The sequence below is a fragment of the Chiloscyllium plagiosum genome, unplaced genomic scaffold, assembly GCF_037043375.1.
Source record: "Chiloscyllium plagiosum isolate Xiang-an unplaced genomic scaffold, Cpla_swu_hap1 HiC_scaffold_1, whole genome shotgun sequence".
Classification (NCBI taxonomy): Eukaryota; Metazoa; Chordata; class Chondrichthyes; order Orectolobiformes; family Hemiscylliidae; genus Chiloscyllium; species Chiloscyllium plagiosum.
In genome coordinates this window covers 92,583,727-92,872,084 of record NW_028270139.1, presented here as the reverse complement: position 1 = coordinate 92,872,084, position 288,358 = coordinate 92,583,727, and the positions used below count along the sequence as shown (strand labels likewise).

Genomic DNA, 288,358 nt, shown 5'->3' with positions numbered 1-288,358 from the left:
CCCAGGCAGGTGTGAAGCATTTTATCTCACTCCTAACAATATAAAATATTCTTTCATTGGACGTGAGAATCAGTGGTATGGGGACTACTGGTCAGTTTATCGCACACGAGCTCCCGAATGCTGGGCTGATGTAGTGAGGTGTGCTGGTATGAAAAACACAAGAGGCAGATGCTTCAGAGGCAAAGACAACTCTGATTTTATTAAAACAAGCAAAATTGAAACTATGTACAATAACATAAAAAGACAATGAATATTTCAAAAACCCCAATGTCATAGATCCAGCGAAGTGAGACATCTGACAGATAGCTAGCACCCCAGTTAACCTTTGCAACTCTGAGTTGGTACTGTGGGTTTAAATTTACAGAGAGCTGTTAATTACTGGGTGACAGGGGAAAGGGGAGAGAGAGAGAAAACGTTAAACCCGGGGTCCTATCCTGCTTCCCTTTTCTGGGGGTGTCCTGCACTGTCAGCCCCAAAGCCCACGTTTCCGAACTGAGCTGGGATAGAGGGTCTCAATGAACTTATGGTCACCCCTGAAGTGCAGTCCGTCCATAGTCTCAGGCTGTAGCCGGGCTCTGCTGCGGACTAGGAGTGCAGATTCTTCTGTTGGCTTGGATGGTGGTGGATGTCGCTGGCGCTGCCCCGGTCCGTATCTCAGCTTTCCGGTCACTTCTCATCAGTACGTGAAGGTTTGTGGAGAAGAAGATAGTTTGCTCTCTTTCTTTTCCAGAGTCTGTGATCGTTGAAATCTGTGACTCACTGAGACTTGCTGTGGCTGATTCTCTCCACTCTGGCCGAACCTCTTGCTAAACTGAACATCCTTTAGAGATTGGAGTTCCCCAGTTATACCAACTAGCGGGAGAAAGTGAGGACTGCAGATGCTGGAGATCAGAGCTTAAAAATGTGTTGCTGGAAAAGCGCAGCAGGTCAGGCAGCATCAAAGGAGCAGGAAAATCGACGTTTCAGGCTTTTCCAGCAACACATATCAACTAGCGGGCCTTCTTATCTCCCGTCAAATCTGGATTTGGTTGCTGAGCTGTTGTTCCTCCTTTTGGGGTTGACTGAACCTCCAGACTACTGGATGTGATGTTAATGGTTCTCCGATTAAAGTGAATGGGTTTCCGATAGTTTTGAATGTCCAGTATTTCTCTTGAAAGGATGTTAAAGTTTGACTGATAGTATGAAGGCCTTCCCATTCAAGGCAAACAGGTTTGCATAATTTGGAGATGCCGGTGTTGGACTGGGGTACAACGTTAAAAATCACATAACACCAGGTTATGGTCCAACAGGTTTAATTGGAAGCACACTAGCTTTCAGAGTGACCACCTAATGGAGGAGCGATGCTCCGAAAGCTAGTGTGCTTCCAATTAAACCTGTTGGACAATAACCTGGTGTTGTGTGATTTTTAGGTTTGCATATTGTACATTGGTGTGGAATGTTCAGTATCTCTGTGTCTAAGCAAATTGATTAAAAGTTGAATGGTTTTGTAATCTTATTGGGTCCAGAATGTCTTTATCATTTGATCTGCAGGCTGTGTTCATTGTCTTTAGCTGAAGCGTTTGGGGGAGTCTTCCTTTCGCTTTACAAGCTAAACCCTTGTTCCAGACAGCTGCCCCTAGGCTTGCATATCTGTCTCAGCCAGGGGGCTCAGTGATTCTTAGTTCAAATGTGAATTCCACAAACTCAAGTCCCAACTTTAGAGGGTTTCAGTCCAAGGTATCTGATGGGGATTTTTGCCCACCTTACACTGACAAGGCCAGCATTTATTGCACATCACTAATTGCCTTTCAAAATTTGATAGTAAACTACCTTCTTGAAAGACAGCAAGCTCTCTCACCTGTATACACCCAGAGTGCTACAAGGAAGGGGGTGGACGGTGGACAAGCTTTGGAGAATCAGGAGCTGAGTTACTTGTTCTAGGATTCTAAGCCTTGACCTGTTCTTATAACCACAGTATTTATATGATTGGTCTAGTTCAGTTTCTGGTCAATAATAAATCTTAGGATGCTGATGGTGGCTGGTTCAATGATGGCAATGCTGTTAAATGTCAAGAATATGTTGTTGGATTCTCTCTTGTTGGAGATGGTCATTGCTTAGCACCTGTGTGGCACAAATATTACCTGTATCTGACCAGTCCAAACCTGAATGTTGTCCAGGTCTTACTGCAAATGAACATGAACTGCATTATTTTCTAAAGAGTTGAAAACAGAAGTGCAAACTGTATAATCATCAGAACCTCCCCATTCTGACCTTATGATGAAGGGGAAGAAACTAATGAAGTAATTAAAGATGGTTGGCCCGAGGTCACTAGCTTGAAGAACTCCTAAATTAGGCTGGGATAACTGGCCTTTGACAAACAAACCATTTTCCTTTCTGACTCTGGCCAGTTCCCTTTGACTTCGATTTACAATGCTGCCTTCTTTCAAGGACAGTTACTGTCAACCAGTCTCAGGAATTCAACTCATTTGACCCTATTTGATTGAGTTGTCATGAATTCAAAAAACCCTCACAGAACTCTCATAGAAGTCCCCATAGAACCCAAAATGGGCGTTGCGCAGTTATTCATGAATAAGTGCTGCTTGACAGCACAATCAAGAATACCTTCCTTTATTTTGCTTATGACTTTTCTTCTGTTCTTTAATCTTTCACGGGATGTGGATGTCATTGGAGAGGCCAATGTTGCCTGTCCTTTATTGCCATTGAATTGAATGACTTGCTCGGCATTTTTAGAGGGCAGTTAAATGTCAACAAAATTGCTTGTTGGGAGTCACTTCTGGCCAGACAAGGTAAAGATGGCACATTTCTTTCATAGAGGACATTAACTAAGTTAATTTTTACAACAATGAATAGTTTTATGTTCATCATTACTGAACTAAGTTAATAGCTGAGGTTTATTAATTGATTTTAAATTTCACCAACTCTGATGGCCGTATTAGTTTGGACTTCAGGACTATTAGTTTAGTTATATTACCAGGAGACTACTTTGTTTAGATTTGGAACAGTAGACTGATGGGATGGTAATTGGCTAAATTGCATTTGCCCTACTCTTTGTGGACAGGATATAACTGAAGAGATTTCCACTCTGTCAAGTTGTTGTCATTGTTGTAGCTGCCCTGGAACAGTTTGACTCATGATTCAATTAGTAATGGAATGCAACTCCTTAGATTTGTGACAGATTGGATGTTGTTGAAAGCTATAAGCTTTGCTTTGATCAACCATGATCATGTTGAACAATGGTGCAGACTCGAAGAGTTGAATGGCCTCGTCCTATTTTCTATTTTTCTATCTGTAATTGACCATTTCTTGATATCATTTGGTGTGAATTGACTTAAGACAGGCATCTGTGATGCTGAGGACCTCAGGAGTAGCCTCAGCTATATCACCTACCTAATAATTCTGGCTTACAGATGCTTCAACTTAATTTTTGCACGAATGAGCTGGGCTACGCTATCAATTCAGATGATGATGTTGAGGACTCTCCTTTAATTGTTTAATTGTCTATTACCCTCACTTGCCACAGCATGTGACAGGGCAATAGAGCTTTGCAGTGATTCTTTTGCAGCAGCATTGCAATATTTGTCCATTGCATACTGCTTCCACTATTTAAATGATGCATATAATCCAGTGATGTAACTTCACTAGGTTGCCAGTTGATTGTTAGGTATGCTTGCTGCTGCTTCTGACATGCTCTCCTGGACTCTTTACTGAACCAAGATAGACCATCAGACTTGATGTTAATGTAGAAAGAAGAATATGGCTTTGTGATAGGCTGTGTGTCTGTTTTTGTAGTAAATCTGTTAGAGGAAGGTTCGTGCAGAACAAAGAGAATTTGTATGAATTAACAAATGGCTATTCTTACACAAAGAAAGAGGCAGTTATCTCCATCTCGGAAAATATTAGAATAGACTCTGATTCTCTGTAATTATTGATCTGAATAGAATGTTTTACAACATAAAGTGTGCAGAACCCCTAATGTCATAATTTTATTTTAAGGAAAAATGTCATCATGTTAAATTAACCAATCAGATTGACATTAACCCAAGGTTGCCTTATTCCTTCTGTTATGGACCAGGCCAGACCCCTTCAAAACATTTCAAGAAAGTACCCCAAACCCTAACATTGCCAGTTGTTTTGAGCAGGATATTTCAGGAGGGATGCAGTTGGCCAAACCACATAGTTTTAAACAAAACAGACTTTATTTACAAGATTACCGAATGAAACACAAACAAAAGAGAACAGAATATTGACTAACTTAACCTCTCCGAAAACCCAACAGATCATCCCAACTTAATGATGCTGTTTCAAATAGTTGCAACAATCCCCATAAACACACCTTGGTGAAAAAAGATAATTTCAAACATAGGGTCTTACAGGAGAGATGTCACAGAGAGAGATTCAGCATGGACCTGTTTCTTTGAGTCCAGCAGCTTCAAAACTTACCTGACTGCTTTCAGTGAATAGCCAGACTGGTAAAAACCACATCAATACAGGGAAAAGCTGAGCTGGGAGAACTGGCCACTCCCCTTTCAAGTTTTCTTAAACTTGAAAGCCTTTTACCTGAGGCAGTATCTGATACCTAAAATCAAATTGGCCCGAAAACCCATCCAAACCCAGGTGTTTTGGAGTTGTGTCATTTACGACCTCTCTGGAAAAAAACAAGGACAACATAACTTTGTTAAAGGAGCAGCGTCGTCACACCATCCCGCTTAAAAAAAATGAACAATCAATATCCAAGGATGGCTTCATTTAAATCCCCTTAATCTTAAACTGTTAGTGCTCTACACCACACATATACATGACATTGACAATAAACACGCAGCCATACACGACTACAGTATGTTTCAGTCTGGAACACACCTGCCTCCATTTCTCATTCAAGTCTTGACAATGCATCGGCAATCACATTTTCTTGTCCTGCCATATGCACAATTTTCAATTTGAATGGCTGTAACAATGAGCTCCAGTCTGCTGTCCACTGAAACCTCTGGCCTTTCTTTAGCAATTCAGTGAGTAGAGCAGCCACACTGCTAAAGTTTAGTCCAAATTTTTAATAAAATCTACTCAATCCCCGGAATTTAGTACTGCTCTTATTGTTGATGGTATGGGAAACTCCACAATTACATTTGTTGTTGCATCTCATGGGTCCATTTGTCCTTGTCCAATAACATGGCCCAGGAAGGTGATTCAGACTTTGGCAAATTCACTTTTATCCAGGTTTATCACCAAGCCTGCCTTCGAAGTCAATCGAACAAGTCTGATAAGTGTTGCAAATGTTCCTTCCATGTGTGATGAAAAATCACCAGCTCATCTATATAAACGACACAGTCGGGTAATCCAGCAATTACCTTATTGGTTAGTCTCTGAAATGTGGCTGGAGCATTTTTCATACCAAATGTCATGACTTTAAACTGATACAGTCCCTTCGGCTTTACGAAAGTGAAAAATTGTCTTTGCCCTTTCGGACAAAGTTACTTGCCAGTATCCTCTGAGCAAGTCCAACTTAGAAATATAAGTTCCTTGTCCTACCTTTTTAACAGTCTTCCAAACGTGGAATCGGATTTGTATCAGTCTTTGTAACTGCATTAACTTTGAGACAGTCCACACATAACCATTGGGTACCATCTGGTTTTGGCACCATTACTATGGGAGAACTCCAGTCACTGTGACTCACTTCAGTTATGTCATCTTGGAGCATGTGTTTAGAGGGTTATGCCAAGAAGCATGTTGCTTAATTAGAACAGCATCTCCTACATCTATATCTGTGATTTTATATGGCCTACTTTATTGCAATGAAAACATCAGAGATTTTTAATTCTCTTTTCCCTTCAATGGTTTCCTTCTTACTCTGTGGTATGTCATCCTTATGATCTTTACTGAGATCTACCTTTCCCTTTCCATGTGAGAATTTCTCTTTCCCCCAATTCCTATTCCTAATGGACTGAAATTGATTTTGGAAGATTTGCTATATTTTTAATGCCCTTTTCCACCCTGCCAAAATTACTTTGTTTGATCCTTTCAAATTCAATGTAAGTTTGACCAGGGTCCCGCATTCGGTTCGTGAAACATTGTCTGTAGGTTTCTGGTACAAGCTCCTATGCACTTAAAATGGCTTTCTTCACCTCCTCATGCACCCCAGACATCTCACTCGCTCTACCTACAATTTTGTTTGGATCAACAAAACCCACATGGTCACTAGCCACTGCATTTGTTTAGCCACCTTTACAAATGAGATGAAAAAGGCTTCCACATCCTTCCCAACAGATTTAGGCAATGCTTGAAAATATTTAAACAGCTTCTCATCAGGTCTTTGGCTACCATGGGTTTGCTCATCCTCACTCTCTTCCTCACTCAGTTTACCTTCAGCCTTCATCTCCATTCTTTTAAGGTGACTTTCCTGTCTAAGTGCCAATTTCTGAAGTTCAAGCTCCCTCTCTTTCTTCATTTCCGCGCTCTCCTTTTTTCTCTCTTCTGCTTTTGATCTTAATTCAAACTGTTTCGTTTCTGTTGCTCTTTCCTTGTTTTTGCCTCTAATCAAACTACTTGATTCCTAATTGAACTTTAGATATCTCTGAAGATTCTGACAGCGTTTCCAGCAGATGTGAATGCTGAGCTATTGCTGTAATTACCTCTCCTTTCCTCACGGAAGGAGGCAGCTCCAACTTCAGCTTCTCAGCTAATTCCAGCAGCTTGGCCTTAATCATCTTTTGCAAACTCCCCCAGCTGACTTCTTCTACCCCAGAAAACTCTAGGTGACTGAAAGAACCATTGCTATCCCAAGCACTGTTTAAACCAACTGAATTCAACACCCAGAACAAAAGACACAAACAACTACCACTCACTGCCTTCAAGTCCAGCAACCCTAACCACAGAGCGGAACGGGAGAACAAATTCCGCAAAGAGCCCCCAATCTGTTATGGACCAGGCCAAACCCCCTCAAGACATTTCAAGAAAGTAGCCCAGACCCTAACTTTACTAGCTGTTTTAAGCAGGTGTAATGTGGATATTTCAGGAGGGATGTAGTTGCGCAGCCGCAGTTTTAAACAAAATGGAATTTATTTACAACATTATCAAATGAAATAACAAACAAAATTGAACTGAATACAGAATACCTTAACCTATCCAGAAATTCAACAGATTATCCCAACTGTTCCAAACACTTGCAATAATTCCCATAAACACCCCCTGGCACAAAAGGTAAAATCAAACACAGGGTCTTACAGAAGAAGTGTCAGAGAGAGAAGATAAACATGGACCTACTTCTTTGGGTCCAGCAGCTTCAAAGCTGCCTGACCGTTTTCAGTGAATAGTCAGACTAAACCAGAGAAAACTCAAACTGGGAGAACTGGCCACTCCTCTTTCATTGCACAAGTTTTTTTTTTAACTTGAAAGTCTTTTACCTGAAGCAGCATCTTGTTATCTATATTCAAACTGGCCCTAAAACCCATCCAAACCCAGACTGTTTGGAGTCTGTGTCTTTTATGACTTCTCTGAAAAAAAAACAAGGACAACATAACCTTGGTAAAGGAGCAGCATCGTGATGCTTCCTTCTACTGTAAAACCCTGGTAAAGTCCTATCGCTACAATTGTGTCATCAGAAAACAGCTTGTCCTCCAGGATGACTGAATTGAGCTGATTTTTATTTTGTTAAGGTGACAGGCACCACACTTTGAGGCTTTTCCTGAACTAGAGATCCTGCCTCCCTCCTGGAGGAATCTGCCTACATTAGATTGTCTGGAGACATTTATAGTATGGGCTGAAGACATGTCCACTCTTCCAAAGGTAGGGTGGAAGTGACACCAGAACACGATGCATGGTGAGACTAGCTCGTTAGAAGGTCTATCAGCATTTGTTGGGAAGTAGCCTCTTTCGTACTTATGCCCTCCAGCCCTGATCCATCCATGCTCCCAGATATCTCCCATGTCCACCTCCTTTCAAGCTCTGCAGTTATATTTCAATAGGACTAGTTTGCACAGATAGTTAGATGCTTATATTTCCAGATTGGTTCATTGTGACTGTTTGGCTGGGCTCCATGAATAGCAAATGGACTCAGCCTGTCAGGATCACCAAGATTGGTGGTATTGTGGACAGTGAAGAAGGTTGATCAGCTGGACCAGTGGGCTGAGAAATGGCAGATAGATTTTAATTTAGGTAAATGTGGGGTGTTGCATTTCAATAAGACAAACAGGGCAGGACTTTACATTGTTGATGGTCGGATTCTGGAGAATGTTGTCAAATAGAGAGACCTAGTTCAGGTTCAGGTACATAGATCTTTAAAAGTGGTGTCACAAGGGTGGTAAAGAAGGCATTTGGCATGGTTGCTGTCATTGGTCAGAGCACTATGTTGTGGGATTGCATTCAAATAACGACCAAAATCAGTGAGTGACGAAAATAGCTTCTTCCTTCAGCAATCACAAGTAGCACAAATGCAACATGGCAATAGAACCCTGAAATACAATTCTTACAAAAGCTTCTTTATACACATTTCTTACATATATCATGTGGTCTTACAAATAAAGTTCCATTACTATGTGCGACATTGTTTTATCTATGGTACACAAAAGTTTGAGGGGCTTCTGTCCTGGGACTCAGGAACTGGGTTAAAACATGTGCAAAATGCTGTCTGCTACTCTTGATAGGATTTAAGAATGTCATAGAATCATCGAGTCGTAGAGAAGTGCAGCACAGAAACAAACCCTTCAGTCTAATGCGTCCTTGCTGACCCAACATCTTAACCTAATTTAGTCTGACTTGCCAGCACTTGGTTCATATCCCTCTAAACCCTTCCTATCCATATACACATCCAGAATCCCTTTAAATATTGTCATTGTACCAGCCTTCACCACTTCCTCTTGCAGCTCATTCCATACATGCACCACCCTCTGCATGTAAAAGTTGCCCCTTAGGTCCCTTTTAAGTTTTTCTCCTCTCACTTTAAACCTATGCCCTCTAGTTCTGGAATCCCTCACCCAAGGAAAAAGACTTTGTCTATTTACCCTATCCATACCCCTCATGATTTCATAAACCTCTATAAGATCACCCCTCAGCCTCTGATGCTCCAGGGAAAACAGCTCCAGCCAGGTGGTAAAAGAGGGGAAGGTGTGGCATTGTTAGTCAAGGACAGTATTACAGTGGCAGAAAGGATGTTTGATGAGAACTCGTCCATTAAGTTAGTATGGGCTGAGGTTAGAAACAGAAAAGGAGAGGTCACCCTGTTGGGACTTGTCTGTAGACCCCCGAGAAGTGCCAGAGACGTAGGGGGAATGTTTGAAAGATGATTCTGGATAGGAGCAAAAGTAACAGGGTAGTTGTTATGGGGGACTTTAACTTTCTGAATATTGATTGGAAACGCTATAGTTTGAGTAACTTAGATGGGCCTGTTTTTGTCCAATGTGTGCAGGAAGGTTTCCTGACACAGTATGTAGATAGGCCAAGAGGTGAAGCCACATTGCGTTTGGTACTGGGTGTTAGATTTGCAGGTAGTTGAGCACTTGGGTGATACTGACCACAATTCGGTTAGGTTTACTTTAGTGATGGAAAGGGAGAGGTATATACCCCAAAGCAAGAGTTATAGCTGGGGGAAAAGGCAATTATGATGCGATGAGGCATGATTTAGGATGCATAGGATGGGGAAGGAAACTGCAGGGAATGGGCACAATTGAAATGTGGAGCTTGTTCAAGGACCAGTGACTGCATATCCTTGATAAGTGTGTACCTGTCAGACAGGGAGGAAGTTCTCGAGCAAGGGAACCATGGTTTACTAAAGAAGTTGAATCACTCATCAAGAGGAAGGAAGCGTATGTAAAGATGGTGCGGTCTGTAAATTTTTGCTATAAATTCTGTGTGTTAGGATTGAGCCCTTCACTATCACCTGATGAAGGAGCGTCGCTCCGAAAGCTAGTGTGCTTCCAATTAAACCTGTTGGACTATAACCTGGTGTTGTGTGATTTTTCACTATGTAAAGATGAGTTGTGAAGGCTCAGGCAGGGCACTTGAATGTTACAAGTTATCCAGGAAGGACCTAAAGAGGGAGTTAAGAAGAGCCAGGAAGCGACATGAGAGTTCTTTGGCAGGTTGGATCAAGGAAAACCCCAAAGCGTTCTATAGGTATGTCAGGAATAAAAGAATGACTAGAGTAAGATTAGGGCCTGTAAAGGACAGTAGTGGAAAGTTGTGCGTAGAGTCCAAAGAGATAGGAGAGGCGCTAAGTGTATATTTTTCATCAATATTCACAAAGGAAAAAGGTAATGTTGGCAAGAAGAATTCTGAGATACAGACCATTAGACGAGAGTCATAGAAATGTACAGCACAGAAACAGACCCTTCGGTCCAACTCGTCCATGCCGACCAGATATCCCAACCTAATCTAGTCACACTTGCCAGCACCTGGCCCATATCCCTCTAAACCCTTCCTATTCATATACCCATCCAGATGCCTTGCAATTGTACCACCCTCCACCACTTCCACTCGCAGCTTATTCTATACATGTACCACTATCTGCATGAAAAGGTTGTCTCTTAGGTCTTTTTTATATCTTTCCCCTCTCACCCTAAACCTATGCCCTCTAGTTCTGGACTCCTCCACCCCATGCAAAAGAGGTTCTTAAGGAGGTGGTGTTAGCAATTCTGGAAAGTGTGAAAATAGGTAAGTGCCCTAGGCTCGATTGGATTTATCCTAGGATTCTCTGGGAAGCTAGGGAGGAGATTGTAGAGCAATTGGTTTTGATCTTTATATTGTTATCGTCTACGGGAATAGTGCCAGAAGACTAGAGGAGAGCAAATATTGTCCCCTTGTTCAAGAAGGGGAGTAGAAACAATTCTGGTAGTTATAGACCAGTGAGCCTAACTTCGGTTGTGGGTAAAGTGTTGGAAAGGATCATAGCAGATAGGATTTATAATTATCTAGAAAGGAATAATTGATTAGGGATAGTCAACATGGTTTTGTGAAGGGTAGGTCATGCATAACAAATCTGCTTGAGGTCTTTGACCAGACAAACAGGTGGATGAGGGTAAAGCAATTGATGTGGTGTATATGGATTTCAGTAAAGTGTTTGATAAGATTCCCCATGGTAGGCGATTGCACAAAATACAGAGGCATGGGATTGAGGGTGATTAAGCAGTTTGGATCAGAAATTGGCTAGCTGCAAGAAGGGTGGTGGTTGATGGGAAATGTTCATGTTAGAGTTCAGTTACCAGTGGTGTACCGCGAGGATCTATTTTGGGGCCATTGCCATTCGTCATTTTTATGAATGACCTGGATGCGGGCATAGAGGATGGGTTAGTAAATTTGCGGATCACACTAAAGTCAGTGGAGTTGTGGACAGTGCGGAAGGATGTTGCAGGTTACACAGAGACATAGATAAGCTGCAGCGCTGGGCTGAGAGGTGGCAAATGGAGTTTAATGTAGAAAAGTGTGAGGTAATTCACTTTGGAAGGAGATATAGGAATAAAGAGTACTGTTCCAGACAGCTGCCCCTAGGCTTGTATATTGCCTAGTCTGTCTCAGCCATAGAGCTCAGTGACTGTAGTTCAAATGTGAATTCCACAAACTCATGTCTCAAGTTCAGAGGGTTTTAGTCCAGGGTATCTGATGGGAATTTTTGCCCCACCTTACACCTCCTAACTCCGATACTCAATGCTCTGACCAATAAAGGAAAGCATACCAAACACTGTCCTCACTATCCTATCTGCTTGAGACTCCACTTTCAAGGAACTGTGAACCTGCACTCCAAGGTCTCTGTTCAGCAACACTCCCCAGGACCATACCATTAAGCTCTGATTGGCCTAGTCTGTCCGGTCCGCCTGCGTAATTAAGAGGTGTTAGTCCCTTTGCCTTTTAGGTTTGTAAATGTTAGTTAAAAAAATACTAGATCTATCTGCTCTAAAGAAGTTAAAATTGTACCCATGCTTATTAAAAGAATAAAGGGTATTAAACTGATTACCACAGCTGGACTGTGAGATTTGTTTGCTATTTGCCAGTGTGTTTTATTCATTCATGTAATTTCACATAAGCGCTGTTTTGACAGTTAGTTTCTTAAAGGGATAATGACCCAATTAAAAGGTATTTAATAAGTACATACTAAATGGGGAAACTGTTTGGTGCTTCAGGTCAGAGAGACGGTTGGTAAGGACTGATTAATGTTGTAATCTTTCCATAGTTTCAGGTAGGCATGTTGGCAGGATTGGTATTGTTCTGAATATGCTATACTTATTCAGAGGTAAATAGGCCTAAACACTGCTTGTAGTAAGGGTTGATAAGGTGTGAAAACACAGTAATAGGGTTGAAAGGGTTGTTTTGATTAGGAAGGGTTGTTTTAATTTGGTCTGTCTTATGATTATAAAATATACTACAGAATATACTACATGGTTTTATGAATGAATGAATTAAACCGTGTTGTTGTAGGGAGTTATGAATGAATGAAACGGAAACGCAGTGTTCACAGGTGCGTGGATTAGTAAAGGAGTTATGAATCAATAAATATAAAGTGCTTGTGAGTGGGTTAGTGAAAGGACCTAGAATATAATATCTCACAATGTGTAGGTGATGGGATATCATGTTGTGGTTGTACAGGACATAGAGCTCAGTGACTGTAGTTCAAATGTGAATTCCACAAACTCATGTCTCAAGTTCAGAGGGTTTTAGTCCAGGGTATCTGATGGGAATTTTTGCCCCACCTTACACCTCCTAACTCCGATACTCAATGCTCTGACCAATAAAGGAAAGCATACCAAACACTGTCCTCACTATCCTATTTACTTATTGGAATTGTTGTGTATATTCGGAACAGCATAATTAAGTGGCCTAGGTGAGGCCACTTTTGGACCACTGCATACAGTTCTGGTCACCTTGCTAAAGAGAAATAAGGCTTTAAAATCTGAACTTTTCCCTTTTAGTTTGGATAAAGAATTTAAGATCTGGAATTTTTTTTCTTTTGGCTCTGATTTTTTTTCTTTTTTTTGAATACTGGTTTAGTATTTTAAGATCGCACTATAGGATGGCAACTTTTAACACATTTTACTGTACTTTCTCTACTTCTAATTCTAAGGTTCCCTATGCTTTATGACTCTTCTGAGATGCCACAAAATAATTTCTAAGCAAAACTGGCCTGATTCCACAAAAATAGTGTGAACCAGAAAAGGCAAGCGTGCAGGAGATAGTGGGGACTGCAGATGATAGAAGTCGGAGTAGATAAAATGTGGAACTGGAAAGGCACAACAGGTCAGGCAGCCTCAGAGGAGCAGGAAATTTGATGCTTGGGCTTGGGACCCTTTGTGCATTCACTTCTCGCACCCTAATATCTGTTGGAAATGGGAATGGTATCACAAAGCAGGTTCCTTTTTTCTAAAAGCTGTTCCTTTTCTCAAGGATACTATGTCCTTGTTTTCTTTCAGAAAGGTCGTAAAAGCTCGCGGTGCCAATTAGATTGGTTTGGTACAGAGATTAAATGGTATTGAGAAGCCTTTTTGTTTATATGTAAACAGATGAGACTTCAGGCCAATGTGGTCATGTTTTGGAAGTGACCTGTATAATGAAAGGGGAGTGGTCAACTCTCTCTCCTTCTGCCCTTCTAACATCAATCTGTAAGCATCTGTTCCATTTGTTTTACTGTGATTTAAGGGGGTTTACTTATTGGAATTGTTGTGTATATTCGGAACAGCATAATTAAGTCTAATTTGGATACACTGAGGTTCTTTATTCTGTTCTTTGTGTTTCAGTGTGTAATTTTGTGAATACATTTCTGTTTGTTTAAAACCTGGTAGTCAACCTAGCTAGCTCTGGGTAATTTTCACTGTTTACTTACTGAAACAAATTGCAAAGTTATAGTCTGGGTTGCCTACTCAAGAATGTTTTGAGTACACAAATTTTGAATGACTCACTAGTTTTAAAGCTCTCTCACAACTTCTCTTCCAACAAACAGGCATGAAAATCCATATTTGGGTGTTGATGTTTTTTACTATCTTCCTTACTGCCATTTCAGTAGTTTAATCAATCAAATTGGAGGAGTTGACACCTGTTGTTCAAGCTGGTATTATCTCAGTGTTTGAGTATCGTAGGTCAGTAATAAATGCATTCAATCTAGATATTCCTGGTGTAATTAAGCTAGGATTTTTATGGTCTTAATTCATTCAGGGAGTGGAGTTCACTCACTTGAAATCCAAGTAAGTTGTAGCAAGTTCCATGAAAGAACTCTTCCATGGCCCTGGATGGTTCCTTCCACTAAGCAAAAGTGAGTACTGCCGATGCTGGAGATTAGACTCAAGAGTGTGGTGCTGGAAAAGCACAGCAGGTCAGGCAGCATCCAAAGAGCAGGAGTATCGATGTTTCAGGCAAAAGCCCTTTCCTGATGAAAGGCTTTTACCCGAACCATCAACTCTCCTGCTCCTCGGATGCTGCCTGACCTGCTATGTTTCTCAGGGAATCTTATGATAAGCTCGATGTAATTGCTTGGTACGATTACGACCTTCCTGCTTTCACACCTTGCACAGCAAAATTAAAACCCAGTTGCACACAACCTCAGACAAAGCATGCTAAGAACTGCCCTCACTCTGGTGGGGCTTGCCTCTGAACTTGAAGAATTGGCACTGAAGAAAGCATGGTTCCAGGATTAAGATCTTGAGGCATTGGTGAACAGTCGTAATTGAGTTAGTGTTGTCTCCCATGTGAAGAGGGATGCTCAGCAGTGTAGGAAGGCCAATGATTTTCCATGTTCCAAAAGGGTAAGTCCCACGTTTGCTCTTCTATCTCACAATCTCAGGGTCAGCACTCACTCTGCCACAGCACATGCATCTCACTAAGGCTGATGAACGAAAATAACTGTACATCAAGTGCTTGAAGTCAAATCATCCTCTGCAACTACTTCCCTTACTTACCCATTACATTTCTTACTGACTCACCACTCCTTCCACTTGTACATAATCACCATCTGCTCATATCCACTTCCATCATTCACAATCCCTCCCTTTGACTCACTACAGAAAAAACTAGCCCTCAACCAGGTCAAAAGGTCCAAGGTGGTTATGGAAAGGTGTGCAGTGGACACTAGGCTGCTCACTTCCATTGATGATAAGATAGTGAAGTTGGCCAGTGTAGTATACATTTGGTTTGGTTTATTGCCACATATACCTGAGTACAGTGAAAAGCTTTGTTTACAAGGCAGATTATAGTAAGCAAGACAGACATATGAGAGAGTGAAAAGAAAACTTGGACAGAAGTATTGCACAGAACGTGCGCTAAGCAAGATCAACATTCGGAGAAAGTGAGGACTGCAGATGCTGGAGGTCAGAGTTGAAAAGTGTGGTTCTGGAAAAGGACAGCTGGTCAGGCAGTGTCCAAGAAGCAGAAACAAAGAACAAAGAAAATTTACAGCCTAGGAACAGGTCCTTCTGCCCTCCAAGCCTGAGCTGATCCAAATCCACTGTTGAAACCTATCACCCAATTCCTAAGCATCTGTACCCCTCTGCTCCCCATATACTCATGCATCTGTCCAGAAGCACCTTAAATGAATCTATCGTGCCTGCCTGTACTACCTCTGCTGGCAATGCATTCCAGGCACGTACCACCCTCTGTGTAAAGTACTTGCTGCGCATATCCTCGTTAAACTTTTCACCTCTCACCTTGAACACGTGACCTCTCGTTAATGAATCCTTCACTCTGGGAAAAGGCTTATCTCCGTCCACCCTGTCTATACTCTTCACAATTTTGTCGGCCTCACTCAGCTCCTCCCTCAATCTCCTTTTCTCTAATGAAAACAATCCTAACCTACTCAACCTCTCATCATAGCTAGCACCTTCCATACCAGGTAACAGCCTCATAAACCTTCTCTGCACTCTCTCCAAAGCGTCCACATCCTTTTGGTAATGTGGCAACCAGAACTGTACACAGTATTCTAAATGTGGCCAAAGCAAAGTCTTGTACAATTTTAACATGACCTGCCAGCCCTTATACTCAATACCCCGACCGATGAAGGCAAGCACACCATATGCCTTCTTGAGCGTCCACCTTCAGGGTACAACGGACTTGAACTCCCAGATATCTCTGCTCATCAATTTTTCCCAAGGCTCTTCCTTTTACAATATAGTTCTCTCTAGAATTAGACTTCCCAAAATGCAACACCTCACATTTGCCTGGATTGAACTCCATCTGCCACTTCTCTGCCTAACTCTCTAGCCTATCTATATTCTTCTGTATTTTTTGCCAGTTCCCTATGCTTTCTGCTACTCTACCAATCATCGTGTCATCTACAAACTTACTGATCTGACTAACAATGCCCTGTTCCTGATCATTAATGTATATCACAAACAACAATGGTTCCAGCACTGAACCGTGTGGAACAACACTGGTCACCTTTCTCCATTTCTCCAACTACTACTCTCTGCCTCTTGTTGTTAAACCACTTCTTTATTAACCTAGCTAGAATGCCCTGCACACCATATAACTTCACTTTCTCCATTAGTTTACCATGGAGAACTTATCAAATGCCTTACTAAAGTCTATGTTTCTGACATCCACAGCCCTTCTTTCATCTACCAACTTGGTCACTTCCTCAAAGAACTTTATTAAGTTGGTAAGGTACGATCTATCCCGCACAAAACCATGTTGTCTATCACTGATAACCCCATGCTTTTTCAAATGTATCCCTCAGTACCTTCTACAGCAACTTTTCCATCATTAACTCTAGGCTCACTGGTCTGTAGTTACCTGGAATATCCCTACTACCCTTCTTATACAGAAGTCAACATGAACAACACTCCAGTCCTCCGGCACCTCACCTGTGTTTAAAGATGCTACAAAGATATCTGTCAAGGCCCCAGGTATTTCCTATCTCACCTCCCTCAGCAACCTGGGATAGATCCCATCCGGTCCTGGGGATTTGTCCACCTTAATATCCTCCAGCCTGCCCAACACATCTTCCCTCCTTACGTCAACATGATCCAGAGTTATCAAACTTCTATCTCTAATCTCAACCTTCATCATGTCCCTCTCCTCAGTGAACACTGATGCAAAGTAACCATTGAGAATCTCACCCATTTTCCCAGGTTTGACACAGAACCTTCCTTCCTTATCCTTTAGAGGATCAATCCTTTCTCTAGTTGCCCTCTTGCTTCTTGAATAAGCATAAAAGGCCTTGGGATTCTCCTTAATTCTTCTTGCTAAAGCTATCTCATGACCCCTTTTAGCCCACTTGGATTCCTTGTTTAAGATTGATCCTACTCTCCCGATATTCCTTCAAAGCCCGTTCTGTTCTTAGCTGCCTGGACCTTACATACACTTCCCTTTTCCTCTTGGCTCGTTGCACAATTTCTCCTGTCATCCACGGTTCATGAATCTTGCCTTTCCTATCTCTTGTTTTCAGAGGGACATGCCTATCCTGCACTATCTTCAACCTAGCTTTGAAAACCTCCCACATATTAAATGTGGACTTCCCTTCAAATAGCTGCTCCCAATCTCCATTTCCCAGCTCCTGCCGAATTTTGATACAATTGGCTTTGGCCCAGTTTAGTACCCTTCCCTTAGTGCCACTCTCACCTTTGTCTACGAGTATTCTAAAACTTACAGAATTGTGGTCAGTGTTCCCAAAGAAATCCCTCACTGCAACTTTTACAAGCTAGCCTGGCTCATTCCCCAACACCAGATCCAATATGGCCCGTTCCCTCGTTGGACTATTGACATACTGCTCTTGAAAACTTTCCTGGATGCTCCTTACAAATTCTGCCCCATCCAGACACTAAGTGTAATCCAGTTAATGTTGGGAAAATTAAAATCTCCCATCACCATCATCCTGTGGCCTCTACATCTTTCCATAATCTGTTTATCTATTTGTTCTTCTCCTTCACGCTCACTGTTGGGAGGCGTGTAATATAGTCCCAACAATGTAACTGTACCCTTCTTATTTCTCAACTCTACCCATAATACCTCACTGCTCAAGCCCTCAATAGTGTTCTCCTTGAGCACAGCTGTGATATCGTCCCTGACCAGCAATGCAACTCCTTCCACCGTTTTACTTCCCTTCCTGCCCTGTCTGAAGCATCTGTATCCTGGAACATTTAATTGCCAATCATGCCCTTCCTTCAACCAAGTCTCTGTGATTGCAATAACGTCATACTTCCAGGCACCAATCCAAGTCCTATGTTCATCTGCCTTATCCACTATACTCCTTACATTAAAGTATATGCACTTCAGGTCGCCAGTTCTTTTGTGTTCATCTACTCTCTGCCTACTCTTCCCCTTGGTAATACTAACTTCATGATCCTTACAGTCTCTACTTTCCACCTCACTGTCTATTAGTCTTCTCTTCTGGTTCCCAGCCCCCTGCTACATTAGCTTAAAAACTCCCCAACAGCAGCAGGAGCAAAAACTCCCTCAAGGACATTAGTTCCAGTCTGGTTCAGGTATAGACCATCCAATTTGTAATAGTTCCACCTTCCCCAGAACCCAATGTCCCAATGTCCCACCTTCCCCAGAACACAGGTCCCAATGTCCCACAAATCTGAAACCCTGTCTCCTAACCATTCCTCAAGCCACGTGTTCATCCTGCCTATTCTTTCATTTCTATGCTGGCTAGCACGTGACACTGGTAGCAATCCCGAGATCACTACCTTTGAGGTCCTCCTCTTTAACTTCTCTCCTAGCTCCCTGAATTCTGCTTTCAGGAACTCATCTCGTTTTTTACTTATATCATTGGTGCTCGACAACTGGCTGTTCACCCTCTCCTTTCAGAATACCCTGCAGTCGATTGATGACAATCTTGACCCGAGCATCTGGAAGACAACCTATTATCCCGGAATCCAGTTTTCAGCCACAGAACCGCCTATCTACTCCCCTTACAATAAAATCCCCTGTGACTATGGCCCTGCGAGTCTTTTTCCCACCCTTCTGAACAGCAGAGCCCGCCATGGTGCCATGTTCCTGGCAACTGCTGCCCTCCCCTGGTGAGCCATCTCCCCCAACAGTATCCAAAATGGTATATCTGCTTTGGAGGGAGCTGACTTCCCGGGACACCTTCACTGCCTTCCTACTCTTTCTCTGCCTTTTGGTCACTCATTCACTGTCTCCCTCAGCAATTCTAATCTGTGGTGTGACAATTCACTAAATGTGCTATCAATGACCTCCTCAGCACCGCGGATGCTCCAAAGTGAGTCCATCCGCAGCTCCAGAGCCGTCATGCGGTCAAACAAGAGCTGCAGCTGGACACACTTCTTGCAAGTGTAAGAGTCAGGGATGTCAGCCACGTCCCTGAGCTCTCACATCAAGCAAGAGGCACATGCCACAGGTCTGAGGTCCCCTGCCATTATAAGCCTTAGCTTTAACTCAATTATCTAATACCAAACAATGCACTTAAATATATGAAAGAAAAGAAAACAAAATGCTTACCTTACAGAGTCCTTTCCGTCTGGTTAGAGGAGAGAAGAGGGGGGGGGGGGCGGGAGGGAGATACTACACATGTAGTATCTTGGGTTTAGCCACTGCCCAAATTTATACTCAGTCATTACCTTCCCGGCAACCTCCTGGTCTCCATCGTCACCTCCGCTCTGATCCAGTTGCAGAGGGTGGTGCCAAAACCTCGATCTCAGTGTTTTGAGATCAGTTTGGAGGAGATTATGGTGTTGAAGGGCAAGCTGTAGTTGATGAGCAGGTTTCTGATGTAGATGTCCTTATTGTCCAGATGTTCCAGGGATGAGTGTGGGGCTAGGGAAATGGCATCCACTGCCAACCTGTTACATTGGTAGGCAAATTGTAGAGGATTGAGCCAGGCGGGAGGCTGGAGGGCCATGGCCAGCCTTTCAAAGCACTTCATGGTTATGGAGGTCAGAGCCATTGGGTGGAAGTGTTTAAGGCACGATGTTTTCTTTGGCACTGAGATGATGGTGGCTTTCTTGAAGCATGTGGGACTACGGCTTGTAGGAGGGAGAGTTTGAAGGTGTCAATGAATACCTCAGCCATTTGGTCAACACAGGATCCAAGTGTGCAGCCAGGGCTTCCATCTGAGCCTATTGTTTTCCTTGGGTTGCCTCGCAGGAAGACTGATCTGACCTCTGCAGCAGTGACGGAGAGAACAGGTGTGTATCGGGCTGTTGGGGCAGGTGACATCGTGCCACTGGCCTTCAGCTTGAACTGAGCATAGAAAGCATTGAGCGCAAAAGGGAGTGATTTGTCTTTGTCTGTAATCTTGCTCTGCTTCATTTTGTATCCCATAATGCTGCTTAGGCCTTACCACATGCACACACCCACATATATGTTTGTGGGGTGAATTTGTACTTGCAGAATTACATTTTATTTTGCTCAAAAACTGCATGAATCCATGTAAGATTCTGTAAATCCCTTTATTAGATTAGAATCAATCTGAAAAGTGGGGCACAGACAACCTCACACAGGGCACCTCACACCTTCAATGCATTATTTGGGCCAACATGGCATCTATTGTTAAAGTTCACTTGAGAATGTAACTTTAAGAAAGTTCTGGGATTTACATATGAAAGAACTGAAACCAACATGTTCATTCTAAAAGATGAGAGACTCAACAAACAACCAGATCTTTTTCAATATATAATTTCAGTCAATACAGTCACACTGTAAACTTTTACTATAAATTCTTTGTCCTATGATCTTATACTCCACAACCACCTGATGAAGGAGCAGCACTTTGAAAGCTAGTGCTTCCAAATAAACATGCTGGACTATAACCTGTGTGGTTTTTAACTTTGTACACCCTCGTCCAACACCGGCACCTCCGGTTAAAAATCTGTCTATCTCAACCTTGAATATACTTAATGACCCAGTCTCAAAGTAATTCCAAAGAATCACTGCACTCTGAGAGAAGAAATTCTTTCTCACCTCTTACATAAATGGGAAAACCCCAACTCTGACATAATGCCCTCTAATCCCTCTCCCACAAGGTGAAACAATGTTCCAGCATTTACACTGCTGAATCACCTAAGAATCTTGTATGTTTCAGTGAGGTTGCCTCTCATTCTTCTAAGCTCCAATGAGTACAGGCCTAACCTACTCAGCCTCTCTTCTTACAAAATCATTCCATACCTGGAATCAACCAAATTAAACTTCTCTGGACTATCTCTACTGTTGGAATGTCTTTTGTAAAGAGGCCAAAAATTGTTCACAATATTCTAGCTGTGGTCTGACTGGTGACCTTGTATAGTTTTGGAAAAGGTGAGGACTGCAGATGCTGGAGTTATATCAGAGCTGAAAAATGTGTTGCTGGAAAAGCGCAGCAGGTCAGGTAGCATCAAAGGAGCAGGAGAATCGACGTTTCGGGCATAAGCCCTTTTTCAGGAAAACTTTCTCCTGCTCCTTTGATGCTGCCTGACCTGCTGCGCTTTTCCAGCAAAACATTTTTCAGCTCTCTTAGTTTTGGAAAAACCTAACTATTTTCACACTCCATTTCCTTTGGAATAAAGGCTAACATTTTATTTGTCTTCCCAATTACCTACTGAATTTTGATGCTATTTATTGTGGTTCATGCACAACTTACAAATCTCTGTGCTGAAGCCTTCTGCAGTCTTTCTCATTTCAATAATATTCAGCTTCTCCGTCCTTTCTGCCAACGTGCCCAACTTATAACACCCATAAGATATTAAAAAACCATAACAAATAGGTATAGGACTAGACCGTTCAGTGCTTTGAGCCTATTCTGTCATTCAATAGGATCATGACTGATCTGATTTTCCTCACGTCCACTTTCCTGCCCTTTCCCCAAAACCCTTGTTTCTCTGACTGATTAAGAAACTATCTCAGCCTTAAACATGGACTCTGACCCTATGTCTATCTGTGGCAAGAAGTACCAAAGACTCAACGTTCTAATAGAAGAAATTCCTCCTCATCTCTGTCTTAAATTGGTGCTCCTATGTTCTGAGACTATGCTCTCTGATCCCAGACTCCCCCATGAGGGAACCATCCTGTCAAGCTCCTTAATAATCCAATCTGTTTCAATGAGATCACTTCTCATTCTTCTAAACTTCACTGAGTTGAGTCTCAACTTGTTTGGCCTTTGCTCATTAGACAATCGCTCCATAACCAGGAATCATCCTCGTGAAATTCATCTGAACTGCCTCCAATGAAATATCTTTCCTTAAATAAAGGGAACAAAACTCCTTACAGTATGCCAATGTGGTCTCACGAGCACCTTTTACAAGTTGCAGTAAGATGTCCCCACTCTTACCCTCCAATTCCATTAACTGTCCTTTTTACCTGCTGTACCTGTGTGCTAGCTTTCTGTATTTTGTGCACAAGTCCCCCAAGAACCTTTTTGTGGCAGCTTTCTACAGCTTTTCTCTCTATTTACATACTCCGGTTCTTTTGTTCTCCCTTCCAAAGTGAACACTTTTGCATTTTCCCACATTATAATCTATTTGCCAACTTTCTGCCCACTTTCTTAATCTATCAATATCACCCTGAAAACATATGTATCCCTCTCACAACCTGCCTTTACATTTACTTTTGACTCATCTGCAAATTTAGTGACAGTACATTCACTTTGTTCCTCGGTGATTAATATATTGTAAACAGTTGTGGTCTTAGCACTGATCCATTTTGAATTCCGCTGGTCGTAATCATAGAGTCATAGAGATGTACAGCACGGAAACAAACCCTTGTCAACCTGAAAGAGAACCCCTTATCCCCACTTGCCGTTTTCTGCCCATGAGCTAATTCTCTATCCATGCCAAAATACGATCTTCAACATCATGGACCCTTATCTTATGACTTAATCTTTGTTAGGCACCTTGTTGAATGCCTTCTGGAAATCCAGATAGAACACGTATACTGATTCCCCTCTATCCCGCCGAGTTGGGACTTCCTCAAAAAACCGAATGGATTAGTTCGATACAATTTCCCTTTTATGAAACTGTGCTAACTCTGCTTGATTAGATTATGATTTTCCCAATGTTCTGTTATTACTTTCTTAATAATTGATTCCAATACTTTTCCACGCTACATATTAGACTAATTGGCTATTGTTCCCTGCTTTTTGCCTCCCTCCACTTCTTGAAGAAGGGTAGTTGTTTTCCAATCCTCTGGTACTTCTCAGGAATCTAACAAGTTTTGGTAAATTACAATCAATGCATCCACTATCTGCAAATTCTAATATTAGGGGGCATACGTTTAAGGTGAGAGGAGGAAAGTTCAAAGGAAACATAAGGGGCAAGTTTTTTTTAACACAGAGGGTGGTAGGAGTCTGGAACACACTGCCAAGGGTGCTTTTGGAGGCAGATATGATAAGGGCATTTAAGGAAATTTTAGATAAGCATATGAGTATGCAAGAAATGGAGATATAGACAAAGAGCAGACAGAAGGGATTAGTTTAGTTTAGCATCGTGTTCGGCACAACATCATGGGCCAAAGGGCCTGTTCAAGTGCCATACAGTTCTATGTTCTTTCTCTGCTGCTTCCTCTTTTAGGATCCTAGAATGCAAGCCATTAGACCAGGACACTTATCAGCCTTAAGCCCTATTAGTTTGTCTAATACAACTTCTTCTGTGATCGTGATAGTACTTATTCTTCCTTTGCATTCTTCAGTATTAATGGAATGTTTGAAGTATCTTCTGCTGTAAAGACTAATGCAAGATACGTGTTTAACTCATTTGCCATTTCCTTGTTCTCTAAGACCAACTCCTTGGAATCATTTTCTAAGGTGCCTGTGTTCCCTTTGACCTCTCTCTTCATTTTTATATATCTAAAGAAGCTCTCAGTCAGTTTTTATATTCCTCAATCGTTTGTCCTCATAGTTTATTTTCTCTGTCCTTGTTATCGTTTTAGTCCACCTTTGGCCGGTTAGCCTAACATTAAGACTGTAAGACATAGGAGCAGAAATTGGACCATTCAGTCCATCACGTCGGCTTCACCATTCAATCATGGCTGATAAGTTTCCCAACCCGATTATCCCACTTTCTCCCCATAACCCTTGATTCCCATGATAATTAAGAACCTATCTATCTCTGTGTTAAATATACTCAATGACCTGGCCTACACAGCTTTCTGTGGCAACGAATTGTATAGACTTTGCTTGTTGATAAGATTTTGGCGTCCATTATTAAAGATGAGATTGAATGGTAAAATAGGGTGGAGTTAGCATGGCTTTGTCAAGGGCAGGTCAAGCTTAAGAAATCAGTTAGAGTTCCTTGAGCAGGGAGTGAATAAGTCAATCAAAGAGTCGTGCACATGATCATTTGTATTTCCAGATGGCTTTTGACAAGGTGCTGAAAAGGCGGTTGCTAAATAAGAGCCCATAGTGTTGGGGACAAGGTACTGGCATGGATAAAGGATTGTCTGAGTGGCAGAAGGCAGAATAGGGATAGAGGGAGTTCTGCAGGTATCTGTTTGGGATCACACTATTCACGTTACACATTAACAATCTGGATAAAGAAACTGAGGGCATTACTGGTAAGTTGCATATGACACAAGGATAGGTGTAGGGACAGGTAATGTTGAGGAGACAGAGAGGCTACAGAAGGTCTTGGACATGCTAGGAGAGTGGGTAAAGAAGTGGCAGATGGAATACAATATTCAAAAATGTGAGCTAATGCACTTTGGTAGGAAGAGTAGAGGCATAGACTATTTTCTGAGTGGGGAAGGGCTTTGGAAATCTGAAGCACAAAGAGATTTGAGAGTTCTGGTTCATGATTCTTTCAAGGTTAAAATACAATTTCAGTTGGCAATGCTAGTATTCATTTCAGGAGGGTTAGAATACAAGAGCATAAATATGCTGTTGAGGCCGTAGAAGTCAAGAGTGTGGTGCTGGAAAAGCATCTGAGGAGCAGGAGAATCGACGTTTCGGGCATAAGCACTTCATCAGGAATATGATGAAACATATCAGGCTTATGCCCGAAACGTTGATTCTCCTGTTCCTCGATGCTACCTGACCTGCTGTGATTTTCCAGTACCACAGTCTCAACTCTGATCTCCAGCATCAGCAGTCTTCACTTTCTCCTTCCTAATGCTGTAGAAGGCTCTGGTCAGACTGGATTTGGAATATTGTGAGTAATTCTGGGCCTTGTATCTAAGGATGCTGGCATTGGAGGGCATGCAGAGGAGTTTTACAAGAATTATCTAAGTGATGAAGAGCTTATAGTATGAGGCACAGTTGAGGACTCTGGATTTGTACTCAATGGAGTTTCGAAGGCAAACGAGAATCTGATTGAAACTTACAGAATACTGACAGGCCTTGATAAGTGGATGTGGATATGATGTTTCCACACATAAGAGAGACTGGGACCCAAGGCACAGCCTCAGAATGAAGGGTTGAGAAGGAATTTCTTCAGCTAGAGGGTGATGAATCTGTGGAACTCATTGCCACAGAGGGCTGTGGAGGCCAAGTTACTGAGTACATTTAAGACAGAGATAGATAGGCCTTTCATTGGCAAGGGGATGGGGTTGAGAAACATATCAGCCATGGTCAAATGGAAGAGAAGACTCGGTGGGCCAACTAGCCTAATTCTGCTCCCACATCTGTGGTCTTTGTTGGACTCTGAATATATCCCAGTCTTCAGGACTATCTCTGATTTTGGCCTCATTATAAACTTTTTCTGTCAACTTAACTTCCTTGGTAAGCCACCTCACATTTTCATTCATTATATTTCATTTGCAAAAGTTTTGTTCACTCTATATCTCTGTAGACGCCATATCATCCTCACCACCTACCTTTCTACCTATATTTGTGGCATTCACAACCTCGGTGATAATATATTCACTTCTCTCATTAAAATCACCCCACCATTGACGCTTGTGACACTCCACGAGTTACAGGTTGGCATCGTGAATATGCTCCCCTCATTTTAACTCTCCATTTCTTATTAGTTAGCCAGTTCTCAGTCCATGCTAATGTACTATCCTCAACACCATGAGCTCTTATAAATGTACTTATGTGTAGTACCTCATTAAACACTCCTGTTGAAAATATAAATATGCGATATTTACTGGTTCCTTTTTATTTATCCTGCTTGTTAAATCCACAAAGAATTCCAATCAATTCGATTGGCATGATTTTGCTTTCATGAAGCCCTATTGATTCTGTTTGATCATTTGGTGGGCGGCACGGTGGCACAGTGGTTAGCACTGCTGCCTCACAGCGCCAGAGACCCGGGTTCAATTCCCGCCTCAGGCGACTGACTGTGTGGAGTTTGCACGTTCTCCCCGTGTCTGCGTGGGTTTCACCCGGGTGCTCCGGTTTCCTCCCACAGTCCAAAAATGTGCAGGGTAGGTGAATTGGCCATGCTAAATTGCCCGTAGTGTTAGGTAAGGGGTAAATGTAGGGGTATGGGTGGGTTGCGCTTCGGCGGGGCGGTGTTGACTTGTTGGGCCGAAGGGCCTGTTTCCACACTGTAAGTAATCTAATCTAAAGGATATAAAAGAACATTTTTAAATACATACTTTTTTATTATGACTAGGCCAGCATTTATCGCATGTTCCTTTTTATCCTTGAGAACCTGTATGTAAGCTGCTTTCTTGAACCAATACAGTCCACATTCTGTAGGAAGACCCACAATGGAATTCCCTCCCTAATGGCATTGTGTGTCTACCTCCAGCACATGGACCACAATGCTTCAAGAAGCCAGCTCACCACCACCTTCTCAAAGGCAATTAGGGAATGAAATAAATGCTGGACCAGCCAGCAATGCCTGCCCATGAGCAAATTAATAAAAAAAATGCATTGCTAAATGCTCTGCTACAATATCCTCGAAAATAGACTCTAACACTTTCCCAATGATATATGTTAATTGGCCTATAGTTACCCGCTTAATGTCTCCTCCCCCTTTTGATTAAATTGGCTGCTTCCAAACCTCTGGACTTTTCCAGAATCTAAAGATTCTTGTAAGATTATTATCCATGCCTCCATTACCTCTATAGCTACTTCCCTTAATATCCTAGGATGTAACGCACTGGGTCCAGGGAACCAATTAGCCTTAAGCACCATTGGTTTCCTTCATATCTTTTCCCCCCCCAAGTAGTAATTATTCTATTCACTTCTTTCTACCTTTTGCCTTGTTGACTTGGCAGTTTTGGAATGCTAGTACTGTGAAGAATGTTGTAAAATAGTTTTTAACTCTTCTGCTATTTCTCCATTCCCTCCCTCACCACATCATCTCATCTCTGTCTCATAAACACATTACAGCCTTGGTTCAAATATAGACAAAAGCATTACATTCCATAAGTGAGGTGAAAGTGACAGCCTTTGACATCAAGGCTGTATTTGACTGATGAGTGTGGTATCAAGGAGCCCTAGCAAAACTGGAATCGGGGCAAACTCTCCACTGGTTGGAGTTATAAACCGGCACATAGGATGTTGGTTGTGGTTGTTGGAAGTCAGTCATCTCAGCTCCAGGGTACCTCTGCAGGAGTTCCTCAGGGTAGTGTTCTGGGCCCGACCATCTTCAGCTGCTTTATCAATGACCTCCAACATCAGGTCAGAAATTGGGATATTTGCTAATGAATACACAATGTTCAGCACCATGCGTGACACTTTGGATACTGTAGCAGTCTGTATTCAAATGCAACAAGAGCAAGATCTGGACAATATCCATGTTTAAGCTGACAAGTTGCAAGTAACATTCACACCATACTAGTGCCAGGCAATGACTATCTCCAATAAGAGACAATATAACCACCGTCCCTTGAAATTCAATGGTGCTACCATTACTGAATTCCCCTACTATCAACATCCTTGGGGTTACCATTGACCAGAAAATTACTGGACTTGCCAAATAAATACAATGGCTACAAGAGCAAGTCAAAGGCCAGTGAGTAATTCTCCTCTTGGCTCCAAAAAACCTGTCCATCATCTACATGGGTTCAGAGTATGTTGCTGGGAAAGCACAGCAGATCAGGCAGCATCCGAGGAGCAGGAGAATCAATGTCTCGGGCATAAGCCCTTCATCAGGATTCTTGATGAAGGGCTTGTGCCTGAAACGTCGATTCTCCTGCTCCTGGGATGCTGCCTGACCTGCTGTGTTTTCCCAGCAACGACTCCTGACTCTGATCTCCAGCATTTGCAGTCCTCATTTTCTCCATCATCTAAATGGTACGTCAAGAGTGTCATGGAGTTCTCCCTACTTGCCTGGATGAGTGCAGCTCCAATAACATTCGAGAAGCGAGACACCATCCAGCACAAAGTCACCAGCTGGATTGGCACTATATCACGAGCATTCAGTTGCTTTCCAACCAATACTCAGGGTCGGCATTGTGTATGATCTACAAGATGCACTGCAGACATTTGCTCCAGATCTTTAGACAGCACCCTCCACACCCACAACTACTTCCATCTGGAATGGCAAGGGCAGCAAATACATGGGAACACCACCACCTTAAAGTTTCCTGCCAAACCACCATTCTGACCTTGAAGTATGTCTGGAATTCTCTCTGTAATGGAATTGTGGGTCTACCAACAGCATGTGGACTGTAGCACTTCAAGAAGACAGCTCATCTCAAAAGCAAATAAGAACAAACAATAAATGCTAGCCAGCCAGCAACACCCACACCCCATGAGAGAATAACAAAAACACAATCTCTCTCCCAAATACACATTCAACCTCCCTTATACCCTTCCCATTCTTCACATCCTCTCGCTATGTTCCTTTCTTTCCCCCGGGTCCACTCTCGCTTCCTCCCACACATTCTCACTCTTCCTTCCTCACATATTCTCTCTTCCTGTACCATACAGCCTATCTAGTGTTCCCTCACACCCTCTTTTTCTGGCTACTTGCCTCTCTCAGACACACTCTGTCTGGCTCACTCAGCCTCACTCCACCCAGCAAGAAGTTTGAACATTTTCATCCTCTGGACTTCGAGGCACACATTCTCTGTGCTCTGACTTACACTCCTGCTTCCGCAGGCATAAAGGTATGTGCTTCCTGTTGGTGCCACTCCTCATCATCATGGCTGTGAGAAATGGGGAAGGGTGTTGTTTTCGCAGATGTAGCAAAAAGGGTAGTGATAATAAGCTTAAGCATAGCGCTGACAAACAAGTATAGAGGGCAACTGCAGGCAAATATCAGATTAGAAAACGTCTGGGCAAAACAAGTTTGTGCAGGCAGAAAAGCAGAACAATAGAAAACACTAGCACAGCAAGTGTCAATATAGTTACAAAACGGTTGCAGCTAATGGCCCAAGGTGATAGAAGTAGAATCTAATCAAGATAAGGAGAAGTCACGTAGGGGCAGTCAGGTCACAAGTTAGGCAGAGAACTAGGATGATTGGGTAATGTAGGAGTCGGGAGAGGTGACCTCACGCATCTCAAAGGTATAACTGTATACTTGTTTCAATGCTCATTGCTCATTTGCTTTAGCATTTGACGCCCTTTCTTGCAAGATCGTAAAATAAATTGTCTTGTTTCCAGTTTTGGTGGTCTCGGCTAATTTTGTTAAGTTTGTTTCTAACAATGGCCTTCCCAAATGTGCTGCTATTTGTGTTCTTTCAGTATTCTAGAGGTGAAGAGCAAGAAGTTAATGTTGAAATTGGATAATTAGATTTTATTATCATGTGTACTCAAGTACAGGGATACAGGAGTACAGTGAAAAGTGTACAATGTCACTATTCCTGGCACCATCTTAGGTACAAAGTAGAAAAATAAGTCAAAAATTCAACATTAAAGTCCTTCTCAGTATAAAGTAGAAAAATAAAGGAATAAAGTCAGAAGTTCAACATTACATTCCTCCTTAAGTGCTTAGCCATGCCAGGCTCGCACTCCCCACAAGGGTGCGACTTCCTCCTTGCTGAGCTCGATCTCCTCTGTGTTAGGCTTGCTCTCCCCCATGCTCTTGACTGCTGCAGCACTGGGCTCAATCTCCCCTGTGCTGGGCTCAAACTGACCATGCTGCACCAAAATCAACTCCCTCCTGTTCGTTCTGTTGCTTTTAACTCTCTTAGATACATACACCCACATCTTCAGGGTGTATGCATCTATTTCTTTCTGCCAGGAAGAAACCTTGCCTCAGACACACTGGACACCTTGAAGCTGCTGATCTCTTCACAGAAAGTAAGTAGACTAAGGTAAGGAACAAAAAAAGCTGTGAAAGAATAAAAAAGTATAAGACACTCAGCTGGAGGATTGTTTATAGTTGTGGGCACCACATTACAGGAAAGATGTGAATGCATTGGAGACAGTACAGAAGCAATTTACAAGAATGGTTCCAGAAATGAGATACTTCAGTTCTGAGGACAGATTGAAGAATTTGGACTGTTCTCCCTGGAGTGAAGGCTGAGAGGAGATTTGGTAGACGCTTTCAAATTTGAATGGATTGAATAGATAGGGAGAAGCTCCTCCCACTCAAAAAACACAGAAGAATGAGCAGGCATAGATTTAAACTGATGTACAAAAGAGGCAAGGGTGATGCGAGAAAAATCTTTTATTGCTCAGTGACTGGCAGAAGGCAGAGTAAGGATAAAAGGGTCTTTTTCAGGTTGAGATTGCAGAGTACTTGGAAGTGTTTGGTAAAATGGGGTAGATTCAGAATGGCTTCATCAATGGTAGGTCATGCCTGACAAATCTATTAGAATTCTTTGAAGACATAATGAGCAAGTTAGACAAAGGAGAGCCAATGAATGTGATCTATTTAGATTTCCAGAAGGCCTATCACAAGATGCTGCAGGGGAGACTGATAAATAAGAGCCCATAGTGCTAGGCTCAAGGTACTGGTATGCACATAGGATTGGCTGACTTGTAGAAGAGATAAATGGGTCTTTTTCAGGATGGTAGCCAGTGACTAGAGTTCCACAGGGGTCTGTGTTGGGAACACAATTATTGACGTGAGACATTAGCAATCTGGATGAAAGAAGTGAGAGCATTGTTGCTAAGCTTGCAGATGACACAAAGATAGATGGAGGGACAGTTTGTATTGAGGAAGAGGATAGGCTAGGAGAGTGGGCAAAGAAGTGACAGATGGAATACAATGTGGGAAAGTGTGAGGTTCTACACCTCATATAGAGGCACAGACTATTCTGTAAATCATAGAATCCCTACAGTATGGAAACAGGCCATTCAGCCTAACAAATCCACACCGACCCTCCGAAGAGCAACCCAACCAGACCCATTCCCCTACCCGACATTTCCCATGACTAACACACCTAACCTACACATCCCTGAACGCTTTGGGCAACTTAGCATGACCAATTCACCTAACTTGCATATGTTTGGACTGTGGGAGCAAACAGGAGCACCCAGAAGAAACCCACACAGACATGGGAAGAACATGCAAACTTCACATAGACACTCAAGGCTGGAATTGAACCTGAATCTCTGACGCTGTGAGGCAGCAGTGCTAACCACTGAGCCACAACATACCAAAGCAACATCCCCCCCCCCCCCCCCCCCCCCACTCCCCCCGCCAGCTAAATGGGGAAAGACTCCAGAAGTCTGAATCACAAAGGGAACTGTGAGTCTTAGTTCTGGATTCTCTGAAGTTTAGCAAGCAGATTCATTTGGCAGTTAGGAAGGCAAATGCAATACGAGCATTCATTTTAAGAGGGCCCTGTACCTAACGAAGACTATGCAGGTATTGAAGGGGTCCAGAGGTTTATAAGAATGATCCTAGAGATGAAGGGTTTGTCACAGGAGGAACAGTTAATAATTCTGGGTCTGTACTTGATGGAGATACAAATTCTGGTCTCCCTCCTGTTGGAATGATGCTGCCAAATTTGAAATAGCCCAGAAAAGATTTACAAGGATGTTGTCAGGGTTGGAGGCGCTGGGGCTGTTTTCCCTGGAGCATTGGAGGCTGAGATGTGACTGTATACAGGGGAAACAGGAGATGAGCGGGCACTTATTTCGTTCAGATAATCGATTATTTGGTTCATCGATTAAATGCCTTTCCTCATGGTGCTTGGAGTTTTAAAAAGTCTGCTCCCCATTCAGGGGACTGTTGCAGGACACATTGCACGACCGCACCAACACCGCACCACCCACCCACTGCCCCCAGCCCACCTTCACCCACCAGGCCCTCAACACTGTCCAAATATGCCCCCCATCCACCTCTCCCAACCCCATCCAACACTACTGCCACCCCCCCAACCACATCCAACTCCACCTCTGTTCCCTAACACCAACCCCGCCTCCCTGACCCTTCCAAAACCACTCCCCTCCTACCACCACCCCCTGCCCCCAACCCCAGCCCTGTTCTGTCAAGCCCCTAACCCCACCCACCACCATCGCCTGCCCGTCCTCCCCACTCTCCAAATCCCATCTCACTCCACCCCTGCTCCCCAAACCCCATCCAACGCCACACCACCCCCCGCCCCCGTCCTCAATCCGGGGTAGCCAATTTGGACAGCAGCAAGAGTGCTGCTGCTGCTGCCTTTATGGGGTGACTCCAAATAGCACACATAGCGACACTCACACACCTTTTTACTGCAACATTTTGACAGGTTCCACATTTGCCCTGTACAGGACAATTTTGGAGAGATTATCTGGGGAAGGGGCCTTTAGGGTACACCCCTGCGCAGAACTCCAGGGAAAGGGTGGGGAGCGACAGAGGACGTGAGGTCAATCATTTGGATATGGCGCCTGTTTAATCACTGTAAACAAAAGACACGATCAGTGTTGGATACACGTCTTTGATGTAATGTTTCTGTCAGGACCTCGAGATCTCCTTCGGATAATCCCATTTTTGGATAATTCGTATTCAGATAATCGAGGTTCATCTGTAGAGGTTGATAAAATCATGACAGACATGGAGAGGGTAAATAAACAAGGTCTTTTCCTTGGAGTGGGGGAGTCCAGAACAAGAGGGCATAGGTTTAGAGTGAGAGGGGAAAGATATGAAAAGGACCGAAGAGGCAACCTTAGAGGTCAGTGTATGTATGGAATGAGTTGCAGAGGAAATGGTGGAGGCTGATACTATTACAGCATTTAAAAAAACATCTGAATGGGTATATGAATAGGAACAGTTTAGAGTGATATGGGGCAAGCGCTGGAAAATGGGACTAGATTAGGTTGGGATATCAGGTCTGAGTTGGACCAAAGGGTGTACTTCAGTGCTGTACATCTCTATGATTCTATGGGTGGGGATTTGGTCAAAACTGAACGAACACTGAGAAATCTGGTTAGAATGGATATGGAGAGGATGTTTCCACTATATTATGGAGCGGAGTTATATCAGCCTCCAACCCCTAATCGATACTAGATTTAAATTCTATCGCGTCCAGCCTCTGCATGCAAACAGAGTCCCACAATAGCATCCAGCAACCTCACGCATGCGCAGAACCGGGTCACCTGCCGAGTCCAATAGCGCGCAGGCGCAGCGGCGACTCTTTTTCGGGGAGTGGGGGCGGAGCTGATCTCGCGTGATTTGAAGCCTGGCCTTTAAATATATTTTCCCATTGGCTGACCCCTGGCATAACGTCACTCAGCGGAGGGTCAAACAGTAAATTAGCTTTAATTTCCAGCTCACAGGGTTAAAGTGATGTTTGGGAAAGGTGAGGACGTTCCTTAGGTGATTGGAAAGGGAGTGTCCTGTTTACCCAGTGCCCGGTTTTATTGAGAGACCGAAGATTTCACTTTGTTTTTGTGCCTGATTTTTATTTTCGTCCTGACGTCATCGAAGCGACCAGCCCGTGTCGTCATCACGTGGTGCCCGATGTCGCTTAAGTTTAGAGATTGTGGAGGCGCTGGAAGAGTTTGAAGATTAATTTTGAATATAGAAAGGAGCCATCTCTGTGTCTCGCTTTCGTTGTATCTTTATCTGTTGGTGATGATGTTCTATCCTCCCTGTGTTTGCAGTTTCTTCTCGCTTTCAAAACGGCTAATTTCCTAAACCTTTTCATTCATTCCGCTTTCCCAAATATTTACAAGCGTGGAAAATTTCTGAGGCCTAATTGTCGCTATTTGTAAACAAGAATAAGAAGCAGTTGTTGTTTGTTGGTAATACTTCACTTTTTGCTGCCGAGTTCTTGAAAGAATTTTCTTCAGTTCAATTTGACGATTAGTGACTGTGCCATTAATTACATCAGAGTGTTGGTTCATGTAACTCAACTTCACTGTTATGCCGCGGGATATCTGCAACAGTAAGTACATACTTCATTTTTAGACTTTTTTAAAAAAAATCTTGCCTTTCACACTGACTTGTTTGAATATTATTGAATATGCTGTTTGGTTAAATATGTCAGAAGTTGATTTTGAAATTGAGCCCGAGTAATTTGTTAAGCCTTTAGTTTTGTTGATTTGTGGCCTAAAACCATTGGAAGATGTCGTTTCTAATATTAATTTTAACTTTTAAACCTGTCAAAGAATGAATTTTTTAAAAGCACATTTTAATTCCTGCTAGCAAATGAAGAGGTTAAAGTATAGTTGGGATAAAAGCAGTCGTTTTGTTTACAAGATTTGTAACTAATTGGGAATTCTGGGCTGAAAAGTTTGGAAACTTTTATAAATGAAAATTTAGCATGTGTATTGAATTCAACTGATGCCTTTAAAATCTATATTTGGAAGCTTTTTGATCACTGGCCCCAATGCCCTTCGACTTGCTGACAATTTTTCACTTAGTTTTGCTTCTGTGAAGGGAGTTTCTTTTTGCATTAAAGATATGCTATAAATGTTGTAGTTTCAGAAGAAAGAATTTATCCTCATGTTGAACCATGTTAGCATGAATGAGTGTGATCTTTGTCAAATCTCTGATATGAGGGTGTAGAGTAACTATCAACTAAATTTCTGAAAATCATGTATGCTAGTTGTAATGATTTAATTGAAAAACTGAGCTAGTGAGGAGTGTGGGCTGAACTGAATTTGTCAGTACGACACTTTTTTGTTGGTTGTATTTTGGTGGGAAGAATCAGAATTATGGTATAGCATATGAATATCTTGGAGTTTGAAAAGGATAATGTGACATAGTATATTAAGGCACTAATCTCTCCTTTGGGATCTAGAAAGATGCAAAGTACAGTATTGTTATTTTGTAATGATGTTCTTGAAAGGGATTCTACCAATCTCTATTCCCATTCAGCTAATTGTAGTCACTAAGTTAACAGTTTCACTTAAAGGGCAAAGTGATGGTTAGCGTAAGACATTTAAAATGTTACATTTGGTGCTACTTTTCTGAACTTGCTGTGAAGAATTTTTTGTTGGAAAGGCATCCAGAGAGGTTTAATCTTGCTGCACTCTTTGAAATGCTGGATGCTGACACCTACTGCCAACAGAAGGAAAAAAGTTTCAGTATTATTGACATTCCTCACGGAATACAAATGTTCTCTCTCAAATCTGAATAAGTGAAAATAATATTTGAAGTGATATCTCTTTTATTTACATTATCCAACTTTGGAAATGAATCCAATGTCAGATGGTGGTCATGTTGAGAATTTTCAAGGCATCTGGTGTGTTTGGTTGAAAATATTTTATATTTATTTGTGCAAACTGGCACATTATTTTAAAAAAAGTGACAACTTACATTTATTCCTGGCTTGTCTTGAAGAATTTGGGGAATGGGTGGCATGTTGGGAAGGACATTCTTGCAATTGGTGATTGTCAGCATTTGTCTTTTTGGTTTTATGTCTTTATTAATTGTAGCATTTTATCTACATTTATTTTTGAGGTGTAGTTAATTTCCGTAAAAGCTTTCACATTGGTTGTTCAAACTAGATATGCACGAATATCTCTGTGTAGAAACTGAATCCATGGTAATATGTGGGTTCTTGCTTCAATTCTGGTAAACTGTATGATACTATTCACACTTAAAATTGTGTAAGTCAAATATAAATTCAATTTCTGTTCACCTCCCTTTTTGATGTAGTTCTGACAGGTTGCCCATTTGCAATAGAAATGGAACAAAACATTTCTCTTGCTGCATGCTGCAGCACTATTGGTAGCTCTTTTGGTATGGAGTCTTTATTTCTCTTATTCTCATCGCTTATATTGCTTAGTACAAACTCTACAGTAAATAATTTATGGAGTTGTGAACTGTTTCAGGTTTCCTTTTTTTCACACTAGTCTCCATGGGCTGAAGTAGGTGCAGTAATTATGTACATTTGTAAAACCAGAAAGAATAAAAGTTTCGTGAGAGCCAATGCTTCATTTTATTGATATTTTGAAAGTGCTCACAATTTATACATTGTTACCAGGCTGGACAAGTAATTATGATGATTTGTCTACTGCTTGTTGCAGATTTTAGTGCAAAAAAGAGCACTTTATGAAAATTCCCACAAGCAAAGCAGATTATACTTATGAGCAAATTACCTTGAATTCCATAGGAATGTCTAATTTCTTTTCATGTGCATTTCTACAGTTTTCAAACCTTTTATCGGGTTCATACAGCAATAAATGCAGATGTAGTTAAAACTGGAAAAATGAACCTTTGAATGACCCTTGGGTTGTGCTGCGATGAAAAGAAGCAGAGTCGTGTGGTGCTGTTGCTGGGAAGTTCACACTGTGGAATTGCTCCCTTTTGTTGAAGAAAGGTATGTTGATAGATCCTGAATTGTGGTAAGACCATAGTGCACTGATCTGTGTGTAGCAATATTTTTGGAATTATTGGAGACAAAATATTCAATTCTAAATGAAAGATAAATAGGTTTTGTTTATTCTGAGTTAAATTTGGAGACAGAGCTGAACTCAAGGTAATCATATGTTTTTACATTTGCAGGGATCTGCCATGAGGTGTTGATACCTTATTTTAAAACCCTGAGACATAGGACCTAAATGGCGCAGCATGACTTTGCTCCAGCCTGGCTTAATTTTCCAACTCCACCTTCATCAACAAAGGTATTAGAATACACCTTTTAAATTTTTGCATTTTCAGATGTTTGAAAACCTCTCCTCCTTGTTTTTGGTTCACATATTTGTTTTACATGGATTCTTTTGAGTACAAGTGGACTATTAAATTCTTAGTGTGTAAGAATATGATTCTCCAGTTGAGGACTGATGTTGCTTGTGACTTTTTTTTTGAACTGGTTTTAGTTGGATTAATTTGACCAGTTCTAATAAAGATTCATTTAAAACATCAAAAAGGATGTTATTTCCTTACCTGTTGAATTCTCAGTGACTATCCTGCTTTGGATGCAACATTGAGCATTTGTTTCTCAAAATAAATTGGAATGCAATAATTTGCATTGTTGGACAAAATTTCAGAGCATAAATTCAAGCCACTTCACTTGGCCTCTGGGTATCTGAGTCCCCTTTTATGGTAGCAAATTCAAAATAATGCAGTTTTCCTGAACTGGCCCAGAACCCTCTGTTATTACTTTCTTCCAACTCTCTATTTTCCTTTAAATGATGCAATCCTGTTTCAATTTCTGTGAGTTGCAAAAAGTTCCATGCTTCAGAAATTCTAGACAACAAATTCTAGAACCTTCGCATTGGCTACAAGGTTGTAATATATTAGCATTAATTCATTAACAGACAAAAAATAGAATATAAATAGTGTTCATTTCCCTGCTAGTTACAACCAGGGCTTCTGGTTGTAACTAGCAGGGAATCTGAAAAATAAAAAGCACTTAATGGCTGCAGTCTGTTATTACATACATTATTTAGGTGAGGGAACTAGTCCAGTTTACTGAAGTGACAGTGGGAGCTGGCTGGTGAGAAGGTAAACTGCAGAGACTAGAAAAAGGATACAGAACCCGAGAAATGGGAGAAGATAGAATCATTTGGCCCTTTTTGATCCAGCTTTGCTGATAACTGAAATCATGCCTTGATCCTCTAAGTTCAGTAGGATGATCCCCAGTATGCAGGTATTGTCTTATGAGCTATGGTTGAACAGGAAATTACTCTAGTCACACTAATTTAGAAGACCGAGAGGTGATCTAATTGAAACATAGGATTCTTAAGGGACTTAATAGGGGAAATGCTGAAATGTTTCACCTCATTGGAGACTTGAGGACCAGAGGTGGTGGCACTACATTATTCTGAGACTTAAGTTAAGACTGAGTTGAGGAGGAATTTCTTTTCTCGGGTGGTTAAGTTTCTTTGGAACTCCAGAGCTGTAAAGGCAGAGTTCTTGCGTATATTTAAGACTGAGATAGATACTTAATCAGTAGGAAAGGGGAGGATTAAGGAGAAAGGGTAGGACAGGCTAAGTGAGAAGCGCTAGATCAGCCATGATTCTATTGAATGGCAGAACAGACTCAGGGGACTGAACGACCTACTTCTTCTGTTTCTATTTTTTATGGTCTCTATCTTTTTTAACCCATCCTCCTGCAGCTCACTCGGTTTAATCTATATCCTTTTGTTTTTCTGACAGTTCATTTTCCCACTTAACTTTTTATCACAAGCAAATGTGGTTACATCATACACTATTCCCATATTTGAGTCATTGATGCCAATTATAAATAGGAATTCCAATCACTTGATTCTTGTGGTACCCCAAGAGTTGTGGTTAGCAAACCTGAAATTGATCCACTCTTTGCTTACTGTTTTTGAATTAGTTGACGAATTTTTATTTCATGCCAACATGTTTCACTCAATCCCACAAGTCCGAAATATGTGCAATCTCACTTTTATTAAATGCTTCTTGAAAATCTAAATGCAAAAGATATCAAGACCAGAAGCAAGAGTAGGCCATCTGGCCCTTTGGGCCTGCTCTGCCATTCAATAAGATCATGACTGATCTTTTTGTGGCTTCTGCTCCATTTAGACATCCTCTCACCATAATCATTAATTCCTTTACTGTTCAAAAACAATTCATCTAAGCTTTAAAAAACATTCAAGTGAGGAAGTCTCCATTACTTCATTGCGCTGGAAATATAACAAATTCAGAACTCTTTGGGTGAAGAATTCCATCCTCCATTTTGTTCTATATCTGCTCCCTTTAATTTTGAGTTTTTGCCTCAAAGATACATTGGTTGTCCTCTATCTATCCTCTCATGACAGTCTCAAAAACATTTAACAAATATTTGTAAAGAAAATGCTTTTTTTTTAAACTTGAACCAGATTGCAGAAAAGCTTCAACCTTTGTTACATTCCAGCATTTTCTCGGTAACTGACCTATATTTCTTTCTTTTCTCTTCTCTCGTTTCTTGAATAGCGAGGTTAAGTCGTCTTCCTTGATATCTATGTTGACTGTTCTAATCACTCTGGAAAATGAAAACCAATGAGTTTGCTATCTCTTTGGTTCCCTGTTTCAATATTAGGTTGTAAGCCATTGCTCATGGAGATCAGTCAATTCAAGTCCCATTAATTTATCCAGTGCTATCTTTTATGAATATTAATACTGTGCATTCCACATTTCCACTAAACAGTCTTGGTTTGTCACTTCTTATAAAGACAGATGTAAAGTTAATTTTGTTTAATCCCCACTAAATTAATTAATCCCAAATTTAAAAAAAAATCCCCTGCTTTTTGAGTCCCATTCAATTCTTCCCTTTTTTTAAATGCTATCAAAACTCTTCAGTTTTTTTTAATGTCATTCCAATTGTTTTATGCTGATTTATTCTCCTTTTTTGTTTCTTGGTTGCCTACTTTGCATTTTTAAAATTCTTCCACACTTTGGGCTTAAATTTCAAAATAAAACTATATTATAAATCTCAATATGCATACTTACAGTTTCAACCAAAGCCATTTGGTCCAACATATGTAAGATCAAATGTGAGTTTTTCTCTTCACTGCAATTGCAAGCATTCTATCTTTGTCTACTCAACCAGATCCTTTTAAAGAAAGACTTGCATTTGGATAGTGCTTTTCACAATGACTGGACGTCTCAAAACATTTTACAGTCACTGAATTACTCTTTGCAGTATTGTTGTTATAATCAGTTAATTTGTTTACACACCATTCCTAAAAGTAGAAATATAATAATACCCTGATACTTTATTTTTGGTAATGATGGAGGGTTAAACATTGGGCAAGAGACCAGGTATTGCTCCCATTTTCTTTTTTGAAATAGAGCAATGGAATTGTTTACCTCTACTGGAATAGTTAGCTGGGGTCCTACTGTAATGCCTCCATTCGGAAGACAACAGTCAGCATTCCCTCAGTACTACTCTTGTGTCAACATTTGATTTTGTTATTGTGCTCATGCCCTGATTTGAGAATCATTATTTTCAATACTTTGGGCTACTCCTCAATCATAATTTCACAAGATTGAAAAAAACCTAACCTCGCAGTCTTTTCTGATGGGTAGTCCCTGACATTTTTGTTACCACTCCAATTAATTTAATACTGTCTTTAATTTTTCTTATTAGCATATTTGAACCACAATTCCCACAGAATGTTTGTTATTCTTTTAAAGGAATTTTATTTCAAATAAATGAAGTTGATTTTTGTTAAATGACTTTCATTGCGTAACTATGAAAAGCACTAACTTTTAAAGCACATTAAAGCAATAAGACTTATCAGGGTTCTAAAGCAAAATATGACAGTGAATTGCCTAAGGAGGTATTGGTACAAATGGCACAAGATTTGGCCAAACAGGTTCAGTTTGAGGAGCATCTTGAAGGCAGAAAGGATGGTAGAGGGGGTTAGCGGCTGAATTCCAGAACTGAAGATTTTCGCATCTGCAGATGGGTACTGTTGATGGAGCAATTAACAATGAGGATGAGTAAGATTGTGGAATTAGATGTAAAAGTAACGGAAGATTTTGGGGGTGGGGGTGTAGGTTGTGGGGAGAGTTGAAAATATGGATGTGATCAAAGTTACTTGATGTTGAATATCTGCACCAAATTGTTACTTTGAGAATGTTACGTAGAATTGCAGCATCTTTCGTCTTTTAACTGAACTTATTTTGTTCATGATACCGATCTGGCAAATCTCTTGCACCCTTTCTGAAGCCTTCAATTCCTTCTGAAGGTGTGATGCTCTACCTCTTTTTCTTTTTCTCTTCCCCATGAATGTTTCCTTCTGTAACTTATCTTTGTCTGTTAAATCTTTTTGGACTATTAAGTTCCTTTGGTTGTCATAGTTAATAATACTTCTGACTCTTCAACTTTGCATTCAAAATATTCATACCATTCATTTTCTTTTCTAAAAGTTTCCTGGTTTTGATGTTTAATTTTTGTTATCCAAAACTGGGATCTAATTGGCTCTTATTATGATTGAGCTTATTAATGTAGTGGTGATCTCAGGTTAAATGCTTAATGGAGGTCATTGATGAAGAGCCAAAGTAACACAGCTCAGTTTGATCTCCGCCTTCGTAATGTTGGGGTACCCTATAATTGACTTATGTCATTAGCCCAGGAAAACTCGCCACCCAGTTTAGGTTTTGTTTGAAACTGCTGCTTATTATTTGTTGACATGTGGACTATGCTATCTGTGAGGCTCAGGAACTTCAATGTTCCCGTTTCCACATTGCTATTGAAATCTTTGTAAAAGGTTACACCTGATTCAGGCGTAACTCCATTTCAATTGCAATGTGATTAATAAAAACTTGAAGAACAAACTGACTCCAATTTATGTTCATTTAATGCTGCGAAACAGATTAGACTTATTTCAATTACATTTTTTCTGAAAAAGTTGGAGTTTAGTTTCTGCCTTTACCTCCTGTACATGACTACATTTAATTTGCTTAGTCCACAAAAAAAATTGCTTTTGTTTCCTGGCTGGACATCTGTGAAAATTCCTTGATGTAAGTTGGCTGCTACAACAGCCTGGTGTCTGCATCAAGTTGGAGTGGAGGCAATGTCCAGTGACGAATACTGTAGAAATTGTGAATTGATTGATTTCAGAGGTGAAGCCATAGACTCATAAAATGATGACAGCACAAGAGGTCATTCACCCTGAACTATTTACTACAACTCTGAAGAACAGCGCTGAATTCCACTTCTCTGCTTTTCTGCTAGCTTTGCATTTTTTTTTTTCCTGTCTTGTGTTTATCCAATTCCCATATGAATCCCTCAGTTAACTCGGTCTGAGTGGGGTGGAAGCACTGTTGCAGATCCCAATCACTGACTGCATTTTAAAAACCAATAAAATTTTCTTGTATCACTAATTCTTTTGACACCCTGCATACACCAGTGTCCTCTGGTTCTGGATCTTGCAGCAAGGCTTTTTATGAGGTGAAAGATGAGTGCCTTTCGTTACCTCTTTGACCACAAGCAACACATCTGCTGTAGAATTGTTTAGCAGTGCTTCCATTAACTAGGTTATTACTATTCCAATAATTTCCTGGCTGATCCCTCTCACTATACACCATAGCCTTCAGTTCATGCAAAATGCTGCCAGTATCCTAACGAAGACCCATTTTAAATTTTTGGCCAAAAGTTAGCTTTTTATATCTTGAATTTCATATTCTTATCTTGGTATTCTGATTTAGATTCAAAATGTGGAGGTGCCAGTGTTGCATCTGGGTGGACAGTCAGAAGTCACATGACATGACACGAGGTTTAGTCCAACAGGTTTATTTGAAATCACAAGCTTTCAGAGTACTGCTCCTTCGCCTGACAAAGGAGCAGCACTCTGAAAGCTTGTGACAGCAAATAAACTGGTGGAGTATAACTTTGGTGTCGTTTGAATTCTGACTTGATTCACAATCAAGTATTGGGTCTTTATCATTTCTTTAATTGCCTCTGGCCTTGAATCACTCTGAGATCTCTCATCTCCCAATTTTAGCCCTTTTGTGCATCCTAAATTTTATATTCTCCACCACTGATGGCTGTTCCTTGAGCTACTTAGGCCCGAAGCTATGAATTCTTTGTTTAAAAACTCATAAAATGTTGTGTTTTTATGATTCCATCTAAGTGTCAATGCATTCCTGTGAATTGTCTTGGACCATTTTAGAACGCAAAAGTATCTTTTGCTGTAATCACTGTATTCCCCAGATCCATTTATTGGTGGTATTGTTTTATCCTGTTTGTTGAGTTATTTGCGCAATTTGTGTAAGGGGAGGTCAAAGTTTGGGAGAAGATTTGTTGCTCGGGTGCTCGTTGTTGTGGTTCTGTTCGCCGAGCTGGGAATTTGTGTTGCAGGCGTTTCGTCTCCTGTCTAGGTGACATCCTCAGTGCTTGGGAGCCTCCTGTGAAGCGCTTCTGCGATGTTTCCTCCGGCATTTATAGTGGTTTGAATCTGCCGCTTCCGGTTGTCAGTTCCAGCTGTCTGTTGCAGTGGTCGGTATATTGGGTCCAGGTCGATGTGCTTATTGATTGAATCTGTGGATGAGTGCCATGCCTCGAGGAATTCTCTGGCTTGTCCTATAATAGTAGTGTTGTCCCAGTCGAACGCATGTTGCTTGTCATCTGAGTGTGTGGCTACTAAGGATAGCTGGTTGTGTCGTTTTGTGGCTAATTGGTGTTCATAGATGCGGATCATGAGCTGTCTTCCAGTTTGTCCTGTGTAGTGTTTTGTGCAGTCCTTGCATGGGATTTTGTACACGACATTGGTTTTGCTCATGCTGGGTATCGGGTCCTTTGTTCTGGTGAGTTGTTGTCTGAGAGTGGCTGTTGGTTTGTGTGCATGTTGTGATTCAGAAACTAGGCCCAGAATGTGCTTGAGATGGTGATGACTAAGTTGGACTTGCATTATCAAAGCTAGAATTTTTCATGAAATAGTGCATTTGTGTAATTCTCTTCCACTGTAAAGTTACATATGTATTTAATATTGGTGACCTGTTGTTGCTTACTTAGTACAGCTGAAAATTCATTTGTTGACAAACATAAACATTTTTGAGTTACCACACTTGATTCACTGAAAAGGATTTGAAAAGATGTATAGTGAAAGGGAGTGGAATAATTGGATGATTCTGTCAAAGGGCAAATGCCTGACAAATGGTGACTGGCCTTCTTTGTATGAATCAAAGATTCTCTGAACCACTAACTGGTAGAAACTGATGAGCTTCTTATATTAAAAAAAAGTAGTTAGTATAAAAATATTATCTTAAACATACATGTGGTACCCCAGAATAAGCATAATTTGAGGAGCCTTTCTAAATCAACAAATCTCTCAATTTTGTCAACCTTTTGTGACTAGTTTTGTTGCTGGGGCCTGGTTTATGATTTGTTTTCTGTATTGTTTACTATTTCAAAACATCAGTACATGTGGGTTTTCGTGTAATTGAATTCTGTCATGCTTTCTGGACTTATGTATAGATTTGGCTGATTTGTGCTGAAGCTTTAAAACAAAACCTTTATTTTTGTTTCCTTGGTTTCTTTCTAAAATTGTGTTGGGTCTGTTGGTTGCTTTAGTTCTTTATTACCCTATCTGTTTTATTAGTAATTTTACTAATTTAAGAGTAAGGGGCTTGATAAGACTTTAGTTTGATTGCGTAATGTAAACAGTAAGTCAGGGGGTGTTGGAATAATCAAACTTTTTTTTTCAAAAGCTAATTTACGTCTTTGCTTAATATGCTCTTAGAAGTATTTTTCCCTTGTAAATGAGTTGTCTGAATCTGTAGCCTAATGTAAAATGTTGCTGGTTTTCCTGTTTAAAATTGGTTGTGAATTTGTTCATGTTGTTAGATGCTGATAATTTGAAAGGTTATCAGAATAGCAAGTGCACCTGGAGTGAACTTTTTAATGCATTCCTAGAATGAGAAGATTTCAATCCACACGATTTATAATACCTTTTTTGCATTCATTATGCTGAAAAGTAGTTATGCGTATTTCCACGGGTGTTGTTCATTTTCTGTTGAATTAACCCTAGTGTAAAATGGTTTTCTTCTGACCACTTTACAGAGATTCATGCTATTTGACATGCTTCAAACCTGGTTAAGACAAAAAGTTAAAACCAACATTTTGCTCTCAATTTGATCAGATTTGTCAAGTATTGTTTGACAAACTACAGAAGTGCTATTGTGCATTCTTTGAGATCTTTGCTTTATGTGGTAGACTAATTTTCCAACAATTTCATAATAGCAGACAAAACAGCATGTTTTCAATGGCAAATGGAAAGGCAATTTTTGCTCTCATACGCCTTGCATTTTGTAATGTTCATGACTGACATTCATGAAACTGCAAAAATTATGAATCAAATCACGTAAATGTCATCTGAATGGAAATACTATCAAAAAAGATAAGGGGCACATCAAAGTGGAAATAAATAGGAGCAGTTGAGAATTCCCTTGGAATCCATGCTAACCGTTGTGAAACACTTGTATAATGAAAGTTAGTGTGGTCTTGTTAATGTTCTACCTTGTAAATTCTTTTTGTGACTTTGATTTTATTTAACCAGGGTTATTGGCTGTAATCGGATCACATTTTGTTTTCCTGTAAAATTACTCCAGCTCACTCCTAATTAATTTTTGTAATTGCATTCGCATTCGAGTTAGAAATGCCAAATCCATATGTCCATCCTTGAAAATTATAATATAATTGAAACAGCATACTCTGATTAAATGTGCTCAAAATTATCTGTTGGGTATATCATATAATTAATAGCTGATGGAATAATTATGATGTCCTTCTCTCCAACATGCATAGTAAGTTGATTTTAAACTTAACCACAAAAATGTTTCCAGTTTTGAACACCTTTTTATGGGCTTTGGGTTTCTCATTTTCTAATGTATTATCTTCTGTTGAGACCTATTACTTGAATGTGTGAATAGTACACTTTAATAATACCAATTTAGAATTCAGAAGGATTGTAAATTGTCTAACAGGTTAATAATATTTCAGTATTAAAATGGTTTTCTGTTTCAGTTGTCAAAATGTCATCAGCTATGTTCATACATTAGTAACTTTTTGTCTTACTTTGGTCATGGGGATGTAAATCATACCACTCTTACAAATATATAGTTCAAAAAAATATTAAATTGATATCATAACCTCTCCTGAACAGGTTGATTTTAAATATTATTGGGAATATTTCCCCATTTTCAGCCTATCTGGTATTGCATTACTGGGAATTGAGTGTGAGTCACATTTTTAATGAAGTCTACTTTCACCCATCCTCACTTGCCCCAGGGATATTTTAGTCACCTTGTTTGACAATAGACAATAGGAGCAGGAGTAGGCCATTCTGCCCTTCGAACCTGCACCACGATTCAATATGAGCATGGCTGATCATCCTAAATCAGTATCCTGTTCCTGCCTTATCTCCATAATCCTTGATTCCACTATCCTTGAGAGCTCTATCCAACTCTTTTTCTTAAATGAATCCAGAGACTGGGCCTCCACTGCCCTCTGGGGAAGAGCATTCCACACAGCCACCACTCTCTGGGTGAAGAAGTTTCTCCTCATCTCTGTCTAAATGGTCTACCCCGTATTTTTAAACTGTGTCCTCTGGTTCGGCACTCACCCATCAGCAGAAACATGTTTCCTGCCTCCAGAGTGTCCAATCCTTTAATCTTATGTCTCAATCATATCCCCTCTCAGTCTTCTAAACTCAAGGGTATACAAGCCCAGTCGCTCCAGTCTTTCAGTGTAACGTAATCCCGCTATTCCAGGAATTGACCTCGTGAACCTACGCTGCACTCCCTCAATAGCCAGAATGTCTTTTCTCAAATTTGGAGACCAGAACTGCACACAGTACTCCAGGTGTGGTCTCACCAGGGCCCTGTACAGCTGCAGAAGAACCTCTTTGCTTCTTTACTCAATCCCTCTTGTTATGAAGGCCAGAATGCTATTAGCCTTCTTCACTACCTGCTGTACCTGCATGCTTACCTTCATTGGTGTACAAGAAAACCCAGATCTCTTTGTACTGCCCCTTTACCTAAATTGATTCCATTTAGTTAGTAATCTGCCTTCCTGTTCTTGCCACCAAAGTAGATAACTATACATTTATCCACATTAAACTGCATCTGCCATGCATCTGACCACTCACCTAACCTGTCCAGGTCACCCTGCAATCTGCTAACATCCTCCTCACATTTCACCCTGCCACCCAGCTTAGTATCATCAGCAAATTTGCTAATGTTATTGCTGATACCATCTTCTATATCATTAACATCTATTGTAAAAAGCTGCGGTCCTAGTATTGATCCCTGCGGTACCCCACTGGTCACTGCCTGCCATTCCGAAATGGAGCCGCTTATCACTACTCTTTATTTCCTATCAGCCAACCAACTTTCAGTCCAAGTTAGTACTTTGCCCCCAATACCATGCACCCTAATTTTGCTGACCTAACCTCCTGTGTGGGACTTTATCAAAAGCTTTCTGAAAGTCCAGGTACACTACATCTACTGGATCTCCCTCGTCCATCTTCAGAGTTACATCCTCAAAAATTCCTGAAGATTAGTCAAGCATGATTTCCCCTTCATAAATCCATGCTGACTCTGATCTATCCTGTTACTACTATCCAGATGTGTTGTAATTTCATCCTTTATAATAGGCTGCAGCATCATTCCCACCACTGAGGTCAGACTAACTAGTCTATAATTTCCTGCTTTCTCTCTCCCACCTTTCTGAAAAAGTGGTATAACATTAGCCACCCTTCAATCCACAGGAACTGATCCCGAATCTATCGAACTCTGGAAAATAATCACCAACGCATCCATGATTTCTCGAGCCACCTTCTTCAGTACTCTGGAATGTAGACCATCAGGCCCTGGGGACTTATCAGCCTTCAGACCTCAGTCTCTCCAACACTAATTCCTGGCAAATATAAATTCCCTTCAGTTCAGGTCCTTCAGCCACTGTTACCTCAGGGAGATTGCTTGTGTCTTCCCCAGTGAACACAGATCTGAAGTACCAATTCAATTCTTCTGCCATTTCTTTGTTCCCCGTAATATATTCCCCTGTTTCTGTCTTCAAGGGCCCAATTTTAGTCTTAACCATTTTTTTGCTTTTCACATACCTAAAAAAAGCTTTTACTATCCTCCTTTATATTATTGGCCAGGTTACCTTCGTACCTCTTTTTTTTTTTCTCTGCGTATTTCCTTCTTAGTAATCCTCTGTTGTTCTTTAAAAGCTTCCCAGTCCTCCGTTTTCCCACTCATCTTTGCTATGTTATACTTTTTCTCTTTTGACTTTGTTTCTTAACTTCCCTCATCAGCCACGGCCACCCATGCCTCCTCCTAGGATCTTTCTTCCTTTTTGGAATGAACTGGTCCTGCAACTTCTGCATTATACACACAAATCCGCCATTGTTCCTCCACTGTCATCCCTGCTAAGGTATTGCACCATTGAATTTTGGCCAGCTCCTCCCTCATAGCTCCATAGTTCCCTTTATTCAACAGAAATATTGTCACTTCCGATAGTACCCTCTCCCCCTCAAATTGCAGATTGAAGCTTATTGTATTATGGTCACTACTTCCCAATGGCTCCTTCACTTCGAGGTCCCTGATCAATTCTGGTTCGTTGCACAATACCAGATCCAGAATTGCCTTCTCCCTGATCGGCTCCAGCACCAGCTGTTCTAAGAATCCATCTCTGAGGCACTCCACAAAGTCTCTTTCTTGAGGTCGAATACCATCCTGATTCTCCCAGTCTACCTGCATGTTGAAATCCCCCATAACAACTGTAAAGTTGTTATGGGGGATTTCAACTTTGATCTCCAGCATCTGCAGACCTCACTTTCTCCTCGAAATCCCCCATAACAACTGTAGTAACATCTTTGCGGCAGGCCAATTTCAGCTCCTGATTTAACTTGCATCCGACATCCAGACTACTGTTTGGGGGCCTGCAGATGACTCCCAAGTGGGTCTTTTTACCCTTAATATTTCTCAGTTCTATCCACACTGACTCTACATTCCCTGATTCTAGGTTCCCCCCCCACCCCACGCAAGGGACTGAATATCATCCCTTACCAACATGACCACCCCACCCCCTCTGCCTGTCAGTCTGTCCTTATGATAGCACGTGTAGCCTTGAATATTCATATCCCAGGCCCTGTCCACTTGAAGCCACATGTCAGTTATCCCCACAATATCGTATCTGCCAATTTCCAAAAGAACCTCAAGCTCATCCATCTTATTTCTAATGCTTCGTGCATACATGTATAGTATTTTTAATTTGTTACTGCTCTCATCCTTCCCATCAACTCCTATTTCACTCAACCTTCCAGCATGATCCCTCTGAGTTTTCTGCCTCATTGATACAGTTGTCTTTCTTGACTTCTCTTGTTCTAACTTTCCCTCCAATTTCCTTCTTGAACATCCAGTTTGTCCCCCCCCCGCTACTGAGTTTAAATGTAGCGGTGTTGCAGTAGTAAACCTGCCTGCCAGAATGCTGGTCCCTAACCTATTAAGGTGCAAACCGTCTCTCTCTTGTAGAATTTATGCTTACCACAAAACATACCCCAGTGATCCAAGAATTTAAATCCTTGCTTCCTACACCAGTTCGCCAGCCACACGTTCAAGTCCATTATCTCCCTGTTTCTGGCCTGACCAGCCCGAGGAACTGGAAGCAAACCGGAGATAACCACCTAGGATGTCCTGCTTTTCAGCCGCCTTCCTAGTTCTCCGAAGTTCCGCTGTAGTATGTTCCTCCTCCTCTTCCCGACATCATTTTGTGCCGACATGTACCACCACCTCTGGCTCTTCACCTTCGTCCTTGAGGATTTCCTGCACTCTGTCTGTGATGTGTTTAACCCTGGCACCAGGAAGGCAACACACCATCCTTAAGTCCCGCCTGCTGCCACAAAAACCCCGGTCAGTTCCTCTCACTATGGAGTCCCCTATTACCACGGCTCTGCGCAATGTCCGACTCTTCCGCTCTGTCTCCATGCCAACTTTTGATTGACAGACCTGGCTGCCTCACGGACTGGCAGTGTCCTCTGTCTCTACTGTTTCCAAAAGATTCAACTTGTTCCTGACCGGTACTTCCCCTGGGGTCTCTTGCACCTGTCTCCTCTCTGCCTTCCTCATTGTCTGCTCTCTTCTGCTATGATTTGGTGTAATAACCTCGCTGAAGGTCTTGTCCAGAAAGATCTCATTCTCTCGGATGAGCCTAAGGTCCTCGAGTTCTTTCATCAGTGCTGCAATATGCTCTCAGTAGCTGAACGTGCACACACTTTCCACACTTATATGAGCCAGACACACCAGAGTTGTTGACCTCCCACATCAAGCACGTAGCACACTGAACCAGCTTGGCAGTCATGTCTTCACCCTCTTCAACTATGGCGTAATCACTTTACTCAACCTCCTTGTCAAAGCCTCACTCTTCAATCCACAGGAACTTTCTTGGACCTTCTTTTTGGGGCAAGTCTGTGGACTCGTTAATTTAGGTTAGAGGAGGAGGGAGGGAGGCCCTACTTTGTAGGACCTGGGGTCTAGAACACACCCACTCTAATAACAATCACTTACCTTCCCGACTGGCTTTGTGCTCTGCCTTCACTTCCGCCCAGCTCCCACCGCTCTCTGATGCTCTCGAGAGATGTTGTGACACATCCAGGGCAGAAAGGACTTGAATCTGGATTTTTTGGCCCAGAAGTCAGACTTTTGGCTTCTGCCAAATTAAAGCAAACTAAACAGACTGATTTTTGGTTTGCTTGTTGGGATCAATTTATTGAGATTACACTTAATTAGGCAAATTGCAGTCAATCTCAAAGTTATTTCCTGATAGCACTAACACACAAGGACGGTAGATGTCACAGATTTAATAGATGGTTCACTTGACACGTACAGTCCATTTTCCAAGTCCTAAAGTCCTTCAGTGCTGTGAATTTACTCTTAAAATTCCAGCTTGCTTTTTTCTGGGGCTTAGCCTGATCTCCAACCAACAACAACTCATGGCATTCACCAACAACACATGTTTGTAGAAGCCTCTCCACTCTGAATGCAGTAGTTAATTCAGGCAATCAAGACTAATGTCTATGTAACCAAAACAACTGCAGCGGTTGTTGTGTATTGGTCTACTACTACCTTCTTGCACCTGTTACTATCTGCAGCCTGCACGCACCAAACCACTGGGACCTAAGTTTGAACAGCATTTTTAAAGTAAAGCATCTGCTTTCCACCATTGCCAATTTCTCTGCGCGTCTGAAATTCCATTTTCCATTTTAGTTTCTTCAACTGAAGGATTCAGTTTCTCTTTGTTAACTGGAACTGAAGCAGAAACTTCAGATATGTTCTGTCTGAAGAAGGAAAACACCAAGCTTTGAGACCATGGATTCCATTGTACATTCTCTCTCAAACTTGGCTGGAATAGGAATTCACTTTAAATTCAGCCTACAACATGCCCATCTTTGTCCCAGCCCTGCATAAAATTAATCCATATAGTCTGTATTCCATTGCTAATAGTTGTAAGGTCATTGAAAACTGTGCCATATTCGGTTGAAACTTCCCGATGCGTTGTTTGCAGTGCATTGGTTGAAGTGTTGCATGTAAGTTTCCCTGTTTGCTTACAACAAACCAATGCCATTTTGTTTTAAACTGGTTTTGTTAAATTAATACAAATAGGAATTTTATGCAAATGTGATTCTTATCCAATTTGCTTGCTCTCAGAAGCTGATCATTTGTCAATGATTTGGATGTGAGCATAAGAGGTATAGTTATTAAGTTTGCTGATGATATCAAAATTGGAAGTGTAGTGGACAGCAAAGAAGGTTACCTCAGATTACAACGGGATCTTGATCAGATGGGCGAATGGGCTGAGAAGTGGCAGATGGAGTTTAATTCAAATAAATGCGAGGTGCTGCATTTTGGGAAAGCAAATCTTAGCAGGACTTATACACTTAATGGTAAGGTCCTAGGGAGTGTGGCTGAACAAAGAAACCTTGGAGTGCAGGTTCATAGCTCCCTGAAAGTGGAGTCGTAAGTAGATAGGATAGTGAAGGAGGAGTTTGGTATGCTTTCCTTTATTGGTCAGAGTATTGAGTACAGGAGTTGGGAGGTCTGTACAGGACATTGGTTAGGCCACATGTGCGGCTGTACAGGACATTGGTTAGGCCACTGTTGGAATATTGCGTGCAATTCTGGTCTCCTTCCTATCGGAAAGATGTTGTGAAACTTGAAAGGATTCAGAAAAGATTTACAAGGATGTTGCCAGGCTTGAAGGATTTGAGCTATAGGGAGAGGTTGAATAGGCTAGAGCTGTTTTCCCTGGAGCGTTGGAGGCTGAGGGGTGACCTCATGGAGGTTTATAAAATCAGGAGGGAAATGGATAGGATAAATACACAAGTCTTTTCCCTGAGGTGGAGGAGTCCAGAACTAGAGGGTTTAGGGTAAGAGGGGAAAGATTATACAAGAGACCTAAGGAGCAATTTTTTCACGCAGAGGGTGGTACGTGTATGGAATGAGCTGCCAGAGGAAGTGGTGGAGGCTGGTACAATTGCAACATTTAAGAGACATTTGGATGGGTATATGAATAGGAAGAGTTTGGTGGATATGGGCAGGGTGCTGGCAGGTGGGACTGATTTTAGGTTGGGATATCTGGTCGGCGCGGATAGGTTGGACCGAAGGATCTGTTTCCATGCTGTACATCTCTATGCCTCTAAATGGCAAAAAAAGCACTGGAATAGTAGAGAATTCACTACATAAGTTTTTAGATTAGAAGAAAACTTTCAAGTTTGGAATTGATTACTGAATAATACTTGAACATTTCTGTTATGAGTTTCAGGCTGTTGGATATATTTCACCTACTTGATATGAAGGACTGTTTCCATCAGCAAGCCCTCTCTCCAAATCAAAGTGTGACTTTAGAGTGTCTGGTCATTTGCCATTGCACAGGATTAAACAGAATAACCTTTTCTAGTATGCCATGCTCTTTAAAAATGACACCAGCTCTCTCTGTCTCATATCCTCCTCATCTTCAGGCAACTGAATAATCCCTTTTCAATCTTGTGGTTTAGACTATAATCTGAGTCCAGTTTATAAAGGTAAACCTTGGAACAATAACAAATTTAAATCCAGAATTAATTGCTTAGAACATAATATTGTTAATTCCCAATTTCAAAGCTAAGGAGTTGTGTAGCTTTCCTAACTCTACCAGTAATTCAAAGACTGAATTATTATCTGTTTTATCAAGTTTTATGTGAGACGGAGACCTTTTTTTTTTATGGAACCTTGTTTGCTCTCCTCCACTCTTTTATAAAAGAGCAGGAGGAATTGCTGAACAGGTCAAAAAGTGCCAAATATACTATTAGCCTAGGCATAGAGCAGTCATTCGGTTCGTGATTGCTGTCAATAGTTGATGTTTTTCACTAATGACCTGATCCTTCTTCCTATATTCTCCTCTGCTTTGTCAGCCTCTAAACAGCATCTCAAACAATAATTGACAGTTTCCTATACAAAATGATATAAAATATATAATTTCAAACATCTGGTACTTTGACACAAATCATTCTGAACTGTTTTTCTGTGAAAGAGATGAGCTCGGTTTCAAAACAGTTGGTTGAAGAGCTTGAAACTTTGTCTACATTCTGGTTTAAAAACCAAAAGAACTGCCCATGCTGTAAATCTGAAACAAAATCAGAAGTTGCTGGGAAAGCTTAACAGGTCTGATTTGCGTCTGTGAAGAGAGATCAGTTAACATTTCAGGTCTGGTGACCCTTCTTCAGAAGTGAAAATAGCTAGGAAAATGTCAGTTTATATGATTAGATTAGATTACTTTACAGTGTGGAAACAGGCCCTTCGGCCCAACAAGTCCACACCGACCCGCCGAAGCGCAACCCACCCATACTCCTACATCTACCCCTTACCTAACACTACAGGCAATTTAGCATGGCCAATTCATCTGACCTGCACATCTTTGGACTGTGGGAGGAAACCGGAGCACCCGGAGGAAACCCACGCAGACACGGGGAGAATGTGCAAACTCCACACAGTCAGTCGCCTGAGGCGGGAATTGAACCCGGGTCTCTGGCGCTGCGAGGCAGCAGTGCTAACCACTGTGCCACCGGATATGCAGAAGAGAGGGTGGAGGGAGGGGGTTCAGACTGAATGATTGGGCTCTGTCACCATTTGAGAGGGAAGAACAGTTGGACAGACAAAGGAGTGATAACCATCTGGCTGGGAGGGTTAATAGTTGTTAAATCGAGACTGTTTAGTGGCTAACGATAGGTAGTGTTGATGCGGAGGTGCCAGTGTTGAACTGGGGTGGACAAAGTTTAAAAATCAATTAGGCGAAAGTGAGGACTGCAGATGTTGGGAGATCAGAGTCAAGAGTAGTGGTGCTGGAAAAGCACAGCAGGCCGGGCAGCATCCGAGGAGCAGGAAAATTGACATTTTGGGCAGGAGCCCTTCAACAGAAATGAGGCTTGGAGCCTCTGGGGCGGAGAGATAAATGGGAGGGGAGGGTGGGGCTGGGGAGAAAGTAGCTAAGCGTGCAATAGGTGGATGGCGATGTATAAAGGTGATAGGTCGGAGAGGAGGGTGGAGCAGATAGGTGGGAGGAAAGATTGGCAGGTGGGAAGAACGATTGGCAGGTAGGACAGGCCATGAGGATGGTGCTGCAAGTCTGTTTCAGGACATGATTGAAGAGCTTCAGGGCAGAAGAGATGACCTGGGGGTAGCAGTGAGTGAGAGACTCACAGATCTATCTGTGTGGGGTAGTGGGCTCGGACATCTCTAATTTCGAAACCTGGCGATGTATTCCTCAGGCATCAGTTAGCTTGTGTCCCGATGGTTGGCTCGCAACACACTGGCGCTAACCGCATAAGTCCAATTTTCGCACTGGCAAAGCTTACTACAGAAGACTGTGCTTCTCAATCTGCCCCGTCCCTTGAGTTGTGACCCGCTGGTTACGGAATGGGACAGTTGGGCACGGCCATTTGGGCGCCAGCTGATGTGGCGCAGCCCATTTGGCGACAGAAGTTTTGGCACTAGGAAAAAAATGTTGATTGAAACGTAGCTTTATTTAGTTCATTTAGTAATTACGAGCAAGGCTCCTCAAGTAAACAGCTAAATGAGGAGAGAGCTAGTTTTCCTGTTTCCAAATATGTACTAGCTCAATTTCTACAAAGGAGGTGCAAACAGCAATGTACCTATTGGTCTTTGAGGCTGCATGCTCAACTACTATATACAAAAACAATTAGTACAAAAAAATGCATGCAATATATGTTCATATGTACAAGTAGTATATTTATGTTGAAATTAAACTTATCTACACCATTCGATAAACATACGTGGTTATTCAACATAACAACAGATGGTTGTATAACAGATATATTGTAACTTTGTTACACTAAAGCTGTCCATACAGACACATTGACAAATTAAGGAATGTTCTTAGCACCAAAACATCTGTCACCAAATGGGGTGGCACCAAATAGGTTTGGTGCCCAAACGGCCATGCCAAAACGCCAGTGCCCAAACTGCTGCGCCAAAACGTCCCAAACCCTCTGGTTAAACCACCACTAGTCATATCCCTCTAATGAGAGAACATCTCTCTTTCCTTGGAGCACCAAAGTTTGCAGCCATCAACTAGTTCTGTGCAGTTAAACAGCTCAAGGAGCTAAGGAGATTGCGGTAATGGTATGATTTATGGGCTGGAGTGTTCAGTAAACATAATCCTTGTGCTATGGGGAACAAATGGTTTTGTGCTGATGGTGGTTTACTAGTCATTGGCTTTGTACATGAATCACAGGTATGCAGGTATTTAAGGCAAATTGAACATTGTCCTTCATTGCTAGAGGGATGGAGTTTAATAATAGAGAGGTTAAGGTGGTGTACCTGTGTACAGTTTTGGTCTTCTTGCTGAGAAAGGATGGACTGTAGAGGATAATCACTAGGTTGATTCTGGAGTTGAGGGGATTGGTTTATGAGGAGAACTTGAGTAAATTGGGATTATACTTATTGAATTCAGAAGAATGAGGAGGATCTTACAGAAACATAAAATTATGAATGGAATAGATAAGAAGCAGGGGGGTTGTTTACACTTGCGGGTGAAACTAGAACTAGGGGGCATAGGCTGAAAATAAGGGGGAGCAGATTTAGAACGGAGTTGAGGAGGAACAACTTCTCCCAAAGGGTTGTGAATCTATGGAATTCCCTATCCAGTGAAGCAGTTGAAGCGACCTCATTGAATGTTTTAACGTAAAGATAGATTTTTGAACAGTGAAAGAATGAAGGGTTATGCTGAGCCTGAGGGTAAGTGAAGCCGAGTCCACAAAAAGATCAGCCATGATCTTATTGAATGGCGGAGCAGGCTCAATGGGGCAGATGGCCTACTCCTCCTGTTCTTTAAGATCTCTTTCAAGGTTAGAAAGATGTTTGGGTTTTCTCTTGTTCGATATAATGTTAGTTAGTGGTTCAGTGTGAATGTTAGCTACCACTTGTCAAATGAAGTTTCATTGCAGGCCTCATAAGCAACTTAATCATCGGTGAAAATTTGAATGCAAATCGATACTTTGAATAGCCACTGCATGTCCACGCACACGGTATTGTGTTGGAGTAAAAATTGTTGAAGCAGCTGACTATGGTTGAGACAAGGATGTTGTCATGAACTCCTGCAATCATGTCCCGATGGGTTGCATCGTAAAATACCCAACCATTATATTTGAAAATTAAAATTGCATTTTGCAATTGATAGCAGAGCTGTATTGATTTTTGTGTTTAAAATGTTGCTGATGGTCAACTGAAATATTTTTCATCTACAAAAATGCTTAACTACTGAAAGGAACGAAGAATCTAATTTTGACTACCTTTTATTTCTTTAATTGATTTATCACCAGCTCAAATAAAGGCCCCATGTAACTGTCAAATCAAGAGGTATTGTTTATTATCTTTATTTTATTTGTAATCCCTTAGTGCTTCATCTGATAATACTCTTGGTCCGAAACGGTATTCATTTGTGGCCTTTATTCCTAAAACTGTTGTCTTTTTTGTGCTGAACATTCCCCCTGCCTCCATGGCATTTATTTTAATTTTGATCTTGTCCCTTTCAAAATCATAAACATTTCACTTTGCTTCATAAACCTACCCTTAGTCTTTCTTGTCCTTGTAACTTACCGCATCATTTACGTTCTTTTTCTGTTAAGGCTCTTTTACTTCTAGTCTCCAATCTCTTTATTTGCAGGTCCACTCAATTCTATGTGCAAGACACCAGATGGTTGGCACACTAATTGTGAAGTCTTTCAGTACTGGTTAGAGGTAACAGCTGGTGGGGGAGAGTAATAGGAGGGGAGAGAGTGTGTGTCTTTGCAGTCTGGAGGCATCAGTCCTTGTACTGTGGCATCTTAGGTCGTTTCTCCCAGTGTTTGAACAAAGTAGCAGTGAAACTGGAGCTAACAGTTACTTGTTTAAAAAATGCAGCAATTGCTTCCACAGTCCTTGCCCTGTTTTGGTCCAGAATTCCAAAATGAAGAAAAATAGTCAAAAGTGGTGTTAATCTAAGAACGTAAGAGTGAAATCCACCATCCAAAATGCTGTGCTCACCTATGGTATGTTTGCACCAAAAGCAAATTGAAAGTACTATTGTGCTAGTGACATACGAACTTAAAGTTGTGATATGGTCTTTCAGCTTTTGGCCTTTCATAGCCAAATTCATTAAAGGATAATGGGATTGGAGATAATAACTGGAAAAAAGTGAGACCTTTGTATTATGATTATTCACAATATATTTACTTTGAGTTTTTAGCAGTAACATAATTAAGGCTTGAGCTTCATACTTGGGGTTTCTGAAGTATTTTTTGCCTGATTCAAGTCAGTTGCTTCACAGTATGTTGTTCTCTGCTGATGTCCAGCAAAAGGGTAGTACATGATAGGGAACCAACTGCAGAGCAGTCAGTCACTTGTTGAATTGCCAAGGGATAAAGTCCATATTGACTCTCTTGTGAGGCTCGGTGGGGAGTGCCCCCGCTGGTGGTTTCTTCTACAACTGAAAGTTGACGTACAAAATTAGCTTGACTGAGTTGACAACACCTTTTTTTTTTTTTTTGTTTCCCTGCATCAGAAAATTGTGGATTGAAGTCGAGCTTCAGGGCCTGTGTGTGTATAGACGATGCAGCTAAATCTTGCATTGTCCGAAATGCCATTCATTCAATGGGAGGTTTTTGCTGAGACACTTTTTTTTTGCATTTTCTGGTTCGCGATTGACTCGTGTTTTGCTGAAAACCGATTTGTTGGCTCCTTTTGTTGATGTTTGTCCATGTTTGTTTGCTGGACACAAAATGACGAATCTGTTGAAAAAGCAAGTGTTCTCATTTTTTAAGTCATTGTGTTTGAGGTATTTAATGAAAGATGTGATATGTTATATATTCTGTATTCTTTGAATTTTGGATCTTTTCTGTTTTCTTTTCTACATTGTTGGTTTTCAATTGCGTTTTGTTGGTTTTGTTTATAGCAGTCACTCAATGTTGAAAAGAATCCTGAAACTTTGGTCCGACCAGAGAATCGTTATGATGTGAATCGCAGGCGACACAACTCGTCAGACAGCTTGGAGTCTTCTGGGACTCGTTCTAGCGGAGGTGTGTTAATTAATCAACTAATGAGTGTGGTGAGAAAGTTGTGCGTTTACAGGTAATATGTGGTGGGGTATGTTGAAAATAGAGCATTGCAATGATAGTTGATTTCAGTTTAATTAATATCTTAAATCTCAATCATGAATTTGGGATATTAACTCCATTTTTTAATTCTTTAGCTATAATGTTATGAATAACCAAGCAATATTAGCGTTTTTATAAAAGTGGCTTGTTCAATGTGGTGTGTCTTGAGCGAACATATTTAAATTAACTTATCAACCCTATTTGGTAAAAGTCAGATTTTTTTTCCTATTTCATGTTTTTGACATTTAATATCAAATTAATTTGCTCTTTATACTTGATATATTTGAACACTGTCTTGTAATGCATGTTGAATATGTTCAAGTTACAGACAAATCTTTTTCAGTAAGTATCCGGTTCATATTATTGGGTTTACATGGACAAATGGTCACATGTTACAAGACTTTTAAATTAATGCTCAACCCATTCTTATGACGTAAATCATACCTCTTGTGTATCTTCAATGTATTTTAATAACCTATATTAAAATTGGGTGAAGCTAATTAAGTAAAATTGATTTAATGGTGCCGCATATCCTTTTGTGGTTTGTTTCCAAAGAAGCTAAGGGCTGTAAGTACAAAACTGACTGAAAAACATCAAAAAATAAAAGCTTTGTGTTCCCTTATTATACAGTATCTAAAAAAATCTATTGATCTCAGCTTAAAAGATACTCAGTGGTTTGAGTATTCATGGCCTCAGAGGTAGAGAATTAGATTTACAATCCTTTTGATTTTGAAGAAATTTCTCCTTATTCTCTATGAACCAATACTCTGAGCTAATGACCTCTAGTTTGAAACTCGAAGGCCAGGGGAAGCAGACAATCAGCATCTGCTTTTGTGTATTATTGTTTTGACATTAACTTAAATTCAAAATCATTTTGCTCTGTAATCTATTGTCTTTTAATTTTCTTGGGTATCTCATGTGATCACCTCAATTGTATAAATTATGTATTTAAAAAGTTAATTTGACTTTATTTTGGTGCAAATAGCAACCTTCTTGACCCAGGAATCCAATCTCTTGAATCTTTGTCCTCCTATGCGGCAGGTACATCCTTTTGGTTAAGGAGACAAAATCTGTATTTTGTGACATAATATCTTGTGTCTGATCTCTCTCTGCTATATAATTGCATTTGAGCTCCAACCCCCTTGAAATAAAGGCTAACATACCATTTACTATTGCCACATGATTTTCTGTTTCATGTAAAAGAATTCCCAAAGTCTAATTATTCACCTTTTGTAAAACTTTTCTCTCAAAGTGCACAATTTCACTTTTTGCCATATCCATTGCCCACTTGGTTAACAAAGATATTTTCCTTTGCAGACTCTTCTGTGCCTTCCTTGCAGTTTTTTTTGACACTGCTGTGTGGTTTTCAAACTTGGCTATCTTTTTTTGTATTTGGTTTTCTCAGCTGTGATATAGACTGTAAACAGCCAAGGCCCAAGCACCAATCATGGTGACTTCCCACTAGTTACAACCTGCCAATCCAAAAATGACTTGTTTATTCTTCCTGAGTTTTCTGTCTATCAACCAGTCCTCAACACATTACCCAAATCTCATGAACTTAATTCTTGTATACCATCTTTTGTATGATCAGGTATTGAACGATGATCTAAATATACTACATTGAATGGACCTCTTTTATTTATGTTACTAGTTATAAAACCGCAGTCAAAATTGGGAAGTTACGATTTGGCAACAATTTCATTTTGATAAAGCTATGTTGATCACAGCAATGACTCAACTGAAAAATTCATTGAAGCAATGTCAGGTTGCTTTTTCTACAATTTAACTTGTGATTCCTGGGCAAGGATAGTTTTTATGGTGTGGGCTTGGAACATTCTCATGATTTTAGAAGTTTTTGCACCAAGTCACATTTGCTAAATACCCCTGTGTTTGTTGACGTACATGGGCTCCCAGACAAACAATTCCTTGATTTTTAAAATCATTTCCCAAATCTACAGAGATCTAAGCTTCTAGAATTCTAGCCTTTTGATCACCTGAGGTTTTAATTGCACTGCAAGTGATTGAAAACTAATGGCACAACAATGTCCCACACTCTGGAGTTCTACTACAAAAATTCTCTGCATTTCTGACACTCATTCTCCTTCGCAACTACCCCTATTGACCAAACTTTTGGCTGTATCCCCTCAAATTTCCTTATTTATCTCTTTTTTGTGTGATAACTCTTCTTTGAAGCATCTTGAGATATTTTGGTATTGAAGTTGCATACAGAAAGATATGTTCTTGTGCTCATTAGCATGCAGGAACAGTGAGAAACTGTATCATATACCTGATTTTCTTGGTTATTCAAATCTTTTGGCAGACTAGGTTTGATGATGTCTGCTACTTTAAGCTTTTTCCGGTCACTTTGTTGAAACACCATTCGATCAGGTTACCTGTTGTTTAGTCTAGAATGTTAGGTTGGAATCATGCCACATGATCCTGTTTTTTGGTTTTAAATAAGGTGTCTTGAATTGATGTAAAAAAATTGGTTTCTTCTTTGAAAATATATTGACATCAAACTTTTCTACTGTGAGTTGCATTTTGGCTAGGATTATTATCAAACTCATGTCACTTTCTTGCCTTATTATTTGCAAATAAAATCCATTTGGTTTGCAGGAAACTTTGGAAGAAAAGAGAAAAATGGTTGGCGGTCACAAGGACGGGGCACAGAAACTGTAAATCCAAGAAGTGGCTACCATGGAGGGAATCCCCGTCCTCGAAGTGGTACTTTCCATGGAGGAAAAGCCCCAGCATTGCATGAGAATAACTTAACAGAAGATGAAAATGGGAAGAAGGAAGAAAAGAAGAAATCTAAGCAGTTTGAGGCTGAAGATTTTGTAGGTTGATTTTTTTTTTAACAAAAATCTCTGACAAATCATTGACTTTAACAGCCTTTTTGATTGTAAATTCATGAAATAATCTGACCTATTTGATGTTTGTGGTTGAGCATTAGGCCATCGCCATCTGATTTACCATATTAGATGTGTGTTTGGAAGCCATTTCATAAGATGAATGCATGATGCAAGAAATTTTATAATTTGAGTTTGTTGACTTTATTCATCCATTTCTAAAAATGTTTTTTGGATTATGCAGTGGGTTTTTCTTCCATTTGATGAGCAATCTGCCATCATGAAAAGTTGACTCTTTTTTTTTAAAATTGTGTTCCTGGCACTACTGCTAGTCTAAATAATTGCACACGCTGATCTGTAGTTTCTCTCTGTGCCTGGCAGAGAGATGTACTCAAAAATACTCTCCAGCATCTGCAGTCCTCACTTTCTCCCAGGTACACAAAAATACTCAACTTCTCTCAGCAATTAAAATCAAATATATTTTGGGGGTGCATCTGAAAAACAAAATGTAATCTGATCAGCATTACAAAGGTTCATGAATGTTCAGAGTTGGAATTGAAGAATGCTTTTTAAAATCCTTCTAATAGCCAAACATTATTCTAAGTTGTTACATTAGTTCTTTTTACTGATATCGCCCCCACTGCTTCAGTGAGCAACTTGTTTACTTTTTATGAAATTGAATCTATGTTAAGTTTTATTTCTTGATAAGGTTCTATTGTTCTGGAGCTCTTTTCCCCAGTCTCTTGTCCCACTCCAAGTAAAGGCTTTGACTCCAGTTATCCTTTTATCGGATCAGTGTAAGAGTACATTCATCTATGATGAGATAGGGATTGTGAATATCTATATAGGATCAGCATGCTCAATTAAATATTATACAATCTAACAACATGAAGTAAATTTTGGCTAATGTAATGTGCATTGGGGATGTCGAGCAATTGGAATTAATAAACAAACCTAATGCTTACTGATTTGAAGCATCTTAAAATCATAAGAGATAGGAGCAGAATTAGGCCATTTGGCCCATTGAGTCTACTTCATTACTTTATCATGGCTGATATGTTTCTCAACCTCATTCTCCTGCTTTCTTCCTGAAACCCTCGATCCTTTTTACTAATCAAGAACGTATCTATGTCTGTCATAAAAATAACTTGCCCTCTGTGGCATGGTTCCACAGGTTAATCACACTCTGGCTGAAGAAATTTCTCCTCATGTCAGTTCTAAAGGATTGTCCTTTCACTAAGGCTGTGCCCTTGGGTCCTAGTCTCTCCTACTAGTGGAACCATCTTCTTCATGCCCTCCGTGCCTCTCAGTATTCTGTAAGTTTAATCAGATCTCTCCCTCATCCTTCTGGACTCCAGTGAGTACAGACCCAGTGTCCTTTTATGACAAGCTCTTCAACCCTGGGGTCATTCTTGTAAAATATTGTCAGTTTATACTAATACTTAATGATATGATGATGAGAACTTTTTAAGAAGCATGTTGCACCCTCTGATAAGAGATTAAATGATATTTTATAGCTGTAAAAGTACATCCATCTTTCAACATTCTTGTGTTATGTTTAAGAACAGGAAGGTTGTCTTGAAGTTAACTCTGGAAGTAGGCAAAGTATGGAGGACACTCGTGAAGTCCACATTGATGCCCTGGGGTTGAAGTGATCCGAGGCGGAAGATGAGTTCTTGCTCCAGGCGTTGGGTGGTGAGGGAGCGGCAGTGGAGGAGGCCCGGGATCTGCATGTCCTCGGCAGAGTGGGAGGGGGAGTTGAAATGTTCGGCTACTGAGTGGTGGGGTTGATCGGTGCGGGTGTCCTGGAGATGTTCCCTCAAGGGCTGTGACGAAGGGTTTCTGCCCGAAATGTTGATCTTTCCTGCTCCTCGACTGCTGCCTGATCTGCTGTGCTTTTCCAGCACCACTCTAATCTAGGTGAGCTGCTGCAGTGCGTACATCACTTAGGAATTGCACTATCCATGATATGTTGATCGTGGAAGATTTAATGCTGAGGCCGATAGATAAAGTAGCAATCACGTGGGGTACTTTTCATGGATTGTGTAGAGCATGAATGTTGTTGCAGCTAGTGTGTATTCAGGCAAGTGAATAGTATTTTATCATATTCTTGACTTGTGCATATGTTTATTGGCAAGCTTTTGGGGAATCATGGATGAATTGCTTAGTGAACACACAATTCTGACTTGATGCAGCAGGTAAGATATTTTGTCGATGATCCAGAAGTATTTCTGATAACTGACCACAAGTCTCTGATCTGAGCGATCATGGTGTCATTGAATGCCAAGTGGATGTGATTAGCCTGTCATTGAGAAAAGGTTATCACTTGGTAAGTGTTAAGTTTGTTTTGTTACTTAGTGTCTATATAGATCTTAGGAAAGCATTTCACCAAAGTACTGGATAAAAGGCTGGTTAATGGGCCCTCATGAGTAAGCAGGGTCTGTGTCAAATTGGATTAAAAGGAATTTCCTACAGAACTGAAAACAGCAGGTTTTTCTAAATATTTGATTTTAAGACTGGAGGATTGTAGATAGTGATGTTTCCTAAGCATCAGTAGCAGGACCATTGCTTTTCTTGCCACATATAAATAACTTTGATCGTAGAGGGGAAAATATAAAATTTCCATGTCTAACTTCGAGGATGGTACTTATTAACTACAATGGGATGCAGGCTTGCAGATTAGGCAGAAAAGTCACAGATGGAGTTTAATAAAGAGAAGTGTGATGCGAGGACCCAGTCAGATTTAATTGCATGGCACTGAAGAGCATCTGCACCAGCACAAAGACCTAGGATTGCATGTACATTGATCTCCAAAGGGGAGCTACACTTTACGGAAGATGTGAAGATCCATGAGAGTGTGCAGAGGAAAATTACCAGAATAATTTTACTTATGTGCTGTTAGATTGGAGAAGCTGGGGGTTGTTTTACTTGGAGAAAAGACTGAACGGAGATTTATTGAACTGTATACAGTTTTGATAAGTTGGAACAGTGCAGATGAGGAAAATCTGTTTCTTTTCTCACAAAAAACCTGGGACTGACTAACCATGAGAGTGGTGGAAGTAGAGATACTTAATGACTTCAAGCAGAAAGGAGTGAACTTGCAATGCTATGGGATCCAATGGGAAATGGGATTGATTAGGTTCGTCTGGAGAACTAATTCAAACTCAGTTGGCCAAGTGGCTGCATTCAGTCTGGCTCTGGCCTGGTTTTGTCCAGGTCTTGTTGCATGCAGGCATGGATTGCTTCTTTCTGAAATTTTGAATTAAACTGCACGTTGCAATAATCAGTGAACTTCTAATATTTTGGATAAAGGCAAGTTCATCAATGAAGTGGCTGAAGAAAGTTTGGGATTGCATTGCTTCTTTGAGAAACAGCTGCAGTGACATCCTGGAGCTGAAAAGATCATAGATCTCTAGCAATCACAGCCATCATCTCGTACCAATTATGACTCCAACCAATGGACAATTTTCCCTTTGTCTCCACTGACTTCTCTTTTTTGCTTTGGCTCCTTGATGCTACATTTGGTGGAATACAGCCTTGGTGTTAATTATTGCAAATAACTGTTGGCACTCAACAATTACATTGTTGCCAACAGTTGGTTTAGACTTATCTCTTTTTTTTTTGGTTGATCAAAAAAACCTTAACAGTTTTCAACCTAGCTAATGCTCATGCTGCTCGGGATGAAGGTCATTCTGGAGCACAGGTCTTCAGCAGTATAGACTCATTAGCAGAATGACCTAATCCAGTCCACTTTCACATGGTCTTCACTGTGTCCAGTGCAACTAAATGCCATGTGCATTGACTGAAGTCGAGTATCTATGATGGTGGTATGAGAAAATTCAGCAAGAATTTGCCGTTTATCTTCTAGAAGAAGGCTATTGTAAATGCTTCATCATTACCTTTTCCAATCATTGTTGGAATCTGCCATTATTCAAAGTGGAGGCTTTCAATTTAGTGGGAAAACAGTGAAGATGGGCCTTGGTCTTTGCAGGCTGAATGGAAGTTACTCCAAGTTACGCTGTCATTGCCACACACATCCATAATGGGTAGTTTGAAGGTCAATGAATGTTGGTTATATTCTGTTGTTTTGACATGGAATACAAGAGGCAAGTTTGTAATCATTACTCACACACTGTTTATATCCGTTCAATATCAGTTGTGATTCTGTTTGCTCTTTGCTCTCTCTTTGTCGCCTGAAACCATACGTTTAAATTCTCCTTCATAGCTGCCTCCTTATTCCGGCTTTGTTTTGATGTAGCTTATTCTTTACCACTTCACTGTCTTGAAAATGTTTCCAATTGACCTTAGACCCTGGATAACTGACCACTTTACTCTCCTCTGTGCTACCATACATGGATATACACCTCCTAAGATGCTGAAATCAATGTTTTGTTGTTCGTTTCAATTATGCTTGCTTCAGTGTCTAACTTTGTTCCCTAATTCCATAACCACCACCTCCAATCTACAACTCACAAGAATTTTGCATTCTTAGAACTCTAGTCTCTTGTACATCTTAGTACTTTCAGGCCACTATATCTTCAGCTGTGGCTGTTTTAAAAACTCTGGAAAGTTCTTTGTAAATTTCCTGAATATCTTTATAAAGTTGATACCTCCATACTCATCTTCCTGTCTGATTTTATGCTCTTGTTTAAAATTTGAGGGGCAGCTGATGTAAGAAAGAAACAAATACAAATGAAATCTTTTTCTTATGTGCAACCTTCTCCTTAATCATAGGCTTAAAGCTACGTGCAGTGTTGCACTTCATTTCACCGGCATGGATGTATTCATCTTGATGCTCTTTGGTGGAACATTAAGTGGAGGCATTATTCAAGCCTTAGAGTGTGATATTTCCAAATAGTTGGAAACTTGAGAGCTGTGATAATCGATGCTTTATTGCATCTAAAGCAGTTGTTCAAAACTAACACCATAACTTTGGAAGGATGTAGAATAGTTCTGTCTAACGCAATATTTCATAAACCACTCTGCAAGTCTAAGCAGCTACTTTTAAATTGTGTCTATTTAGTAATTTCTTCCTCCTTTGTCTGGTGCTCTGAGAGGTTCTCCTACTTTCTGATCTAACTGTATCTAATATTTTAAACTATGAAACCAGTTACTGTTATTGAGGAACTTGATGAACCTGGTTGATCCTCTTCCCGCCAGCATTAGATAAATGCACTTATGGTGAAAGTACAAGATGTTACGTTGTGTGGTTAAATGGTGAAGAGGGATCAATTATTCATTTGAGGAAAGTTAGTTTTGTCCAGTTGTTTCGTATTTGGGGCCGAATTCTCCTTTTCTTGAGTGAATTGATTTCTTTGGCTATCAAATAGAAACATGAGCTGTGTCAATTATGACTCCATGTATGTTAACTAAAAAGAACAGGACATCTTGGTGTAAACAACCGTGAGATTGATGCAATTGGTGATTGATGTGTAAACCAGTAAAACTGAAGGTGTGAATAGTGATTAGCTGAATAGTGATTGATTGTGTAGTCAGAAGTAGTCTTTCAGACGGTTTGTTTGTTTTTGTCAACTTGTATCGGAGAAGATGAAAGAAATGCAAATGTGGATAGATGTGAGATTTACCATATGCAGTTAACGTGAAATTGAGGCATTTTAATGTACTGACCCCTGAATCATTACATCATTCAAGTTGATTGGGTGAAAGACAGACTTGCACTCATGGGCGAAAGTGAGTAATGCAGATGCTGGAGATCAGAGTCAAGGTTCGAGTTGTCAGCAGGTCAGGCAGTATCTGAGGAGCAGAAAAAAAACATTTCGGGCAGGAGCCCTTCATCAGAAATTCCTGATGGCTCCTGCCCGAAACATCGTTTTTTTTTCCTGCTCCTCGGATGCTGCCTGACTTGTGCTTTTCCAGCAGCACTCTGATCTTGCACTCCTATAGTTCCTTTCCTGCTTTTGGGATGTCTCAAAGTTGAAGAAATTTTTAAAAAATGTAATTTAGTCAAGGTAAACTGATTGCAAGGGACAAAGGAAAGAATATCTGAGGCTTTCCCCCCCCAATTTTTTAAACTACAATGTAGTCTGTCTTTGAAGACCTATTTACCATGTTTTTTTTCCAGCCAAAGTGCTGAAATACCTAACTGCAGCACAATATTCTCAGGGCCTTGAGAATCAAGTGCCTGTTTGCTTTCTTTATCTTGATGACTTTTTAATTATGAGCATACCAACATTTTCTACAGAAAAGCAAAGGCCACATTTCGGAGGGTATATTTTGTTATGACACTGGGTAAACCCTCCTGCTTAATTTAAAACCAGCAACACTGAAAAGATTGATCTTGTGCAGTAATCTGTTTTAAAAACAAATCAAAGTGGCCCAGAACTATATAAAGTAAAAATTAACAACTTTATTGCTTAAAATATAATAGAATAATTAACTAATCACTATTTACAGTTTCTTCCTCTGACTTATCTTTTACCTTCCCTTCCTTAATACTAGTCTGATAAAACTCCCAATTAAGATTTACAAAGCAACACTTCTTACCTCAAAGCCAGGCAACTTTCGTGCTTCTATTCAGATCTTCCTGAGTAGTCTTTTCTTCTTAGGAATTTGTGTCACAGGTAACATTTTAAGAGAGCTATTTTCAGGCAGTCTGATTACACGTTGGGCTTCTCAGTTCTCCTTTTGACTGTTCAATTTTCCCTGGTCTTGCCATCTGATGCTTTGGGAGTATGTCATTGGCTTTTAAGATTGTCATTATACTCTAGTCAAACTGGATATTTTTCGGGGTAGAATTTAAACTGATTTTTGAATTTGTTTTTGTCTCCAGGCAACAAACTAATGGAGTTATTTGACCAAGTGTTACATTGTTGCCTTATTGAGAACACTTGGTGCTGTGTCTGGTAGTTCAGTTCTTTTTAACTCTCAATGTATACCCTCCTCTTCATAACAATATTGTCCTTTAACTTTTTTAAGGAATTTTAGGGTCTGTATTTAGAGTCATAGAGATGTACAGCACGGAAACAGACCCTTTGTGAGAAACAGTGATGGCAAATATATCAGACGACTACCCCATTTCCCAACCACCCCTTGCTTTGCATGCTGGAGAAATGCCATAGATACCAAGAAATTCAGGGTCTAGATTTCTACTTCATGTCTTGCATACCATCTTGCTTATTTATTGTCCATTGAAAAAAATTATTTTCAGATACGAGTGAAAAGCAGTCTTGTCCTAGATTATGATCTATGTGACATGAATGTTTTACAGTAAAGGAACAATCTAACGTTGAGTAACCACAGTTGATCGGATATGGTTATGCATCTTGCTAACTACACTCGCTCCATGAACATCACACTTGCTGCCAAATTAAGCTGATGTGTGCTCTGACTTTGAACAATGCCTAAGGAGATCTGCTGGTATTTTAAAATTTCTGCATAAAATGTCAGCTTTTTCACTGAAACTAGTGATGAAGTGCAACTGGGTGATTTCTGTATTTAAATATTTTATTAAAGGTCCATCTATTGATATTTGATCTATTCGGCTTCATAAAGTTTTTAAATGATTGCTACACTTAGTTGGGTTTTTTAGTTCGACTTGCTTAGATTATGATATCAGATTTTTAAAAATAAATAGTTTGTCCAATCACACTCATCATTGAAAGAGGTGGTCACATCATTGACACACTCACCTTGGATATTCCATGTAAATTGTATGCAACTCGTTCTGTTAATAAAACATGCAAGTTTCTAGAAATCTGTTGTAATGCTGTTGTAAGTTCATGATTTGAAAGCTTTGTGATGAGAATAAATTTGGATTTGTAACTCTCTTCCTGAGGACAAATGACCAGTCATGTTGCAAAGTTAACTCTAACATTCGTTTAGCAGTGTCATTATGTCAGGTACTTTATTCTAGGCAGAAGCTAAAAGTGACTTCAAGTGGCTTGAAATGCACAATGTTGATAGAAACTCGTGAGCCTGTCAGGCAGTGATGGATTAGATTCCCTACAGTGTGGAAATGGGCCCTTCGACCCAACAAGCCTACACCGACCGTCCGAAGAATGATCTATCCAGACCCAATCCTCTACCTTCCCCTATATTTACCCCTGACTAATGCATCTAACACTATGGGCAATTTAGCATGGTCAATTCACCTGACCTGCATATCTTTGGATTATGGGAGGAAACCAAAGCACCAAGAGGAAATCCACGCAGACACTGGGAGAATATGCAAACTCCACACGGGCAGTCGCCCAAGGTGGGAATCAAATCAGTGTATCTGGCGATATGAGGCAGCAGTGCTAACTGCTGTGCCACCCGGAGATGTGAAATGTATCAGATGTGAAATTACTGTGGACGAAGAAAATAAAACGAGAGGTTATGTTTGTCTGTCTGTCTGAGTTTTACCCAATGCAAAATCAGAAGTTGCTGAAAAAGCCCAGCGAGTCTTTGAAAAGAAGTGAGTTAACGTTCTGTGTTCTGTAACCGTTCCTCAGAATTGTCCTGAGGAAGGGTCACCAGGCCCTGAACACTTTACTGATTTCTCTTCACAGACCTGCTGAGTTTTTCCAGCAACCTCTGTTTTTTGTTCCTGATTTACAGCATCTGCAGTTTTTTCATTTTTTTTTTGTTTTACCCAATATTTGCATTGGATGCTTAAGAGATTTTTGCCTTTTTTGAATTTAGATTCTGTGTGAAGACAAGGAATTTTCTTTATTGAGATTATCTGCTTTTATCCTTGTCTCCCATTGTCTACACAGAAACACTTCCACTTGATTCGCAGATTCCTACAAGCACTCCAAGCACCCACACATACTATGCCCAATTTTCTTAAACTAACAGAATAGGAGCATTATTAATGATATAAGGGAAAAAGTTCTATCATTCAGTCTTGTCAGTCCCAGAACATTGAATTGATTTGTGAGACCCAGTTTGTTATATGTTTCTCTGAGGTTGAATTTTTAATGTTGTTAGCAAGCATGTTTCTAAACCGTATAATTCCTGCTTTTGTTTTTCCTTCCAGCCATCGCTTAATCCTGAGTCTAAAAAAGAATTTGGCAAGAACAAATCCATTGCAGGTGTATGGGGTGAGTTACTGACCAATTCTTATCATTTGCAATTTTTAACCAGTACAAAAAAAGAATTTAACTATAAATCTACATGTAATAATAGTTTAGTTGAAGAATTTCCAAGTCTCTTTAGGCTACATAATTCCAAACTAAAGTAGCTAGGGCACCAGGGAGAAGTTTGAATACATTAGCTTTAGCTTTAATGTATTTCAAGTTAATGACATTGATCATTCCCTTCCCATTCTCCCCCCACCCTCACCAATAATAGCACTAATAACAGATCAACAAAATTGCAGAACAAACAGTGGACAGTGAAATACAATGTGGCAACTGGCTCAATTGGTACTGTCTGAGTCAGAAAGTTGTGTGTTTTGAAAGATCAATCTGGGTTTGATTTCCATAATGTAGACTATTATGTTGCTGCAGTATCGAGGGAATGCTGTGTGTCAAACATAGTGATAACTTGAGTTCCTGCGTGCTCTGTTTGGGTGTAGAAGATTTCATACTATTATTCATCTCTCGATCTATTAATACAAAAGCCGATCATATGGTCATTACCGCACAGCTGAGAGTTTACTGCTATATTTAGGCATTATAACACTGACTACGATTTGAAAATTTATTTAATTAGATGTTAAGCTTGGGCACCTGGTAGTTGCGCGAGATAAATTTTAAAAATATAAGCCTGAGTTGTCAGAGCTTGATGAGCTTTAATATTTTTTAGAGTTGCTGGTGCCTTGTCGAAAGATGTTGAGCCCTACTTAACCTTGCGTTGCTTCACAAGAAGTGAATAGATGTATTACATTCAACAAAGTGACAACTACAGAATCTGTTAACTGGATAAGTAAAATAAATTGCTAAATACACAATACAGACCTAATAATGAGATTTCTTTCTTCTCAATTTGTGTTCAACCATATTGAAGTACGATGTTACTTCAGTTAGTTGTTTCTTTCTTAATTCCAATCTCTGATCAATTCATGTCTCTGATAAACAGGATATGAATTTTTTTGTAAAAAAATGCTTCTCTCTAACCAGAGAGAAGGCATTGGTGGAGGATGATCTCGGGGAAGGCAATGTAGAGTTTAAGCCAAGTTGCCATTGAAAAGTAAGAGGTGTTGTGTATCTTAAAATATTAAGGTCGATAAGTCCCAGATCCTGGTGAGATCTATCCCAGAATATTGAGAAGGGCAAGAGAACATAATTACTGGAGCATCTTTGTGTCCGCATAGGCCACAGGTGAGGTCTTTGAGGACGAGAGAATAACCAATGTTGTCCCACTGCTTAAGAAGGGTAGCAGGGATAATCTGGGCAATTACAAGCCTGTGAGTCTCACGTCGGTGGTAGGGAGATTATTGGAAAAGATTGAGATAAGATCTATACACATTTAAAAGCAAATGGACTGAGTAACAATAAAATGGTTTGTGTGGGAGAAGATGTGCCTCACTAACTTGATCGGGTGTTTTGAGTAGGTGATTAAGATGATTGAGGGATATTGTCTACATGGACTTCAGTAAAGCCTTGACAAGGTCCCTTATGGAAGACTGGTACAGAAGGTGAAGTCACATGGTATAAGTGGTGAGCTGGCAGGATGTATACAGAACTGGCTGCATCATCAGAGACCGAGCGAGTGGCAGAATGATACTTTTTTGGATTGGAGGGCTATGACTAGTGGCGTTCCAAAGGGATCAGTGCTGGGATCTCTGCTGTTCGTGATTACGTAAATGAGTAATTAGTAAGTTTGTGAACAATACAAAGATTGGTGGAATTGGTGGATAGTGTGCAGGATTGTCAGCGAATTAATTGGAAGTATGGGCAGAAAAATGGCAGATGGAGTTTAATCCGGATAAATGTGAGTTGATGCATTTTGGAAGGCCAAGTATAGGTGAAAAATATACAGTGAATGGCAGAACCTTAGGAGTATTGATATGCAGAGACATCTGGGTGTGCACAGGTTCATACATCACGGAAGATGGCAGTGCAGGTAGATAAGGTAATTTAAAAAAAAAAAGGGCCTATGGCACGCTCCCCTTCATTGGGAAGGGCACTGAGTATAAGATAGACAAGTTATGCTGCAGCTTTATACAACTTTAGTTAGACCACACACTTAAAATATTGCATAAAGTTCTAGGCTATATACTTAGTCCAAGCCCGATGGTCTGAGACTTTCCCATGAGAGGAAACATCCTCTCAGCACTTATCCTGTCAAGGCCTTTAAGAATCCTGTATGTTTCCACAAGATCACCTCTCCTCCTCCTAAACTCCAGTGAATGGAATCTCAATTTGTTCAACTGTTGCTCGTAAAATAATACCTCTCTACCAGGGATCATCTTCATGAACCTTCTCTGAACTGCCTCCAGTGGAATAATCTTCCCTTTAATAAGGTGACCAAAATTGCTCACAGTACTCTAAATGTGGTCTCGCCAGCCTTCTAAGTAGCAGTAAGATTTCCCTACTCGTATACTACAACCCCTTTGAGAAAAGGGCTGACATTCCAATCCCACAGACAATATTTGAGCTATTTCTTATTCCTGCAGTTAAAGCACACAAAGTTAATCTACTCTGATTACTAAGCACCGTTGTCTTGTTAAAATTCTGAACATTATATTTTTAGGACTAGGTTCCTGTATAGGTTATCCCCAGTGTCAGTAATTTCCCAGATATATAAATGGCATAATATCAGTAATTGGGGCAACAATTATAATCAGTGATCTTTCATAATTTTTCTTTTTGTCCACATCGCATTTAGTCATTTTTCAACAAAAATATTACATAACGTAAACTATTTTTTTCCCTGTTGAAGAATCATGGTTTTAAATCTCCTGTTTCCTGGTGTCACGACAGTGTAACTTCGATATGTTTCAAGTTTGTTTCATTTATGAAAGGCACAACAAGAGGGATTAAGGTGATGGAAATTACCTTTGTGACTAAGTTTATTTGATACAAGCCTAAGAATGCAAAAATAAGAATTTAGGAGCAAGTAGACAGTTCAGTCCCTTGAGCTTCCTTGATACAGTCATGGCCTCAACTTTGCTTTCTTGTGACCCCTCAATAACCTTCAACCCGATATGAAGTAAAAATCTATCAATCTCCTCACTGTCCCAACATCCACTCCCCTCTGGGGTAGTGAATTACACAGATTCACATCCCCTTTTAGAAGCAATTTCTCCTCATCTCAGTTTTAGAATGAGGGATGGCAAATTTAAAACAGTGATCTCTTGTACTATGTGCGCCACATGAGAAAATATTCTTTTTATGCCTACTTTATCAATCCAGTTAGATCTCATTCTTAACTCCAGAGCACAGACCTAAACTGTTCAATCCAAGGTTTTGAAGCTTGGAGTAAGTATATAGCCTAAATCTGAAAACTTTGTGCCATTCAGGTCAAAGGGATTGTAGGGCAACTTAAAGATCTGCTGCATTATAAGGGAGAAAGTGAGGTCTGCAGATGCTGGAGATCAGAGCTGAAAATGTGTTGCTGGAACAGCGCAGCAGGTCAGGCAGCATCCAGGGAACAAGAGAATTGACTTTTCGGGCATAAGCCCTTCTTCAGGAATTCCTGAAGAAGGGCTTATGCCCAAAACATCGATTCTCTTGTTCCCTGGATGCTGCCTGACCTGCTGCGCTGTTCCAGCAACACATTTTCAGCTCTGCATTTTAAGGGACCAGTTGAAGTAGAGTCACAAATGAAGAATAAGACCTTGAACGCTACAGCTACTTGACAATTGTTAATGTGTACTGATCGTAATGAAGTTAACCACATGGAATATGAGTTCTCTGATTGGGGCAGTTAGTCTGGTCTAATCGGAACCCTGGCTGACAGATTAAAACAGTGGTGTCAGACTTTCCATTCATTCGAAGAGCTGGCTCTCAAGCAGCTGAATTAGTGTCAAGGACACTCCACGTGTAAATAAAGAGTGACTTGGTGACAGGATACCAGCCTCTGGAGTTATTTCAGTGGCGACAAGAGGAAAGGGTTGCTTCCGAAGAAATTCACTTGCAGCAGTCCTCTTTGATTTGTGATAAATGTTTCTGGCATCATGCCATTATCTCATAAGCTTGACTTGTTTGATCCTGCTTGAAAGATTGTGTGCCCAGTATGTGAGAGGAATGCTTTAGTTTTTCTGGGCAAATAAGGTTGGGGCAGCTGAAAGAATAAGTACTTCGCCTGACTACTTGTAGACCCACATTTCTTTTTGGTTATTGGAATCCTAACTTTTCCTGAGGTACCAGATGATAAAAACCTTACAAGAGTTGACAGATTTAGAAAAGGAGTATTATAAGCCCAGTCCACCACTAATTCTGAGGCATGTTGATCATGAAGCAATTCCACGATTCTGCGAGGTCTGCCTGATGCCATTTGCCTCACAGGCAAAAGTAGAGGCAGAAGGTTGGAAAGCAAAAGAATCCTCAAACCAGTCCTGTTTGCAAAATGGGCAAAATGGGCAACACTAATTATGAAGCCTGGTGTGTTCTTTTGCTAATGGGGATTTTAAACAAATGCTAAACAGCTTTTCACAATTGGAAAAATATCCAATCCATCAGAGGATTTGTATACCTACCTGGTGGGAGGGACTATCTGTTCTGAAGCTGGACATGAGCCATGTGTACTTGCAATTGTGATTGGAAGAGATTCCCAGAAGTATGCTGGTATTAATACCCATAAAAGTTTTTCTTGTAATAATTGGGGTATAGTTGGCCTATACAATATTTCAGCGGACGATGGAGAACATTTTACAAGGTCTACCCCAGATCACCATTTATTGAGATGACGTGCGAATAATGGAAGATCAATAAGGAGTGCTGGTGGAACTTGGACAAAATCCTAAGACATTTCTCTCAGGCAGGCATACACTTAGAAGGGCACCCCAATCCTAATCACACTACAGAGTCGACAAGACTGCATTACACCTGTTAAGTGAGTGATCAAAGGTGCCCAAGCTCCCACATCTGTACTGTTGAATTTTTTAAAAAGTCAGCCTTTGAATTGGTCATGTAACTAAGCCCTAGCTTTCACAGAAGTGGAGAAATCGCTTCTAATATGTTGGCACACTGATCCCAAATGAGATCTGGTATTGACATGCAGTGCCTCCCCACACTGCATCGGGGTCATATTAGCTTGTAGGTGGCCCAGTGGAGAGGAACGTCCAACAGTGCATGCATCCAGGACTTTGGCTAATGCAGAGCATAAGTATACCCAGGTAGATCATATTTGTAGTTGGGAAATTCTACCAGTATCGTTATGAATGTAAATATTTAATAAGAACAGACCACAAACCTGTGCTAGCTTTACCTCCAAGGAAAAGGTTGTGCTGCCCACAGCTTCAGGTTGAATTCAGCGGTGGGCTTTAATACTGAGTGCGCATAATTACAAGTTGGCACACTGTCCAGGAGGCTCAATAGTAAACACTGATGCAATCAGCCACCTCCCACTGGCAGATACGCCACTGGTGGTAACTGCCACTGGAAGAGTCAGTAATGGTTTTAAATTTTCTGGATACACTTCCAGTCACAGCTGACAATATCAGACTATGGACACAAAGATCAGATCCTGGAAAAACAAACGGTTGGTGGCATTGGGGTAAGCAAAAAGGCCATAACCAGTATTGAAATCTTTTATTGGATCAGGACAGACCAGATTACAGTAGAGGATGGCATATTGTTATTGTCCTGAGCAAAGGTTGGTGCTAGATATTGGCTTTGAACAGGTGCAGGGTCATCCCAGGGGTGTCCAAAGTGAAGATGATGATGAACAGTTTTCTGGTGGCCAGGATTGGATGCAGGCATAGCCATGTTGGTGGGACAGTGCCCAGAATGCCAATAAGGACAAAAGTTACTACCAACAACTACCCCACATTTTTGGGAATGGCTTGTAAACCCTGGATTCAGTTGCATGGTTATTATGCAGGTCCTTTCGTGGGCTCCATGGTCTTAGTCATTGTGGGTGCCCACTCAAAGTAGCTGGATGTGCATAGTTCATTTGTCAAACACAGGGCTACGATAGAAAAACTGTGCATATCTCCAATACCACGGACTCCTGGAAGTGTTGGTCACCGGTAATGGGCCATCATTTGCTAGCAGGAAATTTTGAATATTTCCTAAAGTTGAATGGTATTCATCAAAAAAAGGACAGCTCCATAACACCCACCATCCAATAGTGTGGCAGAAAGAACAGTAGGCTGAAAGAAACAGCCTACAGCTTCACTTGATACTAAACTGCTCCAGTTCCTATTGAGTATCAGACCATTCCTCATGTAAGTACAGGGATAGCTCCAGCAGAGTTGCTGAGGGGGAGAAGACTCCACACCAGGCCACAAGATTTGGTGTAGGAATCACCAGGAATAGGTAAGAGGCATAGTTGACATGAGATAAAGTCCAGTGACATTTCAAAAGTGTGCCAGTCCTAAACAAGCGCAGACCATATGCAAGCTGCAAACTCAGAGTGCGGTAACAAAACATGCCCGGCTCCTCAACAGCCTTTCTGACTATTCAGGAACCTGTGGGTTCTCCCTTTGTGTCAAGTGCTGCAGATACCTCGGAATCTGAGATTGACACAGCAGATGTTGCCACCTCGATGCCTTTACCACCTGAAGAAAAGGATGAATTTCTTTGGAGACACTCTGGGTGCAAGAAGTGCACGACTGTGTGTTAGATGCTGCCCATATCAGAAACAGAGTTGGAGGAAGCTGGCTAGTGCCAAAATGCCCAGGAGGAGCTTTTTAACATAGACCGGTTCTTTTATGTACTTGGACCCAGAGGAAGAGTGATGTAATAATTATAACGAGGTCAGCCTGGTGGACCTCAATGATTTGGGCTGTGTAAACTGCTCCAATCAGGGAGCCCTGGCTGGCAGATAAGAACCAGAGTGTCAGACATCCTATTCACCTGAGACCTGGCTCTAATGAAGCTGGATCAGTGTCCAAGATATGCCATGTGTAAATAAAAGGTGACTCGGTGATGGGATACCACTCTCTGGAGTTACTTTACTGTTCATAAGTGAAGCACAACAGCATGCATTTATATAGTGCTTCTAATGTAGAAAAAGATCCAAAATGTTGCAAGGGAGAATATATAAAGGTGAGCTGAATATGGTGATGTTAGGAATAATTGTCAGAATGTATTTTTGGGAGGATCTTTCAAGACAGATAGAAATAATGAGACAGATAAGGAAATCTGCAGGCTTGTGGAAGGATGGAGCCATGGTAGATTTAACTGAGGACGAGAATTTTAATTTTACAGTATTTCTGCTCTGAAAGTCAGTGCATAGCAGCAAACACCGTTGTCATGGTGTGTGCGCAACTTGAATACCGTGGCACTTTAGCTAAATTTTCATTCTTCACTTGTAAGCCTAAAGCGGTGAGCATCATCCTTCTGTTTTGACCAGAGAAGGAAAGGGCTTAAACCCACAGCTTTTTCTTTCCAATACCTGAAAATTTGTGTCGAGGTATAATTTCAACACCCCAGTGTTGATAATTGGGCATCTGGATACTTAATTTAAAATCATAAACTACTCCTGTAACAAAGACGTTTGTCCAATTTTTGTCCTAATGTTTTAATTTTCATGAAGTCTTTGACATTTTTGTTTGCTTTTGGCTATAATTTTCCTAAGCAATCTATTTTCAGAAATTATGCCTATGGACTGAGAGAGAACTTTTTTTTTCAGAAGGGTAGGATTGTTGAACCAGATTAAAATAATTGAAGCAAGTACTTAAGTTTAGCAAGAATTTATAGGGAAATTATACCTAAATATATTGAAGACAGAGGGCAGAATTGAATCCAACTGATGAGGGGTCTCCCTTGTCACGAAGGTGACACTGAGAGCACTGCATCATCTCTGTTGGGAAATGCCAACCATGAACTGGTCAGTGGATATTCACTTCCCCAGGATTTGTGACCCTGGGAGTGAACCCTGTCAGAGGCCAACAACTCTGCTTTGCCTGTTCATGTTACTGGGAATGGTTGCAAGAGGCTTCAGATCAATGAAACATGCAGGTGAGTGAAGGTGCATTGGAGTTTGAGGTGGAAGTGACTGACTGCGCATGAGGACAAGGACTGATGGTCTGCTGCACTCCCATCTGCCCAACCCCCTCCAATGCTGTGTCCCTTGATCAAACAGAGTACTAGTTTCATGATCACCATTGCTGAAACTATCATCAATTTGTTTTAACAACACAATCTGTTCATGTGTCCTATAGGGAAACCAATCTACTATGCTTGCCTAGTCTGGCCTACATGTGATTTTACACCGATTTTTAATGTGGCGAACTCTTAACTACCCTCTGAAGTGGCCAAGCAATAAGGCATGACCAACAGGTGCTGTCTTTGCCAATGCCACCCACATCCTATGAAATATTGAGCCTTTTTAGATCTCTACTAGTTGGAATTCACATCTTTTATTTTAATCATATCATATTGGTAGTTGTGCCTCATCTCTCTGCTTTGGAATTTTCTGAGTTTCTCTCTCTTTTGTCTCTACTTCCATAAGCTTATTTAAAACCTCCTTCTTTAGTAAGCTCATCTGTCCTGATGGCTCTACGTGCTTCTTTGTGCTTTACTTGATAATAGAACATAGAACAATACAGCCGAACATTTGTCCTAGCTTAAGCACCCATCCATGTACCTATCCAATTGCCGCTTAAAGGTCACCAAAGATTCTGACTCTACCATTCCCACAGGCAGCGCATTCCATGCCCCCACCACTCTCTGGTTAAAGAACCCACCCCTGACATCTCCCCTATACCTTCCACCCTTCACCTTAAATTTATGTCCCCTTGTAACACTCTGTTGTACCCGGGGAAAAAGTTTCTGATTGTCTACTCTATCTATTCCCCTGATCATCTTATACACCTCTATCAAGTCACCCCTCGTCCTTCGCCGTTCCAATGAGAAAAGGCCTAGCACGCTCAACCTATCCTCGTACGACCTATTCTCCATTCCAGGCAACATCCTGGTAAATCTTCTCTGCACCCTCTCCAAAGCTTCCACATCTTTCCTAAAGAGAGGCGACCAGAACTGCACACAGTACTCCAAATGTGGCCTAACCAAAGTCCTGTACAGCTGTAACATCACTTCACGACTCTCGAATTCAATCCCTCTGCTAATGGACGCTAATACACTATAGGCCTTCTTACAAGTTCTATCCACCTGAGTGGCAACTTTCAAAGATCTATGAACATAGACCCCAAGATCCCTCTGCTCCTCCACCTTAGTAAGAACCCTACCGTTAAGCCTATATTCTGCATTCTTATTTGTCCTTCCAAAATGGACAACCTCACACTTGGCAGGGTTGAACTCCATCTGCCACTCCTCAGCCCAGCTCTGCATCATATCTAAGTCCCTTTGCAGCTGACAACAGCCCTCCTCACTATCCACAACTCCACCAATCTTCTTATCGTCTGAAAATTTACTGACCCACCCTTCGACTCCCTCTTCCAAGTCATTAATAAAAATTACAAACAGCAGAGGACCCAGAACTGATCCCTGCGGAACTCCACTTGTAAGTGGGCTCCAGGCTGAATATTTACCATCTACCACCACTCTCTGCCTTCGACCGGTTAGCCAGTTTTCTATCCAACTGGCCAAATTTCCCTCTATCCCATGCCTCCTGACTTTCCGCATAAGCACACCATGGGGAACCTTATCAAATGTCTTACTAAAATCCATGTATACTACATCCACTGCTCTACCCTCATCCACATGCTTGGTCACCTCCTCAAAGAATTCAATCAGACTTGTAAGGCGAGACCTACCCTTCACAAATCCGTGCTGGCTGTCCCTAATCAAGCAGTGCCTTTCCAGATACTCATAAATCCTATCCCTCAGTACCCTTTCCATTACTTTGCCTACCACCGAAGTAAGACTAACTGGCCTGTAATTCCCGGGGTTATCCCTATTCCCTTTTTTGAACAGGGGCACAACATTTGCCACTCTCCAGTCCCCTGGTACTACCCCCATTGACAGTGAAGATGAAAAGATCATTGCCAACGGCTCTGCAATTTCCTCTCTTGCTTCCCACATAATCCTAGGATATATCCCGTCAGGTCCGGGGGACTTGTCTATCCTCAAATTATTCAAAATGTCCAACACATCTTCCTTCCTAACAAGTATCTCCTCTAGCTTACCAGTCCATAATGATCTAGTGAAATGCCTTGACATACGAATCCAAATGTATTGTGGGGGTCAGCAAGTAAAATGCAAATATAATGCTGCTTGTCAGCTCTGCATACCCATACAGGATATGAAATCTATCTTATCATTAAATGCTGATTTTATTTTTTTCTCTCTCTGAACTAGAACCGTTTGATTTTATGGTTGCTGTACTGTTACTCAGTGTAAAGTGGTTTCCATAAATTTAATTCCTTATTATCTCATACTATATCTTATCTGTCTCTTTTTCATTCAATCCTCATCATTTGAACCATCAGTAACAGCATTGATTGCTAACTTAATCTGCAAGTTTACGTGATTATTTTTCTCTGTCATGTAGAAAATCCTCCAAATCCAAAATCTAGAACATCCAAAATGCTGGTCATTAAAAAGGTCCTTAAAGAAGAACCAATACTACCAGGATATCCTCTGACAGGGGGATCTCATCCCCAGCCTGTGAAGAATGGGACAGGACCCAGTGTCTATAAGGGATTGATTCCTAAGGCTGCTGGACCCCCAGCAAAGGTACGTTGAGATCTCACCACACCAGTTAATAATGATCCTTGCTTAACATGTTTAATGGGGTGTTCCAATTTCCTTTTCTATTTTATTTGCGCAAATATCTAAAGTTAAAACCCAAGTTTAATCGAGACTATTTGGACAAACATTAAGTAGTTTGGATTAAAGTTGAAAAGTTAATTTTTCTAATGATCAGGAATGCGACTCTTAGCAAGTAAAATAATCAAGCATTTGATGATGTGTTGGTCTGTCCTTGTGTGTGTCTGCATCTGAAGCTTGGCATAATAATTCAGGACATCTTTTGGCAGTGCACAAGAACCTAAAAGGAAAGTGGGGGTGGTGAGACTGGTGTGTGCGTAAGAGTCAAAACACAGTGCACTAGCTTCATTTGGAATCTTATTGCTATTTGACAAATTGTGAGAAAAAGGCTTAGAACAGTTTTATGCCTGGTTGTGAAGTTTTGATGGAAAGCCAGTTGCCATGACTTGGAAGTGCCGGTGTTGGACTGGGGTGGACCAAGTTTTTAAAAAATCTCTCAATACCAGGTTATAGTCCAACAGTGCTTTCAAATAAACCTGCTGGATGTTCAAAGTTTGGGTGAAGATTTGTAGCTCGGGTGCTTGTTGTTGTGGTTCTGTTTGCCGAGCTGGAAATTTTTGTTGCAAACGTTTCGTCCCCTGTCTAGGTGACATCCTCAGTGCTTGGGAGCCTCCTGTGAAGCGCTTCTGTGGTGTTTCCTCCGGCATTTATAGTGGCCTGTCCCTGCTGCTTCCGGTTGTCAGTTTCAGCTGTCCGCTGTAGTGGTCGGTATATTGGGTCCAGGTCCATGTGTTTGTTGATGGAGTTTGTGTATGAGTGCCATGCTTCTAGGAATTCCCTGGCTGTTCTTTGTTTCGCTTGCCCTATAATGGTAGTGTTGTCCCAGTCGAATTTATGTTGCTTGTCATCTGCGTGTGTGGCTACTAAGGATAGCTGGTCGTGGCGTTTCATGGCGAGTTGATGTTCATGGATGCGGCTCGTTAGCTGTCTTCCTGGGTCAGATATGTTGATGACACCTTTGTAATCATTAAAAACACAGAAATAGAGAAAACACACCGGATCATCAACGCCACACTCTCAGGAATCCTATTCACGAGAGAAGAAGAAAAGGATAACCAACTCCCATTCCTAGACGTGATGGTACACAGAACACCGAACAGAGAATTCACCACAAAGGTATAGCCACACACACAGACCAAGTCCTGAACTATGAAAGCAACCACTCCAACACACACAAAAGAAGTTGCATCCAGACACTATTCAAAAGGACCACAACACACTGCAGCACACCAGAACTGCAAAAAGAGGAAGAGGAACACCTGTACAAGGTATTCGCCAAAAACGGATACCCGCGCAACTTCATCAACAGATGCCTAAGAGAAAGACAACGGAACGCGAACATGCCGCAACCCAAAGGACTAGCCACACTACCATACATCAGGAGCATTTCAGAACTGACAGCCAGACTACTGCGACCACTAGGACTTGTAACAGCACACACACCAACAGCCACGCTCAGACAACAACTCACCAGAACGAAGGACCCGATACGCAGAGGAGCAAAACTGATGTAGTGTACAAAATCCCATGCAAGGACTGTACAAAACACTATATAGGACAAACAGGAAGACAGCTAACGATCCGCATCCATGAACATCAACTAGCCACGAAACGCCACGACCAGCTATCCTTAGTAGCCACACACGCAGATGACCAGCAACATGAATTCAACTGGGACAACACTACCATTATAGGGCAAGCCAAACAAAGAACAGCCAGGGAATTCCTAGAAGCATGGCACTCATCCACAAACTCCATCAACAAACACATCGACCTGGACCCAATATACCAACCACTACAGCGGACAGCTGAAACTGACAACCGGAAGCGGCAGGGACAGGCCACTATAAATGCCAGAGGAAACACCACAGAAGCGCTTCACAGGAGGCTCCCAAGCACTGAGGATGTCACCTAGACAGGGGACGAAACGTTTGCAACAAAAATTTCCAGCTCGGCAAACAGAACCACAACAAACCTGCTGGACTATAACCTGGTGTTGTGATTTTTTTTTAATATGAAGCAGAAAAAACGAATTTTTAGGTCAGAAATTTCCATTTAACCTTTTAAGTCTGACTTGACAATACATCAAATTAGTTGAGACATTTTAAAATTTTTAAAACCGAGATCACCCAGTTAAGCCAAACAGAAACGTCTTTGAAAATGGAGTAAAGCATGACAAAAAACTTGTTTTGCATTCTGCTGAAACCTAGTCTTATAAAAGTCAATATTTTTGACTTGGTTACATGACAAATTTTAGGAGATCGGCAGTAGAAAACGTAAATAAGGTCATGATTGGAATTGATTCAGGCCAAATTAAAACTAATTCTAGTGTCAGTAGAGACCAATGTTCTTGAATAGGGCTTTTCAGGGTACTGACAACATTCAAAACCTACAATAAGAAATAGGAACAGGAGTAGGTTGTTTGGTCCCTCTAGCCTATTCCACTACTCAATAATAGGAGCATGACTGATCTGACATTCCTCACGTCTACTTTGCTGCCCTTTCCCTGTAAACCTTGATTTCCCTTCTGGTTTAAGAATCTATCCATCTCAACCAAGTAATTAATTAATGGGGAAGATTCAGTAAATTTTACACCAAAGCTTGTTTTTTGTTTAATATTGCTTGAACTTCTGATAGTAACTGATGTTTTCACATTTCCACATGGCCCTAGAGCCAAGGGTAAAATAAATTATTCATATATTGCAATGATGTAGAGAGGCTAAAGGAGCTGAGGTTGCTGTCATTCGTATCACAACATAGTACTGAAGAAGGAAGCCATTCAGTCCATCAGAATATGTGCCAACTAATTAAAGGGGCAATCTAGTTAGTCCATTTCACCCGTAACCCTGCAATCTTGTTTCCTTCCAGTAGTCATCTAAGTATCTTTCTGAAGATTCCTTTTGAATCTGTGACTATCACCCAATTAGGCAGTGTTCAAAATCCTAACTTGTCATTGCCTGAAAACTTTTTTCTCATGGCCGGCTCTGGCTTTTAGCCACTCATCTTAAATTGGTACCACTGGTTATTGACCTTTCAATGACTCAACAGTTTCTCTTCACTTACTATATTTAAAGCCTTCATGGCTTTAGACTCTTCAATTAAATCTCCTGCAAGTCTTCTCTCCTCTTAAAGGGAACAACCCTAAGTTCTACAGTCTTCCTAAAACTCTTATCCTGATCTTTATATGAAGATTGTATCTCTCTTCCTGAATTTTTGATTGTGGGCTGAAATGACTTTTTACAAAGTTATTTTTACCGAGTGTTAAAGGATTATTACACTGGTTAAAAGCAAGCAATGTGAACTTGTGTGAGTATTGTTTACCCAGTTGCTTGTTGATAGAATAGTGCAAGCAGAGTTTGCAGTCAAGCTGGAGCCAGATGGTGTGTACAAATGGGGCTTTGGCTGGCAACAAGTAGCTGATTCATTTGTGGATGAATGATCACTTATCAATATCAACATCTCTTCAGTTGGCTGCCAGACACCGAAACAGTTTATAGATGTAAATGTTTGGGAGAAGCAATCAAATCTCTGCAAAGAGAGCAGTTCTCCATTTTTTTTTTTCCCTGCAATTACAGTCATAGCCATAGTCATACAGCATGGAAATAGACCCTATTACCCTACCCGTCCATTCTGACCAAGTTTCCCAAAGTAAAATTAGTCCTACAGGCCTGTGTTTGGCCTGTATACCAAACAGGTATATTCCCTATTCATGTACCTATCCAAATGTCTTTTTAAATGTTGTAATCATACCTGCATCTAACACTTTCTCTGGCAGTTCATTACACATGCAAAACATCCACTGTGAAATAGTTGTTCCTCTGGTCCCTTTTAAATCTTTCTCCTCTCACCTTAAAATTATGCCCTGTGGTTATGAACTCCCTCACCCTAGAGAAAAGGCCTTCCCTATTCATCTTATCGATGTCCCTCATGATTTTTTTAAAACCTCTATAATATTCTGTGCATACCTTGGTTTCTTCTATTATATCATCTTTTCTTTTGAGCAGTAAACTATTTGTTTTATTATTAAAATCAAAGGTGTATCATTGCATGCTTATCTTTCAGTGAGAGATCACCCAGTTAAAACCAAGCAAAATGTTTGATTTATCAATGGTGGGCAAGATATTGGAGAAGGTTCTTGGGGGCAAGATTTACACTCATTTGGAAAAGAAGAGACTTATTAGGGATAGTCAGCAGGGCTGACGTGTGCAAGTTGTCTCAAATTTGATTGCTTTTTTTTAGCAAGTGATGTTTGAAGATAGGGCAGTGGTTGTAGTCATTGTGGACTTTTTCAAATGCTTTACGATGGTCCCTTGTGATTAGCTGGTCCAGAAGATTAAGTTGAGTGGCCTCCATGGTGAATTGGCATGTTTGGTACAAAATTGGCTTGGTCATAGGAGACAGCAGGGTGTTACTCTGACTGCAGATCTGTGACCACAAGGATCAGTCCTGGAACCTTTATTTATTATAGGGTATAGATGAGTTGAAAAGTTTGCCATAAAAATGGCAGATGGAGCTTAATCTGGACAAGTGCGATGTGTCGCACACCTAAAGATAGACCATTGATTTTTCCCATTCGCAGTTGCTGTAACCTGTGACTATTAATTGATGAGCCAAATACCTTTTTATATGTTGTTCCAATGATCCTATGCCTCCTGCAAGCAGGTAAAAGTATCTGGAGAAGGAATATTGAGAAACAGCTGCTTGATCAGCCATAGAATTATCTCAGTGACCTCTGTAGATAAGAACCACTGAACTGCCTGTCTGGTCTTTTAACTCTGCCTATAAACATGTTTGTTGTTTCTTGTCTGTATGTGCATTAGGAGAGGGCTTATAAGAGGATTACAGTTTCAACTAGTCATGTTATATGCCAATGGTTCACAATTGTTTATCCTTCGAATCCACTTATTTGTCATAAATAGTCATGCTTGTTAAGTATAGAAACCTGGTCTGTGTTTTCTGCCAGCCTGGGTCTGAAACACAAGTAAATAGGGAATTTTGTGTACTTTTTGAAACTTTTAACCTTTCTGACACTTCTGGGGATAGCAGAAATTGATTTCTAGAGCTATACCCCAGTGAGGTGTGAATAACTCCAGAGGCTGGTATCCAGTCACCAAGTTACCCTTTGTTAGAGCCAGCTCTGAGTGAACAGGATGTCTGACATCCTTGTTCTGATCTGTTAGCAGGGCTCCCTAATTTGGGCTGTTAATAAGGTCCACTCAGGGAACTCATTATTCTGAGGTCCACCTGGCTGACCTCATTACAATTATACATCCCTCCCCTTTTGAGTTTGACAGCGTAGACCAATTTTTTTTTTGTAGCTCCTCTGGTGTTTTAGCACTGGGTCTGGTTCTTCTGACTCTGCCTCCAATACAAGCAGTGTGTAATGCACAGTAGCTGGCCTCTTGCACCTGGAGTGTCTTGCAAGAAATTCATTCTCTTCAGGTGGTAACGATGTCGAGGCAGCAATGATCACTGTGTTCATCTCAGATCCTGAGATACCTTCAGTGTTTGTCGGAGATTGAGAACCCACTGGTTCCTGAACACTCAGGCTGTTGAGGAGCCACACACGTTTTGCTTCAGCGTAGTTGGCGAGTTTGCAATTTTCAGGACTGTTGCTTGTTCAGGACATTCTCACTTCCCCGAGCTTTATATGTCACTAGACTTGACCTCTTGTCAAATTCTGAGGAAGGTTCACTGGACCCAAGACATTAATTCTGAATTTTCTCCACAGATGCTGCCAGGCTTGCTGAGCTTTTCCAGCAGTTTCTGTTCTTCTTTGAAAAAGACAATCTTACTTGACTTTATTCTCGTCAATCTATCTCTTGCAGTTGCATCTGCACGTGACAATATTGGTGAGAGTGAGCATTGCATGTTCCTTATGGCGATGTACAAAGTTTTTAATGAATTTTGAACAGATCGAGCAACTCAAAACTGAACACTCATAATGTCTGTGTGGGCCACTAGCAGCAGTAAAATCATGTTCAGCCACAATCTGTAACCTCATGGCCTGGTATATCCCCCACTGTATCATTACCATCAAGCTGAAGACCAACCTTAGTTCAATGAACAGGGCATGAAGACATGCTGGGGGCAGTGTGAAATATGTTGATTTTGAGACTGCAACATTGTCTTAGACGCCACATAGTGGAAAGCTTGTTGTAATAGACAGAGATAAGTAGTCCCATAACCAACAAGTCAAATCAAAGCTCATGAGTTCTGCCATATCTAGTAATAAATACTGGTGGACAATTTATACAACTTAAATTGAGGCGGAGGCTGCACGAATATCCCACTTGCAATTATGGGAGAACCCAACACATCAGTGTAAATGGCAAGGCCAAAGCATCAACCAGCAGTGAGACTTCTTCAGATCCAGAGTCCATGCTGTGCTCTCCTAGTGCAAATTCTTTCTGACTTTGTCCAGCACCTCAGCCACCTTTTGGTCAGTGTGTTGTGTCACTGATGAAAACCTATCCAAAAATGGTAACAGTGGGCTTTGTAAGGTGTTATTCTGTCCATATAACCATCAGACTGTTGCTTGACCAATCTTTGGGGCAGCTCTTCCAGTTTTGGCACGAGCCCCCAATGTTAGGAAGGAGCTGGTTTGGGTTTGCATTGTCATTTGTTCACGATGGTTAGTCTGGTTTCACTCATTCCTGAATAACTGCTTTTTATGTGGTGAAGGTATTTTGAGTTCTGTTGCTGGCATATTCCTTATTTATGTCCTATAACAATTATATATTTGAAAACTGGAATGGGATGTAATTTGGAAGGAAACTTGGAGATGTTGGTAACTTGCACTTGAGCAGACATGCAACAATTAGTGTCTGTTTGTTACTGGGTTATGTTTGTGTGTATGTAATCTGTTCTGCACAGGGGAATTAATTAAAATACAAGATACAATTTGCAAATAGACCATTTTTGTTTACCTACAAAAATGCATCCTTTTGGGAAAGATTACCCACCTTATTCCTTCTATATTTCTGCATAAAAGTCATCATTTAAGAGGGTAGGTAAACTAAGACCCTCCTAATTGCCAGAAGTCGTACACTGCTAGGTTATAGCTGGAACAGGTTTATTTGAAATCACAAGCTTTCGGAGTGCTACTTCTTCATCAGGTGAAGTCCTTCATTTTCACTTCACCTGACGACAAAGGAGCAGTGCTCCGAAAGGCTGTGATTTCAAATAAACCTGTTCTGACTATAACCTAGTGTTGTATGACTTCTGACTTTGTCCACCCCAGTCCAACAGTGGCACCTCCATATCATGATTCCTAATTGCATAATTGAAAATTTTGGTTTTGAGAAAATTTGTTTGTATAGTTTGATTCAACCTTTACAATATGACAACTGAAATACAATTTGTTGATTTGAATAATAACCAAAAACTACCTGAGTTTTGCTATTGGATGTTCTGAGTCCCCTGATTTAGTTCATAACTATCTGTTATTTTAGAGCTATTTTTAGTTTGAACATTTGAACAAAAGGCAACGTATATGACTCACTGCGCCTTCCTTTCTCCACACCTTCTCCTTTTTTATTATAATATTATTTTAATACTTTTCTTAACACTTTGCCCCTCTTTCTCTCTCCTGTTCTGTCCATCTTGACTGATGTAGTTCTAGCTCTATTTGTCTTGCCTCTCATCTCCTCCAGCTTTGTTTTATCTAATAGTTCTAATTATAAATTGCAGGCCACTTACTATTGATTCCTTTTATTTAGCCTGCACAGTGGAAAGCCTCAGCAAAGGAAAACAAACATGGGACTCCATTTGTCAGCTTCAATGCTCTCCTAAAACCTGTACCTCAAACCTTCAGTTCATCACCAAACTCTTTAAAGGAGGTACAGTTTTATGCACTAACTACTGAATTATCTTTTGTGCTAATTTTTAAAATGTTTCATCATGAAGCTCCACTTGATGACCTCAGTTTTGTGCAGAGACTTAAGCTGTGGAACGGAAGCCACTAATTTTCAGAAACTGACCCTGAGATGCTTTTATGGTGGATTTGTGGGTGCTGTGGCCAGTGACTCAGTCATAAATTTACTTAAATTAGCATTTGGTGAAGGGTTTTTTTAACAGCGAGTTCCTGGAGGCTACTCTTGATGAATGTAACATATGTAATACACTTTGGTTTTGCTCCTGGCTGTTAGAGATTCTGCATTGGAAGTGACAGTCATAGAACCTCATTTAAAGCCTACATAAAAGCAGTTTTCTGTTTAGGAGGGACAAATATCACACTTTTAATAAAACACCATATTTGCAGTTCTGATCTCTTCAGACTGGAGTTACGATGAAATCAAAGTAATTGATTTGTTATGATGTTCTGCGGGATGAGCAAGAGAAACTATTTCATTCCAGTTCCCATTTCTTCTTTCAAGAAAATTTGAATGAGCACTTCATTGGAAACACCTGCACACTTGAAATATTTAGTTGCATTTAATACGCTGTATCGAAAGTATTAGAAGGGAAAATTTCATATAATGCAAACTGTACCTGTTTACAATTTTTGTAGCTTATTGAAGTCCCTTGTGTGTAATGAAAAGTAATATTTTATGTCCATGGTTATGAAGCGCCAAAAATGGGTGACTTTTTAAAAAAAAATTTTTTTTTCAACTCTGCACAGGGGTAAATATTTTCTAATCAACCTGTTCAGACAGGTTATGATATGCTTGTGGAATAGATGGGGCTTGAACCCAGGCCTCCTGGCTCAGAGATAGGGGCGCTACCACTGCACAGAAGAGCCTGTTTTCCAAACTGAAGCAATTTAAATTATTTAATTTTTTTCAGATTTTTATGTTGTCACTATCAAACATCAACCTGTACACCGAAAACAATTTAGGTTTTAGGACTACAGCAAACCTAATTCATTGCTCTGACCCCGTATGTTCAGAACAAGGACTCAAGTGATAAATGTGGCATGTTATGGCTTTTCTATAAATATCCAAACTTGATTAATTTTTGGATTCCTCTGTTATTTAGAAATTATGAAATGTTATTGTGCTCTGACTATTTTTTTGTTCTGGTAATTCCATCAGAAATGTAATGTGATCTGTATCATTTGTTATGGAGTACACATCTACATTAGTTACTTTTGGACAAAAGTTTTAAAATTTACATCTGAACTGGATTCTTGAAAGTGATGCTAAACCATAAGAACAGAAACAGGAACAGGTTGAGGCCTTTCAGACCCTCCAGCCTGTTGCTTGATCGCTCCTCAAGTCCGCTTTTTTGCTCTGTCCCTGTAACCCTTGATTTCCCCTGCTGATCAAGAATTTACCTAGCTCAGCCGTCAATATACACAAGGACTGGTGGTCCCCACAGCTTTCAGTGGCAAGCAGATCCAAAGACACTCAACTACCTGAGGAATGAAATTCTTCCTCATCTCAGTCTTTAAGTAGTGTCCCTTTATTCTGAGACTATGCCCTCTGGCCCTTGTGTTTCCCCATGGGGGGAGCCCCTTCTCAGCATTTACCCTGTCAAGCCCCTTGAGAGTCTAATATGTTCCAATACAATCACCTCTGATTCTTCTAAACTCCAGTGAGTAGAGTTCCAATCTGCTTAAATTTCGCTCAAAGACTATCTCTCCCATACCAAGGATTATTCAAGTGAACCTTCTATGAACAGCCTCAACTGAAATGATCCCTTTTTTCTTATCATAGTAGGGATAGTACTCCAGATGTGGTCTCACCAGCATCTTATACAGTTGCAGTAAGATTTCCAACCCTTTGTAGTGCAACTTCCTTGAAATGAGGAACTAATATTTCACAGCCTTCCCGATTACCTGCTGCAGCTCTGTGCTAGTTTTGTTTCATGCAAGAGTACCCTCATCCCTTAGTGTTGCAGATTTCTGCCATTTTTCTCCATTGAAATAATAGTTCATTTATTCTGCCTTCCAAATTGATCAATTTTATATTTTTCCATACCATACTCCAGTTGCCGACTTTTTGCCCACTGAACTCAACCTATCAATATTTCTGTGAACTGTTTATGTCCCTCGTGCAAATTGTTTTTCCACGTATTGTTGTGTTATCTGCAAATTTGGCTACAAAACATTTGCTTCCTTCTAAAGAATTAACTCATTGTAGCCAGTTGTGTTCTCACCACTGATCCCTGTGGCACCTTACAGGTCGCCAACCTCAGACTCCCACAGCGTGGAAGTTGACCTTCCGGTCCATGCAGACTAAGTTCCTAAACCAAACTAGTCCTGTTTGCCTGTGATTGAACCATGTCCCTCAATCTTTCAAACTTGTGTATTTATCTGAATGTTAGTTAAATTTTGTAAGTGTACCTGGATCTATCATTTCCTTGAGTAATTCATTCCACATACGAACCACTCAGTGTGGGGGGGAAAGAATTATCCTTCAAGTCCTTTTTTTAAATCTTTCTCCTTTCACCTTAAAAATATGCCCTTGAGTTTATAACTCTCCACCCTAGGGAAAAACCTTTTACTGTTCACCTTGTCTATGCTCCACATGATGTTATAAACCTCAATAAGGTCACTCCTCAAATTCCTACACTCAAATGAAAAAGGTCCCAGCCTCTTCAGCTCAAATCCTCCAGACCCAGCAACGTTCTTGTAAATCTTTTCTGAACCCTCTCCAATTGAATAGTTCATTTCTTATAGCAGGGAAAGAACCCCTTCTCCCACTCACTTTTTAAAAATGGGATTATTGAATTGTCTGGGATGTTTGGTGTTTTGTCATAAATTATCATAGAATGTCTACAGTATGAGAACATTATTTTAATTGTGTAAAGTCAGATTTATTTTTTCCCAATACAGTATACCCAGTACAGTAATGGATCATTTAGAAGTATACATAAGAGTTGTAGCTTGTGTATCTATTTAACTGATTACATGTAAAGGTAACAACAATGACTGCAGATGCTGGAAACCAGATTCTGGATTAGTGGTGCTGGAAGAGCACAGCAGTTCAGGCAGCGTCCGAGGAGCAGTAAAATCGATGTTTCGGTCAAAAGTCCTTCATCAGGAATAAAGGCAGAGAGCCTGAAGGGTGGAGAGAAAAGCTAGAGGATGGGGGTGGGGAGAAAGTAGCATAGAGTACAATAGGTGAGTGGGGGCGGGGGGAGGGTGGAGTGGATAGGTGGAAAAGAAGATATGCAGGTAGGAAAAGTCATGGGGACAGTGCTGAGCTGGAAGTTTGGAACTAGGGTGAGGTGGGGGAAGGGGAAATGAGGAAACTGTTGAAGTCCACATTGATGCCCTGGGGTTGAAGTGTTCCGAGGTGGAAGATGAGGCGTTCTTCCTCCAGGCATATGGTAGTGAGGAAGCGGCGGTGAAGGAGGCCCAGGACCTCCATGTCCTCGGCAGAGTGGGAGGGGGAGTTGAAATGTTGGGCCACAGGGTGTTGTGGTTGATTGGTGCGGGTGTCCCAGAGGTGTTCCCTAAAGCACTCTGCTAGGAGGCGTCCAGTCTCCCCAATGGAGACGAGACTGCATCGGGAGCAATGGATACAATAAATGATATTGGTGGATGTGCAGGTAAAACTTTGGATGTGGAAGGCTCCTTTAGGGCCTTGGATGGAGGTGAGGGAGGAGGTGTGGGCGCAGGTTTTGCAATTCCTGCGGTGGCAGGGGAAGGTGCCAGGATGGGTTGTAGGGGGGCGTGGACCCACCAGGTAGTCACGGAGGGAACGGTCTTTGCGGAAGGTGGGGAGGGAAATATATCCCTGGTTGTGGGATCTTTTTGGAGGTGGTGGAAATGTCGGCGGATGATTTGATTTATGCGACGGTTGGTAGGGTGGAAGGTGAGCACCAGGGTCTTTGTTACGTTTGGAGGGGTGGTATCTGAGGACGGAGGAGCAGGACGTGGACGAGATGCATTGGAGGGCATCTTTAACCACGTGGGAAGGGAAATTGCAGTCTCTAAAGGAGGAGGCCATCTGGTGTGTCCTGTAGTGGAACTGGTCCTCCTGGGAGCAGATCCGGCGGAGGCGGAGCAATTGGGAATACGGGATGGCATTTTTGCAAGAGGTAGGGTGGGAAGAGGTGTAATCCAGGTAGCTGTGGGAGTCGGTGGGTTTGTAAAAAATGTCAGTGTCAAGTCGGTCGCCATTAATGGAGATGGAGAGGTCCAGGAAGGGGAGGGAGGTGTCTGAGATGGTCCAGGTAAATTTAAGGTCAGGGTGGAATGTGTTGGTGAAGTTGATGAATTACTCAACCTCCTCGCGGGAGCACGAGGTGGTGCCAATGCAGTCATCAGTGTAGCGGAGGAAGAGGTTGGGAGTGGTGCCGGTGTAATTATGGAAGATGGACTGTTCTACGTAGCCACCAAAGAGACATGCATAGCTGGGGGTCCATACGTGTGCCCATGGCTACCCCTTTGGTCTGGAGTAAGTGGGAGGATTCGAATGAGAAATTGTTAAGGGTGAGGACCAGTTCGGCCAAACGAATGAGTGTCGGTGGAAGGGTACTGTTGGGAACGTCGGGAAAGGAAAACTCTGAGGAGTGTCGGAGGCACTGGTCATGGCGGATGGAGGTGTAGAGGGATTGGATATCCATGGTGAAGATGAAGCGTTGGGGGCCAACATTTCAACTCCCCCTCCCACTCTGCTGAGGACATGGAGGTCCTGGGCCTCCTTCACCGCCGCTCCCTCACCACCAGACGCCTGGAGGAAGAACGCCTCATCTTCCGCCTCGGAACACTTCAACCCTAGGGCATCAATATGGACTTCAACAGTTTCCTCATTTCCCCTTCCCCCACCTCACCCGAGTTCCAAACTTCCAGCTCAGTACTGTCCTCATGACTTGTCCTACCTGCCTATCTCCTTTTCCACCGATCCACTCCACCCTCTTCCCCCCCCCCCCCCCCCCCGACCTATCACCTTCATCCCCTCTCCCACTCACCTATTGTACTCTATGCTGATTACATGTAAACCCTACCTGCATATTGCTGCTTCTTGAAATTCTATAAAAGTAAAACTTGTAGGACTTTTTTCTGGAAATCAATGTTGTTGCCTGTGTGCATTTAAACACTTAACAGATAAAATAAATCTGTCATTAGCCTATGTCACATGTTGAATGTGCTGGTTATTATCTTTGAATTAATTTACTGATTCAATTTATTTAAATAGAATAGTCGTTCCAATTCTTCTTCACCAATTGACATAGCAAGTCAACCTCGTATGTTGAAACTGACACGTATGCGCTCTGACAAGAAAAGTGATTTTCTGAAGACTTTGAAACAGGACAAGCCTGGTGAAGGATATCTTGATGGAGACAATATGGATAAAGAAAAGGTAACCATGTATCCTATTATAAAACTATTCTAGTTTGCACAATTTGATATTGCTCTTTTTTCATTCTGTGCTGTATGAAAGTTCTACAGCTGGCATTCATACCAACTCAGTTAAATGCATACACTCTAAAATCTGTGCCCTGCTTCTTAACAAGATGGACTTCACAGCCTTCACAGATGTTATTTCACTGATTTTTTTGTGTTGATTGTGTAAATTTTCTGTTTTTATATTGTACTCAATAAGAAACATTGAAAAATGACTGACCTTATTCACTGATGTTCAACTGATTTTTCAAATGCCATATTTGATCAAGATTCGGAGATGCCGGTGTTGCACTGGGGTGTACAAAGTTTAAAAAATCACACAACACCAGGTTATAGTCCAACAGGTTTAATTGGAAGCACACTGCCTTTCGGAGCGACGCCTGATGAAGGAGCGTTGCTCCGAAAGCTAGTATGCTTCCAATTAAACCTGTTGGACTATAACCTGGTGTTGTGTGATTTTTTAACTTCATATTTGATCAAGATTGCTGTTTAACAACCATGGGAAACCTAATTTTACAAGTGTGGAGCATTATTCCGTTGGAATATCATTTTCAGCAATGAGTTTTCAAATTTACACTTAAAGGTCTGATATTTCAGCGTGCACCTTAATTCATTTTGCTTTCTGTAAATGATTACAAAGTTAATTACAATCTGTGCATTTTGCTCATCACTTTCTGTCTGTGAAAGCTCTTTATTTTGATTGCCTGATTAGCCTGCATGATGCCTACCTAGGACATCTAGAAGGATGTCCTAGATCCCTCTAGATGGATTCAGATTCATAGGTAAATCAGAATAGAAGAAAAAGGGTGCTCTACGGCCTTGTAAATCTTTATTGACTGTTTCTTTTGAGGCTAGCAGTGTGCATTGTTCTTTAACTGTTGATGCAAAATATGGTTTTTTTTTGGACATGTGATGCATAAAACATTTGGGTTACTTTTGATTTACAACTGGAGACATGACATATAAATGTTAGGAGACGATACCTGAACTTTACAAAATTACTGCTCTAATTAATAAGCTCACGTTTTGTTAATTTTGGGGGGTATTTCAGGAAAGCTATAAAGGTTTTAGAAAAACCTACTGAGGATTGTTGTTGGTGATAAGTGATTTTAGTTATCAGGAGTGGTTTAAAAAGTTTGGACTTTTCTTCACTGGGACAGTGAAGGCTAATGGGAGACCTTGTAGAATGAGAGGTTTCAATAGAGTTTTCCTTTTTTAATTTAAAAGTTTCCCTCTGGTGGACGGCGGAATAACCAGAGGCTGTAGATTGAAAATAACTTGCAAAAGGCCCCATTGGGAGGTGAGACGGTGTGTGAAGTACCAAGTGGAATAGAAAGATTAAAGCTGAACACGAAGGTACTTGGGTAAAATTTGCAGAAATACCAATTAGCTTTTTTTTTGTACAATAATGTTTCATGGAGTAATTTAATTCTTGAAATGGACTTCCAAATGTGGTGACCAAAACAAAAGGCAGACTATGGGTTAATAATTGTTTTTGAAGCTGGATGGGCTGAGCAGGTTCCTGATCAATACATTAATATTTTTGTACCAATGTACTGATCTAGTAATTCAGTCCTATGCGAAGGATCATTAGAACATGGATTTGGATTTCACCATGAAGTGAGTATCTAGATTTATTTTTTTCTTGAATAAGGTTTTGATTGAGGTGTGAGACTCTGTGGATGGTCGGAATGATGGAGCACCCAGAGGAAAGCCATGCAGACAGTCACCCAAGGCTGGAATTGAACCCAGGTCCCTGGTACTGAGACAGCAGTGCTAACTACTGTGCCATCTGGCAATCTTGAATGGACTTTTCTTTCTGGAAACTTGCAAATTGTTCTTTACATGTGCCAGTGGGCCCAAATTATTTATCATGCAGTAGCTCGAGTTTTCCCATCTCTTCCCTATGCAACTGCCTCATTCCCAACCCCCAATGTTTCATCCTTATCTGAAATGTTCTTCTTTGAGGTGCTAAACAATCTGATGTATTTACTTTGTTTGCTGCACGGCTCATGTAGCTAACTATATTGTTTAGAAATTTACTTTCAGGAACAAGTTGCTAAAAACAGTAACTAGTATGAACTTTGTTCCCCTGATAATGAGGGGAAAATGTGTCAATTCTTTGTATTAGGTATTCCTTGTTAGTGTTTCAGCTGTTGAGCTATTGGTGCTGCTTCACTCTTCTGTGAAAATTGGCTGCCTTGTTTACCCATGTATTATGGATAACTTGTGAAGATTGTGGGTGTGTGCTGCTGTCACCAATTGTCAGGATGTAAGGGACCTAACTATTGCTGAATAAAAACCGAATACTGGGGATCTGAAGTAAAATTGGAAAGTGCTGGAGCAGGTCAGGAGGGAGAAACAGAGTTAATAGTTTGAGTCTGATCTGACTTTTCACATTCTGAGGAGCAAATATTTGAACTTGATTTTAACACTCGCTCTCTCTGCCTCCCCCAGGTGCTGCCAGAACTGCTGAGTTTTTCTAGCATTGTTATAGATATTTCTGAATCTGCTGTCTTTGTTCCTTGTTGCATTAGTTTAATGATATGTTCACTATTGCTTTATGGAAAGGAATTCAGTTATTTATCCTTCCTGTTGTCATACTGAATTTGTACCATTAGGATGTTCTGAAATAGACAAAAGACATAGGAGCAAAAATAAGGCCATTTGACCCATTGGCTCTGCTCCTCCATTCAATCGTGGCTGATAAGTTTCTCAACCCCATTCTCCTACTTTCTCCGTTATCTTTTGATTCCTATGACAATCAAGATGCCCTTATCTATCTTTGTCTTAAATATTCTCAACGACCTGACCTCCATAGCCTTCTGTGGCAATGCATTCCATCGATTCACCACCCTCTCTGGCTACAAAAGTTTCTCCTTATCTCCATTCGAAAGGGCCTTCCCTTACTTGAAGGCTGTGCATTTGGCTCAAAGTCTCTCATATCAATGGAAACATCTTTTTCCAATATCCACCCTGTCCAAGCCATTCAGTATTCTGTCTGTTTCAATTAGAGGCGGCACATTGGTTTGCACTGCTGCCTCACAGCACCAGGATCCCAGGTTCGATGCCAGCCTCTGGCGACTGTCTGTATGGAGTTTGCACATTCTCCCCAAGTCTGCGTGGGTTTCCTCTGGGTGGTCCGGTTTCCTCCCACAGTCCAAAGACATGCAGGTCAGGTCAATTGGCCATGCCAAATTGCCCATAGTGTTAGGTGCATTAGTCGGTGGGAAATGGGTCTGGGTGGGTTACCGGAGGGTCAGTGTGGACTAGTTGGGCCGAAGGGCCTGTTTCCACGCTGTAGGGAATCTAATCTAATCTCAGATCTCACCCCATACTTTTAAACTCCATTGAGTGAGTATCAACCCATCGTCCTCAAGTGACCTTTCATTCCAGGGGTCATTCTCATAATCTCCTCTGGGCCCACACCAGGGCCAGTACATCCTTCCTGAGGTATGGTGCCTAAAATTGCTCAATACTCCAAATGTGGCCTGACCATAGCCTTATATAGGCCTCAGAAGTACATCCCTGCTTTCATGTTCTCGTCCTCTCGAGGTGAATGCCAACATTGTATTTGCTTGCCTCGCTAGCAACTCAACCAGCAAGTTTATCTTTTTGCACTTAAGATTTCTGAATGTTTTTCCCATTTAGAAAATAGTCCATGCCTCCCCACTACCAATGTGCATGACCTCACTTTTCTACATTGTATTCCATCTGCCACTTCTTTGCCTAGTCTCCTAACCTGTCCAAATCCTTCCGCAGCCTCCACGCCTCCTCAATGCTACCTGTCCTGCTACCTATCTTTGTATCATCTGCAAACTTAGCCAGAATGCCCTCCGTTGCTTCATCGGGATCATTTAAGTATAAAGTGAAAAATTGTGCTCCCAACACTGACCCTTGCGGAATACCACTTGCTTCCATCCTGAGAAGGACCCTTTTGTTCCCATTCTCTGCTTTTTGCCAGATAGCCAAGCTTCTATCCATGCTAGCACCTTGCCTCTGACACCATTGGATCTTATCTTACTCCATAGCCTCCTGTGTGGCACCTTGTCAAAGGCCTTCTGCAAATCTGTGACTGCATGTGGGACTTTTCAAATTTCTATAAAACTACCATGACATTGTGTATTCATGTAATGAGTACATCAGAAAAAGGCAGTTGGGTATTTGTGAAACAGGGAGTCAGTGAGGTCTGCAGATGCTGGAGATCAGAGTTGTGTGTGTTGCTGGAAAAGCACAGCAGGTCAGGCAGCATCCGAGGAGCAGGTGAATTGTCGTTTTGGGCAGGAGTCTTTCATCAGGGATAAAGCCTAGTTCCTGATGAAAGGCTCTGGTCCAAAACGTCGACTTTCCTCCTCGTATGTTGCCTGACCTGCTGTGCTTTTCCAACAACACACTATTTGTGAAACATTTGACTCCGTTCTCTATGCAAGATAAGTCATTCCTAACTGGACCATTGACGTGCCGGATTTTACCATTCAGTTCTGAACTTTCGATAATTTAGTCATTACTATTTGTGGGACTTTGTAGAAATATAGAAGCCAATATACATACAACAGTGATTGCACATAAAAGACTGCCTTAACACAACAAGTTTTATTCACCTACAACCTCTGTAGTAACTGATTGAACAATGCTTTGATTTTAAAATTCTCATCCTGGTTTTTGCATACCTTCATGGTATCACCCTGCCTTATCTCTGTAGTTTCCTACTGAGATTTCTGTTGTCTTTTAATTCCAGTCTCGTTTTTGATCACTTCACTGTTGCTGATTGTATGCCATCAGTTGCTTTGGCTCCAAGCTCTTGAATTCTCTCCTTATACCTCTCTGTCTGTCCACTCTCTCTTTCCTTTTTTCAGGTCCCTTAAAACTTAGCCTCTTTGACCAAGCTTCTGGTCATTTGTCCTACTATCTCCTTGTATAACTCATTGCCTTATTCTGTTTTGTAGTATCTCTTTGAAATGCCTTGGGATGTTTTATTACATCACAGTCTATTTATAACCAGCTGTTTGGTTGTATTTCTTTCTTTTGCCTCCCTCTGCCTGGCTATTGCTGCCTTTTATGTTGCGAACTGAAACCAGGTATAGACAGACCCTATACTGACGCAATGAAGTTTTCTTTTGGTACCCTTGTTAAAAATTTGTTGAATTTAGGTTTTTGAAGAAATGTTTGTAAAACACAGTGAGACTTAACTAGTTTACTTCCCTAAAAGTTATGAACTTGGGCCTGTATTACATGGTCACCATTATGCACAAAATATGGCTTATTTTAGTTAATGTTTCAATTAAAATTTTTGTAATTTATTTAGTTTGAAATCTAAACCAGAATTGTATTACCCTTGTGATAGCTTTAATTCATGCTAATCAACATTGGAGAAAAGATCTGTAGCTGGGAATTTCCTTGGTAATATGTAGACAACTCAAATTTTTGGCATAATTCCTTGTTGAGGTTGGGGGGGTATGGAGGAAATGGGGAAAATCAAATTTAAGCCTCATAGTTTACCATTGGAGAGATAAGATATTTTAATTGGAAGTTGCTATTGCATTATTGATGTTTACTGTTGGAATTTGAGGGTTTGTGACGACAGTTGTCTAACATAGGCAGTTGACCATTTATATTTAGCTCCAGGAATGATCCTGGGAATAAGGCTTGTCATGTGACTATGACTGTATTTAATGGAGTTTGGAAGGGTGATGAGGGGGAATCTGTTTGAAACTTAGAGAATACTGAGAGGGCTGGATAGAGTGGATGTGGAAAAGATGTTTCCAATTGTCGGAGAGACTACAACCTGAGGGCACAGCCCCAGGGTGAAAGGGCAACACTTTAGAACTGAGATGACAAAGAATTTCAGGTTGAATTTCGTTGGCGCAGACGGCTGTGGAGGTCAAGTCATTAAGTGTGCCTAAAACAGAGAGAGAGTCTTGATGAGTAAGGGGATCATCAAGAGAAACTAGGAGAATTGGGTTGAGAAACACATCCAGTCATGATCGAACAGTGGAGAAGACTTGATGGGCCAAATGGCCCAATTCTGCTCCTGTATCTCATGGTCTTATAACAAATTGAGACACGATGCATTAAATTTGGTATGAACCAATAGATAAGGTATACATTTGTTACTTGGACAAAGAAGAGAAAAGCCTATCGTAATTGGGCATGGTTTACTGAAAGCAAAGGAGAAACCATAGTTGTCACCAATATAGTGATCTCTTTAAAGTTGTAAAGGCAGCATCTTCCATTCCAGCTTCAGAATTAGAGAACTCTTTCCTGGGTTTGTCTTCAATTTCTCGTGGTCAATCTTCCACCTGAAGAACACAGGGCATTCCAAGACAGGATACTATGTAAAGGCCACCTGATGAGGACTGCTGTCTAATCCTGAGCACTTATTGATGTACCCTATTTCTTGGGGCGAGTAGTTTATACAGTGTTAGTTACTTATTTGAGTCCTTCTGGCCAATGGACAAGGGTCAACTACTCTTCCAGAATAATCATTCCCCAATTGCAAGCCTTCATTTAAAGGTTAGTTTTTTAACCTTTTTTGAAAGACAAAATTTCTACTTTCTTAAACTCTGCATTCATAATGAAATACATACATCCCACAGTTCTTTAATGTCAAATTTATAGAGCATAATGATCTCTGTGGTCTTTATCATCCTTTTGTCTTTGTTAAAATTGTTTTATTTTGGGGAAAGCACGTAACTGCTGGAATAACAGTTACATGAGATGTGCTACACAGGACGTATTGGGGTGTTGGGGGGCAAGTAAGTTTTACAGAGACTGTAGTTTCCAACACTGTTTTAAGACTTCGGTTTTTACTGCAAGAGCTGTAGGGTGAGGTGATTGACAGAGGGGAATTCTGTTAATTTCTGACTAATGTGTTGCAGAATGGAGTATATTTTATGTTGGCAAATAAGACATTGGCTTACCTTTACCCAGCAGAATTTACAGTTTTACAGTTTTTGAAGTGCAGTCCTTTTTATTATGGAGAAAACATGACAGCCAATTTACATACTGCAGCTTGCACAAACAGCAATAGATTGATGACTCTCTCTACCATAGTGATATTATTTGAGGAATATACTTCAGCTACAGCACCAGAGAACTCCAGTGCTCCTCTTTGAAATAGTAGTATGAACTCTTTTATGTCCATTTGAGAGAGCTGAAAGGGCTCTATTTAACAACTTTTCCAATGGATTGTATTTCCCATAGAGTAATACTCCCTCAGTACTGCATTGGAATGTTGGTCTAGAAATTGATGCAAGTGGTCCTTGAAGCTTTTGACTCAATGATGACATTGCTACCATTTGAGCTACAGAACCAGAAAATGTTGGTGTATTTAAAATTCATGTCTGATTTTCTTCCTTCTGCTTTCCAAGGGAATACATTTTCCATTGCCCAATACAATTATTTTTCTTTTCTAAATAAGAATCATGAATCACAAAGACTTGTACTGAAAGCAGTTGTGCTACAAATGGCATTGGCCATCTTTTGTGTTGAGCATTTATGTTTTGAAAAAAAATTAACTTACCTGCTTACCTTTTTAAAAGTTGTTACATTGTAATTGTGGAACTTTAAAAGTTTTCACCGATCCAGAAGTGTTCTTTCACTTTTTTAATTAATAAATATTAGCTGACAACTGGTCTGCAAGAATTGTTTTTACTTATCGTGGTGTATCATCTGCAGGATTATGAGATGTTTAGCATGCAACAGAACCAGAATACTCATCACGAAAGAGATGAAAATCGAAATTTTGATAAAAATGGTGATCGTAGGGAGAATGGAAATGCTCGAACTCTATCCCAGACAACCATTCGCCCGTCAGCATTCCCCCAATGTAATATTTTATCAAGTTCGCTGGAAGCTGAGCATAGGTATGTGAATAAAATTATATCAACATACTTCTAAAAATTTGAAATTTCAGTTTGTCTTATTGATTAGACACGGTGAAATTGCAAAGGCGTGAGTTGAGAGGAAACATGCCATCCTACAATAGCAAGACTGCTGCTTTAAATATACCTGTCCAGCTGTAGTATTGGTGATTTCCACAGGCAAATGAAACTACCTTCTCAAATCTTCATCCTGGTAATAGTATTTAGGCATGTTTGTGGACTTGAGTTTTTTTTTTTAAAACCCCCTCATGTAGATGCTATCCTTTTTCTCTTTCACAGATGCTTTCTTTGTATCTGTAAAGATGTTTGTATTCATTTTGTCAAAGGCGCACCTTCTGAAATGTCATAATCAAACCGTCCTGGGATTCTTTACCCACCCCCTTGTTTTTTCCTCAATTATATCATTACCATGCTTTGTACAAGGTTTGCATCTGTTATTACAGCAGAGTAAATTGTTGGTCAACATTGCTTTGGATAATTAGATTGCTTGCACTTTGTTCAAACGTTTGGATTTAACAATTGTAATGTGCCATGATCTGGATCACATTGAAAACAACTGGCAGCTAAATGGTGAATAATTAACCTTGAACTAGAAACGTGATATGGGAAGATTTCCACTTAAAATTGCTTGAGTCTTTAGATGTTAGCGAAGACTTTTCTGCTCTAAATGTATAATATTTACCTGGATTTCCTTCAGCATGCCACAATGACCTCTGATGTAATATTATTCTTTTCATTTCATTTTGCATGTAGGCTGCTTAAAGAAATGGGCTGGCAGGAAGAAAGTGAAAATGATGAAACTTGTGCTCCATTAACAGAGGATGAGATGAGGGAATTCCAGGCCATCAGTGAACAGGTAACAGGCAAAATTACATCCTTTTTTTTTTCAACCTTTTCAATTCCCCAGCTTTTTCCTTTCTAAATTGCAGTTCCATTTATAGGTATGTATCATCTTGAATGCTAATTGCATCAGATAGCAACCAATATTCCAAATTGACAAAACTCTGCAAACTTCAGCTTCTAGTCTATCAATTTTGAGAGGATTTCTAGCAAGTCAAAAGCTATTTGAGCATGCAGTGGTCAAACCTCACTGTAGACATTGTTGGCACATGGCAGACAGAACACTGGCTTTAAATTCTGGAACCAGGCTTGATCTTGAGGTTGTTGGGTCACCCCTCTGTTCCAGTGATTTCCTTCTGTCATGTAAAACTAACTATGTTCTTTCAGTTGGTATAAGATGTTTGATTAAACAGTAACATCATACATATTACTGTATGACAACATTTTAGTGAACCTGTGAATTTTGCTGTCTCATTTGTCCTCCCAAGATGGTACTGTGTATTGCAAAAATTCTTTTCACTGTTCTGAACATACAAACATATGAGAAGCCTAAATATGTTTTTTGGCCCCTTCAGTAAGACCACAGCTGGTCTGTTCTTATTTAGGAATTCCGCATTTCCATTTACTCTGCACTTAGATTTTTGTTATGCGTGGAATCAATCTTCACGTTAGATAAGATACAATGGCCCTGTCTCCACTGCCATCTGAGGTACAATTCCAAAATTGCACAACCCCCTGAGACTTAAGAAATCCCCTCTTCTCTATCCTGAAAGGATAACTCCTAAACAGTGATCCCTAGATCTGAATTGACCCACCAGAGGAAACATCATGTCCATATTCATCTTCTCAAGACCCTTCAGGCTTTTATACTTTAATCACTTGTTCTCATGAGCTCCAGTGAAAACAACCTTATCCTACCAGTCTGTTTTTTATATATCGAAAACAGCCTGAAAAAGAGGCCACCCCTTATTTGAAATATGGTCTCTTTGATGCCCTATCAATTGGATAGTTTCCTACCTACCTTTCTGTCATTGATTATAAATTAAGAGTTGAGGACCCAGCGCAGACTCCTGACTGACTCGAATCATTAAATCCTGTCAATCAGGCAAACACCTATTTATGGGACCACTGCATGCTCAGATAGCTTTTGACTTGCTAGAAATCCTCTCAAAATTGATAGACGAGAAGCTGAAGTTTGCAGAATTTTGTCAATTTGGAATTTTGGTTGCTATCTGATACAATTAGCATCAGATTGTTATATGTAGATATTGTTATATATCTACAGAGTGCACTTTGTTAACAGCTCTTTAATCAGTATAATAAGTAAGGAATTGGGAATATTCATGAGTATGTTCCACAATGCTGGAATATTGATTCAGCTCAATTAAAATTAAATTCTCCTAAAAATAGCAGAATCAACTCTTTGAACAGCACAAACACATAAATGCATAGACTGTTGTGATGGAGGAAGCCAGTGTAAGATAACTCACTGCAGTTTACCTTAAAAGAAGTTGAATTGGTCCATCATATAAATCCAGTGGGAAGAAGAATATGAACTTCAGAGTTAGTTGCTTAATTAACTGTGCAAGTTGGTTTTTTGGCAACATTTGGGATCTTCGTGGTGGCTCAGTGAACTGATTGTGGAAGTGTGGTACAGAAAACCATTCAAGTGAGGCAACGAAGAAAAATTAAAACATTCTATTAGCTTTCCTAGTTACTTGATGTACCTGCATGTAAGCCTTTTGCAATTCATGCATGAGGATACCCAGATCTTTTTTCATCTGAGTTTGCAAATCTTACCTTTTTAGATAATGGACAATTTCACATTTTCCTACTTTCAACACCAATGCCCCTTTATCTTATCCATATTTTTATAGCCTATTCACAAATTATTGATCTTTAAATTTGGTAACCAGGTCTTGCATTCCTTCATCTGTATCGCTTATATAATTTATAAACAATTGAATTCTCAGTATCCATTCCTCTGATGCGGCATTTGTTCCATCTTGCCAACTTTTTAAAATAAACTAACATCACTACTCTGTGCTTCCTGTTACCAGCTAGTCTTCTATCCGATTTTCTGCAACAACCTTTTTGATGTGGCACCTCAAGTGTCTTCTGAAAGTCCTAAGAGCAGTCCATCCACTGGTTTCCTTTTTATTCACAACACATCTTAATTTCTCAAAGAACTCCAATAAGTTGGTTAAACATGATTTCCCTGTCTCAACTCATGTTGACTCCATCTGATTATGTTGAAGTTATCCAAGTGTTTTGCTAAACTTTATTGACAGCTTTAAGAGGGAGTTGAGTGATTATTTGGATAGAAGTATTGTGCAGGATTGTGAGGATGAATCAGGAAATTGGTAGTAGTTAATGATGCTTATTTGAAGAGCTGGTGCAGACATGATGAGCCAGATAGCTTCCTTCTGTACCCTAACACTTGTGTGTTTGATTTCCCTCTGACAACTGTTCAAACACTAACCTTAGTTGCCTGGTTTTGCCAGCTTTTTTTTTTGAATGAAGGAGTTACGGCTATGTTTTCCAATCTAATGGAACTAGCAGGGAATTTTGGAGAATTAAAATCAATGGATCATTAGCCACTATGTTTAAGACTCAGATGAAGTCTATCACAACCGAGAAACATTACCAGACTAAAACCTGAATGAACAGTTTGCTGAGGAAAGGTTGGACAGGCTACACTTGTTTCTGCTGGAGCTTGGAAGAATAAGAAGTGACTTGATTGAAATGCATAAGATCGTGAGGCAATTTGGCGAAGATGTTTTCTCTTTCGGGAACTTGGGGTCATACTTTAAGATGGAGATGACTAGAAGTTTTATTTAATCAGAGGTTTGAGGTCTTTGGAACTCTCTTCTCCAATGGATGAGAGAAATGGATGTAGAGAAATTCCTGATGAGCAAACAGGTGAAATGTTGTCAAGGGCAGATGGAATTGTGCAGTCATCTGATCTGCCACCAGTCCTCCCAGTCACCTGCCATTTTAATTCTCCCTCCCACTCCCTTTCTGACATGACCACCCTTGGCTTCCTCCATTGTCACAATGAACCAAGCAACACCTCCTCTTCCACCTGGGCAGCCTACAGCCCCGAAGACTCAACATTAAGTTCTCCAATTTCAAATAACCTCCCTTCCACCACTCCCCGCCACCAACCAGATTCATTCCTCCCATTGACCAACCACGTCATACCCACTACCTCTCTTTACCTATCCCCATTTCAACACCCCACCCCCTTTATCTGCAGCTCCCCCTACACCCACCCCCAGTCCTGAAGAGTTAAACCTGAAATGTCAATTTCACTACCTCCTGGTGCTGCCTGGCTTGCTATGTCCTTCCAGCCTCCTGCCTGTCTACTTGTGATGAATGGTGCAGCAAGCTTGAGACCCACTTCTTTGTCTGTATGTTCAGGCGTACTTGTACTCATTTGCTGTGCCAGTGATGCCCACATTCCATAAAGGAATTAAAAACAAAGAGGCAGGGATTTAGGAAGCAGTAACAGATTAAAGGACTTTGAAGTGGAAAGAGAGGTTGGAGATGGGTTGCTGGTTCGAAGGATTGTTGGATCAAGGGCTTTTTTCAAGTACGCAGAGGCTATATCTGCAGATACAGATTCATTCTCCATATCAGCCACCTTCTCAATACCAGAAACAAGTCAGTGAAGAACAATTTCATACTCCGTTCCAATAAGAGAGCATCTGCCCATCTTGCCTTGACATTCAGTAGTATTGCATTATCGAATCTCCTACTGTCAAGATCTTGCGAGTTACCACTGATCAGAAACTGAACTGGATCAGTCATAACTGGGTTAAAAGAGCTGATCAGAGGCTAGAAATGCTGCAGTAAGTAACTTGTCTGCTGACTTCCCAAAACCTATCCATTATCTACAAGGCATCAGTCAGGAGTGCAGTGGAATACTGTCCACTTGCCTGAATGAAGCATCTCTTATAACACTCCGAGCTCAACTGCATCCAGGGCAAAGCAGCTCATTTGAATGGCATCCAGCTCATCACCTTCAACATTCACTCCCGCCACCACCCCTCAAAATGACAGCAATATGTACCATTTTCAAGATGCAATTCAACAACTCTCCAAGGTTCCATTAGCAACACCTGCCTTGGTACGTTGTCTGCAAAAATGTTGTGATCAGTGCAGGGCCAATTAAAAAGAAGGTAGATAGATAGTTTGAGCTTTTGAGGTTACAAAAGCTTGGGCACTTTTTGAGAGCAGTTGTGGGTAAATCACCACAAGTTACCTTTTTATTGTGCTACTTAATAAGAAATCTCTCAGACACTCAAGTACTGATTTTAAATTTTATTACATGTAGCAACCAACATAAGACTCCTGAAATAAGCAAGTTAAGTATCACAGCCCACCTTGGCTATTGCCTGATTAATGATGGAATCTGGCCAGGATTCCAACCAACATGTCTCTGAATGTGTCCAGACTTATATCCTTATGCAGTATTGTTCTTTGTTCTGCTACTGAATTGTCCTGGAGCTGGATTCATATACCATTTTCTCTTTCAAATTTTGTCGTGTCACATTATTGATGACTCCATAGATTCTTTCATCCCCAACATTGATTTACAGTTCTGGAAACCTCAAGTCTGTAGCTTGTCGCCTTAACAGAAGTAGCTGCTCCTTCCTTGTTACATTGCAGTTAGTTGTCTGTTCAAAACACAGCTTTTCCTGCAATTAATTCTAGACATTACTTCGGTAAGCAGGCTTATTTACCCATGAGGCAGTAGGTTACCAGGCAATTGTTATGGCCTTTCTCCCAGGAAACATTGTTTATGTTGCTTCTTTCCAAAGATGGTTACTTTGCATGTTGCTTTTAATTCCTTTTATAATAGCTACCCCTTATCCCTTTCATCTCAAGAAACAGTTTATTCCAGAAAGAATTATGGCTGACTCTTTCAATCTGTGAAGTTATTCAAGTTCTGAGGTCTATAGTATCACAAAACTTACTCTTGCGAGCCAAGAATAAAGGCAGGCATTTATTGCTCATCCGTAATGACTCTGGAGAATGTGGGAGGAGTGAACCAACTTCTTCAGCTCCAGATCAGCTAACAAACCTTTTGGTTGCCATCCATGTGATGAATGCATACCCACAGGGCTCTTAATGAGGGAGCTGCAGAATTTTGACCCAGTGACAGTAAAAGAATAACCATATGGTTACAAGCCACAATGGTGTATGGCTTAAAGAGGAACTTGCAGGTGGTGGACTTCCCATTTATGTACCGGTGTCCTCCTTGGTAAGGCTCTCAGGTTTTGAAAATGCTGAAGGTGAGTTATTTTCACCCTGGTCATCGCCAATGCGTAGTGCAGAGTGCATGTTTCTGGTAGATGGGGAACTGATTATGTAGGCCCATTCACTTTGTTGGAGAAAGTGAGGACTGCAGATGCTGGGGATCAGAGCTGAAGATGTGTTGCTGGAAAAGCGCAGCAGGTCAGGCAGAAGAAGGGCTCATGTCTGAAACATCGATTCTCCTGTTCCTTGGATGCTGCCTGACCTGCGCTTTTCCAGCAACACATTTGCAGTCCCCATTCACTTTGTTGAGCTGCTTGAGGTTTTGGAGGTGCACTAATCCAGCTAAGCAGAGAAATTGTATTCTTGTGATTTGTGCCTTGTAGATGGTGAACAAACTTTGGTAATTTGGGGAGGTGAGTTACTTACTATAGAATTTTCAATCTCTGGTCTGCATCCTGCACGGCATGTTGATAATGGGGAATTAGTAATGGTAATGGTAATTAATGGTAAGGGAGGTGTTTCTATCCCCTGTTCTAGGAGATGACCATTGCATAGCATTTGTGTGACACAATTGTTAGTTGCCACTTTGCAACCCAAGCCTTCTGAATATTGTCCAGGTCTTGCTGCACATGTGCATGGATTGCTTCAATATCTGGGGAATCACAAATAGGACTAAACATTGGAATTGTCAGTGAACGGCTTCACATCTGACCTTATGATGGAGAGAAAATCATCAATGAAGCATTTGAAGATATTTGGATTTAGGACACTGTTCTGAGGATTTTACATTCAGATGCCCAGAGTTGAGACAATCGGCCTCCGTCAGTGATAATCACGTTCTTTCTGAGATTTGATTTCTATTGGTGGAGTGCTTTCGCAGATTACGATTGTCTTGAATCCTACACTGGCTGCAGTTTCACTTGGTCAAATGCATGACAAGGGCATTCATTTAAACCTGGTTGCTGAAGTTTGTTCATGTTTGGTTCAACGCTGCAGCCTTTTGTGTCATAATTGCTGTAATGCTGGATTCTTTCCGATTCAACATCGTGGGAGATTTTAGAAGTTACAATAAATTTTAAGGTTTTCTGACATAGCTTTTCTTTAATTTCAGCTGCAGAAGAACGGCCTTCGAAAAAATGGTCTTCTGAAAAATGGTCTCACTTGTAACTTCAAATTTAGTACGTGGAAGAGCACTTACAAGCCCACTGTTGATGATACAGAGACGAGCAGCAGTGATACATCTGATGATGATGTGTGAGATTAAAGAAAGACAAAGTTATTTGGGTAAAATAATTATCATTGTGGTAAACTGCCAAAAATAAACTGCATTAAAAGCAGTACAGTACCCCACCAGAAGAAATTTGAGGGGACTTCTTTATTCAAGAACACAGATTGTTGGACTTGGCCTAATTTGAACTTTGCTTAATGCTTTGTAACGGCCTTTTGTAGTAATGAGGATTTCAGTTGGATTTAGCATTGATTTGCTTCATCACTGCTGATCAGAAGATACATTACTACAATGTGAAAAAATGATTGATCATGGGATAATTTACAGATCTAATAAACCGAATTGAAGTTCAAATTGTGTATTGTTCCATGGAGCTTTTGGCTAAAAGTTGTTCCATTCGTTCAGAAACAGCAATTTGAAAATGCAGTATCCTGCTTGTTGAATCTTACTCTTTACCAAAACAGGACCCTGCAAGTCCACTGTCTACAGAAAAACAGGTGATGTGGCATGTTCATCAAAAATGGTGAAAAATACAATGGAGTTATCATTGCCTAAATTTAAGGAGTACTCTTGTACTGATCCATTTTTTTTTTCTCAACTTGTTTTTATTTTAACCATTTGTAGAATTGTTTAAAATCATCACATTCTTCAGTTTGTAGGAAGAAAAATTCTCAGATCAAGAGCTTTATCTGCACTGCACACAGCCTTAATATTCAGGGTGAACTGTCCAAAGCAAGCTATTTAAAATTGACAGATTATTTTGATAAAGCAGTTATTTACAAATCTTACGAATAGGTTATGATCGCAGTTACTGGATTTATTCGCGAAATGGAATAAAAACTGGATTTACAGCAAGTCTGATACTGGTTTGACTTTGTGCCAGAAATATTTTGGGAGTGGGCAAACTTTAAATTCCCATCATTACCTTGTAAGGGAAGTTGAAACCTTAATAACTTTGTGTATTATGGGTGTGGCCCATAATGATTTAATCCCCAAACAAGGATTTGAGCGCACAGCCTCAGTTGACACAACACTGCAGTACAGTACTGTCAAAGATGCTGACCTTTAAATCTATCTAACTATCCCGGTGTGCTGTCCAAAAGCACAGCATTTTCCTGTTGACCTAGTTGAAATTATTCCTTTAATCAGTAACAGGAATTTGGTGATCGTTCATTTCATTATCTTATGTGGAACCTCACTACATCTAATTGACTGCTGTATTTACCCACATAAGTTAGTGAACAATCTATTGCACTCTTTTGATAAATGATGCAGTACAATATAAAACACTTTCTGCTTTTTAGTCTTTCTTTCATCCCAGATTGTGTGCCTTTTTGATTTCATGAATGTCGAGTATAGGTACAAAATTATTTTATTTGACCATTGCAATCTGACTTTTAGTTATAGTTTTAATTAACCTGTTCAGACATGTCACAACACACCTGTGGCAGATGGGATTTGAATCCACATCTTCTGGTCAATAGGTAGTGGACACTACCCCTGCAAGTTAGTTATCATATGATTTTTAAAATGTCTATCAGGCATTTAAAGCTATTTAAATTGTGTATACCTCCTGACAGTGTGTTATGGGCATTACAATCGGAGTCATCAAATTATTTAAACACAAAAAATCTCTTGGAGGAGGTGATCTGTTTTGTGATGTTAACATTGAATTTAATATCAGGAGCACTGATTTTTATGGGGACTGAAGAAGCTTAATTCCTTTGGCTTCTCTTCTGGTATTATATTGGAAATCAAATTTCTGAGAAATCATAAATGGTCTCATTTAATGTTGGGTGTTAACTTTCAACAGGAGTTTTGTCATCAACATAACTTTAGGCAGAAGAATCTGAGAATTGCCAGGCACTGTTTACACCTTTTTTTTTTTTAAAGACTTTGTGGCTTTTACACTGAATGGGTAAATAGAAGTTCACCCCCTTAAACCTTCAATTTCAGCATTTTGTTTCTTACGTTTTTAAAATGCAGGAGACAACAATCTAAGATGTCACAAACTAGAGATTGGTACCAGAATCGAGAAAGGAGAAACAGTCCTAAAGATGCTGGATTGCACACTTATTAGAGGAAGTGGGGTCCAGAGACTCTGGGATTGAGACCAAGCGCCTCCAGGGTTTGCTTGAAGGTCGGCAGATGACAGACACTTGAGGAGTGACTGGAGCGGGCTATCTATTAAGGAGCAGTTTTGAGGCATCAGATCGAGAAGGCTTGCCATCTTTGTTAGGGTGAACCCAGCTAGAGCATTAAAATGATCTGAAGTTTGGAAATACCACAGGAGTTCTCAGTATTGTAAATCTGAAAGGGGAATTGTAGGATTTGGCAGCATCAACTTCACCAGTATTTAAAGGAAGGAGCAAAAGATATTGTGGCAGTACTTAAGACTTCGAATCTGCTAGTAAAAGCATTGGGGAGGCAATGGCCTAGTGGTATTATCACTGGATATTTAATCAGGAAACCCAGGTATTGTTCTGGGGGCCAGGGTTTGAATCCCATTGTGGCAGATAGTGAAATTTGAATTCAATAAACAATCTGGAATTAAAAGTCTAACTATCAAACCATTGCCGATTGTTGGATAAGCCAGTCTGGCTTACTCATGTCTTTTCAGGAAGAAAATCTGCTGTCCTTATCTGGTTTGGCTGACATGTGACTCCAGACCCACAGCAATGTGGTTGACTCACAACTACTCTCTTGGCAATTAGATTTGGGATAACGAATGCTGGTCTAGCCATTGATGTCCACATCCAATAAATGAAGAAAAATGAACTAGGAGGAACTCTGGTTCACAACATAATTTAATGGAGAATCTACAATGCTGGGGCTGAAAGTAGCAGCAACAGCCACATAGATCCAGGCTTTGTGACATCTTACGTTCCGCTTTCCCAACACTATCCACAATATTGGAGTAGCAAGGGAATGGTATGTGTGACATCGGACGTCAGGGCACATCTATTACATGGCAGATCTTTTAGCTCAATTAGTTTCTTTTTCATCAGAACTGGATCTGGAACATTAACTCTGCTTTCTCTCCACAGATGCTGCCAGACCTGTTTCGGTTTTTCTAGCAATTTGTTTTTGTTTTTGACTTACAGCAAAAGCAATTTTTTGTTTAGTTTCTGTGGTACTTTTCTGTAATGGTAGTCATTTTGTTTATTTTGTTTCCATGTTTTACCTTGTGATTTAATATTTTTTGGATGCTATCAATGTCACCTGTGAAGACTGCACAGTATTCAACTCCTTTGCCATTTCCTGGTTTCTCATTATTTCTCCAACGTAATTGTCAAAGGGGGTTCATGTTCATATTGGCCTTTTTTTTTAATTTTTAAGAAAGCTCTTGCTGTCTGTCTTTTATTTAACTTGCTAGCTTATACTCATGTTTTCCCTCTATTATTTTATCTTTTGATTTTTAGTTTAAATATTTAATTATACCTATCTATAATCTTCCTTGTTCCAGCTAAACAAGATTCTGCTTTTCAGGCATTTCATCATTTTTGCACTTCCTGTTAACATGCTTCTGTATTTGTTTGTACTTTATGTAAAAACTCCTTATTCTGAGATGTCCTATTGTATGTACCCTAATACTGGGCACAGCGCAGCTCTTTAATTGAGGTTTTATTCATGTTTCATTTGTTCATTAGTTTTCAAACTGAAGGCCTGTGACTATTGGTGTGCCGTAAAGATCAGTGCTGGGTCCACTGCTTTTTGTTATCTTATAAATAACTCCTATATTCGCATCCAAGTTATGGTTAGTACCTTTTTGGTTAGTATAGTGGACAGTGAAGAAGGTTATCTCTGAGTACAATGGGATCTTGATCAGATAGGCTATTGGGCTGAGGAGCGGCAGGTGGCATCTAATTTAAGAAGTATGAAGTGTTGCATTTTGGTAAAGCAAAAGGACTTATACAGTTAATGGTAGGGCCCTGGGTAGTGTTACAAAGAACAAAGAGACCTGGGGTGCAGGTGCATAGTTACTTGAAAGTAGAGTTGCAGGTAGACAGGATGGCAAGATCATGTTTGGTGCGCTTGCCTTCATTGGTCAGAACCTTGAGTATCAAAGTTGGAATGTCATGGGCCAGCTGTACACTACATTGTTGAGGCCAGGCTTAGAATACTGTGCATAATCCTGGTCACCCTTCTTTAGGAAGAATGTTGCTCAACTGGAAAGGGTGCAGAAAAAATTTGCAAGGATATTGCCAGGACTGGAGAATGAGTTTATAGAGAAAGGCTGAATGGGCTGGGTCTTTTTTTTTTCCCCTGGAGGTTGAGGGGTGACCTTTATAGAGTTTTATAACATCATGAGGGGCAGGGATAGGGCAAGTAGCCAAGGTCTTTTTCTTAGGATGGGGGAGTCCGGAACTAGAAGATATCTGATTAAGAGGAAAGGGGCTGCCAGAGAAGATCATAGAGGCGGGTACAATTAGAACATTTAAAAGGTGTACGGATGGGTATATGAATAGGAAAAATCGAGGGATATGGGCTAAAGGCTGGCAAATGGGTCTAGGTCAGTTGGGATGTCAGGTTGGCACGGATGAGTCTGACCGAAGGGTCTGTTTCTGTGCTGTATGACTCTAATTATCTTTTATATTTTACTGAAGCTAAATTGACCTCTAATGTCAAACAATAGTATCCAAGATGCAAATGTACATTTTGAACCTGATAACAATATATATAAAGCAGGCGGATCATGTCAATCAGTGTGTAAGGCTAGTTGATGACTTTGGTTTGTAAAATGTGTACGTGCACAGTGAGGATGCAGTGAGAGCCATGTTACTAGGAGTATAATATAAACACAATTTGCATCCTTGTTCATGCTGCATGGGAGTGCTGCAGTACTCTGTTGAATAGATATGAAGCTTTGCATTAGAAATGTGCATGCTACATCACCTGTGTATTACTAGGCCTTTGGCATCACCTGATCTACCAAGAACCTGAGCAGCAGGAATAGGAGGAAGTGAAAGTAAAGGAAGAGGATGAAAGCTAGGCAACAACATGATTGCAATATTGATGGGAGCAAATTCTATAACCTCAATCATAACTCACTCATCAATAGTTATACAGTCATCAGTGTCCAAATTTCCCTCTTTCCAGGATCTAAAAAGTAAGCCTCATCAGGAAATGACTTTGAAGAAGTATGGTTCTAAATAAGAAACATACTGGATTGAAAATGTTAACTGTTTCCCTCTCCACAGATGCTGCCAGACCTTAGTTTCTTCAGCATTCTCTGTTTCAGATTTCCAGCACCTGCAGATTTTGCTTTTGTTCAGTGCAACTGATCATATCCTATGGTTATTTTCCAGCCTCCGCTTCATCTCACCCTATCGCATATTCTGTAATACGTGCAGTTTTTCCCTCCTGATTTTTCTATATACAACAATTTATACAGCATCTTTGACATAAGAGTACATCTCCCAAGGAATTTTCTAGGACCGTCAATGAATAAAATTTGATACTAAATTACAAGCAGATCTTGAGACTGGTGACAGAAGTGCTTTTTCAATGGACCATCACCAGGGACAAAACAGAACTGTGGAGGGATTTGAGGAGGAAAATCACGAGATTATGGCCTTGGCAGTGAATGCTGACCAGTTTGAATTGGAGGAAAACAATATCTGAGATTAGATATTAGGAGGGATGAGTTGATGGAGAGACTTGAAAACTATGTTTACTGTGTTGTTGGTGTTACTTAATCTGGAACCAGTATAGTTTAGTGAGCACTTTGAAAAGGGTAAGTATAAGTTATGGTGGATGTGCCATTTTGGATGAACTAGACTGTGGATGGTGTAAGATAAATCAGCCAAGTGCTTGTTGGAATAATGTAACCCAAAAGTAATGAAGACATTGATGGGATTTTCAGCAGTTGTAAGCTTCAGTGTGGTGTTGGGGGATAATTCAGATGTAATGGCATGGATACTTGTCTGGAAGGGTAATCTCTGAATAAAATAAAACACCCAAGTTTGTAAACGGTCTGAAATATAATCAGAGTTCTGGAAATACTCAACAGATTGGCAACATCTGTGGAGAGAAAGTGATCATGTTTCCTGTTAATGCTATTTCATCAGAGAATCCTATAATTCTCTGGCCATAGCTGGATAAATAAGAAAAAGGCATCTCCATCCAGGTGGAAGATATGAAGGACATTGTGGTCAAGCATATTAAAGAATACAGACAGGATAAAAAGTGATAATTTAACAGACTCACAGTCACATAGGATGTCATTTTGTGACTTGAGTGTTTTTAGTACTGTGGTAAGGTAGAAACCTAATTGGAGAGATTCGAAGATAGAGTTCTGGGAAAAATGCCCATATATGTGTGGAAATAACAGCACAAAGATTTTGGAAAGGATGGGGAAGTTAAAGATGAGATGGTATTTTGTAAGTCCACTTTGGCTAAATCATGCCTGGCTTTATTAAATCTGCCTTTCCCCAGTTTTTAAAAAAATGATTTTATGCCTACCCTTCTCCTTTTCTGTAACAATCTGAATCTAACATAGTTCTGATTGCTGTCTGCAAAATGTTCTGACAATTCAACCATTTTGCCTGAGTTCATTACCTAAACAAGTCCAGCACCACCCCCTCTCTTGTAGGACCCTTTATGTACTTTTTTAAAAAGGTTTCCTGGAGGTATTTTAAGAATTCCACTCCCTCTAAACAAGTCATGCTATGACTACTGTAGTTAGTGTTGAGGAAGTTGAAATCTCCCAATATCAGTACCTAATAGTTTTAAGCTTCCCTGAAACTTGCCCAAATATCTGCTGTTCTGTTTCTCTCTGACTGTCAGGGGGCTCCGGTAAGTATTATCTTGGTTTTTCAGTTTCATCCATATGGGTTCATTTGAGAAACCTTCTAAGATGTTATTGTTCCTTACTGCTGGAATAGATTACCTGTTCAAAGTTACAACACCTCCTCTTACCTCTTTCCTCTGTTTACCTGAAGATTCTGTATCTTGGAATATTGAGCTGTCAACCCTCCCAACCATGTCCCAGTGACAGCAATGACATCATGCCCTCTTGTTTTAATTTGTGCCCTCACCTGTGTTCAGTATATGGGTGTATCTACTAGAAAAGGAGCAAAACTTGACCACCTCATGGGAAATGAGGCAGGGCAAGTGACTGAGGTGTCTGTGGAGTGGGGGGACCTTGGGGCTAGTGATCATAACCATTTTAAAACTAATAGAATTATGGAAAAGGATTGAATTGATCAAAAAGTTAAAGTTCTAGATTGGAGTAAGACCCACAATTTTGATGGTTTTTTAACAACTTTGAAAAGTTGTTTGGGGAGACTGTTTTCAGTTAGAGGAGCGGTTGGGAAGTGAGAGGTTTAAAAAGGGCATAGTACGTTCCTGTTGGTGTGAAGGACCGGGCTGGTAGGTGTAGGGAATCTGACCAAGAAAAAGGAGGCATATGTCAGCTGGGATTAAGTGAATCACTACAGGAATATAAAGGCAATAGGAGTATACTTGAGGGAAATTAGGAGGGCAAAAAGGGGACATGAGGGTGAATGGTGAATCTAAAGAGATTCTTTAACTACATTTAAGGGCAAAATAATAACTAGGGAGAGAATATGGCCCTTCAAATTCAACAAGGCTATCTGTGTGAAACCAGAGGAGGTGGGTGAGATACTAAACAAATATTTTGCATTAGTATTTATTGTGGCAAAGGGCTAGAAAGCTACGGAATTTGGTGAAATAAATAATGCTGTCTTAGAATGACCTATTGCAGAAGAGGAGTGCTGGAGGTCTTAATGCATAAAGGTAGATAAATCCCCAGGACCTGATCAGGTATTTTGTGGGAAGCTAGAGAAGAGATGTCTGGGCCCCTTGCGGAGCTATTTGTATCATCGACAGTCAGTGGTGAGGTGCCAGATGACTTGGAGGGTGGCTAAAGTGCTGCCATTATTTAAGATTATACTGTAAGGAAAAGCCAGGGTAATAAATGCCAGTGAGCCTTGCGTCAGTGATAGTAGATTTACATGCATTTGGAAAGGCAAGGCAAGACTGATTTAGGGATAATCAGCATGGCTTTATGTATGAGCAATCCTATCTCTCAAACTTGATTTGAGTTTTTTTTTTGAAGAGGTAACAAAGGAGATTAAAGTTAGAGCAGTAGACATCTCTTTAGATTCACCATAACCCATTTGCCAAAGCACCCTCATGTTCCCTTGTGCCCTCCTAATTTCCTTCAAGTATACTCCTATTGCCTTTATACTCTTGTAGGGATTCACTTAATCCCAGCTGACATATGCCTCCTTTTTCTTGGAGGCAAAGCATTCCACAAGGTTCCACATGGTAGATTGGTTTGGACTCCGGGGGACCAAGACAATTGGATACAGAATTGATGGTGGTATAGGGTTGCTTTTCCAACTGGAGACCTGTGATTAACAGTGTGCTACTAGAATTGGTGTTGGGTCCACTGCTTTTTGTCATTTTATATAAATGATTTGGATGTTGATATTGGAGACCATAATTAGTAAGTTTGCAGATGTCAGCACGATGATATAGTGGACAGTGATGAAGATTATCTCAGCACATTGAGACCTTGACCAGATGAATTAATTGAGAGAGGAATGGCAGATGGACTTTAATTTAGATGAACAATAGGGGTTGCATTTTGGTAAGGCAGACCAGGGCAGGACTTGTACACTTAAAGGTAGGGCTTGGAAGAATGTTGCTGAACAGAGAGACCAAGGGTTTTAGGTACATAATTCTTTGATAGTTGCATCACAGGTAAACAGGATGGTTAAAAATGCATTTAACATGCTTGCCTTCATTGGTCAGGATTTTGAGTATAAGAATTGAGAAATAGTGTTGCGGCTGTACAGGATGTTGATGAGGCCATTTTTAGAATACTGCATACAATTCTGTTCACTTCCTTTTTAGAAAAGAAAGGTGCAGAAAAGATTTACAATGATGTTGCCAGGACTACAGGATTTGAGTTAAAGGGAGGGGCTGAATGGTTTGGGGCGAGACTGTCTGAGGCTGAGGGGTGATCTTAGAGGTTTATAAAATCATGAGGGACAAGGATAGGATAAATAGCCAAGGCATTTTTCCTTGGGTGGGGGCCTCAAAAACTAGAGGGCTGAGGTTTAAGGGGAAAGGTATAAAAAGGAGTACTTTTTTTTTCACGCAGCGGGTGGGGTGTGTATAAAATGAGCTGCCAGAGAAAGTGATGGAGGTGGTTACAATTTAGTGTTTTAAAGGGCATCTGGATGGGTGTATGAAAAGCAAGGTCTTGGAGGGATATGGGTCAATGCTGGAAAATGGGACAGTCAGTTTGGGATGTCTGTTGGGCGCGGACGAGTTGGACCCAACAGTAGAACAGCATGGAAACAAACCCTGTGACTCACTTTGCTTTTGTTGTCAGACTGTGTTCAAATCATTACCATCCAATCTTTCTAAACTCCCTTCTGCCTTAACTGGCCTATGGGGTTGATGCCTTTTTGACTCATTTACTGTCTCTTCTAACTTGGCCATTTATCTTCACCACCTGCTTAACATTCTGGTTCCTACTCCCTTGCCAAGTTAGTTTAAATATTCTGAAATATAACCTGTAACTCTTTCAAATAACTATTGTTATGATATGACCAATATGGGTGCAGCTGCATTTAATATCGATCTCAGAAGAACCCAGCACCTTGTGACACCAGTCCTTCTAGGAATGAGGGCTCTGTGCTGAGAAGGCGCATCAGGTTTGAGGATACTCCCCCACTGCCAGTGAAAATATATATCCACGTCAGATGATGCATGACCTTGGATTGATAGTATTCCATTGGCATTGTTGTTCTAGTTCTTTAGGTCACAGAGATTGGTACGTGCATCCAGTCTATTAGGAATTCTTAATCACCTTATTTACAAGACTCTGCGTATGCTATGAAATTACAAAATACTTGTAATACAAGCATATTTTTGTTTTAAGGGGTTACACGTCTTAATGTTTATTTCACTTGTGAAACCTGCTGCTAATATGGTTCATCAGTTCTGTCAAGGTGTGGATTGATGTACGATAAAAGCACGTATATTAATGTTTACTGTTCAAAAACAGAAATTGCTGGTAAAACTCAACAGATCTGGCAGTATCGCTTAAGAGAAACAAATTATGTTGATTCTGTTTTTGATTTAGATATCCATCTGCAGTTTTTTTTTTAAAAAAAAAAGTTTAATTTTCATCCTGGCTTAGTATGTTGGTTCCTTTGCCATTTGAAGAAATGCTGCTTTGCATAAGGAAGTTGCACTAAATGAGTCGACTGCTTTCAATGCATCTTACCCTTTTAGTTTTTACCCTCCTAAACAAATGTTGGAGTAACTCTTGTAGCATTGTCAAACTCTGCACAATCCAGCTATCAAACTGGCACACGCTTGTGTTAGTGTCACACTTACTTAATGTGTTTACCTGGTCTTTTGTCAGTCGGCGTCTGTATATTTACTATATGCCTTTAAGAACCCCATTCAGAAATGGTAAACCAATATAAGTCCATATATCAAATTGCACCAAATGACAAAATCAACAAGAACCACTTTTGTGATTTTATTTCAATATGAATCAAAATTAATACAAATGTGAATTAACGAGCAGGTGATACCTCAAATATAAATTTCATTTGAAATCGTCTGTACAACAAAGACATCTCTTATACAACCGCACTCTCCTACATCACTCCCCACATAAATATGGCACGATGTAGCTACACCGTTCCACAATATGCTGCTCTTTATTAACATAGTAGATCAGGAGTCCAGCTTGACATTTTTCACCTTTTGAAGTTCATAGGTATCATTGGCAAGGCATACATATACAAACCCTCTCTTGGGCCATGATAGCCCAGAGCATTCCATGGTTTCTTTTCAACTGATCTCCAAAACCTGCAACCTTTACCCCTGAAGAAAACAAATGGCAGAAGATGCAGGCTCCCCTTCAAACCAAACATCATCCTGACTTAGGAAATCTATTACAGTTCCTTTGTTAGGTAAGAATCCTGATAAGTCTCTTCCTCACAGTGCTATGGGTGTCCCTGCATCCTAAGGACTGCAGTGGTTCAAGAAAAGGCTCACCCCCAATAACACCAACATAATTAAGGATGAGCAATAAATGCTGGTCAAGTCAATTGATGGCCACATTGTGAACATTTTTTTAAAAATGGTTAAGGAGAGATGAATAAATCTGGCATCAGAGAAGACTGGCTTCTAGGAAAATGAATCAAACTAATTGAAAGATAACAAATGGATGCTTATTGGCTTCGTTGATATCCTGGGTTTTTTTTTGCTCAAAAGGATAAAAGAATCTGACCACTTCTGGAAGTTTAAAAATTAACAGGGCTCCTGTTGGTAAAGCCATGAAATTTGTGATCAAAGATTCCTAAACCGAGATTAAGAGTAAGGATTAGTAAGTATATTGTGATTTGGTGGGGAAGATGATGGGTAGATAAAGATTTGTGCCCGAGTGTTGAAACCAATTGGAGGTACTTTGCTGAGAGTAGGTTTGATTCAAAAAGTCAACTGAAGGAAATAAAACAAGTTAGATATAAAAACAAAGATACCCTGTAGCCAGGGTGAAAGAAAACCACGGTTGATTAGATCCTGAGATTGTTAGGTTGGATTTTTCATTTACAATGCCAACCTAGACATTATTTTTGATGCTGGAAGAGCACAGCAGTTCAGGCAGCATCCAAGGAACTTCAAAATCAACGTTTCGGGCAAAAGCCCTTCATCAGGAATAAAGGCAGGGAGCCTGGAGCATGGAGAGATGAGCTCGAGGAGGGTGTGGGTGGGGAGAAATAGCATAGAGTACAATAGGTGAGTGGGGGAGGGGATGAAGGTGATAGGTCAGGGAGGAGAGGGTGGAGTGGATAGGTGGAAAAGGAACTAGGCAGGTCGGACAGGTCCGGACAAGTCATGGGGACGGTGCTGAGCTGCAAGTTTAGAACTAGGGTGAGGTGGGGGAAGGGGAAATGGGAAATGAAGAAACTGTTGAAGTCCACATTGATGCCCTGGGGTTGAAGTGTTCCAAGGCGGAAGATGAGGCGTTCTTCCTCCAGGCGTCTGGTGGTGAGGGAGCGGCGGTGAAGGAGGCCCAGGACCTGTATGTCCTCGGCAGAGTGGGAGGGGGAGTTGAAATGTTGGGCCACGGGGCGGTGTGGTTGATTGGTGCGGGTGTCTCGGAGATGTTCCCTAAAGCGCTCTGCTCGGAGGCGCCCAGTCTCCCCAATGTAGAGGAGACTGCATCGGGAGCAACGGATACAATAAATGATATTAGTGGATGTGCAGTAAAACTTTGGATGTGGAAGGCTCCTTTAGGGCCTTGGATGGAGGTGAGGGAGAAGGTGTGGGTGCAGGTTTTACAGTTCCTGTGGGGGCAGGGGAAAGTGCCAGGATGGGAGGGTGGGTTGTAGGGGGGCGTGGACCTGACCAGGTAGTCACGGAGGGAACGGTCTTTGCGGAAGGTGGAAAGGGGTGGGGAGGGAAATATATCCCTGGTGGTGGGGTCTGTTTGGAGGTAGCGGAAATGTCAGCGGGTGGTTTGGTTTATGCGAAGGTTGGTAGGGTGGAAAGTGAGCACCAGGGGCGTTCTGTCCTTGTTACGGTTGGAGGGGTGGGGTCTGAGGGCGGAGGTGCAGGATGTAGACTAGATGCGTTGGAGGGCATCTTTAACCACGTGGGAAGGGAAATTGCGGTCTCTAAAGAAGGAGGCCATCTGTGGTGGAACTGGTCCTCCTGGGAGCAGATCTGGCAGAGGCGGAGGAATTGGGAATACAGGATGGCATTTTTGCAAGAGGTAGGGTGGGAAGAGGTGTAATCCAGGTAGCTGTGGGAGTCGGTGGGTTTGTAAAAAATGTCAGTGTCAAGTCGGTCGTCATTAATGGAGATGGAGAGGTCCAGGAAGGGGAGGGAGGTGCACCCTTTGAAACCTTCTCATGTGAATCTGGTTGAGAACCCCTGCGACTTTAGAACTTAGATTGATGGCATAAACTGTAATGGAGCATTTTGGTGGTGATCTTTGAAGAAATATTTTACATGCAGGCTAAGGTCATTTGAACAAGAGCTAAAGGTAGAGGAAACTTATAGTTCCAGTGAAAACAGAGGCAGAGAAATGTTGGGTATAAGTTTACATGATGACCAGGCGAAAGACAAAGTGGAGAGGTAAAGTTAAGAGGAAAATAAGATTGACAAGAGGAGAATAGAATGGCAGTCAGCATAAAAGGAAACCCAGATATCCTCTACCAATATTAGAGTAACCAGGTGGGAAAAGACAGTGCGGTAAGTGTGATGTATGTTCAGAAGTGTTGGGCAAGGCTCAGATACTTAATAAGTGCTTCATATTGATATCAAGGAAAAAGAATCTCTCAAAAATTATTGGTAGAAGCAAGGGATTGGATAGAGTGAGAATTGATAGAAAGGAGATTTAAGTTCTAGCTATGCTTAAAGTTAATGTATTGCCAAGATGTGATGACTTGCATACCAGCTTGTTAAAGGATGTTAAAGATTATGAAAGGGCTTGCTATAATCTCTGAGATGTGGATAAGATGCCTGAGAACTGGAGAATGACAAATGTAACACTCATTCATGAAAAGGTACACAAATATTCCTAGAAATGATAGGTTGGTCAGATTTACATTAGTGCTGAGTAAGGTTTTTAAAACTAATTAAAGGGAAAAATATGCTTGAAGTTTTAATGAATTGGTAGAAAAGGTCAATACAACAACCTAAATGTCTCGTTAACAAGTCTCAATTTTGTTAAATAGTCGGGAGTTTCAATTTCGACAAAACATTGGTTAAAGAGTGAAAGCAGTAGATTTTCTGAAGGCATAAAGGTAGGCAGTTACTTTTCCTCAAGAAACAGTGCTAGGACCATCATCCCTTTGAAATATACCAATGATTTGGATATTGAAATACTGAATAACTTGCCAATGATACCAAATTTACAGGTGTGACAGGATGATACCAGTGGCCTGAAATAGGACGTAGGAAGTATAGCATAATAAATTTAATACAGCGAAGTGAGGTGATACTTTTTTTTGGCAGAGAGGATTGGGAAAATGAATATAGATTTAATGAAAGAGTTGTAGGGACAGTTGGACCTGGAGTTCTTTTTAAAGTGGTTGTACATACTGACAGAGTACTTAGCAAAGCGTATGGGCTCTTTAACTTAAATAGGGGTGTTGAGTATGAAAGTATGGATGTTATGATGAAATGTTATAAAATTCTGCTGTGGCTGCACCTCGAACATGCTATTGAATTCTGGTCAAGATACGTTGAGGATCCTTTTGAGAGGATTCACCAAAATGATTCCAGAGTTGAGGGATTTTGCTGACAAGGTTAGATTGTTAAAGCTGCTATTGTTCTCTTTTAAAGCAAGGGAAATTGACATTTGATTAAATGAACTTATGACTGGTTTAGATAGAGAAAAGCTGCTATTAGCTAATGGTATGATGACCTAGAGGCACAAATTTAAGTTCTGTGGTATCCGATGCAAAGCTGATGCGAGGAAATCTTGTTCTAGAATAGAATACCTAATGAGGGTAGTGAAAACATAATCTTTCCCAAGAAAGGTTGATATAAGGGAAATACATTTGCTTGATGCCAGAGGTACAGGAGGTGAATTTGACTGGTTTTGTCTATAAAGTGCTAGCGTGGACTTTGTGGATCAAATGGCACCCTTCTATATTGTCGTAATGACAGTGTGAACATGTTCAAACTGCCCTCAATCCAACATCCTCGGTGAATAACCACTAATAACCACTTTGATCTCGAAGATAAGGCTAGCAGATAAATGGGAACAAAACCATCTGTAAATTCACCTCCAAACTACCCTGCCTTCTGACTTGGAAAGATAGTACTTTTTTTTCACAGGCACTGGATTAAAACCCTAGAATTCCCTCCCAAATGGAATTATGGATCTACCTAAAGTTAATGGACTGTAGTGTGACATTGTTCCTTCCCACTGAGTATAAGAATCCAGATGTACATATATTGCTGTTCCTTCACCGTTGCAGAATCGGAATTCCAGCAGTCCCTAGGTAACAACAATGACTGCAGATGCTAGAAACCAGATTCTGGATCAGTGGTGCTGGAAGAGCACAGCAGTTCAGGCAGCATCCGAAGAGCAGGAAAATCGATGTTTCGGGCAAAAGCCCTTCATCAGGAATAAAGGCAGAGAGCCTGAAGCATGGAGAGATAAGCTAGAGGAGGGTGGGGGTGGGGAGAAAGTAGCATAGGTGGAAAAGAAGATAGGCAGGTCGGACAAGTCATGGGGACAGTGCTGAGCTGGAAGTTTGGAACTAGGGTGAGGTGGGGGAAGGGGAAATGAGGAAACTGTTGAAGTCCATATTGATGCCCTGGGGTTGAAGTGTTCCAAGACGGAAGATGAGGCATTCTTCCTCCAGGTGTCTGGTGGTGAGGGAGCATTGGTGAATAAGGCCCAGGACCTCCATGTTCTTGGCAGAGTGGGAGGGGGAGTTGAAATGTTGGGCCACAGGGCGGTGTGGTTGATTGGTGCGGGTGTCTCAGAGATGTTCCCTAAAGTGCTCTGCTAGGAGGCGCCCAGTCTCCCCAATGTTGAGGAGACCGCATCGGGAGCAACGGATACAATAAATGATATTGGTGGATGTGCAGGTAAAACTTTGGATGTAGAAGGCTCCTTTAGGGCCTTGGATGAAGGTGAGGGAGGAGGTGTGGGTGCAGGTTTTGCAGTTCCTGCGGTGGCAGGGGAAGGTGCCAGGATGGAAGGGTGGGTTGCCCCACTGAAACCCTGGCCGACCCATTGTCTCAACATGCTCCTGCCCACTGAACTCCTCTCTACCTGCCTCGACACTGTCCTATCCCCCCTAGTCCAGGAACTCCCCACATATGTTCAAGACACCACCCACGCCCTCCACCTCCAAGACATCCGTTTCCCCGGCCCCCAACGCCTCATCTTCACCATGGATATCCAATCCCTCTACACCTCCATCTGCCATGACCATGGCCTCCAAGCCCTCTGTTTTTTCCACTCCCGATGTCCCTAACAGTACCCCTCCACCGACACTCTCATTCGTTTGGCCGAACTGGTCCTCACCCTTAACAATTTCTCCTTTTGAATCCTCCCACTTCCTCCAGACCAAAGGGGTAGCCATGGGCACACCAATGGGCCCCAGCTATGCCTGTCTCCTTGTTGGCTACGTACAACAGTTGATCTTCCATAATTACACCGGCACCACTTCCCACCTCTTCCTCCGCTACATTGATGACTGCATTAGCGCCACATCATGCTCCCGCGAGGAGGTTGAGTAATTCATCAACTTCACCAACACGTTCCACCCTGACCTTAAATTTACCTGGGCCATCTCTGACACCTCCCTCCCCTTCCTGGACCTCTCCATCTCCATTAATGATGACCGACTTGACACTGACATTTTTTACAAACCCACCGACTCCCACAGCTACCTGGCTTACACCTCTTCCCACCCTACCTCTTGCAAAAATGCCATCCCGTATTCCCAATTCCTCCGCCTCCGCTGTATCTGCTCCCAGGAGGACCAGTTCCACCACAGAACACACCACATGGTCTCCTTCTTTAGAGACTGCAATTTCCCTTCCCATGTGGTTAAAGATGCCCTCCAACGCATCTCGTCCACATCCCACACCTCCGCCCTCAGACTCCACCCCTCCAACTGTAACAAGGACAGAATGCCCCTGGTGCTCACCTTCCACCCTACCAACCTTCGCATAAACCAAATAATTCGCCAATTCCACCACCTCCAAACAGACCCCACCACCAGGGATATATTTTCCTCCCCACCCCTTTCCGCCTTCCGCAAAGACCATTTCCTTCCTGACTACCTGGTCAGGTCCACGCCCCCCTACAACCCACTCTCCCGTCCTGGCACCTTCCCCTGCCGCTGCAGGAATTGTAAATCCTGCACCCACACCACCTCCCTCACCAAGGCTCTAAAGGAGTCTTCCACATCCATCAAAGTTTTACCTGCACATAAACCAATATCATTTATTGTATCCGTTGCTCCCGATGCGGTCTCCCAATGTGGACTTCAACAGTTTCCTTATTTCCCCTTCCCCTACCTCACCCTAGTTCTAAACTTCCAGCTCAGCACTGTCCCTGGGCCTTGTCCTACCTCCCTATCTTCTTTTCCACCTATCCACTCCACCCTCCCCTGCCCCTGACCTCTCACCTTCATCCTCTCCCCCACTCACTTATTTATTCTATGCTACTTTCTCTAGCTTATCTCTCCACGCCTTAGACTCTGCTTTTATTCCTGCTGAAGGGATTTTTCCCGAAACGTCGATTTTATTGCTCCTCGGCTACTGACTGAACTGCTGAGCTCTTCCAGCAGTTCCTACCTAACAACTTTCTGGGTGAAGTGCAGCGTGTGGACTGCTGCGGTTTAAGTAGACGGCTCACCACCACCACCATCACCTCAAGGGCAACTCGCGCCTAGCAATAAATACCTAGCCCAGCCGACAATGCTCACGTCCCATGAAAGAATAAAAGGAAAACTTAAATAACGATATTGTACAACCAGGTTGTTGTATGTTCGATGTAGTAAAATGTTCCAAGGTACATCATAGAAGCAATGTCAAAATTTTAAACCAAAGTAAACAATGAAATATTAGAGTTAATTATAACTATTGTTCAATGATGAGCATTTTAAAGCAGGAAAGCAAAGACATTTAATGAGGGAGATCAAAAGCTTTGGGCCCAACTGAAGCACAGAATTTGTGGGGTGCAGATTGTCCTCTTGTTATGCTGGAGATTAATCTGTGCAAAGATAAGAAAAGAAATAGGGGAGCGCAGGTAGACCATACTCAAGAGGTGGAAATAGGCAGTATGGGTGCTGAAGAAGACATACCTCAGAGAAGTCAACCTTGTTAAATTTTACACCAAAACACTGCCATAAATACATTTAATATATGTGTGTTAAAACATGCATTTAAAAAAATCAGAAAGCGATTTGAAGGTTAAGGGGGAGTGCCGCCTTTCGCCATCAAGCGGAATTACAAGTTTTCACACATAATTTCGTAAAAGGTAGGTCACACAGAATTTGTAGGAACGCAGGGATTGCGAGACTAAAAACAAAATCTTCTTCTTCAGCCTTGCTTCATGATGTGGGAATGGTGCAGGTACGTTTGGGCACACTGCCTGTCCTGACAGTTTATACCAAGGAGCTGTAGTGGCAGCTGCAGCTCCGCCTTCTATGATGACAGTAAGCGGTGAGCAGCGAGCGCTGCACGTCGCTGGCAAACTGCCCAGGACAGGGCCAACACTGACTGCACGGAATGGAAGACCACATCTCAGGAGCAGCAATACTCTGCACCGAGTGCCACACAACATGAGCCTGTGCTTCTTGCTCCTGCTCTCCTTAGTATCTATCGCACACGATGAAGGTAAGAGTAAAGCAAATATCTTCCAGTATCCAATCCACCACGGTATTCATTTCTGTTTCCCCTGAGCACAAAGGCGAAGTTTCCATCGAGCGTCAAGTGATTGATGTTTTCAGTGTCTAATTAAATTACTGACTACAATACTATTCCTGACACTGGACGAATGAGGGTCGAATAGGCGGGTCTTCCTGTAATTAGCAACATCGTTCAACGATTGATAGAAAGTACCTACTCTTACAGTTTCAAGTGACAGATTTTAAATCCCGGTTGTGAACGCAGACGCTTCTTTGCTGAATAAACAGAAAATTACAATTAATTTCGTTCCAAAACTGGAAGGGAAGCTAATGACCTCTGTTCATTAGCTGGTACAATACCCAAAGCTCAGTTAGAGCAGTGATTTACATTCACTTCAAATCCACCTCTAATTTTTTTTGTGCCCTGTTTAAAAACAAATGCAATTCTTGAGAGTAATACCGCATAGAACTGGCTAGAGCCTCCCGAACAGTTGTACTACGATTAATATTTATAAACAAAGCTCAATTTTAAACTCTAATCACTTCCAGTTCTATGTCTGACCTACATTGGCTCCAGGTCAATCAATGGCTCAATTTTTAACTCCTGGTTCCCTGTCAAAACTGTTGGATGAAGATGCTTCTAACACTTTACTGCTTATTGGGAGGAGACTGGTAATTGGGTTGAGTTTGTTCTGGTGGGTAAGACATATTGTAAATGTTTTCCCAGGCTGGGACAACTTGGCCAGAGGGGCAACTAGTTTGAAAGTACTGTTGTTACCCATAACTCCCTAATTTTTACTATGTCAATTCACTCAGCCATTTCCTCACATCAAGTGGACAGAATCAAACTGATTGGAGACTGGCATCGATGATGGTGGGATCCCTGGAGGGCATAGAGAAGGAGCATCTGCTCTGGTCTGATTAAAGATGGATGCAAATTCATATAATCCTATGTCATAGGTTCACTAGGTTGGTCAGTCATTTCCAAGTAGGCCGAGAGCTGCTGGAAGCAAACTGTCCTTATTAAATCAGGATTGGATATGCTCAGGAGGTCAAAGGTGAAAGAATGTAGAAGTCTCAGAGGTCTTGCAAATGGAGGAAGTTACAGAAATAGTGAGGGGTGAACCATGGATAGATTTAAACACAGAGGATGAGAATCTTAAAGTCTATGTGGTACTGAGTGGCAGCAAATACATCTTACGATGTGGAGGAAATTAGAATCCTCGAGATGTACAGCACGGAAACAGACCCTTCAGTCCAACTTGTCCATGCCGACCAGATATCCCAACCTTATCTAGTCCCATTTGCCAGCACTTAGCCAATATCCCTCCATCCCCTTCTTATTCATATATACATCCAGATTCCTTTTAAATGGTGCAATTGTACCAGCCTTCTCCGCTTCCTCTGGCAGCTCATTCCATACACGCACCACCCTCTGTGAAAAAAATTGCCCCTTAGGTCCCTTTTATATCTTCCCCCTCCCACCCTAAACCTATACCCTCTAGTTCTGAACTCCCCCACCGCCATTTTTCCTAAATCCCTTCCCTGGCCTATCTTCTAACCTACAGAGCAAGCATCCTCAGCACTGCATACTGTGATCTCTTCACTGAAGGTAAACCTGATTAAAGTTCCAACAACAGTCACTTGAAAAAATGTTATATTTCTTACTGAAAGTTTGACTGCTGTCACACTCATCTCTACTGGCAGCACTCCTCTGCTCTCTTTTGCCTGCCTTCCACTCCGGTAGTCATGTGGCAATTTCCCAAGACTGTCAGGAAGCCTTTCCTGCCTCCTTCGTTTCTCATCTCTCCTCATGCCAACTCTTCTTCTGAGCACTTTCTGTCCTCCCCTCTCCATCATTCTTTCCTCCATTATCCTACTCTTCTCACATTAGTGCACCACATGCTGTGCAAGTTATTGACTTTGATTGAATACCTGTCTACGCAATGCACTTGCTAATATTATTTTTAAGATGCGATTGATTTCTTATAAATATGTGAAATTAAAGAAAGTTACTTATGTGCATTTGTGTAGCTTAGAGGGAATGTTTAACACATGCCTGCCTGATACTCAGCTACATTGATTTCAATATGATTTAGTATCAAACAAAGCATATAACAGGCAATACGGTTCATTTAATGTAGTATTTCTACCTGGCCTTATAATCATATAACTTGGGAAATTTCATTCACCTTTCTTTAATCTTTATTCTAAAGTGAGTAATCTGTTCATGCTGTTGTAATGCAAATTTGAGCGGCATAATGTCTGGAGCAATCTTGCTTCCAGATATCTGCACAATTCCATCAATGTCAGTGCTATTCCTAGCTTCTCCAAAACTGCTAGAAACATTTTTGTTTATGAAAAACATTCCATTAATAGCTGTAAACAGGATTTGAAAGCGAGAGGGTACTTGGCGATGTTACAATCACCAGCGAAGTGGAACTGAGCAAACTGATGGAGCTGTAGGCTGACAGGTCCCAAACTCCTGATTGGCTTCATTCTAGAGTATTGAAAGAAGTGAGGAAATATATTCCCACACTGGTACTGAAAATGTGTGCTCCAGAATCAGGTATGGCCCTAGCCAATCTCTTTCACTACAGCTGCAACACTGGCACTTACTCTCCTCAGCATAGTGACCGAAGGGGCCATTGTCAGAGCTGTCAAGTAGCACCTGCAAAGAGAGAACCTGCTCACTGATGCACAGTTTGGGTTTTGACAGAACTATTCAAATTCAGTTTAACCTTAGGCTATTGCACAAAATACAGAGGCATGGGATTGAGGGTGATTTAGCGGTTTGGGTAAGAAATTGGCTAGCTGGAAGAAGATGGAGGGTAGTGGTTGATGTCGGTAGAGTTGTGGATAGTGCCGAAGGATGTTTTAGGTTCCAGAGAGACATAGATAAATGCAGAGCTGGGCTGAGAGGTGGCAAATGGAGTTTAATGCAGAAAAGTGTGAGATGGTTCACTTTGGAAGGAGTAACAGGAATGCAGAGTACTGGGCTAATGATAAGATTCTTGGTAGTGTGGATGAACAGAGAGATCTCTGTGTCCAAGTACATGGATCCCTGAAAGTTGCCACCCAGGTTGATAGGGTTGTTAAGAAGGCATACGGTGTGTTAGCTTTTATTAGTAGAGGGCTTCAGTTTCAGAGCCATGAGGTCATGCTGTAGCTGGACAAAACTCTGGTGTGCCCGCACCTGGGGTATTGCGTACAGTTCTGGAGTTAAAAATCACACAACACCAGGTTATAGTCCAACAGGTTGAATTGGAAGCACTAGCTTTCGGAGCGTCGCTCCTTCATCAGGTGGTTGTGGACGACACAATTGTAAGGCACAGAATTTATAGCAAAACTTTACAGTGTGATGTAACTGAAATTATACATTGAAAACTACCTTGATTGTTTGTTGAGTCTTTCATCTGTTAGAATACCATGATAGTTTCATTTCTTTCATATGTAAATCACAAAACTTTTTTTAAAAGTGACATTCTCAGGTTAACTGTAACAATTGGTGTCAGCCAGATAATATGTTGAAGGTGTTAGCCCCCTGTGTTCCCTGTCTGTGCCATAATGTTTAGACTGATTCTAATCTAAAAAGTGAGTTAACGGAGTCTTACATGGAATCATGCAGTTTTTGAGCAAAGTACAATGTAACTCTGCAAGTACAAATTCACCCCACAAACGTATATGTGCATGTGGGTTTTTGTGTGTGCGTGTGTGTGTCTATCTGTCTGTCTATCTGGGGTGGGGGGTTGTGAGTGTGTGAGAGAGTGTATGTGAGTGTAAAGTGTCTAAGTCTGTGGGAGGGTGCATGTGTGAGTGTGGGAGTGTGTGTGTCTGTAGGAGTGTGTGTGTCTGTATGCATGTCTATGTATATGTGTGTGTGTCTGTGTGTGTATGTATAGTGCAATGGTGGTCACCTGTAATGTGACATGAACCCAAGGTCCCGGTTGAGGCCCTCCCTATGGGTACGAAACTTAGCTATCAGCCTCTGCTCGGCCACTTTTCGCTGCTGCCTGTCCCAAAGTCTGCCTTGGAGGATGGTCACCCGAAGGTCCGAGGTCAAATGTCCTGGACCGCTGAAGTGTTCCCCAACTGGGAGGGAACATTCATGTCTGTTGATTGTTGTGCGGTGCCCATTCATCCATTGCATAGCCTTTGCTCAGTTTCCCCATTGTACCATGCCTCACGGCATCTTTGCCTGCAATGTACAAGATAGACAACGTTGGCTGAATCACATGAGTACCTGCTACGTACAGGGAACACAGGGGGCTAACACCTTCAACATATTATCTGGCTGACACCAATTGTTACAGTTAACCTGAGAATGTAACTTTTTTAAAAAGTTTTGTGATTTACATATGAAAGAAGTGAAACTTATGTGGTCATTCTAACAGATGAAAGACTCAACAAACAATCAAGGTAGTTTTCAATGTATAATTTCAGTTACATCGCACTGTAAACTTTTGCTATAAATTCTGTGCCTTACAATTGTGTCCTCCACAACCATCTGATGAAGGAGCGGTGCTCCAAAAGCTAGTGCTTCCAATTAAACCTGTTGGACTATAGCCTGGTGTTGTGTGATTTTTAACTTTGTAGACCCAGTCCGACATCGGCATCTCCAAACCATGACTACAGTTCTGGACACTGCATTATAGGAAGGATGTGGAAGCTTTGGAAAGGGTACAGAGGAGATCTACTAGGATGTTGCCTGGTGTGGAGTGAAGGCCTTACAAGGAAAGGCTGAGGGACCTGAGATTATTTTCGGTAGAGAAAGAATTGAGACATATAAGATAATCAGAGGGTTAGATAGGGTGGACAGTGAGAGCCTTTTTCTTCGGCTAGTGATGGCTAGAATGAGGGGGCATAGATTTAAATTGAGAGGTGATAGATATAGGACAGATATCAGATGTTGTTTCTTTACTCAGAGTAGTAGGGACATGGTATGGCCTGCCTGCAACAGTAGTAGACTGGGCCTATACTGCACTGTAACGTTCTATGTTCTCTGTTCAAACTCGGGCAAAAGAGCTAATCTCCAGAGGTGGGATGTAGGGGTGACTGGCTTGCAATATTTAACACTGCCTTTGATGCCAAGATAGCATTTGACTGAGTAAAGAATCAGGAGACTTGACTGAAACTGGAGTCAGTGGGAATTAGAGGAAGCAATCTCCACTGGTTGGAGTCATACCTGGCACCTAGGAAAGTGGTAGTGGTTGGTGGAGTTCAGTCATCTCAGCTCCAGGACATCTCTGCAAGAGTTCCTCGGTCCTAGGCCCAACCATCTTCAGCTGTTTCACAAAGGAAACCCTCAGAAATATGGATTTTCACTGAATATTGCGCAATGCTCAACAACATTCATTACTCCTCAAATACTGAGGCAATCCGAATCCATTTGCAGTCACATCCAGTCTAGGGCTGAGAAGTGGCAAGTAACATGAATGTCAGGTTGTGGCCATCTCCAAATTGAGAGAATCTAGCCATTATTCCATGACTTTTAATGGCATTATCATTGCTGAATCTCATGCTATCAACATCGTCAGGGTTATCATTGACTAGAAACTGAACCAGATGAGTCATGTAACTTCTGTGGCTACAAGACCAGGTCAGAGGTGAGGAGTTTTGAAGTGAATAACTCACCTCTAGTCTTCTTAATGGTGAAAGTGAGGAGTGAAGATGCTGGGGATCAGAGTCTAGATTAGAGTGGTGCTGAAAAGCACAGCATGTCAGGCAGCATCCAAAGAGCAGGAAAATCGACGTTTTGGGCAAAAGTCCTTCACCAGGAATGAGAAATGGAGTACTTTTGTCTAAAATGTTGATTTTCCTGCTCCTTGGATGCTGTCTGACCTGCTGTGCTTTTCCAACACCACCCTAATATAATCTCCTTTAATGTCTGCCCACCATCTACAAGGTACAAGTCAGGAGTGTGATGGAATACTCCTCATTTGCTTGGATGGATGCAGTTCCTACAACACCATGAAGGGCAAAGCAGTCCGCTTGACTGGTAAGGCATCTACCACCTTCAGTATTACCTCCCTCCAAGACCCTTGCACAATGACACTGTTGTGTACCATTGACAAGATGCATTACAATGAGTCACTCAGGTTTCTTTGATAGCACCTTCTAAACCTGCCACCTTATCAATTAGAAGGACTGAGGCAATAGGTGCATGGGAACGCCACAATCTTGATTTTGAAATATATTGCCATATCAGAGTGACTCAATCAAAATATAGTGAGGGTGTCCCTATACCCAAGGAGTGCAGCAGTTCAAAAAAAGCAGCTCACTATTGCCCTCTCCAGGACAGTTAGGTATGGGCAATAAATGCCTAGCCAGTCATGCCCACATCCCAAGTATAAAATAAAAGTTAGGTCGGATAAATTTTCCAAAATTCTCTAGATTACAGAATGGTTCCATGAGACTGGAAAATAGCAAGTATTCAAAAAGGGAGGGAAGCAGACAACTTAAAAGTGTAGGTCATCACTTGAATTCTGCCATGGAACGTTATTAGAAACAATCATGAAGATGACCAAAGCAGGAAAACTCAAGCAAGTCAGAAAGAGTCATCATGATTTTGTAAGGAAAATCATGTTTAATCAATTTATTGAACTTCTTTGAAGGAGTAACTTGTACTGTTGGTAAGGGAACGCTTGTAGACATACTGTACTTAGCTTTCCAGAAGGTATTTAGCAAGGTGTCACATCAAAGGTTATTGTTCAAAGTAGTGCTCATGGTCTAAAAGGCAGCATACTAGCATTGATAGAAGATGGGCTGGCTGACAGAAAACAGACAACATACTTAAATGGCTCTTTGATTGGCAGGATGTGATGAGTGGAGTCATGCAGGGACCTGTGCTGGAGCTTAGCCTTTTTACAATTTATATCAATGGCATAGATAACAGGAGCCAAGGCATGATAGCTACATTTATAAATAACACACAGGTACATGAGAAAGAATGTTTGAAGAAGACATAGAGGATGTGGATGGACAGATATAGATAGCTTCACTGAGTGTGCAAAAACTCTCACAGTTGGAGTATCATGTGGAAAATGTAAACTTGTTTACTTTGACAAGAAGATGAAAGAAAGAGTGTTATTTAAATGGAGAACAACTGCAGAATTCCAATGCGGAGAGGGATCTAGTTATTCTAGTTTTTTAAATTATTCACTCCTGGGATGTGGATGTTGGTGACTGGCCAGGGTTTATTGCCTGCCCCGAATTGTCCTTGGGAAAGTGGCGGTGAGCTGCCTTCTTGAACTGCTGCAGTCCATGTGCTGTAGATAGACTATTGAGGCTGTTGTGGAGGGAATTTCAGGATTTTGATCTAATGACACTGAAGGTATGCTGATATATTTCCAAGTCAGGATGGTGAGTGGCTTGGAGGGGAACTGGCAGGTAGTGGTGTTCCTATGTATCTTCTGTCCTTGTCCTTCCAGATGGTAGTGGTTGTGAGTTTGGAAGGTGCTACCTAAGGATCTTTGGTGAATTTCTGTGGTGCATTCAATAGATAGTACACATTGCTGCTACTAAGTCACTGGTAAAGGAAGCATATTTTTGAGGATGTGGTGCCTATCAAGCGGGCCTCTTTGTCCTGGATGGTTTCAAACTTCTTGAGTGTAATTGGAGGTATACCCATCCAGGCAAGTGGGGAGTATTACATCCTGACTTGTGCCTTGTTTTTTTTTATATAGATATTTTTATTAGAAATTTAACATTTTTACAAGTTTACAAAAATAAACAAAACTCTCAGATATAAACATTGATATACAATTAGCTCAAATATACAATAGCCAAAATTTAACAATAAAAAAAACAAAAAAAAACGAAAAAAAAGAAAAATAAACAAACAAAACTCAACTATCTACTAATCTAACCTACAACAAACCAGAGTGTATATTTAAGTCTCTTACATGCTCGGAATGTGTTAGCATCAGATATAATAAAACCCGTATTCGTGCGGGATTCCTGCCCCGAGGGACCCCGGACCAGCCAGGTTTGTAATCTCAATTAAATAAAAGCCCTTGTTAGGATAGCCGAAATATCTGTATTTATGTAATTCAAAAAGGGCTGCCATATTTTATAAAATAATTCGGTCTTTCGGTGCACCATGTTTGTAAGGAAGTCAAGGGGAATACATTCCATAATTAATCTGTGCCAATTTGAAAGTCCAGGGGGGCCCTCAGCCGCCCAGTTCACCAAAATATTTTTCCTTGCACAGAAAGAAAGAATAGAAAATAGTCTCTTCCCGTACGTGTCCAGGGAGGGAAAGTTCGAAAAGCCCAAGAGGAGAGATACAGGGTCCACTTTAATTTCCGTTCCTAAAATTTCTGTCAGGGTACTTGCTACTTTAGTCCAATATCTACGGATCTTATGACAGGTCCATAAGCAATGTACAAGAGTGCCCACCTCTATTTTGCATTTAGGACACATTGGAGATGCTCCTGCCTTAAATTTTGCCAATCGAACCGGTGCTATATGGGCCCTATGAAGTATCTTCAGCTGGATAGCCTGGGTTCTGTTACAAATAGTAATTCTTCTAGCATTTTCCCAAATATCATTCCATGTTTCTGTGGAGATTTCTAGTCCCAGATCCTGATCCCATGTTTTAAGCAGATTATCCATATCTCCCGATACTTCATCATGTAGTAAATGATAAATAGTACTGACGGAAGATACCCCCACTGGTCGTAGGACACTACATTCTCTATTGGATTTATAAAGACTATCTAATAACGTCGTCTTCTTCTGTATATAATCTCGAATTTGGAAGTATCGAAAGAGGTCTCCATTGGGTAATCCGAATTTCTGACGCAGCTGTTCGAAAGACATCAGGACCCCATCTTTAAATAGTTCCCCTAGACATGAGATACCCCTGGATCTCCAGAGTTTAAAAGTGGCATCTGTTAACCCCGGTTGGAATCCCCATGCTCCCACTATCGGTGCATAGGGGGATGTTTTATGTGAATTGCCCTCATTTTGCCGCATTATATTCCAAGCCTTGATTGTATTTAGTATTATAGGGTTTTTACAGTGATCAGTAATGATTTTCCTCTTGTCTGAGAATAAAAGGTTAATAAGTGGGTATTTTACTTGAGAAGCCTCGATGTCCAATCAGATTGATTGTGGATCAGACGAGACCCAATCAGCTATGTAACTTAATAGGGAACTTAACTGATATTTCCTAAAGTCTGGGAAGTCCAATCCACCCCTTGCCTGTGGAAGCTGTAGCTTCTTCAGCTTAATGAGGGGCCGCCTATGATTCCAGATAAAGGAACCCAGCCAGCCATATAATTTACATAAAGCCGTCCTCGGCAGCATCACCGGAAGCATTCTCATAGGATATAGGAGACGGGGCAGGACATTCATTTTGATTAGTGCTATCCTACCCAACCAGGAAATTGGTAGGTCTCCCCATCGCTGGAGGTCCTGCCTTATCCTTTCCAATAAATACACAAAATTAGCCTTATACAACTGACCAAATACTGGAGTAATAAAAATGCCTAAATATAAGAAGCCCTCCAGGGACCAGCGAAAGGGAAAAAGGGATCCGTCCGCTAAGCGGGGTATCATAGCAAGGCCACCCATTGGCATAGCCTCCGATTTTGAAAAATTAATTTTATAGCCTGCGAATGCACTAAATGTATTAATAACTTGGATTAAGCGAGGTATGGACATCAAAGGGTTACTGAGGAATAGAAGAACATCATCTGCATAAAGGGTAATTTTATGTTTACCTGTACCAATCCTTGGGGCCACTATATTAGGATCAGCTCGTATAGCTTCTGCTAGTGGTTCAATTATTAGCGTAAATAACAATGGCGAGAGGGGACATCCTTGACGGCAGCCCCTACCCACACTGAAGCTATCCGAACCTAATCCATTGGTAACCACAACTGCTTTGGGATCACTATACAATGTTGGTAAACACCTGTCCAACGCCAAACCTCTCCAATGTGTAAAACAAATATTACCATTCGACCCTATCAAATGCCTTTTCCGCGTCTAATGAAACCACTACTCCTGGTATCTTTCCCTGATGACAAGCTTGAATCATATTCAGAGCCCTTCTAACATTATTGGATGATCTACGGCCCTGAATAAACCCCGTCTGATCCTCCTTTATAATATGTGGCAGTATCCTTTCTAGTCTCAGTGCTAACGTTTTAGAGAGGATTTTAAAATCTACATTTAGCAAGGATATTGGTCTGTATGATGTACAATCTTCTGGGTCCTTTCCTTTTTTAAGAATAAGAGAGATATTTGCTTATTTCAGCGAAGGCGGGAGACAGCCCTGACTATATGCATAGTTATACATGTCCATAAGTGGACCAGCCAGTATTTCTGTAAATTCTTTATAGAATTCAGGTTGAAAACCATCTGGGTCCGGCGCCTTACCATTTTGAAGTTGCCTAATTGCATCAAGTATTTCTTGGAGTGTAAGAGGAGCATTTAGGACCGATACTTGTTCCAGAGTGAGGCCTAGAAAAGTCAAATTTTTAAAAAATGACTGCATCCTCTTTGTCCTATCTTCACAATCCTGTGATTTATATAACTCAGAATAAAATTCTCTAAAGATCGCATTAATCTTTTTGTGATCATGAGTCAAAATACCCGTACTTTCCTTGATAGATGTAATAGTCTGAGGGGCCTTTTTTTTCTTTGCAAGAAATGCTAAGTATCTACCCGGTTTGTCACCATATTCATATAACCTTTGTTTTGCAAATAATATTTCCCTCTTAACCGTTTGAGTAAGCGTAGTGTTTAGAGCTGTCCTAAGAGCTGTAATCCTTTGCAATTTAATAATAGAAGGTCTATCAGTGTGTGCTGTTTCAGCCGCTTTTAAGCGGGCTTCAAGCAGGCGCTGTTGTTCTCCCTTTAATTTCTTCTGGGTCGCTGAGTAGGAGATGATCAAGCCTCGCGTGTAAGCTTTGATGGTCTCCCACATCATTGACGGGTTGCTAGCTGTACCTGAATTAATTTCTAAAAAAGTTTTAAATTCTTGAGAGAAGTACTTTACAAATTTACTATCTTTCATTAGGAAGGGGTCCATACGCCAATGCCGAGGGGATGTCCCATTGTTCCTCGCCTTAGTTTCCATATATACAGCAGCGTGGTCAGAAATTGCTATACTACCTATTTTACAGGATGATATGGAATTTAAAAAAATCGAGGGGGCAAAAAACATATCAATTCTGGTATGACATTTATGTGGATTAGAGTAGAAAGAAAAATCTCTGCCCTGTGGATGAAGACATCTCCATACATCTACTAATCCTAATTCTTTGTTCAGATCCATCAATTGTCTAGATCTGGGAGATACTCCTGCAGTACTCTTGGGAATCCTATCTATTTCCGGATCCATAATACAATTAAAATCTCCCCCTATAATTATATGACGGGCATCAAAAGCCATCAATTTTGAAAAGGCTTCCGTTATAAATTTAAAGGGGTGTGCCGGGGGCAGTACAAATTTAAAATCCCATATTCCTCTCCATTTATGAGGGCTTTAATCAAGATATATCGTCCAGATTCGTCTTTTATCTGCTTTAGGATTTTGAAAGGGAAATTCTTCTGAACAAGAATAACAACTCCCCTGCTTTTTGAGCTAAAAGAAGAAAAAAAGGCCTGATCAAATCCGCCCTATCGTAATTTCAAGTGTTCTTTATCTGACAGGTGTGTCTCCTGTAGGAGAGCTATATCAACTCTTTCCTTCTTAAGATTTGATAATATTTTCTTCCTTTTGACTGGCGAATTACTCCCCTTGACATTCCAGGTGCACCACTTAACCGACTGATCAACCATAATCCTCTGGGCCAATCCGAGACCCCTCGGGAGGGGGAACCCTATCCAGAACATCCCAAGCGTAGAACATGTGAAATTTACAAAAATAAAACCTCTTTAATACACCCACAACAATACAGTTAAAAACTATTTCTAAATAAAAAAAATATAAAATGTATCTAAGTGGAGACTTTCCCCCTTGTTCCCAGGGGGTGTCACTTCCTCTCCAAAAGTCCATCATATCCTCTCCCAACCAATGCCCCACCCTTGACCCAGGCACTCCTCAATAAAATGAGGAGAATTCAAATATAATACAAAGCTAGAGTTAACAGTGAGCACCCTACCCCCACCCATACCAACACCTGGGTATTTTTGGTAATGTTAATACCATATATAAACATATAACTATAAAATTACCACCTCAACGACTAATAATTAAATATAATAATACAAAATAACAAGGGGAAAACAACCCCGCTCCTAGAGACAGAGGTAAAATTGAATAAGGTAACCACCTCCCCCCACCAACATTAACCAAAATCCCCAGCTTTTATATGTATATATATAAACACACATATACATACATCCCTCATATATACATAAAATAATAACAGAAAACAACCGCAAGGGGGGGTGGGGGGAAATCAAATCCCTCTCCCCAACCCCCATGATAATGTTAAACAGTAAGGTAAGAGAAAAAAAAGGGGGGGATATAAATCAAAGCGGGGGGGAAAGGCAGACCAACATCCATTATGTCTTACAGTTTATCTAAGAGAGTCCAAGAATTCCTTAGCCTTTTCTGGTGATCCAAAGTTATATACGGATCCTTCATGGTTAAAGCGTAACGTCGCTGGGTAGCGTAAGGAGTACTGAATATTTAAGTCCCTTAAACGCTTCTTCGCCTCGTCGAATGCCTTCCTCTTTCGAACCAAAGCCGGGGAAAAGTCCTGAAATACCATGATCTTGGATCCTTTATAGATCATAGCTTGGGGGTCTTTTCCGAGATTTCTAGAGGCTTCTAGGAGTATCTGCCTCTCCTTGTAGCTCTGCAGCCGGAATAGGACCAGGCGTGGGCGCTGGTTCGAGCTGGGCCCGCGTATTGCGACCCTGTAGGCCTATTCCACCCTTACCTGGCCTGATCCAGCTTGCAGATTTAAAAGCTGTGGCAGCCACTGCTCCAGGAATGCTGTAAGCTGGCCTTCCTCTTCCCGTTCGGGAAGGCCCAGCAAACGAATATTTTTTCGACGACCTCGATTATCGAGGTCGTCAATATGATTTTCCAAGGTCCGGACTCGCTGCTCGAGAGTCCGGACCTGATCCACGGCCGATTGAGCAGTATTTTCGGATGTCGCGGCCTTTAACTCCGCCCCTCTGACTCGGCGTTCAATTTCTTGGATTTCTCGGTCGTGCTTCTGCAGCGCGGCCGAGAGCGAGTCCCAACGATTTCTGGATTCTGCAATAAAGGCATCGATCTTCGAGTCCAGCTTGGAAATCATTTCTGCAAGGCTTGTTACTGTAGGTAAGTCCCCCGGGGCGGCTGTGGACGCCTCTGCTGCAGCTGGAGAGGGTGGGGGAGGGGTTCCTGCTTGCTGAGAGCTGCGGGCTCCTTCCCTTTAGTCATTTTTACTTAGGATTAAATTGTTTAAATGTAATATTACACAACTAATTAAATTACACAACTATTATAAATGATTTGGTGAGCGTGGTAGAGGGTGGGTGACCCACTGTACCCAAGTCTTGGGAGGAGCACTATAGACTCAGTCTTGCTGGGTCGCCGCCATCTTGGATCCCCCCGACTTGTGCCTTGTAAATGGTGGACAGACCTTGGGGAGTGAGTTACTCACCGCAGTATTCCTAGCCTGTGACCTGTTCTTATTGCCACTGTATTTATATGGCAATTCCAATTCAGTTTCTGCTCCAGGGTGTTGGTAGTGGGAGAGACAACTACAGTAACAACATTGAATGGTAAGGGTTGGTAGTTAGATTGTCTTTCATTGGATCTTATTGCTTGGCATTCATGTGGCACGAATATTACCCACCACTTTTCAGCCCAAGCCAGGATATTGTCCAGGTCTTCAGTATTTGGACATAGACTGCTTCAGTACCTGAGGAGGTGCTGGACATTGCACAATCATTGGCAAGCGTCCGACTTCTGACCTTAGGTTTTAGGGAAGGTCATTGATGAAGCAGCTGAAGATGGTTGGACCTAGGACACAGCCCTGAGGAACTCTTACAGAACTGTCTTGGAGCTGAGATAACTGATCTCCAACAACCATAACCATCTTCCTTTGTGCTAGAATGACTCCAACCAGTGGTTTCTTTCTCTCCAGTTGAAAATGTGTTGCTGGAAAAGCGCAGCAGGTCAGGCAGCATCCAAGGAGCGGGAGAATCGATGTTTCGGGCATGACCCCTTCTTCAGGCTCATGCCTGAAACGTCGATTCTCCTCCTTGGATGCTGCCTGACCTGCTGCGCTTTTCCAGCAGCACATTTTCAGCTCTGATCTCCAGCATCTGCAGTCCTCACTTTCTCTCCAGTTGACTCTGGTTTGGTGTGTGAATCGCAAAAGGTGAGTATGCAGGTACAGCAAGTAACGCAGAAGGTAACTGGAATGCTGTGTTTTATTGTGAGAGAACATGACCCTAAAAATAAGTATATTATGCTTCAATTATGCTGGGCATTGGTGAGACCACATCTCAAATACATTTTGCAGTTTTGGTCTCCTAGTTTAAGGAAGGATGTATATCAGTTGGAGTTGGTTCAGGGAGGTCTATTAGATTGGATCATTTGTGTTCTCATATGCTCAAATATTTTAGACATATCGGTTTGTTTCCAGTGGAGTTTTTAAGGGCGAGGAGTGACTTGATTGACATGTGTATGAACCCCCTTGATGGTCTTGATGTGGGGGGTTGAATACATAATCATAAAGTGATTTGAAAACAGTGATCATAACTCCTTAAAGTTAGGATAGCTATGAATAAGGACAATTCAGGACCTTGCGGGAAGGTACTAAATTGGGTGAGAGCAAAATACAGCAGTATTTGGCAGCAGCTAGAGACTGTTAATTGGGAGAAGCTGTTATCAGTTAAGTACACATTTGACTTGGAGTCATAGAGATGTACAGCATGGAAACAAACCCTTCAGTCCAACTTCTCTATGCTGACCAGGTATCATAAATTAATCTAGTCCCATTTGCCAGCACTTAGCCCCTATCCCTCTAAATCCTTCCTATTCATATTCCTGTCCAACTGCCTTTTAAATGCTGTAATTGTACCAGCCTGCCACTTCCTCTGCCAGCTCATTCCATGCCTGCACTACCCTCTGTGTGAAAAAGCTGCCTCTTAGGTCTCTTTTATATCTGTTCCACTCTCACCTAATCCCGTGGGAATTGTTTAAAGGCCCACTAGTAAGAGTTCAGGACTGGCAAGTTCCAGTATGGAGGAAGGACAAGGATGGCAAGGAAAGTAACCTTTGGATAACAAGGGAGATTGGGAATTTAGTCAAAAGGTAAAAGAAGCATATGTAAGTTTTAGGAAGCTAAAATCGGACAGGACCCATGAAGAATATAAAGAAAGTAGGAAAGAACTCAAGCAGGGAATTAGGAGAGCAAGAAGGGGCCATGAAATGACCTTGGCAAGTAGGGTTAAAGAGAATCCCAAGGCAATCAATGCATACATTAAATACAAGTAGATAACTAGGGAGAAGGGAGGACCATTCAAGGATAAAGGAGGGGGATCTTGTGCTTGGAGGAAGAGGATGTGGGTGAGATCCTAAGTGAGTAATTTGTCTTTGTGTTTACCCAGGAGAAGGATACAGAGGATTGTGAGATGAGTGTGGAACATGCTGATATGCTATAGCATTTAGCAATCAAGAAAGAAGTGGTTTTGGTTCTCTTGAAAAGCACTATGGTAGATGCATCCCCAGGGCCCAATGGTATCTACCCCAGGTTATTGAGAGAGGCAAGAGAGGAGATTGCAGGGGCCTTGAGAAGATCTTTGTATCATTGCCACCCACTGGAGAGATCCCGGGGGACTGGCGAGTAGCTAATGTTGTTCCTGTGTTCAAGAAGGGAAATAGGGATAATCCAGGAAACTATAGACAGGTGAGTCTCACGTTGGTGGTTGGGAAGCCATTGGAGAGAAATCTTAGGGATGGGATTTACATACATTTGGAAATACATAGCCTAATTAGGACAGTCAGCATGGCTTTCTGCAGGTCGGGTCATGTCTTAATAACTTGATTGAATTTTTCGAGGAGGTGACAAAGATGATCAATGAGGATAGAGCAGCAGATGTTGACTACATGGAATTTAGTAAGGCTTTTGGCAAGCTCCCTCATGGTAGGCTCATCCAGAAGGTTAAGGTGAATGGGATCCATAGTGACCTGGCTGCTAGGGTTCAGAATTGGCGAGCCCATAAAAGGATAAGTGGTAGAAGGGTGTTTTTCTGACTGTGGGTTCGTGACCAGTGATGTTCCGCAGGGATCTGTACTGGAAACCACGGTCATTCCTGAAGAAGGGCTTATGCCCGAAACGTCAATTCTCCTGCTCCTCGGATGCTGCCTGACCTGCTGTGTTTTTCCAGCACCATACTTTTCAACTCTGGAAACCACTGTTGTTTTTGATGTACATAAATGACTTGGATGAAAATGTAGATGGGTGGGTTGGTAAGTTTGTAGATGATAGTTAAAGGATACAGCAGGATATAGATCAGTTGCAGATATGAGTAGAGAAATGGCAGATGGTTAATTGGATAAGTGTGAGGTGTTGCAACTTAGGAAATCAAATGTTAAGGAAAAGTTTACAGTTAATGGCATTGATGTACAGAGGGTTCTTGGGGTTCAAGTCCATATCTCCCTGAAAGTGGTCGCAAAAATAGGGTGGTAAAGAAGGTGTATTGCATGCTTGCCTTTATTGATTGTGTCAAGATGTCATGTTGCAGCTTTATAAGACTTTGGTTAGGCCACGCTTAGAGTATTGTGTTCAATTCTGGTCGCCACATTACAGGAAGGATGTAGAGGCTTTGGAGAGGGTGCAGAAGAGGTTTACCAGGGTGCTGCCTGGATTAGAGGGTATGAGCTATAAAGAGAAGCTAGAAAAACTCGGGTTGTTTTCTCTGGAGCGGCAGAGGCTGAGAGGAGACTCTGATCGAAGTCTGTAAAGTTATGAGCTGCATAGATGGAGTTGACGGTCAGAATCCTTTTCCCAGAGTTGAAATATTTAATACTAGGGGACTTGCATTTAAGGTGGGAGGGAGAAGATTCAAAGGAGATGTGAGTGGTGAGTTTTTTACACAGAGAATGGTTGAAGTCTGGAACATGCTGCTAGGGGTGGTGGTGGAGACAGATAAGTCAGAGGCATTTTAAGGGACTTTTCATAGCACATGAATATGCAAGGAATGGAGGGATATGGGCCAAGGTCAGGCAGAAGGGATTGGTTTAATTTGGCGTCACGTTTGGCACAGCATCATTGGCTAAAGGGCCAGTTCCTGTGCTGTACAGTTCTATGTTCTACCTTCTAAGGAATCAGTGGTAATGGAGATAAAGCTTGAAAGTGGAGTTGTGGATTATCAGACCAATCACAACGTCATTGAATGGTGGAGTGGACTTGGTGGACCGACTTCTGTTTCTGAGTGTATTGGTCTAATGATCTTGTGAAATCTCCTCTTGTGGTTCAGTCCAGAATATGGGCGCGCTGTTTTTAAATGAGGCATCATTCATTCACAACAGAGACAAAGGGAAATGTTTTCTCTCAGGATTTTGGCACTAGCATGAGAAGGTGGTGGAGATAAGGTCATTGAATACTTTTTAAACTGGAGGCAGATGGAGGTTTATAAGGTGAGGGAATGAGACGTTATTAGGGCTAGATGGGAATGTGGCGTTCAAAATAAACATATCAGTGGAGCAGACTTATGAGGTGGAATGATCCATTCCCCTCATATTTCGTATGTTCATATGGTAGTTTGAGTTTTACCACTGCAATTATAATAGGTTTGAGAGTCTGCAGTAACTATATCTTTTGAGGATAATGCTCAGATATGAAATATGATACCACAGTCATGTTAAAAGTAGTTTCATCATTGTGTGATTGTTCATTGTATTTTGTATAAATACAGCTCACAGGAAAACTTCACTTGACAGCCCCACCCAACCAAAACATGTACTGATCCAACATTCAAGTTGAACAAATTGTCCCTTTGGATGTTTTTACTATTAGTGTTGGCTTTTAACTTGCTTTTCTGTGACTTTTTCTCAAGATGGTGAGTGATGATTGCAGGGTGGATCATGTGACAGTTTCTTTTCTTCCATCTCCTAAAATTATAGATTGTTTACAAAGAAATAATGTGCAGAAATGTTCTCGCAAAACACTGTGGCTGATGAGATGTTCTTTGAAGAAAAGGAAATAAATAAGCAAACAGGCACAAATTTGTCAAAAGGTTAAAACATTAATATTTTGTTCACCAGAATTTTGTGAGGTTGTCCTGAACTCTTACAATTTAATTTGTATTTAATTGAAGTTTCTGTTGACGTACTACTCGAGTAATTGGGGATTTTATCCAGTCAGTAACATTGTGGTTTATGTTGTTATTTCCATTTTTCTTGATCAGATGGACATTCACAGGGATAACAATGAAATATTCCGTGCAGAGATTCTGAATTATTGAGTTAATCTGCTCAGTGAAATTCTACAAATGACTTTCAGTGTACACCCTGTAAAACAATACAGATGGTAAGAGTTTGAGAAAACCCCTTGGAAACTTTAATTCCAGGGGTTTTATCTTCTTTTAGATTTCTTAGAGTTCTCACTGGGTGAGAACAACCTACATGGAATTTCACAATCATCCAGTTTCCCTGTCAGCTCAGAATATGATGTGAGGTTTCAGAAAGAACTCACTCCCATGGAAACTTACTGGAGCTTGAGTAACATGGGTTGTGTAGGAATTGTGACAATGGAGTCCAACTTGACATCAGGAGCAACTTGCTGCATCTTTTATGCATTTGCCAAGCAGTGAGGCAAGTTTCTCACTAGGCTGTAATGAGTTGCCAATGAAGAGGGTTGCAGCTTGTTCAGTGTCAGCATCCACCTTACCAATTATGCTGATCAAGTTAGATGTTGAGAATTCTCCACGAGACTGTAGGACATGGGAACAGAATTAGGCCATTGGCCCATCTGCCATTCGATCATGGCTGAAATGTTTCTCTACCCCATTCTCCCGCCTTCTCTCCATAACCCTTGATCCCCTTACTGATAATGAACCTATCTATCTTTGTCTTAGGTACACCCAATGACTTGGCCACCACAGCCTTCTGTGGCAATGAGTTCCATGAAGTCACTGTGCTCTGGTTAAAGTTATTCCTCCTCATCTCAGTTCTAAAGAGTTTTGTGTTTTCACTCTGAGGCTGTGCCCTCATGTCCTCATCTCTCCTACTAGTAGAAACATTTTCTCCACATCCGCTCTCTCCAGGCGTCTCATTATTCTGTACGTTTCAATGAGATCCTTCCTCATTCTGCTAAATTCCATTGAATTCCAGAGTTCTCAACTGCTCCTTCATCCTGGGGATCATTCTTGTAAACCTTCTGTGGGCCCCCCTCCAACACCAACACATCTTTCCTTAGATACAGAGCCCAAAACTGCTCATAACATTACAAATGTAGTCTTATATAGTTTATCGACAGTGACCACCATTATGGTCTCCACAGAAAACATAAAGAACCAGAGGGGGCTTTATTAAGGTGTAATATTTGGGCTTAGGGGCAGGGAGGATAGTTGAAGAGGAAGTTCATTTGTGGGAATAAGATGTTGAGATAGAGCGAGATAAAAAGGTTCATCAAGGCTCCGGGGATACCTGAATGATCAGGTGGAGCCAGGTGTCGATAGTATCCACTGTGAGCTGTGTTCCCTGCTATCACTTGCTGTTAACTAGATGTAAAATACAACTGGAAAATGGCCAGGGTGGGCAGAGTCAGTGTCAGGGACCCAGGTTTGATTCCAACCTCGGTTGACTGTGTGGATATTCTCACTACTTCTGCATGGGTTTCCTCCAGGTACTCTGGATTTCCCACGCAGTCCAATGATGTGCAGCTTAGGTGGACTGGCCATGCCAATAGAGTCCAGGGATGTAAGGCGAGGTGGATTAGCCATGGGAAATGCAGGGTTGCAGGGAAAGGATAGGGGCCGGATCTTTAGAGGATCAGTGCAGACCTGATGGGCTGATTGGCGTCTTTCCATACTGTAGAGATTCTATAATTCTAATTTAAAAACTCCAGTTTGGAATTGTCTGATTGTTTGTCTGTATGGGATTTTCTCCCATTGGATGCAGGTCTGGAGTACGCTTTGGGACACAGTGGGTGTCTTGAGAGGGTGTTTAGGTCAGTTGTACCAAAAGACAGATAAAGTGGTGGACATATCCTTGGCCAAAGTAAAACAATGGCTGCAGAACACATGGGACTGTATCTTTTGTTGTTTTTGGCTAAAGGATGTCAGTGTTTTCCGCAGATATCTGCAATGTGGCAAGTTATTCCAGGAACGGCGAATGTTAAGATGTGATTAGAATCAACAATGAGGGATGCCATGAGTTGGGGTGGGTAGTTAATGAGGCAGGTTTGGTAAGATATGGTGTGAAATCTCATTTGGCCTTGTGTATAAATATGGCTTTAAGAGGAGATGAGCCAATTAGCGACCAAATGATGTACACATGAAAGCAAAAGGCATTGCTGAGGTAGTAGATAGGTGCTTTGCATCTTGGGAAAATGTCATGGTGGCAGAAGGGTGATGTTGGAAATACTGGAGTTAAAAATGACTAAAATGTAGCTGTTAGAAAAGGGGAGTGTACTTAAAGATGAAAGGCTGCCAGGACTGGATAGGATGGTAGAAAACCAGAATAGATTTGCAAAAGGTTGTTCAAGTTGAAAACACTTAAATTAGATGGTTTGATGCAATAAATAAATTTGCAGTACAAGGATTTATGTGAATTTCCAAAAGAGATTTAAGAAGCTTCCACAAGAGGTACTGTTTACTGTAGTAATTCACCTAAAAAAACCCTTGCCCAGTGTGATGTAATGGTACATGTGGCAAACATCCAAAGGTATCAGCAGTGTCATCTGGGAAAATGCCACAAGCTTGCAGCAGTTCAGGTCTGACCTCTACAAAGAGGAGAAGAAAGCAGAAGATCCAGAAAAAAAAAAAATAAACATATGAGCTTAGCATTTTAAGAGCATGACTGATTTAAGAAGACACAGGATCAATTTTCCAACCATTATGAATGATGGTGCATATCTTTTTATACCTTGGAATTGTTTTAACTAACACAAGGAGTACAAGGTTGATATTGAAAGGAAGACAAAGCTGAAGGATCCCACAAATGTTTGCATTGAACTTCTGCTTTTACACCCTCTTTTCATCTATGAATAACTCTCCATAATTGTAAGTTCCTGTCTACACTATTACTCAGCAACTAATCTTTGTGTCATTGACAAATTTGGATATCTGGCTTTCTGTTGTGCTATCAAAGTACAGTTGAGGACCTAGTAAAGATCTTTGTGCAACTCAAATGGTCTCTTCTTTTCATTTCAAGTACATATCCAATCTCCACATGGCTATTTGACCATCTAAGCATTCTCAGAACCAGGTCAATCATATCCGGTCTATTCCATGAGCTTCCATTCTAGTCAACAATACCATATATGGAAGCTTACTGGATGTCTTTGAGAATCCCACAGAAATTCCCATATTGCAATTTTATTTACTTCCTCAAACCATTTAATTAGGTTCTTTTGACATGAGAAACCTTTTACAAATCCATGTTAGTTCCCTGTAATTAACTCCAATTTGTTTGTGCGCTCAGTCATTCGCAGTTTAATTATATATTCCAATAACTCTCTACAATAGATGTTTGATTCATAGGTCTTTATGTTCTTGGTTTCTCTTTCTATTCAAGGTCAGTAATAAAGGAGGAGGAAGTGGCTTCAGCAAAATTACTCTGAGTAGAAGGGTATAATCAGCTCAGAGGAGGAGGAGGAGGGATTTCATCATTATTTGAGAAAAAATAGTACGTGTCTTTACTGAGAGAACAAATGGGTACAGGGTATTTACTGAGACGGACTGTGGAACACAGTCAATACGGAGAATTTAGTGGGGTGCAGGGACTGTACTGAGCATTGAGTAGGTTTCAGGGTCTGTACTGAGCACTGAGTTGGGTACGGGGTCTGTACTGAGCACCAAATGCGGTACAGGATCTGTACTGAGCACTGAGTGAGGTACAGGATCTGTACTGAGCACTGAGTGGGGTACAGAGTCTGTACTGAGCACTGAGTGGGGTACAGGGTCTGTACTGAGCACTGAGTGGGGTACAGGGTCTGTACTGAGCACTGAGTGGGATACAGGGTCTGTACTGAGCACTGAGTGGGGTACAGGGTCTGTACTGAGCACTGAGTGGGGTACGGGGTCTGTACTGAGCACAGAGTGGGATACAGGGTCTGTACTGAGTACTGAGTGGGGTACAGGGTCTGTACTGAGCACTGAGTGGGGTACGGGGTCTGTACTGAGTACTACGTGGGGTACAGAGTCTGTACTGAGCACTGAGTGGGGTACAGGGTCTGTACTGAGCACAGAGTGGGATACAGGGTCTGTACTGAGTACTGAGTGGGGTACAGGGTCTGTACTGAGCACAGAGTGGGATACAGGGTCTGTACTGAGCACAGAGTGGGGTACAGGGTCTGTACTGAGCACAGAGTGGGGTACAGGGTCTGTACTGAGCACAGAGTGGGATACAGGGTCTGTACTGAGTACTGAGTGGGGTACAGGGTCTGTACTGAGCACTGAGTGGGGTACGGGGTCTGTACTGAGTACTACGTGGGGTACAGAGTCTGTACTGAGCACTGAGTGGGGTACGGGGTCTGTACTGAGCACAGAGTGGGATACAGGGTCTGTACTGAGTACTGAGTGGGGTACAGGGTCTGTACTGAGCACTGAGTGGGGTACGGGGTCTGTACTGAGTACTACGTGGGGTACAGAGTCTGTACTGAGCACTGAGTGGGGTACAGGGTCTGTACTGAGCACAGAGTGGGATACAGGGTCTGTACTGAGTACTGAGTGGGGTACAGGGTCTGTACTGAGCACTGAGTGGGGTACGGGGTCTGTACTGAGTACTACGTGGGGTACAGAGTCTGTACTGAGCACAGAGTGGGGTACAGGGTCTGTACTGAGCACAGAGTGGGGTACAGGGTCTGTACTGAGCACTGAGTGGGGTACAGGTTTGTACTGAGCACTGAGTGGGGTGCAGGGTCTGTACTGAGCACTGAGTTGGGTACGGGGTCTGTACTGAGCACCGAATGGGGTACAGGATCTGTACTGACCTCTGAGTGGGGTACAGGGTCTGTACTGCAGCACTGAGTGGGGTACAGGGTCTGTAACTGATCACTGAGTGGGGTACTGGGTCTGGCCTGAGCACTGAGTGGGGTACAGGGTCTGTAACTGATCACTGAGTGTGGCACAGGGTCTGTACTGATCACTGAGTGGGGTACGGGGTCTGTACTGAGCACAGAGTGGGGTACTGGGTCTGGACTGAGCACTGAGTGGGATACAGGTTCTGTACAGTGCAGTGAGTGGGGTACGGTGTCTGTAGTGAGCACTGAGTTGGGTGTAGGGTCTGTACTGAGCACTGTGTGGGGTATAGGTTCTATACTGGGGACTGAGTCAGGTTCGGGGTCTGTACTGAGCACTGAGTAGGGTACAGGGTCTGTACTGAGTACTAGGTGGGGTATAGACTTGTTTTGAGCACAGAGTGGGGTATAGGATCTGTACTGTGCACTGAGTGGGGTACAAGGTCTGTACTGAGCACTGAGAAGGGTACAGGGTCTGTACTGAGCACTGAGAAGGGTACAGGGTCTGTACTGAGCACTGAGTGGGATACAGGAACTGTACTGAGCACTGAGTGGGGTACAGGGTCTGTACTGAGCACTGAGTGGGGTACGGGGTCTGTACTGAGTACTACGTGGGGTACAGGGTTTGTACTGTGCACTGAGTGGGGTAAAGGGTCTGTACTGAGCACTGAGTTGGGTAAAGGGTCTGTACTGAGCACTGAGTGGGATACAGGAACTGTACTGAGCACTGAGTGGGGTACGGGGTCTGTACTGAGCACAGAGTGGGGTACAGGGTCTGTACAGTGCACTGAGTGAGGTATAGGGTCTGTACTGAGCACTGAGAAGGGTTCAGGGTCTGTACTGAGCACTGAGAAGGGTACAGGGTCTGCACTGAGCACTGAGTGGGGTACAGGGTCTGTACTGAGGACTGAGTGAGGTACAGGGTCTGTGCTGAGGACTGAGTGAGGTACAGGGTCTGTGCTGAGCACTGAGTGGGGTACAGGGACTGTACTGAGCACTGAGTGGGGTGCAGGGTCTGTACTGAGCACTGAGTGGGGTACAGGGACTGTACTGAGCACTGAGTGAGGTACAGGGACTGTACTGAGCACTGAGTGGGGTACAGGGTCTGTACTGAGCGCTGAGTGGGGAAAAGGTCTGAACTGAGCACTGTGTGGCGTACAGGGTCTGTACTGAGTACTAAGTGGGGTACAGCACTTGTACTGAGCACAGAGTGGGGTATAGGATCTGTACTGAGCACTGAGTGGGGTACAAGGTCTGTACTGAGCACAGAGTGGGGTATAGGATCTGTACTGAGCACTGAGTGGGATACAGTGTCTGTACTACAGGGTCTGTACTGAGCACGGAGAAGGGTACAGGGTCTGTACTGAGCACTGAGAAGGGTACAGGGTCTGTACTGAGCGCTGAGTGGGGTACAAGGTCTGTACTGAGCACTGAGTAGGGTACAGGGTCTGTACTGAGCACTGAGTGGGGTATAGGGTCTGTACTGAGCACTGAGTGGGGTACAGGATCTGTACTGAGCACTGAGTGGGGTACAGGGTCTGTACTGAGCATTGAGTTGGGTACAGGGTCCGTACTGAGTACTGATTGGGTACAGGGTCTGTACTGAGCGCTGAGTGGGGTACAGGGCCTGTACTGAGCATTGAGTGGGGTATAGGATCTTTACTGAGCACTGAGTGGGGTAAAGTGTCTGTACTGAGCACAGAGTGGCGTACCGGATCTGTACTGAGCAATGAGTCGGGTGTAGGGTCTGTACTGAGCACAGATTGGGATACTGAGTCAGTACTGAGTACTGAGTGGGGTACAGTGTCTGTACTGCACACTGAGTCAGGTTCAGGGTCTGTACATAGCACTGAGTCGAGTACAGGGTCCGTACGTAGCACTGAGTAGGGTTCTGGGTCCGTACTGAGCCCTGAGTGGGGTACAGGGTCTGTACTGAGCACTGAGTGGGATACAGGGTCTGTACTGAGCACTGAGTGGGGTACAGGGTCTGTCCTGAGCACTGAGTGGAGTACAGGGTCTGTACTGAGCATTGAGTTGGGTACAGGGTCTGTACTGAGTACTGATTGGGTACAGGGTCTGTACTGAGCGCTGAGTGGGGTACAGGGACTGTACTGAGCATTGAGTGGGGTATAGGATCTTTACTGAGTACTAAGTGGGGTACAGCGTTTGTACCCCACTTAGTCCTCAGTACTAAGTGATGATAGTACAACGTATCATCTGCCGTCATTTTCGTCACCTCCAAACAGACCCCACCACCAGTGATATATTTCCCTCCCCTCCCCTATCAGCGTTCTGAAAAGACCACTCCCTCCGTGATTCCCTCGTCAAGTCCACACCCCCCACCAACGCAACCTCCACTCCCGGCACCTTCCCCTGCAACCGCAAGAAATGCAAAACTTGCGCCCACACCTCCCCCCTCACTTCCCTCCAAGGCCCCAAGGGACACTTCCATATCCACCACAAATTCACCTGCACCTCCACACACATAATTTACTGCATCCTCTGCACCCGATGTGGCCTCCTCTATATTGGGGAGACAGGCCGCCTACTTGCGGAGCGTTTCAGAGAACATCTCTGGGACACCCGGACCAACCAACCCAACCACCCCGTGGCTCAACACTTCAACTCCCCCTCCCACTCCACCAAGGGCATGCAGATCCTTGGACTCCTCCATCGCCAGACCATGGCAACACGACAGTTGGAGGAAGAGCACCTCATCTTCTGCCTGGGAACCCTCCAACCACAAGGGATGAACTCAGATTACTCCAGTTTCCTCATTTCCCCTCCCCCATCTTGTCTCAGTCAAATCCCTCGAACTCAGCACCGCCTTCCTAACCTGCAATCTTCTTCCTGACCTCTCCGCCCCCACCCAACTCCGGCCTATCACCCTCACCTTGACCTTCCTCCACCTATCGCATTTCCAAAGCCCCTCCCCCTAGTCCCTCCTCCCTACCTTTTATCTTAGCCTGCTGGACACACTTTCCTCATTCCTGAAGAAGGGCTCATGCCCGAAACGTCGATTCTCCTGTTCATTGGATGCTGCCCAACCTGTTGCGCTTTTCCAGCAACACATTTTCAGCTCTGATCTCCAGCATCTGCAGTCCTCACTTTCTCCTACAGCGTTTGTAATGAGCACTGAGTGGGGTGCAGGGTCTGTACTGAGCTCTGAGCGGGGTACAGGGTCTGTACTGAGCACTGGGTGGGGTACAGGGTCTGTACTGAGCACTGAGTGGGGTATTGGATCTGTACTGTGCAGAGTGGGGTCCAGGATCAGTACTGCGCACTGAGTCGGGTACAGCGTTTGTAATGAGCACTGAGTGGGGTGCAGGGTCTGTACTGCGCACTGAGTGGGATTCAGGGTCTGTACTGAGCACTGAGTGGGGTACAGGGTCTGTACTGAGCACCGAGAAGGGTATATGGTCTGTATTGAGCACTGAGTGGGGTACAGGGCCTGTACTGAGCACTGAGTGGGGGATTGGACCTGTACTGAGCACACCCGGATACAGGGGCTGTACTCAGCACTGAGTGGGGTATAGGATCTGTACTGAGCACTGAGTGGGGTACTGGGTCTGTACTGCGCACCGAGTGGGGTACTGGGTCTGTACTGCGCACCGAGTGGGGTGCAGGGCCTGTGCTGCGCACCGAGTGGGGTGCAGGGCCTGTGCTGCGCACCGAGTGGGGTGCAGGGCCTGTGCTGCGCACCGAGTCGGGTGCAGGGCCTGTGCTGCGCACCGAGTCGGGTGCAGGGCCTGTGCTGCGCACCGAGTCGGGTGCAGGGCCTGTGCTGCGCACCGAGTCGGGTGCAGGGCCTGTGCTGCGCACCGAGTCGGGTGCAGGGCCTGTGCTGCGCACCGGGTGGGGTGCAGGGCCTGTGCTGCGCACCGGGTGGGGTGCAGGGCCTGTGCTGCGCACCGGGTGGGGTGCAGGGCCTGTGCTGCGCACCGGGTGGGGTGCAGGGCCTGTGCTGCGCACCGGGTGGGGTGCAGAGCCTGTGCTGCGCACCGGGTGGGGTGCAGAGCCTGTGCTGCGCACCGGGTGGGGTGCAGGGCCTGTGCTGCGCACCGGGTGGGGTGCAGGGCCTGTGCTGCGCACCGGGTGGGGTGCAGGGCCTGTGCTGCGCACCGGGTGGGGTGCAGGGCCTGTGCTGCGCACCGGGAGTGGGGTACAAGGTCTGTACTGAGCACCGAGTGGGATACAGGATCTGTGCTGTTTACTGGGTGGGGTACAGGATCTGTACTGAGCACTGAGTGGGGTACAGGATCTGTACTGAGCACTGAGTGGGGTACAGGATCTGTACTGAGCACTGAGTGGGGTACAGGATCTGTACTGAGCACTGAGTGGGGTACAGGATCTGTACTGAGCACTGAGTGGGGTACAGGATCTGTACTGAGCACTGAGTGGGGTACAGGATCTGTACTGAGCACTGAGTGGGGTACAGGATCTGTACTGAGCACTGAGTGGGGTACAGGATCTGTACTGAGCACTGAGTGGGGTACAGGATCTGTACTGAGCACTGAGTGGGGTACAGGATCTGTACTGAGCACTGAGTGGGGTACAGGATCTGTACTGAGCACTCAGTGGGATGCAGGATCTGTACTGAGCACTGAGTGGGATGCAGGATCTGTACTGAGCACTGAGTGGGGTGCAGGGTCTGTACTGAGCACTGAGTGGGGTGCAGGGTCTGTACTGAGCACTGAGTGGGGTGCAGGGTCTGTACTGAGCACTGAGTGGGGTGCAGGGTCTGTACTGAGCACTGAGTGGGGTGCAGGGTCTGTACTGAGCACTGAGTGGGGTGCAGGGTCTGTACTGAGCACTGAGTGGGGTGCAGGGTCTGTACTGAGCACTGAGTGGGGTGCAGGGTCTGTACTGAGCACTGAGTGGGGTGCAGGGTCTGTACTGAGCACTGAGTGGGGTGCAGGGTCTGTACTGAGCACTGAGTGGGGTGCAGGGTCTGTACTGAGCACTGAGTGGGGTGCAGGGTCTGTACTGAGCACTGAGTGGGGTGCAGGGTCTGTACTGAGCACTGAGTGGGGTGCAGGGTCTGTACTGAGCACTGAGTGGGGTGCAGGGTCTGTACTGAGCACTGAGTGGGGTGCAGGGTCTGTACTGAGCACTGAGTGGGGTGCAGGGTCTGTACTGAGCACTGAGTGGGGTGCAGGGTCTGTACTGAGCACTGAGTGGGGTGCAGGGTCTGTACTGAGCACTGAGTGGGGTGCAGGGTCTGTACTGAGCACTGAGTGGGGTGCAGGGTCTGTACTGAGCACTGAGTGGGGTGCAGGGTCTGTACTGAGCACTGAGTGGGGTGCAGGGTCTGTACTGAGCACTGAGTGGGGTGCAGGGTCTGTACTGAGCACTGAGTGGGGTGCAGGGTCTGTACTGAGCACTGAGTGGGGTGCAGGGTCTGTACTGAGCACTGAGTGGGGTGCAGGGTCTGTACTGAGCACTGAGTGGGGTGCAGGGTCTGTACTGAGCACTGAGTGGGGTGCAGGGTCTGTACTGAGCACTGAGTGGGGTGCAGGGTCTGTACTGAGCACTGAGTGGGGTGCAGGGTCTGTACTGAGCACTGAGTGGGGTACTGGGTCTGTACTGAGCACTGAGTGGGGTACAGGATCCTTACTGAGCACTGAGTGGGGTACAGGATCTGTACTGTGTGCTGAGTGAGGAGCAGCGTCTGTAGTGAGGATGGAGTGGGGAACACCGTAGAAACTGAGCACTGAGTGGAGTACAGGGTCTGTACTGAGCACTGAGTGGGGTACAGGGACTGTACTGAGCATTGAGTGGGGTACAGGGTCTGTGCTGTTTACTGGGTGGGGTACTGGATCTGTGCTGTTTACTGGGTGGGGTACAGGATCTGTACTGAGCACTGAGTGGGGTACAGGATCTGTACTGAGCACTGAGTGGGGTACAGGATCTGTACTGAGCACTGAGTGGGGTACAGGGTCTGTACTGAGCACTGAGTGGGGTACAGGGTCTGTACTGAGCACTGAGTGGGGTACAGGGTCTGTACTGAGCACTGAGTGGGGTACAGGGTCTGTACTGAGCACTGAGTGGGGTACAGGGTCTGTACTGAGCACTGAGTGGGGTACAGGGTCTGTACTGAGCACTGAGTGGGGTACAGGGTCTGTACTGAGCACTGAGTGGGGTACAGGGTCTGTACTGAGCACTGAGTGGGGTACTGGGTCTGTACTGAGCACTGAGTGGGGTACTGGGTCTGTACTGAGCACTGAGTGGGGTACAGGGTCTGTACTGAGCACTGAGTGGGGTACTTGGTTTTTACTGAGCATTGAGTGGGGTACAGGATCCTTACTGAGCACTGAGTAGGGCTTGGGGTCCGTACTGAGCACTGAGTGGTGTATAGGATCTGTACTGTGTGCTGAGTGAGGAGCAGCGTCTGTAGTGAGGATGGAGTGGGGAACACCGTAGAAACTGAGCACTGAGTGGAGTACAGGGTCTGTACTGAGCACTGAGTGGAGTACAGGGTCTGTACTGAGCACTGAGTGGGGTACAGGGTCTGTACTGAGCACTGAGTGGGGTACAGGGTCTGTACTGAGCACTGAGTGGGGTACAGAGTCTGTACTGAGCACTGAGTGGGGTACAGGGTCTGTACTGAGCACTGAGTGGGGTACAGGGTCTGTACTGAGCACTGAGTGGGGTACAGGGTCTGTACTGAGCACTGAGTGGGGTACAGGGTCTGTACTGAGCACTGAGTGGGGTACAGGGTCTGTACTGAGCACTGAGTGGGGTACAGGGTCTGTACTGAGCACTGAGTGGGGTACAGGGTCTGTACTGAGCACTGAGTGGGGTACAGGGTCTGTACTGAGCACTGAGTGGGGTACAGGGTCTGTACTGAGCACTGAGTGGGGTACAGGGTCTGTACTGAGCACTGAGTGGGGTACAGGGTCTGTACTGAGCACTGAGTGGGGTACAGGGTCTGTACTGAGCACTGAGTGGGGTACAGGGTCTGTACTGAGCACTGAGTGGGGTACAGGGTCTGTACTGAGCACTGAGTGGGGTACAGGGTCTGTACTGAGCACTGAGTGGGGTACAGGGTCTGTACTGAGCACTGAGTGGGGTACAGGGTCTGTACTGAGCACTGAGTGGGGTACAGGGTCTGTACTGAGCACTGAGTGGGGTACAGGGTCTGTACTGAGCACTGAGTGGGGTACAGGGTCTGTACTGAGCACTGAGTGGGGTACAGGGTCTGTACTGAGCACTGAGTGGGGTACAGGGTCTGTACTGAGCACTGAGTGGGGTACAGGGTCTGTACTGAGCACTGAGTGGGGTACAGGGTCTGTACTGAGCACTGAGTGGGGTACAGGGTCTGTACTGAGCACTGAGTGGGGTACAGGGTCTGTACTGAGCACTGAGTGGGGTACAGGGTCTGTACTGAGCACTGAGTGGGGTACAGGGTCTGTACTGAGCACTGAGTGGGGTACAGGGTCTGTACTGAGCACTGAGTGGGGTACAGGGTCTGTACTGAGCACTGAGTGGGGTACAGGGTCTGTACTGAGCACTGAGTGGGGTACAGGGTCTGTACTGAGCACTGAGTGGGGTACAGGGTCTGTACTGAGCACTGAGTGGGGTACAGGGTCTGTACTGAGCACTGAGTGGGGTACAGGGTCTGTACTGAGCACTGAGTGGGGTACAGGGTCTGTACTGAGCACTGAGTGGGGTACAGGGTCTGTACTGAGCACTGAGTGGGGTACAGGGTCTGTACTGAGCACTGAGTGGGGTACAGGGTCTGTACTGAGCACTGAGTGGGGTACTGGGTCTGTACTGAGCACTGAGTGGGGTACTGGGTCTGTACTGAGCACTGAGTGGGGTACTGGGTCTGTACTGAGCACTGAGTGGGGTACTGGGTCTGTACTGAGCACTGAGTGGGGTACTGGGTCTGTACTGAGCACTGAGTGGGGTACTGGGTCTGTACTGAGCACTGAGTGGGGTACTGGGTCTGTACTGAGCACTGAGTGGGGTACTGGGTCTGTACTGAGCACTGAGTGGGGTACTGGGTCTGTACTGAGCACTGAGTGGGGTACTGGGTCTGTACTGAGCACTGAGTGGGGTACTGGGTCTGTACTGAGCACTGAGTGGGGTTCAGGGTCTGTACTGAGCCCTGAGTGGGGTATAGGATCTGTACTGAGTCGGGTGTCGGGTCTGTACTGAGCACAGAGTGGGGTACAGGGTCTGTACTGAGCACTGAGTGGGGTATAGGATCTGTACTGAGCACTGTCAGGTACAGAATCTGTACTGAGCACTGAGTGGGGTACTGGATCTGTACTGAGCACTGAGTAGGTTTCAGGGTCTGTACTGAGCATGAGTGCGGTACAGGATCTCTACTGATCACTGAGTCAGGTTGAGGATCTGTACTGAGCACTGAGTGGGGTTCATGGTGTGTACTGAGCACTAAGTGGGGTACAGGGTCTGTACTGTGTGCTGAGTGAGGAGCAGCATCTGTAGTGAGGATGGAGTGGGGAACACCGTAGAAACTGAGCACTGAGTCACGGACAGGGTCTGTACTGAGCACTGAGTGGGGTACAGGGTCTGTACTGAGCACTGAGTCGGGTGTAGGGTCTGTACTGAGCACAGAGGGGGGTACAGGGTCTGTACTGAGTACAGAGTGGGATACAGAGTCAGTACTGAGCACCGCCTGGGGTTCATGGTCTGTACTGAGCACAGAGTGGGGTACTGGATCTGTGCGGAGCACTGAGTAGGGATCAGGGTCTGCACTGAGTACTGAGTCAGGTTCAGGCTCTAAAATGAGCACTGAGTGGAGTACAGGATCTGTACTGTGTACTGAGTGGAGTACAGGATCTGTACTGAGTACTGAGTGGAGTACAGGATCTGTACTGTGTACTGAGTGGAGTACAGGATCTGTACTGTGTACTGAGTGGAGTACAGGATCTGTACTGTGTACTGAGTGGAGTACAGGATCTGTACTGTGTACTGAGTGGAGTACAGGATCTGTACTGTGTACTGAGTGGAGTACAGGATCTGTACTGTGTACTGAGTGGAGTACAGGATCTGTACTGTGTACTGAGTGGAGTACAGGATCTGTACTGTGTACTGAGTGGAGTACAGGATCTGTACTGTGTACTGAGTGGGGTACAGGATCTGTACTGTGTACTGAGTGGGGTACAGGATCTGTACTGTGTACTGAGTGGGGTACAGGATCTGTCCTGTGTACTGAGTGGGGTACAGGGTCTGTCCTGTGCACTGAGTGGGGTACAGGGTCTGTCCTGTGCACTGAGTGGGGTACAGGGTCTGTCCTGTGCACTGAGTGGGGTACAGGGTCTGTCCTGTGCACTGAGTGGGGTACAGGGTCTGTCCTGTGCACTGAGTGGGGTACAGGGTCTGTCCTGTGCACTGAGTGGGGTACAGGGTCTGTCCTGTGCACTGAGTGGGGTACAGGGTCTGTCCTGTGCACTGAGTGGGGTACAGGGTCTGTCCTGTGCACTGAGTGGGGTACAGGGTCTGTCCTGTGCACTGAGTGGGGTACAGGGTCTGTCCTGTGCACTGAGTGGGGTACAGGGTCTGTCCTGTGCACTGAGTGGGGTACAGGGTCTGTCCTGTGCACTGAGTGGGGTACAGGGTCTGTCCTGTGCACTGAGTGGGGTACAGGGTCTGTCCTGTGCACTGAGTGGGGTACAGGGTCTGTCCTGTGCACTGAGTGGGGTACAGGGTCTGTCCTGTGCACTGAGTGGGGTACAGGGTCTGTCCTGTGCACTGAGTGGGGTACAGGGTCTGTCCTGTGCACTGAGTGGGGTACAGGGTCTGTCCTGTGCACTGAGTGGGGTACAGGGTCTGTCCTGTGCACTGAGTGGGGTACAGGGTCTGTCCTGTGCACTGAGTGGGGTACAGGGTCTGTCCTGTGCACTGAGTGGGGTACAGGGTCTGTCCTGTGCACTGAGTGGGGTACAGGGTCTGTCCTGTGCACTGAGTGGGGTACAGGGTCTGTCCTGTGCACTGAGTGGGGTACAGGGTCTGTCCTGTGCACTGAGTGGGGTACAGGGTCTGTCCTGTGCACTGAGTGGGGTACAGGGTCTGTCCTGTGCACTGAGTGGGGTACAGGGTCTGTCCTGTGCACTGAGTGGGGTACAGGGTCTGTCCTGTGCACTGAGTGGGGTACTGGGTCTGTCCTGTGCACTGAGTGGGGTACTGGGTCTGTCCTGTGCACTGAGTGGGGTACTGGGTCTGTCCTGTGCACTGAGTGGGGTACTGGGTCTGTCCTGTGCACTGAGTGGGGTACTGGGTCTGTCCTGTGCACTGAGTGGGGTACTGGGTCTGTCCTGTGCACTGAGTGGGGTACTGGGTCTGTCCTGTGCACTGAGTGGGGTACAGGGTCTGTCCTGTGCACTGAGTGGGGTACAGGGTCTGTCCTGTGCACTGAGTGGGGTACAGGGTCTGTCCTGTGCACTGAGTGGGGTACAGGGTCTGTCCTGTGCACTGAGTGGGGTACAGGGTCTGTCCTGTGCACTGAGTGGGGTACAGGGTCTGTCCTGTGCACTGAGTGGGGTACAGGGTCTGTCCTGTGCACTGAGTGGGGTACAGGGTCTGTCCTGTGCACTGAGTGGGGTACAGGGTCTGTCCTGTGCACTGAGTGGGGTACAGGGTCTGTCCTGTGCACTGAGTGGGGTACAGGGTCTGTCCTGTGCACTGAGTGGGGTACAGGGTCTGTCCTGTGCACTGAGTGGGGTACAGGGTCTGTCCTGTGCACTGAGTGGGGTACAGGGTCTGTCCTGTGCACTGAGTGGGGTACAGGGTCTGTCCTGTGCACTGAGTGGGGTACAGGGTCTGTCCTGTGCACTGAGTGGGGTACAGGGTCTGTCCTGTGCACTGAGTGGGGTACAGGGTCTGTCCTGTGCACTGAGTGGGGTACAGGGTCTGTCCTGTGCACTGAGTGGGGTACAGGGTCTGTCCTGTGCACTGAGTGGGGTACAGGGTCTGTCCTGTGCACTGAGTGGGGTACAGGGTCTGTCCTGTGCACTGAGTGGGGTACAGGGTCTGTCCTGTGCACTGAGTGGGGTACAGGGTCTGTCCTGTGCACTGAGTGGGGTACAGGGTCTGTCCTGTGCACTGAGTGGGGTACAGGGTCTGTCCTGTGCACTGAGTGGGGTACAGGGTCTGTCCTGTGCACTGAGTGGGGTACAGGGTCTGTCCTGTGCACTGAGTGGGGTACAGGGTCTGTCCTGTGCACTGAGTGGGGTACAGGGTCTGTCCTGTGCACTGAGTGGGGTACAGGGTCTGTCCTGTGCACTGAGTGGGGTACAGGGTCTGTCCTGTGCACTGAGTGGGGTACAGGGTCTGTCCTGTGCACTGAGTGGGGTACAGGGTCTGTCCTGTGCACTGAGTGGGGTACAGGGTCTGTCCTGTGCACTGAGTGGGGTACAGGGTCTGTCCTGTGCACTGAGTGGGGTACAGGGTCTGTCCTGTGCACTGAGTGGGGTACAGGGTCTGTCCTGTGCACTGAGTGGGGTACAGGGTCTGTCCTGTGCACTGAGTGGGGTACAGGGTCTGTCCTGTGCACTGAGTGGGGTACAGGGTCTGTCCTGTGCACTGAGTGGGGTACAGGGTCTGTCCTGTGCACTGAGTGGGGTACAGGGTCTGTCCTGTGCACTGAGTGGGGTACAGGGTCTGTCCTGTGCACTGAGTGGGGTACAGGGTCTGTCCTGTGCACTGAGTGGGGTACAGGGTCTGTCCTGTGCACTGAGTGGGGTACAGGGTCTGTCCTGTGCACTGAGTGGGGTACAGGGTCTGTCCTGTGCACTGAGTGGGGTACAGGGTCTGTCCTGTGCACTGAGTGGGGTACAGGGTCTGTCCTGTGCACTGAGTGGGGTACAGGGTCTGTCCTGTGCACTGAGTGGGGTACAGGGTCTGTCCTGTGCACTGAGTGGGGTACAGGGTCTGTCCTGTGCACTGAGTGGGGTACAGGGTCTGTCCTGTGCACTGAGTGGGGTACAGGGTCTGTCCTGTGCACTGAGTGGGGTACAGGGTCTGTCCTGTGCACTGAGTGGGGTACAGGGTCTGTCCTGTGCACTGAGTGGGGTACAGGGTCTGTCCTGTGCACTGAGTGGGGTACAGGGTCTGTCCTGTGCACTGAGTGGGGTACAGGGTCTGTCCTGTGCACTGAGTGGGGTACAGGGTCTGTCCTGTGCACTGAGTGGGGTACAGGGTCTGTCCTGTGCACTGAGTGGGGTACAGGGTCTGTCCTGTGCACTGAGTGGGGTACAGGGTCTGTCCTGTGCACTGAGTGGGGTACAGGGTCTGTCCTGTGCACTGAGTGGGGTACAGGGTCTGTCCTGTGCACTGAGTGGGGTACAGGGTCTGTCCTGTGCACTGAGTGGGGTACAGGGTCTGTCCTGTGCACTGAGTGGGGTACAGGGTCTGTCCTGTGCACTGAGTGGGGTACAGGGTCTGTCCTGTGCACTGAGTGGGGTACAGGGTCTGTCCTGTGCACTGAGTGGGGTACAGGGTCTGTCCTGTGCACTGAGTGGGGTACAGGGTCTGTCCTGTGCACTGAGTGGGGTACAGGGTCTGTCCTGTGCACTGAGTGGGGTACAGGGTCTGTCCTGTGCACTGAGTGGGGTACAGGGTCTGTCCTGTGCACTGAGTGGGGTACAGGGTCTGTCCTGTGCACTGAGTGGGGTACAGGGTCTGTCCTGTGCACTGAGTGGGGTACAGGGTCTGTCCTGTGCACTGAGTGGGGTACAGGGTCTGTCCTGTGCACTGAGTGGGGTACAGGGTCTGTCCTGTGCACTGAGTGGGGTACAGGGTCTGTCCTGTGCACTGAGTGGGGTACAGGGTCTGTCCTGTGCACTGAGTGGGGTACAGGGTCTGTCCTGTGCACTGAGTGGGGTACAGGGTCTGTCCTGTGCACTGAGTGGGGTACAGGGTCTGTCCTGTGCACTGAGTGGGGTACAGGGTCTGTCCTGTGCACTGAGTGGGGTACAGGGTCTGTCCTGTGCACTGAGTGGGGTACAGGGTCTGTCCTGTGCACTGAGTGGGGTACAGGGTCTGTCCTGTGCACTGAGTGGGGTACAGGGTCTGTCCTGTGCACTGAGTGGGGTACAGGGTCTGTCCTGTGCACTGAGTGGGGTACAGGGTCTGTCCTGTGCACTGAGTGGGGTACAGGGTCTGTCCTGTGCACTGAGTGGGGTACAGGGTCTGTCCTGTGCACTGAGTGGGGTACAGGGTCTGTCCTGTGCACTGAGTGGGGTACAGGGTCTGTCCTGTGCACTGAGTGGGGTACAGGGTCTGTCCTGTGCACTGAGTGGGGTACAGGGTCTGTCCTGTGCACTGAGTGGGGTACAGGGTCTGTCCTGTGCACTGAGTGGGGTACAGGGTCTGTCCTGTGCACTGAGTGGGGTACAGGGTCTGTCCTGTGCACTGAGTGGGGTACAGGGTCTGTCCTGTGCACTGAGTGGGGTACAGGGTCTGTCCTGTGCACTGAGTGGGGTACAGGGTCTGTCCTGTGCACTGAGTGGGGTACAGGGTCTGTCCTGTGCACTGAGTGGGGTACAGGGTCTGTCCTGTGCACTGAGTGGGGTACAGGGTCTGTCCTGTGCACTGAGTGGGGTACAGGGTCTGTCCTGTGCACTGAGTGGGGTACAGGGTCTGTCCTGTGCACTGAGTGGGGTACAGGGTCTGTCCTGTGCACTGAGTGGGGTACAGGGTCTGTCCTGTGCACTGAGTGGGGTACAGGGTCTGTCCTGTGCACTGAGTGGGGTACAGGGTCTGTCCTGTGCACTGAGTGGGGTACAGGGTCTGTCCTGTGCACTGAGTGGGGTACAGGGTCTGTCCTGTGCACTGAGTGGGGTACAGGGTCTGTCCTGTGCACTGAGTGGGGTACAGGGTCTGTCCTGTGCACTGAGTGGGGTACAGGGTCTGTCCTGTGCACTGAGTGGGGTACAGGGTCTGTCCTGTGCACTGAGTGGGGTACAGGGTCTGTCCTGTGCACTGAGTGGGGTACAGGGTCTGTCCTGTGCACTGAGTGGGGTACAGGGTCTGTCCTGTGCACTGAGTGGGGTACAGGGTCTGTCCTGTGCACTGAGTGGGGTACAGGGTCTGTCCTGTGCACTGAGTGGGGTACAGGGTCTGTCCTGTGCACTGAGTGGGGTACAGGGTCTGTCCTGTGCACTGAGTGGGGTACAGGGTCTGTCCTGTGCACTGAGTGGGGTACAGGGTCTGTCCTGTGCACTGAGTGGGGTACAGGGTCTGTCCTGTGCACTGAGTGGGGTACAGGGTCTGTCCTGTGCACTGAGTGGGGTACAGGGTCTGTCCTGTGCACTGAGTGGGGTACTGGGTCTGTCCTGTGCACTGAGTGGGGTACTGGGTCTGTCCTGTGCACTGAGTGGGGTACTGGGTCTGTCCTGTGCACTGAGTGGGGTACTGGGTCTGTCCTGTGCACTGAGTGGGGTACTGGGTCTGTCCTGTGCACTGAGTGGGGTACTGGGTCTGTCCTGTGCACTGAGTGGGGTACTGGGTCTGTCCTGTGCACTGAGTGGGGTACTGGGTCTGTCCTGTGCACTGAGTGGGGTACTGGGTCTGTCCTGTGCACTGAGTGGGGTACTGGGTCTGTCCTGTGCACTGAGTGGGATACAGAGTCAGTACTGAGCACCGAGTGGGGTACTGGATCTGTGCGGAGCACTGAGTAGGGATCAGGGTCTGCACTGAGTACTGAGTCAGGTTCAGGCTCTAAAATGAGCACTGAGTGGGGTACAGGATCTGTACTGAGCACTGAGTGGGGTACAGGATCTGTACTGAGCACTGTCAGGTACAGGGTCTCTACTGAGCCCTGACTGGGGTACAGGATCTGTACTGAGCACTGAGTGGGGGATGGGACCTGTACTGAGCACACTCAGGTACAGGGGCTGTACTGAGCACTGAGTAGGTTTCAGGTGGGGTACAGGGCCCGTACTGAGCGCTGAGTGGGGTACGGGGCCCGTACTGAGCGCTGAGTGGGGTACGGGGCCCGTACTGAGCGCTGAGTGGGGTACGGGGCCCGTACTGAGCGCTGAGTGGGGTACGGGGCCCGTACTGAGCGCTGAGTGGGGTACGGGGCCCGTACTGAGCGCTGAGTGGGGTACGGGGCCCGTACGGAGCGCTGAGTGGGGTACGGGGCCCGTACGGAGCGCTGAGTGGGGTACGGGGCCCGTACCGAGCACTTCGTGGGGTACTTGGTTTGTACCGAGCATTGAGTGGGGTACGGGGTCTGTACCGAGCACTGAGTCAGGTTCGGGGTCTGTACCGAGCACTGAGTGAGGTACAAGGTCTTTACTGAGCACTGAGTGAGGTACAAGGTCTTTACTGAGCACTGAGTCAGGTTGAGGATCTGTACTGATCTCTGAGTGGGGTACAGGGTCTGTACTGAGCAATGAGTGGGGTACAGGGTCTGTACAGAGCACTGAGTGGAGTAAGTGTCTGTCCTGAGCACTAAGTGGGGTACTGGATCTGTACGGAGCACTGAGTAGGGTTCAGGGTCTGTACCGAGCACTGAGTAGGGCTCAGGGTCTGTACCGAGCACTGAGTGGGCTACAGGGTCTATACGGAGCACTGAGTAGGGTTCAGAGTCTGTACTGTGCACTGAGGGGGTACAGGGTCTGTACTGAGCAATGAGTAGTGTACAGTGTCTGTACTGAGCACTGAGTAGTGTACAGTGTCTGTACTGAGCAGTGCACAGTGTCTGTACTGAGCAGTGCACAGTGTCTGTACTGAGCACTGAGTAGTGTACAGTGTCTGTACTGAGCACTGAGTGGAGTACAGGGTCTGTACTGAGCACTAAGTGGGGTACTGGATCTGTACGGAGCACTGAGTAGGGTTCAGGGTCTGTACTGAGCACTGAGTAGGGCTTAGGGTCTGTACCGAGCGCTGAGTGGGCTACAGGGTCTGTACGGAGCACTGAGTAGGGCTCAGGGTCTGTACCGAGCGCTGAGTGGGCTACAGGGTCTGTACGGAGCACTGAGTAGGGTTCAGGGTCTGTACTGAGCACTGAGTAGGGCTCAGGGTCTGTACCGAGCACTAAGTGTGCTACAGGATCTGTACCGAGCACTGAGTGGTGTTCAGGGTCTGTACTGACACCGAGTGGGGTACACGGTTTGTACTGAGCACTGAGTGGGGTTCATGGTGTGTTGTGAGCACTGAGTGGGGTACAGGGTCTGTACTGTGTGCTGAGTGAGGAGCAGTGTCTGTAGTGAGGATGGAGTGGGGAACACTGTAGAAACTGAGCACTGAATGGGGTATAGGGTCTGTACTGAGCACTGAGTGGGGTATGGGGTCTGTACTGAGTACAGAGTGGGGTCAGGGGTCTGTGAGAGGAAGCACAAAAGGCCAACATTTTGGATGTAAATTTGTTTCAGAAAAATGTTTCTGAAAAAGATCACACTTGTGGGAAAGCTCGATTGTACATGTCAGAGTTGACTAAAAATGTTTTAAGACTCCCTTTAAGCATTTGTTTTTAAACTGAATGTGGTAGTCATTCCTCGTAATTATCCTTGCACTTATTGTTGCACTTATTGCTCTCATGCAATAAGCCTTCTTGTGAGCTAAGAACAGTGCCTGTTCTGTAGATGTGCTTTGGGACTGTTTTCCCAGCCAGTAATCAATTGACTAGTCCAATAAAGGTCACTGAACTCATAACAGGAACTGATTTTTCTTTCTCTGCAGATGCTGCCAGATCTGCTGAGTCTCTCCAGCACTTTCTGTTTTTGTCAAAGGCAAAGGAGGATCCATAAAAGTAAACTATCATTCATAGTCATACAGCACAGAAACAGGCCCTTTAACTCGGCCATGCTGACCAAGTTTCTGAAACGAAACTAGCCCCATTTGCCTCTGTCTGGCCCATATCTCTCCTATCCATGCAACTGTCCAAATGATTTTTGAATGTTATAATTATATCCACTCCACCACTTCCTCTAGCAGCTTGTTCTATATATGCACTACCCACTGTGTGAAAAAGTTGCCCCTCAGCTCCCTTTTAAATCTTTCCCCTCTCTTCTTAAAATTAAAACCTTATAGAGGTTTACAAAATTATGAGGGGCATGGATAGGATAAACATGCAAAGTCTTTTCCCTAGAGTCAGGGAAACCAGAACTAGAGGGCATAGGTTTAGGGTGAGAGGGGAAAGATATAAAAGAGCCCTAAGGTGCAACTTTTTCACGCAGAGGGTGGTACGTGTATGGAATGAGCTGCCAGAGGATGTGGTGGAGGCTGGTACAATTGCAACATTTAAGAGGCATTTGGATGGGTATATGAATAGGAAGGGTTTGGAGGGATATGGGCCGGGTGCTGGTAGGTGGGACTAGATTGGGTTGGGATATCTGGTCGGCATGGACCATGCTGTACATCTCTATGACTCTATGACTCTAGTCCCCCAACCTCTGGAAAAGACTTTTGCTATTCACCTTGTTCATGCTCCTCACAATTTCTTAAACCTCTACAAGGTCACCTCTCAGCCTCCTATGCTCCAGGCTCTATCCAGCCTCTCCTTGTTAGGTGAATTGGCCATGCTAAATTGCCTGTAGTGTTAGGTGAAGGGGTAAATGTAGGGGAATGGGTCTGGGTGGGTTGCCCTTCGGAAGGTCGGTGTGGACTCGTTGGGCCGAAGGGCCTGTTTCCACACTGTAAGTAATCTAATCTATTCTTATCAAAACCTTCCAATCTCAGTAATACCCTTGTCAATCATTTTTGCACCCTTTATAGTTTAACAGCATTCCTTTGGAACGATGACCAGAATTGTATGCAGTACATTAAATGTCCTGTACATGAAGTCCGAACTCCTGAACTCAATGCTTTGACTGATAAAGGCAAGTGTGCCAAGCACCTTCTTCACCACTCCATCTATCTGTGATACCACTTTCACGGAACTGTGCACCCTCACCCTGTTCGACAACACTCCACAGGCCCCAGCCTTTAACTGCGTCAGTCCTACCCCAGTTTGCTTTGCCAAAATGCAACAACCCTGTATTTATCTAAATTAAATTCCATCTACCATTCCTCAGCCCAAGGGCCCAGTTGATCAAGAACCTATTGTACTCTTAGATAACTTTCATCACTGTCTGCTATGCCACTAATTTTGGTGTCATTCACAAACTTACTCATCATGCCTCCTATATTCTCATCCAAATTGTTCACACAAATGATGAACAAAAGTGGACCCAGTACCGTTCTCTTCAGAACGCCACTGGTCACAGGCCTCCAGTCCGAAAAACAACCCTCTACTGTTTCAGTCCCATTCCACTGCCAGACTAGTTTAAACCCTCCCGAGTAGATCTAACAAATCTCCCCCTTCATGACATTGGTTCCCCTCCAGTTCAGGTGCAACCTGTCCCTCTTTTACAGGTCACCTCTGCCCCAGAAGAAACTGCTCAAATCAAACTGCTGTCATGGCAGGTGCTGCCTGGCCTGTTGAGTATTTGCAAAATTTTAAAGATTTTGTTTGGCTTTCGTTCTTGCATAGTTCCCACTTTGTTGATGTTATAATTCTGGTAGTTTATAACCCCACCTAGTGACCAGTATCAGATTTAACCGAAGGAGTACGAAATGATAGGAAGATTGCAAGGCATTGTTACCATATTATCTGTTAAATGCTGCTTGTTTGACACCAGGGATTTATCACATCGAAGCCATGTAATCAATCATGATATCAGATAAATATTGGTTGTGATTACACCGGTATATTTTTCATGGACAAATAGTTACCCAGCAATATGAGTGCAACAAAAAAAAACGAAAGAACTGCGATTGCTGGAAATTGTGGAACCTTACTAGTCATTTAAACAGAAGGGTACAACACACAAAATGAAGCCATTCTGCTCATCTAGATTTCACTATTTTAGGGCATAATTTGGATATTCTGAGAACATTATCTTACTTAGATTTTCATAGAATCCCTACTGTGTGGAAACAGGCCCAACAAGTTCACACCAACCCTCTGAAGGATAACCCACCCAGATGCATTCCCCTACCCTATTATTTTACATTTATCCCAAACTAATGCACCTTTCCTACACATCCATGAACACTGTGGGCAATTTAGCATGACCAATTCACCTGGCCTGTACGAGGACACCGGAACACCCAGGAGAAACTCATGCAGACACGGAGAGAATGTGCAAACTCCACATAGACAGTCACATGAGGCTGGAATTGAACCCAGGTCCCTGGTGCTGTGAGGCAGCAGTGCTAACCACTGAGCCACTGTGCTATCTCTTGACTAGGACACAAATTGGTTTGTAAAAAATATTGGAGGAGAAAGTGAGGACTGCAGATGCTGGAGATCAGAGCTGAAAATGTGTTGCTGGAAAAGCGCAGCAGGGCAGGCAGCATCCAAGGAACAGGAGAATCGACGTTTCGGGCATAAGCAACACTGTCACAGACACTGTAAACGCCCAGGAAATTATTTTGTCAGTGACTTCCATGTTTATTTAATCAGTTCCCTAATTTCCTGAGACTTTTGAACCACCCCAACATTTCCCTCACTGAAATCGCTGCACTGCTAGCTATGGTAGCCGTACACTCTGGTAAAATCAATGGCAACTTTGAGTCAGTTGAATTAAATCCACTGTGATTATTACTGTCAGTTTGTTACATCTAGTCCTGTTCCCAGTGGCAAATAAAAGCAGTTTAGTGGCAGCACAATGTAACCTCAATGTGCTGTGCTGCAAGTGTGTGGACTGAAAAATTAAATGAAAAGAGCAATGAAAAGTTGTCAAACACTCTGCTGTAAGAGACCCACTTTTGTGATGTATATATATATCTCTTTCTCTCTCTCTCTCTCTCTCTCTGTCCAAGACATCTGTGTTCTTCCAGACTCTCTCTTATTGAGTGCAAAGCTATCCTGCAAAAATATTAAGAGTACACTAATGTGGATAAATTGAAAATGGACAAGGAAGCTTAACTGGTCATGCAAACTAACAGAATGAAACAGAAAATGTATGCAAGGGAGCAGGCAAAATCTCAGGGGATGTGAGAAAGTGTGCAGTGTAAAGTATCAGAAAAGTGAAAAAGTGAATTCAAGTCCAAACAAGGTGAAAGCAGAATGGTGTTGGAGCCAGTTATGGGGATAATAGATAATGATTTTGTGAGCATATGTGGAAGGAAATATTGCAATTGAATTAGAGCAGGGATTGATTGGTACTGTTTGTTGGGGAGGTAAAACAGTTTTCAGTCTGAAGGAAGATTTACCTTTGGAGCTCTGGTAAGGTCTTTAAACCTTTTCTTACACTGTCAGGTTCTAGGGGATCTGGAGAGCTGATCACTTATTTAAAATCGACTGAATATCAAAATTCGGCCCACTGCATAAGCCTAATAGATTCTGCATTGAACTTAATTTAAAACATTTAATCTAAGTTCAGTTTTTAATGTGTGTTTCAGATGTCATGGAACCCCATATTGATGTGCAAGTGGAAGTGGAAAACTCTACTACTATCCATGTTAAGTGGGACTCACATCTTCATTCCGTATTGCAATGTGTTCTGGTCATCTTCGTGAAAGGAAGCAAGGAAGATGAGATATTTTTACTGCCCAGGTAAAACAATGTACAGAGGGTCTGAGGAGAAAAAGGAACATTCAAATATTTGCATTGCATACAGATCTAGGTGGGCGGCACGGTGGCACAGTGGTTAGCACTGCTGCCTCACAGCGCCAGAGACCCGGGTTCAATTCCCGCCTCAGGCGACTGACTGTGTGGAGTTTGCACGTTCTCCCCGTGTCTGCGTGGGTTTCCTCCGGGTGCTCCGGTTTCCTCCCACAGTCCAAAAGATGTGCAGGGTCAGGTGAATTGGCCATGCTAAAATTGCCCGTAGTGTTAGGTAAGGGGTAAATGTAGGGGTATGGGTGGGTTTCGCTTCGGCGGGTCGGTGTGGACTTGTTGGGCCAAAGGGCCTGTTTCCACACTGTAATGTAATCTAATCTAATCTAATCTTTCCTAAATATTATTCTTTACAGAGATTTGATTAAGTAAGTCACTCCAAACCTGGCACAGATTACCTAATTATTTTAGACCATTTTTGACCAATAAGTTAATTCTGAGATCAAGCGACTTTGGAATATTTTGTCAGGGCATATTCTATAAGATGTACGACAATGAATGCCCTGTGCAATTTAGAATCAGGGTTTCCGTCTCACTACAGAGATGGAACCAGAGTAGCTCTGTTAGTGTTCCTGTCTACAAAAATACATAGACTCCATCAACAAACACATAGACCTGGACCCAATATACCGGCCACTACAGCGGACAGCTGAAACTGACAACCGGAAGCGGCAGGGACAGGCCACTATAAATGCTGGAGGAAACACCACAGAAGCGCTTCTCAGGAGGCTCCCAAGCACTGAGGATGTCACCTAGACAGGGGACGAAACGTTTGCAACAAAAACTTCCAGCTCGGCGAACAGAACCACAGCAAAAATACATAGAGATTAGAGCACAGGCACAAGTAACATGTAGTACCAGTGCACTCATGCATTTAGCCTCCATGTCAGCAAAATCTAAATCACTTTTAATAATCTTATTCCCATATCCCTTCATCACCTTTTCCTCTTCTATCTTCTATTTAATTTAACATAGTTTTTACCCCAAAACATAACTTGGGAAGTGAATTCTGAAGCCTGACATCGCTGTGTTGAAGCATCTCTTGGTCTCTTTTGTTGTATCATTTTGTACCTTTGATTTCTGCTCCTTATCCTTCAACCATTGAAGACAGTCTGCTTCTATCTACTGTGTATCATCCTTTGCATCTTTTAGTTGTTCTAAGACAATTAGATGTAGGAGCAGAAGTTGGCCATTCAGCCCATCGAGACTTCTCTAAGATCATGGCTGATCTGATAACCTTTAAGTCCATCTTCCTACCTTTAAGCCATACCCTTGATTCCCTTAGCGATTCAATATATTAAATATTCTAAACTACTCTTTGTAACAAATTCCACTGATTAATCACCCTCTGAGGGAAGCATTTCCAGTAAAGTGTAATATTGCTGGTGCTGTATTTTGAAAAATGCACATAAAATGCTGGAAAAATGCATAATGCAGGATAAAATATTCAGCAAAAAATATTGGGTGCTTGTGTTAAACAGGTGGCAATAAGTGTCATGATTTGGAGATGCCGGTGTTGGACTGGGGTGTATAAAGTTAAAAATCACACAACACCAGGTTATAGTCCAACAGGTTTAATTGGAAGCACACTAGCTTGCGGAGCGATGCTCCTTCATCCACAACCACCTGATGAAGGAGCAGTGCTCTGAAAGCTAGTGTGCTTACACAAAATTTGTGAAGGTTTGTAGCTCAGGTTGAGGTTTAGGGTGTAGGTTTGCTCGCTGAGCTGTAGGTTTGATATCCAGACGTTTCATTACCTGGCTAGGTGACATTATCAGTGGCGACCTCCAAGTGAAGCGAAGCTGTTGTCTCCTGCTTTCTATTTATATCTTTCTCCTGGATGGGGTTCCTGGGGTTTGTGGTGATGTCATTTCCTGTTTGTTTTCTGAGAGGTTGATAGATGGCATCTAGATCTATGCGTTTGTTTATGGCGTTGTGGTTGGAGTGCCAGGCCTCGCATTACAATTAAACCTGTTGGACTATAACGTGGTGTTGCGCAATAATTGTGGGTGACTTTTAAACTACATGTCAACTGGATAAGTCAAATTGGTTAATGAGGTGTTTACTGAATGCTTTTGAGGTAGTTACTTAGAGCAGCATTTCTGGAACTGACAGAAAGCAGGCTATATTTGACTTGGTACTGTGTAATGTACCAGATTTCATTAATGACATCAGGATTAAGGCACTCGTAGGTAGCAGCAACCATAATATGATTGAATTTTACATTGTGTTTGAAAGGGAGAAGAGAGTAGTATTTTAAACTTTATAAAAGGGCAACCTTTTGAGCTAGCTGAAGTGAACTGGGATGTTAAGCTAGGAGGTAGATCAGTAGTTATATTCCTATGTTCTATGTTCTATGTAAGGGTATATTTAAGAATATTCACTATAACTACATTCCTACTATAAGGAAAATTTACAAGAGCAGGACCCACTATCCATAATTAACTAAAGAAGTTAGAGAAAAATCCGGTGCTTTCCAGTGGTTATCCTTTGAATCCCAGCAACATCCTGGTACATCTTTCCTTAACCCTCTCCAATTTAGTAACATCCTTCCTACAGCAGGGTGACCAGAACTGTACACAGTACTCCAAAAGTGGTCTCACCAATATCATGTACAACCTCAACATGACCTCCCAACTCCTATACTCAGTGGTCTGAGCAATGAAAGCAAGCATGCTAAATACATTCTTAACCTCTTACAACACAATACCTCCACACAACTGATCCCTATCCATTTGCCTATATTTAAATCCAAATCCAAATATTATAATACACCTTTCATCATAGCACAGGTTAGCTAAATGAATGTGATTTAATTATATAGAGATTTGGCTGCAGGATGAGATTGGGAACTGAATAGATAAAAAGAAAAGGAAGAGATTTGATAGCATTCACAATAAGGAATTACATTAATAAGTTAGTAAGAAAGAATGATCAATCCAAGGACTAAGATGTAGAATCAGTTTGGGTGGAGCTAAGAAACAGCAAAGGGAAAGAAACATTGATGGATATTGTCTATAGAACATCAAACTGTAAACCTAATAATGGGCATACTACAGGTTAGAAAATTAAAGCTGCATGCAATCTGGGATACAGTAATCATGGTGAGTTTAGTTGCATTTAGATTGGTTTAGCACTATGAAGTTTGAATTGTTGATATCTGTGCATGATCGGCCTCAGGAACAGGATGTTGAGGAGTTAGGAATCAGGCATTATTAGATTTGGTTTAATGAGAAAGGACTAACTAAAAAGACGTTCCCTTGGTGTAAAAGAATCTTTAGGAAATAGTGACCATAATAAAACATAGGAAAAAACAACCTACTTGATTAGTGCCCATCCACCTCCTTCATTGTTCACATCAATACTTAGGTGGCAGTGTGTACCATCAATGTAACCAAGATGTAACTCACCATAGCTCCTCCAATATCACCATTCCCATCCCTTGACCCCATCATGTGCAGCAGATGAACGGAAGCACCACCACTAGCAAGTTCCTCAGTGTTGAATGATATCAGCTTTTATTGAATCACTTACCAGCAGTAAGAAGTGATTTTTTTAAATTCATTCATGGGATGTGGGTATTGCTGGCTAGGCTAGCTTTTGTTCCCCACCCCTTAATGCCCAGATAACGGTTAAGAGTCAGCCACATTGCTGTTGGTCTGGAGTCACATGAAGGCCAGACCAGGTTAAGGGCCTTAGTGACCCTGAATGATCTTTTCCCACAACAATTGCCAATAGTTTTATGGCCATCAAAGGAATATTGTGTGCAATTCTGGTCTCCCTGCTATAGCAAGGATGTTGTGAAACTTGAAAGGGTTTGGAAAATATTTACAAGGATTTTGCAAGGGTTGGAGGGTTTGAGTTATATAATATATCATGTATAATATATAAAGACTGGGGCTATTTTTACTGGAGTGTCAGAGGCTGAGGGATGACTTTATAGAGGTTTATAAAATCATGAGGGGCATTCTCCCCAGGGTGGAGGAGTCCAAAACTAGAAGGCATAGGTTTAGGTTAGAGGAGAAAGATTTAAAAGGAAACTAAGGTGCAACCTTTTCAAGCAGAGGGTGGTATGGGTATGGAATGAGCTGCCTGAGGAAGTGGTGGAGGCTGGTGCAATTACAGCATTTAAAAGGCATTTGGATGGGTACATGAACAGGAAGGGTTTAGAGGTATGTAGGCCAAATACTGGCAAATGGAACTAGATTTATTTAGAATGTGTAGTCAATATGGACGAGCTGGACCGAAGGGCCTGTTTCCATACTGTATATCTCTATGACTCTATGAGAAAGAACAAAGAACAAATAACAAAGAAAATTAGAACACAGGAACAGGCCCTTCGGCCCTCCAAGCCTGCGTCGATCCAGATCCTCTATCTAAACCTGCCACCTATTTTCCAAGAATCTGTGTCCCTCTGCTCCCTGTCCATTCATGTATCTGTCTAGATGAATCTTAAATGACGCTACCAAGCCCGCCTCTACCACCTTTGCTGGCAACGTGTTCCATGCACCCACCACCCTCTGTGTAAAGAACTTTCCACACATATCTCCCTTAAACTTTTCATCTCTCACCTTGAGCTTGTGACCCCTAGTAATTGAGACCCCACTTTGGGGAAAAAGCTTCTTGCTATCCATCCTATTTGTACCTCTCGTGGTTTTGTAGACCTCAATCAGGTCCCCTCTCAGCCTGCGTCTTTCTAATGAAAATAATCCTAATCAACTCAACTCTCTCTCCATAGCTAGCACCCTCCATACCAGGCAACATCCTGGTGAACCTCCTCTGCACCCTCTCCAAACACATATTCCGGACTGTTAATGCCAGATTTGTATTGAATGCAAATTCCACCATCTGTCATGGCAGGATTTGAACCCAGGTCCCCGGAACATTACTTGGGTCATTAGATTAATAGTATTAATGATAATACCAGTAGGGCATCACCTCCCCATGTGGTCTTTCAAACGAGTGTGTTCTGGGTCTTCAAGAGAGAAAAATAGAAACAGAAGAGATTGATTAAATTTTATTGCTCTCTTTGCAACCTAGTTTTCGAACAGTTAGGTTTTTTTTGCGAGAATCTTTCAGTTAGAGTTAATGGTAATTGTCTTTTTCCGAGGATGGTGGATTTCAAGTTTAGGGGGCACATTTTTAAGGTGAGAGGAGAGAGAGGACATGAGGGGCAAATCTTTTACACACAGGATGTTTCATGTGTGGAATGGATGTCCAGAGGAAGTGATAGATGGGGTTAACATTACAATGTTTAAAAGACTTTTGGATAAGTACAGGAATAGAAAAGGTTTGGAGAGAAATGAGCCAGGAGCAGGCAGGTGGGACTAGTTTAGTTTGGGATTATGGACGGCCTGGACTGGTTGGATAGAAGGGGCTGTTTCTGTGCTGTATGACCCGATGACTCTAAAGCATCAGTTTTAAGAAAATGTCTATATAATTGAGTAGCAGGTCAGATGTAAAAAATGGCACAAAATGTCTAAAAGGTTAATCATAAATGTAATTAGACTAAGAGGAAGCTAACTAAAAGTGGAAAAACAGATTGCAAGTGTTTCTATAAATATTGGAAAAAGAGAAGAGTAAAAAAAAAGTGAGAGTTGGTCTTCTAGAGAGTGAGAATGAGGAGTTCATTGTAGATAATCTCATGATGGCAGAAGTAACGAGTAAATGCTTCCATTTTCAGCATGGTGGAGACATAAAAACATCCCACTACATCAGGAGGTTGAAGGAAGAGAGGCACTTGATGAAATTATAATCACTAGAGAAGCAGTCCTGAGCAGTTTAAATTGAAAAGTGGGTTGATAAAGCTCTGGATTCTAATGGACTTCATACTATAGGCAGCTAATGAGGTATTAGATGTGTTGGTGTTAATTTCCCAAAATTTGTTCAATGCTGGGAAGGTTCCATTAATTTAAATAATAGCAATTTGTGGGCGGCACGGTGGCACAGTGGTTAGCACTGTTGCCTCACAGCGCCAGAGACCCGGGTTCAATTCCCGCCTCAGGCGACTGACTGTGTGGAGTTTGCACATTCTCCCCGTGTCTGCGTGGGTTTGCTCCGGTTTCCTCCCACAGTCCAAAAATGTGCAGGTCAGGTGAATTGGTCATGCTAAATTGCCCAAAATTTGTTCAATGCTGGGAAGGTCATGCTAAATTGCCCGTAATGTTAGGTGCAGGGGTAAATGTAGGGGAATGGGTTTGGGTGGGTTGCGCTTTGGCAGGTCGGTGTGGACTTGTTGGGCGGAAGGGCCTGTTTCCACATTGTAAGTAATCTAATCGAATCTAAAGTAATCTAATCAAATATAAACCTGCTATTCAAGAAAGATGCCAGGCAGAAGATAGGCAACGATAAGACAGTTAGCTTGATGATTGTCATAGGGAAGCTTTAAGAATCAGTTATTAAGGAAGTTATAACTGGGTACTTGGAAAACTGAAGGCAATTAGTAAAATTCAGCATTGTTTTGTGAAAGGCAATTCAGTTTAACCAATATTTTGGAATCCTTTGAAAGGGTAACATGTGCTGTAGATAAAGGGGAGCTGCTGATATGCTGTATTTGGATTTCCAAAAGGCATTTAGCAAGCCTGTACATAAAGGTTATTGTACAAACTATGACCTCATGGTATAGGGATCCATGGCATGGATGGAAGACTGGCTGGCTAACAGAAAACTGAGAATATGCATAAATGAGTCCCTTTCAAATTGGAAGGAGATGATGAGTACTATCCCACAGAGATCTGTGCTGGCCCTTGACTTTTTATAATTTATAATAATGACTTAGATAAAGGGAACAATGGAGTGGGCCTAAATTTGCAGATGCTGTAAAGATATGCAGGAATGTATGTTGTGAAGATGACGTAATAAAGATGCAGAATGATACAGACAGGTTAAGTGAATGGGCAAAGATATGGCAAATGAAAAATAAAATGGTAAAATCTGAAGTTGTCTATTTTGGCAGCATTAATAAAGATGCAGAGTATTATTTAAACAATGAATGCCGAATTCTGAGGTGCAGGGTGCCTGATGTTCCAGCGCATGACTCTCAAAAGGTTAGGATGCAAACATTTATTATGAGAGGAATTGAACATGAAGGTAACACTATTATTCTTCAGTTATGCAGGGCAATGGTGCACAATTTGATTATTGTGTGGTTTTGGTCTCCTTATTTAATGACAGATGTGAATTCACTGGAGGTGGTTCAGTGGAGATTTTCTAGATTTATAAATCGAATTAGTGTTTTTTCTTTTGAAAAAATATTGGACATGTTTGGGCTTGTTTTCACTAGAGATCAGAAAAGTGATGCTCCGTTTGAAGTTTGTAGGATCCTTGACAGGGTGAACATGGAAAGGATGTGTCTACTTGTGAATCAGTCCAGAACTAGGGGACACTGTTTTAAAATTAGGGGTTCACCTTTTGGACAGAGAAGACCGAAACTGTTTTCTCGCAGAGAATTGTGTAAGTTTGGAACATTCTGCTTTAGAAGTTGATGGAGAGGAGTTATTGAATATTTACAATATGGAGATGGATACATTTAGTTAAGCAAAGGAGTCAGCATTTGATGGGGAACAGACCCAATTATCTTGACTCTTTCCTTCCACTTTAGCTCATCAATCCTTTATCCATACTCATATATCATCCTATAAGCCATGTGCACTTTACCTTATGTAGTAACCTTTGATGTAGCACCCTATCAGATACCCTTCTAGAAGTAAAGTATAACTGCATTTTCCAGTTTCCCTCTAAGTACAGTAAACCTTGTTTTAACTGGAACTCTCGATAAACTGGCAAAAATTATTGAGCTGAAATATCAGAAGTTTACTGTATTATCACAATGTCTGAGTAGTCAGTTGTGGGTGTGAGTCAGAAGACTCTCTACCAGTAAGTTTTACTTAGGGCAAAGTTGCATTATTATTTAAATTATTTATGCAGTAAGTAAAGTTTAACAGTGATGTGTATAGGCCCTGCATTATGTTTCTATTACTTAGTGTGTGTTTTTACATTGATTATGTGGACCTCTTGAATATTTAATCTAGTCCCACAGGTGCCTGCTAATAAAAAGTTTGTTGTCCTACGAATGTTACTTTGTCAAAAAACTTTAATAGAATAGTTGGACATGATTTTCCTTTCCCCAAATCTTGTTGGCCTGACCTATCATATTTATTTTGAGCATCCTGTTATAATAATGTGTTCTAGCATCTTCCTATGATAGATGTTAGGCTAACTGGTCCAAGATTTCTTGCTTTTCTACTTTTATTCTTCCTTGAACAAAGGTATTACTTTGCTGTTTTCTACATCTGGGTCCACTCCAGAATTGAAGGAATTGTGGAAGATTCTGCCAATGCATCTACAATCTATGCCACCATTTATTTAAAAACCTTTGATGTGGGCCATCTGATCCTGTAGGTCCAATCATTATCTTAGCATCTCTTTTCTGGTGATGGAGATTGCTTTAAGTTCTTCCCTCCCTGATACCTCATGATTACCATTGGGCAGTCCTCTAAGTCTTCTACTGTGAAGACAGATTTAAAATAACAGTTGACCTTCTCTACCATATGATAATTTTCCATTATCAATTCACCAGACTCACTGTCTGGAGGACCAACACCAATTTCAGTTACTCTTCTGTTATTCAAGTACTTGCAGTAAGGTGCTTGTTAAATGGGTTTTTAAAATCACTTGCTAGTTTACTCTCATAATCTGCTTTCTGTCCCTTTATTACATTTTTAGTCATTCTTTGTTCATTCTTAAATTCTACCCAGACCTCTGACTCGCCATTAATCTTTGCAGATTTGTGCAGTGTTTTAATTTAATACTATCTTTAATTTCCTTATTTAGTCAGAGTGATGCATCATTCTCAAAGAGCCTTTCTTTAAACTGAGATAGATCTTTGCTGAAATTTATTAAGTATCTCCTTTAAGATCTGCAACTGCAAATCTACTGTCCTAACCTGTAACCTAGATCCCCATGTTGCTTTTGCCAGCTTTCCCTTATACCCTCACAGATAACGTTATTTTCGATTAAAACACTAGTCATGGACCCACGCTTCTCCTTTACAAACTGAATATTAAGCTCGATCATGTTGTGATCATTGCCACCCAGAGGCTCCTTTACTTTGAACTTATTAATTAATGCCTGTCTCACTGCACATTACTAGGTCTCTGGGCCTGTTTCCTGGTTGACTCTATAAGGTACTAAGAAATTGTCCTGCAGCCACTTTATAAGCTTATTTTCTAAGATAGCTTTGTTAACTGGATTCTGCCAAATTACATGTGTATGAAAGTCACCCATGGTATTGTATATTTCTTACACACTCCATTTGAAAGGAGAAGGAAAAGGTAACGTCCAACTTAAAGCAATCACCGTCACCAAGAAAAAGATGCAAAGACAATGATTGGACCTGCAAACTAATGAATCAATTTGATTTCAATTTGATAATGTAGGGAAGTACCAGGAGAAGTGTAAACATACAGCAGAGAAGGGAGAAAAAGGAGATAAGTGATTCAAAGAAACGCCATGCGTTAGGAAAGAAGTGAAGGTTCTTGAGAGGATGCAGAAGCAAGTTACCAGAAAAATTCCAGAGAATGTGGGACTTTAGCTGCAAGGTTCATTTGGAAAAGCTGGGGTTATGGGAGATTTGATAGCAGTGTATATGACAGGCTTAAATAAGGTAGGCAGCTGATTGTGCAAGAATTAAATGAAGATTTTGCAGATTTTGAGCAAGACATGCAGGGAATGTGAGGAGGAATATTTTTGCACAGTGACTGATAATGACCTGATACTTGCATCCACAAGGGTGCTGTAAATGGTGACAGTCGAGGAGTTCAAAAGGAAATTGATTGGGCACTTGAAAGAGGTAAATCAGTAGGGCTACAGATTCAAGAACAAGCGTGGGACAAACTGAAATTCCTCACAGGGATTGGTCATAGACTAGATGGACTGAGTGGCCTTCTTCATTATTTTGTGGCTCAGATTTTTGTGAAAATTGGCTGAGGGGCCAGATTCTTTTAAAAATAACAGCAGGGCATGGATTTGCATATCCCAAATCTATTAACAAGAAATCCCACTTTGCTGGTAGGGGAAAGGGTGTGAATTGCATGGGCGGAAACCCAAGCTCAGCAGGACTATTTGAAATTAGTGCTAAGTTGTCACAGACTCCATTTTGAATATAGGCAAAAGTGAGGACTGCAGAATCTGGAAACCAGAGTTTAGATCAGAGTGGTGCTGGAAAAGCACAGCAAGTTAGGCAGCATCCGAGGAGCAGGAAAATCGATGTTTTGGGCAAAAGCCGTTCAGAAGGGCTTTTGCCCGAAACGTCGATTTTCCTGCTCCGCGGATGCTGCCTGACCTGCTGTGCTTTTCCAGCACCACTCTGATCTAAACTCCATTTTGAATTCCAAGTGTCTTAACTTGCAGAATGAGCATCACAAATTTATGGAGTACATGTAAAAACATTTGAACAGAAGAAAAAGCCTGGATAAGTGCCATGGTCCGAAGTTATTTCAACCCCTACCTCTTTAAAAGTAAAAAAAATGCACAGTGTGCAGCTCTCAGTTTAAGTGAAAAACAATGGATGTTTGGACTGCTTAGATTTACAGGCCAACTGACATTTCTTAGTAACATCTATTTGTTCATGCATTCTAATGGAGTTCATTGTTGAGATTTCAGAAAAGCGATGATTACACCTGAGGTCATTCTAAATGCTCGTCTGAGTTTCAGAAGCTCCCAAAGCTCTTACTGTGTCAGGGGTGGCTAAATTCACATTCATATTTGTGATTTAAAGAGGTTATTAAATGATAAATTTCTATAATGTGATTACTTAACTGAAATTAATATTTTAGAAGATTGAACATTTGAGGGAATTTTATATATTTGAATGAGCTTCAACAATGAGAGATTTCTTCTCTGTATCAAGTGTATATGAAATCCACTGGATTGTTAGAAGTTATTGTTTTCATATTCACATAACTCCAGAGGTCTCCCAATATTGAATACTATGGAGGTGGCATAGAGGGTATTTGTGACATGGAATTCCAGTGGGGCTATGGAGATGCCATGATGGGTTTAAGGTGACGTGTAGCTGGCATATGGATTATGAAGTGACATGGATGGCGAATGGAGTGGGCAGATAAGGGGTCTCAGATATGATGATTAGAGAGCCCAAACAGCTTTTAAAATAATCATGACAAAGTCCTGGAAAATTGAAGTAGGTCACCAGCAATTACTTGACCGTCCCTCACAGATATTTGTATCATTGACTGCTAGGGTGAAGTGCCAGAAGACTGGAGGGTGGTTAATGTTGTGCCATTGTTTAAGGAAGGCTGCAAGGAAAAGCTAGGGAATTATAGACCAGTGAGCCTGACGTCAGTTGTTGGAGGGGACTCTGAGAGATAGGATTTGCATGCATTTTGAAATGCAAGGACTGATTAGGGACAGTCAGTATTGCTTTCTGTGGGGAAAATTGTGCCTCACAAACTGGGTTGAGTATTTTGAAGTGGTTACAAAGAAGATGGATGAAGGCAGAGTGGTGAACATTGTCTACATGGACTTTAGCAATAAGGTTCTGCGTGGTCAACTGATTAGTAAGATTAAATCACATGGCATTCAGGGAGAGCTAGCCAATTGGATATAAAATTGGCTTGATAATAGGAGACAGAGGATGATGGTAGAGGTTGCTTTTTGGACTGGAGGCCTGTGACCAATGCTGTGCAACAAGGATCGGTGCTGGGTCCACTCATGCTCATTTATATAAATGATTTGGCTGAGAATATAGCAGGCATGGTGAGTAAGTTTGAGGATGACACTAAAATTGGTGGTATTGTGGACAGTGAAGAAGGTTAACTGAGGGTACAGCCTCATCTTGATCAACTGGGTCAGTGGGCCGAGAAATAGCAGATGCAGTTTAATTTAGACAAATGCGAGGTATTGCATTTTGGTAAGAAAAACCAACTCATGACTTACACAGTTAATGATAGGGCTCTGGGGAGTGTTGTCAAACAGAGAGACCTCGGTGTGTGGGTATATAGTTCCTTGAAAGTGATGCCACAGGTAGACAGGATGATGAAGAAGGCATGTGGCAAACTTGCTTTCATTGGTCAGAGCATTGAATATAATACATCTTTATGCAGCTGCACAGGACATTAGTTAAGCCACTTTGAGAATTCTACATCCAGTTCTGGTTGCCCTGTTATAAGAAAGATGTTGCTAAACTAGAAAGGGTGCAGAAAAATTTTACAAGATGTTGCTGGGACTGGAGGTTTCAGTTTCAGTGAGAGGCTGGATAGGCTGGGATTTCTTTCTCTGGAATGTAGGAGGCTGAGGGATGACCTTGCAGAGGCTTATAAAATCATGAGGGGCATAGATAAAGGGATTAGCCAAGGTATTTTCCACAGGCTGGGGAGTCCAAAACTAGAGGGCAGAGACTTAAGGTGAGAGGTGAAAGATATAAAAAGGACCTGAGCAGTAATTTTCTTACACAGAGGATGGTGCAGGTATGCCGGAGGAAGTGGTAGAGGCAGATACCGTACAACATTTAAAAGACATCTGGACAGGTGCATGGATAGGAAAGGTTTAGAGGGATATTGGCTAAATGCAGCTATATAAGTCAGTGTTTTCTCAACCCAAGACCCTACCTTTGTAGGGCCTCCCACCCAACCACCTCCTCTAACCTTAAAGAATAAGGATATATCAGGTAAGCATCTCTTCTTTTTTACTTTGTGATAAGGGGACTAGCAGTGATGGCAGTGCAGGGAGAGCAATTTTCCTCCTGCATGATGTTTGAGGTGAGGGACGCCATTAGTGTCCCATCCAAGTACATCTGCAGGAAGTGCACCCAACTCTCGCTCCTCCAAGACCGTGTTAGGGAACTGGAGCAGGAGATGAATGAACTTCGGATCATTCGGGAGGCAGAGGCTGTGATAGATAAGAGTTACAGGGAAGTAGTTACTCCTAGGCACAAAGAAAGCTGGGTGACTGTTCGAAGGGGGAAAAGAAACGGACCGTCAGTGGAGGGATCCCTTGTGGTCATTCCCCTGAAAAACATGTATACTGTTTTGGACACTGTTGAGGGGTACGACTTACCAGGGATATGCAGTGGGGCCCAGGTCTCTGGCGCAGAGCCTGTCCCTGTTGCACAGAAGTGAAGGAGGGAAAGGAGGAATGTGTTAGTCATTGGGGACTCAATAGTTAGAGGCTCAGATGGAAGGCTTGTAGGGAATGAACGCGACTCACGGTTGGTGTGTTGCCTCCAGGTGCCAGGGTCCGTGATGTCTCGGATTGTATCTTTGGGGTCCTGAAGGGAGAGGGTGACCAGCCTCTAGTCGTTGTCCATGTAGCTACCAACGACATAGGTAGAAAGAGGGATAGAGATGTAAGGCAGGATTCCAGGGAGCTCGGGTGGAAGCTGAGAGCTAGAACAAACAGAGTTGTTGTCTCTGGTTTGTTACCTGTGCCACGTGATAGCGAGGCAAGTATTAAGGAGAGATTTCAGCTGAACATGTGGCTGCAAGGATGGTGCAGGAGGGAGGGTTTCAGGTTCTTCGGTAATTGGGTCTCATTCTGGGGAAGGTGGGACTTGTACAAACAGGACGATCTTCACTTGAACCAGAGGGGTACTAATATCCTGGATGGGAAATTTGCTGGTGCTATTCGGGTGGGTTTAAACTAGCTCAGCAGGGGGATGGGAACCAGAGGTGCAGCTGCAGTGCACAGGAGGATGAGAGTAGGAAGGACAGGGACAGGATTTCAGGGTCACAGGAATGTGCTGGCAGACAGCAAAGTGGTTTGAAGTGTCTACTTCAACGCCAGAAGTATCCAAAATAAGGTAGGTGAGCTTGCAGCATGGATAGGTACCTGGGACTTTGATGTTGTGGCCATTTCGGAGACATGGATAGAGCCGGGTGAGGAATGGATGTTGCAGGTTCCAAGGTTTAGATCTTTAATTAAGAATAGGCAAGGTGGTAAAAGAGGGGGAGGTGTGGTCTTGTTAGTCAAGGTGTCTGAGAACTTTTGATGAGGACTCGTCAACTGAGGTAGTGTGGGCTGAGGTTAGAAACAGGAGAGGAGGGGTCACACTGCTTGGAGGTTTTTCTAAGCCTCTGCAAAGTTCCAGGGAGGTGGAAGAGAGGATTGGCGAAATGATTTTGGGTAGGAGTGAAAGGGATGGGGTGGTCATTATGTGGGACTTTAACTTCCCCAACATTGACTGGAAATGCTATAACTCCAGTACGTCGGATGGATCAGTTTTTGCCCAATGTGTACAGGAGGGTTTCCTGACACAGTATGTTAAAGGGCCGACAAGAGGGGAGGCCACTCTGGATTTGGTGCTTGGTAATGAACCAGTCCAGGTGTTTGATTTAGTTGTAGGTGATCACTTTGGAGAGAGTGACCATTAATCAGTTAGGTTTAGTTGAGCGATGGAAAGGGATAGGTACATGCCACAGGTCAAGAGTTATCGATGGGGCAAGGGCAATTATAAAGCAATTAGGCAAGAATTAGGATGCATTGAATGAGGTAGCAAAATGCAGGGGATGCAGACAATGGAAATGTGGAGCTGGTTTAAGGAACAGATATTGCGTGTCCTCGACAGGTATGTCCCTGTCAGGCAGGGAGGAAGTGATAAGGTAAGGGAACCGTGGTTTTCTATAGAAATTGCATCTTTTGTTATGAAGAAGAAGGAGGTTTATGTGTTGATGAGGCAAGATGGTTCAGATGAAGCGATGGAAAGTTACAGATCAGCTAGGAAGGATTTAAAGAGAGAGTTAACAAGAGCAAAGAGAGGACACGGACAGTCTTTAGAAAATAGAATAAAGGAGAACCCTTAAGTTTTCTATAGGTATATGAGGAATAAAAGGATGATCAAAGTTTGTGAGAAGATTTGTAACTCGGGTGCTCGTTGTTATGGTTCTGTTCCCTGAGCTGGGAATTTGTGTTGCAGACATTTCGTCCCCTGTCTAGGTGACATCCTCAGTGCTTGGGAGCCTCCTGTGAAGCGCTTCTGTGATCTTTCCTCCGCCATTTGTAGTGGTTTGAATCTGCTGCTTCCGGTTGTCAGTTTCAGCTGTCCACTGCAGTGGCTGGTATATAGGGTCCAGGTCGATGTGCTTATTGATTGAATCTGTGGATGAGTGCCATGCCTCCAAGATTTGGAGTCCATGTACATAGATCCCTGAAAGTTGTCACCCAGGTGGATGGTGCTGTTAAAAAGGCATACGGTGTGTTAGGTTTCATTGGTAGAGGGATTGAGTTCTGGAGCTGCAATGTCATGCTGCAACTATACAAAGCGCTGGTGCAGCCACACTTGGAATATTGTGTACAGTTCTTGTCCCCATATTTCGGGAAGGATGTGGAAGCATTGGAAAAGGTGCAGAGGAGATTTACCAGGATGTTGCCTGGTCTGGAGGGAAGGTCTTATGCGGAAAGGCTGAGAGACTTGAACCTGTTCTCATTGGCAAGAAGAAGGCTAAGAGGGGATTTGATAGAGACATACAAGATGATGAGAGGATTAGATAGAGTAGACAGTGAAAGTCTTTTTCCTAGGATGATGACGTCAGCGTGTATGAGGGGGCATGACTACAAATTGAGGGGTGATAGATTTAAGACAGACATCAGAGGCAGTTTCTTTACGCAGACAGTGGTAAGGGCGTAGAATACCCTACCTGCTAATGTAGTCAACTCAGCCACATTAGGGAGATTTAAACAATCCTTAGATAAGCACATGGATGATTTTGGGATAGTGTAGGGGGATGAGCTGAGAATAGTTCACAGGTTGATGCAACATCGATGGCCGAAGGGCCTGTTCTGCGCTGTATTGTTCTATGTTCTAAGTGTGACTATTCAGTTTTGGAAATGTGGTCAGCATGGATGTGTTGAAGATCTGTTTCTGCGCTGAATGATTCTATGACTTTATGATTGTATGACACCTCAGCTACCACTCTGCTTCCAGGGAGATTTGGTCCTATCCTCATCTCCTCATTATGAAAATTACTTATGGCAGGGTTGCTTATACCTCAGCAGGTTTGTCAAGTCAGGAACATTACTGACTCAAGCTTGAAGTCCAGCCCAATAACTGTGACCCTCCAGAGTATTTGTAGATTGGCAGCTACTATAAAATGGCATCAATAGATCTTCTAGAAATGCAGAATAAAATAAAGAGTGGGTATATTGAGAAGCTTGTGGAACCTATGGATATGTAATGGATAGGTTGTAGATTGGTTTTATCCAATTTGGATGAGATGAAACTGTGAAGAATGTATTATTTTATTTTACTTTATTTTTGATTGATTTCCTAATTCTGTTCACAATGTGTTACAACAGGATCGAGGAAAGAATTGCCATACTTTTAAAAAGTGAGGCATTGAAACTCATTGTGTGTCATGTTTATATTGTTGCTTTGCAAAAAGTGGGGAAAAGTGTAAGAGTAGATGACCTGGCTCTGGGGCTTTGTGTACAATGTGAGATTTGGCCAGCAGCAAGTTCTGATTGGTTTGTGGCATTGTGACCAGTTATTGATGCCAAAGGCTATCAGCCTGATGACAACTCTGTGGCTTCTGGGTAGCTGACCAGCTTGTGGGTGTGAATGATATTGGAAGAAGCCTTTGGCTTCCCGCAAGGGCAGAAGGTCTCTCTCTTTCTTTCCACAGTAGAATATATAAAATCTGAAGAAAATCAGTTTATATTCTCATACTGGTTGTAAGTTGTTGCTTTTAAGTCAGAGAAATATAATTTCTGAACCAGTTGCTCTGTGCCTCCTGTGAAAATCCTGTTGGAAAGGATCAGCGAATGGAAAAACTTGAGAAATAAAAGGAATGCTGCATCAAATCCTGAGGTCTGGTGGTGCCATTGATCTTTATGTTAACATTATTTAACATTTCTCAACATTTGTGATGACCCATGACAATAGAGACACATGACTTCCAATAGTCGAGAGAGTGTGGTGCTGGAAAAAGCACAGCAGGTCGTGCAGCATCTGAGGAGCGGGAAAATCGAAGTTTCAGACAGGAGCCCTTCATCAGGAATGATTTCCAGCACCCTACCCTGGTGATGCAGGAGAATGCATCCTAGGTTGCTGAGGGGAATATGTGTACAAATTGTGGAGATGCTGGTGCAATCTTCTAAACTCCTTTGATACAGAATGATGTAAAAGGACTGGAAAATTGCAAAGTATTGCACCTTAGATCAATAAAGACAGGAATGATAACTGTTGCAATCATAGGCCTGCCACTTTAATATTGATAGGGAAACATTTTGGCAACAATAATCTGGGAAAACATTAGTCACCACTTAGTCAACTATGGACAAAAAAATAAAGATTGAAGCAGCTCAGAGTTGATAAGGGCACATTCTGTTTGAATAATTTGATTGAGGTTTTTGCCAAGAGCAAATTTAATCAGGGCATCATATGGAATTGAGGTTGAAGATCGTGTTGAATGCAGCTCCTACTTCCATTTCTTACATACTTCGATGGTGACTGAAGGTCAATTTTTGCAACTTCCAAAGGCCGTTGGATAAATGACCACATGTTAGGCTTGCCAGTGAAATAAAAGCTTGAGATAAAAGGGTCTGGAGTAGAATATATAATATTGGCTGAGAGATAGTAAGACAGATTAGAGGTGAACAGTTGTGAGGGCAGTTCATAGTGGAATTCCCGAAAGGTTCAGTATTTAGGACCACTGCTGTTGTAATGCTATTTTAATGACTTGGACAAGGGTACAAGGCAAAATTTTGAAATTTCAAACATCACAAAACATGGAAGTAAACAGTAAGTAAAATTATTGTTGTCGCCAAGAGGACTTCAGGGTCTGATGAAATGGCCAGATACATGACAAATACAATTTGAATACAGGGATATGTGAGGTGGAGGAAGAATGAAACAGACTATGTAAACTACTTGGTACAATTTTAAAGGGATATGAGAAGAGAGAGAGAGGTCTAGGAGTGTAATATTTTAATTAACTTGTTTGACATCTCATGATATGCCTTCGTAACCATCACCACCTGAGATAGGACTTGAACCTTGACCTTTTGGCCCAGAGGTAGGGACACTACCAATGTTCTCCCCATGGGTCTAGGAGTGTCTGTGCACCAATTTGTGAATGCTGCAGGACAGGATAACAACCAGCTAATGCAGCATTTAGGATACTGGTTTTTATAAACAGTGCTGTAGAATTCAAAACAGGGAAATTAATGTCAAACCTATCGAAGCACATTTTCAGCCCCAGGTGGACTATGATGTCCAATTCTGGGCACTAGATTTTAGCAACGACAAGGATAAGGGATCACAGTTACATGAACATTCCAGAGAAACTGAGATTCTGCTCAACAGAGCAATAAAAGTGGTTCAATCGGAGCATTTAAAGTCATGTATAGTTTAGATAAAGGAAATAAATGAAACTGTTTTCAGTGGCTGAGAGTTGATAGCCAGAGAGTGCAGATTAAATGGGACTGTCAAAAGAACAGGGAAAAACCTTAATATGTGGGCAATGGTTAAGATTTGAAATGCATAATCTAATAGGGTGGTGGACACATTCAATGATAGCCTTCAAAGGGAATTGTATAAATACTTGCAGCTGAAAAAGTTGCAGGAGTAATTTGGAAAATGCAGTTTCATAATATTATTTGGATTACTATTTTAAAGAGGTGTCACAGACTTGATGGGCCTTTTACTGAATGTACTGTTATACACTTAGAGAAATATATGGCTTTGTGAGGGACAGGTCATGCCTCACAAGCCTTATTGAATTCTTTGAGGATGTGACAAAATACATTCGATTTTTATAAATGACTTAGATGAGGAAGTGGAAAGGTGGGTTAGTAAGTTTGCCAATCTCAGAAAGGTTGATGGAGTTGTGGATAGTGTGGAGGGCTGTTGTAGGTTGCAACAGGACATTGACAGGATGCACACCTTGCCTGAGAAGTGGCAGATGGAGTTCAATCTGGAAGCGTGTGAACTGATCCATTTGGAAGGTCGAATTAATGCAGATTACAGGATTAAAGGCAGGATTCTTGGCAGTTGGAGGAACAGAGGGATCTTTGGGTCTACGTCCACAGATCCCTCAAAGTTGACACCCAAGTTGATGGGGTTGTTAAGAAGGTGTACGGTGTGTTGGCTTTCATTAGCAGGGGGATTGAGTTTCGGAGCCACAAGGTTATGCTGCAGCTCTATAAAGCCCTAGTTCGAACTCACTTAAAATATTGTGTTCAGTTCTGGTCACCTCATTATAGGAAGGATGTGGAAGCTTTAGAGAGGGTGCAGAGGAGATTTACCAGAATGCTGCCTGAACTGGAGGGCATGTCTAATGAAGAAAGGTTGAGGAAGCTAGAAATTTTCTCATTGGAGTGAAGAAGGACAACAGGTGTCTTGTTAGAGGTGTACAAGATGATGAGAGGCATGGATAGAGTGGATAGTCAGAGATTTTTTCCCATGGCAGAAATGTGCATCACAAGGGGGCATAATTTTAAGGTGATTAAAGGAAAGTTTAGGGGAGATGTCAGAGGTAGGTAGAGAGTGGTGGATATGTGGAATGCACTGCCAGCAGTGATAGTACAGTCAGATAGATTAGGGACATTTAACTAATGCTTGGATAGGTAAATAGATGATTGTAAAATGTAGGATATGTAGATTAGTTTGATCTTACAGAAAGATAAAGGGTCAGCACAACATTGAGGGCTGAAGTACTGTACTGTACTATTCTTTGTTCTATGTTCTAAATATATACTTCAAACCTTAGGTATTGCAGTTTATCCACACCCTTTGATTAGTTCTGTTCAATGTACACTACTCATCCTGGTTTTCTCTCTCCTTAAATGTATTACACGTTTATCCACTTTTAAATAGTATGTTATCTGTCTATCCATTACATTAACCTGTGTCTTCCTGTAGTATTTAATAGACTGGCCAATATTTGCCAAACCATCTCCTCTTGCCAAACCACCTCCTCTTGCCAAACCACCTCCTCTTACCCAGTTAGCAGATGTCATGATCATGTTCCCTGAATCCAAGCCCAAGTCATCCATATGCGAATAAAAGTGGTGCCAGCATTGACTGCTGGGTGTGCCAAACAGAATGCTTTCCTTCACAAAGCAGCACTCATTAACTGCAAATTAGTCTCCTTTCCATTAAACAACTTGTATCCATGCTAATGCGATTCATCTTTTATCCAGTTCCTGAATTTTTATAACAAGCCTCTTGTGAGCCACTGTATTTTGGAAAATGTAATACACATTCTGCATTCACTTTTATCCATCAAATTATTTATTTTATCAAAAAACTGCATTAAATCTATCAAACATGGCTGTTTTTAACACATGATTGCTGCCTGACACTGAAGTAATGTGTTTCTCAATATTTCATAATTCCATTTGCCTAAAACTGTTTTCAAATTGGTCTGTAGCTGTCTGTGTCTTCAATGAGGCAAATGGCAATGATCTATATAAAGAATAACTTGAGTAACATTTAACGAGATAAAGGATTACTTCATATTTATTGAAATACATATTTTGAGTTAGTATACTTTTGAGATTGGTTTGAAACCATTTTGAGATTTGGTTTTTCACTCAGATGTCTCTCCACCACTTGAGGTGCAATCAAATGAAACTGAAATTATAGAGGCACCTGAGGTAGGGTTTCCATTTTATGTAATTAATTCAAATCATTGAGGCAATTGCTGCTCTTCTCTTGTCCTTGAACCTTCAAAAGTGAAATGATGCATTAGAATTTTCACAATCATTTCCATTTAGGTTTTAATCTTGTGATAAATTCCTGTATTTCATTTAAGTTTGGAGAACATTAATTTCCTCATTCGATCTTTTAAGACCCAAATTAAAGAAATAAGTTTTTCAATTTTGTGTTCAATTGAAGAAAAACAAACAGCAATTTAATTTAACATAAGGAACAATTTCTTGGATTTGTAACCTTCAGAATGTGCTTGCATCTATTTTCCATGGAAAATGGTTGGGTGAAAGCTATTTCTTCAATCTCAGAGTTCAGATAAGATTTTAATTTTAAACCTGTAAATAATAAATCTGTTTACTTTTAAACTTAATTTTGTAGTTCGGGACTTTCAGCTCAAGTCAGATAACTTGTTCGTATATAGATCATCTGTGCCTCAACATTCTGTTTTTGTCTTTCTGCAAATTTTGCCTGGGTACACTCTTTTGGAATTTTGAAACTCTTACGAAAACAAAATTCTGTGGATGCTAGAAATCTGAAACAAAGACAGAGAGTGCTGGATCTATGGTGAGGGAAACAGAGTTGACACTTTGAGTCTGATTCTATAGGATCACTCCCCCAGCCTCTGATGCTCCAAGGAAAAAAATCTCAGCCTCTCCTTATATCTCAAACCCTCCAGTCGGGGCAACATCCTGGTAAATCCTTTCTGCACCTTTTCCAATTTAATGCTATCCTTTCTACAGCCGGGCAACCAGAACTGTACATTGTACTCCAAAAGAGCCTCACCAACTTCCTGTACAATCAAAACATGATGACCCAGCTCCTATATTCAGTGTCAAGATAACAGTGGTGCTGGAAAAGCAAAGCAGCATCCGAGGAGCAGGGTCTGAACAATGGAGGCGAGCGTGCCAAATGCTGCCTTTAACACCCTATCTACCAGTGATGCCACTTTCTGTTTTCCATAGATGGCCCCACAGAATTGCGAGAATTCTTTGTCCCCTTATTAAGGACTGCTGGCTAGGTTGCATCATAGCATGATCATTAGGTTGGGTTTATGTCAGAGCTGAAAATGTGTTGCTGGAAAAGCGCAGCAGGTCAGGCAGCATCCAAGGAGCAGGAGAATCGATGTTTTGGGCATGAGCCCTTCTTCAAGAATGAGGAGATTGTGCCAAGCAGGATAAGATAAAAGGAGGGACTTGGGGGAGGGGCGTTGGAAATGTGATAGGTGGAAGGAGGTTAAGGTGAGGGTGATAAGGTGAGGGTGATAGGCCGGAGTGAGGGTGGGGGTGGAGAGGTCAGGAAGAAGATTGCAGGTTAGGAAGGTGATGCTGAGTTCGAGGGTTGGGACTGAGGCAAGGTGGGGGGAGAGGAAATGAGGAAACTGGAGAAATCTGAGTACACATTGATTATTTTTAACTAAATTTGCATTGGGGCATCTGATAATAAATGTTAGAACTTGATTTAAATATTTAAATAAGGCTCCTGTCTGTTTAAGATGCAAATCCTGGATGCTTATTGTGAGGCTTGTTAATTGCTTACACTAGGTAGGCCACTTGCAAGGTTTTATCAGATTTGGGTCCTGATGACCTTAGTACTATTGCTATCTGTTTCAATTTAGGTTAAGACTTAAGATACAAATCAGCCCCCATTTCTTCTCTCAATCTTCTGTTCTCCAATAAAAATAGGTTTGTCTCTCAGACTCTCTGTCATAATCTGAACACCCAATCCTGAAGTCATTGCTCCATGCCAAACTTCTCTAAACAAAGCAAGTATTATTGATAGCCTTTCTGAGGCATTCAGAGTTCATAAAATAATTCATGTATGGTCCAATTATTATACCTTACAATGCGAATTCTTCCAAAATATTGTTTCTAAAATCATTTTTTTAAACTTAAGTTTAAATAACAAGCCCTCAAAATGAGTATTTTCCTTTCTTGATTTGAATTTGAAGACCACTAGATGGCGGTGTTGCTCTCTCTACTGCTGCTGGCTGAAGGGCATGAGAAATTCATTGATTCATTTTCAGCTGGGGCAAGGCAGAGACAATCAATTAGGGATTCTGCATCAAGCTTTGACCCCACTGAGAAGGACAAAGTTCCAGTCACAGGCTTGCAAGACAGAGAATAATTAGCGTTTATGGAAACCTGTTAAAAATTTCTGTGGAAGTTAAATTAACCAGAACATCTTTACACAAAATAACTTTAAACTGAGAGACATTAAGTTACAGAAAGAGACCATTTGGTCCATATGATAAAGAATCAACTACTAGATCCAGAGGTGTGGATGCTCAGATTTTCAAAGCTCTTGTTCAACATTTGGATTTGCTCTATATCATCTGCTTTAGCCGTTGCTATCAAGAGGCACCACTCCATCAGAAAGAACAACCGAGACTGAGAGAAGAAGCAATGAACAAAATTGGAAATGTTCAAACAAATTGCACTCAAAGTTGTTCATATGGACTTACAACATAGAAACCAAGATGAATACAAGGCAGGAATTGTGATTCATAACAAGGGGTTCACAGAATGGAATAAACAAAGATTTAACATTGACAAGACACGGTCCTTAAAATGTTTAATCTCTTGAGTGTAAAAAGACTATTTCAGTGTGAAATATGACTATGGACAGGGACAACATTAACTAGACTGATATGAAAGAATCTATGAAAGTGTAACAAGTACATTATGGATGGGCATCTGAGACATGACATCCCGGTGCCATATGGGAATGTCAGGACACTCTACATGGGCTTGGTGACTATCTCTAGCTGCTCCAACTCCAAGCTCAGGATCTTTGGACTTGAGGGGAAGCTGAAGCATCAGGGAGGATGAGTGTTTCCTGGGTAATTTGTTCCAGGAGGTGGTCACCCCATAGGCAGTGAGGGGTCCAAATATTAGTTGGGAGACGATCCAGAAGGGTAGGGATGCAGTTAGTTGAGGCGTGTGTCATGTTGAAGCAGCCATTCAGTATTAGGATCTGCTTGCAGTGATTGTGCCTTGAAGGAGTGCAGCCCAAACCACTGGAACCAATGGACCATGGATTGTGCAAAAGGGAAACAGTAAAACATAAGAATGCAGTTATTATAGAAAGGCAGATGGACATTTCTGCACTTGCAATTTTGAGCCCTGTATGATATGTAAGGTGTAAGGGTAATGGATATCGAAGAGAAGATGCAGAGTTTTCTTTGGGGAGGAGAGAGTGAGATACAAGTTGTCACAGAGCCATAGAGAGGTACAGCACGGAAACAGACCCTTCAGTCCAACACTGACCAGATATCCTAAACCGATCTAGTCCCATTTGCCAGCACTTAGCCCATATCCCTCTAAACTCTTCCAATTCACATACCCATCCAGATGCCTTTTAAATGTTGTAATTGTACCAGCCTCCACCACTTCCTTTTGAGGCTCATTCCATACCCTTTGTATAAAAAAGTTGCCCCTTAGGTCCCTTTTAAATGATGCACATATTGCCAATGACCAAGAGAGGTCATTGAGACTTTCAGGAGCTAGGGAGGAAGTTAAAAGGTAAACCTTTGAGAGTAGTAATCTCTGCATTAATCCCAGTGTCACATGCTGCCCAGAGTAGAAATAGGAAAATAAATAGGATCAATAGATGCCTTGAAACATGGTGCAGCAGAGAGGCTTCAGATTCTCAGGGCACTGGGACCAATCATGGAACAGAAGGCATTATTCAAAAAGGCTGCCCCCCAATAGAAATGGGCCCAGTGATGAAGGGACCTTCACAATTGTGGTTGAGGAGGATTCAAACTAAATTAGCAGGAGAGAGGTCACCAGCAAATAGAAGTAGCAAAGAGGAATATGGTACATCAAGTGAGAGGTTTAGTCAGTACTGGAAAAGGAAGTAGTAATACATTAAATAAGAGCAGACGAAGGAGGACTACGAGAAATGCAAAACCAGGAATATAATGGATGGATGTAAACTCACAGATTGTGGTGAATGAAGTTGTTGAGCTAAAAGCACAGGTGGTCATGTGGCAATATGATATGGGACAATAATGGAAATGTGGCTTTAAAATTGTAAGGACAGGTTGTTTAATCAAGGATACAAGAATGAGGAAGGGAAAAGAATACGGGAGGTGGGTTTGCTGTTAAGAACAGAGAAGGCATTTGAAGTCAACATACAGGAGAATTCCAAAGAATTGCCTAGCATTTAAATCATAATGGTGTAGAAAAACGTGGAGTGGGTCCTACTTGTGACAAAAAGGATGATGTATGGTTAGAAATGCTGGGTAAGGCTAGAATACCTACTGAGTCAGTTACATTAGTATTTACTTAGAAAGAGAAATCAAGCAAATTATCAGTAGAAGCAGAGATCATGGTGGCACTGTAGGTTGTGGTAATGTCATTGAACAAGTAATGAGGAGGGCCAGGTGAATGCTGTGGAGACACAAGTTTGAATCCCACCAAGGCAACTAGTGAGATTTAAAAATGTAGTTAGTACAAGTCTGCAACGTGAACTAGTCTCAGTAATGGGGACCATGAAGCTATTGTAGCTACTGTTGATTATCATAAAAATCCATTTGGTCTTTAATGCCCATTAGGGAAAGAAATTGCCATCATTACCTGCTCTGGCCTACATGTGATTCCAGATTCATAGCAATGTGGTTGACCCTTGACTGCCCTCCGAATTGGCCTCGCAAGCCATTTACTTCAAATGCAGTAATGCTTGGGCAATACTTGCCAGCCTTGCCAGTGATGCCCACATCTCTTGAAAGTATACTTGAATAGGTGAAGGTACTGGAAAGACTAGCTATGCTTAGGGTAGATAAGTCACCTGGTTTGGAAGATTGCATCCCAGACTGTTAAAGGAAGTGGGAGTGGAGAGGGTGGAAGGACTGACCTTAACATTTCAGACTTCCCTAGATCTGGGGGATGTCCCAGAGAACTGAACAGCAAATGTGACACCATTAACAAGAAATAGTCCAAGGATGGTCCTAACAATACAAAACAGTTAGTTGAATATTGTTGGTGGGTATGTTTTTGGAATTAATCTGGGAAATTAAATCAAGAGATGATAGAGTATTGAGTTAATTGAAGAGACCAGTATGGAGTGTTAAAGGGGAGATTGTCTTGATTAATTCAATTTTCTGATGAAGGAACAGTGGCATTGATGAAGGTAATGCAGTGGATATAGTGTTCAACAAGGTGCAACCTAAAAATCTGGTAAATAAAACTGAGGCTTATACAATAGGAAGGTCAGTGTACAATTGGACTAAAAAATTGGCTTAAGGATGGAAAACTGAGAGTCATGATAGACTGGAGGACGATAGACGGTGGTGTTCCCAAGGTCAGTGCTAGGAACCACAGTCTTGCTAAATGCAACTGATCGGGATCTTGAAATACAAAGTAAAATTTCAAACTTGCTGATGGGTCCCGACTTGGAGGAGGGCAAACCGTGAAGATGGTACAAATTGCCTTCAAATTAATGTAGGAGAAAGTGAGGACTGCAGATGCTGGAGATCGGAGCTGAAAAATGTGTTGCTGGAAAAGCGCACAGGTCAGGCAGCATCCAAGGAGCAGGAGAATTGACGAAGGGCTTATGCCAGAAACGTCGATTCTCCAGCTCCTTGGATGCTGCCTGACCTGCTGCGCTTTTCCAGCAACACATTTTTCAAATTAACGTAGTTAGGTAAGCAGAATGGGCAGGGAGAAAGTGAGGACTGTAGATCAGCTGGGAAAGCTTTACCAGCACCATACTCTCAAGCAGAATGGGCAGGCAAGTGGCAGGTAGCATTTCTTAGAGGGAAGGGAAAAAGAAAAAAAATCAGGGCAGGAATTATACACATAATGGCAGGGCCCTGGGGGATATTGCTGAACAAAGAGACCTTGGAATGCAGGTTCATAGTTCCTTGAAAGTGGAGTTGCAGGTAGACAGGTAGTGAAGAAGGTGTTTCGTATAGTTGCCTTTATTGGTCAGTGCATTGAGTACAGGAGTTGGGAGGTCATGTTGGGGCTGTTTATGACATCGGTTAGGCTACTTCTGGAATACTGCGTTCAATTCTGGTCTTCCTGCTACAGGAAAGGATGTTGTGAAACTTGAAAGGATTCAGAAAAAGGAAATGGAGGCAGATTATGCAACTTTTTTGAATTAAACAAAAACTTAAGGGGACAGTAGTTTTCTGGTGCATTTCCCTTGGTCAAATGCCAGCTGATCAGAACGGACTTGCCAACCAATTAACATCCTTTTCTCCTGTTGCTTGCTTTGAAATGTGACATTCTTGTATCTGTCCTGATGTGTGTAAGGTGAATAGCTCCAACAGCATGTTCCATTTTTCACCAATACTCAAATAACTGAACTGTTTCAGGTTTATGAGCAGAGTTTCCAAAACAGACATTGCTTGGATTTGTGGCTTTAATTCAGAGTTAGTAGACATCACTGTTTTCATGGGGAATATTTACTGCTGGATGCTAAAGTAATTGACAGACTCATTCCAAGATGTCAGCATGTTGCCACGACTCAATTAGGAACAATGTGCCAACAATTGAGACTCATTGTTCCACAACCTTTACAATTATGTAACGACTCAATTAAACCACCAAGATGAACAATTAACAAGACTGACAGCTATTCAAGCCAAAAGTAATTTATATCAGGTTTTGGCATTAACAAGAAAATAATTCATTATTCTAAATAAACTTATTCTTTAACAAATAGCCAAAGAAAATTGAATTGCTCTTCACTGATATGCAACTAATGGTGTACTCCTTTAAAACAAGAAGCATATACACAGTCATTCAGGAGTACGACTGAAAACACACAGACAACATAATATAAATATTATGGTCAGAAAAGATAGCCAAGGAGAAAAGAATTCCCTGGTTCAAGAGTCAAGATCACTGTTTCTCACAATTCTTTTGATTTTCAGTGACCTTTTTGTTTCTTTTGAAAGAGAAAGTGGAAGATAAAAGTCTCACTGCTATTCTATACGAAAATGAAAAGTATTCTATCTGGGTGCATCATAGTTTGGCTCGGAAACTGCTCTGCCTAGGTCTGTAAGAAATTACAGAGAGTTGTGAGCACAGCCCAGTCCAAAGTGCAAGCCAACCTCCCATCCACTGACTCCATCTAAATGTCTTGTTCCTGTGGAAAACCAGCCAACATGATCAAAGACCCCTCCTACCCCAGTTATAATCTCTTCCAACCTCTTCCATCTGGCAGAAGATACAAAAGCTTAAACATGGGTACCAACACGTTCAAGAAAGCCTCTTCCCCGCTGTTATTAGACTTCTGAATGGATTTCTCAAACTTAAAATGTAATGTTGATCTTGTTTTTTGTGCACTTTGTTTGCAGATGTAACTTTGTATTGCTTGATCTGTTTTATCACCCAATTGTCTTTGTTTCATGTGATCTGCCTGTACTGCCCAAAAACACCACATTTCACTGTACCTTGGTACATGTGGCAATAATAAATCAAAATCTAATCAAATCAAAAATGTCAGATCACTCATGAGTTATCATAATCAAATCATGGAACTGCTGCTCATTGGTAGATGACTGGATGTGAACCTTCTGCAGCATCACAAAGAGGATTTAATTGGCAGGAAATAATGTCTTCTTACTTTTGAGTTGACATTCGGGCAGGGGTTGGGCGTGCTCGGTTAATTCAGGTGACTTTGTGGCTGGTTTGTGACACCGAGTGACACCATACTGTACTGGCTAACATCACCATGAGTATCCCATCTTCTCATCTTTACCCTTTACCTGAGGTCTAGTGAGCTTCAGGTTAAACTCAGTATATTTCGATTCGCTCCAAGGGACTATGATGACTTTTATGTTTTCTTTTATCTAGAGATTTGCAATTACCTGCATTTTTTTTCTCACCAACAAATCACCCCCATGTTTCTCGTCACAATTAATATTAATTGACTGCTTTGATGTGCCCTAGACATTTCAGAGTAGTGAGCAGTAGGCACCTGAAACCACTGGCATGCTCTAGAGTCATAGAGATGTACAGCATGGAAACAGACCCTTCGGTCCAACCCGTCCATGCCGACCAGACATCCCAACCCAATCTAGTTCCAACTGCCAGCACCCGGCCCATATTCCTCCAAACCCTTTCTATTCATATATCCATCCAAATGCCTCTTAAATGTTGCAATTGTACCAGCCTCCACCACATCCACTGGCAGCTCATTCCATACACGTACCACCCTCTGCGTGAAAAAGTTGCCCCATAGGTCTCTTTTATATCTTTCCCCTCTCACCCTAAACCTATGCCCTCTAGTTCTGGACTCCCCGACCCCAGGGAAAAGACTTTGCCTATTTACCCTATCCATGCCCCTCATAATTTTGTAAACCTCTATAAGGTCACCCCTCAGCCTCTGACGCTTTAGATCAAGTTGGACATGATGGAGAGAGAAATGCTATTTGGATACAGAACTGGCTCAAAGGTAGAAGGTGGTGGAGGGTTGCTTTTCAGACTGGAGGCCTAACACTAGTGGTAAACCACAAGGATCGGTGCTGGGTCCACTGCTTTTCATCATTTATACAAATGATTTGGGTGTGAGCATAAGAGGTACAGTCAGTACGTTTACAGGTGACACCAAAATTGGTGGTGCAGTAGACAGCAAAGTAGGTTACTTCAGAGTAAAATGGGATCATGATCAGATGGGTCAATGGGCTGAGATAAATGTGAGGTGCTGCATTTTGGAAAGGAAAGTCAGAGCAGAACTTATACACTTAATGATAAGGTCCTGGGGAGTGTTGCTGAGCAAAGAAACCTTGCAGTGCAGGTTCATAATTCTTTGAAAGTGGAGTCACAGGTAGACAGGATAGTGAAGAAGGTGTTTGGTATGCTTGCCTTTATTGTCAGTGCATTAAGTACAGGAGTTGGGAGGTCTTGTTGTGGCTGTACAGGATATTGATTAGGCCACTATTGGAATACTGTGTGCAATTCTGGTCTCCCTGCTATAGGAAGGATGTTGTGAAAGTTGAAAGTGTTCAGAAAAGATTTACAAGGATGTTGCCAGGGTTGGAGATTTGACCTATGAGGAGAGGCAGAATAGGCTGGAGCTGTTTTCCCTGGAGCGTCGAAGGCTGAGGGGTGACCTCATAGAGATTTATCAAAACATGAGGGGCATGGATAAAATAAATAGGCAAAGTCTTTTCCCTATGGTAGGGGAGTCCAAAACCAAAGGGTATTGGTTTAAGGTGAGAGGTGAAAGATTTAAAAGTGACCTAAAGGTTAACCTTTTCACATAGAGGGTGGTGTGCGTATGAAATGAAGTGCCATTACCAGATTTGAAAGGTGTCTGTATGAGTACATAAATAGGAAGGGTCTAGAGGGATATGGGCCAAATGCTGGCAACTGGGAGTAGATTTACTTAGGATATCTGGTTGGCATGGACAAGTTGGACCAAAGGGTCTGTTTCGGAGCAGTACATCTCTCTGTCTCTGTGACTCTCTGTCTCTGTGACTCCATCACTCTGTGACTCTGTGACTTTGTGACTCTATGACTCTATAATTCTGTAACTCTATGACTCCGTGACTCTTTGTCTCTGTGATTCTATGACTCTATGACACTGTGACTCTGTGACTGTATGATTCTGAGACTCTGTGAATCTGTGACTCTATGAATCTGTGACTCTGAGAATCTGTGATTCTATAACTCTGTGACTCTATAATTCTATGTTTATGTCACTGTATGACTCTGAGACTCTGACTCTGTGACTTTATGAATCTGTGACTCTTCAACTCTGACTCTGGAATTCTGTGACTCTATGACTCTGACGTTGTGACTCTGTGTGACTCCATGACTCTGTGACTCTCTGGCTCTATGATTCTGAGACTCTATGAGTCTATGACTCTATAACTCGATGACTCTGTAACTCAATTATTCTACAACTCTATTATTCTATGACTCTCTGACTGCGACTGTGACTCCATGACCCTGTGACTGTGACTCTGTGACTCTGTGACGCTATGACTTTGTGACTCTGTGACTGTATGACTCTATGACTGATTCTGTGACTCTGTGACTATAAATCTGTGACTCTGAGAATCTGTGACTATATGACTGTGGCTCTGACTTGGTGACTCTGAATCCGTGACTCTGTGACTGTAAGACTCTATGACAATGGTTCTGTGAGTCTATGAGGTATTAAACTGAAACCCTGTCTGTAAGGCCTCAATGATCTCCTTACACTTTTTGAAGAAGAGCGCAAAGTTCTCTGCAAATTAAAACTCCTCTGTCCACAAATGCATACATAAATGGTGCTATCAACTATCGATATATCATTAAATTATATCTTTGACCCCTTGTTTAATTGCAGGAAATATTTGTCGGGATTTGTGGATGCTGGACACCAGTTCATGTTTTGCTCTAATGTTCCAGAGGGAAACAGGATTTATTAGCATTTTTGAGATGTAATAAACTATCTGTAATATAAATAAGTTGTTGAGGTATACTGATGCTTTTATCTTCACATGAGAAGTTGTTGAACACCATGCCGTGGTCCTTCATGTTCCACCTTAACATCTATTGCTTAGAGTGTTTTACAGCTGCTCAAAATCATGTTGATATATTTAATGTCTATTATGTGTTTAGAAATGGAAGTTTGAAGCTAACAGATCGTAAGACTGGAACTCTTTACACTATCAATGTCAACTGTTTCAATGGAGAAACGATCCTCAAGTCTTCAAATATCAGCATTGATACAGGTATGTTTGTGTCTTTTAATATTACTTCAGAAAGAAGGCATGATCAGAAAATGTTGGAAATAATTAGCAGGTCTGACAGCTGAATTTTCACGGCCCCATTGTGGAGGGTTTGGTGATAATGGTCGGGGGTCCAGGGTAACATGGGAGAGTTGTGTCGGGACAACTTGTTGCTGCATTCCTGGCACCAGGAACTTTCCCAGGGTTGTGTGGAAATAGGACAGGCTCCCCACTGCACAGAACAGCAACCAGTCTGCTGATTAGTTTCCAGATAGGAGTGATTTTATAGCGTCATCAGCATTTTGGCTGCAGTGAGGTGACAGAGTCACTGTTCAAGAAGATAGCTCACCACCACCTTCTCAGGGGCAATTAAGAATGGGCAATAAATGCTGGCCCATTCCATCAACAAATACAAATATAAATGCTTTTCAAGACCTCAACCTTTATACATTGTGAAGTACTTTAAAACTGTTCCCACACCATTTGAGGTTACCATGATGGTCTCTCCCGTCACTTGACTTTTTGTCACTACACTGCGCTTTTTGTGCAGAGTCAGTCAGCTCAGTATAACATGGTGAGAATCGCTCGAGATTCTGTTGTAGGAGAGGAGAATGTCTGGAGAACAAGAAGGAACGACCTTCAGAGAAGTTAGCTCAGACCGCTGTTATGGCCGGTAAGGAGGAATCACCGCCCTCCTCTTGGTGAGTCACACCAAATGTACCTTTTTAATTTTATTATCTTTTTTAGCAGGTAGCTAGCACACTTCAATTAAATTTAGATAACCAAATCAAAAATGAAGGAGAACCAATTCCAAGCTTTTTGAATGGGAGAGAGGGGAGCTTTATTACCAATGGCTCCAAAATGAAATAATAATATGCAATAACCCGCTTGGTGTAGCTGCACCAGTGGACTGCAGTGGGTCAAGAAGGCAGCTCACCACCACCACCTTCTCAAGGACAATTAGTGATGGGCACTGTGAAGTACACATCCTCTGAAGGAATTCAAAGAAGGAGGGCAGGTCATAAGTGGGAATTTTGCAGCAATTTTGCAACCCACTTCCTAACCGCTTCAAAGCCTATCACCTATCTACAAGGGTAAAATCAGGAGTATGATGGAATATTCTCCACTTGCTCACATTACTGAAACACTTAAGAAGCTCAAAACCATCTAGGACAAAGCAGCCCACTTGCCACCCAACTACATCTTAACCATCTATTCAGTCCAGCATTGACATACAGTATCGGCAGTGTGCACCCATCTGCACATGTGCTGCAACAACTCACAAGGTTCTTTCAACAGTACCTTCATATACACTGCGACTTCTATTACATGCAGCAATTACCTAGGAACACCACAACCTTCAAATTTCCCTCACAGTTCTGTACCATTCTGACTTGCAAATATCTCACTGTTCCTTTAATGATGCTGGATTGATGGTGTATGTACATCACACAGACTGTAGCTGTTCAGGAAGGCAGCTCACTACCATTTTCTCAAGGTTAATTAGGAATGACCATTGAATGCTGGCCTAGATAGTGATTCCCACTCTTTCCTTTGAGTCAAGTCTTCCCGATTATGTATTTCACAATTTTGATAATGAATTTGAAGCTGTTCTGAGATGTGTTAATTAGAGTAGAATTGAGCTCACTGTTCCTCAAGTTGCAGCAAGTAATTTTCATCTCTTTTGTTTGTCTTGCATTAAAATATCTCTTGTTTTGCATTCCAGGTGTTGCACCAAGTACTCACCCTGCGACATCACTGTACACAACAGGACCACAAACCCAGTCGACTTCAGGCAACCATCTGAACCATGCCAAGTTACTCAGTTCGTACGTACATCTTATATACTAGTTCCAAAGTAGAGTTTATCTACAACAGTTGTTTTCAGTCAACGCATGTTGAATTTTTTTCCAAACTCACTCAAAACTCACATTGATGTGAGCATTTTCCAGTATCAGAGTCAAATTTAAAATCTGGAGCCGCAAGATGGGCACCACTGCAGGGTCCAAATACCAGAACTGCCTTCTCCAAAGCCTGAGGGGTGTCCCTACTCCCCAAGGACTGCAGCTGTTCAAGAAGATAGCTCACTACCACCTTCTCAGGGGCAATTAAGAATGGGCAATAAATGCTGGTCCATTCCATGAACAAATACAAATATAAATGCTTTTCAAGACCTCAAGCTTTATACATTGTGAAGTACTTTAAAACAGTTCCCACACCATTTGAGGTTACCATGATGGTCTCTCCCGTCACATGACGCATGGTGACCCTCAGGTAAAACCACCACCAGTTGTCTTTCTAAAATGACAGGACAGCCGTATGGTCTGGAAAGACTATGGCAACTTTGCTTTAAAACTACTGTTGAAACGATGCCAATGTGGTACACACAGCAAGCTCCCATCAGCAATGTGATGATAATCTCACAAGCTCTTTTTTTTAGTGAGTTCTGAGGAAGGGTCACTCGATCCGAAACGTTAACGCTGATTTCTCTCCATGGATGCTTCCAGACCTGCTGAGCTTTTCCAGCAATTTCTGTTTTTGTTTCTGATTTACAGCATCTGCCGCTTTTTGTTTTTTTTTTCCCTTTCTTTAATGATCTTGATTGCGGGATAAGTTTAAAAGAATGCCATGGGATTTTTTTTACATCTACCAGAGAGGTCTTTAGTTAAATGCCTCTTCTGAAAGATGATACTTCCAGCTGTGCAGCACTTCCTCAACAGTACACCAACAAAAATACTGTGAACTCCTATCTTTTTGAAGAACCTTTTTATATGGCACCTATCAAGTGCCTGAAGGAAATCTACATAAACTGAATCTACCAGTTCCTCTCAATCACCTCTCCTTGTTATACCCTTAAAGAACTCGAGTAAATTTGTCAAAAATGTTGACTGTGTTTCATTGTGTTAAGTCTTTCCAAATATCCTGATATTCCTATTTTAATAAATTACTCTAGCATTTTCCCATGGTGTAAATTATGTTAACTGGCCCATGGTTTCCTGCTTTCTGACTTTCTCCAACAACATTACCTCCAGAGCCCTGGTTCCACAGCATTGTCATGCCAGTTTTCATGCTGCATTGTCCCTGTGGTGAGACTGTCAATGACCTCACCTACTCAGTAGCTCATATCCTCCAATTTTCATTTGCATCTCTTACAAGTTTACCACCTTCACGATTATTGTCGCCTCTGCTTCGCAGCACACTACCACCCCTACAGTTGTATTCTTTCACGGTCCTACCATAGCAGCAGGTCCTATTAAACCCCCTGTTGATTTTCATTGAGTTGAACGCCATGACTGATTGTGGACCATCCCCTGACCAACTTGGATGCACCCCCCAATTGGTGTGAGACTAGGCCCCTGCCTGATTGCAGTGTAGCTCGCCAACTACGTTCCCATGCACCTGCGCCCCCAACCTAGTAGTAGCACTGGAGCTGCAGGACTGACTATGACCAGTTCCGCAGACTTTGGTGACATGTACTGCTTGATTGTGACTGCCCAAGCAGTTGACTGAATGTGCCCAAGCCCCTGGACTGATATTGGACACTCCGTAGATTTACAATCCCAGGTCACCTTGACTGAAGACCTTCTCCCTCCAACCATGGAGGTTGGTATGGACAAAGCACCAACTCAACACTTCATCATCGCACAACACAGACTAACTTATAACAAAGTTCAGTATTTCAATACTGTACTTTGAAGCTCACCGATATGTTATATTGTGGTGTTGCTGTGAATGCTTTGCACACAGGAACTGACACCCACTTCAGTTATTGCGACTAGTTTGCTTTATTGATGCTTACTCTCTTTCCACTTACCTGGATAGTCACACCATTTCTGTCTTGTCTTGCATTGCTTTTTACCACAGGCAGAAAGCCAGCAGCTTATCAGCAATGAACAGGCAAGGAGTTGCCATGTTGATGTACAGCACCATGCTACATCACTGTCTCATGTACAGCCTGCAGTAGCAACTTATGTAGCAAATTCTCTGCATGTGCTTAACCAAATGGTCATGTCTGAATGTCATAAGGGAGTGGTCCTTCATCCTGTTAAAGGGGTTCATGGATCGTCAGTGGGCCGATCTGTCCTCAGTCAGAAAAATTGGTGAGGTATTTTGAGTGAATAGTTGAAAGCACAGAAGACAAGAAAGGTTGGCAGTTTGAGGCGGAATATGGTGGATGAGGGTCACTTAGAAAAGATGCTACAAATAACATAGAGATTAGTAGTACTTGAGTCTTGGTGGGAGGTAGGTGCAATGGCAGAGATCGTGTGAGGTAGCAGAGAGAAGATGTACTTGACTTTGACAAATGCAGAAGGTAATTGCAGCATTTCAATGTGTTCCTCCAGACCATGATTACTGTACTGAGCTGGGTGACCACTTCAGACCAGGCCTGGCAGTGCTTAATAAGGTGAGCTGGGGTTTAAATACATTGCCGACTGTGTGATTGCTATACGTTCCTGGCACCAGTGAGCATTTCTGCCACTGCTGGGGGGAAAATTCAACGAGAGTTGGCCCCTTGGAGACAGAGTACATAATTTATGTAGAGAACAACATGTGAGAAAGGTTGCTAGGGTTTGCAGCGAGAAACCTTCCATAAAACCCCTTGAAATTAACAGTTTAGCCAAATTTTGGGAAAATTTAGCCCATTGTGATAGTTGCATTTCAGTCAAAGCTAAGAAGTAATTTCTGTTTGGAAGTAGTTATATATTGATGGCCTCATGTTCCTTTATGTTGTACCAGTAGGGGTCAGCAAATCTCTAATTTTGAACTGTGCCACCCACATGAACACCACAAAGCAAAAGATGGCTTCTGTTTCTGGGCATTTTGTTGAACCAACGAATGGTACACCACAGAGGAGGCCACTTGGCTCATCAGTCGTCACCTATTCCAACTTCTCTATCTTTTTCCCCATAGGCCTGCATAGACTTTTCTCCTCAGATAATTATTCTGAGGCATTGAATGAGTTTTGCATTTGTGTTATTACCCACCAGTTCCAAGTCTAGTTGGAGTTAAAATTAGAGCTGACAAATGAAAGTTAAGCCAGGTAGAAAATTGCAAATCAGAGACCACTGAGGCCATATGAAATTATATGCTGAATAATAGTCTGGAAACCACCAAAAAAAAACACTTGGAAATGGAACAAAGTTAATTTTTCAAAGTTCATAGAAAATTTCATGTACTTTCTTTTTCAGCAACTGGTACTAATTGACCACAACATGGAGAGAGACAGCAGAGCAAACACAGATATTTCCTAGGGCCACCAGAATGCAAACACAATGCACTCACAACCTAATTGGCTAGCTTAAGGCATGTCGGGGAGAGAATACACGAGTAGCACATACTGCCCACCGAGGTGTCTGGGCCCAGCCAACACCTTTGATGGAATTGTTAACAATTTGATATGGACTCAATACAAAGTGCTAATAGCCAGGGGCTGCAGTAATCATCCTTCTCAGGAAGAGCGATTAGTACCCATTTGTATAGTAATGGACTTCTGCGCAGATGTTGAAATTGACAATGCCTGCACTGAAACTGACAATGACCGCGCTGAAATTAACAAAGGCTGTGCTGGAACTGACAATGACTGCACTGAAACTATCAACGATTCTGCAATGTTTACAATAAACAAACTATGTTACAGAGACAATAACCTCATCACCGACCTATTATATTACAAAATGTATAAAAGTATCTTGCCATGTGGTCCGGATTGAGAGAAGACTCGCAGCTGACCACTATGTTGTTGGTGTATCTCTCTCTCCCCGGAGCTCAGGTATTTCCTTGTACAATAAACTCTGTTGTTGAACCTCAACTCTGACTCCGAGGCTTGTGACTTTCCCCACAACAGTGTCAAGCTTCTTGTATGTTGTTGGAGCTGCACTCATCCAGGCAAGTGGGGAGTATTCCATTGCACTCCTGACTTATGCCTTATAAATGGTGGACTTCATTAGGGTGTCAGGAGATGAGTTACTGGCTGCAGGATTCCTAACCTCTGACTTGCTCTTGTAGCCACTGTATTTATATGGCCGAATCCAGTTCAGTTTCTGATCAATGGTAACCCCCTCAGGAAGTTGATAGTGGGGATTCAGTGATAGTGATAACATGGAATGTCAAGGAGCAGTGGTTAGATTGTCTGTTATTGGAGAGAATTATTGCTTGGCCTTTGTGTGGTACAAATGTTAGCTGCTAATTGTTAATTTTATATGGTCTGTGCCAGTCAAAGCAAGTTTGTAAACAAGGTCACTGACCTGAAATCTTAACTCTGTTTCTCTTGCATAGATGCTGCCAAACTGACAGTATTTATACAAACTGCAGCATTTTCTGTTTTATTTAAGTTACATCTCCTGACTGAAAAATCAAAGGTAAAAACAAATTCTGTTCTGTATTATTTTGAAACCTTAGGCGATTATTTGAATATTTCAAAACTTGGAAACTGAATGAATAATCAAACTTTGAATTGATATGGTATAGTTTTGATAATTATGAAAATTTAAGTTTATTAAAATCTGGAGATTGACAGACTCACTAATTGTTAAAGAGCATATAAGGCAGGAATGCAAAGATAGAACTCATTCAATGATGGAGAAATCATTAAAAGGTGGTGCCTGTCAACACAAGTCTGAACAGTTTGGGAGAGGTGGCTGACTTGTGGGAATATGTTGCAATTCAGTTCTAATCCATTAAAAGAACTAAGTGCAGTTTGGTTCTGATTGTTGAAGATTGAGGGCAAGCTGTCCCAATATGAATGGATTTCTGGATTTTCAAATGTGTTTTGGTGCATCTGGTGCATACTGTCACTTCCATGGATATAAATAATAACTTTATTATGTAAAGTACCTATATACAGCTTTATATAAGTATATTTACTGTGCTATAGCCATGATCAAACTCTCTTAAGTCTTTTCAGTCATATGTTCTCTTACATTATTAATATGATTCGAGTCACATCCTCAGATGTTAACCCTTTCAAAATATCACCACAATTTTGATGGTCACAAAGGCTACTGTTCCCTCTCCAAGACGCTTTGTAATGCCCACAGTTCCCTGGACTACATTCTCAGTGCTCTCGGATCCCCAAAACATCTCCAATGTCCTGGGAGACCCCAAGTTTCTGTAACAGACCTCGGTAAATATTCAACACTCTCCCAGAACTTGCAACTGCTGATGCTGCAAAATGAATCGCTCACCATACATCAATAGCAGAATAACTCTTATCCAGGGAGAACTGAACGTAATGAAGGACGTTTTGGGGCCATTAGCTTTGCTGGAAAATATTAGTTTGGCCTGAACCCAAAGTGCTCCTGAAAACTGCCAATAGCCAATATCAGACCCAATTGACAACCATATGAAAGTCTGTTTAGCAGGATTCAATGTGAACAGCATCATGGGAGACCTGCTGATATATGAATGATATATATCTCATGGCAATGCTGTTGTTGGAAAACGTAGCCTCTGTGTTCAAGTTAACCACAGAATTCAGTTATAGAGTGAAAACCCTGACATGTAGCCTATTGTCTAAGTTGAAGGAATGTGACGCCATAGTAAACTGAGTCACTTTAACTCTAATTTGGACACTCTACGAAGTCCTTTACGAGTGGATATGATTGAATGCTCAAAATATTTGGCCAGTGATTTTTTTTACCACTTATTTAAAGGGAAAATGATGTTGCATATTTACTTCTGAAACTTCGTGCTTCCCCCCAACCGTCTTCCCCCCACAGTAACCCCACCTGATTAGAAATTAGATTACAAACTGACCGTGAATTAAAATTTGATATTGTTGTGGGCAGTACTAACAGGATGAAAATGGGGGTTGATACCCATCCTGAGTATCCTGAAATGAGGTATGTCAAAGGAATAGTGTATGGGGAAGATTTGCCCACTTTAGGAAAGGGGATAAGTGAATGTGTAGGGGCATTGGTTTTGAAGTATAGGCAGGTAGGAAGAAAGGGATACTGTCTCCTCAGATATGCCGCAATGGGCAGAGTGCATCCTCCAAAGATATTTCCTGTTTTCCTTGGTTGTTTTAAAAGAAAGTTTTGACAGAGAAACATTATGCTTGGCATTGTGAACGTTATATACGGGTCGATTGAGCTTTTAGCAAGCTCAATTAACCCTTAACAAAAACAGAAATTGCTGGAGAAAGTCAGCAGGTCTGGCAGCATCTGTGGGAAGAAAACAGAGTTAACATTTCATGTGCAGTGACTCTTCATCAGAACTAATTAACAATTAACCCATAATTATTCATTTACATGTGGCTGGTGGGCTTTCTATTCCAATGCCTATCCATCTCTCCCAACCCCCATATTATTGGGTGAGTTGGGAGATGGCTGGGAATGTGGTTTGCTGGGCACCTCCCCAATCTTACCCATTCCTTCCCCATGTCAGAAACATGGCAGGAACATGAAATATTCAGCCTAATATTTGTTTTTGGTAACTGCCTCAATACTCATATTGTAAAAAAAATTAACAAACTTGGCAAATAAACAGAGGTGTAGAGAGAAAGCGAGGCACAGAAAAGAAATATATAAATTAGAAGTCAGAGGCAGATGGCTCCAAGATGGTAGTTAGAATAATATATTGCAAGTTAAAATTAATATAGAGGGGATATTATTACTGGTAGTTACAGTTGAATTTCTTTTAGATTTGCATCCAATTTGTTCATTTACAAATACTCCTTTTGGTAGAATGGAATAAGTGTCATATTTGGTGCATGAGTTACATTTCTCAGGATTAATACAACAGAACCTTATTGATTATTTTTAAAGACACTGTATAGTTTGTTTTATTGCTAGCTCGTCTGATATCAGACAAAATATCCTTTCTTCATGATTTTAATGTGATAATCTTGATATTGTATAGCTATTGACATTGTACACTAATATATCTTGGAATATCACTAAGAGAGAGTGAATAAAATGAATTAGAATTCTTGACTACAAGAATTTCCAACCTTGAAGAAAAGCGACATTGTTCGCAAGTATATTTAAAAAAAATAAAAATGTTATTCAGAATAGCTCTGCTTGATTTTATTATCATCATCTAACAGATTTATTTTTGCATGAGGAATTCTTTTTAGTACACTTAATTGTAAAAGTGAGATCAAAATTTCACAATTTGATATCAATTTCTGAATGTCTACATTGATTTGTTTCATTAGTAAATTTAAAGACATTTCTGTTTTAAGAGTTGAATCATATGTCATTGCAAACATTGAGTCAAAGCAAGTTACAAAAGTATTGATTTTACTTGGAAGTCTTTTTGGATAGTTAGTTGCAGACCACATCCAAAAGTTGAGAAATTAAGGTCTCTTACATAAAACTTTCTGAAACATTCTGTGAATCATGAGTTTGTTCGCGAAGCATGTTTGATTCCAGATATGCTTCAGTTTAGATTAAATGTGACGCAAGATTCAGCAGTGAGTGGGTGTTGACATTTTTAGATTGTGGAGTTTGTATTTACAACAGTCGAGTGAAAATGTGATTTTGGCCAGTATTTCATCGGCTTTGAAATCAACAGTGTTTTACTCTGTAGACTACAGTCCTAAAGTTGGACAGTTTTGGAGAGTTGATTCAATAATAAGTGCCTTGAGTTTGAAATATATTTATTAAATATACCTTATTAGACATGAAAATGCAGCCAATTATTGATTGTACATTGATATGCAATGAAGATGTTTGATGATCTCAAAGAGTAACAGTATAAAATTTTGCAAATATTTTAAATCAGTGAACATTCTTATATCCTCACTTTAATCCAATCTGCAAATTATCTATTACTAATCCTTGCCCAGCCAGTTTGAGATGTATTAGCAAACTCCAATAATCATCATCTATCCTTCTGTTTTATTCCTCACCTTGTCTCATGTATGTTGTTGTATTAGTTTAGAATAAAGGATTGCATTGGTTAAAGGAAATAGGGGAACATATTGTAGATGTCCTAACTATAATCTTTAGGAGTTCCCTCAATACAGGTGTCGTAACCTCTGGATTGGAAACTTGCACATGTCAGTCCATTTTTTATGTGTGAAAGAGGAAGACCAGTTAGCCTAATATCTGTGGTGGGGATATTGTCGGAATCTATGATTAAGGATTGAAAATGTTCAGTTAATCGGGGGAGCCAACATGGATTCATGAAAAGGAGGTCATGCCTGACAAACCTCATTTAATTTTTGTAGTAGGTAGGGAAATGTCTTTTGAAGTTGTTTACATGGACTTTGAGAGTCAATGGATAAAGTCCCACTTAAAAGACTGTTAACTAAAGTAGAAACCCATGGATTTGAGGGGAAATTACTGACATGGTTGGGAAAATGGTTGAGTGGCAGTTGACAGAAAGTAGGAATAATGGCTGGGTACTCAACTTGGCAGGATGTGAGCAGTGATGTCCCAAAGGGATCTGTGTTAATACCTTAATTTTTCACAATATTTATTAATGACTTGGATAATGGCATAAAAAGTCATATGTCTAACTCTGTTGATGAAACAAAATTAGGTGCCATGGTAGATAGTGCAGATGATAGTATAAAATTACAAAGGGATATTGCTAGACTAAATGAATGGGCAAAACTGTGGCAGATTGTGAGGTTATCCATTTGGACCAAAAGAGTATTGATCAAGGTACTTTCGAGATGCTATGAAGTGAAATAGTTAAATATACAAAGAAATTTGAGGTTCAGTTGTGTAGATCTTTAAAATGTCACCAACAGCTACAGAAAGTTATCAAGAAAACTAGTAATGCTAACCTTCATTTCTAGAGGACTGGAGTACGAGGATGCCAAAGTTATGCTGCAGCTGTACAAAACCCTGGTTAGACCCCACTTGGGGTACTGAGAGCAGATTGGGAACTGTACCTTAGGAAGGATATATTGGCCTTGGAGGGAGTACAATGTAGGTTTACAAGAATGATACCTGGACTTCAGAGGTTAAGTTACGAGGAGTGATTATACAAATTAGGTTGTTTTCTGTAGAATTGAGAAGATTCGGGGGTGATCTGATCCGTCTTCAAGATTTTAACAGGAAAAGACAGGATAGATAAAAATCAACTATTTCCACTGGCTTAGGATTCTAGAATGAGGGGGCCATTCAGGAGAGATGTTAGGAAGCACTTCGATACACATAGGATGGTGGATGTTTGGAATTCTTTTCCATAAATGGTAGTGGATGCTGAATCAGTTGTTCATTTAAAATCTGAGACAGATAAGTCCTTTTAATCAAAGGCATTAAGAGATATGGGCCAAAGCAGGTATATAGTGTTAAGTCCCAGATCTTCTGGGATCTCATTGAATGGTGGAACAGGTTAAAGGGGCTGAATGGCCTACTCCTGTTCCGATGTTCCTGTGGTTTCAACAAAATTCAATCTGATTTGTTCTGCACCTATCAGAATATAATTCTGGTGAAAAAGGCCATTCAGATTCATTGGCAGCAATTGAATGCCTTGTGTGGCACAATGGTATTGTCCCGACGAGGCTCAGGCTTGAGGCCCACATGCTCCAGAGGTGTGTAGTAACATTTCTGTACATTGATTAGAAAATATTTAGGAGAAAGTGAGGACCGCACATGCTGGAGGATAGAGTTGAGAGTGCGGTGCTGGAAAAGCACAGCGGGTCAGGCAGCGTCTTGCTCCTTCGATGCTTTACTGTCCTGAGATTGAGGTTGAACTGAAACAAACACAAGTGTCTTAATTGTGCTAGGTATGACTCCAACCAGCAGAGAGCCTGCTCCCAGTTCCCATTGACTCTAGTTTCAGTAAGATATTGCCTTGATACCAAGGTTAATCATTCTCACCTCACCTGTTCTGTTTAGCTCTTTTGTTCATGCTTGGACTGAGGCTGTAGTCAATTAGGACCTATGAACATCAGTGAAAAATGTATTACTGCAGACGTTCCTTGTGATAGTGCTTTGCTGATAATTTGGAAAACACTCTTTAATGTATACAGAGGAACCTCGATTATCCGAATGAGATGGGTGGGCACTATTTCGTTTGGATAATTGATTATTTGGGTTAATTGATTTTCTCAGGGGCTCAGAGTTTTCTGTTCAGTCTGCTCCCCATTCAAGAGACTAGGCAGCAGCACACAGGGCGCGAGCCCCCGAACCCTGCTCCCCAACTCCATTCCCACCCACTTTCTATCCCCCATCCCACCCACCCCACTCCCCAACCCCGTCCCCCACCCACTGCCCGCCGCCAACCCCACCCACCAGTCAACGCCATCCGCCCAATCCCATCCGCCCAACCCTGTCCACCCCCACCCCACTCCCTGTCCCCCACCCACTGCCCGCCCCCAACTCCACTCGCCAGTCAACCCCATCCGCCCTGCCCCCAACACCACCCACCCCCAACCCCGCTTGCCCACCCACCCCCAACCCTGTCCACCCCCACCCCGCCCCCCCATTTCGTCCTCCAACCTCATCTGCCTCCACCCTCCCAAGCCCAGCCGTCCCCACCGCGACTGCCCCCACAACCCTGTCTGCCACCATCCACCCCCGTCCACCCCCACCCACCTTCCGACCCCTGTGCGCGCCCCCGTCCCCCAGGGCAGGCGAACTGGACACCAACAGTAAGACCGCTGCTGCCTTTTTGGGGTGAGTCTCCAAATAGCGCGCGCACACACACAACTTCTTACTGCAACTTTTTGAGAGTTTCCACCTCTGCCCTGTACAGGACAATGTTAGAGAGATTATCTGGCGAAGGGGGGTTCAGGGTTCACACCTATGTAGAACTGTGTTGGGGGAGAGAGAGAGAGAGAGGGCGGGAGTTCAGTCGTTTAGAGATGGTGCCTGGACTGTCCAGGACTGTTCTTGGCAGCATTTCAGTGAACTGAGTTCATTTTCAATCATTGTACCTGTAAACAAAAGACGCGATCAGGACTGAAACAGCTTTTTGACGGAATGTTTCTATCGAGACCTTGAGATCCCCTTCAGATAATCCGAAATTCGGATAACTGATATTCGGATGATTGAGGTTCCTCTGTACTTCTTATCTTCTCCCTACTTCTCAAATTTAGTGCATCACATGTCGCAGCTGTAAATTTCATTTGACACCTCACAGCGCAAACAGTTAATTTGCGTGTCACCTTGAGGTTAGTTGTATTAGTCTGCATGATTAACCATGCTCTTTATTTTTGCATTGTCTGTAAGTTTCAGTATTGTCTTTCCTATCTGAGTTTGTATCACTTTTACAGAGATACCAGTAGTGATCTTAACAGGAAATGCTGGGTTGGCATCTCTGCAGTCCAAAATAACCTCTTTTTAGCACAGTCTTCTTTTTGTTTTTTAGTCAACCTCACCCTGTAAAACTGTGATCCTTAATTTTAACAACATACTTCTTATCTATATCCAATATTTCTCCATCATCAACTCCTTCCATTATTTCTTTGAATGGTGCTTCCTGCAATTTAAGCAAAATGGAATAAGTTAGCCATCTTTAATTTTGAATCCTATTTCATATTTGGAAGGATTTCAATATCAGTGACCCTATGAAGGACTTTACATTTGGCATTGAAACATGACTTCTTTTTTGTAACAGTTGTACAGTCTTAAAGATCAAGCTTCACTCCCTTAACTTTTCAAAAAAGGGATCGATTTTTTTAAATTTACATATGTTTCTACAGCATTACAGCTGCAGAGCATTATTTATACATAACGAATAAACTAATGGATTAACATTTGGAATCTGCAAGTTCATGGAACGATGATCTTGGAATGAAAGTATATGTTCTAAGTAATTTTTGATTATTTTTAATACCCATAAAATATCATCCATGAATACCCTTTAACTGTACTGAGAACTGAGATTGAATTGCGGTAGTATTGTAGTGACTTTTAAAAAAAAGTAAACAAAAAACATATAATTAAGAAGCGTTGACCTGAAAGCAACTGTATAATTTACTCTCAAGCTTCCCTTCTGGTGACTCAGCATACAGATCTGTTGCCACATAATGTTTGAGGCATTGAATAGTTCATTTCTGTAAAATCTTTCCATCTTGCCTGATAGTATAGTTCCATTGTGGAATTTCATTCTTCAGAAGTGCACATCTTCAATTGCAGACACTTGGCTCATTATTTTTCAAACATTAAAATCTAAGGATTGAAAGTTGTATGTGTGTAGTCTATTGATCTACATATTTAGCAGGTGAAGGTTTCCACACAGGGGTGTGCAAACAGCAAATACTTCTTAAAATACTTTTCTTGCCAGAATATCTTAACTAGATTCTTTATCTTTCACATGGGTGCTAACTTGTCCTCCCTTTGAAATCTGACTGTTACCCAGATATATCACGGCCATGGAAATAGTGGATGGGTTGGTTGTCATCTTACAAAAGTTAATTTAAGTTCAATGCCCTGCAATATGTTCTGGAACTGTCTCAGTCGATTAGAGGGTGGTGAATGTAATCACACTGTTTACAACTGGAGGGAGCGAGAATTACAGACTGGTGAGCCCAACATCAGTAGTATGTACAATAGTAGAGTCTATAATAAAGAATAACAGGACCTTTGGAAAATATCAGTAGGGGTTAGACAAAATCAGTGTGGAACTATTAAAGGGAAAACATGTTTGACAAACCTATTGGAGATGTTTGAGGATGTATTTACTGGAATAGATGAGGAAGAACCAGTGGATGTGGTTTATCTGGATCGTCAGTACCACATAAGAGGTGAGTGTGCAAAGTCAAAGCACATGGGTTTGTGGTTAATATGATGGCATGAATTGAGACTTGGTTAGCAGACAGGAAACCGAGAAGAAATGAGTTTTTTTGGAGAGGAAGGCAGTGACTAATAGGATAACAGAGGGATTAATGTTATTTCAATATCTATCAACAATTTGGAAGGGACTTGAATGTGAAATTTAGAAGTTTGCTGACAGTGCAAAATTAGGAGGAATTGTGATTAGTGAGAAGGAAGTAAAAAGGCTTCAAGATGATTTGTACAAGTTGGGTGAGTGAGTAAATACAAGGCAGATGTGGTATTATGGGGATAACTGTGAAGTTATCTACGTTAATCGGAAAAATAGAATGGCAGAGTGTTACTTAGATGTGAGAGATTGGGAAATCCTGATGTCCAAAGGGTACTCTCGCTGAAAGCAAACGTGCAGGTGCTGCAAGTAGTGAACCAGGCCATTGGTGTGTTGAAAATGTGTTGCTGGAAAAGCGCTGCAGGTCAGGCAGCATCCAAGGAACAGGAGAATCGACGTTTCGGGCATAAGCCCTTCTTTAGCCTTCATCCCAAAAGGGTTGAGTACAGCAATAAAGATATCTTGCCACAGCTGGAGTAATCTGATCAAGTTTAGTCTCTTTGTCTAAGAAACGGTAGACCATAGAGGGGCGTCAGCAAAGCTTCTCCAGACTGCTCCCCAGGGATGGCAGGTTTGTTGTATTAGGAGAGATTGGGTCGACTTGGCCTGTACCCAATGGAGTTCAGAGGGATCTCACTGAAATGTACAAGATTCTGCCTGGGCTGGGCAGTCTGGATGCAGGGATGATGCTTCCCTTGACTTGGGGAACTAGAACAAGGGCTCACAATCTCAAAATACTGAGGAGAGCATTTAGGGCTGAGGTGAGGAGAGATTCGTTCACTCTGATGGTGATGATCCTGTGGAATACTGTACATCAGAAGGCTGTGGAGACAAATTCACCTAATAGATTTAAGAAAGAAATAGATTTCTAGACCCTAAATGCACCAAAGAGTATGGCATTGAGATAACCTTCCATCCATTATAAGGGAAGAAGTGTGGATGTTTGCTGATGATTGCACAGCACCTATTGTGACTCATTGGATATTAAAGCAGTCCATATCCAAAAGCAGTGAGTCCTGACCAGGCTTGGGCTGACAGAAAGCAAGTGACATCCATGTCACACAAGTGCCACGTGATGGACATCTTCAATAAGATAGGATCTAACCATTTACTGAATATATACAATGGCATCACTATCACTGAACCCCCCAATTATCAACATTGTATGAGACCATAAAAAACTGAACAAGAATAGATCATTTGATCACAAGGCTGCTCTGCCAATCATTGGGATCATGGCTGATCTAATATTCCTCACATCCACTTTCCTGCCTTTTCCTTGTGACCTGTTGATTCTCCTATTGATCAAGAATCTTTCTACCTCAGCCTTAAAAATACACAAGGACCCTGCCTCCACAGCTCTCTATGGCAAGCAGTGCCAAAGATTTCACTACCCTCTGAGAGACAAAACTTCTCCTTATCTCAGTATTAAATTAGAATCCATTTAGGCTGAGACTATGCCCTCTGGTCCTAGATTCTCCCACGAGAGGAAACATTCTCTTGGCATTTGCCCTGTCAAACCTTTTAGGAATCCTATATGTTTCCGCAAGATCGCCTCCGATTCTTCTAACCTCCAGTGGTAGGCCTTCACTCATTAGACAGTCCCTGCATGCTGGGGATCATCCTAGCAAATCTTCTCTGAACTGCCTTTAATGAAACAATATCTTCTCTTAAATAAGGAGACCAAATTTGCTCACCGTATTCCAGATGTGATCTCACCTGTACCTTGTATTGTTGCAATAAGACTTCCTGATTCTTATACTCCAAACCCCTTGAAATAAGGTCCAATATTTCATGAGCCTTCCTGATTACCTGCTGCACCTGTGTGCTAGTTTCCTGTGTTCCTGGGATTGTGACTGACCAGATATTGAACTGGACTAGCAATAAACAAACTGTGGCTACAAGAACAGGTTAGAGGCTAGGAATTTTGCAATGAGTAATGCACGTTTGACTTCCCAGAGCACTGTGGGCAAAATGGATATTTGTGCTCCAGTATTCTCTGTACACTATCCTACCAGACATAAATCAGAAGTGTGACTGAATATTGCCTGCTTGCTTACATGGATGAAGCTATAACAACAATGAATAAGCCAAGACAAAGCAGCCCATCTGATCAGAACCACATCCTTTAACATCCACTCGCTCCACCACCAAAGCTCAGTAGCAGCAGCGTGAACCATCTATAAAATGCACTGCAGAAATCCGCCAAAACTCCATCAACGTCACTTTCCAAACATATGACCACTACCATCCAGAAGGACAAGGGCAGCAAATACATGGGAACACCACCACCTGCAAGTTCCCCTCCAAGCCACTCACTGGCCTGTGTACATATGAATTATCTATCACTGTTTCTTTATTGTCACTGGGTCAAAGTGCTGGAGCTCCCTTCCTCATGGCATTGTGTATCTTTCTCTAGCAAATGAACTGAAGTAGTTCAAAAAGGTAGCTCACCACCTTCTTGAGGGAAATTGTGATGGGTAATAAATGCTGGCTCAGTCAATGATACCAACATTCAATGACTGAATAGAAGAAGATGGAGGATTAGGCATGATCATATTGAATGATGAAATAAACTCGATTGGCTGAATGACCTACTCTTACTTCTATGTTTCGGTGCTTTTATCCCTCAGTTTCTATATCAAGTGGTTAGTTAATTTGGAGAAAGTGAGGAGAAAGTTAGTTAATTTGGCTTGGGTGGCTGAGTTTGCAGTGCAGTGATTCCAACAGCATGGGTTTAATTCCTGTACTGGCTGAGGTCACTATGAATCTGTGATTTCTCAACCTCAACCCTTACCTGAAGTTTAGTGACTCTCGTATTCAGCTCGCCACAAATCATCTGTTTCTGAAGAGAGAGTGTCATATGGCCCTCTGGTGAATTTCACATTACACTCAATTACTTCTATGAATTATTTCTTTCAATGGAGAGAATAGCCGTCAGTGGAGATTTATTTGCCACATGAAACCTAAAATGAAGATGTCAGCTACATTACCTCCTTAATGGTGTGGCAGTAATAAGCTCTGTCTCTTCAAGCAGTGTTAAGTGTGCCCACACTGCTTTTCATTAACAGGATGCACAAATGAGACAACGTTCCTTGAATTAAATGATGCTTATAGGTAATACCGCAAATAGAAATCAATAGCCATCTCTTAAAAAGACAGGATGTTATTCAGGGATATGGAGTGCAGGAAAATGGAATTGAGGAAATCATTAGCCATAATCTAAAATGAAAGTATAGGCTTCATGGGCTAAATGGCCTACTCCTGTTCCTATGTGCTGTACATTGCTGAAAGCTCAACACCCACATGAAAACAACAGAAATTGTTTCAGATACAGATGATAGAGCTCCATTAGAACAGTCCATTGGATAAGATATATTTTATAAGAGTAGTAATTTTTCAAATGGATGTTAAATTGCAATGGACCAATGTCCATTTCTCCAACATGTAATCCAAACAATTGAAACATAGACTGGGCTCTTCCAGCTTGCAGGCTAAGTCCAAAAACAGGATAGCTTAAAGGAGGAAACATGTACCCTGTGAAGATTGGAAAGCCTGCAAGATCTTCAAGCAATCAGGCGGTCGGATGATGGAGAGGTTTCAACTAGAATTGGGGCCTGAGGTAAAAAAGTCCTGACCATCAAGAGTTGCTGACCAATCCAAGGCTGGAAGTTCCAGAAGTCCTAACAATTCCATCCCCAGCGACAGGCTCCCAGGATGGACAATCATTCCAGGGAAAGCTTTTTGTTGCTTGGGTGTGATCTCATGGGATTTGGAATTAAGGGCAATGGGGTATGTCTCAGGGACCATCCCACATCCCCATGTTCAGTCCGTTGATTCTGCAGACGTTAAAGTAGATGAAGGGACTCTCCAACTGACAGCCTTCTGCACACTCATTAACTGATTGGATACACCAATTCTTTCTGGTCCTACCTGGAGCTGAAACAGTTGCAGCCCCGGCAGCACAAGGCCCTTAAGTGGTTTTTAATTGACCACTTAAATGTCTCAGTTACCCAGTGGGATGAGACCTTGGCCCATAACCTAATTTGAGCAAAGGTAGAAAAGTTCTGGTTCATCCCCATCCTACCTAATGATGTTTACTTCTCACCTCTGTGCATACTGCCTCCGATTCGAGAAGATTCCATCCGAGGACTTAGAATGTGTATTTTTGAAATAATTTAATTTATAATAAGACACATGTATCATAATGTTAATACCCTATCCGGGATTATGATATGTTTTTATTGTAAGCTGCCAGTTAAGTATTTGATAGTTATTTTGAAATAATTTATCCAGGTGTATCTTTATGGCATTACAATCTTCAAAATACTGGAGTACCAGTGTATAGTGCTCCCTTTTTGTCACAAAAGAAATAAACACTTTTAAATTGATTAGGAACTCTTTATTTTCATGTGGTTTTAAGTACAAATGCACAGTCTAACTCAATATATGGAGTGCAACATATAACACTGTGCTTCTGAATGTGTGATTTGAGCAAATTTTCACATCTTTAAGATTATTTTGTTTCTTTTCTTCGTAAGGGATGTACTGACGGGAGCTGTGTTCGGTTGCATTGGGGGCATAATCCTGATATATCTGTCCTATTCATTTTATAAAAAGTGGAGAATGGATGAAAGACTCCGAGCATTCTTAAGGTACAAAAATCAATAGATTGTTGGTATCTTTTTTAAGTTGGAAAATTAAAGATCATGTTTACTTCAATTTAAGAATTGATGGGGTCACTGTAAATGTAACTGTCCTTTATTTTCAAAATTTAAGTAGATTTTTATATAGTAATGATATCCCCAAATTTTATTCCAGTCCTGTGCTTTCAAGTAAAACAAATCTGAATTTGTAACTTCTAACAGCAATTACTCATTAAATAAATATATCCAAGATTTTTGTTTAACATGTAAATTTCAATTCATTGGTTCTATTAATGTGAAAGTATTATTACAGTTAGAAAGATACTGCTAGGATTCCAATAAATATTCTGGACCTTTCGCTTCTTGCACTTTCATCTCATTTAACGGAAAGGTATGAATGTATGTACAATCTATCGGATGTTAAGTTAATTACAAAGTAGGAACATAGTTAAGACTTACAGTACAATCCTGAACCATAATAGATAAATCTGAGTGTTTTGTCAGTATTTTAAATTTGAAGATGTACTGTTACCTTGAAACAACGTTAAAATCTCTATCCAACAGATGCCAAGAAATAATCAATATCAGATAAAGAAAAATTGACACCTCGTTTTCTGATATTACAAAAAGTGAGATTTTCACTTGAGAAGGCGGAAGCTTGAGTAGGGAGATCTCCTGAGGCATAGTGTGGGAGAGTCATAGAGCACAGAAACAGACTTTTCAGTCCAATTGGGCAGACCTGAGTCCTGATTATTGAAGGGAATGGAAACGATGTGTGAGTGAAGCCCAGATTGATTGTCGAGGAAACGAAAGTAGGTCAACAGTGAAGAATGTTTAAAAATGACATGGATAGGGTGTATTTTAACAATGAGTAAAGATGTGCATCCAAAGCAGTGCCTAAGCAACGGGCAAAAAAGTTAGAACCAAAATGCAATTTAAGGAGAAATGTATGATATGACTTCAGATATATGTGAGGAAGCTATGCCCAATACTTAAAAAGGAAGCAAAAAAATGAGATCAGAAACATTGAGAAGCAAGTCTGAATAAAGATCGACATCAGAACTAATGAAAATAAGGGCTTTTCGAAGCTCAGACATAAAAGGCCAGTTAAAGGAGGGGTCAGCAAACTTGGAATAGAAGCAGACTCCTATAATGACAGCAAGAAAATAGTGGGTATACTTCCATGTTTACCCATGTTTTTATCTTAGAAGATAAAAATGTGATTGTGGGGAACTCTAAAGAAGAGCTAGAACAGTCATTGTTGGAGATAAACTTTCAAAAGATAACATGAAAACATGCTAGAAATAGTAAATAAATAAATAAACCTTCCATATCTGGATACTATACACTCCAGATTAAATTGAGCAAAAGATAATGGAAGCACAAAATATAAATTCACAAGAGTCTTTTGAAATGGGAATTGTGCCAAAGAAATGGGAGGTGGGAACATTAAGGTCAGGTAAAGTCATCATAGTCTTACGAGATCATAGGACTGCACTCTCAGAGAGAAAGGACTGGTGGTGATTTAACCTGAGGGTCACCTCCCCTCAGTTAAGGGTAGAGTTTGGAAAGGAGATTCCTTCATGATGAGCGGATACAGGAACTGAACCCATGCTGTTGGTGTCACTCTACATTGCAAAGTGGCCATCCAGGCAATTGAACTCATCAATCCCTACTCAGAATGAAGAAAAGTGTATCAGGAAATTATGTCTTAATTTTACTTCCATAGAGTTAATATATATAGGTGACATTAACGTCAACTTAGCAAGGCATCTGGGGTAGCCAGTTTCTGGAAAGGGCAGGTTGGGGTTAATTTCTTTAAAGGAATCAAAGCATGTGGGGAAGGAGAATGCCATGAATGTGAAATATATATATCAGGTGACATTGAGAAGGTACCACATGTCAGAAAGATCATGAGAGTGAACGGATATGGTATTAAACCCAATGTAATTTTACACATGTGGTGACAACTTATGGACAGAATAGTAGAAGAAAAGGTATTTTCCAATTGGTAGGATTTGAGTAACATTACATTCATTGTTAAAATTACTTTTAAGGGATGTGAGCATTACAAGGCCAGCATTTGTTACTCATCCCTAATTATTTTCGAACTTAATGGCTTACTGCCATTTTAGAGGATAGCTGAGAGTCATCCACATTGCAATGGGCTTGACATCAAAGCAGACAGGATTCAGATTCCCTTTCCCAAAAAAAATTCATAGTTACTATTCCTGAGACGAGCTTTCAATTCCAGATTTTTCTTTATTAATTAACTGAATTTGAATTCATGACCCCAGAGCAGAGCCTGGATATTTGAGATGGTTAATCTCATAACCTTATACTGTACATGTTACAGGAACAAAGGATTGCCATCAGAGTTAGCTGTATGAGAAACTTTATAAGAGACATTGTTAACGGAGTGAACAGAAAGTTTGAAGATGATGTTCAATGGTGGAAAATATAAAATTGTATTTTTGTAGGGGAGTGGAGAGGTGAAGAACATGAAATTTAAATATACTCGCACATAGTAAAGATTGTGAGCTGAGAGATGTCCAAGTGAAGAGATATGGGGGTAAACTGATGGTATCTGGTTGGTTATTGGCTAGACAAGTAATGGAGCTCAATTGAAAGTAAAATTGGGTGAGATATAAAAATGGCTGGATGATCCCATCGCACCAGTTTTCCACTGACAGGAAAAAGCTACATTTACCACACACACACACACACACACACACACACACACACACACACACACACACACACACACACACACACACACACCTCGCTGGGCATTTTCCCCAGAATTTGCATCTTTAAAAGGGACAAAGCAGATTCTGATTTCTGTGTATGAGACAATAAAATATAAAAGCAAGAATCATGAATTTGTACAAACGCTTATTTCTGCTGATTGTCAAATTAATAACAAGGGGGAGAAGCTAAATATTACCAACAAAAGACAGTGAATGTTGTTAGAAAAAAATTCTGTAGGGTTTTCATGAAATTGGAGTAATGTGGTCTGTGACAAATGGAATATGTAATTTAAAGAGATTGAATAAGAAAATGTATAAAATCGTGTGGGAAAGGCCAGGAGATTGGGATTAGTTGAGCTAGTTTCAGTTAAACATCTGCACTGTAATTTTTATGGTCTGGCCTATACTCAAACATCTTACAATGATCACTTTAAAATTGCATATGTATTTATGTAAAGAAGCTTGAGAAACCTTTAACTGGTTGTGTAAATTTGTAAGTTAACATTTCAATCGTAATTTAATGAAAAGGATATATAAACATGATTTTTGTGTACTTTAGAAGATGATATGATTGCTCTAAGTTTATAATTTCCTGTTATTTGTTTGTGTAGTAACACACAGCATTACTAATAGTTTGGTTTGGACACTTGTATATGGTGATGGGTTTCCGGTTGACCAAAAAAATATGGATTATCAACAGAGATGTGTCACAGATGTGCGTTTCAAGTAATGTGTGGGTGTACATTTCAAACACTGGTTTACTTTACCAACTTGTGTTTTACTGTCATCCCAGTCATTGTTATTGGCAAGCAAAGAACATTTTTTTTTAAACGTTTATGCCTCAAACTACAGTGCCACCAGTAGTGAATTTGCCAAGAAATATTAGGTCTTGGATTCAACTTGTATGCTTGGCGTCAAGAAAAGCAAATACAGCAACGGTGCCGTAAAACAAGCTTGTGGCTTTTCACCTTAGCAATAAACCTGAAACCTTGTATTTTATATTTAAAAGCAGTTAGGATATTTTAGTAAATTTGCTAACGTGCTAATAATGAAAAAGGAATTTTGCTCGATTGAATTAACTGTCTATAAACTGATATTTGAAGAGTCTAATTTCAAGATATTAATATTGAAAAGTTATTAGATTTTCTTGACGTTTCAATATAAATTAGAATAAGGTTACTTTGCTTGATTTCCTGGACAAAGACATGATTTTATCCTCAGAGGTTGTCAGGTTGGGGGGGGGGGGGTGATCTTTCAGTTCTGGAGGCAGGTAGGCAACTGAAGTAGGTGATCTTGTGGCACCCCTGAATGCTGTCACCTTCTTGCCTCCACTTGAGGTAAGTTCTAGGTGGAGAGGTCCAAGACTTCTGCCGTGCCACCAGCTGAGGCATTAAAATCGTCAAGTATTGACCACTTTGGGCCTTCCCCAGCCTGAACTACAACGACCTCAGCTCCACGCGCGATAGAAAAGAAATGACCCACCCAGTGACAAACCGGTGTGAGCAGACTGTCAATTTGGATCCATAGATCTGTGCATAATAAAGGTGCTAATCATGGGCAGGCCTTACCTACTGAGATCTACATCGGTGCTCTTGTTTATTATATTGAATAAAATTGAATTGAATTTGCTTTATTGTCACAAGTCCACAAATGAGTATTGTAAAAAGTTTATTAGTCACCACTTGTACAAAGTGCTACCTCAAGTACAAAGGTACTTAGGTACAATCCTTAGTTACAGCATAGAGAAAATTAAGAAAAATTGCATTAGCTACACACGGTATGACCATAGGTCAGAAAAAAAACAAGAAGCAAAGTTAAAAAGACAAACATCATAGTATCTCTCCAAAGGCTCTCCGCAGCAGACCAACACAGTGGGCCTCCATGTGGTCGGATCACTGGCTGCTGCCACACTCCGCACTGGGCTGCTATTCCCAGGAAGAAAACAAAGAATAGGAATAGGCGACATGGACAAGCTCCGGCTGGAGCATCCTCCCCACCCCCGCCACTTTACTAGACAAATGTACATCTAAGCACCTCCCTGAACCTAGAAACCATGCTGCTGAGCATGAATGCTACTGGTCTCTGATAGATTGACAACTCTTAGTAGGTGGGGATTCCTAGTGCCTCCTAGTTCTGGATTCACCATTAATAGAGAGAAACCACATGCACCTTCTCAAGACCATTCAGGATCTTGTACACTTCAATTAAATCATCCCTCTCTCCTCTAGACTCCAGTCGAACCCAGTCCTGCTTGTTTATATTTCCTCCAAAGACAAGCAGCTCATTCCAGTTATGAAGCTAGCAACTTCCTCCGATACCCCTCCAATACATTTCTTGAATAAGAAGACCAAAATTAAGCCTAGTGGAAAAATATCTGTTAGGGATCTGAGCAAAGTGGGTTTTGGTGAAGTTGTAGAAGAATCAGATGAGGAATCTGGTGAGGCCGACCTTAACATGAGGAGGAGAAAATGAGGACTGCAGATGCTGGAGACCAGTATCGAGAGTGAAAGGCTGATGAAGGGCTTTTCCTCGAAACGTTGATTCTCCTGCTCCTCTGATGTTGCCTGACCTGCTGTGCTTTTCCAGCACCACACTCTCGACACTTAACATCAGGAGTATCTCACTGCATCTTTTTTGTGCTCGACCAATAGCGAGGAGAATTGTCTGTTTGGGGTGATTATTGCTTGTTAAGCTCCTCGTCAGTGGTCAAACTCACATCAACAGCCAAACAAGCTAAACATTGAACTGAACAAACCAACATGGAAATTAAACAGGGCTTCTGCTCTGAAGGATTTCCATGTTGGACACCAGACACCAACATCTCAATGTATCAGCTACATGTGGCTCAAGGATATTGGCATCCAAGATATCTGTGTTATAGAACACCTCCGACCCACTTAGTGGTCCTTTTGCACTTCAATGCTGAACCTTGGGATGAACCAGTAACTGTCATTGTAATGCTGCAGCAACAACATTGTGTACTCAGGGACATACATATGGGTTGGATCAGGCTGCTAATCTGGCCTCTTCATTTGCTGTCATTGTACTCGCTGGCCCTGAACCTTCCTGGATGTGCACAGCAGCCCTGCCTTTCATTGCATTGCCTTGGCTTTTTGAGTATTGTCTCTCAGCCAGAGATACCATACTGAGATTACTTCTGTCTTGCCTTGCCATTTAGTGCACACACAAAAGAAGTAGGTTTGTCACAGTTATCAGCTTTCCTCGGGCAAGAGAGATGGCCTTCACTCAGGGGGTCCCAGCACAGCCAGTCAAGAGGAGCCTTCGATCCCAGTCTCGGGAGTTAGGAAATAGTTGAAGCAATGGCTAGAGTCAGGATACTCTCCACACAAGGGCTGAGGAGCAGAAAGCCACGCTATCCGCCACACTTCCTGAATTTGGACTCATCTCCTCCTGGAATGAGAGAGGGACCCATATTACAAAGATGAAAGTGGTTGGCACAGCTGTTACTTGTAGTGCAGGTGGGCAGATATCCTGAGTGAGTGAATAGGCAGCACAGAGGGCACACAGGGGTAGTGGTGTCAGGGATTTGGAGTTGGTGAGTATAACTGAGGGAAGGTATTGCAGGCAATATTGAGAGTGGTGGAGCATGACCCCTGGCGGGAGGTGGGTGTGGGAGCAGAGATGGAGAGAGTGTGAAGCATTAGAGAGAAGATAGTGCCACTTTTGCAGATGGAATGGAGAATGTCTACTTCCTACCATACTTGGCATTCCTCTAGATGGCTATGACTGTTTTAGCGCTGAAAATATGTTGCTGGAAAAGCGCAGCAGGTCAGGCAGCATCCAGGGAACAGGAGAATCGACGTTTCGGGCATAAGCCCTTCTATACTGGTGGCAGCCTCCGACCAGGTTGGCATGGTATGGTGTCATGGTCTCCAGTGCTAGACCTGGGGTAAGAGGAAATCACACCCTGTCTGCCTTCTTTGGGGCACGAACTGTGCAGAGCAGAACTGTACTGTCGGTGCTTGACAGGGTGTACAGTGAGATTTTAATGATGGTGGGGGCACAAAGAATGTGAATTCCAGGATATCCATCATGCAGCCTGCTGTTCTGGGAATGATGGTGGTAAGATGTGGCCAGAATCTCTCTCTCGCTGCTGCTCTATAAAAAGCTACTGTAATACAGTTTCTTTTATATATTCTGGAGTCTGGCTCCATTGTTTCTCCAAGCTGGATAGTTGCAAAGTCTAGATTAGAGTGGTGCTGGAAAAGCACATCAGGTCAGGCAGCATCCGAGGAGAAGTAAAATCGATGTTTCGGGCAAAAGCCTTCATCAGGAGGTTGCAGGCAATCTTCCCTTATGCAAAACATGCAACTTCTCTCACAAATCTAAACTAAAACAGGAGATGTGAGTTTCTTGTTGCATGAGTCAGTTGACTAGTTTCAGTGTCTTTAGATAAAATAGTTGAGTTGCTTTCATTTATTCCACCTTGGTTTTCTGAACTTGCCTCTGTCTGTGGTCAGGTGATCATTGCAGCCATTTTACATATGTGTTTCTTCCTTTGTTAGAGACAATCTTATTCCATGAAGGTCTCAAGCATTAAAATCAGTTGAGAATCGACAATTCATATTTTACCCCTATCGTGATAAATATTAATGTTGCCCCTAACCACACACACAATGCTGTAACATTTCCTTCCAGGTGTATGGGCTGCTGGCAAACCTTAATTTTAAATATTTCTTTACATTGTGGGCATGGAGAGCAGTGTCCCTCCAACCCCCCCCCCCCCCCCCCCCCTCCCCAACCCCGGTCAAAGGGTCAATAACAAGGGGGCATTATTTTAAAATGAAAGGCAGGAGATTTATCTTTTCCTCAAAGTCCTATATGGTCAGATGTAATATAAAAATCTACTCTGTATTTCTACAAAGCATTTCAATTGGTTTAATTGGAGCAAAGTTAATGCATTAATTCCGTTGATCCCAGCTGTATCTGATCTTTGCTTTTGAGATGATGTTTAATCAGGGATACCATTATTTACACAGTGATTGTCATCACACTGTAGAGCAATTGTGTACGTACTTAATTTCAGATACAAGGTTGTGCATTTTTCTGGCCTCATGTAACTTTCCAGCCAGCTTGGAGGCAAATGATGTATTCTCATTCCATATTTTCCAGTTAGTGACGCATTTGTGCTATCAGTTATGTTGTATCATTCTGTTGTAAAGGAACCTCAATTTGGCTTTTAATTGCTTGCATTTGTCAGATTTGAGTATTCAACAACCGTTAAAATATTTATAAATGCTCTGTCATTTGAGAAAAGAGGGAAGTTTGTGGTGTAATTTTGTTTTCTGGATGTTTTCAGCAGTTTATTTAAGCATGTTGACTTTCCCTTTGATATTTGCCAATGATAGTTATTGTAGTGTGCAAGCCAGCATCAATAAGACACATTGATGTGTCAGAGCATCCTTACCTGCAGGGTAATAGCACCATATTTGGGAGAATTAAGAATTCTAAATTTTTTTTGATGGTCAACTGTAAAATATGTTATAATAAAATCATAAAGTACAGAAGATTCAGTCCATCGAGTCTACAGCACCAAAAATATATTACTATCTCCACTAGTACCTATACATTTCTGTACTAGGCCCACAGAATTGAATACTATGACATTTCAAGTACTCCTTGAAGTACTTTTTAATGGTTGTGAGGTTTCCCACCTCAACTCCCCACCCAAGTAATGTATTCCAGATCCCACCACCCTCTGGATGAAAAGATTTTTCCTCAAATCCTCTCTAAACCTCCTGCCTTTCATTTTAAAATTATGCCCCTTGATATTGATCCTTTGACTAAGGGGAGCGGCTGCTTTCTTTTCATCTTGTCTGTGCCTCTCATAAGCTTAAACACGCCTATCAGCCTCTCACCTCCAACCTTCTCTACTCTAAAGAAAGCAACCCAAGCTTATCCAGCCTCTCTTCATCGCTAAAATGCTCCAACCCAGGCAACATCCTGGTGAGTCTCCTCTGCACCCCCTCTAGTGCAATCACATCTTTCTCATCGTGTGATAACCAGAACTGCACACTGTACTCCAGCTGTGGCCTAATCAAAGTTCTGTACAACTGAAAAATGCAAGTTTATGTTTCATCTTAACTACACTATTAACCTATCCTGCCACTTCCAGGGATCTGGATAAGCACCCTAAGATCCCTCTGTGCTTCCTAGTACCCTGCCATTCACTGAGTGCTCCCTTGTCTTGTTCTTTTTACCAAAATGCATCAGCCCACATTTATTAAATTTCATTTTCCACTGAGCTGCCCATCTGACCAATCTATTCATATTCTCCTGTAAACTAAAATATTTCCCACTTTGCATGACTAGGCCAATCTTTGTGTCATCCCAAACACACTTATCATCATCCCAAACATTCTTATATACATATTTTAGGAATAAACAATAAAGGACCCAGCACTGATTCATGTGGCTCCAGTCATACAAACAGCCTTCCACCACCACACTCTGTCGCCTGTTATTAAGTGAATTTTAGATATAACTTGCCAAGTTAACCTGGATGCCATGAGATTTTACCTTCTTTACCAGTTTCCCATGTGGGATCTTGTCAAAGACCTTGCTCAAACCCACATAAACTACATCAACAGCCCCATCTGAAATAACTCCACAGAGGCTGCTATCCCAGCACCAGGGTACCCTTTATTTACATGTGGAAAGTCCTCGACACTGATCCAGCTTCCTCAGAGTGAGCAGAACCTCTCACACTCCTGTTTATGTCTGTTAGTCACAGATCCCTGATCGGACCAATCAGGGAACTCATATTCTATGCGGTCCATCTGGCTGACCTCATTACAATCATTATACCACCCTCATCAAATCACTTGGCCAACTCTGAAAAAGTCCACTAGAATTGTTAGGCATAACATCCCTCTGACAAAGCCATTTAACTATCTCTGATCAAACCTTGCCTCTTTAAATGTAGATTAATTTTCTCCTTCACTATTTTCCCAATAACTGATAGAATGTTAGATGTTAGAATCACTGGCCTACACTTTCTTGCTATACCTTCATCACCCTTCCTTTAAAGTGGAACCACATTAGCAGTTCTCCAGTCCTCTAGAACCTCTCTTGTGGCCACAGACTTTTTGAAAATTTGATTCAGGGAATCTATTTTCATCCCTCTTCATCTATAACAGTCTGGATTGCAGCTCATCCAGACCTGGGGATTTGTCCACTTTTAAATCTGCCAAAATCTCCGATAATTCCCATATCAGTCTGCTCAAGAGCTTCACAGTGCATCTCCTCAAATTCTGTGCTTTAACCCTCCTTCTCCAAAGTAAAGATAGATGGGAAGTATTTAACACTCGATCAATGTCCCCCAACTTCAAGCACAAAACCAAGCAGCCCAACCCTCTGGACGATTGGCAGGATTTGAACCTAGGTCCTCAGAGCTTTACGTGGGTTGCTGGAGTAATGGATTAGAGTAGTGCTGGAAAAGCACATCAGGTCAGGCAGCATCCGAGAAGTGGGAAAATCAATGTTTTGGACTAAAGCCCTTCGTCAAGCTTTTACCAGAAACGTTGATTTTCCTGCAACTCAGATGCTGCCTAACCTGCTGTGCTTTTCCAGCACTACTCTAATCTTGACTCTAATCTCCGACATCTGCAGTACCCACTTTCGCCTTGCTGGAATAATAGTCAAGCAATAATACCACTAGATCATCACCTCTCAGTCTAGTCAAAATTACAAGATTCTATTGATTGTAATGGATTAGCAAGATTTTACAAATAGTGCTCACATTATGCTTCTTTGCTGCCCTGTAAGGGAGAGCATAATGTTCATTTCAAATTCTAGTGTCTATTTGATGTCATAGGTGAAGTTACTGAAATAAATTACATTATCTCTCATCTGTCAAATATATTGAAGTAGAGTTTCCACTTTGTTCTATTAGTTTTGCACCACATTACATTTATATCGATCAGAGCAGCATAATAATTACGGCGCTTGCTGACCTTTCACATAGCTTCAATGTTCAATTCAACTGAATGAGACCCCATCTACAAAAGTGGCTATGCCTTGAGGTCAAAATGAGAAGATTCTATTGATCTTGACGGTTTGGGAAGGCTTTTCAAAGCTTGCTCGTTTCCTTAGGCTCACAGGTGCTACTGGGATGAATTGTATTTAAGAAAGTGACTGGTGTACATCAATTAATGATTAATTCAATAAGGTTTTTAAAAATCATTTCCATTTGATTTTAAATCAAGTTATTCTTGCTAAAAATGATTCCTTTTTGGTGAAAAGCAATTCTCAGCTGTATAAATCAAGCTACACCATATTACTGCTCCTAAATACATCAAGATACATGTTTTTATAGGAGAATATAGACAGTTGGATTTAATATGTCACTGGTACGTGGATGACTTTACAGTTGTGATTACGCCATGAATGCCAATGGAAACCAAATGGATACAATTTTGAATCAAATTTTCAAATGAACTCAAAGAGGAAATTCTACCTCAATATTTTCATATAAGGCCATAAGACCATAAGACATAGGCAGAAGTTAGGCCATTCAGCCCATCGAGTCTGCTTCTCCATTCAATCATGGCCGATAAATCTCTCATTCCCATTCTCCTGCCTTCACTCTGTAACCCTTGATCCGCTTGGCAATTAAAAACTTGTCTATCTCAGTCTTAAATATACTCAATGACCTGGCCTCCGACAGACTTCCGTGGTAATGAATTCTATAGATTCACCAATCTCTGGCTAAAGAGATTTCTTTAGCCTTCCCTTCGAAAAGGTCTTCCCTTTACTCCAAGGCTGTGTCCTAGGGTCTTAGAGTCTCCTACCAATGGAAACATCTTCCCAACATCCACTCTGTCCAGGTTAATCAGTATTCTCATATGGTGTTCTTGATGCAAACTGAATAAGCATAAAATAAAAAGTGAAAAGTAGTTGACAAGACTTAGAGTCTATTTTGGGAGATATAGATCTTTATTGCATTTATAAAGGATACATAAAAAGCCAGAAAGTGTTACCTGTCTTATCTCTCTTTCCTAAACAGACTTCGTCGCAATGTAGAAGTGGCCCCTTATTTCATTTTTGGAGAGAATGAAGAGAATGCTGGGTGACCTGTTCATCGTCCTGAAGAGACTTATGCACAATGTAATTTTAATGCCTTATTTGCACATTCTACAATTTGGATTGTTAACGTCATTTATCCAGTTAAGCTTGTTTCACAGAACTCCACTGGGCTTTAAAACAGGATTACAGAGTCACGGAATACTTTCAGCACAGAAGGAGGACATTTGTATCTGTGTTGTTCTCTAAAGAAGTGGTTCAGTAGTGTCACTGTTCTTGTATTCTCACCATAACCCTGCATTTTCTTCCTTCACAGATAATAATGCAGTTTCCTGTTGAAAGCCATGATTGGATCTTCCCCTACCATGTTCCCAAGCAATGTATTTCAGAACCTAAACACATGCTCTGTGAGAAAGCTTTCTCCCATTGGTTCTTTTGCCAGTTTTTAAAAACAAGTCTGTGCCATCTGCTTCTTTATATATTCCAGTGGGAATGATTTCTTCTGATTCTGTCCAAACTCATGATTTTTAGCAATATAAAGTCTTCTCTGAAATTTTTCTTCCCCAAGAAGAACAGTCCCAATTTTTCCATTTATTTCTGTAACTAAAATTCCTCACCCCTGGAACCGTTATTATGAAACCCTCTTTAATGCCTCCACATCATTCCTAAATGTATCACCCAGAGCTGGACACAATATTCCAGCATATGCAGGTTTAGCATAGCTTCCTCGCATTTCAACTCTATACCCGTATTAACAAAACCAAGGATGCTGAATGCTTTATTAACTTTCTTAACTTGTCCTGTCAGCTTCAATAATTCCTGCACATAAGCTGTCAGGACCGTCTGCTCCTGCACCCTCTTTAGATTTGTAGACTTTACCTTACTTTGTCTTTTCATAGTCATAAGACCACAATGACTTACTTCAAACTTCTCTATTAAGTTTCATCTGCCATTTATGTACCCATTCCCCAACCTGTGTCTGTCTTTTTGATGTTCTACACTATCCTCTTCATGGTTAAAAAGACTGTCAAGTTTTCTATCAGCTGCAAGTTTTGAAATTGTACTCTACATTCTGATCAAGGTCTTAAATCAGGAACCATGAGTCTTCGGCCACTCAACTATAAACCTTCCTAGAGTCCAAAAGTACTCATGAAAACAACTTTATGTTTCCTGGCACTCAGCTAATTTCTTATTTGTGTTGCTCCTGTCCCTTTTATTCCATGATTTCTAACTTTCCTCAGAGATCTGTTGTACAGCACTTACTCAAAAGCTGACATAAATAGAAATACCTTCATCAAACATCTCTCTTATCTCCCCAAAATCACAAGCAAGTTAGCTAGCCACTATTTCTCCCCCACAAATCCATGTTGGCTTTCTTATATTCATCCCTATCTGCCAAATTTACTATTGATTTTGTCTCAAATGATAGCTTCTTCACCACTGAAGTCAAACTGACTGTCCTATAATCCCTTGACTTATCTTTATACCCAGTCTGAAGAAAGGTGTAACATTTGCAATTTTCCAGTCCTCTGGCACCACCTGCGGAATCTAAGTATGATTGGAAAATTGTGGCCTCTGCAATTCCTGCTGTCACTTCTCTCAGTATCCAGAGACGCATTTTAGCTAGACCTGGTGCCTTATCAACTTTACAGGTAGTACACCCAATACCACCTCCAATTTTAGCATGATCTGCAGAGCTTCTTCTTTGGTAAGGATAGATAAAAAGTTAATACCTTAGCTGTACCCCTTGCTGCCATTTGTAAATCTCTTTTTTGTTTCCAAACTGGCCCTGTTGCCTTTTTTACCATGTTTTCCTAATTATATACCCAGAGAGACTTCTGCATTCCCCTTTATTTAGCTGCCCCTCTTTTATTATACTGTCTCTTTGCTTCTATAGTTTTTTTTAACTTCCCTTCTAAACGTCTACACTCAGCCTGGGTCTTGGCTCTATTATCCATCCGAATTTTGACATAACACACTTCTTTATCTTCACCTTACTTTCTATCTCATTTGTCACAAGGAAACTACCTTTCCCTTAATATGCCTTAATTGTGCCTGAATGATGTCTTCTTTAAAGGGAGCTAGTTGTTTAGTTACAGAGTCTGCCATTCTTTGATTCCAATTTATGTGGGTCACAATGAAACACCACTTTTGTCAGAATTCAGGGTGAATATTGGTTTGAGAGTCGGATTCCTTCTTTCACTCAGGACACTACTGTGCCCTTTCTCTGCATAGTCCTAAACTACAGCGTAACCATACTCATTACCGTGCAATGCATAAAGCTCTAAGCCTCGTGGATATGCTGCATTGACACCAGCTGCTTATTTTCATTTTCATTTCTTTCAAGCTCTGATGTGTGTCTGGTCCAGTTCCTGATTCTCTCCTCAGATAAGCAATGGACCCCAAGCCTAGCCTTCACTTTATCTTCTCCCTGGTCCTTCCAATTTCTCCCTGTTCCATTCCAGCACTAGATTCTCCCCTTCAGAAACAAATCAATTTATTTGGTTGCAAAAGAAACAATTGGAAATATTCATGCTGGGTTTTTGATAGCCGCCGAAAGCCTCTTTAGATCTGTATTTGCTCACTACAATGCTCACAATCCTTCTGTTTGCAGTTGCTTTCAGTCCTTTTGTGAATCAAGACATTCTTCGTACTGAGGGTTTTAACTTCTTAACATTTTATTGAAAGAGGATTCTTTCTATTGAGCTCTCAAGGTTGATAAGTGACATTTTGTAACGTGTCTACTTCTGTAACTTTGTAAAATCAAGCTAAATAATATTATCTACTATGATGAGATGGAATTTCTAATGGACTAATTGTAATGTTTCAAGTGCTATTGTCTTAAAAATGTGTTCATTGAATGTGGGCATTGCGAGTTAGACAAAAGTTTGTTTACCATCACTAATTGCCCTCGAGAAGATGGTGGTAAGCTGTCTTTCTGAACTGTTGCAGTCCGTATAATATAGTCATGATTTGGAGATGCCAATGTTGGACTGGGGTGTACAAAGTTAAAAAGCACACAACACCAGGTCGTGGTCCAACAGGTTTAATTGGAACCAGTAGCTTTTGGAGTGCTGCTCCTTCATCAGGTGGTTGTGGAATATACACAAGTTGTGGAGTATACTCCACAGCCACCTGATGAAAGAGCAGCGCTCCGAAAGCTAATGCTTCCAATTAAACCTGTTGGACTACAACCTGGTGTTGTGTGATTTTTAACTTCATATGATATAGCTATACCACATTATGGTAGCGAAGAAGTTCCAGGATTTTGATTGAAGGAATGGCAATACAGTTCTGAGTCAAGATAGTCTATGGCTTGGAGGGGACTGTATATTAGGAAGGTTTCAAGTTCAACTACTAACCGACTACATTAGATTTCATCTCGGGCAATACACAAGAGCCAGGTAAGAGGAATTAACTAGGGTTTTGCTCCAGATTTTTACTTCATGTTCCTGTTTTTTGCAAAAAGAAGCACAGCCAGGTATGGTGACAATTGGGCACTAAACTTGTGCTTGAAAATGGGTAATTGAGGAAATGGTGGGGGTTGGTGGGGGATTGAGTTTGATCCTCTTAACTTCACGGAAGTTTCAGGGACTGATGAGTCTTGTGGGAGTTTTCTTGAGGCCCAGATAGGAACCTCTTTCCCATGTGAAAATTAAGATGATTAAAGTGGAGGCTAGTTTGACATTTTTAGCCTACAAACAGTATGCCTAGAGGAACCTGTCATAAAGGACGCCCAGATTGAATCTGTAGGTGGAGGGCCATTAATGCGCTGCAGATTCAAAGGTGAACTCCCTTTTAAAGGCTCTTTTAAGAGCCTAATTTTCAAAAACAAGCACAAGAGCAATTGGTAAGGTTACAGCATGTACTAAAACTTAGAACTGGGAACAGTTAAGCCTGACACTCAGTGGGTGAACAATTCTTTCTTAACATAGTCCTATATTGGAGGAAGTACTTCATGGCAGAGTTCATCTGAAAGCTGATGGATATCAATAATCAATATTGATACACTGGGATTGTCAGCAGAGCTAAACATTGGTGTCTTGTAGGTGTTGCAATTTATATCATCAAAAGGCTTCATTTTTGAAGTAATTATTATTAGCTTGCTATTATGCTAGGCTTTGGAATACCTTACCAAACTTTGATTGGAATCTATCCACAAATATGTAACACCTCTCGTGGTTGCAAAATTCCTAAATGGAATGAATATGGTTCTGCAGACTGATGTCTGGGGTGAAGGCTGAATGTTTTGTTGAAACACTTGCAGGACAGCAGTGACCACGTATAGAGGTAATATCTTCATCCCAGTTAGTGAATTAACAAATTACTCAGCATGCATTGGCTAAGCATGTGAAAATTGCTTCATCATTGAAAGGTATTTCACTATATGCTGTTTTCACATTTCCAATGAAAGTACAGATCTGGAGAGAATGTGAATGATGTGAGGTAGTGCAGTGTCTTCATGCTGTTTTCAGATTGGCTCATAACTGTGTGCAGGTTGAGAGCTGAAAGAGATCACTCAGTCACTAGCAAAAAACATGGTCAATAAAGTTAAGAAAATTGCTGACAAAATCACAAGAATGCACATTCGGAAAAGTGTGATCTGTAAGAATTCTATTTAATTAGTGACTATGAAATAGTACAAAAAGTGGCTGCAATTATGATCTTTTGACACTTCTCAAAGAGCAAATTGAATCATTTGATCTCAGTAATTATTACAGCTTAGTCAGCTCACTGTAGAGTACAGAGATGTTGGAAAAAAAGTTTAACAGGTAGCAAAGATAAATTTAGCAACAGTCCCTGCAATTACCTGAGAAGGGAGGGGGAGGTTAAACATTGGTGAGGTGCAGTCAATCATTGAAGAGTGGGTCAATGGGTTGTACAGGCGAAGGGCATTGGGTAAGGGTGGGGATTAGGTGGGCAGAGATCCTGGAGCTGGATAAAGAATCCTTGTAGGGGGTTAGGGAAGGTGTGCGATTGGATGTCTCAGATATAGAGTTGGTACGATACAATACAATATCCTTTTTATGGTCACATGTACTCCATCGTAGTCTTTTACAATGTCTGCCTTCTTCTGGCGACATCTAAAGTACAAGTACTTAGGTACCTTTCTTTGATACAGTAAAGGCATAAAAATAGTTGCATTACTTACAGAGTTGAATAATAAATTAAAAATAGAACATCATTAAAGGGTTGACATTACAGAAAGGTAGGAAATTTCAAATAGACATTACAGTGTGACAGCTCAGCGCAGGGCCTCCACTCATGGTCTGATTGCCAGTGCCAGACCCCAGCCCATTCCGTACCAGCACTCAGCTGCTCCAGGTAAGTGCCAGGACTGCCTCTTCCATACCGGGCTCTTTCCCCATTCCCTGCTCCGGAGCTGTTACCCCATTCCCTGCTCCGGGGCTGTTACACCATTCGCTGTTCCGGGGATGTTTCCCCACTCGCTGGTCCACGACTGTTTCCCCACCCCCTGCTCCGGGGCTGTTTCCCCACCCCCTGCTCCGGGGCTGTTTCCCCACGTGCTGTACCCAGGCTTGCTGCCCATGCGGTTCTCCATGGCTCACTGCTCACAGCAGATAGCTCAGAGAGAAGAAGGGAGTCAAGATTTAAAGTCTGGAAGCCAGAGTGGTACAGAGATTGGAAGCTTTGTGGTGAAACCGTAAGCATTAGGGGAAATCCTGTTAGAGAGCTACCTTTTTTAGGAGGCTCCTCAGGCAGGTGCATGGTTCCTGGAGGGAGGTATTGGCTCCCAGGTACAATGGAGCACACGTGATGATAAAAGGACATTGTATTATATATATCTCCCATCTCCCACTTCTATACCTGAGGCATCCAATCCCACACCTTCCCTAACCCTCTATAAGGATTCTTCATCCTGCTGCAGGATCTCAGCCCACCTAATCCCCACCCTTACCCAATTCCTTTCCTCTGTACAACCCATTGACCCACTCTTCAATGATTGACTGCACCTCACCAACATTTAGTTCTACTTTTGTATATTGTTTAGATGTCTCTTTGGGTAACTGTGACTTGTCTCTCTTTCTCTCTCTCTCTCTCTCTCTCTCTCTCTCTCTGGAGGTAACTATGGACTAACTCTGGTAGGTTTCTGCAAAACTCCTTTTATTTATACACGGATACATTCTGCAGGGCAAAGTAAGTGGCTGTCATTCTGGTACATACTGTTGCTTCTCCCTTTGTCTCTAGAACAGATCTATTATTATCATCATAGACATCACTATCCCAATAGCTCTACAACTCTTTAGACGCTTAGCTCCTGAACCTACCAAGTCTTCAGTTTAATGAAGGTGCTAGGTTTCTCCAGTGTCAACAAAAATCTGAATGACAGTGAGGCTCAGCACCTTGATATTTGTTAAGCACAACAAGGTGATTAATTGCCTGACAGCCCCCACCAAACAGGATTTATAGAGTATTTTATTATACAGGTGTGCTTGGATGATGTCATTTCTGACCAGTGGACTTACTTATGAATACAAGAAACATACCTGATCCAGTCATACACACAACACAACGTTTTAGATTGGCCAATGGAAAGTTGAGCTCTTGTTGCCTGCTTTTCAACGATCCTGGTTCACTATGCAGTTTAGTGCCACATGGTCTTTCTCTGATGACTGGCATGGTAAAAGAACAAAAATGGGTAATTTGTTTGAAAGCAGACCTAACTACTCCTGGATTCCACTTTTTCAATAGAATTTCTTGTGACCTACACATTTCATCAGTTGCTTTCTTGAATGCAATTCAGATGAGATTTGAAGTGTAATGGCAACACGTTATGATTTTAGTTAAATTCAAGAAATTCTTGTACAATAAAATTAGAATTGACCTGAGAAGGAAAAGATCAGATATATCACATATTTAATAGATGCTGACCTGACTGAAGTGCAATTGGACATAATGTGAATATGGAAAAGTGATGGCATAGAACAGAGAACAGCACAGCACAGTTCAGGCCCTTTGGCCCTCGATGTTGTGCCAACCTTTTATCCTCCTCTAAGATCAAACTAACCTAATACCCTTCATTTTGCTATCGTCCATGTGCTTATCCAAGAGTTGCTTAAATGTCCCTAACGTATCTGACTCTACTATCAGCTCTGGCAGTGTATTCCATGCACCCACTACTCTGCGTAAAGAACCTACCCTTGACATCTCCCCTAAACCTTCCTCTAATCACCTTAAAATTATGCCCCCTCATGATTGCCATTTCCATCCTGGAAATGTCTCTGGCTATCCACTCTATCTATGCCTCTCATCATCATGTACATCTCTATCAAGTCACCTCTCATTCTTTGCTCCAATGAGAAAATCTCTAGTTCCTTCAACCTTTCTTTGTAAGACATGTCCTCCAGTCAAGGCAGCATCCTGGTAAATCTCCTCTGCACCCTCTGTAAAGCTTTCACATCCTTTCTATAATGAGGCGACCAGAACTGCACACAACATTCCAAGTGTGGCCTAACCAGGGCTTAAAAGAGCTGCAGCATTACCTCGCAACTCTGAAACTCAATCTCCCTGCTAATGAAAGCCAACACACCATACGCCTTCTTAACAACCCTATCAACTTGGGTGGCAACTTTGAGGGATCTATAGACATGGATCCCAAGATCCCTTTGTTCCTCCACACTGAGAAGAATCCTGCCTTTAACCCTGTAATCTGCATTCAAATTCAACCTTCCAAAGTGAATCACTTCACACTTTTCCAGGTTGAACTCCATCTGCCACTTCTCATCCCAGCTTACATTCAACCAATGCCCCGTTTCAACCTACCACAGCCCTCCACACTATCCACAACTCCGCCAATCTCCGTATCATTGGTAAACTTATTAACCGACCTTTCCACCTCCTCATCGAAGTCATTTATAAAATTCACGAAGAGCAGGGGTCCCAGAACAGATCTCTACGGAACACCACTGGTCACCAAGCTCCAGGCTGAATACTTTGCATCTACTACCACCCTCTGTTTTCTATGCCTCAGCCAATTCTGTATCCAGACAGCCAAATTTCTCTGTATCCCATGTCTCCTTACTTTCTAAATGAGCCTACCATGGGGAACCTTATCAAACATTTTGCTAAAATCAATATACACCACATCCACTGCTCTACCTTCATCAATATGTTTTGTCACATCCTCAAATAATTCATTGTGAGGCATGACCTGCCCCTCACAAAACCATGCTGATGATCTCTAATCAAACTATGCTTTTCCAAATAATAAATAAATTCTGTCTCTCGGAATCCTCTCTAATAATTTGCCCACCACTGATGTAAGACTGACTGATCTGTAATTCACAGGGTTATCCCTATTCCCTTTCTTGAACAAGGGAATAACATTTGCCACCCTCCAATCATCTGATACTACATCAAGACACTGTTCAAAAGGGCCACAACACACTGCAGCACACCAGAACTGCAAAAAGAGGAAGAGGAACACCTATACAAGGTATTCGCAAAAAACGGATATCCTCGCAATTTCATCAACAGATGCCTAAGGGAGAGACAACAGAACGAGGACATGCAGCAACCCAAAGGACTAGCTACACTACCATACATCAAGAACATCTCTGAAATGACAGCCAGACTACTGCGATCACTAGGACTTATAACAGCACACAAACCAACAGCCACTCTCAGACAACAACTCACCAAAACGAAGGACCCGATACCCAGTATGAGCAAAACTAACGTAGTGTACAAAATCCCATGCAAGGACTGCACAAAACACTATATAGGACAAACAGGAAGACAGCTAATGATCCGCATCCACGAACATCAACTAGCCACGAAACGACACAACCAGCTATCCCTAGTAGCCACACACGCAGACGACAAGCAACATGAATTTGACTGGGACAACACTACCATTATAGGGCAAGCGAAACAAAGAACAACCAGGGAATTCCTAGAAGCTTGGCACTCATCCACAAACTCCATCAACAAACACATTGACTTGGACCCAATATACCGGCCACTACAGCGGACAGCTGAAACTGACAACCGGAAGCGGCAGGGACAGGCCACTATAAATGCCAGAGGAAACACCACAGAAGCGCTTCACAGGAGGCTCCCAAGCACTGAGGATGTCACCTAGACAGGGGACGAAATGTTTGCAACAAAAACTTCCAGCTCGGCGAACAGAATCACAGCAACGAGCACCCGAGCTACAAATCTTCTCACAAACTTTGATCATCTGATACTACTCCAGTCGACACTGAGGATGGAAATGTCATCACCAAATACTCAGCAATCTCTTTGCTAACTTCCTGTAGTAACCTTGGGTCTAGCCCAGGTAATTTGTCTATCCTCACGTTTTTCAAAACTTCCAGGACATCCTCCTTCTTAACATCAACCTGTTCAAGAATATCAGCCTATTTCATGATGTCCTCACAAATGACAGGGTCCCTCATACTAGTGAAGCAAAGTATTCATTAAGGACCTCCCCCACCTCCTCCGACTCCAGGCACAAGTTCCATTCACTATCCCCACTCAGCTCTACCCTCACTCTGTCCATCCTCTTGTTCCTCATATAAGTGTAAAATGCCTTGGGTTTTGCCTAATATTACGCACCAAGCTTTTTCATGCCCTCTTCTAGCTCTCCTGAGTCCATTCTTCAGTTCCTTCCTAGCTACCTTGTATCCCTCTAGAGCCCTGTTTGATCCTTGCTCCCTCAACCTTAGGTAAGCTTCCTTCTTCCTCTTGACTAGATGTTTCACATCCCTTGTCATCCAAGGTTCCTTCACCCTACCATCCTTCCCTTGCCTCAGTGGGACAGTGGGCATTGTGATAATATCCCTGGACTATTAACCAGAGGCGCAGGGTAATGCTCTGGGGTCACAGGTTTGATGCACCATAGAAGGTAGTGAAATTTGAATCAAATTAGAAAAAAAGCTAGTGCAACGGTGACCTTAGTTGACTGTCATTAAAACCCACCTAGTTTCCTAATGTCCATTCAGAAAGGTTATTCTAGCCTGGTCTAATTTACATATGATTCCAAACCCACAGCAATGTGGTTCACACTTAATTGTGTTTTGGGCAATTTATGATGGGAAGTAAATGCTGGCCTCATCTCAGAATTAATTTTAAAAATCTGATATGTGCCTTCAAACATTGCAGCTCAGTTTATTTGCTATTTTAAATTTATTCATTCATGAGATGTAAGGGTCAGTAACAAGGCCAGCGTTCATTGCTATAGAGAAGTTGGTGGGCAGTTATGATGGGCAATTATTGCTGGCAATCTTCACACACCAGGAATGAATTTTTAAAATATAATTATTGGGAATGTGTTAGTTTTTCGTAGTAAAACCAATGTTTCATTATGATTGAGACTTAGGTCCTTTAAGATCTTATTCAGAATTACAGAAATTAGAACATTGTTATTGTTCTATGCAGAAACAGTGCTCTAAACCACATTTGTACATCTTTCCAAAATATTAAGATTTTAACATTTACTTTCCAGAACATGTAAATTCCACATGAACTTTCAATGTAGGTTAGACAGAACTCCCACTTACACAGCATGTTATGACTCACAGGATGTTGAAAAGTGCTTCACAGGTAATTAGTTTGAAAAACGGTTACTTTATTAATTGGGTGAACTTAAAACATAAAAAAGTTTTGTTGAGATTGATTTTGCTAACAATTATATCTGGTAATTACATATAAATATTTTGTTTCTGTTGTAAATCTTTCTGTTCAGGGATTAGGCTATTGCTGGCTAGAGGGCAGTTAAGAGTCAACCACATTGCTGAAGGTCTGGAGTCATATGTAGGCCAGAGCAGGTGAGGAATAGCAGTTGCCTTTGTTCAAAGACATTATGAACCAGATTTGTTTTTTCCAACAATCAACAATGGTTTCATGGCCATCATTAAACTCTTAATTCCCATACTTTTGTTGGATTCAAGTTGCACCATCTGCCATGGTGGGATTTAAGCCTGGATCTCCAGAACATTACTAGTGTTTCCGAATTAATAATCTAGCAATAATAACAAAAGACTCCTTTTAACTTATGCCCCTTTAGTACCCAATTTAATTTTCCAGTGAGATTTTCAAGCAGTGTCAACAATTTGTCAGTCAGAACATTAAAGTGAAGTTCCATTCATGTGGTTTAGAAATTCATCCACTTTCCTACAGCTTCCTTGAACATAGCACTGTCATCAACCCATCCTTGCAAAATGAGTGTCCAGTTTGCTAGAGATTGTGATTTTTGATTTCTTAGTATGATCTGAAGTGATATTCTAATATTATTTCACACCTCTTTTTGTTTGCCCAAATGATTTTACACTCCCAGTTATTTGCAAGCTTCACTACATTGGCACATAGGGTCTTAACTCCTTTATGCGTTTGAAGGAAGAAGATGCTAAGCAGGACAGGCTGCTCCCAAAACAGAACGTACTCACCCGTCAGTAACATTCACTTTAGAGATGGACAGTCAACGCTGGCCCAGCCAGTGATGCCCACATCCCGTGAAGAAATAAAAAAAACTTTATAAGCAACCTCTGAATCATCAGGGAGGCAATGACGGAGGCGGGCTAGTTCCTGCAGGAGAAGCTGCAACTAATGTGTACTTTAGGGTCGGAACCGCCTTTGGAAGAAATTTCAACTGTGGTCTCTGCCTTTACTTGCTTCCTGGTATATTAAGATGTTGTCTTATGGGGATTGAGGTTGGTGTTCTGATATAACAAACAGAGCTACTTCTTGCTAGTATTATGTTCACTATATCAACTTTTAAATAAGTGATTCAAATATCCTGTTGCTTCATTTCTGAGTGCAAGGTTCTGCTTCCTGTCTCCACGTTTACTTTGCCAGCCACTACATTTTGGCAGTCAAGTAGCCTTTATAAAGACTGAAATCTATATGAAAAATATTAGAAGCTTTGAAGATTACCAAACATTTCCCTCTGTGTATGTAATCATTTGGTGCCTATATTCTTTTAAGTTGAATCTGTTAGCGATGTTTCTGCAAAGTTTCATGGTTGCTGTCACCATGCAACCACTGGAAGGTCCCATGAAGGATTCTGTGATAAACGTTGCACAAATTAAATTGAAAGGGATCACACAGTCAAAATACAGCCATGCATAGCAACTACACTTTAAATGGACCATTACATAATACCCCCGTGAGTCCTTCACAGACCATTTCACTCATCCAGTACTCCCATTAAAGTTTTTGATTTGCCACTTAATTTATGTAAGAATTTTGGGATTTGTTTTCCTCCTTGGAAGTATTGATCATTCCTTTCGTGATATGGTGCTTCTTAAAACGTTCAATCCAATCAGCATGATGCACCACAAATTTAGTGGACACCACAAATTTAGATGTTTAGTGGACTCTTGAATGTTTCCACAACCTCAGTGCTGAGCTTGCCTTTTATTAGTTTGTACCAATACCTTCTCATTTCTCCTGGTTTCACTAGAATAAAATATGCTGAAGATGAACATTTTTTATTCCCTTTTTTATAACTTTACTGGTTCACTAAATTTTTGAAACCTCATTTTAAAAAAAAAGTGTAATTAATGCATTGCACTGTTTTGCTGTAGTGTACATTCCAGACAATACATTGACAAACCAACATTACAGATATAGGTGAGTTTTCTAATATCTGGTTAGATAGAAAATGAAGAATACACATTTCTAAATTAATTCACAAACCCAATCGAAAAGACTTCAAATTTAGAGTGAGACAAGTTACAATTTGAAACGTTGGAATGTATGATCTAAGGATAAAGGAATATGAACATTTAAAATGGGACAAGAAAATAGTTACTGATTCATCAAGCTTACTGCGTTATGACATGGTGAGACCCAAGGTACCATGAACCCACCCTTCACACAGAACAAAAACTTTTGGGAAAAGCACCAGGAATTTTCTGTGGGTCATCTGAAAGTGACCAAACAATTTCCTGATGACCGCAACAAATGATGTCAATTGCCCAATTACCCGAACACCACCTCATACAGAATGTCTTTGAATCTTAGCAACTTTTGAACCTTTACTCTAGAGACTTAAAGCTTTCTGTGAAAGTCTTTAAATGGGTGTTTAATTTAATTCTATGTCAGGAACTTAAGAAATAAGGGTGGGAGTATGCCACTTGGCCCCTCAACTCTATCCTATCAGTCAACAAGTCCATGGCTGATCAGAACCAGCCTTAATTCTTCAGTCTTTCACAACTTTTACTGATACTCCCACGTCTTCTGTATCAATCAATTTTAAATAATCTAATGATTAGAATCTACTCCATTATTTTAGAATATTGCATTTTTGACATTCATACTTGGCTGGAGAAATGAATTTTTTTTATTGTTGGTCAAGTTAAATTTTTACATTTTCAAGATGTTGAAATTTTTACACTTACCATCTGTAATCTGTCAATGTCATGCTGAGTTCTGTAAGTTTCTGTTTTCTTTTGCAATATAAGCTGGGAAGAATAGAGGTTTGGACATTGCGATGATGCAGAGAATGTACCAGTTTTGTTTTTTTTTCACAACCAAAGGGTCAAAAGTGAAACTGTGTGGTGTTTGCTTATCATTTACAGTATTTCATGTAACATTTGGAGAAGCTGGATTTAACATTTTTTGAAACCAGATGTTTTGTGTTATAAAGCTGTCTAGAAACAGTTGCAGATTGTCACAGTACTTAGACAAGGTATTCAGACCTCCAGGAAGACTGCAAGGACTGGCAGATCTCTTTTTTGCTCACTTCATGGGGTGAAACAAATGTTCAAAGACTCTGAAAAGAAGAATTTATAACTTAAGCAAAGACCTAGGCCCAACTGACCGAGGAATTGAGGAAATTCTATCTCCCTGTGATTGGCAACAATGTGATATTATCAAAAAATCAAAGGAACTGTGCAAAGACACTTCAATCCATCATTATGGTTTGGACTCTTTATTTCTTTTTGCCTATAATTTCCACCTATGATATTTCTGCCGAGCTGTCCTGTCTGTCCAATTTCTGAATGAATGTGTGTGAGTTTGGGTTTAAAGATGGCATAGTTGAAGTTGATAGATAATAATTCATTTTGTCATTTGTTAAATAGTAAATTTGTTTATAATTTTTTATTGTTTATTAATGAAATCTGGTACAGTATGAGTTTATTTTGTCCTACACAACAGCTAAATTCAGGCAAATTAACCATTTTAGTGATTCAATTATACATTTATACTTTTGTGATGGCTGGTGGAATAATGGGGCTTAATTACCAGAGCAGTCTTCCTATTCTAAGATGTATAATTTATAATAGCATGTCTTGTAGAGTGTTGCAAAATGTTTCAAGATAATGGACCAAATTTAAACCAAATGATTTGCGTCCTGCCAGTGTGACTCCTTCCCCAAGAAAACACCACATGCCCACTCCTCCGCCAACAATGTGGAAATGGCATGCCTACCCACCTCCCGACCTCCTGCCAGCCTGGCATCTTCCTGACCCAACACCTCTCCCACTCCCAGCGGGCTGAAAAGTGTCTAGACCTGACTCCCCCTCCAACCTGACTTGCCCAGCACTGACACATCCAGCCTACCTTCATTAGTCTGAGGCCTCTGAACCCATCAAGACCTCCTACATGTCGGATCTGACACTGTCACTCAGACTCCAAATCCCTGATATATCCCTCCTTTGGCTCCTCTTCCCACATCAGGTGACCCCGCCAAAGGTTTGTCCACTCTGGGTATTCCTCCTGCTTTGGCCACTCAAACAAGGCCCCCATCTAAACCCTCCATCCACCCATGCCTTATCACCCTGCTGTAAGACCCCTTGTACTTATCTGGCCCTCAGCCCTTGGATGTTGAATTTTTGGGGTTGCTTTTATCATAGAATCCCTACAGTGTGAAAGCAGGTCATTCATTCTCATCAAGTCCACGCTGACCCACCAAAAAGCATCCCACCCAGACCCACCCCATCCCTGAAACCCCTGCATTTACCATGGCTAACCCAGCTACTCTGCACTTGTTTGCACACAATGGGCAATCCCCCATAGCCAATCCACCGAATCTGCACATCTTTGGACTGTGGGAGGAAACCGGAACACCCAGAGGAAACCGACATAGACAGGGGGAGAATGTTCAAATTCCACATAGACAGTCACCCGAGGGTGGAATTGAACCTGAATCCCTGGTGCTGTGAGGCAGCAGTGCTAACCACTGAGCCACTGTACCGCCCTCTGATTTGGCCACAGTAGGTCCACTATGGGTCCACTATGTGGATGACACCTTTGCCATCACTAAATGAACCAAATTACAGGAAACCTTCAAGACCATCAATAATAATCTTACTGGCATAAAATTCACTAAAGAGGAGAAAAAACAACAACAAACTGCCATTCTTGGATGTCACAGACGAGCAAACAGCCAATGGTGAACTTCAAACAAGCGTCTACAGGAAAACAGCATATACAGACCAAATATTGAACTACAGAAGAAATCATCCCAACATCCACAAACGAAGCTGCATTAGATCATTATTTCAATGAGCTACCACACACTGCAGCACAGAGGAACTACACAGAGCAGAGGAAAATCACCTATATAGTGTATTCAAAAAGAATGGGTACGCAATGAACACAGTCTGCCGATTTCTGAGCAATAAACCCAAACAAGCAGACAAAACACGTCCAGAAACCCTAGCCACTCTCCCCTACATCAAAGACATCTCGAAAATGACTACCAGGCTACTCAGACCCCTTGGCATCATGGTAGCCCACAAACCCACCAATACACTAAAAGAGCAGCTAATGACCTTGAAAGACCCTATACAGATAACAAGCAAAACTTATGTCATTTACAAAATACCTTGCAAAAACTGTAACAAAGTTACATTGGACAAAAGAGCAGAAAACTAGCTACCAGGATACATGAACATCAACTAGCCACAAAACGACATGACCCACTCTCCGACCACTAGTATCTTTACATACAGATGAGGAAGGACACCACTTTGACTGGGACAACACATCCATCGTAGGACAAGCCAAACAGAGACATGCACAAGAATTCCTAGAAGCATGGCATTCCAACTGGAACTCTATCAACAAACACACTGACTTGGATCCCATTTGCCACTCCCTGAAAAAAGAACAGGAAATGACATTACCTTAGGAAATGATGTCACTACAGGAAATGACATCACCAACCCAAGGAAACCCAAACATATAAATAGAAAGTGGGCTACACCACCAGTACTTCATTCAGAGGCTCACTGAAGATGTTACCTAGTATGGTGACAAAATGTCTGAAAACAAACCTTCCAGCTCAGCGAGCAAACCTGCATTTAGAATGCAGTCACTTCTAACTCAGGGTAACCAAACATTGCGAACAATGCCGATATCTAGAAAATGAATTCAAAATCAGTTAGAAGAAACAATCATTTTGTTTTATAATTTAATTCATCCCAATGACCTTGAAAGATCCTATATAGATAACAAGCAAAACTAATGTCATTTACAAAATACCTTGCAAGAACTGTAACACAATTACATTGGACATGTCTTTTCTGGAGGGAATTTTAAAGATGGCCTGTGAATATGCCTGACCTGTCTTAGCATAATTCAAGCCATGCTGCTATAAATAATTTAACTCCTACAATTACATTATTTACTTTGCTCAAGAACGTGTATTAAATGAGTTGCCAAAGCAGACAGAATCTTCTGTAGTTACAACAATAAATCCTGCTGAAGATGCTCTTACTATGATTTCACTAACTGGGATATTCGAAAATGACACTGGTTTGGAGGTTCACGTGCAATTAGTATTAAAATTTGCTCCCTGACATCCACAAATGTCTTACCGAGTGCTTGCAGAAAGTTCCACTCCTGCACATTTTGCGAAATGCTTTGTCCAAATAAGTACAAAAAAATCTGAGCAAATGGGACAGAATGACATCACAGGCAGGAATACTGCACATGTGAGCTTTGCACGTGTACTGAGAGCATTTTAGGGCTGTCAGCAGACTTTCTCAATGTAATATTCGACCTCCATTGCATCTTCACTAGTCGCTCGAATTATATCAGAACAACTGCAGAATATTTGATTCTTTAAAATAAAGCCTTGGTGATTAAAAGCCAACTTATTATTTTACTCAATCTCAAAGTAACTGACCAATCTAAATAGTAATTTAAGTACAAAAGAATGAGGAGTAGATCACTCAACTCTTTCAGCCTCCTACTTAAATTGCAACATCCATATTCCCCACCTGCCTCTCTTCAGTTTGAGCTGGATCTTACCAGAAATTGGCTTAGTCCCAATTTTGTTGGGTTTCATGGAATTTTTCTCTCTGTGAGACTCCCAGCATGTTTTCTCATGCTATCATCCAAAACTTGCTTTATTACCTGTGCCTATATGGCACCTCATTTGTTGGATTCTGCCACGTGCTGTCAGCTGGAGTAGGATTCCTGGCACAAACACTATATGTAAGAGACAGTATTGTACCACGTCAAGCACAGTCAGTCTAGAGCTTCCCTGATATGGTTTGTCAAGCATGCAGTAGATAAGGGAAAGTTTGTTCCCCACTTTGTGGACAGTTTCTGGAGGATGGGAGATGCGGAGGGGGGCAGTCTGCATTCCCCAGGGCAACCAGATGACTATGATACCTTTTACAGCTAAGAAGCATATTTGCTTCCTAATTTTAAAAAAAATCTTTACTTATGAGAAATAGAGTAGGACTTATTTATTCCTGGAGTATAGCTAAATTCATCCCTCTGCCTAACAAACTTACATATCTGTTCCACATTTCTGTCAAAGGAGGTGTTCTTTGTTGAGTTTATTGGACAGTTGCCTGCAATTTGATTTAACCTCATGACTCCAGTGAGGTTAGTTAACCACAGGAGAAAAGAAATGCTATCTACAAAATATCACCAACAAAATGAAACAAGACAATGAAATCTGCACAAATTAAATAGATTCTGCCCACAAGAGTAAATATTTTATTGTTATTGAAGTATCAATATGATTTAGAAACATTTGAGCTGCTATGTGTATCATGAATACTTCCCAGATATTGTTGTCTCACCCATGGCAAAGGTTACATATCGATTAATGTGGATGGAAAATGTTGTCAGTTTGTATTAATGCCTTTTGATATTGGTAATGAATGGAAAGCTCAATAGTTGCTTTTGCATATCAGCTATAGCTCATTCACTGTGTATTCACTCAGAAAGACATGGAATTCTTGACAGTTCGCTTTCAGACATTTGAGTGCATTAATCTAGGCCGGTGATACAGTACTGAGGAAATTGAAGAAATGTTAAACCAAGGGTTGATTTTCCCTCTCACATCTGCATAAAACTTTCAAATGCAGTAAATTAGTCATAGAGTAGTTTCAGTACAGAAGAAGCCTATTCACCTGTCAGGCCTGTTTTATCACTTTGCAATTTCAACTCAGCTAGTTTTCATACTTCCCCTTTTCCCTGTAGCCTGCAAATCTTGATAGTTTGGATAATTATCCAATTATCTTTTGTAAAGCACACAATAGAACTGCCTCCACCACCTAACATGAAGGCCTCAAGATGCCATCAAAGAGGCTCAGTCAGCACCTTACTACCAACCTCTTAACCTGCAGCAACCGAGAGCTATGTGTGTCCACGGAGGCTGATAGATCCTATAGATCACTAGAAGAAGCATCTGGAAAGAGCCCTTTCTGCCAACTATTTTTAATAGTTTGATGAAAATGGCAAGAGATAAAACACCCAATCATGTGTAAGCATAAAGCTTTTGCTGCCTGGAAACTTTGCCACACTCTAACAGCAAATTCCTACTGGTGGCTGAAACCTGCAGGACTTAGATTTAGATTTTAGATCGTAACAAAACATGCAAATGGTGACTAGGAAAAGATATGTTGGAGAGAAACATGGTGACAGAACTACACTTGATTACATTTCCTCACATCCTGCTGGGACTCTTCTGTTTTTCAGTTTTTCCGTCTCTATCACAGCTGTTCTAATGATGTCACTTATCACCACCAGGCTGCCTCTGACATGACTTCCTTTGACCTCAACCAAGGATACCTTCCCCTCCATGGTAAATGAAAGGCCCTCAGTCAGATCCAACCCATTTCCCACATTTCTACCCCAACACTTCCACTTGCTCCCAAAACAACAATAGGATTGCCCTTATCCTCATTTTCCAATCCACCAGTTTCTGCATTCAAAGCATCATCCTCTAACTTTCCACCACCAAACACATCCTCCTCGCCCCTCCCTGGTCAGCATTCCACAGGGATGGATCCATACATCCACTGATTCCGTAACACATCCATTTGGCATCAAAGTCCAATTCATTGGCAAATCATTCTTTTACAAGAATGAATATTAAAATTATAGCCTCAAGCAATCTTGACCATTAGGTAGTTTGCACTGATTGCCTTGTTATATCTGTTATGCAAACCTGACCTCACCTGGATTTGCCATTACTCAGGTAGGTAAAAACAATGACTGCAGATGCTGGAAACCAGATTCTGGATTAGTGGTGCTGGAAGACCACAGCAGTTCAGGCAGCATCCGAGGAGCAGTAAAATCGATGTTTCGGGCAAAAGCCCTTCATCAGGGCTTTTGCCCGAAACGTCGATTTTACTTCTCCTCGGATGCTGTCCGAACTGCTGTGCTCTTCCAGCACCACTAATCCAGAATTTGCCATTACTCGGTTACATTTCCAGATATTTCCACTGAACTGTAAATTTGCACATGGTTTGTAATGTTCAAGGGTGGGTTTTTTGAGAGGGGTACTGTAGCAGTAAACAAGTGAATCTCACTTCTCCAATGTAGTTTTAATGACTTTGTTCTGCAGCATATATTTGGGTAAGGTTACATAGCTGAGAATGCATTATTAAAACATGACATTGGCTCCCTTGTAAAGTCTCGCAATATTTTGGGGATTATGATGGTTCATTGTGATGGATTTGAGGGCTTTCTGGAGTACTGTTTGTGTAATCCCACAGATTATTCATTCACATATCTGTATAGACATCACAACTGGTGGATTGCTTGTGGCCTTGGTGCACAGAAACCATGTCGAAGGAGAGGGCAATTACAATATTATCAGCTAAAAACAGCAACATCCAGCAGCTGACCAACAGCCTCCAGAGGGAGATGCAGAAGCTGAACATTTTATCAAGGAGGTAGAAGAGAAGGAGAAAACTTGGCTGTCATTATCTCCAGCTCTTAGAAACAAAATGCAGCCGCACACTAAGGACATGCTGGGTCACCATTGCCACATGGTGTCATCTTCTGGAGAATAAGTGGACAGCCATCCCATCTCAGCTGTTGTCAAAGTTACAGATGGATTGAGTTTTTATGCCAGCAGCTCATTTCAAGAAGAAACTAGGGACTGTGTGGCATTGTCCAACCCTCTGCACTGTAACACTTCTATAATCCTGGGACACAAAGCTAGGAAAAGGTGGAGAGGTTCATTTAATGTTTGTTAATGATGTTATTCGCATAAAAGTGAGAGATGACCTGGGTCCAGGATGTTGAAACACTTTGGGTAGAGTTAAGACATGATAAAGTCAAGTGGTCCCAGCAGTGGGACACATATATCCAGGGCGGCACTGATTCCAATTTTTTCAGATTACATCGGTTTATATTCTTGCCTCATGATGAAGAGAGTCCAGTAACTTGAGCAGGAGATATCTCCAACTGCTATACCATTGACTTGCAGAGTTTAACAACTGAAAAGGCTTCCATTCCATCAGTGCTCAATATATCTGTGACCATCGATGCCAGGTTTTGGAGGTCTCTGCTAGAAATCCTGGAAGCTGTGATGATTTCTGCATACTGGAGAACTTAAGAGATTCCTGAATCACTCCAAGATCCCTGGGTCCTGCATGGATGACTGCTGGGGAAAGGGCTATCCCATCCAAATACTGCTGATGTCACCTTTATGAAACCCTCACACATATACAGAGGTACAATATGGCCCTTTCTTCCACCAAGGCCATAATGCAACAGACTATGGCCCTCCTTAAGATGAGATTTTTGACACCTGACCACTTTAATGGGACCTTGCAGTATAAATCAGAAAATGTGTACCACATTATCATGGCATGCTGTGCCTTTTACAACTGGAGTCAAATGGAGTATGTCATGGGTGTAAATGACAGCACCCTTTTGAAGACAATTACTCTTATTTAAGCTTAATAAAGTAGTCTTGGACCCACTCCTGTCTCCCTAAAACTTCATGTAAAGTTTAGTCACGTTATAATTGCTCCGACTTAATGATGCCTTCATTATGAGATCATTAGTTAACCTTATCATGTTGCAAAATGCCAGGTGGAGTACAACCTCCTCTAGGGTTGGTTCCAGAACATGCTGGTCAAAAAACTACCTCAAAAACATGAACTCACTATCCATATTCCCTTGCCCATTTGACTTTGCAACTCTCTATGTAGATCAAAATTTTCCCTCATTAACACCAAGCCTTCCTGACAACCTCGAAGCATTCTTCTTTAATGGTCCACATGACTCTCTGGTTATTGTTGGGGAGCCTATATACTGCTGGGACCGCTTGGCTTTATCATGTCTTAACTCTACCCAAAGTGTTTCAACATCCTGGACCCAGGTCATCTCTTACTTTTATGCGAATAACATCATTAACAAACATTAAATGAACCTCTCCACCTTTTCCTAGCTTTGTGTCTCAGGATTATAGAAGTGTTACAGTACAATGTGCACTGGCTCTCCAAATGAGTACACCTTTCACAACCCTCAGTGAAGCACGCAGAAATGACAAGAGTGGATATCGATTCCCTAATAGCATGACTAAATGAATCATGTTTAGGCATGGTACGCTGTACCCAAGGCTGACTATAAGATGAGAGACTATAAGATGATGAGGTAGTGGTAAAGGACATTATATGTAGAAATATATTATCAATGAATCATAGGCTTTGGGAAAAAAGTTGTATATGAGTCAGAATAGCTGAGGACCTTAAAAGGAGGGAGACCTAACCCCTGTCCTCCTCAAAGTCTTTATAGCAATGTTAATAATAGCTGTGCAGCATGTGACTAGTTGCTAATGTGCAATAAACTGTTTTGTTAACTAGAAGAGGCCCTTTTAGTAAGATTGGGAAGTAGTTTTCTCTACCATACTATCTCTGTGGTTTCCTACACTTGAAGAAGGTGGTGGCAGGTGCCTTCATCTTGTGTAGCAGCTCATAGAGAATAGTAAGCTGGCAGGTCCATACAACACTGAGCACCCTCAGATAAGGTATAACTTGATGAGATAAAGATCAAAGTTCTCTTGACTTTGTTCCAGTTTTACAGTCTAACATTGGACAGAGATCACAAAACATCACATGATACTGATAGATGAGGAAGGATGTTAATCTAATTAAGTCATCCACGCAGAACAAGTCTACATTTCCCTCATTACTGAAATAATTGTTCCTTAAATGATTGCAAGGTTTCTCTTCTACTATATCTAGAATTCTATTTCAAATGTTGATCAATAGAACATTACAGCGCAGTACAGGCCCTTCGGCCCTCGATGTTGCACCGACTTGTGAAATCGATCTGAAGCCCATCTAACCTTCACTATTCCATTATCATCCATATATTTATCCAATGAACATTTAAATACCCTAAAAGTTAGCGAGTATACTGGTGTTGCAGGCAGGACATTCCATACCCTTACTACTCTCTGAGTAAAGAACCTACATCTGACATCTGTCCTATATCTATCACCCTTCAGTTTAAAGCTATGTCCCCTTATGCTAGCCATCACTATCTGAGGAAAAATGCTGTTACTGCCAATGCTATCTAACCCTCTGATCATCATGTATGCCTATATTAAGCCACCTCTTAACCTTCTCTCTCACAAAAACATCCTCAAGTCCCTCAGCCTTTCCTCTTAAGACCTTCCCTCCATACCAGGCAACATCCTGGTAAATCTCCTCTGCACCCTTTCCAAAGCTTTCATGTCTTTCCTATAATGCGGTGACCAGAACTGTACGCAATATTCCAAGTGCGGCTGCACCAGAGTTTTGTACAGCTACAACATGACGTCATGGCTCCAAAACTCAATCACTTTATCAATAAAAGCTAACAAACTGTCTGTTATCTCAGGTTACCTTTAATATTTAAATTTGTGCCCACTTGTCCTACTCCCATGATTTAATTTAAGGTCATTGTCAAATTAATTTAGTGCAGTGATTTTTCTCTCACACAAATTTGGACTGAGATTTTCAAATATACTTATATGTTGGATGGGACCTTTTAAGCCAATGGATTTTTGAACTATGAGAATTTGAACCAGGGCCTCAGATGTCAAATTTCGGTTATCTAACCCATTGGGCATCTTATCCAATCACATTTGGATGAAGGAACCAAATGTATGTTCGATAAATTTGCTGATGATACAACAATAGGAAGGAAAGTAAGTGAAGAGTATATAAGGAATCTGAAAACAGACAAGGATAGGTAAATGCATGCATAGAGAAATGGCAGATGGAATATGCTATTGGAAAATATGAACTTTAGCAGGAAAAATAGAAAAGCAGTAAGTTACTTAAATGGAGAAAGATTGCATGAGGTACAAAGGGTCTCAAAGAAATATTTGCAAGTGCAGCAAGTGACGAGGAAGATACATGGAATGCTGTTATTTATTGAAGGGAAATAAAATGTTTTAAAATGTTGTTTTGCTACAATTGTATAGGATGTTGGTGAGACCACATGTAAAGTATTACTTCAAAAATGCCTGAAATTAAAGCTTCATTAAGTCTTGTAATCATCAGGACTATCACACACATACAAAAAGAAACTTGGAAAAGGAATACCAATTTACACAGCATGAGAAGGATATGCTGACTGGTCAGACCATGTTTGTAAAGAGATGGCAGCTAACTGTTCCTGCTACAATCTAATTTGGCTGGAATACTTTGGATTTGGGTTTATCAGGGTGCTGCAATGAAGAATGCAGTAGGGATTCGCAGTCTCTAAGACATATTCTTCAAAGAAAAAGGAGCAATATATGAATAAATTCCTTTAGGCCACAAAGAATATAGTGCTGTGTGTTAATTTATGTATTCTCTAGCAAACACAAGTTAATCATATTGTGAGCCTAACTGATAATCTGAAATGGTTTCCATTGTAATTCTTAGTGCAGTTAGATTATTTAGGAAAGATCGTCTAACAGCAGAATTATAACCAATGTTGGATGTGGTGTTCTGAGGTTTGCAACCATTGTTAGTGGAGAGCAGTTCATACATTTTCCATAGCAAATGGTCAAAAGGATATATTATTTGATATAACCTACTAGTCATTGGGTTGAACAGTCATCACACCAGTACCACAACCACCAAATCACAGCAAACCTCAGAGGATCATGTCCAGCATTAGATGTGATTCCGTTATTGGACTATACTTCATGGAGACTGTCAATCCCTGCTGCATTCCCCATGGCACCATAATCATAATCTACCAGCCTGAGTTGAGTTTTGTCAACTATCTAAGATTGAGAGTTAACAGTTCCTACTGCATCTCCATGCCAATCATAATCCAACCAATCAGCAGCCTCTCTCAGGGTGCTTACATGGGTGTTGCTTTTCCAGGTTGTGTGTGTCCTAATGAATGCAAGTCAAGAAACTTTGACCTTGCACCTCGTTTGAACAATAACTACATTCTGTATTTTGCACAGTTTGGCCTGCTTATTTTGGAAAGGACACAAATTGCATTAGAAGCAGTTTGGAAGAGGTTCACTTGACTGATATCAGGGATGAGGTATTACCACATGAGGAAAGGTCATGCAGGTTGAGCTTATATCCATTGGCATTTTGAAGAATGGGAGATGATCTTCTTGAAATGCATAAGATCCTTGGGGGACAGGGGGGTAGGGGACTTGACTCCCCTTGAGTGGATGCTAAAAGATGTTTCTGCTTCTGGGAGAGTCTAGAACTAGGCAATACAGTTTTAAAAATAAAGTATGTCCCTGTGGAGATGAAGCAAAAAAATTCTCTGAGAAGTTTCTTCCCCAGAGAGTGTAGAGGTTTTTCATTGAATATTTTTAAGGCCAAGATAGATAGATTCTTGACAAGCAAATCAAAGGATAATCAGAACAGGTCAGAAGTGGAAGTTGAGGCCACAGTTAGATTTATCATGATCTTATCCAATGGTGGAGCAGGTTTGAAGGGTGAAATAGCTTAGCTTTGATCCCAATTTGCATGTCTAATTGAAAACTGAATGATCTCTTTGTTCTATTTATCAGGCTAATCATCTTGATGGAACTATTGGGTACAATGGATCTCAGTTTTCTACTGTGCATACTCCCTGCCCCAAAGAAATGGCCAATGCAGTTATTTTCATACATTTGACTGGTCCCCAGTTATATCCACTGTTGAGATTAGGTATTCCAGTTTATTTCACATGAGCTGAAAGCAAAACCCTCTAGTAGACCTTCCCATCTGTACCAGATGTGATCCAAACACTGAGATCTTTGTGTATGTTGTGTGGGAGAACTTTGAAAGCAGGGTCCTATGGAGCAGAACTGTTAATGAGTTCTTGTGTTCTTTGATGAATCTTAAACACATTGGGAAATTCATGAATCCTACATCCACAACAACATTTAGTATACTGAATTTCTTTCATATCTTGAAGTTTATTTTACTTTTGATTAAACTGTATATTTTCTGAGTAAATAAAAAAGAAACATGTAGCAGAGCTAGTGAGATGTCAGAAAAATATAGTGAAATGTTCTTACTTGAGTTGTGCTTAAACAGGAACAGCAATTATCCCATTAACCCATCAGCTTTCGATTAGATCAGGAGTAATTTGCACCTCAACATTATTCTCATGCCTTTGTTTCATTTACTTACCACACTAACCTAATAAAGACGACGATTTTAAGAATTTCAGTTGAGTCATTGCTTAGTCTTTTGTGTGAGTGTGTTCCAGATCTTCGCTGTCCTTATATGATAAAGTGCTTCCTGCTTTCATTCCTAAATGGCCGAAATCTAATTTTAAAGTTATGCCCCGGTTTCCCTCACTCTTGAAATTTATAACATGGTTTTTAAAAGTTCCACAGATGCTGCCAGACTTGCTGAGTTTCTCCAGAATTTTCTGATTTATTTAGTAATTTTTAATGACTGATTTGAGGACACCATATTGAGGATGTAGCTTTTATATAGGTCAGTTGACAACAATGAATAATTTTAAGAATGCCCTATTGAAAGGTAACTCTACACAACAGGAGAGCAGATGATTTTTTTGTCACTTGTGTCTGAACTTCCTGTTCTACTCATGACATATAATGCTGTCAATGATAAAAGACATCAAGCAAAGACAGACACCATCCTCCACCCTCCTCTTTGACCTATCATCCCAATCCCCACCCCCATTCACCGATTGTACTCTATGCTACTTTCTCCCCACCTCCATCTCTCTCTCATTTAACTCTCCACTCTGCAGGCACCCAGCCTCTGTTCCTGATGAAGGGCTTTTGCCCGAAATGTCAATTTTCCTGCTCCTCAGATGCTGCTGACCTGCTGTGCTTTTCCAGCACCACTCTAATCTAGACTCTGGTTTCCAGCATCTGCAGTCCTTGTTTTTACCTAGTCTCTAGATAATAGCAAGACAATCACCAATGACTCAAGTTTAGGCTAAATCAAGCCATTGACAAATTAATTCACTAAATCCCTATTTATGGATTACACAGGTTTGATAAAGAGTTGAGAGTGTGTTGCTGGAAAAGCACAGCAGATCAGGCAGCATCCGAGGAGCAGGAGAATCGATCTGCATGATACCTTTTTATGTTTGTATGTAAAGGCACCCAAATCCCTATAAGCACCAACATTCAATCATTTCTCACTTCTGGTATTTACTATTTTGTGTTATCATTCCTGGTGAAGGGCTCCTGCCTGAAACATCGGTTTTCCTGCTGTGCTTTTCCAGCAAAACACACTCAATTCTGATCTTCAGCATCTGCAGACCTCACTGTCTACAGGTTTGATAAAGTTGATCACTTATAATTCTTGGTAATTTATTAACTTTAAAATGCTTTAGTTATATGTGAGTATACACAAATCCAATATGTGGTGACACGGTTTATACCTTATGGAAGGTCATTGTAAAATTGTTTGTTCAAAGAATGTGCCAGACAATTTGAAACTTAAGATCATAAGGTGACATTATGGGCAATGTAGCATGGCTAATCCATCTAAACTGCACATCTTTGGACTGTGGGAGGAAAACCACCCTATGGTGAGAATGCACAAACTCCACACAGACAATTGCCTATGGCTGGAATCAAACTCAAGTCCCTGCCATTGTGAGGCAGCAGTACTGACTACTGTGACACTCCTAGTTGATGTGAATTTTTATGCTGCTTCACTTTTTACACAGCTGTGGAAGACTCTATTATTGCAACCAGTTGCTATGGTCAACATTTTAATAGCAGTCCTTTTCTAAAGACCTGTTTACTACTGCTGCCATGCACAGCATTTGAAAAGCCAAGTGGGACAATGGGAATTTCATCAAATATTCAAATGCTGAAAAATGTAAATAAGAAGGACGTGGGAACACAAGCCACAAATAGAAAGACAGTTCTGGAGCTCGGTGCCTTCTCATTAGTTATTCCAGGACTGGACACAAAAGACTTTGCCAGTCATACTAGTTTTAATGTGGAATTCTCATTGGTTCAACAAAAAATTGAGTAATAAACATAATGTTTATTCTTTGAGCAGTAATGTCTACCATTCACTTCAATAACACATGTATTGAAGAAAACCAGTCACAATGACAGTTCACTGATTAGTGTGAGGAGAGAACTGTTTTATAAATGCGAAGCTTATAGAACAGGTCACATGATCCTCTTCATTCTTCCACCTTATCCTAAATTAAAGAGGCAGTCTCAAAACATAACAACCTTATTAATTTTGTATTTAAGCACAGTGTTCTCATCTGATGAAGTAATGAACTCCTGTTGTACTCATTGTAAGAAAACTATGTCCTTCCTTCAGTAAGGAGACAAAACTACACAACAGTTCAGGTATGGTCTTATCAATTGCAACAATGTGTCCTCTCCATTGCAATAAAGGCCAATATACCATTTGGCTTTCTAATTGCTTTCTGTACCTGCATGGTACCTTTTTACATTCGTATGTAAAGGCACCCAAATCCCTATAAGCACCAACATTCAATAATTTCTCACGTCTGGTATTTACTATTTTGTGTTATCATACAAAAATTAAAATAATTTGCTCATCTCCAATAAATTCCTTTTGATTCTATTCATGCTACCCTACAATTGGAGTTGATATACAAAGCATAAGGGTTCAGTTGATATTATTCTTTGTTTCAAGACAATTTTGTGAATTTAATTTCGCTCAAGAAACCTGAGGCTAAAAATCTCAAAGCAGGACTAAGAGAGAAGTGCCACCTTTTGTCTGTTAAACCAAGGGCCAGTCTGTTCTATAGGTTGAACATAAACAATTCCATGCAAGTCCTTTGATGACAAGTAGGGGATTTTCCTCTGGTGTCTTGATCAATGTTCATCTGTCATTCAGCAAAATTGTGAAGAAGATTATTTGGTAATGATGACATTGCTGCTTGTAGAGTTTGTTGTTTCCAAATTGGATGTGAATTTCCCTACGTTACAATACTGCAAGGCTTCATGAATAAGCTGCAGTAAAGTCATCAGTGAAAATCTTGGGGTTGTGAGCTCTGAGACAGCTCTGCCTTAGTCTCAACTCGGAGCGAGTGCCAACAGCTGTATGGTCCCTCTTGCTTCTCATAGTATTTGTTATTAGTGGGTGTAGCAGATGACCCAAAGCTGGGTGAGATAGTATACTGTGAGGAGGATGCAGAGAAGCTTCATTGTGAATTAGACAAGTTACGTAAGTGGGCAAATACATGGCAGATGCAGTTTAAAAGGCAGATTATCATCTGAATGGTGACAGCTAGGGAAGTGGGAGGAGCAATGAGATTTGGGTGTCCCTTGTGCCCTAGTTGCTGGAACTAAGTCTACACATGCAGCAAGTGATGAAGAAAGCAAATGCTATGCTGGCCTTCATAGCGAGAGGATTCAAGTAGGGGAGCAGAAATGTCTTGCTGCAATTATACCGGACCTCAGAAAGACCACGTCTCAAGTGCATGAAGTTTTGATCTCCTTTTGTGAGGAAGAATGTTCTGGTTATTGTGGGAGTGCAAATAACATTTACTAAACTGATTCTTGTGGGACTGATGTATAGAGAGACTGGAGTGTCGAATTATATTCACAAGAGTTCAGAAGAATGAGGGAGGATCTCAGAAACCTGTAAGATTTGAACAGAACTAGACAGCATGGATGCAGGAAGGATGTTCCCAAAGGCAGGACAGTCCAGAAACAGGGATCACAGTCTAAGGATGTGGGGTAAACCATTTAGGACTCAGGGAAGGGTAAATTTCTTCACCCAGAGAGTGGTGATCTAGTGGAATTTGCTGCCACAGAAAGCAATCAAGGCCAAAGCATTGTATGATTTCAAGAAGGGGTTAGATATAGCACATGCGGGCTAATGCTACCAAAGGATATGGGAGAAACCAGGAACAGTGAACTGAGTTGGATGATCAGCCATTTTAAAAAAAATTCTCTTGTGGGACAGGGGCTTCGCTGACTGGGCCAGCATTTATTTCTTATCCCTAGTTGCTTCTGAGAAGATGGTGATGAGTTGCCTTCTTGAAAGACTTGATCCACAATGCCATTAATGAGGGAATTCCAGGATTTTGACCTTGCCAAAGTGAAGGAACTACAATATATTTCCAAGTCAGGATAGCGAATGGCATGGAGGGGAACTTGAAGATAGTGGCATTTCCATCTATTTGTTGCTCTTGTCCTTCTGGGTGGAAGTGATTGTGGAAGGTGCTATCTGAAGTGAATTTCTGCATCTTATAGATAACGCATACAGCTGCTATTGAGCATCAATGGTGGAAGGAGTGGATGATTATGGATATGGTGCTAATCAAGTGGGCTGCTTTGTCCTGGATGGTGTCAGGCTTCTTGACTGTTGTTGGTGTTGTGCCAATCTGGGCATATGTGGAGCATCCCGTCACACTCCTGGCTTGTATTTTGTAGATGACGGTCATATTCTTGGTGGACCAATTCAAAGGGCTGAATGGCTAGCTCTTACTCCTATACTCCTTTTTTTAATGTCTATGTTCTTATTTGATTGAGGCCTGAATACTCTCCTGAAATGTCCAGTGGAGAGATAAATGCTTTTTAGTTAAAAGTGCTGTACATTAAACAGCGGCATTCTTTCCCTCTCATAGGTTAATGCCCTATTACCCCACCACAGGTAGCTCAATCACTCTCCTAATCATTTGCCCCTTCCCCTCTCTGTTACAGATCTCTCAAACCCTGTCCATCACAAATCCCTCACTAGTAACTTCACCAACCCCCATCCCTCCCCATTCCCACAGACCTTACCCCTTGGCAAGCTCCAAGCACCACAATGAGGTCACTACAGGAACCATTTATGCTTCGGAGGTACTCCATTGGCTGTAAAGCTTTGGCATGTTTTGAAGTCATGAACAGGGCTATGTGAATGCAACATTTTCTCATTTTTCTTTCCTTTCACTTTCCATCCATGCTCTTTTAAAATTTCTTTATTACTGTGCTGAGGTACATTAATGCCACATTATTCATTTTTGACCTTGATCGGAATAGTTATGCAATATTCAAAACTTCTATTTACAAGCCTTCACTAAAAAACAACAAATTATAGTGCACAGATTCAAACTGCCCAATGTTTAACAGTTCCTGAAAGTTTTCTGGCTTTGGCATGTTTGTCTGCTCTAGGGGTTTTTTGACAAAGATGCTCTTAATAATCTTGGTTGTTTTGGAAGGGAACCAGAAGCATTAAGACAAGATAATTCAGTCCTTTGCAGTGTTCAGTAAATTGTTCAGTAAACTACGGCACTTCTGCTTTTGGGCTGTTACCAGTATACGTTCATCTAATGTCTAAAACATATTTTTGTGTACCATCAATTCATATTTTTTATTTGGATATCTTTTTAGTGAAACATTGCAAATCCATTCAGTGAAAAACATTGTCCAGTTGCCAAACATTAACACTAATCTTTCTCATTCAATGTAGTGTGTGGGTAGAGGATTTACTTTGCCTTGTATCTGAATCTGAATCCATTCAAAGTCCTTTGAAATTCCATGCTCTGCTGTAGATCAGATCTTTGAGATCCTTATTCAGTATGTTGAGGTTTTCTAATGCTATTAAAATAAATGTAATTGACAATTCCTTGGTGTAGGTGAATCATTTAATCAGACAGAGCTAATCAAACCACAAAATGATTTTAACACAGACATCAATATTTTGAAAATCACACTCAGCTTTATTTTTGTAATATTTAAAATGTGTGATATTTCATGAACTTTATGAATTCTTCATGGATTTTCATTTAATGTAATGAGGAAGAAAAGCTATTCCATTCTTGTCAATCATTGTGATTAACGAAGACAAAGCTGGGGTTAGTGCACTCAGTTGGCGAGCTTGCACAGAATAACATGGTTATGAGAAGCAGAATTTGGCACTCTGCATAATCAAACTTGCAACGTCACTATGTTTACATTCCCTGGAGTAACATATTTTTCATGGTATTGTAATAGCATACAAAAATTCAATTCTCAGTCGGATGCCCATAATCAATACTGGCTGAATGTAGGATACTTTGTTATAATTTTGTTATTAGTTCTTATTAGAGTAGAACTTTACTCTGATTGAGCCGAATGCTACCGATGTCTCTTGTCAGCTAACATTCTTTCTGGGTAAACTGACAAACAGACTGTCTCTCGGTGACAGCGTGTTTATCCATTTATCTGATTGGTTGGCATCAAAGCAATATTAGACAGGTATTACAGAAATGATCATGTTTTCCTTAATGGGCTAATGGAACATATACTATCCCAATGTATCATCTAGAACTTTGCAATGTAACAATGTCACAGAATCATAAATGGTTATAATTAATGGATAGAGGTTATTCACTCCTATTCAGTCTGTGCTGGCTTGATAAAAATGCAATTCTTCTTGCCCCACTCCTCCACTTTCACCCTGAAGCCCTGCATGTTTTCCCATGTGTTTAAGTTTATATAATAACAGATCCCCATATCTCAACCTAATGCATGGAAAGGAAAATTAATTGTAGTTTGAAATTAAACTTTACATGACAGTTATACACCACACCTGGACCGTCCCTCTCCATCTTCTAAACAGTCCTGCTTAAATCAATTCACTAAACCTCCAGAGGAACAAAATGCTCACTTTGTGATTTAACTAGTCACAGCTAATCATTCAGGTTCTAGTCCAGAAAGTCCATGCAGAATGTCGCATGTATTTCTCACTTGTGACCTTAAAAAAAAACTCATTCCTGAAGAAGGGCTGATGCCCGAAATGTCGATTCTCCTGTTCCCTAGATGCTGCCTGACCTGCTGCGCTTTTCCAGCAACACATTTCTATCTCTGATCTCCAGCATCTGCAGACCTCACTTTCTCCTTAAAAAAAAACTTATCAAGCAACCTCAGATTTTTATTGATGGCTTCTAAAATTGACTAATTCACTTTTGAAGGAATGAATACATTTAGCAAAAGACATTCTATTCAGCTTTTCCCGAATTATGGTTATTAAATATTGATAGGCTTCGATCAACTTCCTGCTGTAAAGGAAGCAGAAGAAACTCTGTTCAAATGGAGGCCTCTTATGAATAATTGTTTTTCTGAGGTTCCATTGGAAAAGCACTGACGGAAGTTCAAGTTAGTGTATCTGAATTATGAGCAGTAATACTGGTGACTGTTTACAAACAGAAATCTTTTTCTCTGAACTGAGTGACTAGTGGGGGCTTGCAATGTAGAGACCAGCATGTGTGTATAAACACTGAGCTGATATTTGGACTCTGTCACTGATATGTGTTTACCAAAAATGATTATTTGTAGAGGAGGATAGCCAGGATGTCTGGTAGTGTTTACAAATATAAAGATCACATACGCTCACAAATGCAAATGTAAATAAAATTAATGTTTTTAGTAATTATATCACAAAAAAACTGCTTTGGTCAACATTTTCTGAGTTACACTGTCGTAAATATTTGCTGAAGACATTGGTTTTAATTATTGGACTATAATGCGGGGTTCTGCCACAACAAAGAAACAAGAAAAGTCACCCCTTGGGAGTTTCCAACTGGGAGATGATGGTGGGGGTGGAGATGAGGGGAGGCAATGGGTTTATTAGAAAAGAGAAGAGGCTGCCTATAACTGGCAGTATTGAAATACTATTCCCTGATCTTCCACTTTGACTAGTTACAAATTAGCTATATCTAGTAAGATCAGGCATATGTTTTTCTGAGTCCTAATTGGAGCTGCAGAGACAGGAACTCCTGATCTTGATTACCTCCACCCTTCTTTATGTTGATGGCTTGTCAGGGCTGAGATTCTGTCCAAGAAAGTCCAAACAGGAAATCAATTCAACGCAGGGATCTGGAGTATTTGAGTCTCAGCTGGGTTAACAGCTACTTTCCTACAATAACCTTGTGGGTTCTGAGGACAAGTTATTGTTCCTCTGCTGAGCAAACTTACATCAGCCAATCAAAGGTGGAGGTGGGGTAATCAATTTAAATTTCTCAACTATTTTCTGTCAGCCACTAGTTTGATTGGTATGGGAAATGAGATTTGTCATCACATGATATGCACTTGAAGTTACTTTAGTTTTAATCTTTACATGTCTGTTGTAAATTTTGAATATCCCTGTGTTAAGATCTTTGGTGAGGTAGGTGGGTTCCTGAAGCCTGTGTGGAACTTGTCAGGTCAAATTGTTAATTGGTGAAGCATGTTTTGGAGTTAGAAACCTTTTAACAAATATATTTAAAAGGTATTGCTAACTTCAAAGTCATGATTCAATACTGTATGATAACTTAAGTATGTTTATTGCTGTGACTAATGATAGACCCCAGCCATTAAAAAGTAAGGGACCATTAAAATGATCAATATTGTGTAAGTGCTCAGATGCATTTGAATCCTTATTTCAATTGAAAAATAGCTATTACATATTCAATAATATTGAAAATTAGATACTAATATATTATCTGGATCCTATTTTTACCTTTGTCAAGTCTAGACATCCATTGAATCTTTGAAAATCTGAAGAATTTCTGGATTTATGTGATTGTCTATCTATTGAGCCTTTGAATAAAAAACTAACCAGATGGCCAAACATCTGTTTAGTCAACTTCAAAAGTTTTATTGTATTAAATTTTGCATGATTTATTTCTATAGCTGTGAAAATAAATCTCATTATAAATGCTGGGCTGTGTTTACATGACTATTGAGGGAATTGTGAGTTTTGTTTGATTGATTGCTCACAGCGTCACAAAGGTTACAGCACAGAAGGAGGTCATTTCTCTTATCATATCTGTGCTGGCTCTCCAGTGGAGCAATTTACCCAGTTTTCATCCTTCTTCCCATAGTTGTACAGGTTCTTCTTTTTCAGATAATAATCCAAATTCCTCTTGAATGTCTCATGTAAGCCCACATTGCCCATACTCTCAGGCAATGCATTCCAGACCTCCAAATACTTGCTGCATGAAGAAGACTCCTCCTTGTATCTCAATTACTTATTTGCCAATTTTCTTATAGCTGTGTCCTATTGCTCTCAATCCTTCCCCCAATGGAAACAATTTTCCCCTATCTCCTCTGTCCAGCCTCTCCATGATAATGAATATTTCTATCACATTCCATGTCAATGTTCTCTTCTCCAAGCAAAACAGTATCACCATCTCCAATTTATCTACATAACTACTTTCATATCTGTGGAGCAATTTTTATGATTTTTTTTTACACACTCTGATATGTTCACATCTTTCTTAAAGTGTGGTGACAAGAAATGAACAAGTATTTTGTGTTCTAAAAAGTTCAGTGACCATTTAACAGCATTACATTACTTCAAAACTACTTTTGAATAGTTGTTTATTTTAATAGATTTTAAGTCCTTATGTGGATTAAGTTTCTATTTCATGTAGAATTTGAATGTCTATCGTTGATTGATAGATTGGTGAGTTGCTAAAGAAAGCATTTTTTTAAGCAGAATCAGAGTCATAGAGCTGTCTAGCACAGGAAAAACATTTGGTCCAATTCATCCATGTCCTATGATATCCTAAATTAATCTACCATTTGCCAGCATTTGGCCCATATCCCTCTAAATCCTTCCTATTCATACATTCATCCAGATGCCTTTTAAATGTTGTAATTGTACCAGCATCCAACACTTCCTATGCACCATCCGCTGCATGAAAAACTTGCACCTTAGGTCCATTTTAAATCTTTCCCCTCTCACGCTAAATCAATGCTCTCTAGTTTTGGACTCCCCCAGCCAGGGAAAAAGATATTATCTATTTATCCTATCCATGCCCCTCATGATTTTTTAAACCTCTACAAGGTCACTCCTCAGCCTCAGAATAGATGGTTGTTCATTTTAGTTGCCTTACGAGCATTTAAAAGATTTCCCCGTGTTATCGGATTTCTGAGTTCTGTTCATAGTGGATAATAGTTAAGTGGATATGAAGGATATATGGGAGTGGGAGTGGGAGAGGTCATAGGAAACACAAGGGGTTATGGAAGGGAATTGAGGACATAAGGAGAAATAGAGGATAGAGAGGCTGCATTGGCACATGGGTGAGATGTGGCCATGGGTCAATGGTGAGGGATAGGGGTCGAACAATTATGAATCAAACTGTGCTGATGTCCCAGCAAATGGATACAAGACTTTTACCCTGCAGCCCTGGCATCCACCCACCTTGCATGTCCTTGACTCCAGACTTCCCCTGATTCCCTGGCAGGAAACTAACCCGTGGGCATGGTTCTTTACAGGAGGTGGGATCGTGATGTCGCAACATGGATTAGCTCACAATTCCTGACTCGAGCATCAAACTATGGCCCCTTGATTCTCGGGTGGAATCTCACTGAAGTTACAATGGGCAATAATTGGGAGAATAGTGAATTTCAGTTCCATTGTCTGATGCTAAGTGAGCTTTATCTTGAGTCAATTTACTGTCTCATCCAAAAATCAGTGCCTCTGCCAATGCAGCACTCTCTCGGTATGGATGGTCATGTTCATACCCTTGAGTGGACCTTGAACCAAGAATGTTCTGACTTAGATCTGAATGGACTATCAATTGATCCATGTCCCAGTGTTGAAGTAATTCTTCCATTTTAAAAATCTAGATAGGATTACAGAGAAATGGCAACAGTGAACCAATTGAAACAGCTTAAAAAGTTTGAATTGTTGTTTGTCCTTAAACCAACAACCCGTGCATCTATCTTATTATCATATCTTTTCAACCACTTTCCACAGTCACATTTCTATCTATACTTGAATGTTAATAAGTCAGGAATTTACGCCATTTTAACGACTTCACTGCTATAATTTCGCTCAAATTGGATGGAAAACCTTTTCAGTAGGTTATTAAATTTTTTTAAATTAGGTTTGATTGCTGGAATATCCTGGGTCTGTCACATTGCTTTGGAGGTTTTCGATTTGAATTTACTTGCTCTTTTGTTTTATTTGTCTCACCAAAACACTTCACCAGCTTGGAAACAGCTTTGAACCAAGCACTGAAGTTTGGGTTAGGAGCTGCATAGAAGCTGAGGACTGGGTGCACAGGGCTGTCAGAAATCAGAGATATTTCTAAGTTGGAGTTACTAAACAAGAATGCAGTCATGTTACTGCTTGAGCTGTGGTGTTTATAATCATGAGGTGCTTAAGGAGGGTTGGAGGATCACTTAGCCAGATGCTGGTGGAAGGACCCAAAGAAATCTTCTATCTCATGTAATACTTGGTTCCTGAGGAGAATAAAAGTGAAATACTGAAACCTGTGGAACAGCTTGGTCACAGGAATGAAAGAATGCTCAAGATCCTGTGAAGTGTCAGCGAAACTGTTATGTAGAACAGAAAGTGGTCTGTTGGTTCGAAAGCCAAGTGTAAGAATTGTAGTATTTAGTACTTGCTTTGCTTAATTCTTGAACATTGAAAGTTTTTGTTTAAATCATGAAATCTTGAGTTGTGAGTCTTTCAGTTAAGAACTGGGTGGCCAAATTTCATTCTGAATGTTTTTGGTCTTCACTTAGATCATAGCAATAATGATGTCCATTTTTCCTGTTCATTCAAAAAAGGAGAATGCATCAGTGAGAGATATTTCAAAGCCAGCTCCTGGTAATATTATGAACTGAAAGAGCCTGAAACAGGCATCATCCTTTGCCTGTTGCTAACAATTTTGAAGTAATCTTTCATAATATTTTAATGACAATTGCGATTACTGTATAATTACATTAAAAAATTAATTTGTTACATTGGGTAAGAACATCAAAGTCAAACAAGTTCTGGATTTACAGTGAATTCTCTCACTTTACACGAACAGTTCAAAACCAAAACTTTGTGAAGTGGGGTGTTCTAATATGGGGAATGTAACCACTATTCCATTCCATGCCACTATATGATGCTTTCAAGGGTGATATAGCATGGTTAGATGCTCCATTTAAGCTGTAAAATGCCTCTGGACGAGCAGCAAAATCGAAGTTGCTCGTCGGATGCTGCCTGAATTGCTGTGCTCTTCCAGCACCACTGATCCAGAATCTGGTTTCCAGCATCTGCAGTCATTGTTTTTACCTGTAAAATGCCTCAGCCCATTGCCTCAAAACAGCACTCCTCTTGGGTGATACCTTCCATCCCATTTCCTACACTGGCCAATTTGTAGTCCCTCTGAGTTGGACTCCCAATTTATCTTAGAATCGTTTTGTGAAAAAACCTGAGATAGGCTTCAAATTATGGGAAATATGTTCTTATTTGAAAGAAGCAAAGAAATTTATGACAATTTTTGATTAAGGAAATGATCAGCACATGGAAAATTTCAAAATCAGTTTTGAAACATATACTGTTTCCTTTACTTAGACATCAAAATGATTTCCTTTGTAGTCTATTCTACTTTTTTTTATTTGTTAACAGGGTGTCGGTATTGCTGGTTAGGCCAGCGTGTATTATCTTTCCCATTGAGAAGGTGGTGGGTAACTTGCATGCTACAACAAACTTGCAGCAACAAGCAAGTCAGTTTTTTCTCATATTGTGTAGATTGTGAAATTATTTAATTACTGCTGCATCTCCTGTTGTGCAGGTATGCTCATAGCACTGATAAGGAGAGAATTCCTGGATTTTGACTCAATGATAGTGAAGGAATGATACAGTTTGCAATCAGAATGATGTGAAGTTTGGTGGGAAATTGTAGTTTGTGATTTTCACATGTATCTGCTGCCCTTGTCCTTCTTGGTGGTAGGAGTAATGAGTTTGAAAGGTTGTGTCACATCAACCTTGGTGAGTTACTACAGTGTATCTTGTAAACGGTGCATACTGCTGCTGCTGGTCTTTCGTAGTGCAGGTGCGATTATTGAATGTATTGGATAGGATGTCAATCACATGTGGTCTGCTTTGTCCTGTGTTGAGCTTCTGGAGCGTTGGTGGAGTGAGGGATATTCCACCACCCTCCTCTCTTGCGCCTGGTGGATTGGATTTTGATGAGACAGGAAGTGGTTTTCCTGCATGCTACAATGAACGTACAGCAACAAGCAAGTGAGTTTTTTTCTTATATTACGTAGACTATGGAATTATCTCTTAGTGCTAAAGATTTTTCCCACTAGATAATACTGAGTCTTAGCATTTGTCCAAATTTCTGACTGAATGACCTTTAAAGTAAGAGCTGGATAGTGTTAAAATGAATCTTGAAGTTTATTATCTTTGCATTATAGAAATGTTAAGAAATGTGATCATTAGTTTGAATTAGACATTGTCAGTCAATCTAACTTCATTATAATTTATTTTTCTTGACTCACAAAGTCAAAATCATTTTCTGACTATGGCACATAAATGTTGAAAAGGAAAGAAAATTGACTTCAACCTCATAATTTTTAAAAAACGGATTGTTAATTTTTACCTTTAGTGCAGCCAAGTTTGTGCTGTGCAATGACTTCCACGTCAGGTTTGCATAATAATTTATAACTGAATGGCAAATTGCTATCTTTCTCACGAAGTCCATTCTGCTTGGGAAGGAATAAGCTGAATTGTCAGAGTCACAATCTGAAATATAACTGGGCACTCTTCCAAATTTTTGATGAATGACCTGAGGTACAATTGATGCCAAAAAAAGTTGGCATTACAATACCTTTATTGCATCTTTCACATCTCGAAGACTTTCACCTGATGAAGTACATTATCAAATTCAGTGTAGGGTTCTTTGAGTCAATAGAGTATAGATAGAGATAAAAGTTCTGATGCAGGCTTTTGACGCAAAATACAAAGAGAACAAAGAAAATGACAGCACAGGAACAGGCCATTCGGCCCTCCAAGCCTGCGCTGATCCAGATCCTCTATCTAAACCTGTCGCCTATTTTCTAAGGATCTGTATCCCTTTGCTCCCTGCCCATTCATGTATCTGTCTAGATACATCTTAAATGACGCTATCGTTCCTGACCCTACCATCTCCGCTGGCAACACGTTCCAGGGACCCGCCACCCTCTACATGAAGAATTTTCCACGCATGTCACCCCTAAACATTTCTCCTCTCACTTTGAACATGTGTCCCTAGTAATTGAGTCCTCCACTACGGTAAAAGGTTTCTTGCTATCCACTCTGTCTACACCTCTCATAATTTTGTAGGCCTCAATCAGGTCCCCCTCAACCTCTGTCTTTCCATTAAAAATAATCTTTATCTACTCAACCTCTCCTCATACCTAACACCCTCCATACCGGGCAACATCCTGGTGAACCTCCTCTGCACCCTCTCCAAAGCATCCACGTTCTTTTGGTAATGTGGCAACAAGAACTGTATGCTGTATTCCAAATGTGGCCAAATCAAAGTCTGATACAACTGTAACATGACCTGCCAACCTGTAACATGAAAGCATGCCATATGTCTTCTTGACCACTCTACTGACCTGCGTTGCCGCCTTCAGGGAACTATGGACCTGAACACCCAGATCTCTCTGTACATCAGTTTTCCCCAGGGTTTTTCCATTTACTGTATAGTTCGCTCTGGAATTGCATCTTCAAAAATGCATTACCTCGCATTTGTCTGGATTGAACTCCATCTGCCACTTTTCTGCCCAACTCTCCAATATATCTATATTCTGCTGCATTCTCTGACAGTCCCCTTCACTGTCTGCTACTCCATCAATCTTAGTATCATCTGCAAACTTGCTATTGAGGCAACCTACACCTTCGTCCAAATCATTTATGTATATCACAAACAACAGTGGTCCCAGCACGGATCCCTGTGGAACACCACTGATCACAGGTCTCCATTTTGAGAAGGTCCCTTTCAATACTACTCTCTGTTTCCTGTTGCCTAGCCAGTTCTCTATCTGTCTGGCTAGAAAACCCTGGAACCCATGCAACTTCACCTTCTCCATTAGCCTACCATAGGGAACCTTAGCAAATGCCTTTCTAAAGTCCATCTGACATCTACATCCTTTCCCTCATCAATTAACTTGATCACATCTTCAAAGATTTCTATTAGTTTGTAAGATATGACCTTCCCTGCACAAAACCATACTTTTTATCACTGATAAGCCATTTTCTTCCAAATGGGAATAGATCCCATCCCTCAGTATCTTCTCCAGCAGCTTCCCTACCACTGACATCAGACACTCAGGTCTGTAACCACCTGGATTATCCCTCCTACCCTTCTTAAACCCATGTTCAAGGATGCTGCAAATTATCTGTTAAAGCCCCAGCTATTTCCTCTCTCGCTTCCCTTAGTAACCTGGGGTAGATCCCATCCAGACCTGGGGACTTATCCACTTTAATACCTTTTAGAATACCGAACACTTCCTCCCTCCTTGTGCCGACTTGACTGAGAGTAATCAAAAGATCTATCCCTATCCTCAACATCCACCATGTCCCTCTCCTCAGTGAATACCGATGCAAAGTATTCATTAGGATTCTCACCAATTTTCTCTGACTCCACGCATATCTTTCCTCCTTTATCATTGAGTGGGCCAACCCTTTCCCGAGTTACCTTTTTGCTCACTATATATGATTAAAAAACTTTGGGGTTCCTTAACCCCGCTCACTAAGAATATCTCATGACTCCTTTTAGCCCTTTTAATTTGTTTCAGATTGATCCTACATTCCCAATATTCTTCCAAAGCTTAATCTGTCTTCAGTCACCTAGACATCATGTACGCACCCTTTTCCTCTTAGCTAGTCTCACAATTTCACCTGTCATCCATGGTTTCCTAATCTTGCCATTTCTATCGTGCATTTTCACAGGAACATGTCTCTCCTAAACTCTAATCAACCTCTCTTCAAAAGCTTCCCACATATCAAATGTGGATTTCCCTTCAAATAACTGCTCCCAATCTACATACTCCAGCTCCTGCGAATTTAGGTTTGGTTGGCCTTCCCCCAATTTAGCACTCTTCCTTTAGAACTACTCTTGTTTTTGTCCATGGGTATTGTAAAACTTATGGAATTGTGATCACTATTCCCAAAGTAATAGAACATAGAATGTTATAAGGTAGTACAAGCCCTTCGGCCCTCAATATTGCACTGACCTGTGGAATTAATCTAATGCCCATCTAACCTACAACCTACATAATAATATATGCATACATTGTTATCCATATGTATGTCCAATGCCCATTGAAATGCTGTTAATATCAGTGAGTCTACTACTGTTGCAGGCAGGCCATTCCACTCCCCTACTACTCTGTGTCAAGAAACTATCCCAATATCTGTCCTAAATCTATCACTCTTCAACTTAAAGCTGTGTCCCCTCGTGTTAGCCTTCACCATCCGAGGAAAAAGGCTGCCACTGCCCACCTCTTATTATCTTATATGTCTGGATTAAGTCATCTCTCAACCTTCTTCTCTCCAACGAAAACAGCCTCAGTTCCCTCAGCCTTTCCTCGTTAGATCTTCATTCTTGGTAAATCTCCTCTGAACCCTTTCCAAAGCTTCCACATCCTTGCTATAATGCGGTGACCAGAACTGCACACAATACACCAGGTAAGGCCTTACCAGTGTCTTGTACAGCTGAAACATGACCTCTTGGCTCCGAAACTCAATCCCCCTACCAGTGAACACCAACACACCATATGCCTTCTTAACAACCCTATCAACCTGGGTGGCAACTTTCAGGGATTTAACACCTGGACACCGAGATCTCTCTGTTCATCTACACTGCCAAGAATTTTACCATTAGCCTGTACTCTGCATTCCTGTTACTTCTTCCAAAGCGAACTACCTCACATTTTTCCACATTAAACTCCATTTGCCACTTCTCAGCCCACCTCTGCATCTTGTTATTGTCCCTCTGTAACCCACAACATCATTCGGCACTATCCACATCTCTGCTTACCTTAGTGTCATCTGCAAAGTTACTAAGCCATCCTTCTATGCCCACATCCAGATCATTTATAAAAATGAAAAACAGCAGTGGCCAGATCCTTGTGGCACATCATTGGTAACTGAGCTCCATGATGAACATTTCCCATCAACCACCATCGTCTGTATTCTTTCAGCTAGCCAATTTCTGATCCAAACTGCTAAATCATTTTCAATTCCGAAACTCTGTATTTTGTGCAATAGCCTATCATGTGGAACCTTACCAAATGCCTTACTGAAGTCCATATACACCATATCAACTGCTTTACCTTCATCCATCTGTTTTGTTATCTTCCCGAAGAATTCAATAAGGTTAATGAGGCATGACCTACCCTTCACAAAACCGTGTTGACTATCCCTAATCAAATTATTCCTTTCCAGATGATTTGAAATCCTATCTCTAATAACCTTTTCCAATACCTTACCCATAAACCGAAGTAAGGCTCACTGGTCTATAATTACCAGGGTTGTCCTGACTCCCCTTCTTAAACAAAGGAACAACATTTGCTATCCTCTAGTCTTCTGGCACTAATACTGCCAACAATGATGACATAAAGATCAAAGCCAAATGCTCCACAATCTGCTCCCTGGCTTCCCAGAGAATACTAGGATAAATCTCATCTGGTCCAGGGGTCTTATCTATTTTCAGATCTTCCAAAATTGCTAAAACCTCCTCTTTGAGGAGAAAGTGAGGACTGCAGATGCTGGAGATCAGAGCTGAAAATGTGTTGCTGGAAAAGCGCAGCAGGTCAGGCAGCATCCAAGGCTGGAGATTCCTGAAGAAGGGCTTATGCCCGAAATGTCGATTCTCCTGTTCCTTGGATGCTGCCTGACCTGCTGTGCTTTTTCAGCAACACATTTTCAGCTCAAAACCTCCTCTTTGTCAATCATAATCCCAGCTAATCGAGTAACCTGTATCTCTGTATTCTCACTAACATTGCCCTTTTCCAATGTGAATACTGATGAAAAGTATTCATTAAGCACTTCCCCTATGTCCTCAGATTCCACACACAACTTCACACTACTAACTTTGGCCCTAACCTTACTCTTGTCATTCTTTTATTTCTGATATACCGATGTAAAGCCTTAGGGTTTTCCTTGATCCTATCCGCCAACAATTTCTCATGTCCCCTCCTGGCTCTTCTTAGTCCTCTCTTTAGATCTTTTCTGGCTAACTTATAACTCTCAAGCCCCTTATCTGAGGCTTCACGCCTCATCCTCACATAAGCTTTCATCTTCCTCTTGCCTGAAATCTTACCGAATCGCATCACAATGGCCTTTCCCTCAGTTATACCCCTTTCTCTGTGGTATATACCTATCCCTGCCCATTGCTACTGTAAACATAACCGAATTGTGGTCACTATCCCCAAAGTGCTCACCTACCTCCAAATCTAACACCGGGCTGGGTTCATTCTCCAGTACTAAATAGATCGGATAGATCAGGTGAATTTTTTGAAGAGTATAAAGGAAGTAGGAGTATACTTAAGAGGGAAATCAGGAGGGCAAAAAGGGGACATGAGATAGCTTTGGCAAATAGAATTGAGGAGAATCCAAAGGGTTTTTACAAATACATTAAGGACAAAAGTGTAACTAGGGAGAGAATAGAGCCCCTCAAAGATCAGCAAGGCGGCCTTTGTTTGGAGCCACAGAAAATGAGGGAGATATTAAATGAGTATTTTGCATCAGTATTTACTGTGGAAAAGGATATGGAAGATAGAGACTGAAGGGAAATAGGTAGTGACATCTTGAAAAATGTCCAAATTACAGAGGAGGAAGTGTTGGATGCTTTGAAATGGGTAAAGGTGGATAAATCCCCAGGACTTGATCAGGTATACCCGAGAACTCTGTGGGAAGCTAGAGAAGTGATTGCAGGGCCTCTTGCTGAAATATTTGTATCATCGATAGTCACAGGTGAGGTGCTGGAAGACTGGAGGTTGGCTGACATGGTGCCACTGTTTAAGAAGGATGGTAAGGACAAGCCAGGGAACAATAGACCAGTGAGCCTGACATCAGTGGTGGGCAAGTTGTTGGAGGGAATCCTGAGGGACAGGATGTACATGTTTTTGGAAAGGCAAGGATTGATTAGGGATCGTCAACATGGCTTTATGTGTGGGAAATCATGTCTCACAAACTTGATTGAGTTTTTTGAAGAGGGAACAAAGGGGATTGATGAGGGCAGCGTGGTAGATGTGATCTACATGGACTTCAGTAAGGCGTTTGACAAAGTTCCCCATGGGAGACTGATTAGCAAGGTTAGATCTCATGGAATACAGGGAGAACTAGCCATTTGGATACAGAACTGGCTCAAAGGTAGAAGACAGAGAGTGGTGGTGGAGGGTTGGTTTTCAGACTGGAGGCTTATAACCAGTGGTGTGCCACAAGGAGCGGTGCTGGGCCCTCTACTTTTTGTCATTTACGTAAATGATTTGGATGCGAGCATAAGAGGTACAGTTAGTAAATTTGCAGATGAAACCAAAATTGGAGGTATAGTGGACAGGGAAGAGGGTTACCTCTGTTTACAACAGGATCTTGACCAGATGAGCCAATGGGTTGAGAAGTGGCAGATGGAGTTTAATTTTAATAAATGCGAGGTGCTGCATTTTGGGAAAGCAAATCTTAGCAGGATGTATACACTTAATGTAAGGTCCTATGGAGTGTTGCTGAACAAGGAAACCTTGGGGTGCAGGTTCATAGCTCCTTGAAAGTGGAGTCGCAGGTAGATAGGATAGTGAAGAAGGCGTTTGGTATGCTTTCCTTTATTGGTCAGAGTATTGAGGTCAGGAGTTGGGAGGTCATATTGCGACTATACAGGACATTGGTTAGGCCACTGTTGGGATATGCGTGCAATTCTGTTCTCCTTCCTATTGGAAAGATGTTGTGAAACTTGAAAGGGTTCAGAAGAAATCTACAAGGATGTTGCCAGGGTTGGAGGATTTGAGCTATAAGGAGAGGCTGAACAGGCTGGGGCTGTTTTCCCTGGAGCGTCAGAGGCTGAGGGGTGACCCTATAGGAGTTTACAAAATTATGAGGGTCATGGATAGGGTAAATAGGCAAACTATTTTCCCTGGGGTGGGGAGTCCAGAACTAGAGGGCATAGGTTTAGAGTGAGAGGGGAAAGATATAAAAGAGACCTTAGGGGCAACTTTTTCATGTAGAGGGTGGTACGTGTATGGAATGAGCTGCCAGAGGAAGTGGTCGAGGCTGATACAATTGCAACACTTAAGAGGCATTTGGATGGGTATATGAAAAGGAAGGGTTTGGAGGGATATGGGCCGGGTGCTGGCAAGTGGGATATCTGGTTGGCATGGACGGTTTGGACCAAAGGGTCTGTTTTCATGCTGTACATCTCTATGACTCTATGACTCTAAATCCAATATGGCATCGCCCCTTGTTGGCCACATACTGTGTCAGAAAGTCCTCCTGCACACATTGAACAAAAACTGACCCATCTAAACTACTTGAACTATAGTATTCCCAGTGAATATTGGGGAAGCTAAAGCCCTCCATAGCAACTACCTTGTTACTCTCACTCCTATCGAGAATCATCTTTGCTATCCTTTCCGCTACATCCCTGGAACAATCCGGAGGCCTACAGAGAACTCCCAACAGGGTGATCTCTCCTTTCCTGTTCCTCAGTGGATGAGTCCTCAAATGTTATCTCCTCAGCTGTAATACTGCCCTTGATTAACAATGCCACACCATCCCCACGTCCCTTTTACCATCTTCTCTGTTTTTACTGAAACATCTAAATCCCAGAATCTGCAACAACCATTCCTGTCCCTCTTCTAGCCATGTCTCTGAAATGGCCACAATATCAAAATTCTAAGCACCAACCCATGCTGCAAGTTCACCCACCTTATTCTGGATGCTCCTGGCATTGAAGTACACACATTTCAAACCGACATCCTTTTTGCTGATGCCCTCTCGCGACCTTGTAAACCTATCTCTGACCTCACTACCCTCAACCACCTGTACACTGGAACCATAATTCAGGTTCCCCTACTGAAACTTGAGATTGTAGAATTAGTGTTAGTCCCTGACTGGAAGTGTTAAGCTTAAAACCTGAAAAAGGTTACTTAAAGCTGAATACTTTTAAAGAGGTGTATGATAGCTACAGCCATTCGAGTCTAAAAGTTGAAGTCACAGGGAGTTTAAGCATACTGAGGTGTGAGATATAGGGATTTTAGAGTTCAGGGATTGTCTTCAACTTCAGCAAGGTGGTTTTGGATGCCAAGGTGAGTCTGCATACTGGCCCCAACAGTGCAATGTTGCCAATGTATGGAACTGGTAAAATGTTATACACAGTAAGATAATCTCTCCTAGTCTGTGCCATGGAGCAGTGCTTGCTGAGTTACATGCCTTTCAGGAAGAATAATGGTAATATGTTGGCTCTAGCCTCTGTTGACTCCAGTCTTTAATGTGGATCATCTGCTTTTTAGGACACATGATATTAATTGCTGTTAAAATGCAGAACACTGAATATTTTTGATATGGTGTGTGAAAGTTTTGTCATCTTCTGAAGTTTGCCTTTCAGTTTGTTGACTCTGAACCACATTGAAATGTTGTACTTTTGTATTTTCTTAATACTTTCTAACTATATATTTGAGAGATAGATTAGATAAATAATTAAGGAATCAAAGATTAAGGGTAAAAGTCAAGGAAGTGGACATGAGGATTGTCAGATCAGCCATGTTTTCTATTGAATGGTGGAGCACTAGTTTTGGTTTGTTTAATAATGTCTGACAATGGTCCAGCATAACATATGGCATGCATTATCAATTCAATGGTCATTAAGCATTGAGCAACAAAACAATAATATTGTGCACCAACAATGGGGAAGGGATTTATCATCTGCACCACAATTTAAACTTGGAAGGTAAGTGCAAACCTAGCAACCAACTGAGGTTGAAAAGTTTTCTGTCCACTCTGTAGACAATGTTCAGACCATTGGGAATCTGCTCTTCACAAAATGAAGAATGGTGGTGATGTAGATGGAGAAAAGAGTAACAACAATGATACATCCCTGCTTCACCCCAGTTTTGACCTCAAAGAATTCTGACATATTTCTGCCAGTTAGGATCATTGCATCTTGTTGTGGAGGAGATGGAAGATGGAGACAGAAGGTCCCTTTCCATGTATTGCCACCTTGCTGTGGTGGATGAATACAAACACCTGGACACCAGTAAAGGTTGCTAGAATATGCAGCCTGTCCAGATCATACTGAGTCATTCCTGATCAGGGCGCTATATTGTGAAGGAATGTAAGCCAGGCCACATTATTGTACAACATTCCAGTCATACTCAAAAAGAGTGAGGAAGAAGACTCTGACCATGATGATTATGTGGTGATGCAAAGCCACAGCTACGAGCAGAAGACAGCGAGTTGTCAAACTTAGTGCAACAGAGAACAATGCGCACCTTTCCGGATGGTTATATGTTCACCAGCTCAGGATGAGTTGTCAAATCTCCAAAGTATTACATTGAAGTTTAAGCTGTTGGTCTTGCAAACACTGTTTAATCTGTTTGTGTGACTATTAATAGACAATACATTCCAATGTATACTCATATGTATTTAGAACATAGAACATAGAACAATACAGCACAGAACAGGCCCTTCGGCTCACGATGTTGTGCCGAACATTTGTCCTAGCTTAAGCACCTATCCATGTACCTATCCAATTGCCACTTAAAGGTCACCAATGATTCTGACTCTGCCACTCCCATAGGCAGCGCATTCCATGTCCCCACCACTCTCTGAGTAAAGAACCTATCCCTGACATCCCCCCATACCTTCCACCCTTCACCTTAAATTTATGTCCCCTTGTAACACTCTGTTGTACCCGGGGAAAAAGTCTCTGACTGTCTACTCTATCTATTCCCCTGATCATCTTATAAACCTCTATCAAGTCACCCCTCATCCTTCGCCGTTCCAATGAGAAAAGGCCTAGCACTCTCAACCTATCCTCGTACGACCTATTCTCCATTCCAGGCCACATCCTGGTAAATCTTCTCTGAACCCTCTCCAAAGCTTCCACATCTTTCCTAAAATGAGGCGACCAGAACTGCACACAGTACTCCAAATGTGGCCTTACCAAGGTCCTATACAGCTGCAACATCACCTCACGACTCTTGAATTCAATCCCTCTGCTAATGAATGCTAATACACCATAGGCCTTCTTACAAGCTCTATCCACCTGAGTGGCAACTTTCAAAGATCTATGAACATAGACCCCAAGATCCCTCTGCTCCTCCACCTTACTAAGAACCCTACCGTTAACCCTGTATTCTGCATTCTTTTTGTCCTTCCAAAATGGACAACCTCACACTTGACAGGGTTGAACTCCATCTGCCATTCCTCAGCCCAGTTCTGCATCATATCTAAGTCCCTTTGCAGCCGACAACAGCCTTCCTCACTATCCACAACTCCACCAATCTTCATATCGTCTGCAAATTTACTGACCCACCTTCGACTCCCTCTTCCAAGTCATTAATAAAAATTACAAACAGCAGAGGACCCAGAACTGATCCCTGCGGAACTCCACTTGTAAGTGGGCTCCAGGCTGAATATTTACCATCTACCACCACTCTCTGACTTCGACCGGTTAGCCAGTTTTCTATCCAATTGGCCAAACTTCCCACTATCCCAGGCCTCCTGGCTTTCCGCATAAGTATACCATGGGGAACCTTATCAAATGCCTTACTAAAATCCATGTATACTACATCCACTGCTCTACCCTCATCCACATGCTTGGTCACTTCCTCAAAGAATTCAATAAGACTTGTAAGGCAAGACCTACCCCTCACAAATCTGTGCTGGCTGTCCCTAATCAAGCAGTGTCTTTCCAGATATTCATAAATCCTATCCCTCAGTACCCTTTCCATTACTTTGCCTACCACCGAAGTAAGACTAACTGCCCTGTAATTCCCGGGGTTATCCCTATTCCCGTTTTTTTATTTATTTAGGATAATCGTTTTCTCTTTGGTGGTAGAATGGAGACGTTGTGTTATGTCTCACAGTCAGCATCTTTTAAACACATGGTCATTATATTATCAGTGTATCATAGCCTGTGACCCAAGAACATAAATAATACATAACAGGAAGAAACTGGTATAGTCCTAATGTCATTGGACTACTAATCCAGAATCCCAGGCTGGTGTTGTGTGGACACGTGTTCAAATCCTTTATTGGCAGAGGTGAACTTGGAATTCAATAAAAAAAAGTTTGATAATTCTTGTGGTGCAGTGGTACTATCTCGACCTCTGAGCTAGAAAGCTATAACCCATCCGAAAGCATTGATTAAAAATATCGTTAAAGATCACATACTCCAACTTAACTGAGATCACTTGAACCATGACATGCTGTTGAAAGCAAGCTATTCTTTGTAACCTCGCAGCTTAACTTTACACAGATGAACAGACAGGACCCTTTCTTTGCCCAGTGAGGGTCCTTTAATCTGAAATTTGCAAAGAAAGGAGAAGTGTCTTCACATTTTGCTGAGGTAGTCAAGGTGATTTCCTTTTTTATATCCAAGTGAGTGTGAGCTAGCTGCTAAGTGACCATGAACCTGTCTCTGCAATCCAGACTTCCATTTATATCCTTCAGACCTCAAAACCTTGTGAACTGTGTGACAATTCACTTTTAAAAATTCCTTTCAGACATTTCAGCATAGTTTTACACACCATGTGATAAGCAATACAAATCTAAAGACCACTATATTTAAAGTGGAAATGTACCATTTTGCTTCAGGGTACAGAGCAACACTTAATAGCTCACAGACTTAATCAATTAAAGGAATATGAGTTCCGCACTTAGAAGTGTCATTTCTACATTTAAAAGCAAGAGGCAACTGCGTCATGACTGAGTCAAAGGACTGACCAATTGCTTTAGATCTAGAACAGCCTGCTTACTCATGTTGCATCTCATTTATTTAATAGAAAGGTCAGTTTTATAAATAACAATCAAAGAAAAGCAACCGCACCAAAAATGCTTATCTTATACTGGTTTGTAACTCAACAACAAGAGTGTTGAACCTTTTCCAATTTGTATTAAGCTGAGGTTAAAACAGCCTGCATAAGTCTATACAACTCAGTGCTCACTGCTCAATGAGTTCAGGTGAGGTTTTGCCCTGCAAAACAAATATAGTGAGAATAACAGGTGTTGAAATGCTTTTGACGGTTAAATCAGCACATTACATCTTTGTAATAAGAATTAGCAATCTATACTGTTTCCTTTTACTATTCCCACTGTCCGTTTTGTTCTGAACTGCCCTGTATCAGTTCTAATGTGAGATGTCAATCCAAGGCATCAATTCATGATTTTTCTTTCAGATGATCATAGATCTATATACTTATTTGCACTTTTTTCTCACATGAGATAAACCTCTTAGCCTTACAATGGCATTTCTGCTAGACCCCACAAAAAAGTACCAATGTTAACTTTTTCGCTTGGTTACAGGACACCACCAAACTGGCTCATATCTCATATTCAACTTCCAACATAACAATTGCAGTTGCTCCTGCAACCAGACTTATTCTCAGTAAAAAGGTTTAAAAACAGCCATGAATGTTAGATGTTGAATGTATCATTATCTCAACTTCTAGTGACAATAAAAGAAGAACAGTGAATATCCAGATGTATGGAAAGGTGTGGAGAGATGTTACCTATTTGTGGAATATGAGCCTAACATTTCTTCTTAGATCCTGGTATTTGTGTGTAGATGAAAAGGTGAGGTTTCTACCAATGCACAAGTGAATAGTATGATGGTGTTTTCAGCCAAGCAGTTTGCAATTCCAGGATTTTACATAAATATTTTCAGCCGGCAATTGTTACTTTTAAGTTGCCCAATTTTGGAAAACAAAATAGTTGAACAATATGTGTTTCAGACAGTAGTAGATAGCATTGTTTGTATTCAGAGGTAGAATGTATATATTTAACAATGTTTGCAGTTAGATTAACTGCTCATTGTCCTACTAATGCATAAGCTGACAAATAACATTTAATCAATAGTATAGTTAATTCAAATATATTTAACAATTTACATGTGTGTGCAAATCCTTCTTTGTTGTCGCATTTGTATCACACTCTTTTTCAACCTTTTCTTGTTATAAATTCTCAGCTTAGCTGATTTTTTTTCCCCAAGGCTCTGAATGATATGGGCAATGGTAAGAGGGTTGGGAAAAAAATGGCGAGAAAGGAGAAAAGCTTTAAAAGTTTTAATGGGTAGATAAGAATTTTACCAAGTGAGTGGCCAGGGGTCTATTTTTAAGCATTAACATCCAATTATTGCCTAATCTCCCCTCATACTTTATGTAGCTTGCTCTTTCCCAGCAGTGGAGAGAAACTAGACAGAGACAATTCTCTACATGTAGTCAGAGAGGGTTACCCATCGCTGCAGCTCCTTCGCATCTTCTCCGTTCCTCTATTTTGTCCAGCATTCCCCAAAGCTTCAGGGCACTGCATCACCACGACACAGCTCAGACTCACTGATAATATATTTCAGTGCCCCAACATCAGACTTGAGCTCACCAATGCCTTTCATTGCAATGCTGCTGCCAGGCTGCTTTGCGCAAAGCCACAAGCATTCGTCTCATGAATCAGAGCACATGGTATCACAGGGCTCTTTCTTGCTTTCATAGCATCCACTTGGTTTGCACCGTTTGGATGTTCACAGCATCTCTACCTTGTCTTGCAGTTTAGTATGGACAGACAGCCAGGCAGCTGTGCTGTTTGACAGCAATGAACAGTTATGTGGGACTATGATCAATCAAAGCCTGGTTTGTTCTCGGTAAGGAAAAGTTGTGATGCATCACAAGTGAGTGGTTATGGAGAGAGATAGGTGCGCACAACAAGATAGATTTTATAATTGGGGGAAGGGAAATTACGATGCTGTAAGGCAGGATTTGAGGAGCATACGTTGGGAGCATAGGCTGTCAGGGAAGGATGTGGTGGAAATGTGGAACTTTTTCAAAGAGCAGATACGACGTGTCCATGATATGTATGTACCTATCAGGCAGGAAAGAAATGGTCGTGTGAGGGAGCCTTGGTTGACGAGTGAGGTTGAATGTCTGGTAAAGAGGAAGAAGGAGGCTTACATAAGGTTGAGGAAACAGGATTCAAACAGAGCAGTGGAGGGATACAGGATAGCCAGAAGGGACCTGAAGAAAGGGATTAGGAGAGCTAAGAGAGGGCATGAAAAATCGTTGGCGGATAGGATCAAGGATAACCCCAAGGCATTTTATGCGTATGTGAGAAACCTGAGAATGACGAGAACGAGGGTAGGTCCGATCAAGGACAGTAGTGGGAGACTGTGTATTGAGTCGGAAGAGATAGGAGAGGTCTTGAACAAGTACTTCTCTTCAGTATTTACGAACGAGAGGGACCATATTGTAGAAGAGGAGAGTGTGAAATGGACTGGTAAGCTAGAAGAGATACCTGTTAGGAAGGAAGATGTGTTGGACATTTTGAACAACTTGAGGATAGACAAGTCCCCCGGGCCTGACTGGATATATCCTAGGATTATGTGGGAAGCAAGAGAGGAAATTGCAGTACCGTTGGCAATGATCTTCTCGTCTTCACTGGCAACGGGGGTGGTACCAGGGGACTGGAGAGTAGCGAATGTTGTGCCCCTGTTCAAAAAAGGGAATAGGGATAACCCCAGGAATTACAGGCCTGTTAGTCTTACTTCTGTGGTAGGCAAAGTAATGGAAAGGGTACTGAGGGATAGGATTTATGAGTATCTGGAAAGACACTGCTTGATTAGGGACAGCCAGCACGGATTTGTGAAGGGTAGGTCTTGCCTTACAAGTCTTATTGAATTCTTCGAGGAGGTGACCAAGCATGTGGATGAGGGTAGAGCAGTGGATGTAGTGTACATGGATTTTAGTAAGGCATTTGATAAGGTTCCCCATGGTAGGCTTATGCGGAAAGTCAGGAGGCATGGGATAGAGGGAAATTTGGCCAATTGGATAGAAAACTGGCTAACCGGTCGAAGTCAGAGAGTGGTGGTAGATGGTAAATATTCAGCCTGGAGCCCACTTACAAGTGGAGTTCCGCAGGGATCAGTTCTGGGTCCTCTGCTGTTTGTAATTTTTATTAATGACTTAGATGAGGGAGTCGAAGGGTGGGTCAGTAAATTTGCAGATGATACGAAGATAGGTGGAGTTGTGGACAGTGAGGAGGGCTGTTGTCGGCTGCAAAGGGACTTAGATATGATGCAGAGCTGGGCTGAGGAGTGGCAGATGGAGTTCAACCCTGCCAAGTGTGAGGTTGTCCATTTTGGAAGGACAAAAAGAATGCAGAATACAGGGTTAACGGTAGGGTTCTTAGTAAGGTGGAGGAGCAGAGGGATCTTGGGGTCTATGTTCATAGATCTTTGAAAGTTGCCACTCAGGTGGATAGAGCTTGTAAGAAGGCCTATGGTGTATTAGCATTCATTAGCAGAGGGATTGAATTCAAGAGTCGTGAGGTGATGTTGCAGCTGTATAGGACCTTGGTAAGGCCACATTTGGAGTACTGTGTGCAGTTCTGGTCGCCTCATTTTAGGAAAGATGTGGAAGCTTTGGAGAGGGTTCAGAGGAGATTTACCAGGATGTGGCCTGGAATGGAGAATAGGTCGTACGAGGATAGGTTGAGAGTGCTAGGCCTTTTCTCATTGGAACGGCGAAGGATGAGGGGTGACTTGATAGAGGTTTATAAGATGATCAGAGGAATAGATAGAGTAGACAGTCAGAAACTTTTTCCCCGGGTACAACAGAGTGTTACAAGGGTACATAAATTTAAGGTGAAGGGTGGAAGGTATAGGGGAGATGTCAGGGGTGGGTTCTTTACCCAGAGAGTGGTGGGGGCATGGAATGCGCTGCCCGTGGGAGTGGTAGAGTCGGAATCATTGGCGACCTTTAAGCGGCATTTGGATAGGTACATGGATGGGTACTTAATCTAGGTTAGAAGTTCGGCACAACATCGTGGGCCGAA

General features: G+C 41.9%; 2 protein-coding genes across 4 annotated transcripts; both read left to right on the top strand.

The window, feature by feature from the left end:
* The first annotated feature begins 33,434 nt into the window (after nucleotides 1-33,434).
* LOC122549387 (vasculin-like) lies at nucleotides 33,435-109,656 on the top strand. The gene is made up of 12 exons (XM_043689126.2): nucleotides 33,435-33,999; nucleotides 36,210-36,381; nucleotides 36,567-36,685; nucleotides 57,946-58,069; nucleotides 60,764-60,984; nucleotides 69,977-70,040; nucleotides 80,509-80,693; nucleotides 88,508-88,627; nucleotides 93,878-94,042; nucleotides 101,764-101,951; nucleotides 102,723-102,825; nucleotides 109,186-109,656. Exons 3-12 carry the CDS (start codon nucleotides 36,623-36,625, stop codon nucleotides 109,330-109,332), a joined length of 1,380 nt encoding a protein of 459 aa, XP_043545061.1. The 5' UTR covers nucleotides 33,435-33,999; nucleotides 36,210-36,381; nucleotides 36,567-36,622; the 3' UTR covers nucleotides 109,333-109,656.
* A 17,431-nt stretch (nucleotides 109,657-127,087) lies between these two features.
* Nucleotides 127,088-251,438, top strand: LOC122549391 (uncharacterized). Of its 3 annotated transcripts, XM_087988889.1 has the most exons (7): nucleotides 127,096-127,680; nucleotides 171,212-171,365; nucleotides 202,659-202,771; nucleotides 204,495-204,597; nucleotides 222,097-222,210; nucleotides 233,980-234,080; nucleotides 242,307-251,438. In XM_087988889.1, exons 1-6 carry the CDS (start codon nucleotides 127,491-127,493, stop codon nucleotides 234,044-234,046), a joined length of 741 nt encoding a protein of 246 aa, XP_087845015.1. In that variant the 5' UTR covers nucleotides 127,096-127,490; the 3' UTR covers nucleotides 234,047-234,080; nucleotides 242,307-251,438. The 3 variants fall into 3 exon arrangements, with proteins under 3 accessions (XP_087845023.1, XP_087845015.1, XP_043545074.1); XM_043689139.2 differs by lacking the exon at nucleotides 242,307-251,438 and having other exon boundaries at nucleotides 127,101-127,680; nucleotides 233,980-236,862; XM_087988897.1 differs by lacking the exons at nucleotides 222,097-222,210; nucleotides 242,307-251,438 and having other exon boundaries at nucleotides 127,088-127,680; nucleotides 233,980-236,862.
* The last annotated feature ends 36,920 nt before the right edge of the window (nucleotides 251,439-288,358 follow it).

Coding starts and splice junctions, on each gene's coding strand:
- LOC122549387 (XM_043689126.2), top strand. CDS start 36,623: ATGGCGCAGCATGACTTTGCTCCAGCCTGGCTTAATTTTCCAACTCCA. Junction 60,985..69,976: donor AGTTTGAGGCTGAAGATTTT/GTAGGTTGATTT, acceptor TTTTCCTTCCAG/CCATCGCTTAATCCTGAGTC. Junction 102,826..109,185: donor TCCAGGCCATCAGTGAACAG/GTAACAGGCAAA, acceptor CTTTAATTTCAG/CTGCAGAAGAACGGCCTTCG.
- LOC122549391 (XM_087988889.1), top strand. CDS start 127,491: ATGATGACAGTAAGCGGTGAGCAGCGAGCGCTGCACGTCGCTGGCAAA. Junction 202,772..204,494: donor AAATATCAGCATTGATACAG/GTATGTTTGTGT, acceptor TTTGCATTCCAG/GTGTTGCACCAAGTACTCAC. Junction 204,598..222,096: donor CATGCCAAGTTACTCAGTTC/GTACGTACATCT, acceptor TTTCTTCGTAAG/GGATGTACTGACGGGAGCTG.